This window comes from Neolamprologus multifasciatus, chromosome 1 (genome assembly GCF_963576455.1).
Source record: "Neolamprologus multifasciatus chromosome 1, fNeoMul1.2, whole genome shotgun sequence".
NCBI classification, from domain to species: Eukaryota; Metazoa; Chordata; class Actinopteri; order Cichliformes; family Cichlidae; genus Neolamprologus; species Neolamprologus multifasciatus.
The window spans coordinates 31,729,637-32,014,155 of NC_140439.1; the positions used below are offsets into that span (position 1 = coordinate 31,729,637).

The 284,519-nt window shown below is 38.3% G+C and overlaps 2 protein-coding genes and 1 long non-coding RNA gene across 4 annotated transcripts; 1 reads left to right on the forward strand and 2 right to left on the reverse strand.

Moving 5' to 3' along the window:
* Positions 1–13,619: 13,619 nt before the first annotated feature.
* Positions 13,620–194,294, reverse strand: chst8 (carbohydrate (N-acetylgalactosamine 4-0) sulfotransferase 8). 2 transcript variants are annotated; one of them, XM_085164335.1, is made up of 4 exons: positions 194,175–194,294; positions 137,850–138,043; positions 21,817–21,854; positions 13,620–17,627 (listed from the first exon to the last, which is right to left on the reverse strand). In XM_085164335.1, exons 2-4 carry the CDS (start codon positions 138,007–138,009, stop codon positions 16,473–16,475), a joined length of 1,353 nt encoding a protein of 450 aa, XP_085020461.1. In that variant the 5' UTR covers positions 138,010–138,043; positions 194,175–194,294; the 3' UTR covers positions 13,620–16,472. The 2 variants fall into 2 exon arrangements, with proteins under 2 accessions (XP_085020461.1, XP_085020451.1); XM_085164325.1 differs by lacking the exon at positions 194,175–194,294 and adding an exon at positions 187,249–187,866.
* On the reverse strand, positions 48,529–52,581 carry LOC146526076 (uncharacterized). The gene is made up of 2 exons (XR_014874765.1): positions 48,815–52,581; positions 48,529–48,742 (listed from the first exon to the last, which is right to left on the reverse strand). It is a non-coding gene; the product is annotated as an uncharacterized LOC146526076 (long non-coding RNA).
* A 71,196-nt stretch (positions 194,295–265,490) lies between the features above and the next one.
* pepd (peptidase D) lies at positions 265,491–283,397 on the forward strand. Its single transcript, XM_085161032.1, has 15 exons — positions 265,491–265,621; positions 267,584–267,767; positions 269,452–269,579; positions 271,210–271,273; positions 274,330–274,377; positions 274,719–274,780; positions 275,138–275,182; positions 276,367–276,442; positions 277,772–277,818; positions 278,655–278,723; positions 279,422–279,499; positions 280,471–280,619; positions 280,996–281,180; positions 281,946–282,137; positions 282,914–283,397. Exons 1-15 carry the CDS (start codon positions 265,605–265,607, stop codon positions 283,040–283,042), a joined length of 1,473 nt encoding a protein of 490 aa, XP_085017158.1. The 5' UTR covers positions 265,491–265,604; the 3' UTR covers positions 283,043–283,397.
* The last annotated feature ends 1,122 nt before the right edge of the window (positions 283,398–284,519 follow it).

The window sequence follows — 284,519 nt, forward strand, 5'->3', positions numbered from 1 at the left end:
AGTGACTGGATACTTTTAAAATAAACATATTTCAGAAAAAAGGCAATTTCCCATATAGACCAATAAATCAATTATAAAAATACAGTATTGTGATAATTTTATATATTATATTACCTTTATTTTTATTTTTTCTTCTTTGTGCAAAGAAAATATCCTCCTCTCATTCTGGGATGTTACAGATCAGATAAATTAAAAAAGAAATTTGACATTTTAATGAAGCGGAAAATGTATTTTCCACATTTTAAGAATTGTCTAAAATCTCAAAATCTGCTGCCATCATGTGGTCTAAAGCTCTAAATATTTACAAACTGATGAAAAAGTACCTGTGAAGGAGGTCATCAGGTAATAGAGGCATTCGTGAGTACAGGATGAAATTAGAACATGAGAATGTTTATGAAACTTTGCCAAAATGCCAAGAAATTAGACATTTTCTCTGTTTTGTCAGAGGAGAAGAGGTGATAACGTAACTATGTTTTATGTCATCTCTTGTATCCGTCACCAAATTTTCATTTCTATGTGCAGTCTTCTCTGAAGTTCTTTGGGGAAAAAACTAAATCCTCTGAAATGTGTTATTCTGCTTCTGGCTCAAACCAGTCTTACAAGCATCCAGCCTCATGCCTTGAATGTGTAAACAGAGGAAAAATGATCTTTTGCTTTTGTTGCTGCTACTATTTGGTTAGCAGTAACAACGTGAACAGTGTGATGTCTCCAATCACATCTGGTATGCATCACATAGCATTCCCCCCGCTCAATGTGCCTTGGGGGAAGTCCCTGGCATTGCAGAGCACCCACAGTCCTCATTAGAGTGCATGTGTCATGATGGCATCAACCCACAGCCTTGACTTATGTTTTATATTTACAATCATCCATCACAGCACTGTCATCACAACAGTCAGAAAACATGGATTGAGTCTTGAATGGTTTGAGCTGATCCAGCTCATGTTTGTAAGTCTTGGTACGTACATTATCCTCGAGGGCCTTTTTCTGTCTGTAGCTATGTTGTTGAGACTAGTAATGGCCTGAGACTGAAGCTTGAGTCCCTGTCCTTTTGTTGTGCGCTGAACTCCCTAACAGCACAGAGGAGGGACAGGGTTTGATGTGTCTTCTGAAGGCCTGCTGCTTTGTCAACACTGAGGCCTGTGCACTGACACTATGGAAGCTAAGCGCCGCAGGGTGACAGGGAGGGGAGTGGTGGGGTTGGGGTGGAAGGGAAGGGTGGGTCACTGCAGCCTGGTAAAAGAGAGACAGACAGAGGAGAGAGAAGAGAGGCAATGGGGGAAGGGTGCATGCTAGTGCGGCCAGCGCCCAAGGCTAGAGGAGAGTGCTCTGTGCAGCAGACTGCCTGATAGGGACTGAGGCTGCTGGCTGATGACATTTTATGGTCACAACATGCAATCCAACCAACTTTAGTTGGTGAAAATCCAGTTTTCATATACTCAATGGTGGTGGGTTTTTTGTTTGGGTTTTTTTTTTGTTACAGCCACACAAAGAATGACGCAGTTTTGCATGTCATCATGTCCTTTGAGTTTTAGTTCTTTTACAGTAAACACAACAGTTGTTGGTAAAAAAAACTTCTTAAGTCATAACATATGGAAGCACAACACACTATTAAAAGTATTTTTGTAGCTTACACTTTACAAAACAGAACTATGAAAACATGACACACGAGTAAATGTGCATTTAATTCTGTAATTCAGAGTTACTGTTGATAAATTAGGCATATTGTGCCTAAGAAAAATGGTTAAGTGGGGTGAATGAAGGTAACTCAGGTACTTTTATTTAATTTCTGTACTTAAGTGGATTGTTGAGACATTCTTTTGTTATTTTAAGATGGATAAAAAAGTGTCATCAATTATGTTATAAAAAAAGATGTACAGTAATGAAATAGTTAATAGAAAATAAAAAAATAAACCTGACTTTTTTTTCTTTTCTTTTAATGACCTCGTCTTGTTTAGACTAACTTACTACCACCAAGCTACAACAGTAAAGTTCTGCTTATGCTACAGCACTAGAAACCTATCTTCTGGCATAAAATGCACGAATTTTTTCATCACCGGAGTTCCTCTAAGCAGCATAATACAGTATCATTTATACAAGGTAAAAAGATGCAACATCGGGGTTTTGCTGAATAGGGCATTACGAGCCAGTTAACCCATGATATATCTGTTTTGTGCAGTGAATTACAGTCTGAATGCGTTAGCTGTCCTCCAGAAGGTGAAGCAGTGCTAAGGCTGGGGCTTGCCAGAGGCACTGCTCTCTCTCAGCCTGGGCTGGTGCAGGCTAAGAAGCCAGCGCCCCATAGACATTGCTTTCTTTCACCAACACTTTGTGTTAAGTGGCCATAAGTAATACTGGGTGTGTATTATGTGCTGAAAGCAGAGTTTAGTCTCTTACACATAATTACTGTTCAGCCATGTGTGTGGTCTCAGTGCTTTCTCATCTGTTTCAGCTCAGACCTCATCGAGTCACTTTATGCCCCTGATAAATGATTGCAACCAGTGGTGCAGTGCAGTGAAGACCAGGCCTTTCATCAGCATCAACTTACTTTTCATTATAAAGTGAATCTTTGTGGTGTTTAGAGTTAATGAAATAGTAAAAGGGCTCATCTAGTCACACGGTCAATATTTGGCTTTATCTGACCCATTAATTCACCAGTATTATTGACATACTTTGACATATATACATACTTTCAGATTTTTGTGACTTTTAAGCATGAGCTAATTCTATTTTTTTCTGGACTATGTTCAGGTTATCCCCTGCTGCTTAGGTGAACGTGAATAACGTTCACCTAAGCATTCATTAATTATGGCAAACTATTTAAAATATGTATTCATAACTCCTACTATTCCATTTAACACCTACCGTTTTTAACAAAATAAAAACGGTCAAATGCTTATCATACATAATTTTAACTGCCATCCCCCACCCCTATTTTGGCCTTGAATTTAATATGTCTTTTTCCCCCCTGGCTATCAGGCCACGCAAGGAAGGCACTCGTTGTCCAGTGAAATATAAAACTAGGACTCAATTAAAACGTAAGTGATAGTCATTGAGCTTTTCGTCCTTTAAATTAGTCTACTGCCCTCTTGTGGCTGTTGGAATGTGTCTCTGGAAGGTGGTTAAACTCTGCTCGCCTACAGTTCTACTAAAATCTGTAACATTTCTCGATTTTAACTATCTTTCCATATCCCGTTAAGATTATACTGTCTGTTAACAAAAGCTTGTGCATGCTGAGAATCCAGTAGGCTTTTGTGGTTGTTTGCGCATGCGCATCACGGATAAACCTTCCTCTGACGGAAAAGTGACGGAAGATCTTTGTACAAGACAAGCTACTGCTGGCTCTGCTTTCACCGCTCTCACTATCATTTGCGACTGGTATGGAAACAGAGGTACAGAGTAAACAGCGTTTTTGTGATCCAACCTCTTAACAGATAAGTTTAGTCTTACCTCACCCAACACGTAAGAAACTTAATAATTACTTTAGCACGTTTGTGAGAAAAGCCTTGAAGCTCGACAGGAGGCGCCAGGCCCTGCCATGTCCGGTTTAATAGGCGACCTGAACAGGTGAAAGCTCCACCCACATTTTCAGATGAGCGTCTCCCAGAAATACTTTAAATCTACCAAGTTTAATTAGCTATTTCACCAGTACCTCATCTTAATTTTTCATTAATATTTTTAATTCCCTTGTAAAAATTGGTAGTTAACCATGTCACACAGTGCTCAAGTCTTATAATATAGCTGATGTTTTGTTGTTCATGTATTTCAATATACTTCTTTAAAATCAAACTGAAAGCATTTGTTTGTAAGTGCAGTAAAAACTGTTTTCCCCCCCCGAGATATGCGGTCCTCGCAGGACAGCGGCACTACAAACATGATTTTGATATATTACTGTATATTTAAAATGAGCTCAACCGTATATATCAGCAGCAGTAATATTAATCCACAATACACTGACAAGGAACATTTTTCTGCAGAATAATTGCTGTTACTTCCGATACATTATGCCAGTAATACACAGTTTATGTGTCGGGATGTGTTTTCATAGTGTTTTATTGCTTTTACTAAATAAATGGCTCTGTAAAATTCCTCCAGCACTTGTCATTGTCAGCTAATTGTAAAAATGTGATGATAACTTTAGAAATAATAATTTTTACAATTCTTCAACCAGTATAGCAGCTGTAGATGTCCATGCAGAGTGCAGAATATACAAAAGAATAAAAGAAGTGGAGCATGGAAAGTGTTTTTTAATCATGGTCTCTGCTTGTCTTTCTTCAGCATATACCACTGGCTCCACTGTTTAAGCTCACTGCATGGTCATGCAGTCGTTAGCCTGGTAGCCTCATAGGAGGAAGGTAACTGGTTTGAACCCTGGCAAGGGTTTTTCTGCATGGAGAAAAGCCCAGGCCAGTGATCAAACCTACTATAATCACATTATGGTAATACAATAATGTACATATCCTAAATCACAGTAATCACATTACAGTTACAATTATGTGCCTGTGTTACAAAGGTTCTTCAGTTGTCTGCACAGCAGTAGAAATAAAATCATCAAACATGCCTTTTTCTTAAGCTTTAGTCAGCTGATTTCAGCTTGTGTGCATAGGACAAAGATTTGCGTTGGCGTGAGAGTCCACAGCCTAAGATTTATGATGTTAACTGTAATTATGTGACAGTGCATTTCAGAACATTTTACAGAATAATTTAAAAGTAATGCAATTAAAAAATACTTTCTCTGGGGAGTAATTAAATGATTTAATGCATTACTTTTTAAAATGTAAAAAGTAAGTGTGATACATTACTTTTTTGAGTAATGACCACAGTACAGTATAGCCAAACAACATACACGTTAATGTAAGATTAACTAGTCATCCTAAATTGGCTGTGAGCTGCATAGAGTGCTAAAAATACATAGAATAAAACCCTGTGTTTGTATATGGTTAACTGTGGCTTGTAGTTGAAAGCACTATATAAATGTCAATCCATTCCATTAATTTTAACCTGTCATTTCTCTTTTTTTATACATACAGCTGAACCTGCTCCTAGTTATATCTCACTGTAGATGAGTACCATGCTGTAGCAAAACCCTCTTGGCTTTGACTCATTGCTTCCTTGTTGTGTTTGTTTTTTTTTTCTTTTTGTCAGACTGAATCTCTGAATTGTATCTAAAATGTTCTTTCATCGCATATCGAAACTTTGCAACTTGCTACTTTGTTTTTCTTTTTCTAAATTATTTAGTAGTTGAAGCATGTATTAATATTTCATATTATCAAACTATACAATGCAGAAGATAAATAAGGTCACCAATGACCAGCAGAACCATGCGCCATATCTCTGTATCTCTGTATATTTTGGGTTTTAAGGCCACAGCCTCCGTTTTTTTTGGCTCACAGAGTTACTAATAAACTGCTTGTTCACTTTGCATTGGAGTTAATGGACAGAAAAGGAGCCGCTGATTTCAAACGAATGCTAAATCTGCTCTGTTGGATGCTGGAAAAAGTTATTAGTTTGCAATTAAGTGAAAACATGTCAGTGTTGTTCACTGTAGCCTTGCCCCCTAGTTGGGTATAAAAGTCAATAATATCATATTTAATGGGGGAATTATTTGATATTCACAAGTGCGAAGTTGCTTCTCCTTTGTTGCAAAAACAAAAACTAGTTTTTAAAGAATCCCCCAAATTTACTGAACTGATAGTTTGTTTGTAATGCTCATACAAGAACTTCCTCCTCTTGTAACATGTGCCTTCACTTTCAGTACAAAGTAGAAATTTCTCTTTCTTTGAAAACTTGAGATTCATCATCCCCAGAGTCTAATATATAATGCCACTGCTGTGGCCTGCTCAGGAATGAACTGCTGTGAATCGGTGTGGTGCACCTGCCTTCTGCCAGGCAGCCACAGCGCTGCAACCACGCCAGCCAGCCTACAGGCACTTCTAGATAACTCCTGTCTGATTAGCTCCTTAGGAGGACATTGTTCCAAAAGCAATTCACTAGACTCCCAGTATTAATTTAGTCCCGAGAGAGAGGCCCATCCATCCTATGTAGGACGGGCTGCGCTCTGGGCCTACCCTATGGCCTGCTAATAGCACGGCACCTCCTGGCCTGTCACTATAAGTGATAGTCTCTGCAAGTTTGTTGCCTCGTTGTGTGTTTCTCCCATCAGGCAATGCGTTTCCCTCCCTCCTCTTCCCTCCTTGTTTCTCTCCCTCTCTATCAGTGGTGGTTCAGGGCAGGTGTCTTCTCTGTCACTTCCATCACTCACGCTGTTTGACGAAGGGAAGACACAGTTCAGAACATGGCGTGAGCAGGGGGTGATTCATTGAAAGCTTGCCTCTCTACTTGAAAGGGAGGAGAAGAGAAAAGCAGTGGCTGCATCTTTTTTGGGAGGGTGGGGAGTTTGTGAGAGCTGCCTGCCACGGGAAAATAAAAGAAGGTGAGAAAGCTTTCAGTGCTGTTGAAACTCTGAGGGTGACTCCAAAGTGAATAAGGCTGCTTTTAAAAATCAAAGGTTGACTGTGATGCGTGATACACCTTAATAGATAAAGAAAACCAAACAGCTTTAAACTGGCAGGGGATCTCAACTTGTTTATGGAGAGAATGAAGTGTGTTCCTCCTACATATTTGTTGTTTCTGTTTGAGAAGAAGTGCTTTATTTTTTCGAATAGGCGAAGGAAACTGAAGCTGCACAGCTTTATTTGTGTCAGAAAAACTGATGGTTAGGTTCCAACAGCTTTAGAAAAAAAGGTTTTGAAGTTGTGCTTTTGCTTATAAGAACAAAATATGTAAGATATTTTTCCATTTTGCTCCATGGCAATTAATCTAGATTATTTGAGTGAAAATTTTTTAGAGGTGTTGCTATAATCTCTAAGCTACATCATATCACCCACTGGTGTGTAAACTCTTCTGAAGGATATTGATCTTCTCTATAATTTCCTTTTTTAAAGAAACATCTGAGCATTTCTGGACAAGAGAGGGAAATGCACTTATCAGCAAATGCTAACAAGCTTGGTTATCAAAGTACGTTCAGAGACAGCATGTGTGATTCACAGACATGCAGGTACCCACCTAATTAGTACAAAGTAACTCCACCCGCTAAAACTGCAGCACAGGCATTTTAGACAGGCTGTCAGCACAGTTATGTTCACAGGAATCTGTGATATTTGACAGACAACATTAGAAATTCTTCCACAATTGTTGCCACAAACTGTCCACTTCAGTGGCTTAAATTAGCTGCGGCCAAGGCTAGCACACAGCCGATGGATCAGTTGAAAACACCTGCTAGGCCATGCTAAAAAATGAGTCAAAACAAAACGTTTACTCAAGCTAGACACCAAAGCTGGGTTTTGTACCAGCCTGAAAACATGTCTCTTTTTGGTGTAAAACCAGGCAGTTATATGGAAGTCTATGGGGATTTATGCAGGTGGCCATGGCGCTTCCATGTTGGATTAATTCCTCAGTCTCTAAGCTTGCTAGTTGGAAAAGTCCACTATATTTTTGTGTGTTTTGACAATTTTTGACATAAGGAAAGGAGCATAAATGTCAGAAACTGTTGATTTTATCTTGGAAACATCGTTAGATCTGTTGCACTTGAGCTTAACTGTTAGGGTGCTTTTGGGGAAAGGAATTGACTTTGTTAACAAAACTTGCTGAATTACATGTGTGTGATGCTATCTGACTTTTTTGCACAGCCAAGAGAGTTGGCAGTGCTACTGGAAAGCTGTGCTCAGTGTATTAAGGCATTGTTAGGAACAAGTGAGTAACACTGCAACACAAACCAACTGCAAAAGCTTGCCTGCATTATTGTCATGCCAAAAAACCCAACAACAAAAAAACAACTCTTTATTCGTGTTAGTGTTCCTTTTTTAAATATTTGCCCACCTCTCCAATAGTATTTTTCAGTTATCTGTGTATATCACATATTACTTTTCTCTACTGTGAAAATCTGCCATTACAGACTTACAGACACATTGTTCTGGTTAGAGGGTTTGAGGTGTTTCAGCCCCGTGTTTTTATTAAGAATTTTATACTTAAACTAATATTAATCAATTTTGTGTCTGGTTTATGTCTGTATTTCATTATTTGCTTTTAACTCTCAGTGTTCTTCCTCATCTCCTGTCCATCATCATCACCACCCAGATGTTTGCTTCAACCCTCAATGTGTTTTTAAACAAATATACATACACGAAACGTTGCCATGTTTTAGAGAGCAGTGCTATGATATAAACACACAAAGGCAGTGTGAAAATGCATTTTATCAATGCAAATGTTTTAGCCATTCGTGGCAGTTGTGTCAGTTTGGTAGAGACGTAGCCCCAAGGTAAAGAAGCACTTAGCCTTTAGCAGCTTGTGTGACTTCATTATAGAACCTATGTTTATTGATTCAAGTTCATTAAAGCTGCTGCATAATTTATGTCAGTTTCAGCATATAACCTAATTAGAAGCCTTGCAAAGGCCTTCATTGATGTTTTAGTGAAGCATGACAGGCAGTGACAGCAAATTTGGTACCTAAGTTCACATTACTATACACACCTTTATGTCCATAAATCATTCTTTGAAAAGCAAAAGCATTGTTGGGGTTTGTCATATTTCAGATGCAGTACTGCCATCATGTGGTTGTATATGATATTTCTCTGGTTAGCAGAGGTAACAAACAGCATGGCTTTGGAGTTTTTAGAATAAAGAGTAATAACATAGCTGAACATAAAGGAATTTCCTGAGAAACCCCCAGATACTTATATTTTTATAGAGATACTTATAAAATGGAGAAAAGAGCAATCAGATTACTCATTCTGCCGTGATACCTTTTACATATATTTTAAAACACAAATCATCAAATTGCAAAAATACCCCAGTTTGGATCAATGATCAATTTTGCTGAATTTTGCTATGCTTACAGAATTAAGGATGGAAATTATCACAAATATTTACTAAACTGGTATTTTGTTTGTGGTGGTCAAATGAGTACCTCCACCTCTGGATGCGTGCCTTTACTTTCAAGTGCACTGTGGAAATCTGTCCTTGAAAACCTGGGAATCATCATTGTGTGAATTGAATATGTAACACCACTTCTGTGGCCTGCTTAAGAATGTACTGCTGTGTATCTGTATGGTTCACCTGCCTACTACCAGGCAGCCACAGTTACTTTTGTCTCTGTCTTCAACTAAATGACGAAGTTTTTGTTTTTAGAAAGTTGATGTAGTGTTGATGAAAACCAGCATACCTCACCAAATTAGATTTTGGGAAAGGTTGTGCCCTCAGCAGGACTTAAATTTTGAGATTTCGTCCGTAAATTTATTTTCCACTTGTCGTTTTGCGTGGCTTGATTAATAACAGAGCTTGAGCAAATCATTTTAATGAGGCTTATGTCATTGAGAGATGTGTCTGGAGCGTGCAGCGCACTCATTGCCAAAACAAACAAGGGTTTCATGCAAAAGGCGGAGAATTAACCTGGCATGCGTGGGAATCAGCCAAGTTTTGTATTTGACATTTGAGGGAATTTCCTTCCTCTCAGATTTTCTTCTACTGAACCGAAGAGTCAACACCTTAAATTGGTTTTGTTCCGTTATTACACGGGAGATTTTGCAGAGGCATTGATGCAGTCATTGCCTTTGTAGACAACCCTTGCAAACCGCTTTGTGTCAGTCTTTGTCCTATACATGTGTGCGTGCGTGTGCCTGCTAATGTCTGTGTGATAGAACTGTCGTCAGCGAATCAGCCGAAACCTGTCATCAGCCATGTTAATGCTGGCTTGAAGGCAAAGAGGAAGATTAGCTGAGGAACTTATAATAATAATACTTGAAAAATGGAGCAAAGTCTCTTTTTACAGTCCTCCCAAGCAAGGCGAGGTTGTTTATCACTTTGGGAAGATGTTTGGTTGCCTCCCTTGTATGTCTGCTTTGGGCCCTTAAGCTGATTTTGCTACACAAGCACGTTCTCTTCAAAGCATGTCAAGATTTTCCACGCACACTAATGAGGTAAATGGATGGCTTTTGTTTTCTCCACAGTTTTAACTTCCCCCAAAGTGCTCTCATGACTTATACACGAGCTGTTGCGGAAATCAGCCTTGAGCATTTAATCAAATTTCTAACTCTACAGAGTGATCAATTTGTGCTGCAATATTCATCTTCCACTCAAGCATAAACATAACCGCACATTTACACAGACACGCACGCACGCACGCAGGCACGCACATACATACACAAGCATGCACTTACATACATACACAGATACAAGTGCATCGTAAGACTGCTATTTGGTTATGTTAACGTAATGTCATTTTTGATAGGTAAATTGAAAAAAAATGCTGCTGTGACAGATTTTACTTCCTTTGAGTGTGTGAGAATCATACAAATGACTGTAAATTTAGGCAACATAAGGTACCTACTTTAGTCTAATAACAAAATCGAAATGAAACGAGCCCTTTCCCTCAGAACCGACACTTTATGGCTGTGTGATGGAAGAATAAAAGCACCAATTTGAAGGCACTTAGATCTCAAAATGAAAAGTTGTACTCGCAGACATAAAACATGCATTGACAGTTATTTTTGCCAGCATTTAGTTTTGTGAGCTGATGTGACTTAACCTTCAGGGATTCTAATATGAGTCCTATCCCTCTGAGGCACATAATGGATAGACATGACTTACTGTTTAAAGAGTTAACTCTCAACACTGTTAATTTAAATATTAATCAGTGCAGCAAGAGAAATATCCTACTGAGACCACTGTTATGTAAAACCACGTTTGGAACTCAGGTCACAGACGCAATAATTCAGAGTGTTGGTACATTTAATTTTATGGACACTAGAGACAGGAAACATAATTTGTGTTTGTCCCTTTGATCTTTTGAGGATTGTACTAACATGTTTATTCATTTTGCTTTTAAAAGGGATACTCTTTTTCTAGAAGGACTTACCTGTATATGCTGGGATATAACACATATAAGCACATTTATGATGCACATTTATAGAGTAACTTTTTCAGTTTTGTTACATTTAAGTGACATTTAGAAAAGTACTTTTACATAAACTCTACCTAACCAAAAAAGCATAACCCTTTGTAAAATAGGGAATAACTACTGGTAGATTTATTTAACATTATTATTCTGACTCTATAGTAAATTGCTATATGCAAAACTGAGCAAGTGGATACAATTGTACTATTGTACTTTTCGTTTTACTCGCTTATAAGTCAAGCAGTTTGAAGAAATTGTTTTTAAATTATGTTCTTTCTTTTTTTTTTCACAAAGTTAACACTTGCTGTTAGTTGGGTCTCTCATGGAGGGGGGGACCTGCTCTGTGCATCAAAATAATTTCCATTACAGGATCTTGATTGGTACAGTGACATTGTGTGCTTGGGATGGCATAGTGGTGAGGCAGGAAGGTCCTGGGTTTGAATCTGCCAGCTGACGGGAGCCTTTCTCTGTGGACTTTGCATGTTCACGCTTGTCTGTCTCCCCTGTAGCCTTGACTGGTGACATATCACTGCTGACAAACCACTTCCTTGCAACCTGTCTGGGTGTAGCCCACCTCTCACCCCCTGACAGCTAGGCTAGGCTCCAATCCCTCTGTTACCCTGAATTGGATAAGCAGTTAAGAAAAAAAGATGAATATGTGTATTGATTGATCAGTAATAACTCTCCTCCTGTTCATGTGTTGATTACTTCACTCACCTTGACAGTTTGGCGGTTATATCTATTCTAGATTGATTGCCATTTGGCAGAGAGGGGCATGACCCCAAGAAGTCCGTTCTCCTTGTTGTATCACATTGCAGCATTGTCAGATGTGCCATAACAATCGTGGCTAAATGAGTTCATTTTTTAACCGAGCAACTTACATGTTAGTTTTTTCTTAATACCGTCTTCTAATTGAAAGAGCATCAATATCGGGCCTTTGTTGTTTAAAACAGAATTAATATTTTGTTCTCATACCAGTATTACCATGGCTGCCAGCTTTCACAGAGTATCTTTTTACTTGTACACTTAATCAAACAAATTTCATCCTCAGTTGCATCCAACAACGTTAACATCACCCACTACAAACGAAAATATTCACTCATCTCTCTGACTGCCTCGTATTCTTGAATACCTCTCATATTAGTCACACACTGCTTTGTTTCAGAAAGACAAAAATGGCAACCTTATGAACCCTTCTGTGAATCATACCTGTTTTCATCTATCACTGTACAGTATTGCTCTAATAACACATTCTTGGAAGCCATGCGCTTATATTCTGAAATATACAAAATGGCCTAAAAAACAACAATAGTGTCGATCAAATTAATTAAAGGCACTTGTAAATTATTTGTTGATTTCTGTAGGCAGGACCTTTTTTGCCTGTCCCGTTTGGCTCTTTTGCCATCAGAATTATTGTCTAAAGGCGGAGAAAGATGCCCAACGGATTTACTTTACCAAATTGACCATCCCAGCTTTGCCGTAATGGTCCATTTGATTCGCCTTTTATTATTGATTTTATTTTCACTTGCTGAATACGGGACAGACTTGACTGGGGGAAAGAAAAGGGAGAAAGAAAGAGGGAAAGAAAAACAGCTGAGAAGAGGGATGGGGGAGAAGGGCAAAAAACAAAAACCAACAGAATAAGCAGAAAAAAAAATACATATATTGATCACCTGGATCACCTGTTGAGAAAGAAAAAAGAAAACAAGCAGAAGAAAATGAGAGTAATAGAATAAACAACATCACAATGATATATGGGAATATGACAGTAAATACTAAATATTAAACATTATTGTGCAGCACGTAAGATCGACAGCACAGTGTGCTTTGAGGTAGGAGCCAAAAAGGGTGTAGTTTGTGTGTGTGATCACCCGTGTGTACACCTGTGAGCATGGACGCATTTGGGTTTTTTTTTTTAAAAGGTTCCTTCATGTAATGATCTGCTAGAGGGTGTGGGGGAGCCACTGCCCCGTCCTCCAGGGCATGAAGCAGGTATGGAGGAGATCAAAACTCCAGACATCCAGAGGCCCCCAGAACACAAGAGACCAAGGAAGACCAACAGAGGGGCAGCCGTGCCACTGTCCCAGAAAGAGCTGAGAGAGTCCCAGATGAGGGGTCACCCAGCAGCCACGGAGCAGAAGCCAGGGGGGGTTGCAGTGACGTGCCCGTGAGCTCCGCCGGCAGCCAGCTGTGCCTGAGTGACCGAGCCCCAGGCTGAGAGGCCGATAAGCAGCCGCCAAGGAGTGGCAATCTTAGTTGAATAAGCAACTGGTCAATTTCAACCTGGAACAGCTTCATGTGTAAAACCAACTTTGACTATTTTGGTAATTTCCTTAACTCCTGTAACCCACACAATATAGACTTGGGATTTGTAACTACAGGGCAACAGGCATTAATGTCAGAATCATTTGTTGTAACTTTTGGTGATATTTGGTGAAAATTTAAAAGGTAATGACATATCCAGCAGCATTATCTGCACTTTATTTTCAGAGTATTTGTAGAACTAAACTAATACATGGTAAAAATTTTATTTGGAGTCACACATGGCTCTGGCTCTAATGCTGCTGGTTTACATTCTGGAGCCCTTTAGCTCAACAAAGCTCACAAATCACTTAACTCGAGATTGACAAACAACATTTTTTTTCAATGAAAAAAAGAAATAACACATGAAAATGCTAAAAGACAGTTTATTAGCAGACACTCATCAGCCAGAAATAACCTCCTGAAAAATATCTTCCTGAAATACACCATTTGATTGGCAGTGTAAAATAAGGCAAAGGGCTTAAGATAATCTTTTTTTTTTTTTTTTTTTACAGATTTGCACCAACAATAAACTGTTATACATTCACTTGTTACTGTAGTTATGCTTTTGATCTGTCCGTATACCCACAAAACCAAGAAATCTTCTTTAGAAGGGGGGCAGGGACTGACAGAGTATTTACAAAAGTAATACTCATCATAATGCATTAGCTGTTTTGGCCAAAGATTGGCTACACCTACATAGATTTTGACCAGAACCTAAACAAAGGTTAGATTTTGGCATTGCAAAAGCCAACACTACACTGACAAAAGTTCATACAGTTACCATCACCAAAATGATTAAAGGTCTTAAAAAAGTATTATAGTGTATAGATCTGAATAATATGATTTCCCTCTTTTCTCTAGGCAAATACAACTTTTGTTACCATAAAATAAATTTCCAGTGAGCTGCAAAGGACATAACAGAGCTTAATAGTGACTACTATTTTATTGGAGATTACCCATAGGTTGTTCAGAGAATCAAATAAATCAAATCCATCTTTGCCACCATTAAAATGACTTTTTCTTTAATCAAGGTGTTTATTTTGGTGTGTTATACACCATTTGTAACCACTTCTGATTGTGGCATGTTTACCATTTCACAGCTTAAAGATGAAACAGTAAACCAAGTTGATTTTAACTAAATGTAAATTTTTTGAATACTTGTCTGGGTTTTACGTTACGTTAAACTCAACATTTATTATATTTAATCTTTCCGTGTTTTTCTTTTTTTTTAAAACTCAGATTAACCTCACAACTTTTTGTTCCACTGGTCTTGTGTTTAACATGTCTGAATGTCTAAAACATTTTTAAATATCTGATTGCTTAGGACCTAAAAACTGCTTTTTTCTTGGGTTTTTCTTTTGCAGTTTTAACTAGTGCACATTATATATGTAGTCTGACCTGCATCATGTTGCATATTAAAAAGAAAGAAAGAAAAGAACAACATGACTTGCCAGTTGGGTTTTGTGTTGGGAATAGTAGTTTAGCCATGTTGCACAAAGGATACGATAGCTGCAGCTTTCTTGTGTATATATTTTTATGAAAAGATGTGCAGTGGTGTTAAAAACATCTAAACAGGTAGTTCAGTACTACACATATAAACACACAGCACGGGTATGCTATGGGTAAAAATGTCCTCAGCTTGGATGGCTAACTAGGTGGAATGCAGCTCGTTTGTACAGGGTCTATTATCCCATTGAGCATCAAAATGAATCTGGGATAACTAATCAAAGAGCTAATTTCCAAAATTGTACATATCCATTTATATTAAACAAAATCTTACCCTAACTCCAAAGCACCAAAGAAGATCAATTCATCACTCAAACATAGCTATTTGCACTTTTTAAATGCTGCATCAATAGTTTGCAGTCATTTCAAATTTTTTTGAGACGTGTTGGTTTTCAGCTGGTGGATATTTTGTTTTGGAAAGAAACTCTTCAGTTACACAACACTCTACACTGATATTACTGAGAGAACAACAAATGACATCAAAAAGGAAATAACCATCACCAAGAAGAACTGAATATATATATCTATATATATATATTTATATTTTAGAAATACATAGAAAAATATATATTCATCTGAATGCCCATTATACAATTTTACACAGTAGAGTCAGAAAAAAGCCTATATGTTGGTATTGAATAGCTATGATATATACAGAGGGGATGGGTTGCTTTATAATATTATGAGGTGGTTAAAGTGGCAGATAAAGAAGTTTGTGCAAACTTGTTATCTGTTTCTTGCTGGAAAGTCCAAATTGTACATTACTGAAAAATGTCATATGTAATATGAAAAAAGTGTTTATCTGTTTTTAGCCTGTATTTTTCTTTTTTTTAAATTTCCAATACCATCGACTGGTAAATCAGCAACACTAATAGATATTGAGAGATATTCATAGCAACACTTTATACCCTGCTTTTAGACACCCTATTGATGGAGGACCTACAGCACATGTATGTGTTAAGCAAAAGCACAAAATGACAAAGTTAGAAGTATAAAATGCTACAATAGGCGCACACAGCTTCCAAGTGGGCAGCACTTGACACATTTAAAGATTTATAGTATTTGTAGTGTTTCATTTAGTTATATTTAGTAAAGCCATTCACATCAAATATCTGTATTAGTATGCACTGATACATAGAGGTATATTGATGCCTAACTTGCCCTAGGTCAAACAGTAAATGCAAACATTTTAAATCATGAAAGGGTTTGACTGTGAACAATTTAAGAATACCAAGGACTCAAGCTACTACATTTATGAATATTGTTGTAAGTAAGATAAGGTATGTGGTTGAAATCTATGGTAAACTTGGTGCTTAAACCATAAACAAACATTTACAAATGCTATTTGACCTAGAGTAAGGCATATTTTTAAAGCCTGTTCAACAATAATAAATCTTTTTAGAAGCTTAATGTTTACAGTTTTAAATTTCTACCTCACCATCTGCTAGTAGTGAATAAACACTTCGCATTTTAGGACAATTTAGAGTATTTAATACAACAGCACACAAACTGTCTACAAATCCATATAATCTGCTAAAAAATGTAATTAAAGTGTTTTTGAGTGAAATTTGGTCTCTCTGATCTCTCTGCTAAGGCGCAAAGACCTATTTGAGCATGTGAGTAAAGACTGGTATGGTAAAATTACAGTTATGGTAAAAATGTAGTGGAATGTGACTGTGAAAATGTGACGCGAAGCAGTCACGTAATTCTCAAGTCAGTATAAATCTTTAAAAGGCTTAGAATAGTTAAACATCAGATAATCCATGTAGTAGAAGTCATATACTCGCTGTCTCTCCAAAGCGCTAACCTGTGAAAAGTAATTTTCCGTGATCTGCATAGAGGTCCGCTTGTCACTTGGGTTCCTGTCTTTAAAACTGGGCAGTGTGAGGTTAGGTGGTGCCCCAGACAATCGCAAGAGAAAGTTAGACTCTTCTTCCATGTTCTCAAACTTGCCGATAAAGTCGTAATCTATGAGGCAAGGGTTGCACAGCTGATTTGCCTGCTCCCAGTGGATGTCCATTCCTACGGGCCGGTGGACATCCAGCAGGTATTGGACAAATTCTTTAAATGTGACCCCATTTCCTGTCTTCAGGGCTGCTTTTGATGGGTTCACCCTGTATTTGGAAATGATGGGTTTCCCAAACAGGGAGTGGTAGTAGTTGTTGGGATTTTCAAACTTGTCCCGGTAAGCTGACACCATTCTCTCCAAGGGCTCACGGACAAATATGACTTTGGTGTAGGTTTGCAGACGGTGCATGATTCCCTGTTGGTCAAAGCTATCAAGCTTCTTGAGATGCTGCCCGTAGTGGACTGTGTCATGCTTAATACTCTGAGTGTTGGAGGCCTTACCCGCCAGCACCATCAGGGTTCTCTTCCAGTTGGAGCATCCTGCCTTGGGGACCTGGCAGTATAGCAACTTGTACTTGTCCTCCACAAAGATGCTTTTCACATGATGACGTGTGATGGTCTTTGAAATGCTGCTTTTGTACTTAGCACAGATTTCCTTCATCAGTTGCTGGCGTGCTTCTAGGATACCGGAGAGCTTTTGCCAGCTCTCTGGAGAAAAAAAGCCCGATGTAATGGAAGAGGAAATTGAAGATGAGGATGAGACTGAGGATGAGGAAGATGAGGAAATGGTATTTTTGGTGTGTCGAATTGGGGGACTTGTTTTCAGCAGTTTGCGTTGTCTTTTCGTGACATGAAGGGAACCTATGTCCTGCTCCTGAGACCCAGGGGAGGCTGTTTTTCTGCTCTTCTCAAAATGTGGGAACTGCATTGGAGGGATCGCGCTGGACAGGATGTTTTCTGTAACTTGGAGGTCCTGGAAACTATCAGATTTGCCTCTCTCGCGGTCCCGAGTGGAAAGTGTCTGTAAAACAATGACAAAACAGGTTAGAGTTGATAGCTGCAGACCTCTTTAGACTAAACAAACAAGGACAGTTTCAGGTGGCTATGCAAAGAAGAACCATTAATCTAAATATTTTTTTATTAATATGGTATATATTATAACTTCAATGTCAGAAATGTACCCCAGATTTTTTATTCTTCAACTAGCCACTTGATGGTGCTGTTTCACTACAGCTTAAAGGTCTAACTTTGGTACACACAAATGTCACACACTGCCCAATGCCATCTATGACCTATCAATAAACTGAGCTGTAATGCCATATAAATGTCTTATAAACACTTAATGAGGAATCCAAATTAGAATCATCTACTGCCTGATTACTATCAGATGATGCCCAAGGCCATCACGCATTCTGACATTTTATTTCAATTAAATGCTGTAATGGCATCATAAAGCCAATGGACTGGATGTATAATTTTAATTTTACAACAGACAAGGTGATGAGACCACCATGAATCTTGGTTCATCCCTCTCCAGACGTAAATGGTCATATTCGTTCATCTGGAGGGAGGAAAGGATGGGGGGGAAGGTCCTTGTGTGTTTAAGGTGAGTGCAAGGCAGATATTGGAACACATTCTTCAGGGTTTACACCGGTGTGAGTCTCTCTCTGGTGCTGATGATCACAGCAGAGAGACAGAGAGAGCAAACAGGGGTCAGCTGAAAGAACATAGTAGGAACTACCTGACCATTGTAGTTCATAGTATGAAAACAGTTTTGTACATTTTCTAAGCTACAGATCTATATTTAAAGTGGATCCTTACATGTTTTGTTCATCAAAGAGTGAAGCCCTAGACCACGTATTGTTTTGAATGTCCATATGCGTACAATGTAATATTCATAGCAGGTTGTCATTAAAAATAGATGATGCATCTTTATTTATTTTTTATGATATAATTTATTTTATCTATGATCCAAACTGAAAAAGTGATGATTTTGGCTAATTATCTAAGTGTCTGCACTTCCTTTTTCATTCCCAGCCATTTCATGTTGCTGAAATTTATGGAAAAACGTTAAATCTTGATGATCAGTCTTGCTCTTTTATCTTAACTTTCCCTTTTGTGTATTTTGTTTTAGCAATTTAATTGGTTGATAATGTCTTTTTTCTTTTTTAAAAACTTTATCATTACTTGATTAAAACTGGCTTTTAAGTGATATATTCTTTTTTTTTTAGCACTTCACCATCTCTTTTGCTAATTTTAAGTGAACTCTATTCTTTTTGTTATGTATGTTTATTCCTGATATTATTTGTGCTAATGATGAAAAATATAGCACATTAAAGCCTCAGCTCAAATCCTCATTGCCTTTTATAATGATGTTTAAAACATTTAGAACACATTTTGTTGTTTACTCAAACTTTTCAAAGGTTTTAATTCTGCTTTATTTGTTCAGATGAGAAAAATTCCATTTACTTTAATTCTAACTTGTTTTTGTGCAAGTTACTGGCTAATAAAAACAAGAGTTGAAGTCAAAATATGAAGTGATGTGGAATCACAGGGAGGGATAATCATAAGTTATAATTTCTGTAGTTAATAAAATTCAAAAACCCTTATAATAAAAAGAAATGAATGAATATGACTGTTTTTCCTTGTTAATGACCTAAAACACAGCCACATATTTATTTATATATTACATTACATCTACATAATCTACATTATGACTAATAATATACAAATAATTGTATTGGTCCTGCCCATATTGATTGCATCAATTAAAAATTCACAAAATAGATGGGGAAAATGCATGTGAACAAATGTGGAGGTGTAGGTTACAGTAACCTTAAGCTTATAAAAGGTATGTATGTAAAAGGGTGTGCTAACTGCCCCTTCTCCTCTGTGCCCAGAGGTAACAAACAAAATTTTCTTGTGTGAACACAAAATGGCAATAACCTTCTTATGAGTTTGCAAGATGCATCTGCAGTTTTTAGGCAGAGTCAGGAAAACCATTATGTATTTGTTTTAACTGCTTGTTAATGCAAATACCCAAGCAGACAAACACTGGGAAACAACTCCCTGCATGTTGGCATGACAAAGACAAAGTGCTGGATTTTAAATCTAGCAACAGAATTGGGAAGAAGATTTAGGAGACTTTGAACATGGAATGATTATTGGACCCAGTCAGACTGGTTGGAGTATTTTAGAAACAACTGATCTGCTGGGATTTTCCCACATAACCATCTCTAGGGTTTAGAGAGAATGATCTGAAAAAGAGAAAATCTCCAGTGAGCAGCAGTTCTCTGAGAGAAAATGCTTTGTTGAAGTCACAGGTCAAAGGAGAAAGACGAGACTGCTTCAAGCTGATAGGAAGGCAGTAGTAATTCAAATAACTACCTATTACATCCAATGTATTCAGAGGAGTGTATCTGAACACACATTTATCCTTGAATTAAATGTGCTACAACAGCAGCAGAAGACTACACTGGGCTCACCAAAATTTGACAATAGAAGATTGGAAAAACATTGCCTGCTTTAATGAGTCTCGGTTTCTACTGTGACATTCAGATGGCAGGATAGGAATTTGGCATAAACAACGTAAAAGCATGGATCCAGCCTGCCTCTTAATAATGGTTCAGGCTAGAGTTGGTGGTATAATGGTGTGGGGTATTTTCGCAGCATGTTTTGGCCCTATTAGTACCAACTGAACATTGCTTAAATGCCGCAGCCTGAATGTTGTCTCTAACCATATCTGTCCCTTTATGACCACAGTGCACCCATCTTCTGATGGCTGCTTCCAGACAGGATAACCCATCATGATACAAAATCAAATCATCTCAAACTGGTTTTTTGACCATGACAGTGAGCTTACTGTACTTAAATGGCCTCCACAGTCACCAGATCTTAACCCCTGGGATATGGTGGAAGAGGAGGTGAAGCCAACAAATCTGCAGCAACTGTGTGATGTCATGCCAGTATGGACTAAAATCTCTGAGGAATGTTTCCAACACTGTGTTGAATCTATGCTATGAAGTATTAGGGGAGTTCTGAAGGCCAAAGGCGTACCAATTAACATCTGTGTTCATGTCTCTAAAATACATATATCACTGAATAGACAGAGTTGATAGTAGGATAGCATAGAGGAAGCTGCTGAGCTCCAACAGAAACCATCTCCTCTCATCTAAAGATTGAAAAGAAAAACCTTTACCCTTGACGCCTCTGCTGGGAAAATGTTTTGAGGACTTATGAAACAGCTGAATTATTTGGGAACGCTAGGCAGCACTGTGTCCGAACCTTTGGAAGCATCATTCCAAAGGTGATGCACAGTTAAGAGAGCATTACATTATGTTTTTCTGCCTCTGGGCCTGGGCATTTTGGCATCGTCACAGCGAAAATGAACTCCCACACTTAAAACAATATATTAAAGGATACTGCCATGATGCCAGGCGATGCAAGCGTAAGCGTAAAATGAACCCAAACATTAAAGTAAATCTACTGAATAACTTCAAACAGAGCAACCAACAGAAAGAAAATCCACCTTTTGGAGTGGCCCCATCAGGGACCTTAATCCAACTGAGAAGCTGTGGAATCAAAAGAAAACAGTTCATGCCAAAAAAAATATGGCTGAATAGAAGTAGTTATTTAAGGAAAAATGGCTTCTGAACAATATGCAGGTCTGATCTTGCAGTTATAGAACGGACCTCCTGTTTGATGACTCAAAACAGGATTTGTCCAGGTATTAAATCAAAGGGTTCAATTATTGTTATTATTATTATTTTTAAATATTGTGAATATTTAATGTTAAATAATAGAAATCATATTTGTATGTTACTATATAAGCTTAAGCTCATGTGGATGTATTTGTGACTTAGACAAAGAACACAATGTATACTTTTTACTCCTGAAAAACACTGAAAATAGTAAAACAAAAAGAATAAATGCAAGAAAAAAAAATTTGCTGTGGGAGAACAGAGGAAAAAAACACTCCAGGTGCGATAATACCCCGAGGAAACTGGCCTGGTGCAACTGGGATCGTTTACTCACTAAACTCAGCTTCAGTCTGACTGGCTGAATGCACAGTGTGAGGTCAGCCTTTCTACACAGATGCTATCAGACACGCTGAGAGGTACAAGGCTGACAATCACTTTTTTTTTGCAATAGATAACAGGTGGGAGCAACCTGTGTGTATGTGTTTTGGGAGAAATGGAGTAAACACATACCTCTCTGGACTGCCGTGGAGTACTTCCAAGCTTCACGCCTGGAGAGAGAAGAGAAAAAAGACAAGAAAATCAGTGCTTAGGCAAATAACATGTATTTTTGTCCTCATAGAAGAAGCTGGGAACCTCAAATACACCTCAGACAACCTCCAATAATTCAGTACTTCTGTTCAGTTAGCACATCTTCTTTCATCCCGAGCAAACTAACACTGCTTTACTGGTGCAAAGAGGTAGGATAGGTAATATTATCTGAGTAATGAGTTGCCACCAAGCATGAATAGCTGGTAAATGAGCTGTGCTCCCTGTGATAAGCCCTTTTCAGTGAAATGTGGGAAAAAAAAACCCCTAAACAAATAAAACTGAACTTTAACTAAAAATGAGAGACCCAAAAAAATAACAAAGCAAAGTAACAAAAAGTTTTTAAAAAAGAGGCCAATTACAAACCAAGAGAGAGAATGACACACAAACTGAAAGATACATGTTGTTGAAATTTTAGAAATCAACAGGAGAGTGATGGAGACATATAGACTGGTTATGTGGCAGCCTTGGTGACAGGTGGGATGTGTATTGGCAGATGTGCAGCAGCAGGACAGACGATGTGCTTAGTTGTCTGTCTCCGGCTGGACATCTCTTTTTCCTTAGGTACCCCACCCCTCACCTCACTCCCTTTCCCACCCCTCCCATCTGATATGTAATCAGGCTGACAGCTCCGAATGGGGCTGCATGGCTGCTGATGGGGTGAGCGAAGACACCTCTGCCTGAGTGGCTTGTCACTTCCAATATGAGGATGGAAGTGATAGGAACCTGCATAGGGGGTGGGGGGCTGAAGATGCAGGCCACAACCTTTCCTAAGTGATGAGATGTGCAGAGCCCTATCTCACACATCTCACACTTAAACACGCCTCAGTGGGGATAGAATAAAACATGTTGCCTAGATGCAGTGTTGTTTTAGATTAGTATGCGCTACGGAGCTCTCTGTTGCTGTCTGGCTCTGTGTGTTGAATCTTTGTCTTCATTCTTCTGAATGAGACACTGGAGGAAAAGGCTAAGGAGGAAAAAGAAGAGTGGCAGACTAGGGAAGCGGCATGTGACATTTCCTGATCGTGTTTGGGTGCTGCCAAAACATTTGATCACTTAACACTAAAAAGAGCAGGATGGGCATCTTGAATTTCACTTTATATTGAAACGCGAACATACAAATATTTATCGTAACACACGCAAATATTATTGTCAGGCAGACACATCCTAGCACAAAAATAGCAACGGTGTTTGAGAGTCTGTTGTTCTAAAGTGAGCCCCTGGTAGCACCGAGCATCTTGTCAAGACACATGCGTGGTTATCGATCTTGAAAACCCCATCAAGGGAGTAATTGAAATCTCCAAAGGTTTCATTGGTTTCTTCTAGGAGGTGTTTTGTCTGGCTGTTGATACATATTTGTCCAAGCGTGTGATACGATGACTATATCACCTTCCTGCCTCGTGCTGCACACTCAGTCTGAGAGAAAATGTTAAACCTCTCATTGTATCATTTTAGTGAATCGTTAACAGAACTGTGAGGCGATAAGAAAAGGTATGGGAAATTCTTATGATACATAATTGTGACACTAATAACATTTTTAATATTGCTCCCTTATTTATATAATTTGTTCTGCAAAGGCAAAGGCTGGAGAAACAGGAAAAAAGAAGTGAAACAAGGCATTTAAGCCTAATGCCTTGAAATGAGCATGAAGGATAATTTGTTGTCATGTTCAGCACTTGTGAGTTGTTAAAATTGATTTGAAAATGACTCTGACATGGCTTGATTTGATTAAAATGCTGTCGCAAAGAGGGTTTGAATTTCAGTGCTGAAAATGCAATTCTCTCAAGTTGTGAGTCAAAATTACATTTCAAGAGGCAAAACATTTTTCCATGACAGCGTATAACAGAAACAAGTAATATGACATTGTAAACAGGATTTCAGGAGGCTTTGTAAACATCATTTATCTTTGTAGTACGTATTTGGTTGTGGCTAGTAGTTGCTGTTTGATCGCAATTTCACACTCAGTAAATTCTACTCAGTATAACTAAGCTATTGATTTCAACTCCTGTGCAGTGAAACAGTAATGATTGATAATTGTGATACATTTACCCTTTCAGATTCACATATAGATATAAAAGCTACAGTTGATGTCCATCCTTTTTTATCTCCCAGAAGTTATATTAATAATCTGATAAAGTCAGAGGTCAAAACTGTATCCAGATTTGTTAATGTACACTGCATCATTCACAAAAGGGACTTGCTACAGCAGTACCACATGTAGGTACCACATGCCGCCTCCCTAGTCAACCAATAAAGTTAAGGTTGTTTTTACACCTAGATATTAAATGTCACTTTCTGGTAGTTCTCCTTTTGAAGCTCTAAAGGTTTCCAGTAAGCAAGTCTACATGCAAGATATGGCATTTATAACAGAGATCAAAAGAAGTCATGTGTTAAGCTTTGCTTTGATTTTCAGGTATCTGACTGTAATTTTCTTTTATGATAGAGAACTATTTAATAGCACAATCTCCTTTTGAGTCTTGTCCTCTGTTGCCCTCTAAAATAACCTTGAGCTGCCACCACTTTCTCACAGACATAGCCATGAATATTCATGCAGACAACCCAGCATTACTGCAAGGATCCACATAAGCAAAGGCCACATCATTAGCAGATCCATTATCATCCTTTCCTCTCACATATCCTTACGCAACTCTCTAACAGAGACATACATCAAAGATTATCTTTTTCCCTGTCACTGCCACCGAGGAGGAGCAAAGGACAAAAACAATGCGAAATAATGAGCTTGTTAAGTGAAGGATTGTGGCCCTATGTTCTGGAAGAACTTGTTAAATGCCTGTTTTTAACTAGTGAAGGGCCAGGAGGGTGCTAAAAGCCAGACAAGGCGTGTCCTTCTCCAGCCTACAATTCAGACTAGTGATGCTGCGCCACTATAAACCTTTCATTAGTCATTCAGCACACTAAGGCACTGTGACCCCAACCAGCTGCACTCCTCTCTCTCTCTCCCAACAAACCACCCACACCTGCACTCTGCACACACGCTCCTCCTCCACTTGACTCTGTGTGGGAATACAAGGCTCTGGTATGCTGGAAAAACGCTTGAGAATGGTGGTATTAGGCTTTGAGCTCTGGTCCATTGATGTTTTAACTTGTTGTGGTAAGAGATAAAACGATGTTTTAAAATCCTCCAGGACTGGGCCAGAGAGAGCAGCTGCTTGGGGGGAGGAGGAGGTGATGGGTGAGCAATCAGTGAAGCGAGATTAAAGATGTGCTTGCAGAGACTCTCTAAAGACCAAACACAGACCATCTAGAATTTGTGTGCCTTGTCATATGAAGATTAGCTTGTGAGAGGAAGCCACACAAAGCACAGGTTTGGCGAAAAATGAATCAGTAACAGATTTTTTCTAATCCAACCATTGACAACATACTGTAAATGAAGAAAACACACACACACACACACACACCTACACACACACACACACACACACACACACACACACACACACACACACTAGACAAATGATTTCCTCTAGTTTAGTGATATAAACCACATTCTCTTTTAATGACAACATCTAAAAACTCTTCAGTATGAGTCCTACAGGAGGACATGATTACACAGCCTGTCTGAAAAACTGATTTGAAACTATATTATCATGCCTTTATATAGAAATCAAGGAAATGTGGTGGACAATGACACATCAGTGATATAAAGATCCCAGAAAACTAAACAAGAAGCAAAGGGTATGTTTGTGTGGGAAGCACACTACTAATGTTGACAACTGGTCTGAAGCTTTGACATGTCTGTCTTAAAAATAAAATAAAAATACATAAATAAATACAAATAAAACCAACAAAAAACATGTCATTTCACCTCATAAAACAAATAAAACAAAGGAAGTGCCAGAGCATCATCTTCTGTTGGACTCAACAATAGCCAGTCTCCTAGGCTTTTATTGTAGCTGTTTTTATTTGTTCTTTATATGTGTTTGTAGTTTTCATTACTGTGAAAATATGACGAGCTGGTGATTTCAGTTTACCTGATTGAGCATTGCGTGGGTAGCATGGTAACAGCATTTTAAACTCCCTTTCCCCCAATTTTAACCTTTGAAATATAAAGCCAGTCAAAATGTGGAACATTGTCTCAACATGTAGGTCAAGGGACAGAGGATAAAAATGTTTTACAGTGCCAAATAAAGTGGGACACTATAAAAACAACATAGACTCACATATTGTACGTTATGGTCTGTGTCTTAACTGCTAAACTAAAAAGACTCCACATGAAAGCAGTAGGACTAAAACAATGAGGATAAATTCTCTGTTTCCAACAATTTTAAACAGTTTGTTTTTATAAAAAAACCCAAAAAGGAATCTTTAAGACTGACAGGACTGATGATTTGATTTATATCGTTATATAGAGAAATATTGACTGAAGTGAAAAATGATCATGATAAGATTTTTTCCCATAATGCCCAGTTCTGGGTCCAGGTCACAGAGGCAGCTGTCTAAACAGAAACACACAGACCTTTCTCTCCTCAGCTAACGGCTCTAAATCTTATACAAGCCAACAGAGATGACGCGCCGTGTCCCTGAAGCCACTATAGGCAGCTGAAGGTCAAATAGTGAGGGGACCCGCCTTCAACTGCTGAATGATCGACAAAGCTCCTCCTGCGGGTGGTGGGCCCACAGGAGGGTATACATAGACTTTACAATCATGAACACAAAACAATCGTGTTTAACATAATAAGGAAAGCCTTTGTGAAACAGATTTAATGGAGACAGTGCCACTGTTCTAGTGGTCTACCAATAATGGCACATAATATATGTGTAGTTGTCTAAAAGAATGTCTCAACAGATAAAAACAGAAGATGCCATTCTTTTGGATGAAAATATCTGTTATTATGTTATTATATCTTATTGTTTTTTTGTTTTTTTTTGCTGCAGTTTTGCAGGGTCGTATCTTCTTTTGTATTACATTATTTGGCACTTCACTTATTTTCTTTGTGTCCTAATTGTCCTATTTTAGCCTTTATTGTTTGTACTTTGTTTCCAGTGTAGGATAATTACAAGATTCAGGGTCTGTAATTTTTGCTTTGACCTTTCTCAGCTTTGCTGGAAGTCCTTCTCTTCAAAAGGTTATCGAAAGCTATGATTTGTTCAAGTTGCTTGATTGACACTTGTTGATATTACCGTGATGCTGATAATAATGCCATGATCTTTGGACTTCCTTGGCCATTTTAACTGCTCTTCAAAGGGCTCATACAAGGGTTTACAGAGTTAGTGGCATTCATAAATTACATGTTGTTAAACATGCCACATGAAGGCTTCCCTTCCGCAACTGACCGAAATCAAGGTCAGCTTCTTCGAGGCCTTTTATATCATCAGGAATGTGCTCTCTCAACTGAAATTCGAATGAAAATGATGGCACTCCCTCCAAGCCATGTTAAATCATTGTGCCATTCATGTACCATAAATAACACATGGTTTAGCTCATAATTGTCAGTGGCAGAATACAGACTCAGCATACAAAGTCTCAATCAACACTCAGTGAGATGAAACCCAAGCTCCACTATGACGTGAGGCTGCGGTGCTACGCTGACATCTTTGTGCTATTTTAATGGCACTTTCTGCTCTGAGACAGTGCGCCTGCACAGCTTGTGTACTTTTGCATTGATCATATTGCCCCAGCATGAGTTTATGACTGGGTTAAAAATGCCACTCTGGGAAATAGCAAGTTGTATTAAGAGTATATTTTTTGCTTCTAAATTCCAGATTTTATTGATTATTTGAAAGCTGGAACTAAAGGCTGTAATTTACTTTGTGCTATTAAAATTATTTTGAGGTGTCAACGGAGGAGCCTTTTTACTCTAAATTGATACACTGTTTAGCACTTTAGGAGTAAATCTGCTCATACAGATCCCAAATAATATCATAATGAATTTAATGATAAAGAGAAGCTGTCTCTGTGGGGCAGTGGTAATATATATAAATATGATATGCTTCAGTCTCCAGCTTCTTTTTCTGTACAATCTTCAGATTCTTTTCTCATGCTGTTAACTCAGGCACAGAACACAGCAGGAGGGGAAATAATGAACTAGGAAGATGGGAAGCTGCTGAACGGGGGTATCAAATATAGCACTGATTACCGTCATGACAATTCTTTTTGACAACAATATATTCTGAGAGTCGATCCTACTTAGGGTGCTTTCAAGGTTAGAAGATACAAAAGCTTCCTAGGGCAGATTTCCATGGAAACAGAGAGCCAGTGAGCTGTGTGTGGGGGTGTGGTGGGAGGTGGCTTGTTTTAATACCGTGTAGAGAAAAGGGCCTGGCAGCTTGCATGAGGAGGGATGTGTAAACAAATGCTACCTGTCAGCTGCACGCTCAGGGTTAAGTGAATTATCTGGGCTGAGACAAGCTGCAAACCCGCTTTAATTGGCACATATCTTATTTAGATGCTGCAGAGCTCTTGAACTATAGGCACAGTGCACACACTGCAGTACTCTCTTTATGAACTCCCTTGCCAATGGCAATAGGATGCCTATGGGATACAAACATAGTAAGGAGAGATGTTGTCAAGCTTTTTTTTTTTAGAATCCTGAAATTTCTTTAAAATTTTCATGAAGTCCTTCTTTGTGCCGTCCTGAAAGTAAACAGGAATGGTTAGATAAAGAATTCCTGTGATGATTATAACAAGACAACCTTTATACAGGACTTCACCATATCCTCTATATAAGATATTTGGACAATGAGAAAATGTGCAGTTTTTCCTCTGCAAATGACCAGAGTAGATTTTAACTGAAACAGGAAGAATATGATTGAAGTGTAGACTTTTAGCTTTCATTCAATTAGTTAAAAAAATTGCATTAACTGTTTGGAAATTACAGACATTGCAATACATAATTCCTCAACTTCAGAGGCTCAGAAGTATTTGTAAATGTAAGGATTCTTTACTATACTTGGTAGAAAATCATTTGCAGTCAATGACTGCTTAAAGTCTAGGACCAAAGGACATGTCCAAATGCTGAATTTTCTCACCTGAGATGCTCTGCCGGGTCTTTAGAGCTGTAACCTTCAGTTGCTGCTTGTTCGTGACATTCTCTGCCAAAACACAAGTTTTGTCTTCAATAACTGGCCATTGAAGAATATTCTATTTTGCTGTGTTGAAAAACTCTTGGGTTGCTTTTGCTGTTTGCTTTGGGTCGTTATCTTTCCCTGTAAAGGTCATTTAAATTAAATGGTTTACTGGCACTGACCTGACTTTTAAGAATAGCCCACAATTTTCAATAGTGTTAAGGTTTGGCGCTTGGAAAGGCCATTCCAGAACTCCAAAACCAGCTTTGATGTGTTTCGAGTCATTGTAATGTGTCAGCTGTCTAGCTGTTGAGTCTGACCATAAGATTTTCCTCCAGAAGGCATTTGGCTTGTCCATGTGGACAGCTGCAAATTTCAGTTAAGCTTGAGGGTCTCGACTTTGGAGCAGGGTTTGTTTTTCTTGGTTGGCACCCTCTCAGTCCACGGCAATGTAAATTTTATTTTATTTTTTTTTAGAAGAAAATACCCTCTTTCTCATATGAGACCTCAGTAAACACTGAAGTTACTTAGTTTTACATTCATTAGAACCTTAAAATGAGTTTAAGGCTTCATTATTTTCCCCCCACAACTTATTTAATACAGCATGAAGTTCTTCTTGCAAATTAAAGTCGACTGTAAAAGTCAAATTCTAAACTAAAATTCTACCATGTGGGGAGATGACTCCAACTGCGCACCTTCTGTTACAAATATTTAGAATATGCAGATGACACAGGGAGTCCTCATTAACTCTGTTGTGGCCTATCAGGAAATCAATTATGGGTTTTCTTTCCTTCCCGTACCTCATAGTCATGGAAACAAAGGAAATGCTGATCAGCTCCTCTTCTACAAACCCGTGTTCTATCATTCACATCACAAATTCACCTTAAAAAATGACCTCATTTACAGCAATCTGAAATAACCTCATTAACATCAACAAACCCTGCCAATATTGGGATTAAATCATCTGTAAACAAAGTAAATCCTGTATAGCATAAAGTCAGACATTGTGTAAAGTAAATGTATTTGCTTATTTGCTGAGGTTAGAATCACAAGCAGAAACAAATTCCTAAAATTTGACACACAATTAACCAAGACTTGCTCTTCCCACTCATATTTGTTGGGAATCTTGGGATATAACATCTTCTGCCCTTTGTGGAAAGCATGCACAATTTTCACTTCACTCTTCTACTCTGCCTCCTGCTTATAAAGGACAATCACATACAGAAGGACCTGCATCAGCAAAAGCTTTATTTCCCTTATCCCCACTTCACGTTACATTCAAATAAATAAATACACAGCAAACAAGATCTCCAAAACATTTTAGAACTTGCATATTCAGCTAGTTTGGGCACATCACTTAAACATGGGAGCAGATATTGTTTCTGTACACTGTTGGACCCTGGACAGCTCCTGGTGCTGAAACAGAGGCTTGCTTTCCCTGAGAGGAAACTTTACCTGAATAGGAAACTATTAGCTAAAATTGGAACTGGATATACAGACAGACAAACTGTGTTGCCCTCAGTTTTCATGATCCACCATATTTTTAATAAAAAATAGGCGACAGCTTCGACTGCTTGCTTCAAACAAATACAAAGTACTCAGACCATAATTGCGTACCCTTAGTGGCATATTTTTATTTTTACGAACTCATTTACAGCTTTGTGCACTAGCTCTTAGAGGGATTAGATCACACGCTTGATGACCCCTTTTAAGTTTTTCCACCCATATTTTTCATTTCTTCTAGATTAAAGTCAAAGCGTAATCCTTTTATCACGACCTGTTGGTACACTAGTGGCGTGCTGAGGTGCTGTGATCAGATGCTGCTATGTCTTCGTTAAGTCTCTGTGCTCCCCTGTTCACCTCTATTTGCGGTGAGATTGGGAACTGGAATTGGCCCTGTCACTGTTTACGCTGGCCTCTCATTTGAGTTAGCTTCACGTTCTCTTACACACCCCTTGTTTTGCTGTCAGAGCACTACTGATTACAGCTGGGACTGATGAGTCCAGACATGTGAGTAAAGCACAGGGACCTTGGCTGAATACTAAGTGAATATTTTGGAGGCTGCCTCAATATATTGGTAGATCAGCAACTTTGGCATTCGCCCTGCGCCTACAGTTTATGTCCATACATCATACCATCATGAAAAAAGATAAAAAATAAATAAATCCGGAACCAAGTGCAATCATTATAATCCTACTAAGATCTTGCCCTGATAATTTATGCCTTATTACACTAAATTACATTAAAACTTAAAAAAAATTGTAATAACAACAAATGCATTAAATGCAACTAAAACTAGAAATTAGATGATAATATTTTAATGCAGTGTTTGATTTGTATGCTGTAGTCAGACAAAGGATTCATGCAGAGAAAATCCAAAAATTACACAGCCACTCTGGCCAATATTATTTCTTTTCTAAAATAACTTTAGCTCTATTGAACTAGATTAGTTTCACTATGACACATAATTGTAACTATTTGGAAATAGTTACAATCTCAGAAAATCATGACCAGGGGCAAATTTTAGTTGCTAACATTTTTAGCATAGTTCAGCAGTGAACTGTTGGGACTTCACTTTTTAGTGATCTTGTAGTTGCGATTGTTTTGTCCAAGACAACCCGCGGGCTAAAGATTACATCACAACCTTGTAAGGCTGGTCAGCATGCAGTAATTTGAATGAAATCACAGGGTTGTAAGACCATTTCTTTCGAATTACATATTGTGCTGCTAACAATGACCTTTATCTCTCCCCACTACTTCAGAGAAACATGTAATTGGAGTTGGGAAGGCAGCTTAAGAGTCTGGACACTAAAGTGTAAACAGCTCAGATTGATTAGCTGTCATAAAAAAAACATGCATTATGAGGTGGGAATAGCAGGAGCGTCACCTGGGTTTATGCCTCCAGGAAACCTTATTTCTCCATCAGTCATTCTCAAACCATCCATTCTTAAAAGTGAGTCTACCAGCTCACCTTTGGGCTTCAGTCACTCCACAAATAAGAACATTCCAGGCCTTCACAGGCACTCCTGATTAGCTTCAAGCACTTTCTTGTTTTCCTGTTATTGGCTTCAGTTTTCCACTGCATCCCTTCCATTATTATTCTTTCCCCTGCAGATGCTGATCCTTTATTCTGCCCTCCCCTAAGTGTTTTATCTCCTCTCTTCCATAGACTCCCCTCCCTTCCTCTTTAGTGCATCACCTCTAGCTTCCAGACTCCAACCTATAATTTCCTCTTTCGCCTCTCTATGCCCTTTGTGCTGCACTCCAGCTACATTCGTGATAACCGGTAAAAAAGCAAAATAGCACCAAACAATAAACAGAACTACAGACCTACAACTTTTGTATAGCTAGAGCTACAACTGTTACAGCAGCAGATTTCTCACTTTGTTCAGTCCTGCACCGTTAATGAAAATAAAAGTTCCCTTCGTAAATGCATTTCTTCCACAGAGGCCTGTAGTCTCACAGTGCTATGTGTGGTTGGGGTCTGACAGACAGTGAAGTGTATGTGAACATCTGAGCAGAGCAGCACTTACTCAGCCCCTCACAGCTCTGTGCTAATGAGAGGTGTATATGTGTCTATGTGAATGCTGCAAAGGGCTGTCACATTGACTGACTGACACTCCTTTATGCCTGAAATAACTCTTACACACGTCAGGTGGATGTTGCCCCAAGGTCCCCGGAGCTGAGATGTCATTTAAGAAACGCAGCCTACATACTGCCGACTACCAACCCACTGCTGTGCCTATTTAGGAGAAAACAAAACAAGAACTAAAGCGGCACTGCTGGGGCAAATTCCAAGACTAGATAAGACCAAAAATTGCTGAAAATGTGGAGCTAATCTGTCATTGCTTATGCAATTTCTTTTTCTTTTTTTGTTTTTTAACACCAAAACACTGAAATGACTGAGACACTGCTTCAGGATGTTTTGCATGCCACACTTAGGTTTGTGCTCTGCAGTGCAGGGATCCAAACTAGCATTATGTTCACATCATCTGTCTAAGCCTCTGCTCTTTGCTCTGTACTGCCTACTGCACCAATAAGCAGAAGCAATACAAAAAATCTTCCTGTCATGAATCTGACACCTAGCAGCTGACTGTAAAACATTGCCGAGTAAACCACTATGGAGTATGAATTCAGTTTGCAAGCATTTTATATTTTATTTCTTTCTTTTGCTTTCCATGCAAAGCACCAGGCCAGGTATCCAAATATACAGTGTTACTCTGACAATCTGCTGAAAACCATAGCAAAACATCTTCGATCCAACAGTACACTCCTGGTCTCAGACTGAGTCTGTCTGATTACCTGGTTTCAGCATTTAAAATAGTCATTGAGCCCCAAGCCCTCCCTCGTTCTGCTATCTCAGACTCCTTTCTTCTCCCTGTCAGGGAAAATGCCAGAGAGGTGCAGTGAGAGCCGTGCTCCGCTCCCAGTGCTGGTAATTTGACAGCGAGCAGAGAGGGTGTAGAATAATTGGAATAGCATTTGCGTGTCAATGTGACACTGACGAAAAGAGCTCAACATTTAACGTCAGAGGAAAAACAGAAAGTCAGAGATTTCTGGAATAGATTTCACAAGTTGTCTAGAAGTAGTGGGTTAATCAGACAAACTAGACAACTGGCCTTTTGTCAGAGCTGTTTGTGTCTGATGCTCTGAGAGAACAGACTGGAGCAACAGCAAATGATGATTCTGGCCAAACAGTGGGTCTTGTGAACAACAAGCCAATTTTGGCCAGAGTTGGGAATTGGTGATGGTTTTAATTGGACTCAACTCAGTGGGACAGATGCATTGAGAGACGGTTGGATGATATGACTGGCAGCTTTCATGGAGTGATATTTTTCCGAGTGATGTGTCACATAAATTTCAGCAACAATGGTGCTTTCGTACAATTTAGACAATAGAGGCTGGCAAGTTGAAGAGACATATTAATTTTTCTGAGCCTGACTTTGTGTTCCACTTCCTGTAAGAAAGGTCTACATTAAAAGCTCATTGTGTAACTTATCATCAAGAGGAAGACAAAACTTTACGACAACAGGTTACAGCCCATAGGATGGTGCTGGCTTTCCAGTGAAGACAACTTTTTGTCCCTCTTGTCATACTGGCTGCTGCTGCCAGTCTTGGAACTGTGGGACAGCAGTGTAATGAGCAGGATTACCAAGGGAGACTGGCAGGAATAGTACGGTATCAAAGGAAATCCAGTCAGAGAGGGATATTCAGACAGCAGTCCCATTCTTTTATTCATTGCCTGTGTGCCCAGAATGACTCAGCTCACTCTCCTACTGTCAAACCCTGTCATTATCCATTAGTGTGTTTCTGTCTCACCAGGGACCGCCCACTGCTACCGCTGGCATGCACGAGAAGGTGAATTAATGTTTGTGTGTGCGTGCGTATACGTTATGATCAGGTGCACATATAGAGTATGGTGTGTAGTCGTTTGTGCTTGTTCACTCTGTGTACACACCTGAGGTTAGAGTTTGCCCTCGAGACTGCTGGTAGTGGGCAGGTTTTCTGCTACGATTGTTGTAACACCGAGACTTTGATAAGCGGTATCAAAGCCTTCATTAAGGCTATTCAGAGAGATGGAAAAGATAGATACCCTGCATGTGTGTGTGTTTATTTTTTTTTTCAATGCCATGCATAACTTCTATATTTAGCATTTCTGCCTTTACATGAAGGAAAGTGTTGTTAATTAGATCCTGACTAAGTGCTCTGACAAGTGGTGCAGCTGTCCCACCTTAGCTTTGTCTAAAAAAACCCCAAAACAATCAACCAAACTAAAAACTAAAGAAAACAAAGCAAAAAATTGAAAACAAATATAACAAAACAACTATTAAGTTATTACAACACAAAACAAGATTTTGTGTTGTTATAACTTAATAAATTTTTTGTCCATTTTAACTTATATTCTTAGAATGGAAGCTAATTTCTAGGTCCCATAGAATTTGTCCTCAGCAATCAAAGTTTTTCTATCTGTATGATGGACATCGTGTTACCTGTCTACCTCAGGAAGTTTGGTACAGTTCCTGCATCCATTTCTATATAACTAAGTATATGTATAATCTACCCTAATTGGCAAGGTGGAAATCTGTGCAAGCTCTATCACAACAACCTTTATTAAATTGCAGATGGTTCTTAAATTTCATAACATGTAGGTAAAGTATATCCAACTTTTATGTTGCCCTGTTTGCGACCCTCTGTAAGCCACTTTTTAAAACATGTTTGCAAGTTATTTAAATGTCCAGTGCCACTATTGGTGGGAGTGCTGAGGCATGCTGTATCATTGTATGTAATATACACAGAGGCAAATTTCTGCAAGGCCAGATTGCTGAAATTGTTCAGGTGCTGTACAATCGAAAAGTTCAGTAGCAGAAAAAAAATGCAATTTCGTTTCATCTTGCTGTACAGGAAAAAAACTGATTCATCGAGAAATGCACTCATGAGAATTGCAATTCTGTCAAGTTGCAATTTCATGTACTCATGTGAAACTTCAGTTTGTGTTGTGACTATGTGATGTAAGGGTGTGTGTGTGCATTTGTGTTTGTGTGTGTGTGTGTGTGTGTGTGTGAGAGATAAGAAGGCTAAGGAGGCTGGGCCTTAGGCGTTCCTCCTCTCCTCTCTGCTGTGTTCCCTAAGGAGGGCAGGCAACGGGCCAGAGCTGGCAGGCAGGTAGAGATCCAGATAAGACGGACAGAAAGAGAGAAGGGGATGTGTGCATCAGTGCGTGTGTGTGCACGTGTAAGCCAAGGTGGGAGGGCAAACCTATATCTTGTCAGAGAGAGAAAAAAAAGAGTAAAATCTGATGAGGGAAAGTCAGGAAGAAAGAAAAGTAATGGAGGACAAAAACCGACACACGCAAACACACACATACATGAAGGCACACACATAGAGAACTGAGACAGATATGATAGAAAAAAGCAAAAAAAAAGTCTTGACAGGTAACAGAAGATCAAGGAAAAGAGAGCGATGGAGTGAGGCTGAGATGTAAAAGAGAAAGGGACAGAGACAGAGTGATGGAGTCAAAGGGTGAGAGACAAAAGGGAAAGAAAGTGAAGAAAGAAACTAGGAGAGAAAGAGAGCATAACTGAAATGGAGCGAGGGAGTTTCATGTCAGTAGTGAATTCTTTCAGGCCTTCTGTATCCAGCTAAGCGGAAAGTCAACTTTTGCCATCTGTAACACACAACCTCAATGCAACACCAGTGATGGTGTGATCCCTTTTTTTTAGTGAAAAGTAGAGCTATATGAGTAAGTACATTTATTTTGATAACTCCAAATCTCTCATCTAATAGCTACTGGCTGATTACAGTCAGAAATAAAGTGGAGGGTATATTAAATTCTTGCACCCTGACTGTGAGGAGTGAACAATTACACGCCATCATTGGAAACTATGATACCTATACACTGAACCAACAGTTTTGGCATATTTCAAACTGGGCTGAATAAAAGAAGGAAACTCAATCCAACAAATAATGACGCTAATTACTTTACATTAAGTACAGTTAGTGAAGTGGTGAAATGCTTTGTACACACACACACACACACATACACACACACACACACACACACACACACACACACACACACACACACACACCTACACACACACACACACACACACACACACACACACACATACATCCACATGGATACATAGACATGCATTTAAATCTCTTGCCAGTTGTCTTACGTTTTATTATTAGTCAGCACCTCACATCATGTGTGTCATGTTTTTCCAAATCTCTAGTGCATATGTACTTCCAACCATATTAAGAGTGACAGAAAATAAGCTCAATATATTCATTTAGTCTTTATAAACTAGGAAAATTAAGAAAATTGTGTTATTCACAAATCTCACTCTAACTTCCAAAAGTTTCTTCAAATTTTATTTTCCTACATGATGTATCTTCAAAGGATAAATCATCAACCTATCAAACTACTTGCTGAGAGATTATAAATGAAGGAATTGTTTATTTATTTTCTATTTTTCCTGAAAATGACATTCACAGATGTGCATTTTTAAATACACTGTTTCTCTTGTTTTATTTTGTTTCTGTTATGTCCACTGACTTCTGTCGTTTTTGAAACAGAGCTGTCTGTCTCCAATGTGTTTCAGGTTTATTCTGTAACACCTCCAGATGCCTCATCACATACACCTGAACACCATCTGGTTGTCAGTGGAGCACACATCCAGCTTGAGAGTCCCTGCCATTTGGCCACTGAACTGCATGCTGAGTGGGTGCTGCTGCTGCGTTTTCTTTGGCATCGGGTAGAATTGTGTTTTTGCTGATAACCTGCCTGTTTAGTTAAACCTTTATTTTTTGTATTAGCTACATTTGGCCTTGGAGACCCACTATTGCCTTTGACATTATTTAGCTTATGCTTACTGATAATTACTGGACTGTAAATGAACGGTATTTTATTGCTACACTGAAAAAAAAAATGCAAATAGGGATTTTGGGAAAGGGTTTCGCTATTACATTGTTATTTCCCTTGGTACCTATTAAGAAAAGGTTGTAACAATATCATTCAGTATATTCTCAGTAAAAAACAAACACCCACACTTGTGTGTTATGAGCACCCACAGGAATGAGAACTGATTTAAATATTTACTTTAAGATGCAAGGCAAGTAATGTAACAAGAACTCAGTGTTCTAGTTCCTAAAGAAATTTCAGAGCAACTGCAGACAGCCAGCATTCAGTGCCACTGCTACATTGTAATTGTGTAGAATGAAAACCAAACAAAGTGCTTTCTCTCCAATAGTCAACAATGTATCCTTAGTTTCTTAATGTACAGAGCTCTGAGGAATGAAGGCAACCATCCAAAAATTCTGGTGTGAGTAGGAAGCTGATTTACTGAAAGTGGTGCATGCCATTATAAAATGTGGTACTCTTTGTCCCATAAAATGATTCAGTGCAGCTTTGCCATGTCATTTGTCACAGATTGTCCTTTGAAATGAAAGAGAGAAAAATAAGAGCTTCTGTTTTACAATTTAATCACACAAGGACAAAACTCACTTTTCTGCAATTGCAATCACTTGTCCATCTGTACATTTAAAGCAACAAGCTGTTAGTGCAACTCCAGAGAAACTGCCTGAAAGTCAGAGAAATATTTTAAAGGATTAGTAATAAAATTCAGGCAGGCAAAGGTTAGATGGAGTTAATAAAGAAAGCAGAGAAATGTGAGACAACACTAAATAAGTTTCACAACGCATCATAACTTTAGAGACTGGATCACATATAATGGTGGAAATGTTTTGAGAATTAAGTTTGCCTTTATTTCATTTTTAGAAAAGCAGAGAAAGATAGGTCTAATAGACAGATAAGCTTCACTTTGTGTTGCTGTGTGTTTCAGAAAATGGACACTTTAATACTTTAACTCCACACCCAGTCTTGTTAGGTTAAAACTATGTAGCTTCCTCAAAATGTTATTGTGGTACTCGCAGTTTGAGGCTTCTGACCTAAAACTTTAAGCTTATTTTATCATTGCACTCACAGCTTCTGTGGTATGTGTACAATGAAAAAGTGAAAGTAGATATGCCTTCCCCTACTGTGGCTTCCTGCTTTTATGGCAGAATCTTTTTGTCTTGTTTTGTAGTGTACTGCGCTGTGAGACCGTGCTGCAGAACTTGACTGGTTTCTATGCTCTCAGTAGGCGGATCGACTGACAGCTTTGATGTTGCATGAAAAACAGGTTCGACTGATGAGGGCTCCGGCCGAGCGGGAGTTTGGCCGGCGGTGCGTTGCAAGAACGTTGGCTCTATGGGAGATCTGTGTTATTGAATGGGGCTCACTTTGAACTCGGCTCTTGCTCAGTAGCTGACAATGGACTTATAACAAATGTACCAGTTCTTCAGTTTATGCAATGTCAACAGCCAGGACAGAAGCCCTGGTGGGCTGTACAGGGGATGTGGGGTGTAAACAAAAAAAGGAAGAAAATCAAGAGTTTGGGAGACAGAAAGATGTAGAGAGGCGCGTGAGTGTGGTAGTGAAAAATATCACACCAAGGGGCAGTGTGAGAGAAACAGAGATAAAAAGAAATGAGAGAAATGGAGAAACAAAAGGGAAAGAAGAACAAGGCACAGAAACAGAATACCAGCAGAGTACAGCAATACAATATGTGACCCAAATATGACAATGAAATTAACTACAAAGAGAAGTGGGTAGAGATGAGACGCTCTCATGGGCCTCTCACACTGTAATTATTCATGAACTATGGTCAGTCATTCATATGGAGTACCTGTTAACCACATGCTGATCTGTCATCAGTTACACTTATTTTACTACTATTTATTTGAATGCTTATAGAAAACACTTAAAAGTTTTATTATCTTTAAACACAGTTTTCACAATAATCTTTCAGCAAGTCCTGTCTGTATTTTATGCAGACAGTACTTTTATGTAGTATTATCTTGTACTCAGAGCTGGACTAGAGCATATTTAAGGTTTCCTTAGAGAGGCCTTTAGAGATGTCAGTCATGTATTTTTAGGTTGTAACTTGTAGTCGTATTTAACCAATCCTATAAACCTATCAGAATTATATTTCAAACTCCAGAAATTCTGATGGTGTGAAAGTTTATCGCTAAAAGTAGCCTGTATTTACTTAAAATTAATAAAGGTGTGAAGCTGTCTATGCCTAGACGAACATAGCATGTTTAATTAAAAAATAAATTGGATTGTAATACAAATGATTGCATTCAAGAGATATCCGGTCTTTAAGTCTGATGTCATTAGCCATTGCCGGGTCCAAACTCTGATTCAGGTCCCAAATCAAACCAATGCTGCGACACCAATGAGAGTTAAAAACTGTTTAAATTTATTCATCTTTAATAAAATGATCAGCGTGGTTGCTCTACCAGGTGTAACAATTAAGTTTAACACCCATGACATCAGATGACATACCATGTTCTGACTGAGGGATTTCCAAAAAATTAAAACGTATAGCTCTGCTATCACTTCTAACATAAATGAAGACAGAAAACTAAACAGTAGTGATGTTTGTAGGGTTACTGAAGTTGGGCTTGCTGGGATACAATGATGTGCTATATGGTGGCTAGCTACACAGCTATGGTTAGCATAATATAAACACATTAGCACAGTAAAGCTGGAGGATGAACCCTAACCTTTAAAAAAAAAAAGTTATAAAAAAAGTGCTGCCTATGAATCGTGCTAGTAAAAACCGAGAGTTGCCGACAGCGATGACTGACTTTCAAGGGGCTTGTTCAGATTAAATAGAACAAGATACATAACATTGAAACATGTTAAAAACACAACAGCCTTAATAAACGCAGAGTAGTTTGGACCCGGAAGCAGGGTAGCAGGGAACAACTGGGCAGATTCCAGACTTCAAAGACCACAAGCAATACAATTACTTCATGAGTAAAATTATTAAAATTAAATAGAAGTTTTAGATAGCTGGGCTTTTTAAAAAAATGCATATCACTATTTATGAGGCAAAATTGACTGTGCTGCGTTGTGAGTTTGAACATCAGATTGAGCTTCATGCCTATGCATCAGGAAACATCTTGTCACGCTGCTTAATCCATTAATCTGTCCTGTGCATCAGTCTAATAGAGAACCATCCGTAGCAGGTGTACGTGAGCAACACAATGCAGATGACATCAGGATGATGAGCTGTCAGGGAGGTGATAGACAGACTTGTAGGCAACAGCAGCTGAAAGTTAAAAGGATACAGCCAATTGCTCACTGAAGAGAGAGAGCGAGTGGAAGCAGCGAACTACCTTGCCAGCTATCCTGCCTAATGATTGCGGCCCACAAACCCACATACCAGGATAGATCAGCCTTGTGTCACGTCAGGGCAGCATTATTAATGACACACACTTAAAACCTTATTACAGGCCCAGCTCTTGGGCACGCCTGATGGCTCAGAGGTTCAGCCAGGCAGAGATTTGCCAGGTAATGAATAAATGACACGCTTAACCAATCCACAAAAATAATATTTTGCCACATTAATAAAAGAAAGAAAGAAAAGGCGAGTTTATAAAAGTGGAATACGACTTTCCATATGAAGAACAATTGCAGCCGTGTTACAATAATCACTGTCAGATGGCGGTAATGAAAAGGTGAGATTATGGGCTGATGTGATAATATTATTCCCCATGGCCAATTTTTATATTCAAAGAAACTTAAATAGCTGAAGTATGACATGGCTATAGACTTAATACCTGTCATTAATCTTCACAATGCTTCCACAGAAAATGGATGAGAAATTCAGTCGGCTTTTCATTGTAGGTGCCTAAAGAGATGGTCAACCAAAGGCAGGGAGCTATTCAGCTGTCATCAATATTAGCCCCTTTCATGTCATGTGTTTTGATAAGCTGCACTAATATATTTAAATTAACAATGGGTTGAATTACTGTGTATGAAAGTGTCATTGGAAATGACAAATTGACAGGGGGTTATTACTGAACTTTGCAGTTCCCTGAAGCTTTAGAGAACATCTCTTAGCTATTGGTTTTGGTTTTGCTTTATAATTTATTTTTCCAGAGTCAGAACAGGTCTTTTGTAATATTAGTTTTGAAGGTAACGTCTTACAGCTTTACCCAATGACAAAAGTCATTATAGGACTTTCACATTAACAAAAAATGATTAACTTTTTGCATTTTGCATTTTCAGAGTGTTTCACATACACATATTGTACAGTACCAGTCTACATCTACTTGTGAGCGTACTGACTTAAAATTTTTCCATGGAGAGATGATGTTGGCACTGTTTCCTCCACCACATAACATCCATCCATCCATCCATCCATCCATCCATCCATCCATCCATCCATCCATCCATCCATCCATCCATCCATCCCTTCTGCTGCTTATCGAGTGCTTGGTCATGAGGCAACAGCCTAAGCAAAGAAGTGCACTGAGGTGTTCCATACCAGCTGGGAGGAGGCCCATATAGCATGCAGTAAGCTTGTTAATTTGAGTGACAGCTTTAACAGATACATTGCATATTCAAAGCTTTAGCAACTGCATCATTCTCCTCCTGAATGGACCCTGTCACTTGTTTGTGGGGGTGTACTTAGCTTGCAAGTGTTTCTTCAAAATTGTGAAAAGGAGCTGACAGCCACCCACTATTACCCTGGCACAAAATAATATGAATACTTAAACAATGTAAGGGCAGTCCTTTGACATCTTGCTAGTAAAAATGACTGACAACAACTGACACAGGACTCCAGTAGCACGCAGCTCTGTCAATGAGTCAAGCTTTATTCTGTCATAAGAAAAGGAACAGAGACATGTTGAAACCCATTAAACAGCTGACTGTAATAGTGGTTAACTGATTACTTGAATTGCAAAATTATGATGTTACATTACTTGTCATAAATAAAAATGTTTCCGACTACTCTTATTTAAGTGTAACACTAGTCAGAAGCTAAGAATACTCAGAACTGAATGAGTGTTTTAAAAGAATTGTGCTCCCCCTTCATGTCGACCAATTCTGCTGTACGTGAAGAATGTGGGCTTATGTATTTTTTTAATCAAGGAACATCTTAGCAACAGCATTCTTTCTTCGTTTCTATATCATCTTAATTGCTTTTCTTTCATGCAGAAAAATTGCAGAATAAACTTATCTTGCTTTTCCACTTGGTAATCATCAAATTCACACTTGCTGTATTTGTTTTTCTGCCTGCGAACCCTTTGCAATTTTTCCCTCTCTAACTCGGTTAACATGGAGGGCATCGTAGAGCTGCAATAAAACTCTGCACCAGTAGTCAGAGAGGATACAGGAAGTTTTAAGTGTTATTTGGGTTGGGTTGCACCCTTCATCTCCCACAGTGCTCTGTAGTAATTGCGCTGTTTGCCAGCATGGAACAAGTGCCTCCTGTTGAGTGTTTCCATCATTTTGAAGGTTATGGCACTTTGATGTAACATGAGCTGCGTCATTTGAATATCTAATGCCACATCCTGCATTTCAGGTGGTTCTCTGGTGTACAACTGAATAATAAAAAAAAGAACTATGAAACACTGTATAAAAGATAAAAACCTAGTGATTCCTTAGTAATGTGTTAAAAAGTGACCAAAAAATAGGAAGTTTTTGGTCACAGGGATATAGCTGAATTATAACTGTCCTGCAGTTCAAGTATAATGCCACAGAGAAAGTGTTTGCTAATAAATAGTATAAACGCATTAATATAACAACCAAAAGGGTTTTAATAAACCTTAAATGTGTCAAATGAATGGAACGAATGAAATAAAGAAGTAGAGCCTGTGTTGCATTAACATGTGAGCTTTTTTTAAAAACTGTATTATTAAATTAAATGCAGGATATGTGTACCAGACACTTATTCTCACTCTGCTTATATTTACACTGTAAGAGCCAGATACTAGTCACTGCAACACAAGCTGTCTATACTGATCAATTACTAAATGGTATACATTTTCTACGAACTCCAATATCACTGTGAACACAGACGTTCCCAATCTTAAGAATGTTTTAGGATCCAGGCATCCAGGCCACACCTTTAATTGCAACTTTGGTTAACACAGAAAACAAAGATGTTTTATGCCCATTGCTTTCTTTTATGTCTTTTTTGATCGTGACACATAAAATTTTATTTCGTAACAATCACTTGCTTGGTGATGCTGATTCTCTGTTATCAGGGGCACGCTCAGTGTAGAAAACATGAACACTACTTTGCTATAGTTTTCAGACTGAGGTATCTTTTATTTCATTAAATGCTTTTCCAGATGTTTTTTTGAGTCAGTTACAACATGTATATACTATATGCTAGATTAAAAAGTATATGAAATGAACAATATCATTAAAAAATGTTTTGCTAGGGCTGAACGCAGACAGCTCCATTTGAACTCTTTCCCCACCAAAGTCATAAAATGTTTTCCAGGTCATTAAAAGGCCACAAACTACGGAAGCGTAGAGCTGCCACCCAGGCAAAAGAAAAATACAAGTGTATCACGTTATAACGTGAAAAGTTTATTGTTCTAACAAGATACTTTTCCTGTTTGTACAATATACTATCATTTGTAATAACGTAATAACGTGATATCATGCTGTTCAAACGTGAAAAGTATATTGTACAAACATGATAGTATATTGTACAACCAGGAAAAGTATCTTGTTAGAACAATAAACTTTTCACGTTATAACGTGATACACTTGTATTTTTCTTTTGCCTGGGTGGCAGCTCTACTCTTCCGTAACAAACAAAGATCACTTAATTTGAATTCAATTTTTTAAGGAAATTTACTTGTTCATTTTTTAACTGACAAATTTGAAAATGAAAATATTTTTCTTAACCTTTTATAAATAACTTGCTTCAGCCCATTTGCAGTACCTTGTAGAGCCACAATGTAAAAAAAAAAAAAAAAAAAAAATCAAAAAATTGATAACATTTTTTTTATAAGCTAGTAGCAATGTGTGCTTGAAAAACGTGGTCTTAAAATGCTGCTCTTCATAGACCATTGTAAATGATGCCACAGAATAAAATGGCACAATGTGCTGTTTAGCAGGTAGGAGGAAGGACCTAAATGCAGGACTCGAACAGAGAAACGTAATTTAAAACGGCAGCTTTATTGCTGGAAAAAACACTCCAAAAAATAAACTTGTGAAAAACAAACAAAAACCCTGGACATGGAAACTAGGAACTAATACTGCTAGGAAACAGGGAGCACAGAGCCAACTCACAGCATGGAAAGAATATGACGTGACAACTAACAAAGAAAAACAAAGGGCTTAAATACACCAGCGAGTAAGAGGGAAATGGAAAACAGGACGAAAGCACAGCTGGGATTAATCTGACATAAGGAGACACAGGAAGCAAAGTCAGGATATACTAACATAGGACACGGACTACCAAAGTAAAACAGGAAGTACAAGACAATTTACAAAAATGCAGACTAGACACTGAGCCGTGGAACCATGACAGACCTGGGAACAGAGGAAACATGAAGCACAGAGACAAAAGTGAATAGACGTGGAACACAGTGAAGGAACAGAAACAAAGCAAAAAACCCTAGAAACCAGAGCTATCATTTCAATAGAAACAGAAAACCATAATCCGAAAAGTATAATTTATGTCAAAAAACCCCCACAAACACTGGGTCACTAGACCCAGTGCCGTGACACAATGTCAACTCAGCAAGGCAATTATTGAGCTTCTTGGGGATTGCCATGTTCTTTTCTGTGTTATGCGCTGTTTTTTTAAGTTCATGTAAAAATTTCACAAAGTTACAAAACTACCCCAAAGGGAGAAGATACATTGTTGCTAGTCCAGGCTTTTTCCCCACTACATATCTATATCACAATGTAACAAATTCTTACAATACCAGCCTAGCAGCTAGACTGGCACATGTCCAAACAATGAATGTCCAAAGAGACAGAAGCTAAAGAGGAGAGTTTCAGGTATTAGGGGAAAAGTGCTGCTTCAGTGGTGCGTAGTGTGAGAAAAATATACTTTTTTTTTTTTTTTTTAGCATTAAAGCATATAAACCTATTGGTTTATGTGCTTTAACGTAAACCTGTAAATGAGTAGCATAAGACCTCTTTAACAATCACAAGCCACATTAGTATATGTGTGACCTGGCAGCGCTAAACGAATAAACGATTGGACTTAACTAAACAATCTGGAGAACATACTAGTACCAACGCTTCGAATTAGCTCTTATTTGTTGTGTGTTCGCTGCTAGTCCATAGGGTTTCCATCCATCATACAGAGGCCTATAATCCATAACCACCAAAGATTACAGGCAACTGTACATTTGCTAATTAACCTTGATTGCAAATGAAACCTGGGCGGTATCATTCATTACAGCAGGATATACACAGGAGCTCAATTCAGATGTTTCAGCTTGTGACAAACAACACATAGGGGAGGCTCTTTTCTTATTTATCAGCCCTTCATATTTAGGTTCCAATTGTCTTTGTTCCTCAAGTTTAGCAGCAGAAGGGATATTGTTTTCACAGTGATACAGTATTAACAAATAAATAAATAAATAAATAAATAAATAAATAAATAAATAAAGGAGCTAGAACTTGATATGATACTAAAGTGAGACATTTGAAAGTTAAGATGAGCAGGGGAGAAATATTATCATCTCCATAATAGCAAATAGCTTACTTCTTTTCTTCTCTTCATCTCAGGCCTAATGATTTGTTTCATACCAGTATCTACTCCTGTTTTCCTTTTCATGCGCATTATACTTTTTCATTTGGTGTCTTCAAATTTCTCTGAAACCATAAAGAAAAAGTTGATATCCATCTAACTTTTGGCCTCATATCAAGTAGAAAAAAAAAGTTGAATCCCTAGAGAAGCGCTGTAGGACAGACTGTGTCAAGATCAAAAGACACTGAACACATTATCAGCTTCTTTTTCTTTTCTCTTTGCTTTGTCTGATGAAATGTAAGACAGATAAGGGGATAGTATTACTATTGGCAAGCTGTCTCCAAGTTGATGGGCAGCTTTTGATATTGGTGGTTTTGAACAAAATGAATCACTTTATCTCTTTAGGAGACAGCAATGTGGGCTGTAGAAACAATCCTGATGTCTCCAGTGTTACATTTTCATTACAGTAATTTAGTTGATGTGCTAGTTTGGAGCAACTCATCGTGACTGCAGCAATGAAATAAGCTTTAATTTCTACATCACTTGAATCTCAGCCGTGTGTGCCAACACCAGCGTTCTGAGCTTGATAGCAGGAGCCAGAAGGAGCCGTGTGGGAGGAGTGACATGGATGAGTTTGTGCAGGGTGATGACAGGACGCTGCAGCTTTTAGAATTTTTCCACTTCTGTTTAAGTGACGATGAGAGAAAATCTAAAACTATTACTGTACAATAAAGGACAGAAGAGGACTCCCCCTCATTGTGACCCCTTATGCAACCTCTTAACATACATGTCTGGATTAGAATAAAGTATAGCCACAAATTCCATACAACACTGTGTGTACTCCAGTGATGGAATTGCACCAAAACAAGAGAAAGCAATAAAAGTCCGTATGAGTGATGCCAAGACAGGGATCACAACCCTTTTTGAGTCTATATCCTACAGCTCGGAGTGCTGAAAAAGGTCAGCTCTGCTTTCACCGGAGGCGGCTGGAACTGGATTGAGTCCAATGCAACTGGTGTGAAGAGAGCCCGTGGAAGGGCAAATCATCCTGACCTGCCAGCAACCCCCACTATGTGGGCGCCACTCACAGTCTTTGGTCATCTTTTCTTCCATTTCTGTGTTTGCTTCTTTTCACAGCTCTTACTGGGAAGCTGTTTAATATGCAAACAAATGCACGTGCACACAGGCACAAAGAAAGCCATCTGTTGTGAGATGACTCACTAGAGTAATAATTCTGGAGTCACCTCCTCCAACTGTGTTTGAGTATCTTGGAAAAATCATTCATATTAAATATATAAAGAGATAGAATAGATACAATGAAAGAAAGATGGGAAATGCATCACTGCAGTGGGTGTGGCTAAAGGGCCTTTGGGTGATACTGACATTTTGCCACAGAGAGAGAATTCATATAGCAGGTCTCTAACATTTCTGTTGTAAAGGGCTTTCAGGAAGAGGAGCGTATTGTGGTGTAGCAGGATAAATGCCACCCACAAAGGCTGCTGTTTCCCTATTTTCTTTTATACCAAATTGAAAGGTCCTTCAAATATTCATAAACATTGCCTTCAAAAAGAAAAGCTGAAGTCATCTCCTCACCCTCACACGGTGGGCTATAATTGCTGTGAGGTTGAAATGCAGAATTGTTGGCAGTTTGGCAAGGCTGGAGGATGTTTATTCAGGATAATGCAACCACTTCCACAGCATTCTAGAGCAAGCAAACACTTGAGTTACATGGTCATTGATTGCCAGTGTCCAGGTTTCTTCTTAGGCATTCTGCATTTGTATAATAGCACCTGCAAATGCATTCTCATGCTTCGGTGAATTCTGAACCTATCAGGGTGATCTCTGTAAACGTCAATGAGGAAATGTGATTAAGTGATTACGAAGACAAGAGTCAGGTCTTGAACCAGCTCCACTTAACCAGTGTTCTTTTCTTAAGTTCATTCCTTTAAGGTGCTTACCTCACTCATTGTGAGAAAGAATGAAGCAGTGGATGCGAGGATGTAACGATACATTTTTCACCCCTCTCCCAAAACTTTCTGCAAAAGAAACAATGTGGAACTGTAACACTGTTGGTGATACAGTGTATCAAACCACGTTTTCCCACATTAACCATTTTATTACAACATTAATGCAGCTACAGGCATACATTTGTAATTACCCTTTAGATAATTGAAGTCTTAAATGTTTTCATTTCGAGGCAAAAATGGAATTTTCCAGTGAACATGGTCATGGTGCAGAAAATTAGACATTAATACCAGGATATTAGAGTGGAATTGAATTTCACAGAAAAATGCATAATGTTATATGCTTTCACTCTCTGGGTTATGCCTGTCAAACTTTAATGAAAGGCTGAAAAGTTAAAGGTTTCACCAAAGAGAATATTTTTTGAAGATAAACTTTGATGATTTTCTGTGCACATGTAGGTTTTCAGTGAAACTGTTAAAACCAAGTATTAGGACGAGGCTCACAGAGGGTCAGGGGGCTGCGTCATCGACCCAGCATTTTGAGTTTATTCTGTATTTGGATCTTTCTTTGTATCATAACGAGGTTTAATACATTTATACAGTTTAGTCTTGAGTTTAGTTTTATGTTTCTGAGGGTATTTGTATTTCATGTTTTGTTGTCGCTGTCTCATCCCTGTGTCTTCTGTGGGAGTCTGTCTTGTCCTCTGTGTCTGTTTCCTCAGTCATGTCTTTGTCTCCCTTCTTGTCTCTTGCTTCCTCTCTCTCCCTCCGTGTTTCATCTCCCTTTTACTGTCCCTATGTTCCTCTCGTTGTGTTTCATCACTCTCGCTCCCTCGCCCTCCGTGTCTCGTCTCCCTTAACTATTTCCATGTTTCCCTCTTTGTGTCTCCTCCCTTTGTCTCCCCAGTCTGTCTTGCTCCTATGTGTGTTCCCTTCCTCCCGGCCCCTGTGTCAAGTGTGTTTCCTGTTTTATTTTGACAGTCTCTCGTCCTGTGTTCAGTGTGTTTCATGTTTATTACATTTTATTGCTTCCCATGTATCATTATGTCTATTTGTCCACTTCCCTCATTACCCTCACCCTGTATTTGTTGTGTGTGCATGTGGGATTTTCCCTTTGTTCTTGGTCATATCGTCTGTTAATCCTTCCATATCTCAGGTATCAGGATTCCCACAGCTCTTGTTTAAATGTTCTTAGTGTTTATTTCCAGTTTAGTTAGCTCTTATGGTCACCCTTTGCCTTTGTTTTGCACCTACTCTTCAGCCACAATAAACCAACTCACCTCTTGTTAAGATTTAGTTTTCCCACCTATGTTTATCTGCATTTGACTCCACACCACCAACTCCTAAAGCCTGCAGCCACGGACCATGAAAAGGAAAGCATTCAAAGATCAGACTCGGAGAAAAAAAACACAGGTTCAGATGCGTCTCTGTGTGTTTAATGTGTTTGCTATGTGCTTGAATGTGAACACTCTACTGTCAAATAGGGGATGCTGAGGGCCCTGTCTGAAAGCAACCCATGCGAAGCTACACTTCATTTACTCTCTGTCATGCCAAAACCTACGGCAGATCTGATACAGAGAATAGTGTTTTAGAACTCTGGATGTACTCAAATAGCATGCAATTTATTTGACACCAAAGCTAATCTGAATGCTCCATCTTATTCCAGACGGTTATCTGTTAAAGCACTGCATCTGTTCTTAGCTGTGGCGTGTTAACGCCCAGTGCGCAGGATAAATCGCCACCTCCTGCGAGCAGGAGATGGATTATAGCGCTTTCATGGAAAGAAAATCACCTACATTAGCAAAACGAAAGGCCACCGTCATATACAATGAACCCAGGCTCACATAAAAAGGGAGCTAATTCCAGAGGGAATTGTGTGTGTTATAGAGAGGAAATAGGAAAGAACAAAAGAAGAAAGAAAAAGTAAGTTCCCGTGAAAACCGAAAATTAATCCTCATAACAAAATAGTTCCTTTCAACTTCAGGGTAGACATCAGAATGGAACTGTATGGCGACAGAAATCTAAATTGCATATGATTAATACTGAGAGCTGGCATCATGTAGGATTTGAAGCAGCAAAATATCACCTCAGAGTAAAAATACGCTGGATAAAAAAATGCATTTCAGTTAAAATAAAAAATATATTTAAATAAAATATATTTAAATAAGATGCTGTGCCATGATTAGATTTATGATTGAATAAATCCAGTAGTTATTTCATTTTATTAAATTAAATATATTTTAATGATAACAGATCCACTTTGTATCTGTTTATCATATAAAACATACGTTGTCGGGGAAAAGCACAGGAAAGGCATGTGTGTAAAAATCTATAGATTTAGAACACTGATTAAAACCATACGCAAATTACAGAAGACAGAATTAATTAAACTGATAACGTTATCTTTTTCATAATCACTTACATAATCTCTGCCAATGCTTTAATTCAAATGTATTACTGATTGTTGTTTAATTTGGTTACATTTCTATCTGAAAACACATTTTTTCTTGCAGATTTTGTTGCCACTTATTCTCAGAAGGATTTTATTTCAGTAAATTTGTGGTCTGTTTAAAAGATGTGGTAGGTAGGAACCCTTCTCTTTTTGCAGACCAAAGCTGAATCTGTACAACAAAATCTTGTCTGGTGAGGTCTTGAAAATTGTGGTGAACAATGACCAAGGATACAGTAGAAGCATGGCTCAAACTACAATATTTTCCTTAGATGCAGAAAAAGCGTTTGACAGAGTTAACTGGAAATTTCTATTTGCAACTTTACACAAATTTGGTTTTGGATCTTCTTTCATCAACTGGTTAAAAATATTATATAATTCCCCAACAGCTTGTGTCAGAACAAATGACCAGACATCCTCCAGCTTATGTCTCCTGAGGGGCACCAGGCAGGGATGCCCACTCTCCCCTTCACTGTTTGCAATTTTTATCGAACCACTAGCAGCAGCAATTAGACAGAATTCAGCAATTAAGGGCATAAAATGCAAGAACGTAGAACATAAAATCAGCCTTTATGCTGATGATGTGTTACTCTTTCTCCAAAATTCACAAACCAATATCTCTGGGGTGATTGAATTGATAAACTCTTTTGCAAGAATATCAGATTACTCAATTAACTGGTCAAAATCTACAGTCCTTCCTATTAATTGCTGCTTCCATAATTCCTCTTCTACTCCACTGCAATCGGGAAATATAAAATATTTAGGTATTAATGTTTCTCCCAAGCTTGCAGATCTAACTAAATTAAACCATACCCCACTTTTAAAGAAAGTAGAAGGTGATCTGGCTAGATGGAAATGTCTACCCATATCACTCATGGGAAGGGTTGCTGCTATAAAAATGATGGTATTACCAAAAATAAATTATTTATTCTCAATGATCCCAACTAAACCGCCGCAAGATTGGTTCAGATCTCTAGATTCATATATGTCCAAATTCCTTTGGAAAAATAAGCCCCCACGTATAAGCTTAAAAACACTACAAAAAACCAAGGATAAAGGAGGATTAGAACTACCGAACTTTCAGCACTACTTCTTAGCCAACAGGCTTCAGTTTATCTCAGGATGGCTAAAACATACCCTCTTAGATGAACCTTGGCTAGATGTAGAACAAGCACTTTGCAATAATCTAGAGATTTCAGATCTACCATTTATCAGCTCAAACATCCAACGACATGAATGCTTCAAAAGCATCAACATCAGCTCTTCTCTGACAGCATGGTGGGAGTTTCTAAAATTGACGGAGTCTTCATTAATCCCATGCAAACGTACACCTATCTGGAACAACCCTGACATATTACAAAACAATAATATGATAAACTTTTCAGATTGGAATGGTAAAGGAATCAAATATGTAGAACATATACTAGAAGGAACAGAATTTATTTCATTTGACAGACTAGTTACACAATATGGGATCAACAAGAAAAGATTTTTAGAATATCAACAAATTAAATCCATAATAAAAAAGAAATTTAAACTGGGTCAAGTTGAACTACAAACACCACCAAGTGTGGTTCAATTTTTTACTCTTAAAACCCCCAAATTACTATCCAAAATGTACAGAATGCTTTCTAAAACAGATGAATCAATATCACTTCCTATTGCAAAATGGGAAGCGGATTTATCAGTTAACTTAGACCAAAACTTCTGGTCTCAGATTTGCTTAAAAACCTTTCATCTAATCAGAAATCCCAGTCTTCAATTAATTCAATACAAAATACTACATAGAGTGCACTATACAGGTCATCGGATGTTCAAGATGGGCTTTGCATCTACCAACAACTGCTCACACTGCCAAACCAATTCACCGGACAATTATATCCACGCTCTTTGGTTCTGTCCACCAGTTCAGAAGTTTTGGCGCGAGATATGTGAAGACTTATCAAAGTGTCTGAAATGTAACATTCCAACTTCCCCCTTAGTGTGTTTGTTGGGCAGCTTAGATAATGTCACTTCAGAAAAGAATATAGCCCATATGGTTTTCACTGCCCTATGCATAGCCAAGAAAACAGTCCTCATGAACTGGAAAAATAAAAACAATCTTAATTCTAACCAATATAGAAATTATCTATTAGATTACATTAGTCTTGATACAGCCTCTGCCACCACATCAGATCAATTGCTCTGGACTCCTTTGATCACCTCCATCACCTAGTGGGGGTGGGGGGTCATATTTTGGTCTCGCCTTCACTGTTGTGATTGGTGTGGGGGTAGGGTCGGGCTTGGGGCGTCAGGCGGTTCCCCGGGAGCATCTTCCTTGGGGGGCTCAACCCGGGGTAGCGGTCATGGCCAATTAGGGGCTCTGTTGGCTCTTAGGTGACGGCTTCCTCGTGGCTACGTGCAGCGGGGCTAGGGGAGGGTCTGTGCTGACGGACGGGGGTTACTGACCTGGTAGCCTGGCTGCCCCTGGGTGGGTCCGGGACGGGCGTGAGGTTCTGGGGGCACTCCGGCTCTGGCCTGGGGCCCTGGCCGGGCCTCGGGGGCCTGGGTCCTGGTTGGTGTGTTGCCGGGGTTGTGGGCCGGTGGGTATATGGGGGCCCGCCACTGGCGCAGGGTGCCGCTGGTGCGCCGAGCCACCTGGGGGGCTCTTCAACTGGTGGGGGGGGGGTTGTCACATCTTGCAGGAGCTTTCCTCTCTCAGGAACTCTCTCTGCAAGAGGGGGAGATACAGGAGAGGTGGAGGAAGATCTCAGCCTGGGCGTCTATTGTCTTATGTAGTCTGGAAGATGAGTGGATGATGGGGTGGGTGTAGTTTTCTCTGTTGTGGGGTTGGGTGGACTGCCCCGGGCTCTGTGGGGCCGGGCGGCGCCGCTGCACTGGTCCCCGGTTCGGATGGGCCTGGGCCCCCCTTCCCTGGCGGGTCGCGGAGTATGGGGGTGCCTACTGGGGTCAGCGGGGGAGCTGGCCCCAGGGAGGGGTCACTTGCCCCTCCCTTCCTTCCCTCCCCATCTCCAGCTGCCTCCCTCTTCCCGCTCCACCACAACCACCCACACATGCAGGGCCTTGGAGTAGGGGTGTGTCACCAGGGTGCAGAGGAGGTAACCCCCCCCCCCCCCCTCTGTCCCCTTCTGGCTGCCTCTGCCTCAATTTTATCCCGCAACTTAGACATTCACATTACTCACACTCTCATTACACATACATATAGGATCTTGGGGGTGGGCACGCTACACGGAATCCCAATTACCATCAGGGTGTACACCTCACCCCCGGCGTCGTTGCCCACCTCTCAATTTTAAATACACGTAGACATTGAGGGCTAGCAGGAGGGACTATGCGCTTACCTGCTGCTCTCTGGCAGGTAGCTCCATGCCCTCCTGGGTTTTAAATGCACCTTAGAACACACATACATCAACACTACAATGAGCGGGTGGAGGGAGGTTAGGAGTCTTCTCTCACCCTCGTTCTCTGCTTCCTGCTGGAGCAGGGGGGCTAGGAGGAGGAGTTGGCCGTCCGACTGGGATCCGGAATGTGGGGCCTCCCTGCTGCTGCGGAGTCGGGGCGGTCTGCTTCTCCCCACCGCAGGGAAAAGGGTAACACAACCTGGGTCTGGGTGCAGTTCCCCCCTCCAGGGGCAAGGGTACCTAGACCCGGTTCGTAGAGTACGCTTGGGGAGTGTGATTGTGTGTACAGCGTCTCTTTATGTCTGTCTCCACGTTGGTTGAGTGTGGAGTAAGTGCATATGAGAGCATGAGGGTGGGAATGGATGTTTGTATCTGTGTGTGCCTGTATGTCTGTGTCTATATGTCAGGTTGGGTATCAGATGCCACCTCTCTGAGGACAGCTCAGGCCCTCCAAGGTTTGGAGGCCTATCTCCCCCCACCACTTCCCCTGCCGGGGGCGGACTCCCTCAGACATCGGTGCGTTGGTGGTTCTTTGTGTCCGGGGGTGGGCGTCCGGGTACACACCGGCTCACTCCTTGGCGGCTGCTTATCGGGGCCTGGAGCCTGGGGCTCGCTTGGGCCACCTCGGAGGTGGGGTGCCCCCGGCCTCTCGGCCTGGGGCTCGGTCACTCAGGCACAGCTGGCTGCCGGCGGAGCTCACGGGCACGTCACTGCAGCCCCCCCTGGCTTCTGCTCCGTGGCTGCTGGGTGACCCCTCATCTGGGACTCTCCTCGGCTCTTTCTGGGACAGTGGCGCGGCTGCCCCTCTGTTGGTCTTCCTTGGTCTCTTGTGTTCTGGGGGCCTCTGGATGTCTGGAGTTTTGATCTCCTCCATACCTGCTTCATGCCCTGGAGGACGGGGCAGTGGCCCCCCACACCCTCTAGCAGATCATTACATGAGGGAACCTTTTAAGAAAACAAGCGCGTCCATGCTCACAGGTGTACACACGGGTGATCACACACACAAACTACACCCTTTTTGGCTCCTACCTCAATGCACACTGTGCTGTCGATCTTACGTGCTGCACAATAATGTTTAATATTTAGTAGTTACTGTCATATTCCCATATATCATTGTGATGTGGTTTATTGTATTACTCTCGTTTTCTTCTGCTTGTTTTCTTTTTTCTTTCTCAACAGGTGATCCAGGTGATCGATATATGTATTTATTTTTTTATTTATTTATTTTTTTCTTCTGCTTATTCTGTTGGTTTTTGTTTTTTGCCCTTCTCCCCCGTCCCTCTTCTCAACTGTCTTTCTTTCCCTCTTTCTTTCTCCCTTTTCTTTCCCCCAGTCAAATCTGTCCCGTATTCAGCAAGTGAAAATAAAATAAAGAATAAAAGGTGAATCAAATGGACCATTACGGCAAAGCTGGGATGGTCAATTTGGTAAAGAAAAACCGTTGGGCATCTTTCTTCGCCTTTAGACAATAATTCTGATGGCAAAAGAGCCAAACGGGACAGGCAAAAAAAAAAAAAAAAAAAAAAAAAAAAAAAGAAGCATGGCTCAGAAGGACACGCTCCACAGATATAAGCAGCTTCATTCTGAGCTAAAGAAAAATGCAATGTTATGCTAATGAACATCCCATAATGAGTACTACAGTATATTTCATCTCTGCCAATAAATTCTCTTTTATCATACATACTGGACCTTTAAACAGTATGTTCCAGAACACTGTTTTGGAAAGAACAAGCACACAGGTCTTTGTGTTTGTGCTGTCCCTGCAGGCATGTGCATGTAAGTGTGGCTGTGCAGTCTGAGGGGCAAGCCTGTGTTATTGGGCAGAAGCCCTCCAGCTCTCACTTCTGTGTGTATACAGTCAGAGCAGCAGGACAGACAGAGATTACTACCACCTGTGGCTCAGCTGGGAGCTGCAGCAGAATAAGAGCTAAGAGAAAAAAGAAGAGAGGGGATGTGGTATTGGAGAAGAGCTGAGTAGAGGGAGGTGAAAGAGGAGGACATAATTAGATGGCAGAGCAAAGCTCATCTCTACACACTCCAAGAATCCCCTTCCTCTTTTCTTCAGAGCACACACACACACACACACACACACACACATACACACAAAGGCCAACCCCATTGCCCACTCCGCTTCCCTTATGTCTTCATTTGGGAGGAAACAATCCATCAGACAAAGGTCAGTGTACACCTTCACCATACCAGGTACATACATATGCACACACAAGCATACACACACTTTAGCAGTAAAATACAAAAAAACTCAGAATTGCAAAAAAGAAAAGAAAAATCTGATTTTGATTTGATGTGCGAGCAGTACTTTTCTGTGACCATATGGAATAATAAACTAAAATGCAAATCAAATCCATCACAATTCTAATCTTCATAGAGAGAAGGGTGCTAATACGACTTAGAATTTCAGATGAAATAAATTACAGATGAAGGAATGTAGAAAGAAGAGCAGCAAGTGGGCTGTTTTGAATCGAAACTGCTGTGGTGGTATTTGTCTCAGGCGCAGGCTTGCATGCAGACATGCCCAGGCAAAGTTGGATCTGACTCATTCTTTGAAAACCTGTCATGGTGTGGCTGCACACGACTTACCAATCGATGGATGCTATCCTGCTTGACAAATGAAATGAGAGTCTGCTGATTCTCAGTCATAGAGGAAAAATTGATTCTGTTTGTGTGTGATTTCCCAGAGCTGTACAACTGCTATTTATTGGGACATCCACAGGATTTTATGGACAGCAGAACAACCCTTTTGGCAGAGATAAAATTGTAATATATAGTTGTTATTATTTCTAAACATAAATTTAGCACAGAGATAAATGCATCAAATACAGTAGATACATTTACAAACATTTTGCAAGAAGTTAAATAACTTAAATCCTATGGATTTTAAAAACGTACAAATTCCAGAACATTAAGGTTTTAAAGGAGTTATTCATGATTTCAGTGATTTTATTCTAGCTATTCTTTTAGGACCAGCACCTGAGACACTTTGTTTTTTTTTTTACCAGAGCAAGAGCTGAATGAGTTATGGCTTCAGTGTATTGTGTTTGAAAAGGGTAAATAAACCATAAGAAAAATACACACGTCATCAGTGAACTTCAGTTAATTTCTGTTGAATATTTACTTTGTATAGAATGTAACACCTTATTTTGATGCCTGAAAAAAACAGAACATGCAATACTAGCAAGAGGGGGGCAGAAAGAACAGCAGAAATGGTAAAGGGACAATTTATATAGCATTTTTCTGGTCTTTTCAACCACTCTCTCAAAGCGCTTGCCACTACAGCACACATTCATCTACTTATACTTTTTACACAATGCTTATTCCATATATGTATTTTTTCCATCAGACACATGCTAATGACATATCAAGGTAACTTGGGGGTATCATGGTGGTATCTTGATGCATGCATGCTCAGTCATCTGGGTAAGGATATCCCAAAAAGTTGATTCTGTTTATTTGGACGTAGCATTTTCAGTGGCAGTAATGTTTTGTCACTCATCCAAGTGACTTCTTCAGTCTCAGCTTACTGCAGGATTCCTCAACCTTATAAACAGTATATTTGCATAAAGACTGACACTAGCATTGCTGAATATGACCGCATGGCCATTTGTTAGTCAGTGGTGCTAGTGTCAGTTATTTTTAAAATATACTTTTTACATGGTTGGGGAAACCAAAACAATGAAAACAGTGAATATAACCAAAACAAAAGCAAGACTAAAAAAGCAACATCAGAAAAATTAAACCCAATATTTTAATTATGGGCTTAGTTGAATAATATGTACAATAACTAATCATTTGACAACGTTTGACAAATGTGACATATGTTTGCATATTTTAAAAACAGTCTTGATTGGGTAGCTATCAGAGCTCTGCCATTCTTGCAAAGAAAACTGCTAATTAAGTGAGCTGTTCTCTCTGACAGGTGGTCTCATAGTCCCAAGGCCTTGGCGCTCAGAAACACCGAGTCTTTAGCCTTGACAAGAAACCCTGACATAAGACCTCCAGCTACAAACAGGACCATATGCGTTTTCCTGATTTTGAATGAAACAGAAATATACATTGTTATTATTATTATTGTGATAATGATCATTGGATCATTAGATTCTAATGTTGACTGGAACTGTAAAAAACGTGGAGTTTTTATTGCATCTCAAACTTCCATTCTATACAATAGGAGTTTATCATAGACAACTGTATTAAAGACCCCAGCATGCAAGATAATGTATTAAAATGTAAAAACTGGTTTTGGTTTTGGAAATCTTCTAAATTTATATCTTCAGAGGAATAAAATATACCATTTCTTTTTGTTCTTGAGCAGCAACATATATATGAGTCACAAATATAATTTTGCTCTGGCTGTGATTGTTGAAAAAACATGAATCATTATTAAAGTAAACAAAGCTGTTTACAGCTTTCTGAAATAATAATTCGATTGAATTGAATTATATTCACGTAGTGCCAAATCACAACAGCAGTCGCCTCAAGACACTTTTTATTATAAGGTAGACTCTACAATAATACATACAGAGAAAAACCCAACAATCATATGACCCCCTATAGTCAAGCGCTTTGGCGACAGTAGGAAGGAAAAACTCCCGTTTAACAGGAAGACACCTCTGCTAGAACCAGGCTCGGAGGGGCGGACCTCTGCAGTGACCTCTTGGGGTGAGAGAAATAACATAAATAAATATTAGAATGAGTGAGAAAACTACAATTCCAAAATCCTTAGGTGAAGCATCACTACTTATAGGTGAACTATAACTACTGATAATGTCTTGATGAAAATAAGCCTATTAGGAAACATAAAATGTTGTAGCTTTGTTAAAATTATGCAGACATTAGGGTAAACACCATTTTATTGGAAATTCTGCACACAATGAATGAGGTAAAAGCTGGATTATGCTGATCAATTTGACATAAAAGGTTGTTTATTCTTACCTATTGCTACACTGAAAATATTTGGACGGTCGTACCAAATACACTAAGTGGAAGGAAACATATTGTACACAGGGATTTATATCAGCAGGCTTTCTCATTTTGAAAAGGCAGCTATTCTTTCTAAATTGGATATAGAAGACAAGCTTGGTTCCAAAATGCCACTTCATCGAGCTCCAGCGCACCAGAAACCAATAAATAATTCTCAAAATGAAAGAAAGCAGCCTGGAAAGATCATGCCATTTTTATTATGAATATCCAAAGCAATATTTTATTGTTATTAAAATCCTCTGGTCTATAGACAGTACTTCATATCTCTCTGAAGAGCTGTTTTAATATCCTTATAATTTAATAACCGCAGCAGGATTCATTTTTATCTCACTGTCTGAAACTGCTCCCTGCAACTTACATTCAGTGACAGCAAATGTAGATGTAGTGCATTAAGTGACACTCCTGAATAATAATTTTATGGCAATGATATGAGGACATCTCTCTGTCTCGCTCTCTCTCTTAATCCATAAAGAGTGGCAATAATTCATATTTGTAGCTAAATGTACGCTGAAAATGACATGGAGGAGATGATTTTTGCATAATAGTTTTGAAAAATTCAATGTATATAGAATTTTCTGTAACAGTGGGAAGGTCAACAACTCATTTGACTTAATGGGATTTTAATTTTTACTTAAAACTATTTACATGATGCGTATTTGCGTAATACTAGCTTGTGATGAGATAGTCTAAGTGAGATTGTTTGAAAGCTGAGCCTGGGGCTTGACTATGTATGCTTAGTATATGGATTAAAATGTTAAGGAAACCAAAACAGTATCTCTAAATGAAGAGTTGAAGAGAGTTGTGTTGTCTTAGTTTCCTCCATTTACCTCACTAAACTCATCTTCATCATTGTGAAATGATTCAAGCTGAAGTGTGGGTATGGTGATGTTCATTTTCAAGCACACACATAGATGAATACACAGACATGCTTTTATCATTTCAGAGGGCACTGGTTTTTATTAGTTTCCTGGAGACTTAGTTAATGACCTCTTACCAAAACCTAAGCCTAGTCGTTATGCAAGGTTGGTATAACAATGAAAACACGTGTACCCTGAAAGTCTCTTTTCTTTTAAGGTAGATTGCTTCGATGGTCAGGGCTGTGGAATTGAGCTGCTTTGAAATAAATACTAAGAAAACCACAGTACTGACCATGGGGTGATCGTGGCTCAAGAGTTGGGAGTTCGCCTTGTAATCGGAAGGTTGCCGGCTCGAGACCCGGCTTGGACAGTCTCGGTCGTTGTGTCCTTGGGCAAGACACTTCACCTGTTGGTGGTGGTCAGAGGGCCCGGTGGCGCCAGTGTTCAGCAGCCCTGCCTCTGTCAGTGCGCCCCAGGGTGGCTGTGGCTACGATGTAGCTTGCCATCACCAGTGTGTGGATGTGTGTGTGAATGGGTGGATGACTGGATGTGTAAAGCGCTTTGGGGTCCTTAGGGACTAATAAAGTGCTATACAAATACAGGCCATTTACCATATAGGATGAGTATGCATTACACTGAGCAGTATCTACAGTCTACAGTCCAAGACTACCACCCCAAGTTTCTACATGTAAACTTCAGTATTTGAAGAAAGCATCAAACTGCTGTGAAAGAAACTCTTCGAGAAAAAGGTTTTTCTTTGGATGGTTCGAATTAGACCATAAGCTTCTAATTCACTAACAAAATGTTACTAGAACTAAATCTTTCCTTTTGCTATGTATGGTTGGGTATAGTAGGAGACACACATTGGCATGTCTCCTTTTCCTCAGATACAGTTGCCACAGGGTACCTTATTAAGAGATGTTTGGTAAAGATGTTTTGGAGAGTGTGTTTTAATTATTGACATGCAGGGACCAGCTAAAACATATCAATGCCAGAAATAAAAATAGGGATGAGTGCAGATCCTAAGTTCAATACATGCGCAATTTTAACACTCATTCATTGTGAAGCGTATCGACTGTCTGGCTGACTTTACTGGTGTCATGTATCATTAAAGCAGAAGTACTGATGTAGCAGAACATATTATATATACACAAACTGAGATATATATGTCTTGCAAGCATTTTCTAAATTTCTGATATTAAAGTATAGTGCTGCTGTAAACCATTTTAAAAATGCTGCACTAAATTAAGATACAGGTGTACCGCATCAAATATTTATCAACTACATTATGAGCTTTATTATTTCCCAGCCTTGGTCTTCGATCCTATCTGTGGTCAAATCCAGTAGACAGACTTTTACTTTGACATCCACAGTTAAGTTAAATGCGTTCATGTGCAATGATGAAGTTGCAGAAATGAAAAGCTCCTAAGTGTACCTTTGGAAAACTTTATACCCAGAGAGCACTCAGAATACATTTAGGCCCCTTGAGACAACTATCGAGGCTATTGAAGTAAATTCAAACTGAATTTAACTGAAACTGACTTCAGCTTGAAGGAAATCAAATTAACTGGAGATGTTTGTACCAAATCAATAAAGGTCCCTTAAATTAACCTTCATTGTTACTTTAAGTAATGGATGTTTGCACATTATACCTATCAAAGTGCTATTTTAATCTATAATTTAATCTATAATAATAACCCTGCAGATATAAAGTGTGATATAATCATCTGCTACTTGCAAACCGGAGGTGGCTGGTGTCTTTTCTCCTCCCAGTGGTTCTCATCTCAGCATTAGAAGCAGCCCCTTATCCTCACATGGTGACTACCAGGCAGGATATCTCATTAGATCAGACAACAGAACACTAAGCAACGCTCTGCACTGATGGGCCAATAAGGTGCTCATTCAAGCAGGCCGTGTGCCACGCATCTCACATCCCAGATGCTGCCCAACACTGTCAGTCCATTAATAGGAGACAGCAGCATGCTCAGTGAGTAGGATGGGTAATGGGGAGTGACTACCTCTAGAGGATCTGGATAGTATGTTGGGGTGGCGTCTATGGACGGTGCTGACAAACCGTAATCCAATATTTTATGCACAATCACAATGAGGAATTATACAGGAAATGGTGTACATGCACTTCCCCACATGAAGACAAGAGCTGTAAACTCTCTCCCTTCTCTCATGTGAAGGTGGTGGTGGGAATTAGAATGAATGAGAGACTGTGAATCATTCCCTGACTTTGGGCACAGGCTTTCTGGAGTCTCCTGGGTGACTGCAAAGCCTGTATTATGCTAGAGATGCTCAGAGAACTGAGCTGTTAATGAAATAAGAGCTCCTCTGAGTGTATGTTCACTCCAGATTTCAGTAGAGGGTGTTTGCAGGCAGAAATAAGAACTAGGGTAACTCTAACTCGCACAGCCTTGGTCTACAGGTTTCAGTTTGTTCTTTGAAAGAAATTCAGATACACTTTCTATCTAAACAGTTAAATAGATAAAAACAACTCCCTGAGTAGAGTATCTGAGAAAGTGATACATGTAGGTGGCAGTGTGAGATATGTTGTGAATAACTAAAAAAGGTGATATTAATGGTGAATTTACACAGCTCACTGGTTACATGCACAGAGTTTATCTGCTTTTTTCCTAATGTCAGCTTTTATAGTCCACACCCCCACTGAGATATGGATTACATCTGTGGTTTAAGAAAATGGATGGATAATTAATATGTCAGTACATCAGTATGCACTCAAAAAATCAACCAGCATCTTCCTTTTTCTTTAATATTATGAAGTTAGTTAATGGAAGTCATTTTATTTATTCATTCTAATCTGATATGGTAAGATTACCTTATGCCAATCAGAATATGAAACAGATAGAGACAAGTACTGCTGTACAGTATACAGCTAATAGGCAGGTAGTTTTGAGACAATCAGCATTTGGCAAAGCACTGAAATGGCAAACTTGTAGACTGGCAATTATCTAAAGTAGGAAACAGTCATGCCCAATAACTTTCTCTCAGTAACTTCCTAAGAAGAGACCCATCATGACATGGCACACTATGTGCTAGCATATTTCATCATGCTGTGCAGTGGAAAATTTATTCTGATGGCTTAGTGAGCTTCCATTAGTTTTGATTAGAGATGGCACGATACCACTTTTTTTATGTCCGATACCAATATCGTAAATTTGGATATCTGCCGATACCGATATGAATCCAATATAGTGTGTTTTTTAATCAATAAAACTGTTTAATATCTTACTGCTTTTTGTATAAGTTCATACTCAAGTTAAAAAACAAACACTAAAGCTATTCTGTTATACCTGTATGCAAAAAATACACTGCACCCAAAATATTTCATACTTCAGCAATACTGATCAATCTAACAAACTTAAACCTACTCCATCCTCCCTATTCTGGTATTTTAAAGAGTAAGCAACCCAAGTAATAGGGTTGCAAACTCCCAGCAAAAAAAAAAATAGGGAACCACCCTCCACCTCATGATGCTTAATCGACGTAATCAACTTTAATTTGATGCAGTGTGAAAAAAATGCACAGAAATTCTGTTTCTTCAACAGAATTGCAGACTGCACAGATTGTACCTTCCCAAAGGAAAAAGTACTATAGCTTACTAGGGTATATTGGACTTGATAGTTACTATATACAGTAATGGACTTCTATACATTTACATCAGATTAAAACTTTGGATGTAAGATTCAGATAATTATTTATTAAAAGCTAGACATTTTAAATGAGAATAAGAAAGAAAAGTATGTCTTTGTGCCCCCCTTTTCCCTGTTAATGCCCTATCGGCCCCCCTGGCTAAACTTTGCTAGATCCGCCCCTGCACAGTTACCATCTGTCAGCTACATAGAAAAGGATCCTGGTGTACAAAGTAATATCAAATAAATTCTAACAATACATCATCAAGCTTAAACGTGCTGCTGTTGTTCAGCCGCTGGTTTCCTCTTTCTGGCGTGAAGTGGGCGATAAACAAAGAAGAGAGACAGACTCGCCACAGAAAAGCCGATCAGCTGATCATTAAAGTAGCAGCAGGAGAGGGAGGGAGAGAGAAGAGGCAGCCGCTCCATATATGGGTTGTTAAGCTTAACGTGGGAATGCTTTACAAACGTTCAGAGATGAACTTACACACTTGCTTTACTTCTCTCTGGGAAAACTTCATCGGAGATGAAATGCTGGTTTGGTAGCAATGCTACAAATACACACAGCCGCTCTATCACGTGATGCATACTGCCGCAACGTGCTACTGTTACGAGCCGAATTACGCCGTGTAGCAAGTTTTGTGAGGTGCTTTTTTGATATTTAATGGATCGGATTACATTTTTTATTTCTCTCCGATATCCGATCCAGGAATTTACGTCAGTATCAGACCGATCGGGTCCATCTCTAATTTTGATTACCTCCTATCTCTGTTACTGTCTATGCCCACTTATCTAAAGCTACAGTAAAGTATATCTATATTGATTCCAATTTTGCAATGTATGATTTAGCTAAATCTCTCATATTACAAATCTGTAACATATTCATTTAGTGCACACATTTGTACAAACTGAAGAGTTTTTCCATATCTAGTTTTTGCCCCAAAATAAACATTAGAGGCTTTTTTAATGGGAAATTAAAATATACATATCTGAAAATTCATCCAAAATGTGATCATGTCTACCTAATTACTTTAAATTATTTATTAATACTTTATTAATATATAAAATATACACAAGGACATAAATTTTCATGTTGATAAAAAATTTATTTAGAGCCAACACAGAAAGTAGCGTAAACACACCAGATACTTCACTGAGCGTCCCTGATGGCGTTCTGAATTTTTTTTTCTGCATGTGTGCTTCATTTGAGTGTCTCATACAACTTGTTTTAATACTGAGAAAATACCGCCATCTGATACTTTTTTTGTACAATTACAAACATGTCTGTGATGTGAAATAACTGATGGATGGATCCATCTATCCTCTTCTGTTTATTCTTATCAGGGTGGGGGGCTGGAGGCGTGTCCCAGCTACCACAGGGTGACAGGTAAATTATTAACAGTACCATACATTTATGGCAATATTAAGAATTCAGGAAATCAAATACACTGTTGAATGAAACACATGAAAAATTAATGGATGGGCCTTTTTTACAGTATACTTCATACATTCATACATGGTTATTTTTTATATAGCATACTTAAAAATAGAGAATCCAGTTAATTAAGTCCCTTGTTAACCTCACTTGACAGCAAAGCTGGCAAATTCTTTTTGTAGCTATTTTCAGCAATTTTTATGTTACGAGACTGTGACGCAACCCAAAAAAGTTCAATATGTGTATGCATGTATCTCTGTGTTTGTGTGTGTGTTTGTGCATTTAAATAGCCCAAAGTGGTGTCTTTGATGATATTTACTGGTATCCAATCTTCTGTAATATTTTTCTGCATCAATTCTTTTCCGATTCTTTTTGTTACATGCTGCTCCTTTTTCTGCATCATTGGTAATTGCTGCCAGACAGCTCAAACTTAGCTTCATCTATCTGGAGTAGAAATCACCAGACTGGCTTCCACAGATGTTTTTTGCAGACTTCAGACAGGTACTGTTATGATGAGTTTGCAGGTAAGGTTTCTTTCTCATCATTCTGAACTGTTTGTCCAACCAACACTGCACAGAAGCAGTGACCCACCACCCCTGTGTCAGCTAAACCTTTCTGCAGTTTTGTGCAATCTCATCTAAAGGTTTTCTTGACCTTGTGTATTGACTTCCACTTAACAAGGATTTCTTAATGGTATTTTGAACAGTGGAAATTGAAAGCTGGAAGACTTTTATATCTTTAATTAGCTTTTGTAGCCATCAGTTAGCTTAATTTTCTGATCTCTAGCGGTTTTGCTTAAAGGAATCTGTCATTGTCGTGTGTTCCCAAAATGTATGAAGAGCAAGAGAATTTATAGTGTCTGGAACTGTCATTAGCATATGACTCCTGGTGGCAGTTTGAACAGTTCAGAGTAGTTCTAACAAGTTAATTAAGACTTGATTAGCTAATGATATTCTGAGACATTATAAGTGGATGGGTTCCAAAATGTTTATACATGTTGTAATTGGTGTTTATTTTTAAAGTCTGTGAAATAAAAATAAGACTGCATTAATGTATGAATAGAGACAGTTACCCGTTCACTTCAAAAATCTATCAAAATACAATCTGATGAGAACTGCCCCAACATTTGCATACAGATGCGTAAGAATAAACTTAAGATTACGCCTAAGGACAATTTTCTAGGCTGTGCCCCCGGACTTCAAAACAATGCAGGTTTTGATCTAATGCTGTGTGTCCAGCCCTTCGAGCCTTTTTTGCTTCTCAAGTCCTGCCTTCTGTTCACTGGAACTGCTTGTTTCCAACTCCAGGCTCAACTACGAGCTGCCAACTGCTCCTCCCTCCCTCCTCTGTCTCCTACAGTAGCTTCCTGTGTTGGATCAAGGCCCAGTGTTTCCAAGCTTAAATAATGTGCATTTCACTCTTGCATCCCTGCTTCTGAAAGAGGAGCGCACTCCTCACCTGGAGACTGAAGAGTCCTTTCAGTTTGTTCCATCCAGGCAAACGCCAGCCTCATCTTGTGTTTTATTTACCATCCCCCTGAATTATTCAGGACAATTTAGCCTTGCTTCAGTCGGTTGGAGAAAATGACAAGCTATATTATAACCAAGGATGCCCTCAGAAACCTGATGAATAATACACTCTAAGAGGAATTAATCTCTTTAAATAAACATCTGTGTGATTCATTTGGAGCATGCATCATGGGCCAAAAAACTATACAAAAACCCCTAAAAAAACAAACACACGTGTAGCTTTCCTCTACATGGCTAGGAGGGGCTTTTGTTTAGTCAGTGAGGAAGCTAAAAACCCAGTGTAATGCAGTGGATCAAGCTGCAAGCTAAAAAATATGACTTCCATTTTATCATCTATATTGTTTCTCTGTGTGGTTTCTGTGCTAATTAATATGGCATAAGGTACACACTCACAGAGAAGGAGCTCATTGTTTGGGATTCATCAGCTTTTTATAGCAAGTTCTAACTTAGTTAGAAATGCATGCAATGGGATTAGACGCATAATTCAACCTCCTTTGTTTTATTATTGCAGGTAAAAGATGAATTCTTTATTACAAGCCCTGCAGCTTTGAAACACAAGTCTCCTCCCCAAATAGCTAAAATTTATTGCATGGTCCCATTTCCTTAAAACCTGTCTCCCAGGGAAGCTGTTAAAGAGGCAGCACTCTCCATCTGTCACTCAGCGTGAGCAGAGCTGGAAAATTCCTTGGTGGTGATTGTGCCTTGATAAATATGTCATCAGCTGTCCATCCTTTCCTTCCCTGCCATCCAATTTATTTTGCTTGTAATTGATTACTTGCTCTTCTGCACCATGTGAGTTTAATATTACAGCTTGGGATTTTGCAATGCACGCCATGAAACCCCTATTCACTATGCATTAACTCACAGCTGTGACTCAAAGTCTTGGAAGCATACATAGCGGAAGTACCTCTGACCTAATTTCCTCACTTCAGTAGTCAAGTATTACACTTCTGCCTACACCATCAACACTACTAACACCAAGTCCAACACCACCATTTCATCAGTGAGTTGCTAACTCTGGCACCTATTTTTCTAACAAGCCAGAACTCAATGTTCAACTGAAGGCTCACTGGCACCGCATGTCACTACAGAGCAAACATGCAGGCCGCTATAAATAGACCCCTAGTCAACCTTGGAGCTTTGTGGGTCACTGATTGCTTCTATCGATCTTTAGGAATTACGAGGCATAAAAGCACTTTTGCCCAACAAGTCAAGTTTCTGTGCTCAGGGTAGAGTTGTCTAGTGCCACATGTACACAACCAGGCAAAAGAGGACAACAGTGTCATTTTCCCTGATTGAAAGCCTCTGTTTTAAATTGATTTATTCTGTACTAAAAGCTTATTCTCCCCAGACTAGCACTTGCCTCTGACTGCATGGGGGGACCACTTCTAGAGTGGCACACCCAAGGGTGAGTTGATAGTGGGCTGAAGGCCAGGCGTGACAAAATTTAAATCATCCAATCAAAGGGCAAGGGGTAAGGTATGAACACCCTGACCTTCACAGTATCACAGAATCATAATTCTCCACATAGGTGTAAAGTGCTGAGCTGGTGAAAAACACAGGACTCAGGGGTCCTTTGTACCTGGGAGTAATAGGGCTGGATGCACTGCATACATCAAAGTAATCTGAGGATAGAAAAAAAATATGATTGATTCAGTCACCAACAGGGTAACGCTTCGGGCTGAGAGAAAAGCTCTTTTTGCTATCAAATACTGAGATTCCCTTTTTGTTTCTTTCATTTATTTCTATTTGTTATATGTAAATGTTTGACAAATGTTCTTTGTCCCATAGAAGATGCTTCTTTTCAGCACTCTGGTAACACAGAAACCTTTCATCCCTTTTCATTGCTATGACTACAGCTGCTATTTTACTCAAAAAGGTTGCAAGTTTTCAAAATTATAAATATATGTATAGGCATACATATAATAGATGTACTTTAATGTTTCTACAAGCTTTATGGAGCTTAAATAGTGCAAGATTGTTAAAGCCTTTCCACTTTAATCTGAACTAGTGTTTTTATATCTAAAGAGAAAACGGTTTGAAGGTTTCTATGAAACAATCAGGATGTGAACTGAAAACCCACTGAGAACCTGTGACAACTGTGTATCTGTTACATTAGTTTTAAGTGCTTCTTTTTTCCCCTGTTGTTTCTACTTTATGTTTCAACTCTTCATGAGCTGCAGATGTATGTGCACTGTAAGGCACCATCTGTTTTAAAACCACCTTTTGTCTTTTTTCCTGCTTGATCTGCATTTTTTCACTTATGCTACATTGACGCAATTCCCAACTCATATGTCGTGTGTTGAAAGTGTGCTTGGGCAATAGATATAAGGATGAGCGCATGCAGGTGCCAACAGATAGAAGCCAAAACTGGATTAACTTTGATCTGGTACAGTGAGGATATATCCTTATATACCTGCAAGTTCCACTAAGTGCCATATGCTGATGGTGCTGATAAAGCTTTCTGTTTCTTCTATGCACAGATGAAAAATCAGATTTATTTATATTTTTTATAAGGAAAAACAGCTTGTCATCCAAAAAACAGGGTATTGATGGTATAATTAAGTGCAAGCTGCTATGTTGTATATTCTAAGCTGACTTTTTTGGAATGATGATAAGAGAACTCTCCTTTTTCTGCATTTGAAAGGGTTCTTTTGGTATTGGGTATATCCTCCTGGCACAGCTTTATAAGCTGGGTTTTACTCTGGCTATTGTATTCTAATGAAATATTATTAGCTCACGTGGCAGCTCAGCATCAGCATCACCCAGAGGTCACAGTCATTTAAATGAAGGATTGCTTAAAAGCTGTTAAGATTAAAAAGACAGAATTGAGATGAAGACGGAAGACAGAGTGGCTGCTGATGAAAGGATGGGGAAGAGGAATGATGCTTGATGCTTCACCTTGTATGAGAAAACGCATCAGGACTTAATGAGCTGCATTTTGCATTGCTTGTTAATAACACCGCAGGGTGTCTGCATATGTTGTACGAGCAAAGTGCATTAACATTTTTCAGAAAATATCAACCATGTAAAAACTTTTTCTCATTAAACTACAGTAATGTTTTTTTTTCTTGCTGTCTACAAACTCTGGAACCTGTGGGAGTCAAAGAGAGAAAGCGTAAGACTATTATTTTATTTGCAAACTAAACCTGGTGCTGCAACAACAAGTATGAGATGGTTGACTTTTCAAAGCAGTTTCTAGTTTATTCTTTCACTCACAATATTCTTTGTTCCCACGCATACACTTGGGAACTGCTGAAAAATAATGAAGCTGTCAGTTTACATACTATCTCAATTTCATTTAATGCAGTGTTATAAACATTGTATTGGACCAATTACACTAAAATGTTTCTGACAGTAAACACAGTGCACTGCGCAGAAGGTGTTTATTCAGATGAAAACAGGCGATGCACCTGCCTCCGCTGAAGGCATTTGGCTGAAACGACAAAAGAAATCCCTGAACTGGGCCTCCAATCCAAATGGAAATGAGCCCTCCAAGATGTGTATGATGTGCACAGCAGTGGAGCATGGGAATCAGAGGAGATTATGAGGGTTGCTTGCCTTATCATCCTGTGTTTACACGGAGAGAGGCACTCATTTTGTATGCTGTCAATTGAAGGGCATGAAAACTGACAGAACAGACTGACAACTCAGCACTCCACTCATGGGCATCAATTTACCCTGAAAAAATTGACAAGGAGGCACTAAAGAATAATAATAGATTTAGACATACTGATACTCTTCTGTGTTTATTTATAAAAAGAGGCCTTTTCCCCTCAACTAAACTGTTTAATTTAGCTCTTATTGACCTTGGAATAAATTCTAAAGTTTGTGTCCTTTACTGTTTATCTCTGGGAATAAAATGGGAACGATATAATATATATCACTGGAAAAAAATAAAACAAAACTACTATTATGTGAACCAAAAATGTCTTGTGATTTTTTTAAAATCTTGTATGCATTTCTGACAGAGCAGAAAATCTACAGAAGCAGTGCCATGGTTCTTCAGTGCTCATAGTTTCAGTGGGCTACCCCAGTGTTTTAGGCCTGCTTTTTCTGATGTTAATGTAATTATAGACGCGTAAATGGAAAAGGGCAGCTTGTCCCTGAAGGCACGTTGGCCTCATAACAGCCTCTCTACATGTGTATCTAATGACATGAAAATGTGGCAGTGAGGTCATGGATAACATGCCCTGATGTGACAATAAAGAAGAACATGCATTCCTTTGGGGTTTTCTGCTTCAAGTCATAAGCATACACCCAGGTAACGGTTCCTCATAAAAGAAAATGGGAATGGAGATTTCAGATTCAAATTCATAAAATCCATCAATATTTATGTTTTATGCACTTGTGATTTTAGAAAAAGGTTACCAATTTAAAAAGGTTTGTTGGTGGTGCTGATAGCTTTTTAAAAGTAAACTCTTATGAACGGGTATATGAAATAGAATTTTAATTATTTTGTTGGGATCTCTCAGAATGAATGAATGAAGACAGGGAAGTCACGACTAATGTACCATGCCTGCTGCCACCTCAACTTGACTCTGGATAGTACATGGATGAATGGATTTTTTTTAACAGCCTAAAGGCAACTTGCAGTTCTACATGTTTTACATCACAGATTACTCTATTAGTTTTATTCCATTAAACCATTTTAGGCATTGGTATGGCTGTTTAAAAGATTCATAATTCTAACCGGTACTGGTTATAGATCAATAATCCAGGTAAGAAAATCCCCAAAAGTTGAATCTGTTCATCTGACTTTTCATCTGTTTATCACTGAAAACACTATGTCTAGATGAACAGAATCACCTTTTTGGGATGTTAATGCTTCAGCATACACACACATTTTGGACAATTTCATATTTTCAACTTTGTGGGAACAGTTTGGAGATGGCAACTTGGTGTTCCAACATGCGCAACAGAAAGCAAGGTCCACACGGACATGGATCAGTGAGTTTGGTGTGGAGAGTCTTGACCTCAACCCGATAGAGCACCTTTGGGATGAATCAGAGTGGAGATTGCGAGCCAGACCGTCTCGTCAAGCATCACTATCTGACCTCACAAATGCGGTTCTGAAAGAATGGTTAAAAAATTCCCCAAAACACACTTCTAAACTTTGTGGAAAGCCCAGATGAGCTGAAACTGTTATAGCTTCAATAGGTGTGCCATCATCATATTAAACCATATGGATTAAGAATGGGATGCCAGTTGAATTCACATGTGCGTGAAGGTAGACAAGCGAACACTTTTGGTAATATATTTGAGCAGAACAACATGGTGCAGCATGATTCGCAGTCTTGACTCAAAGCAATAAGGTACTGAGTTTGACCCCACCACCAGGGCTTGCATGTTTTGTCCCTGTCTGCATGGGTTCTCTCCAGGTTCTCCGGCTTCCTCCCACAGTCCAAAGACATGCAGTTAGGGGGGTTAGTTAAGTGGAGAATCTAAATGTCCCACAGGTGTGAATGTGAGTGTGAATGGTTGTCTGTCTCCCTGTGTTAGCCCTGTGATAGTCTGATGACCTGTCCGCGGTATACCCTGCCTCTCGCCCTATGGTAGCTGGGATAGGCTCCAACCCCCCCTGCGAAGGATAATTGGGAGAGAACGGATCAATGGAATATAGTGAGTTTGTGCAGCAGGTTCATTCTACAAAGGAATCTACAAGGTTTTTCAGGTTTTGTTGAGTCACTTTTAACTAACTTAAAAAAAACCACACAGGGATATTAAATATTTAGCATATATCTGTTAGATAAAAAATGTAGACTGCTAATTAACCTTCATTTCCATAATAGGCTCAGGCCAAGCACATACTGAATAGTAAGAGCTCCATCCAATGCAAATTAGCTCCAGTAGGAGTTTTTCATTTCATCTGAGCCGCATAGGATAATACTAAGATCCAGTTCATAACTTGGAAATTAGTGGTAAAGCAGCACCACCCTCTTTTTGCCTGAAAGCTGAGGTAGAAAGCTGACATAAATGCGTCCTTTCAAGTTCTTCATGTAAGCAGACAGGGGCTGCTGCAACAAAGCATGCTGTTCTATGAATCTGCATAAAAATTCATGCCACAGGAGACATTAGATGCGGAACAAGTCAAGCTGGGAAAAGAACTAATATAAGATATATTTTGCAAGGTTCTTAAACACTGTCTCCCCTTCAAGACATTTAATAGCTAACACAAGCAGAAACGCATATACGCATATATGCATATACGCATATACGCAAATATGTAGTCTTTATTGCTTTACTCTTTCACTTCTGGAAGTAGGGTAATAGAGTACAACAGTTTTACTGTTATTTCATCATGAGCACATACTTTCCTTGGATTGCCCATGAGATGTCTAGTGCACAGTACACGCAATACATTTGTTTCATTTAGCAGGGATCTGGGAAGAATTTTGACAGATGTTACATCTAAGGTTAGGATCCTGCTGTTGCTTTTAGTGTTAGCAGCTAAGTAAGCGAATCCTCAGTGGCCACCAGTACATGCTGGGAAATTCTCCATCATACATTCTGATATAAAGTTAAAGCCTTTCCAGAAGCATGCCTTGCAACTCAGCTGCAGCCTTAGTAATGCTTCCAGGCAGTTATACTGAAGCCACTATCTAACAGGAGAAAGTCTTAACTTTAATTGCAAAGGTCATAAAAAGTGCATGTGTGTAATAACAAGTCAAAACTGATAAAAAAAAAACACTCAAAAGGATTAGTGACTTTTCCCTCAGAGTAGGGTTTAAACTTTTGAAAAAATAATAATTCTATTATGCATCCGTAAAGTTATGTGACATTACAGCTTTATCCTACCAGAGCACTTCAACAGATGGATACAGTGAGCCAGTGACAAGCACTAGAAGACTTATCTTTACAGTGATAAGGAGTCAGTTGTCAACCTCTGCTCTGCAAGCATCAGTGTATCCGTATGATTGTCTGCTGTGTTTTCCAGTTTAGCTGCCACTCAGCAGCTAAACTGGAAGCCCTCACATAACGACACATTTTGAACACAATATGCAGATTCATTTGTGGTGATTTGTAAACTTAATTATCATATGGTACCAGAGATGGGCAGTAACGCGTTATTTGTAACGTGTTACTATAATCCGATTACTTATTTCGAATAACGAGTAAAGTAAGGGATTACTTTGGCAAAAACGGTAATTACATTACTGTTACTTTCCTGTAGGAACACTGCGTTACTAAAAGCATGATTTTTTTGCGAGAATGTCTCATGACAGTGACGTCAGCAAGTGCAACGTTTGTGACAACAGCTGTGTGCAGATCAACAATGGACAATATATCAAGTGCGGGAGAGAGTATGAGCGTGCAGCGTTTAAAGCGTGGAAGTACTGACCTTACTTTAAGTTTGATTCCATAAAAAGTGACAAAAACATTAGCGTCCGTTGTGCGTTGGAAGAAAACTTCTTTTTACAGCGAAAAAAACCCCTAAACTTCCAAGCAAGCACCAAGTGCGCTACGACGTAATGGGAAATTCATAGAGAAACTTGCGGATTCTTCCACTGACCGCTGCGGCACACCTGCACCAGGGTAAACCTCCGCCTACCCCACTCCTGCTTTACAGGTGAAAATAGAGCAAAAGGACTGCTAGTCTTTGACTTTATTTATTTTCTGCTGTGTTTTACTTGCATCTATTCGAAAGAGTGAGTGTAAACACACACAAAAAAAATTATTTTATGTGCTGGAATGTGCAGAAAATAGGTTTAAATATTAAACAAATTTCTTCCAGTCAGAGAATGTTGCATATAATTAAATTTTTGCTTGAAGTTAAAAAAAAGTTAAAGTTAAAAGATTAAAACTAATAAAACAAGTTTTAAAAAGGGACTTTTCCATTTGATTACATTTTGTATGATGGATTATGCAGAAAAAGTAGAATTGGGCTGAAAGATCTATCGCTTTATCGCCTATTCAGGTTGTAAATCGTGTTTTTAAAAAGTAACCAAGTAACTATGTAATTAATTACTTTTGAAAATAAGTAATTAGTTATTGATTACTTTTTTCAAGTAACTTGACCAACACTGTATGGTACACACTACAATTAAAATTAATGAAAAGTTACCCAAACACTAAAACATTTAGAATTATGGGTACTTAGTTTTTTGAGGGTCAGCCTTTGTTATAACCTCACGTCAGATTTTATACTAATACCTCTTATTGGTATAAAGTTTGAAGCTCTAAACAAACTTCAGACACTTACCAGTTTTTCTTGTCTCAGCCTTGGTAACAGCTGCAGATCATAATGCCTTGAGCACACTTGTCACACAGAGTGTGCAATAGAAAAACTGAGAAAGATGCATAACAATTTTCTGTGAAGGAAATGGATTGTTGTTTTCCTCCTCTTCAGTAATTTTTTAATGCCTCATCTCGAGGCGAGGATTGGCATATTGCATGTCGGTTTTGCTCAGTGGTGTCTCGGCGACCCATGATTCACTGCCGAGTCATGCAACATGAGCTTATTCAACTGTCTCTGGATGTGATCTAGCAATGAGATGTGTTATATTTTCTCCTCATTAGTAAACACTGTTTGGGGTGCTGGAAAGGAATATCTGAAACATCAGGAGGTGAAGTCCAAGAGGTTGCAGAGTGTGGGCTGGAAAGAAGTTGTTTACCTTTTTATAGTAAAGCTTATAGAAAAAAAACTCCAATTTTCCAGAGGCACTATAATGATCCAGGTGCAAAGCGTATCTGTCCTTTTCCCAGTGGCTAAATATTGACTGTGCTTGGTAGCAGCAGATGGGCTGAACGGTGAATGCAACTTTGCTGGAAGGATTGAGCGAGTGTACGAGCGACAGCTGGTCCTTCCTGTGCCCAGTGGACCTGGTTGCTACATCAAGCTGCCTCATTAGAACTAGCTGGGGCTTTAGGAGCATTCTGCCACTCAAGCCACTGCTCTAGTGCTCCCCATCAAATCCCTCATTTGCCTCTGTGCCAGAGCTGAAGGACTATATAATATGTTGTGTCGGCAAGTTTTGCACATCCCTCACTTCACAGAATTCTGCCGGGGTCACCTATCCACATTTGGGGTCATTTCATTTTGCCAGGAGAGAATTATGACGTTATTGCTGTGCAAATGTTCACATTCAACCCCGGCTCTCAGTTGGCTCTTAAGCAAAGCATTCTGACTAGGGGGATGTAGCTTTTTACCTGTCATTGAAAATAAAAATTTCCCTGTGCACTTCCACAGTGACACTATAAAAAGTGTCTCAACATAATATGTTATTGAAATTCTTTACCAACATAAACAACTGCCAAATTTGATTGAACTGATTTTTTTTTGTTTCATTAAACGGAAATTCTGTCAGACTGTTTGTGGTGATCATAAGCCCTGGATTCACTGATTTCCACTCAAAATAAAGTGTCATCTATTTCTCTGATGGCTGTGACAAGTGCTCATCTCACTGCAGCCTCTGTGCTGCTGGTAGTGGACTGGGCTTCGGTTCAGCAGCTCAACTCAACTCTCCTCAGGGCTGCAATCATCTACGGCAGCATCTACTTATCACAGAGGGCTGTTTGGATTACCACACCATGTTTAATGGCAAGCTGCCATATGATGAGTATCATCAGCACAAGATGCAATACATATTCTATGTCCCTCCACAGAGTACCGTCTTGCTTATTTCACCACACCAAGTCCCCCCCACCCCCTTATTCTCAGACTCAGTATACAGTAAAAATTGCACTGGAAAAATGTGGGAAAAGTGAAAAACAAAAGAATAAAAGCCAAATAACCCAGATGCAAATATAGCTTTATTATTGACGCTCTTCCCCTATACAGCACAGTAACAGAGTAAAAAGCATCACAGATGTGCGCTATTTTCTGGTGAAATACAGTATCATTAATAACCAATACAATTCAATGAGGATTTTATTTTGGAGTTTCTGTGAAATAAATAGAATCATCAAGCTGTGACAGGGCAGGCAAGTCATTTGGTGGAAGCTTTGAACTGGTTGGAGCAACGGGAAGGTGTGGCACATTTTCTCACTTCAGTCTGCGACTTCATTCAAGATGCCAAAGTCCTGGCTCAGTGAAAGAGACTTTTAGGCCGTTTAGAGGGTGAACACACTCAGAGCAACTGCGTTATAGAAATCAATATAATTCAAAAACCCTGCCATAAATTTGACCTTTGTCAAGCGTATAGATTTACTGAGCGAGTTCACGGAGAGCTGTTAATTCAGGAAACACAGATTTGTTTTTCTAAGTAGTGTCACACTGCATAGAAAGTTTGTGTTTGCTTCCATTTTATATGGCTTACGAAAGATTGCTTGCATTTGCTTGATGTTTTTTCCAGCGATGGACTTAAACCTTGTGCTGACACCTCTGTAGATCACCAGAGCAGATGCAGTGCTAGAAAAGCCATGTGTGCCTTCTTAAAATGAACCTTGCACACATAAAGTTGTGACCATGCACCTCTGAACTCTGATTTACTGCCATCCAACTAGGATTTTAGTATTAAACCAACAGTGCAAGACACAAGAGTCTTTTGTGCCTTGTCAAACCTATTGTCCCCTCCATCGTACTGGACCTCTTGCCACAAAATTAGACTTTTACTGTAATAAAATGTAATATAATATATATAATAAGTCCAATAAAAATTGTAAACAAACGCTCCTCCCCGTAAATACCTAACCGAGTCCCGACAACTACTAACCTGGTAGTCTGGAAAACTCACCTATTTAGTGCATGACTTTTATCTCACACTTGATGAATGTTAAATAGAGGTATGACTCATAGGCAGTGACAGAGGCATGGGTCCATAACTTGTAAACCCAAACAAACAGTATATTAGATTTGACATCACAGTGTATCACAGTGGATTTCTTGCATCGATCCATGATGCTGTAAAATAACTCTAACAATGGCCTTTTGAATGGAGTTCAAAAAGTTGGAAAAACTCAACATTGACTTCAACAAGCACTAAAAAAATGAAAGAGGACTTTTCAGATATACAGTTATATAATAGATACATAAAGTACTCACTCTGGCAGTTCTGTTTGGTGTAGCATTGGAACTTATGTTGAAAAATCAGCCAGTCTCTTGGCAGTTCTTGAAATTGTGAAATAGTGTGATATATTTGTTTGTATACAAGGGGACAAACTGTCTTTTCTCTGTGAAGGCAGCACAACTTTGAAGTATATTTCAACTGGAAGTAAATTTCATAACAGCAACCAATATTTTTTTTAGTACTGTCCTCAGAAGGGATTTATAAAACTAAATGGAGCCTTACAAGGTGGTAAAACAAGAACTGCTTAGCATTTCACCAAGATAATCTTTTTTTCCTGAGGGTCTATTTTAATAAAAAACAATATATGATACTTTGTTAATCTCAACAAATCAGTGTCAAAACCTATAAGAAAACAAAGGAAAGTCAAAAGTCAAAATTCTAATCCTATCACTTCAGTTTTTTAAAATTTACCATAACCTTTATTTAGTCTTAGTTTTTTAGTTGGATACTTTTTCATGGTGTTCAATGTTAGACAACCAACTGAAAATGATAAAATATTCTGAGATGTAATTTTTTTTTAAATAAATAAATCATCAGATGGCTAATGGCGTCCCAGGCAAACTGTCCCAAGGGCTGCAAGGCAGCTGCTACATGAATGCACCATCTTCTTGGGTGCTAAGATGTGTCTGGGCACTATATTAACAGGGAGAGGGCTCTTGCCTGATGGAATATTGATAAAATGTTTTTTGTTTGCTGCACATTGCTCAGAGAGTTGATGGCTCACTGCACTAAATCATAAAGCCCGCTTGGGCGTACTGCAGAGTCAATAACCAGTTCTTTTTCTATTCTGGGAGTACTCTCAGCTTCTGGGAGGTCGTCCATTGAAGCAACACTGGTGCTGAAAGACTTCTCTCATCTGTGTGCCACGCTTTACATGCATTTCTTAATAGTCTTACTTAACACAACAAAAACTTTTAATAGAGTTTGTTTTATAGAATAGGTAACTCATAATCGGTCCATTCAGAGCACAATATCTTAGTGCTCAGTTTCGTATACTACTGCTGATCTCATTCCCCTACAATGTACGTCAGTATGCACTGGGATTCACCCCTGGTTTCTTATATGTGTCTGAACCTCTCTACTACCAGACCAGTTCCTGTAAATGTGTCTGTAAATTTTTGCCAAATTAAGTGATTCTGCCTCTGACATCTCCTGTCTGTGTATACTCTGCCTTGAGTAGATATTTTCACTCAAAACTTGGTGATTTGACAGTTATTCTAAGTGCTTGTGGTTCTCTGTAAGAGCTAGTGACATATATCTTCAACGTGAATGAAATGGTTTTTTTCTGCAAGGTGACAGGCGGGTATAGCATGCTGAAGTCCTGGCAGGCTGTACTCCAGCAGCAGCCGCAGTGGCAGCTACAGCATTGAGGCTGAGAGCAGGAGAGGGCTTGCCAGGAGAGGTGATGATGCCAGGAGCTGCTGTATCATTGCAAAGGTTCTCTTTTCAGTATAAATTATAAACGAAGTCTTAAAATCTTCACTCAGGTGTTTCCAGACATTTTAGATGATACCTACATGCCTTGCCATTCTCATTTTAATGCACAGTCTGACGCTTAGGACACCTACATTTTTAATGGTGACATATGCTTGGGTAATTCTTTTCATAGGTGGATGTTAACCATGGATTACGCGCTCTAAAAAGCGCATAGGTTATAGTAAATTATGCTGTATACATGACATGAATAGCTCCTTTTAAATCACAATGTGAAATGCAACAACCAATGTTTATGAAGCTTTTCATTTTCATTGCAGTACTAATTGATGGTGTCAAAGATACATGCACAGGATGTTGTTTGGCAGTACAACAATATTATATGCTGAAGGATAATGGTGCACCTTTAATGAGTAATAAAGTCTTTGTTAATTTTATTTTCACCTGATCCCTTAAAAAATTTAGTTTTATAAATATGTTTAAATGTGATGAGAGCCATCTCACTATTGACATAACCTGGCACCTCACAGCACTAACGCAAAGCGATACCTTGTGCAGATGTGGGAGTCACCAGCAGTTTTGACAAGACAGTATTTGACACCACGGGAATGAGATAGGGTGGAAGCAGAGGTGATGCAGAGGTATAATTACTCTGTTTGTATTATGGCAACTCATTAAGAGGAGATGATTTTCCTGCCAAAGAAAGCATAACAGAGGTCTGTGATCAATGTGACGTGTGTCTCTGTGCACCCTGATTGTTGAACTGGATGTTGAGACAGGATCTCTAGCGACTGCGAAAGGGAGACTTGTGATGTGTTTATTTATAGAGTACAATGAGTCTAATTGGTAAATTGGTCTAATGATTGATTCACTATTGAGTTTGGTGTCGTCTGTCTTGACTCCACAGTGAGGGATGTCTGGAAATAGCGGGAATGACAGCAAGGAGAAAGAAGAGCCAATATGTCTCCCCGAGTGCATGCTCCTCCGATTAACTGTCCAGTTTTCCCCGGAGTTCAGCCCACAGTAAGCAATTAAGCACATCAAGGTTGTGGCTCAGTCTGGCTGCCACCAGGCTGAATTAAAGCCTTATGAAGGTGGTTTTCTATTTGAAATCCTGCTCAACAGGATCTCATTTTTTTATTTGATGTTTTTATCACCTCTGCTTTTGATCCATTAGCTATTCTAATAAGCGATCTGGGGTCACTTGAAATGTGATGTTTAATGATGGAATTTGGTAAATTTAGCCCACATTCAAAAATATAGATAGTGAATATCCTCAGGGTTTGATGATTCTAATCTAGTTTATCAGAAAAGTGTAAATGAATCAGATCTGTGGTAGCATGGCATAACATGGTCTTCAGTTTTAAATTAAGCATGTCCCCCATCCGCTTAAAGTCTTATGTGCAGCTGGAGTCTGCTTAAATCCCTAAATTTAATAACCATTATGTCTGTTGGTCATGGCAATCAAATTTTTCCACATAAGTGTTGTTTCAACAAATGGGGTTATTCCTCTCTATGGCAGAAACCAGCCCATTACAAGATTTGATAGGCCCAAATAAATCAAGACTTTATGCATAACAGTATTCCACCTCATGCAGAGGACTTAGCTCAGGGGCCTATCTGCTTCCTGGTGTCAGGTTTGAAATTCAATTACCTGCTGCCCTGGGTAGCTGCTTGCTGGAAGCAAATCATGGATCTGAGGTAAGGTTTAATGGATTTGAAATATAATTTAGCTCTGGCTTGGCTCCTTAGAGACAGGTCACCATTACCTATAACCACATTAGAGGTAATCAAAGATTCTCTTGAATTCGTTACCTTGGCTTCCAGCATGCAACTCAAATGTTCTATTTTCTTCCATCTCTGATGCATTTAAAGGGCAAGTTATGTATAGGTATAAATTATAGACTTATTATACTGTGGATTTAGCTTGAAAGAATATGACTGCATCTTTTCTTTGTGGCAGTTCAAAGTAAGGGTATGTGTGAATATGTGACTGCATTAAGGATCAAATGAATTAATAGAATAAAAGATTTTCCTTAATCAGTTTCTTCCAATTCAGTTTAAATCAATTCCGTCTGGTTCAATCTAGCTTTACTAGGTTTCTTTAGAACAACACGACAGCTATTGGGAAAAGCTGTTGTGACACAGCAAATATACTGTGGCTCAAGGTGCCATGTTCTTTTACTTTAATTGCAGATTGTTGCTTATTGCTTAGCCCTTTTTTCCAAAGGAATCTTTTTTCAATAGGCAGAGCCTCCCCTTCCTCAGACATCTGTTATTAATTCTCTCTTGTTTAATCAGAGACCTGGGAGGTAGCAGTCACTCCTCAGGCTCTGAGGATGACAAATGAATTGCCAGGTGAGAAAAATGGACTCAAATTCATTCTCTCCTGGAATTTGTGTTCACATCCATGCATTGTTCTTCCTCGAGGATAATGGATGGCATGGGTGGGACTTTTAAGGTGCAGCTCAGAATTCCAATAAATAGTTAATGTTGCAAAAAGTCACCCATTACAACTCTCTGACACTTTGGTAATTTTAAATAGCAGACAGAAAGTCACTATGGTTGGAAACAACCTGAAGAATTTACTGGCAAAATATGCACCCTTTTTAGGCCATTTAAAGCTTTTTTTTTGCATATAAATAGAAGTGATTCAAATAAGATTTTAAATCCTTTTGCTTCGCTGTCTTTCCTCCATCAGTAAAGCCACCTGGAAATGTCATTGCTGCTGTCTCCCATACAAATACAATCCCTTCTTCATAGAGCATATGAGGATAAGGCAGCAGCAGCTCATATTTAATTGTCATGTTACACTAAATTTCAATAAAGGGATCTTAAAGCGCTCACATTTAATTAGTTTTGATGCATGTGACGCAAACAGTGAAATTTGCTTGTTACTTTTTTATTGGTCAACAGAAAAAGTGCAATTGTAATGGCAAGTGGACTGCTTTTCTACTCTACCTGAGCACTCAAAGCACTTTATACACCTTTCTTTATTCACTGAAGCACTTTTTTCTATGCGTTTTCTCAGTAAATGCTTTCTATCCAATGTTCACACACACATTCATGCACCGATGGATGCATCGGAAATCAGCCTGGGATTAGTGTCTTGCCCAAAGATATTTGGCAACAGACTGAAGCAGCCAGGTATTGAAACACTGGCCCTCCAATTAGAAGATGATCTCCTCTACTTCCTGAGCTACAGCCACCCCAAACAGAAAGACTATCAGATTTTTAATGCTTTATTTATATTGTTAAGCTTCAGTGTTCTTAAAGCCATTCACCCATTTCCTTTTGCTCTTCTGAAGGCTGGCTTGGATGGTAGCTGGCTCCTAAATCATTCTTATTATTTACCAGTATTATTTAATGGATGAATGAATACTCTCAGAGCAATGAACATGCATAAAAATATGTTCCCAGGTTTACACGTGTAGCACACGTTTCTAGCAAAAGTATTTACTCTGCGTTGCGTCATCAAAAAGGAGCAGTAGCCCCACTAAATCCTTGAATGGTACCTCTTTTAAGTGTCTGAGAAGTGAAGGCATGTTTTTCTCTTGTCAACTGGCATTTGATACAGGGCAGAAAGGAGGTGACCTTGCCCTGCTGCTGTGAAGGGCTGACTCCAGCTTTCAAACTACTCCCCACTGTCTCCTATAGCTTTAGACAAGCTTTGTGAAATGATGTTAGCTACAGCTGTGGTTTAAAAGGGTTTGCTTATTTTTTACTGCATTGTGAAACTTGCAGAACATTTTGGGTAAGTTTTTTTTATTGTTGGGTTAATAGAACAACAAAAAGCAGGAATCTGCTGTGCCGACATCACTTTGTCTTACTGTTTTTGTGATTTTATAATTCAAAGTCAGTTTATTTTGAGGACCCGTGTGTGTTTTTAAGCAATAGAAATTGCAATTTTTTGGAAAGAAAATGTGTTTGTGGTTTTAAAAATGAGTCTAATGCAAGAACCTTTTCCATTAGCTTCCACAGAAAATTAGCTTTTTTCCTCACACATCATATTGTGTAATTAAGGTCAAAAACAGTCAAAAAACAGTTCTGCATTTGGAACCTGTTAAAATATATTATTTTAAACATTTAACATCCTTTTCATCATGGTCTAAGTCTAATAGTTTATAGGGAGAATGTCTATGGTTTTAAAATATTGACTATTTAAACAGACTAATGTCGGTATGTACCTGAAGGACATTAAGTGCCACTTGAAAATACAAAAACACTGATGATTGTTGGTAAATATCTGTGGTGATGAAATATTGAGTGAAACTCTTCAGGTGATTTCCAAAAGGGTTCTGTGGTGTTTTTTTGGAATAATAAAATTCAAGAAAAACATTTCGGCTTCTGAGATGTAACGAAGTTACTGACAAAGATAGAGAAACCTGCTTCCACAGCTTGTGTTTCCTTTTGGACTGTTTGTTATTAATAAAGTCCTGATAACCCGACACCACATGTAGCCATGAATAAGGCAATGACCATTCAAATGGATGAAAATAAGGACAGCATGTTCTGAATCCTATTTGGATCCTGTTCAACATCAAAACAGCTGCCATTTCAGGGACCCACTCCATTACTTACTGACAATAGAGTCTGATAATGTAATACAGCAAATGCTTTGTGCTGAATTTCAGAAGTTCCAGATGCCATTCAAAGTCCATGCTTGCACAAGTCATGCATTGAAGACAAGCTGCTGTCTAGGATTTATGCACATAATACACAATATGAGTGAACATAAAACCCCAAGAGGGTTTTTCTTTTTTTTTACAAAAAGCAATGGATGTAGGGAAGCATGTTAACAGCACCACAAATTAAGTGGTTTTTTTTCTCATGTTGCAAACATCAGACATAGACCTGAGTCTATTTTTTTTTTCAAATGAGAATTGCAGCTTTCTGTCTCCTTCACTTCTGGAACAATAGTCCTGAAGAATTGGATTTCTCTCCTCAGAGCTATCAGCTTTTGATGTGATACAGTGACCGTAAGAGTCAGTCATAAGGGTTAACAATGAATAGAAACCCTCAGATGTTGCCGATCTTAGCGGTTTCTCAATGCCTTTCTGAAATTCTAACGTTGCAGCTCATGCTCAAGGCATAAATCAAAGTGTGCAATGCTCATTCCAGAAAACTAATACTATTATCAGTGTAACTGAAGCTGACAGAAAATTAAATTAATTACATGTTTTTTTTTCCTTTTAATGAGCTCAAGTGTTAAGTCACTTTTAAGCATCTGCCTGAAACAAGATAACATTCTGTTAGAGAAAAGGGCTTTACTTTCCTTTTTAATCAGACTTAAGGTCTCAAAGCCTCATTTAACAAAAAGTAACTAAGAACACAAATATTTGATGGAAGGAGAATGTTAAAAAAAACCCTAAAGAAAATAAGCATTGGGGGAGCTGACAGAGCGTAGGATTTTCAGTGACTTCAAAGCCCGCAGTTCCATCAGAGCCATCCATATTGTGAAGAAGCAGCCCACGGTCAGGTGATAATCAGGCTGCTTTGTGCTGCATCTACCCGTGTTTGCGGATAATCATGATGGGCCAGTGGGCTGGTGAGTGAGGCCTGTGTGGTTTTCTATCCTTTAGCTATTTGATCACTGTAGGAGGACAGCGCTGTGCAGGGAAATAATCAATGCCAGAAGGCTATAAACAAATAATTATTGTGTTGGAGAAATGTCTGAATTTCTTATATTCGAGGAAGTGTCTGCCAAAGGCCCAGATAAATAATGGAAAATAAATCAGTGCCATTCTAGCTGTTGGTATCACAACTTATCACCAACACCAGTCACTCGGTCAGTGACATTATGTTTTTCATATCTGCAGTGGCTGATACATAGCGGCTTCAGCTCAGATGCTAGAGTGAGCTCTCTGCTAATTACGGGGTAATCCCTATCCCATCCACATCCTTGAGCAACACACTGAAAATAAAGTCGTTCACAATAGCAGGGGAGTGCCTGGCATAGTAGCTTTGTGTGCAAGTGAAACTTATTTTGAGAGAAAAAGAGTCAAGAAAAAGAGTCTTCTTTCTGATCGTGATGAAACTAGCAAGCTGTGATGCCATTAATGAGAAGTTTCACATAACGAGATTCTAACATGGCTGGACTCAGCCAGCAATGTTACGCCTTCTTGAAGAATGTCTGGAGGCTGGAGACTCTGAAAATGCAAGTACAGTTTGAAACATATTGAAAAAAATGTATCCCAGACTTGTTTTATGAGGTCACAGTGAGGCTTGCAATTTAGCTTAATGCTGATTGGGTCACTGAGGCATTGAAGCGGCTAACAGTCAGCTTTATAAATAAAAACAAAATTAGTAATTAATTCACACTACAAAAAGGGGTCAGACACAAACTGTTTCTAAGACCTATTTAAGCAAAGAGAAGATAAATGATCTCATTTTTTAAACACTCATTTTTTTCTTGCTGTTTTGTTCCTCAATTAGGATTTACCACTTTGTTTGATTATCCAAAAATAATAATAATTACAATACATATTGCCTTTTTAAAATGGCATAAAAATTCATGGCTAACTATATATGTATCTCATCTTTATACATTTTGACTCTGCAAATATTCACTCGTGTCAAGTACTGCGGCGTGTTCACAAATTGAAAGCCCTCTATGTATTCAAGCCCTTCTGTCTGAGGGTCTTCATAACCTTGCTCTCATGTGTCCCATTCAAGCTCTGCTTCAACTAGCAAACTCATCCTCCTCCTCAAAAAATGTCAAGCTTCTTAAGAAAAAAAAAGGGGAAAACAGAAAAAGGAAAAAAGAGCTCCTGTGGAAATGCTGTGTTATGATATGTCTTATTGTCTATCCTGATCAAATCCTTCCATGAGGACTCCTGCTAACTGCATAGAAATCAATTTAAAAGATTGGCTTTCATTAAAAACCCTATGAAAACACTAGACATCGATCCTTCAACACAACACAAATAGCCATTGTACTTTATCAGCGGTCTGTACTTTGCGTCACACATGCCCACAAATGGATGCTTAAACCTCTCTATGCTTAAATGCACACGCACACACACGCACACCCACACCCACACACACATAAGGTTGGTTCGTCAAAGTGATGGGCTGGCTAAGAGTGGCATTAGACTTAGCTCTTTCTGCATGACTCTAAGTCGTGGGAGGCTGACCCTGATAAATCAGACTGTGAGACAGCGTGGCTGTATGTGGTGGAGACAAGCTCATGGTATGGGGTTCAATTTATGTGGGAAGACTGCTCTAGATGGGACTGTGAAATGGGAGCCGAGCAGGCAGACCATGCTACCCGCCCGCTCTCAGCAGAGTAGCGGCAACAAACAAGGCACTCGCTTCTCATGTGACAGAATGATCTCGACAATACACTGGCAGTTGATGTGTCGTGTTGCTGCCCTGGAAAAATCAAAAACGGTGTTATGAATGCAATAAACAAGCTGTGGGTGGGTGGGTGCTTGGTGTTGGGGGGTGGGGGTGAACAAATGCATTAAAGGGGAATTCAAAAGAGTACCACTGTAACTGGACAGAGATGAGAACAGTGCCTGCTCCTGCTGTGCCTTCGATTTTCTGAGGGAGTGTTACTTTCATTCTTCACGGCATCATGTAGAATGTGGACTGCCATGCACTGAGCGTACAGTAGGTGTGATGTGTATAAGGGAGCCTTTTTTTAAATATAGTTTTTGTTGTACATAACAGTTTGGTTGTTGCTGCAAAATGTATTATTTCAGTCTGGGACATGTCTTGGATGTGGCATATCCACATAAATTCTCTCTATACAAATCAAGCTCTTGCTATTCTGTTTGCTATCTGCCTAGTATGTAAATGTCAATATTTTTCTGACACAGTGTGTGAATCATTTGTGTCTGAAAGAATCGGCTGGATCTTGTGTCGGGTGGCAAATTTGCTGCTGAAGACAAAAAGTATAAAATTTATGAATAGTTGAATGTGGCTGTGTTGAGTAAGCTGCTGATGGGATTACAGAATTAAGTTTGAGCCTTCTGGAGGCGTCAAATGTCCATAATAATTGAATATAATATGTGATAGGAGGAGCACACTGACATCAAAATGCCCCTTTCTTTAATAGTGGCAAAAGGACTGGTATAACAAAGCTGTTTGCTGGTAAAATAATCATCTCCAAACATATTTCACTCACTGTAGTATGAAAAGAACGAGGCTGTTATATACTGGAGGTGATCAGAAAGTCAATACAAAGCAAGCAGCTGAGTTCAGGGACCTTGAAGCAGCGGTCACAGGTTTTAGTTCAAACTGAGGGTGTGGTTAAGAGAGTCAATATTTGGCCTCCTCATCTCAAGCCTCACAAAGATTTCTGTCAGTTATGCTTAACTTGAGTTCGAGCTCTGATAAATGAATCATGGTAGTGAGCGCTTTAGAATAGTTGGTACACCAAGTTGATTACATCACACCCAGCAAAGCAAAATCAATGCAGTCAATATAAAAAAAACCTGTCAGATTCAAGGAGCAGCTTCGTCGCCATCCTCATTCTCAGAGATTAAACTACAAATCAGTTTGTCACAAGCTGCTATGTTTTGAGACTACAAACATGAATGACTACTTCCCTCGCCCGACAGTTTCTAAGCAGTCTTTAAATCCATGAACAATATTCAATTTCTAAGGTTACTTTTATGTAGCTGTTCATAAACAGATTCATTACATGTCTTGTGCAAGCACCTCAAAATAGAAAACAATTCACAAAAATGTCCTCCTTCAGCAAGCCAAATTCCTCTAGGGGAAAAACAATAGCCTTCATATCTTCAAACAAATGCAAGTATGCAAGCTCTGCTGAAATGTTTTCTGCTGTGCTGCACTGTGCATAGGGATGTACTTTGCATATCTATTATGCGCTTTCTCTGTGAACAAGCAACCTTGTGGAACTCATCCGAAATCTGCTTTATATTTCTTTTGAAATCAATATTCAGCTTGTTGCTGTTTTCAAGTCTGCCAACGACAACTGCCCCCAGGCAACCAAATCATAGGGCTCTTGTGTGAGGAAGAGCTCGCTAATACTTGCATTACTTAACTCTTAGTAAAAAACAATAAGGGACTACTCCATGCTCGTTTGGCATGTTTAGTATTGCGCTGCTTTTAAGTAATGGCTGTGTGGAATCTTTTCAAAACCAGTGTTCAGCTAATGGTTTAATGAAGTGCTACATTGACCTAACATGAGCCTTTGAAAGCTAGTGAAGCTTTAGTATTGGTTTTACCATCAATAAGTTAAGCTGAAAGCAGTTGGATTGGATGAAAAAAAATATTCTTACCTGTCAGGTTATCAGCATAAACAGACGATTGAATGGCAGCATGGGAAGAGAGATGAGAAAAGAAGGACACAAAGTTAGCCACAATTTTAAAATCAGATCAATTCATTATTCATTATTTTATATAGTGTCACATCACAACAATAGTCATCTCAGGGAACAATTCCCCTTGAGGAACAACTTGGTGACAGCGTCTTACAAGCCTTTTACTTTCACAACGAAGGAATTCATGATGGATAGTAGAAGAAGGATATGCAAAATGATTGGTCTCTAGCATTGTTTAATGAATAAACAAACAACAACAAAGAAGTATTGCCGTATGCCTGAATGGTAAATATTTAGCCAACGGGAACTTGGCTATGTCAGAACCAAATTGTCTTGTGAGTTAAAAAATGCTACAAATCACTACACTAGATCATCTGCCTCTGTCACATCAATCCTTTGGATAATCCTTCCTCACTTATATCCATGAGTCTTTTCTGTGGTCTTCCTACTTTCTTCCTGTCTTTTTACTACGTTTTACTTCCCTACATTTTTAAACAAATATCTTTACTTGCTACTCTTTACATTTTAAAAACAAGCTTGTTACTTTTGGTTAAATGCACTTGAGGCGAGTTATTTTTCACATCGCTACAGGCCTTCAATCATCAAACCCATTTGAGCCTAACAGCCTAAACACATGAAAGGCAATGCTATTCATGTGTTAATCACCAGGGTATAACACATAAAAAGAGATAAAAGAGGCAGAACCATGTGCCATAGTCAGAGGTTAAATTGGGTTGGTAGTTTTGGTTGTTTGTTTGCTTTTTAGGCACAACACCGGAAGGAGTGCAGATGTAGATGGGGTTGCTGTGCTTTAGCATGTAGCTAGTGCAACAAAAGAGGAGCATGGAGCAACAGGAGCATAAAAGGAATTATGTTTTCTAAGTAGCAGGTAATATAAGGTAATATAAAATGCAGCTTTTCTATCAGCTCAACAAACATCAGCAAACAAACTGTTTGTGTGCAGTTTGTCAGGAAGTGTGCCGCTAGCTAAAGGTATGGCTGCTGTTTTTTACAGGGAGAAAAAAGAAAAAGAGCTAACTTCACTCATAAATAGAGAAAGATACGAAAGACAGGACAGCTGAGGAAGAAAACGGGTTAGATTTAAAGGTAAGGACTGCTCAGTGTTATTTGATAAACTGGAAATTTAATACTGACATGTAAGTTCTCACATTTTCAAATGAGATATTTGGTCTGTACTTGTGACATTATATTTTAGTGTGATGGATTTAAAATAAAACACTGTGTTGGACTAGTGCACAGTGGCTGTGGTGTTCATGGTCAGAGTTTGGTTACTTTAAGTATAACAGAGATTTATTTGAAGTTAAGCTGATGATGTTTGGACTCATTCACTGCATTCCACCTTCATAATTTTGTTAGTATAAAGGCAGCAAAAACAGTCTACTATGAGTGTAGAGGATGGAACAACACAACTCATAAGACATCTGCTTCCATCTTGTTAAATTCAGCTGATCACAACCTGTACATGAAGAAAATCCACTGGAGCAAATAGAAATTGTGATTCTCTTCCCCACGCTGAGCCACTACAACTGATTTTAGGGTTGCTGAATCCCACTTTAGCCCCTGACTGCACCCATTTCCTGTAGGCAACAGAGAATAGTTTTTCTACTGCTCATTTTTCACTTGAGTGATTTAAGCTAAGTACATTTAGTAGAATTACTATTTATTTATTTTTTCTTTTGCTTGTCCCGTTTGGATCTTTAGCCATCAGAATTGTTGTCTGAAGGCCAAGAAAGATGCCAAGTGGATTTACTCTACCATCACCTGATAGAGAGGCTGTGGTCTGGTTGAGCGTTTCATCTCCGAGAAAGTTATCCCAGAGAGAAAGTGTGTAAATTCATCTCTGAATGTTTGTAAAGCATTCCCGCGTTAAGCTTAACAACCAATATTTGGAGCAACTGCCTCTTCTCTCTCCCTCCCTCTCCTGCTGCTACTTGTGAAACTGATTAATGATCAGCTGATCGGCTTTTCTGTCGGGAGTCCGTCTCTCTTCTTTGTTTATCGCCCACTTCGCGGCAGAAAGAGGAAACCAGCGGCTGAACAACAACAGCACGTTTAAGCTTGATGTATTGTTAGAATTTATGTAATATTACTTTCAAGACCAGGATCCTTTTCTACATAGCTGACAGCTGGTAACTGCAGGGGCGGATCTAGCAAAGTTTAGCCAGGGGGGCCAATAGGGCATGAACAAGGAAAAGGGGGGCACAAAGACATACTTTTCTTTCTTATTCTCATTTAAAATGTCTAGCTTTTAATAAATAATTATCTGAATCTTACACCCAAAGTTTTAATCTGATGTAAATGTATAGAAGTCCATTACTGCATATAGTAACTATTAAGTGTAATATACCCTAGTAAGCTATAGTACTTTTTCCTTTGGGAAGGTACCATCTGTGCAGTCTGTGATTCTGTTGAAGAAAGATGTTGAATCTCTTTAATTATTCTTGAAAAATAATCAATTTCTGTGCATTTTTTTCCACACTGCATCAAATTAAAGTTGATTACGTCGATTAAGCATCATGAGGTGGAGGGTGGGGGGTGGTTCCCTTTTTTTTTTTTTTTGCTGGGAATTTTAGAACCCTATTAGTTAGGTTGCTTACTCTTTAACATACCAGAATAGGGAGGATGGAGTAGGTTTAAGTTTATTAGATTGATCAGTATTGCTGAACTATGAAATATTTTGGGTGCAGTGTATTTTTTGCATACAGGTATAACAGAATAGCTTTAGTGTTTGTTTGTTTTTTAACTTGAGTATGAACTTATACAAAAAGCAGCACGATATTAAAAAAACAGTTTTATTGATTAAAAAACACACTATATCGGATTCATATCGGTATCGGCAGATATCCAAATTTATGATATCGGTATCGGACATAAAAAAGTGGTATCGTGCCATCTCTACTTAAAACTGCTCAACCTGAGCCACTCCCTCACTATCCTCATTTCTAGTCATGTCCCTCCTTCTCTCTCCCAATGAAAATCTTAGCATCAGCACTGCCATTCCCAGCTCTGTCATCATCAATATCATAACAGGTCTCACTACTGTCTTATAAACACTCCCTTTCACTCTAGCCGCTATCCTACTAATCACCCCTGACACTCATCTCCAACGTTCATGCATTCTTCACCTCTCCTGTGTACTGTTGCTTTGAATGGTTAACCCCAGGTATTTAAACTCAGCTACCTTCACTACCCCTGCTCTTTGCAGCTTCACTGTTAGACCTGTCTCGCTCTCATTCAGACACATGTATTCTCTCTTGCTTCCACTGACTTTCATTCCTCTTCTCTCCAGAACATGCCTCTCCAGGCTCTCTTCCACCTGCTCCCTACTCATTCTGCAGATCACATTGTTGTCCGCAAACATTAATAATCCATGGAGACTTCTCTGCCACTCCTGACTCCTGTGCAGTACCACAGTTCCTCTCATGGCACTACATCATATCATTTCCCTAGATCCACAAAAACACAGTGAAGCTCCTTCTGATGTTCTCTCTACGTCTCCATCAAAACTCAAAGCAATCACCGCATCTGTAGTGCTCTTTTGTCATGAAGCCATACTGCTGCTCACTTACTGTCACCTTTCGTCTTAACCTAGCTTCAACAACACTTCCCCAACTTCATGGTATGGCTCATCAACTTTGTCCCTCTGCTGTTACTACGGCATGAACAGATATAAGAATGTTCATGTTATATTTTAAATATCTGCCAAACAGATGAAGGAAAAAAGAAACATACAGAACAAGTACTTGGGGATTTATTTCTTTATGAAGTCATTATTGCAAATTTCCCCCCAAATTTAAAAATGATGATAATTTTCTAAGTCATTGGTATATATAATACAGTGTGAAGTGCTGCCGTGTTGCTGTTCTGCATCATTATATGCATTACCACATTCTTCTGCTTTTACATCACATTATGCACATTACTCTGTGTCAAGAAGCTGGACACAGCAAAAGGCAAAGAGCAACTTAACCTCACTCACCATGAAACAGAGAAATCTCCAGGGTCGATTCAAGAGAATCTCAAGACAATCCCCGCAGACTCGTTTTCCTTCCTAATAGCTATTTCTCAACCCCCTACTTTCTAATTAATGCAAGACCCATACCCTGCGGTCTTTTATCGGCCTGTGTCTTCCTGTTCTTGCCCCTAGCCATCATCCCTGAGGCCTCAGTGAGGACTGCCCTTGGACTCTAGCCTCTGCCAGCAAATACAGCTTGGCTTTGAGGCCTTGCCCAAGGCAAAATCGACCAAAATCAATGTGTGGAACAGTGTGGGGTGGTTTGTATCATCAGATGAGGTGAAATAAGGTACACTTAAATTTGTTGAATTGCTCATTTTAATTATGCAAAAAGAATGGAATAAAGAATGAATTCTTGAGTTCAAAATGTAAGAACTGAATCCAAGCCATTGTTATTGGACACGTTTCATACCTGTCTCCTTTTTAGATTTCATGCCCTGAATTCCTGTTTCATAATAAATTGTGGGGGATCTAATAAATTATACAGGGCTCTTAAATAAAACATTAGGAAAATTATATTATAATGAATTAAGTGTTCACCTTGCCAATTAATCTACATTTAACATGGTCTGGTTTGTTGAAATTAAGAAAATCACTGGTGGCTGCACTATAAACCCGCATATCATACATATTCTTCCCTAAAACATTAGGCAAATGGCAGTGAATGTTCCTATAATTAACTTAATCTATTAGCATCTCTTAAACAAAACTATTACGCTTTTTGTTGTGATTATGCAGCGATGATTTCCAGAAACAAAAAAGTACGCTCAAAGACAAAAACGTGTGTTTTATGGGAACCACGTTGTCTTATGGTTTTAATTAAAACTGATGGAAAATACCTTGGGTTCTTTTCTGCACATTACTGTTGCTTTTTCAAAAGCTGATGTTTATAACTATCACGTTCTTACTGTTATCTAGACGTCACACGAGTGCATAATGCATTCAAATTTGCCTGGTCACAGCTTGCCCTTTGATTTTAGTATGTAAGGTTAAAAACATTGCACTCTTTGACAAAATGATTTTTTAAATGTAATAAATAGGAGCAGTCTGCATTTTAAATATGTCGTGATGCCAGAGAAAAACATCTGATCTTGACTGACCAGGCCTTTACACTGTGAATTACATATAGCTGCTTTTGATAGCAAATATAATTATCTTCTGAACCAGTAATGAAACAGAGCCAACCATCTATCTTCAGTAATTACCTCAGTTAATGGGAGTTTGTCTTAAATATTTAATTACACAGATATTAGCAATGGATTTCTAGACTTGAATAAACAGATCAGAGCTAGCTCAAAAACCATTTGCAAATACCTATTAATGTTTGCCTTGAACTATTGGGAATAGTGCAGGTGGGAATGACAATTCAGATCTGTTCAGATAAGCTGTCAATCACAGAACAGCACGCTAAATTGAAATGCAAAACCTGTATAGCTGAATGGTTTGCAGTAATATTACTCTGAGGCATTTGGAATAAAGGTGTCCATCATATAATAAATGTTATGCAGCAGTGCAAATTCCCACCTGTACACCGCAGTGAAAATTTGCATAATAGCCTATAGTGGTGTACTCCGGTTTAATGGGAGGATGATGCGCTATAATTATTAAAATGCTAAAATTCTACATGGTTATGGATTTTTTTTGTATAGCTAATTTTGACCTCAAAAAGCAGACTAGCACGGTAATGTTCATGTTTAACAAAGAAAATGGATTAAGGCTTAGGTTCATTGATCCTCCAGCTCTCTGACACATGACTCGTTTGAAGTACAGCTAGTGCCTTTATGTAGGACTAATTCTTCTGTTCAAAGGTGTAGCAGTAAATGTGAAAGAAGGAGAAAAGAGAATCCACCTGGAACAAATAGGTTTCATAACCTCAAAAAATGCATTTTAAGTGATTTTTTTATGTTAATAAAATGTTTTGTGGTAATCATTTAATTTCTAATATCGTTAATTTGATATATTACAAACATCACATTTTCATCTTCAGTTCAAAGTTTGCACATTTTCTGCCTATGAATATCTCAACAGGCTGAGAATCACATAAAATGTGACCATTCCCATTCTGTGTTATTTATATTGTTGACACATTGTAGTTCTCACGATCCCCACTAACAAATTTCAGCTAATTCTGATATTTCTCACAGGCACTGAAGGCAGCATACTGTTAATTAATTAGAGCTGATATATTTGCAGTTTATGCTCGGCACAATTAATCTGGCATTTTCAGTTTAGTGTGCAAAAAAAGAAAATTGGTTGTTGGAGGAAATGGATTCTTGTAATGAAGTTTAAGAAGTGGTGAACCTTTGGCCCCAACAGACAGACGGACAGACACGCGCACATGGTTTGTTTCTGTGATCTCTGTTGTCCTGGGAAATAGCCTCTGGTAGGGTCTCTCATGGCAAACTGGTCCCAGTGGATGGAAGGTACAATGAGTGATTTGGAAAAATCCCAATGGAGCAGAAATTTCAGAACTCAGTAACCTAGTTCAGAAGTGGGAAACCGGGGCCCTCTCGTGGAGCCAGACTGAGGAGTGGAACTTGAGGTGAGTTTTTTGGGTGGGGCGATCCCCTAGGAGGAATTTGAACGTGTAGTTGGGGTGAAGTGTTGCTACTGTGACTTGACTGTGCAAGCACCACAAACTGAAGTATTACACAAAGTGTGGAAAAAAAGAATTAAAAATAAACATCAATGGATGAATGAATAGATGGGTGGGTGGATGAATGGATTATTTTCAGTTTTACTTTGTCTTTTCTTTTATTACTTCCTTTTTTGTAAGTTATTATCTTCACCTGTGTGATTATGCTCACCTGTGTCTTGTTCTACATCTGCCCTTCCTCAGATTGTTTATCAGCTTTCTCTCTGCCATGTTATTTTGCTGTCTTGTTTCCTTATGTGCCCCTTTGTGGTTTCCTAGTGCTTGTGTATTACTCTTTGTTTAACTCTTTGGACTTGGGCATGTCAAGTCAACATCTGTCCATCTACAGTGCTGAATTTGTATTTATTACTACAACCAGTTATGGTTTGGTATTTATATAGTGTTTCAACCATATTCCCTTTGGTAGTATTATTTTTTTGGCAACTCATTGACATTATACAAATTCTGTTGTGTTGGGGAATTTATTGACAGTTATGGTTCATATTTATTCAACCTTTGAAACTAATCTAATTTTAGGGAAATCTATTATTTTATATGATCACAACTTAGAATATTAACCTTTTATATCAAAACATCTTTTTGGAATATCCACTTTTAAAAATTGGCTTGAGTGCTGCACTTTATTTAGTTTTTGCCAGGGGATCTAAATTCACATAAGCCCCTATTTTAACCAATCCGTTGTAACTTGTGGGGAAAAAATCAGCTGGGAAGGGCAGAAGTGCAGCTCATTATGTGAATGTTGCCATGCTCCAGATCAGTCAGCAAAAATAATTAGGTGTTATATTACCCAGTGTCATATCTTGTGAGAGACCATCCAGTAGGGATCGATTGCACTCACTTTGTGTGGGGAAAAGTAATAAACATAATTATGCTTTTTGCTGCTTTTTGAATTGAAGCCACACAGTGTGACTGAATGTGCTGTGTATGTGCACTCAAGCAAAAAGCCTTGCCAATTACCACAAATCATAGTCAGCTGGTTTTCTACTTCCTTTAATGGGGCTCAGAACTTTCTTTTGCTTAGCATCGTTGAGCACAGTCCTTTCAACGCTTCCATCTAATGTCATGCTCATTAGAATATAAATTGGTTTATGATTACTACCTGCAACTTTTCAACTGGACCAAGTGATAATGATTTGGCTAGAGGTAGAGATGATTAAAAGACAGTCATTATTATGTATACATTTCATTTTTACTGACATTATCACCGCTGATACAGCATGATATCACCTCTGCTTTTTCATCTGAGTACATTCCATGTGCACTAATGAAAATTGATAAAATCACAACTGGGATTTGTTGGGTCCTTACTGTTGAATGAAGCTGTTAAATACCCAAAGAAACACCAGGGCCATGCAGATAGGAAGCTCGGATATTGTGACTTGGTGGTTGGCCTGTGTACATTTTAATTGCCATTAGGTACAAATCAGTTCCAAGATTTTGTCATAGTGGCACCATTACCGCTGATACAGCTTGAAATGTTTTTTATAGATTCATTTTGTTACGTTCCCTATGCACTAAAGAAAACCGATAAAAATCACATTTTATTCCTGCTACTTCCTCCTTGCTCCTGAACGAAGTTAAATACCTGTAGAAAGACCAGGGCAATACAGATTTTCAGCTTAGATATCCTGGTGGTAGTCCTGTGTTTATTTACCATTAGGGAGAAATCAAATGCAATTTTTAACCTTTTTAACCTTTTTTTCCCCTAATTTCTCTTTTCGTGCATTATTGCAGGCAGCTGCATATATAAATAATGACCCTGCTAATATGACAGACACAGTGTTGGATGTCAGTGTCATGCATATAGAAGCAATTTTATGCACTCTTTTGTGTGTTATACCAATTTCAAACCTCATCTGCATGCACATGAAATTACTGCTACGTGGTGAGTGGTAGTATAAGGAGATTATATTGTATAGTTGGGTTCACGGAAAACAAGAAACTGAATGTTTGGTACATGGGAGTTTGTTTTCCTTAGTGAATCCCTTTCTTTGCTATAGACCCTATAAAGTTGCCACAAAGGGACATATAAAACTGAGGATTAGCTGTCACTTTCAGGGCCAATGAATTTCTGTTGGTTGTGACAAAATGCTAAAGGCAACATATTCCTAGCAACAATGACAACATAGTGTTAAGTAGCCACAACAAATCCGGTTTTCCAGCCATGATTCGCTGTTCTTAAGAAGGAGCTATTTTCCAATGCCACGCTTCTGCTCTGGTGTCAAAAACACGGAAACACAGTTCTAGATCAGAGGACAGACAGTCTGAATCTTCAGACCTCCTCCCACTACGATACATGAGCCGCCAACATGTGACATAGATGTGCGGATCCCTGTCACAGGGAGAAAATCTCGTTATATTAAAGCTTGATTGATTTCAATATCCTGCCACACAAAGAGCTTGACATTTATATTGAATTAAAAAGTAGGACTTTAATTAATTCACATACCCGCTCAGCTTAATAACACCCTCCTCGGTCACATTGAATTTAATCGAGCATGACTCATTGGAAATGTGAAATGGATGTTTGGTTCAAATAAGCATTCGTAGAAAGAACAATAAATCTGCCTAATGGACTTTAATACACCTGCCAGGCTTCTAATGTCTTATTTTAGCCTCCACGCTATGCAAGAAACTGCTGTGATTGTAGATTAATGACAACAACGCTACAAATCTTGGTATCTTCAATCCTTTGCAATTACTAGGAGAAACAGTAAAGTAATCAGAGTAAAAACACATTCAGTGGATATTAACTTGTTTTTGAATTGACTTGTTTAGTTAAAAGCGTCTATTTACAGTTGGCATTAAGAGGCAACTTGGATCTGGAGATTTTGTCAGATAAGGAAAAGAAAAAAATAACATGAATGGGACAAAACACAACATAACTTTAAGAGAAATGGACCATATAAGCCCACATAAATTTCTTTACTGGATGGCCACATTTTCAAGAAAGAAAGCCCAGCCAAAGAGTCTAAAGGTCACAATATGATAAGATGAGCAGAATCATCATATGTGAAAGGTTATTATTACCAGCTGTAAATGCTAAATCCTGCAGATTGGATGTCATCATCCATGCACCATACACAGACATAAATCACATGTAAATACCAGGTATAAATGGGAAACAACAGCCATTAAATCTTCAAAAGTTGATTCTGTTCATCTGGACATCTGGAAACGTTTCGTCACTCATCCAAGTGACTTCTTCAGTCTCAGCTGACTGCAGGTGTCCCCTCTTATAAACAGACATTAAAAGATGCCCAATCCAACAGAACTGGGTGTCTATTTATGATTATGATTAATAATGGTGATTGGAGACACCTCTAATATGCTTTGAGTAATGTGAGTTAAAGATAAAGTAAATTAAAAAATAAATTCATTCATATTAATGTGACTGTGACTGTGATATAAATGAGACTCAAAATAAAAGCAATCTTTGAACTATTACATGTTTTTCTTTAATAACAAGTCATACGCATGTTGCTGGCTAGCTGCCATTATAGGTAGCGGAAGATTGTCTCTGAAAAGGACCCTTTTTTAAACGAAAGAGTATGCATGTCTTGTCTGTGTTCTCTCCATATATAAGACAGACCACTTTACTGATAAATAAAAATCTAAGTGAGCATGGTCTGAATCCTTTCACTGATGACAAGATGGCCTCTGCACACATTCAAGATTGATACTCAGTTTAATAGAAAGTCTACTTGTTTATAGAGCAGACATAACGCTGAGAGAAACCTTGAGCTGCCGTGTACTTAGACACCAAATCAACATTTTGGGGTTACTAAGATGCTACCTCCATGCTGTTGAACAGATCGAAATCCCGAAGATTAAATCTTGAAGCAAACCTGTATAACTCCACATCAATTGTTTTGTGCATGTGTTGGGCTTGCAAAAAATAGTAATCTGAGTAACTGTGTCAAGACAACAAATCTCAATTGTGTTAAGTAGTGATTTAATTAAGGGTACCTTATGTGCAGCAGTGCCCTGGCATATTGGTCTTATTGAAACTATTACTGTATGCTGCTATCTCTCAGGAGAGATCGCTTGAATTTTGTACTTAATAAATCACCATCTGAGAATTCTGACACCTTTCACACCAGGCAAAATAAGAAGGTACAAGGATAAATTGTCACTCTTTCAAATAGTAGTCATATATTCTGTCTAAAAAAGTGTTTTCAGTAGACCGGCAGGCTGCACAACATAAGAAGCAGTGTGGGAAAATAATTAAATATAAAGAACGGCACACAAGTACAGCAGCATGATACAGAGCTTCAGTGAAAGTGTAGGAGGCTAGAGGTGCATTAAGGTCCAGCAGACCATAAGACGGTTTGCCTGAATTAAATGAGCTGCATTGAACAAACAACGCTGAACTATAAACGAGAACTTTAATAACACACACACGCGCACAAAAAATTATGGCAACAAACATACAAAGGAATATTTCATGGCTATGTGGTGGAATTAATGATATTGCTGCTTCTTCTTTTTTTCCAGTTGAAAAGCTTGTCATAAAATAAACGTGGCTTCTGGCTATGCCTCATAAACCTCCCCTATAGTGACAGCAGACCTTTTGACAGAAATGTCCAATCTATGCAGCAATGGGTCAATGTAGAGATGTGCAGGGGTGTGAGTTATAGCCAAGTTCAGAGTGTTATTTTAATGGGGCTGCCAGCAGTAGCTATAAAACCTTTTGCAGCTTGTTGGCTCTGCAGGCACCATTCATGTGTATTTGTGGTTGATACAAACCTTATAAGCGCTGTGGTGCGATCTCTGTAACACAGTGTCCCAACTCAGGGGACTTTTTAATACCGAAACTGGATAATGACTTCAAGGTCTGCTACACGTGTCACTGAGACAAACGGACTGACAGATCTTTTTCTGTTGCAGGATTAAAATAGTGGTGAGTAGAATAGATTATAGTTGAAATCAATTCTGGATCTTTAAATATGAACCAGGTACCAAGGGTAGCAGGGACATAGTTTTAACATGGAGACATGGACACACTCTAAGCACATCACTTAGTGATGAAACTGAGTTTGATAAATCAGCGACCTTTCCCAGTGCTCCTCTCACACCAACATCATACGAGTTATACTTGACACTCATCCCTGCATAATTACTTTCCAGATGGAATGCTGCCCAGCATTTACAAAGCTAACAAATAAAATTAAAATTAAAATGGGAAACTTTTTTTTTTACCTCTTGAGTCGAATTGAAAAAGAGTGAGTGGTAATATAGAAGCTGTGTTTGTATAGTTAGTTTTCTCTGACCCTCTAAACAACAGTCTATTATCCTCCCAGCGGTTTGCACCCCTGCTGCCTCCTCTCGATTTACAACACAATCGCCAGGCAGTTCTCAAAACCTCTACTTAAAAAAGCTTTCAGTATTCACGGTCACTCCGGCTAACATCTTAATCATGAGATAATGTGCTTCATGTTTATTCCGCCCAACGCTAAACTCTGATATTAAATTCATCACCATCATGTTCTCTCACTGCCTCTTTCAGGCTTTGCATTTCATCACTATAAAAGCAGCAGTAAATTGATTTGATTTGTTGTTAACAGAAAACACAGACAGCAAGTAACTACACATACAGTACTGCACATCCATACATACTTTTATGTCCAAAAAACCCATCAAAAACATCTAAAAAGACACCTCTTGAACTCAAAACTCAAGTATAGGCACATACACAATAACAGAACAGCTAAAGAATAAGCTGCATTTAAAAACAACACAAACGCAAAAACTTTGTAACCACTGAGATATCTTTAGCCCTTCTAATATTCATCTTATAACTCATTAAATCAGTGCTTTATTTCATCACTGTGATTGAATAGAAAATACTTTCCCACAATAGTGAAAGTCTTTATAAGTAATTATGTTATACTGAGAATCTTTCATTGCTGCATTATAGTAACAATACACACAGACATGGTGAGTGTAGATGTGTGTCAATCTACTCAATAGCGGTTACAGTAATAGACTGGCAAATGAGAAGGCAGGGGTGGTGTGGGGGGTTCACTCCTGAGTCATTTGACATGCAAATTAAATAAGAAGCAATTGCTGTCGACTGTTTATTCACAAGCAATCACAATCTGTAATTCCATGATGTAATCGAACCAATATTCCAACATACACTTCTATTAGTCTATAGACAAAACTGTGATTTGATATGATTTCCCACGTGGTTTTCCAATTTGTGTTTCTCACTAAAGTAAATGAATTGGTTTTACTAATAAGGGTCATGTATTGTAAAACATGCCTCCTTGATGGTGTTTAATTGGGCTGCATTGGCTACTCTGTATTTTTTCAAGGCCAATGCTTATCAAAAATACATTTATGTAAATCCATGTGGTTAAATTCTTTCTATAACAACTGTACTATTGAAAACAACAAGAATTCTGTTTGCACATTGTGTGTTTATCTTCAGTTTGATTCTGTTATTTGAAAGCAAATTCAAATAAATACTTCCGATATTATGTCTCTTACTTGTACAATTCACATGACTCTAGCAAATTACCATTTCACATTCAACCATTTCCTTAAATAAGGAAGAATTTTTCAACTGTGGTCAGAAGCTGAGCAAAGCAACTCCAACAAAGCTTAAATTGAATTGTACTTTTTTTTTTCCTGTGTGCAAATGTAAAAGCCCATCTACACTGCACGGTCTTCTGAAGTTATTCAATGCTTGCATCATGCAAAAAGCACAGAGGGTCATTAATGTCAAACATTTTCAGAATTTATTTAAAAGCAAAGCAGCCTAAATAAAGTTAATCTAGTCAGGAACTGGAACAGATTTGTAAGGTTAGCATCATTGTTACAGCTAGTTAAAGATGAAGGTGTATCTGTTCTCTGAGGTCACTCACTCTCATTTACAAATCATACAATAACCTTTATAGAGCCAAAATTGTCCCTCCAGAGCCTATTACTCACATTTTACAAAAAGCATTTTGTGCTCACACCTCAGTTTTGCAGTTCGAGGAGATGCTGCAGAGATGCAGGTGCACATGTGGACATAGAGAGTCCTTGTAACCATAGAAACTCTCTCGGTGCTGATAGGTTAGCAGAGGGGACATTTAGAGTGGAGGGGGTAACAGGCTGATGTTATCACAGCAATATTAAGGTTTAATGATTCATGGGCAAATAAAGCATACATTATAGCGTACAATATTTATAGGAAATGTGTTTATTACAATTCAGGACACTGGTCTCTGGTTTCATACACTATTACACTAACTATTTTAAACAAATGGTCATGTTTGGTTACACTGTAAGCTTGTTATTGTTAGCAGGGTTGCTCATAAGACTAGCCCAACAAGACATTACAAATGTCTTTAAAAGTTAATGTCATCTTAAAGTAATTTTAACTACCAACTTAATATGATTATTGCACACCTATTCTCTTTTTAGAAAACTACTAGAAGCCATGATTTAAGAGCAACATTAATAGAAGCAAAAGGTACATCAGCAATGGTCCTGATACCTGTCCATGGTGGTTGCTAAATAGCTTACATATACCCTTCATGAAGAAAATGTTCTCAGTCTGCTCTGGGATTTAAGGAATTGCTAAGGCAATGTAATATGTTCCATCATAGAGCCAAATTAGCTTATAGTGAGAATATATATGCTACAAATAAAGCAAAGTCTAGGCTTTTCAAGCACTTTAAGGTAACTACTTCACACATACTCTCTGAACTACCGGCTTCTCCTTTGAGCTTGTTGCATCTCTTTACTATGGAGCAACTCTCTGTTCATGCTGTCTCTAAGGTCTCACTGGGAGCTCTGCCTTCAGACGACATCATACATCTGCCAAGATAAAGTTAGAGACACAAGGATAAAAGGCAGCACCAGCTACTTAGGAGTCACCGAAACCTTGGTTTACCAGATAAAGTGATGTTACTTATAGCAACACTAGATTTTACAGCGCAACGGTCTCTACCCTTTGTGGTTATGTATAGAGTGCACAAAGCTGCCCAAGTTAATTTAAGTGTAATAAATTCATGTGAATTAAACAAATAGAAATTGTCTGTAGAGTTTACATGAAATTTTACATTGTTTACAAAAGGTCAGAGTTTCAGATAGACTGCGCAATTCTAAATTAAATGTTTAAAACATATTTATTTGCTAAAATATTGGAACATGTTGTGTAATTAGAGCTGACATTTGACTGAGAATTTAAGAATACTTGTTTTCCTGAATGTTTATTTTTTCATAAAATATGTATTTAAAAAAGAAGATCTTGGACATTAGTTACACCTAAGAATCTCATTTACTGCAACGATCAAAAGAGCAATCATTATGTAGGCTTTGTATGAATCATCACTGATAAAGTATCTTGAAGCCAGTAAAATAATCAGATTGGCGAACAAGTATAGCTTCCATTTTGTGTGAAGTCACCCTGGGGTTATTGCATATGTACCAGCTGTGAATCCCCGGGCTCATATTTGCCGGTGCAGAAAGAAAAATAAGCTTTGCTTGTTAGCTGTGGATGATTTGATTAATGGCTAGCCTTCCTGGTTTCCCTCTCCCATGATGCATGTCATCCTGGAGGGGATACTTGCTTGTCTCATGACATGCTCCTTGGAAAATTGTAGGTGTGTGTTAAACTGATATTTGCATTAGCATACTAACAAGCACTATTACTGTGTGTGTGCTTGTGGACGATCACACCTAGTGAAGCAGGACATGCTTTTTGCTGAATCCTGGAGATGAGGGTAATGAATTGTGTTCCGCATATGGCACATTGATAAACTCACTTTATGCCATTAATCAGCAGCAGAGGGAAATGGGAGAGTCTTGGGAATGTACTTTGACTGACAGGCTAATTTAGTGAGAGGAACAGCTTTTCGTGCAACGAATATGGGTCGGCTTACATGGGCTAATTAAAGGTGGCTACTGCGTGGTGTAGACTTCAGTGCCGATCTGCTGGTACGATTACACTAGTTTTGGTTGGGCTGCCTTTTCCTGGTCTAATAAGGTTTGTGTGGCAGAATGTTAAACTCAGTTCAATTAAATTTAATTCATATAGTGCCAACAACCATTGCCTCAAGGAGTGTTATATTGTAAGGTAAAGAACCAAAATAATACAGAGAAAACAGAAGAGAAACCAACAATCAGATGACCCTCTGTGAACATGCACTTTGGTGATAGTAGGAAGGAAAAATTCCATTTTAACAGGAAGAACACCTCAGACAGACAGGGGCGGCCATCTGCCATGCTCGGTTCTGGGTGAGGGGAGGGAGACAGGACAACGACATGCTGTAGAAGAGAGCCAGAGGTTAACAATAATTAATGATTAAATGCAGAGTGGTGTATAAACACACAGTGAGTGAAAAAGATGAGTGAAGAAGAAACACAGTGGATCATGGGAAGCCCCCGGTAGCCTAGACCTGTTGCATTGTTACTAAGGGAGGATTCAGGGCCAACTGATCCAGCCCTAACTGTGTGCTTTATCAAAAAGGGAAGAATGTGCAAGACAATCAAATAACACTGCACTGGTCAGTGAATGCTGCTGCCAGCTGGGTGCCTAGCTACAAGCATGCCAACACTGAAATTGTTTGGCAAGGAAGGGATTAGTGTTGATATGATTGCCTACACAAAAGCTGATCACGCTCTGTGATTATCTCTCTCTCTGAGTCTCATCCTCCTCTTATAGCAGTAAAGCTGAGATGGCATTAGACATCAGTCTTGCCCTCAGTCTCAAAATATCATATGCGTTGCCTCCCCTTTGAATTTCTTGTGGCAATTCTTCTTTTCTATTAGCATCTCATTTGGCCTTACACATTGGATTTTCTCACTTTACATTTGTGTGTCAAGCAGTGTTTCTGCTTGAATAGCAGAATAATCCAATCACTGAGGAGCGCCTCAGACCCAAGACATCTGACCTCTACTGAGGATGTGATCTTGTCAAAAAGTGTCTTATTTCAGATAACAGTTCTCTGCTTTGTTTATAGATCCTCATTTCTGCTGTGTGATACAAACTCATTTGTTTTTTCAGTATTGTGTAAGGCACTGGGGGAATTTCATGGAATATTCACTGTAATAGGAATCTTTGATAAGACTAAATAAACACTAGAGGAGGAGAAACTTACATTGTGTGTTTCAGTCTGCATGTGGATGCCACTTCAAGCTATTTTTTTTATTCTGACTTGATTTAATAAATATACAAAAAGAGAAAAAAAGAATAAATCCCTTTATTATAATGCATCTTTATTGCTTTAATAATAATAATAACTTTATTTGTATAGCACTTGAAAACACAGAGTTGCAAAGTGCTTCCCAGTTTGTTTGGACATTCATTCTTATCTTTAATGTATGGTTTTATCCAAACACACAGTCAAATGTACAGTTGTACATTCATTCCTACATACACTCTTCCAGAAGCGCATTTGATATGCCAAGAGCCAAACAAATTCAATATGAGCATTGAACAGTTAAAGCACCCCGCTCAGAATTTGGAAAGACTCAACAGGTCTGCTATATAGGCCTAGGCATGTAGGGTTTTGTGTGTTATTAGTAACATTTCAAACAAAATTCTGAATTTCACTGGAAACCAGTGAATGGAAACAAGAATAAGGGTGATGTGTCAGTGCCAGCCAGTTTTTATTGACAGCCTAGCTGCTGAATTCTGGACCATTTAAAGAGGGACTAAGGAGAACTGAAAAATGCATGTGAAAAATGAGTTACAATAATTGAGACAGGAGAAAATTAAAGTGTTTACTAAAATTTACAGTATTTCTAAATACTCTAAAAAAATGTGTTTTTTTTTTTTAGATATATAGAGTTTAATTGTTTGTTAATGTGGCTTTAAATAGAATAAAAAATATGCACATTTGTTTATATTTTCATATTTGTTATTGACAGAATGGCAGAAAAACTGAGCGTCTGTTGTTTTACATTGTAGTAAAAAGCAAACTCTGCAATGGAGACCTAGAAAACTCAAAAGTCAAGTCATGAAACATGAAATTAATTATCAAATTTTGTCTAATTAATCATTAATCATAAACAAGCAAGAACATGAGCACGTTTCCAAATTAGCGCTATGCTTAGTACAAGTGATCCTAGACATTATAATTTACACATCTACACATCTACCTGCCTACTTCTCTCAATTGTACTTCTTCACTAACCAGTTACTGCTGTCCTTTATTGTAATACTACTCTTGACGACAGCTCTTTCTGTATTGCATCTTATGATGACTTTGGGCTCAAAGATATGACCAAGTAATTTGGTTCCCTTGATACTTTGTCTAAAACTGTTTGCCTCTCTCTTGTATTCCATATTTTTTGTTGTGAGGTCAGTCACCTAACCTGTCTACACAGAAAGAAAAGGGCAAACTGCCCTACACTATGCTAAAAGTGAGCTGTCTCTTATACGGCAGTGAGTCCCCTTTTCCAATAAAGGCCAAAGACCTACAATAAAATTAGTTCTATAAATTTACTACTTACATGTCATTTTATCTACTATAGGTTAACATGATAAACATGATTTTTGGGGGCAGTGCATAATGCAGGATTAGTAATTCTATAGTTTTAAACTAGTGAAATACCAGAGGGTAAGTCACCCCAGAAAAAAATATGCTGTTACAGTTTAAATGCCAAACAAATGACAAGATTACATCATTTTTTAATACATTTGTGTGTAAAAGAGATACCAACAGGTAATGACAGGCAACTTCCTGAGGTTTGAAAAGCTGCTAAGTTTGGGATTTTGTGCCCGAGGGTGGACTTGAAAATACAAATTGACTTTGCATGGTTCCACATTCCCAACATGGAAACACAAAGCCTTTGCTGCCATAAATTTGTGTGACTTTGATTGTTACATTATGTTCTTGAACATTATTTAGGCAACTGTTTATTAAGCATAACAAGGAATCTTGCTGGCGGTGCTGCTGTGAATTGACATCGTTTGTTGTTAAGTCACATTATGCTTATGAAAAATTATGCGAGAATTGCAAGTAATAGCAGAATATTAATAAGATATAATTTCTGTCTGCTGGTAAGGGCACTGAAATGCACAGTAAAAAAGGCTAATTAGAAGAGCATGATAAGTTATGGTTTGATGGGTTTTTAGCCCCCTCAGTGTTCACAGTATAAATCTTGTTTACCAGCCGTCTCCTGATGTATACACATTCTTGGCTTTGAAGCTATACTTGTCATGCTTCCACTATCTTTGCTCTGTTATTACATGGTATGCCCCATATGTTTCATACATGATGCCCCATTGTATTGTGTCTTACATGTAAATTACCCATCTGTTATTGTGTAACTGTCTTGTTAACAGCACTGACTAGTTTGCTATGTTATGAAACAAATCTGTTGTGTTGGAGAGACCTAAGACAGTATATAACCAAAGGAAAGACAGGTAGAGAGAAGAGAGACAAGTGAGTAATATTCATTGTACACAACATCACTCACTGGCATGTGGGAAAGTTTTGCCATAGTAACATAATCCTCATCCAAGGCCTCCAGATTTAGTTAAAGGACATGGAGCCTGAATCTTTCATTAAATGAAGGCTTATTTCATTATTTACAAGGTGTTATTTTCTGCCTCAGTTCACAGGCTAAATGCCAACTGGCAACTCCAAGGCCTATTTAAATGAGTCAAATTCTGGTCCCATCTGCCCTGCTGGTTGCCTTACTCTTGGTTGGGAGTGGGTGGGCAGACTGGATAATGCAGTCAGCCTGTGAGATGCTTCTGCTGTGTCATCTGTCTTCTCCTTAAGCAGCCCACTTACCTGTGTCAAAGTCTTGGTCTCCGCAACACAGAGACCTTAGAGTCACAGGTGGGACCATATCTAATTGGAGCACTTTAACTGCTAGATTGTTCACAGAGTCATTAGGCCATACTATCCAATATTTCCCCGTAAGAGACATCCATTATAAAACACTGCACCAATGGGGCAATTAGAACTAGGTTATGGAGCAGGTACTAGATCATTACACTACCTCAATGAAGGATAAGGTCTCAGAATCGGAAAGACGTATCACCAGGGAAATACATTGGTACTTGGTAAATACTAGACTGTTGTTTTGCTCTTTGACCACCTACTTACAGGATAATCTCTTGCACCACCATGGTAAACATTAACATTATCAAGTCTATAGCTGTAATATATCTAATCACGGCCGTGGTATGGTCTCAGATAGTCTCAAATGTTCTCTATTGCACAAACGAATGCAAAATAAAAGTTTTTCATAGTGTACACCCATTCCCAATAAATGTGATATACAGTACTCCAACAGTCCAGGTTTATCTAGTTAATCACTTGCACAATCTTTTTAAAAAAGTTGTTCATAATCTTCTTTTATTTGTAAAATAACCACAAAACTCTCTGTAATATAGTTAGAATAAGAAATGAATGTATATTGGTATTGAGAAGGAAGTAATTCAAATTCTGAGTGAGATTTTTCAAAGAAAAAAAAGAAAAGTGTAAGCCATGCAGGCACTATGGCCTTGTCATTTTCCAATGACATGACAAGCATGCATAATCATGTCATGTACCTCTGGATTTTGTGTGTCTTCTGAATGAACGGCTGCAGTTTCATACTGTCAAACAGAAAGCGTCATTACACACAGTTCTGTCTGCTGAGGGATCATTTGAATAATGTAGGTAGTTACATTATTATTAGTTTCATTCATTATTGACTGGTGGAGTGGTTCTGTTCCTATTACAGAGGGATAACACTTCACTATATGAAACCCTTAATTTACCGAGCTGGGTTTGGCACAACACTGTGTGTTTTCTCCAAGGAGGAAGCCATTATCAGCAGAGCAGAAATCCACTCTCCATAGAAAGTCTTCAGTTTCATACCAAACAAAAAGAGGCATTTCCCCCCTTTTTACTTAATTTTCCAAACGACTTAGTAAATAAATCTCTGCTGAGAAATAAAGCAGCCTCAATTGCTACTTATCAGGGGATTTGTGTAACTCCAATCGCTAAATATGCAACAAAGCCAGAAGAAATAAAAAGAGCCAGCGCAAACCCATAACATAACATCTGTTAACATCACTCGTAAAGTGAAATTTGACCACGGTGTGCAGTATGTTTGAAAAAAATTACAATTTCATTGTTTATAATCCAGTCTGCTAATCTACAGACCACTTTCACAGTGTGATGAAAATTTGAGAATTAATTAAAAGATTTGGCTCACACTAGTATTGCCTCATAGTGAGCAGTGTGCTCCCCTGTTATAACGATGGACAACATAGCTTTCCACTTTGCCAGATGTTCGCTTATCTATTGCTATGAGTTCTTTATCCTGTAAGAAAGCAAGAGGATATTTTATCCTGCTGATTAACTTATTATTATGTCTTGTAATATATTATTGATTGCCTCCATTGCCAGACAAACCAAAGTGTTGTGGTGATGATGGTGGTTTTTGTTGGGGAGTGGGACCTGGCTACTGGAATTGAAATTGTCTCCATTTTATTCAGCACAGTACCATATGAATATCTCACTGCTATATGATCCATTTAATAAACCCAAGTTTTACACAAGGAGTTCTTGGTGGTGAAGTGCATTCAAGATTGTTGTCAATACTGTCATGAATTACATATATGTATAGGCCTCCAGAAGATTGAAGAATGGAAATGAATTCAGACGATGTGAGGAAAAAGATGCCGCAATAAGTGAAACCTGCACTGCAGGATGTTGCAGAAACTAAACACACAGTGAATTAGAATATTAACGTTCTCATACATTATTCATGTTTAACACAATAATGAGAATGTCAGTGTTGAAACCCATACAACTGCCAGAGTAGCGCAATGAAGAAAAGTGTAATGAAACTGAGATAATGGCTTTTAATTCATTCCTTTAGTTTGACCACTTAGGGTCACATTTTATTTGATTAGGGAAAATCAGACTATGAGAATATGAGAATATGTTGGCTATAGCTTAGGTGATTCTGGGTTTTCCAGGGCTAGTGGTTTATTATCTAGCCCCTCCATGTGCTTTAGTGTCCTTGGGCAATACGCAAACCTGTTTGTCTTTTCAGCACCTTTCAGAAAACGCATCTCTGTTGCAACAAAATGTTAATAAAGCAATGGATTTAATTCTTAAATTAAAGAATCCTACACACTACTAACTTCTGATCAAACTGTCACATCAACAGGCACATAGATCCTATCTGTTGTGGCCACAAGGTTCCAATTAGAGCTTTTTAGGATGTGTTTTCAAAGCTTTACCTAAATCTTGTGCATGAATTAGTTTGCTCCCCACTGGCTTTTTCTCAGGAAGTAATCAAAAGCCAAAAGAATCAGCAGTGTAATTAGAGTGATTAAGAAAGCATGGGGCAGGCAGTGTTTTGGATGCCAAGAACCACTAAGCACAATCCCTGGGTGGTAATTACATGTATACACGACCAGCCTGAGCTTTGTTCAAGGTTTTGCTGCACTGGCCTTCAATTGTATAAAAGTAGTTTGAATTATTCCTCCTGCATTCACAAAGTAAAACTAAAACAAACAAACAAATGAAAAAGCCCCAACCTGATCTCCCACTAAGGAATTTTTGTATGTAGTAACTTGGGAAATGTGCAGGTATAAGGAGTTCTGTTTAAAACTCCCTCCTGCAATTATTTCATGTTTAAAATGAGGCAAAACCAGTTGTTAACCAGCATTGAGCAGTACAGTAAAAACAAGCTCTTATCACATATACATTAATTATACATAAAAAAAAATATTTAGATGTGTTTCAGGTATGAATGAGTTGCTTTGCTGAACTATAAAAGGTGAACAAAGATATTCTTGAATCAACACTCTGTGACATTTTGAAGGTTCACGCTCACTGCGTGGAATGAATCTCCTTAAAATGACCTTGTTGCATGGTTACATCAGTGTTGCGCCTCCTGATCCTACTAAAATTATAGTTTGGTGAAGAATACTATGTCTAACTTTATTATGAATCACTCCCCAGATAGTGTTGGGATACACCTGGGCAAAACTGTTGTGATACTGATATATTTTTACAGGTCCACTGATGCAGTTTTGTATAACTAAAAAGAGATGCATAGCTCATGATATTCATGTGATATTGGATTTTCCACTAATCACACACACACACACACACGAAACACAAAAACTTGCATTTACTTGCACAGTCTCACACGGACTATAAATCATCTCCAATCAGGAAACTCAGCTCACATCAGAAAAGCAGCCATTCACACTCTCTTTTTCAGTTAGGATGCCTTACCTTGGAAGTCAGACCTATGACACGTTTCAAATTTTAAGTGCAAATTTCACAAAGTTAATGCCAGTTGTGGCAGACATTAAATATAACAAAGTGTCTCTGAGATACTTTTTAATAGTCTTTGAGGGGAAAAGGTTAAAAAGTCAGTTCTATTTTAATATTTTCTCACCCTGAATACCTACTGAATTTTATTAATGAAGTGACTAAAAGGACACGTAAATGTTCTGTATAAGCTCTGCTTGGCCAGTTTTATAAAGCACACCCAATCTTTCTCACAAATTACTTTTCTTTGACTTGCTAAGGGAGCGTTTTTTTGTTGTTGTTCTTGGTTTTGTTGCACCAGGGTAGATTTAAATGATAATCAAGTGTATGGACATTTATAAAAGAAATCTGCACAAAAAAAGGTTAACTTATTTAAAATTCATGAAATTAACATTGTATTCAAATTTATATTATTTATGTAATCACACTCATCACCCACAAATCACAATATGCTGCGATGTCCTGTTTTATTTAGTCTTGAAAGAAGTTGGGTAACATGAAATATATAAGCATGTTTTAGCTTGTTCTTGTCAAAGTTAGCTTCATTTTTGGTATGCACAACTACAAATTCTTTCCAAATTTGGTAGGTATAACGTTTCATTTCCAAAAATGGATCCAAATGCAGATCAGAACTTGGAGTAAAAAAAGAAAAGAAAAAGAAAACAAGGTTTACCTTGAACTGGGGACATGGAAAACCCATGCGAGAGATACAGGCGGTAAAACAGTCATCCTTTTAAGTGGAAGACATAAACACAAAACTGTTTATACACAGAGGACTCATACAGAATGGGAACAAGACACAAATAAATGCAAAACAACAGACAGGAGTTAAAAAAAACCCAAAGCTATAAACAACTGGAAACCAGCTATCAGAATAAAACAAGAAATGAACACCAATCAAAACTGATCCATGAAAGAACCAACTCTGGGAGAGCACAGAAAGACGAGACAGAGGGAGGAGCAGGAACTGATGTACGAACTTAAGCTGAATTAAAAAACAAAAAGGATTTAAAAACAACTCCACAACAAAAAATCAACTTAACTGGTAATCAAATCCTAGGGGAAAAAAAGAAATCTGGTACCATTCCAGTTTTTCACCAGCAAACCTCCTTTTAAAGGATTTTGCTAATTTAGATATAACACGGGTTTAATTTTAAACTAATAAAACTATAAAAATCTTTGTTGTTGCTTCAAGTAACTGCTCCTGGCTCTCCAGCATGTTTTATAGCAGCTTCCAGTCACAATGTTCTTAAATATTTGTAAAGAAATCTTATTAATCCACACTCAGTTATCATCATATTCCATTTGCTGGATGACTGTGATACAGCAAGATAGTATTAATTCTGAAATTGCACTCTGATTGGCTCCCCATTCGCTTAACAAGGGAATGATCCCCATGAATTTTAGAGACTCTAATTAATCATTTACATACACCGAGTGCCACCTGATAGGTCATCCTGCTGTGCTTTCCAAGTGCTCCTCTCATTAAAATGCTAATCTACACTGCTGACCCACCCTGGTGCTGAGGAAGACCGCTCATAATGACTTTCTCCCTCATGCTTCTTCTTGCCCTCTTAAGACCTCCAAAACAGGAGGTGCCATGGGCCAATAACATGGAACTTTCCCATGAAACAGAAACACTTCAAGGATGTAGATATTCATTTATTCCAACGTGTTCCCTGGTGCTGCTATGGAAATGCAGGGCTCATTACCCAGATGTGATTTTTAAAAAAAGCTATTTCCTCATGCCTCACCCAGCTTATCCTTTATACCATAAGTGACTGATATCGGTTGAGAAGGTGTAACCTGAGAGATTATGAACTGCTGAAGACTGATCTGCCTGTCAGTACAATGACACGCTGGGATGTTTGATGAGGAAAGAGCAATCATCAAGTGGGGGGGATATTATATATTAAAATATACTGGATATGTGACAGTAATGCGTTATGTTTACATGAGCCAACATATTAGAGGTTGACAGATTTGAGGTATAAATTATTAGCTGGATGCTCACCCAAGAGGATGAGGTCTTTTGTGGGACTATTATTTCAAGACTTTCCTTTCATACTATTTGTGTTCAGTCACTCTTTGATTAATTTTAGGACCTAAAGCCCACTGGTGTAAGAAAGGGCCATGGTTATAGTTAAAATACAACATTTCTAAAAGTTACCACATGTTAGGAAAATTTAACCCATCTGCAGCAACCTTCACTTCGAATTTGTTGATTGCCATAGTGATGACTCTGATGTGCTCTAATATGCCCATCCGCCAAAACACATACTATGTAGCAAATTAGTAACAGTGGAGCTGCTTAGGGACAATTCACTTTACTTCACTTTAAGAAAGGAAGAGAGAAACATCTCAGTTAACATAGCTGTAAGCGAAAGTGTATCAGATAAACAGTTGAAAGGGAAATGGTATTGAAAGTTTTTTTCCAAACTCTAGCTTATGTCTAAATAAACATCTCTAAATGATAAATTCAGAGATGCTTAAGCCCAGCAGTGGGTCAGTTTAGACCCAGGGGTCCTGTTGACTGGCAAAACAGTAATGAAAACTCAGTCTGTGAAATAAAATGTAATGCTGAGGGGTTTTGCGTCAGCATCACATAATGAGTTAGGAGTCGGACTAACCTGCATAGAGGTGAAAATACACAACAGATGTTTTCTGGAAATAAAACCCCCTTGACCACTAAAAATGAAAACAAGCATCTTGGGAGCTAAATTATCTGACATCTGCTGTCCGTACCAGGCAATAACCAATAACACTACAGAACTCTATACAAAAAACATTTAAATTGGCATGTAGGTAAATTTACTATATAAAGTGGTATGAAATTGTGTAGATACAGGAATTATTCTGAAGGGATTTTGGACAAATTAATTAGTTTGCCTTTTAGTGTAGGTGTTACATACTACCTTTGTTGTTCCTTCTCTATGTAAATGTAATAATATATTACATGCATATAACCTGAAGAATTAACCACGCTCAAATGATACTTGTGATAACGGGTTGATTATTTTGACTAGGCATTGTTGTTAAGCAGGGCATATAAGAACACACATGAACGGGTTGCTGCACAGCAAACCATGCATGCTGGCATCACAAGCCAGAGAACAGCTTGACTTGACTGGTAAGAACATGGCTATGTGGACTCATGACCAAAACACCTTGTGCTGTTTGCTAAAATAAAAAAAAATTATACATAAAAAAATTGTGGCTTTTTAACATAAATGAATAGTTACAATAATCATCATTATCCTATCGTTACTGTTGACTTACAAATGTACTTTCTACTTTTCAAGTAGCTCAAGTGTTTTTGCACTTTTTACTATTGCAGAATGTCAGGAAAGAATATTCCCCCTGATGGAATATGTCATTCTTAATGCATTTTATTTAAAATTTAAATATTTAAAATTAGTATGCCATATGTATTAAGGTACTGTAAAATTGTAAAACATTAACAAAACATCCTCTGTGGATGTTGTAAAACTAAACATTTCCAAAAGGCCTTTAATAATTAGTTTTCTACCAGATTGACAAGGATACCAAGGGTATGATAATTACTGATGACAGTGATGAATATGATGATGTGATTGAATGATATCTTGCTGATGGATAATCCCGCTGGCAACATTAGTTAAAAGGGACTGATAAATGGTCTGTTAATGTCACGTCAAGCTGAAATTTGTCCAACTTTTAATTTTGATATTTATTTCACAAGATTTTGAACTCAATAAATCATGGATTCTAAAGTTGAGATTTTTGTGTTGACTTTCCACGTCCAAATCTTACATGTGTCCCTAAATGTACATGTGTTGTATTGTATCTCCACAAAATTATGAAGAGCTGTGTACTGTGCAAATAATTAAGTGTACAATATGACAGCATGCAAATCTTCAAAATGTTCAAGTACTATGTAAGGATTCAATTCTTTGTACATATTTACTATTAAGCGGCAATATACTTCTAATAGCATTTATTTATCTGTTTGGATGTGTTGTACCAGTGCAAAAGCATGATTTCTTGGAGAGATATATTCACTATATTAAACAGATATACAGTTATGCACAAAACTTGGCTTACATACAAGAGGTGTACTTCTATAACAGCATATCTGTTGTCTTGATGCAAAGAAATGACACTAGGACAGAAGACTATGTTTTATCAGAATAATTACACCCTTAAATATTAAATGTTTATATGCAAAAGATACTGAGAAAGAGACCAAAACATACACTGATGCATAGACAGAATATACAGTGGTTAAAAATAGACATAAAAAAGAAGACCTGATGTCTTATTTGTTCTCATAAAGCTGTAGCTCTAAATTTATTTTTGCACAAGCAAGCTTTTGTTTTTTAAAAATAGACTTTCATTAATCCTGTCCACGACAGTATTAATCACATCAAACCTCCGACAAAGTGGAGGGCAGGATTGAAGCAGCTTGTTATATTCAGAAAACATACTCTTCTATATCTGCTCTTCGATAAAGCCACTCTACAGCAAACAAATGGCTGCAATAACTCCAGCCTCAAACACAATATCGTCCTTTCAGAGAGAGGCATCAAATAAATGGAGCAAACTGAGTGGAAGTGATATGTCACTGTATTAGATACCTCTGTGCCAATATAAGAAGCTACCCTCTGTATCCTTTAGGTTAGATTTACAGTGTTCAGCATAGCTGTAGCACGTGTATCTTAAAAATATGCTATTTGGGATATTCAGTTAAACCAAAAACATAACCAAAAGGCCTTTACTTTATCGCTTTGTGAAATGTATCAGAATTACAGTACAATAATTGCAAAATTGTTTAAAATTAAATAGACTGCTGGAAGATTTACTCAAGGAAAACTAAAAAATAAGATTTGTATAAAGGACAAAGAAGCAGTCTTTTTATTTCCCTCTGCTGGGGAAACCACTAAGCAGCTAGTATTTATGTACCACTGATACAACGCGCTTTATCCAATCTCATTTTTCTTTTTCTGTTTGGATTATACTAAATAAAAATGCATGCCTTTTCATGCAGTCTTTCAAAAAAAAAAAAAAAAAGGGATTTAACCTCATGTTGACACTCTGGGGAAAAGTATAATTTGAATGGACTATAAAGTACAAGTCAGGTAGAGAATGGATCCAATTAGAAACCTAAGCCAAAGCAGCACAAAAGAAAGAGAATCAATAATACAAATGTCAAGATAGACCAAAGCGGATCCAAAAATTCCCCCATCTCCACTGGAAAGGATGAGAATTTATCATTGTCTCTCTAGCACCTGACTTATCGTCCGCTTAACTTTAGCAGGACTGATAGTGCAGACGTGATTTATCACTGGTCAGCAGAGAGGCTACTGATCCCTGAAAGAGGTTTGTGTTTATGCATTATTCAAACCTTTTTTTAATCTGCAACTTTAGAATTACAAGGGGATATTTCTTTTGTTCTTTTTCCAAAGGCTTAGTAGAAATGTGCTTTATACTCTTCTCTTAGTTTAAGCGTATTATTTTATACATATCATCAGGAGAAGCTAAGATGTCACTGAAGCCACAATTACATTTGTCAGTAAATGTAATTTACATAAGAAAAAAGGTGTCACCTCACATCATATATTACTGCCTATGTATAATCAGAAAGTGGTTCCTTTCTTGACACACCCAGAGCTCCAATCCCAGACCTCTTTTTTGACTTTGCCAATAATGTTAACAGCTGTAACAAGAGTGAGCCCAATCGATCAGGCTGTGTTATGAGAGGCCCGCTGCAGTTGATGTGAGTATCAATTGAGCGGCAATAGAGTGAGAGGAGCCATGTGTTAATGAGGTGAGTAATTAAGGAAAGGATATTGAGCCTGCTGACCCTTCCGGCCTTGATGAGCAAGGGGAACAGAGAAACAAACCACAAGGCCAAATTACACTAAGACGACTCATTAGATGAGCTTGGCTATGCAGGGAGGCCTCTCCCATTCTTCACACTTCCTTTGTCCTACATCTCCCACTCACCTGAACATAGTCAGATAGTTGTTATTTTATGGTCAAACATGTGTCATGGTCTTTGTTCCTCCGTTTCCTGTTTTAATCTGAATACAATGTTTTCCTTTGGTTAATTTAATTTCCTGTCTTTGTACCAGGGGTTAGGGTTAGGGTCATGTGACACTGTTTTTACCTTCTCCTATAATAGCTTTCAGTTTGTCTGTGACCTGCAAGTTTCTCTCCCAGTGTTTCAATGTTGTTCCTAAAATCTGGTTACGCTTTTCATATTGTTCATTTTTGTTGCGTTACCTTCTTGTTGGACTTCTGTTAGCTATGTGTTAGCAAATATTTTCTATAGATGAGCCTGGGAAGGTAAGACATTTTTTTGTGAGTGATAAGTTGTTGGACTTTTTGCCTAATAAGTAAAACCACTTCAGAAATTGAGAGGAGGCTGAGAGCACGTGCCTTTATGGAGGAGACCATTACATCTAGTGCTGGGTTAGCTCTAGGATGGCTAAATATTCTAATGAAATTCAGATCTCAATAGAAGCTAATAAGCTACTAGCACCTAACCAACTCCATTTCCTGAGTCAGTTAACCCCTGGCCTGGTACATTCCTACCAATTCCTGCCTTTCTGCATACTGTCCTTCAGCTTGTTTCTGAGACAATCACCCTATTACACCAGTTATTCTCCAGCCCAGTAGTTAGAAGCCTCCTCATCCTCCTATTCCAGGTCCTAAGTCAACAATCTACAGCTCTGCTATCTGTAAGCAATACTTCTGAGTCAATGTTCATCAGGTTTGGTAGTGACATGCATGACCTGGCTCTACACCGTAGAAGGTGCTGTTCCTAAGTTGCCAAACTTCAGCATTATCACTGGCAATTTCTAGGAAACAGCTTTTTGAGATGCCAATTAACATTTATAATAACTTTGATAAGAAAATGAGGCTTTCAACATAACTGACTTAGCACTACATAGTACCACTGGCTTTTTTGCTTTCTAGCTTTGTTTAGAGCTGAGTTTACACCTGCATCAACACACGACAAAGTCAGACACCTTCCACAGTTATCTAAAGCCACGGCACGGTCTCATCCATTCATTTAACATCAATTCCAGACCTGATATGAAGACTGTTTCTGTGTGAGCTGCTGCTGCTGGTATCAAAACTTCAATAATTTTTGAGAAAGTACCTCTTGCCTGCCCTGTTTTTGCACTGCCCACCTGAGCTTCTTAGTTCTATCAAACCTTCTGTGTTTCTTTTTGGCAAGAGTGACCGCCAAAACAAGAAAAAACATTAATTACAGTTAACTACACAGCAAACTAAACTTGAGGGATTCCTCATGTGGCTGGATAAGTGTGGAATAAGTGTCAAGACAGAGCAGTGCCATAGGAGGACAAATGAGACACGATGCGGGGGAGGTATTGGACTTTGGCCAGCAAATATATCTACAGAAACAAGAAAAACACCCACGAACTCTGCCAGGAGGAAACACTGAGTCAAAGACACAGGGATGAAACCTAGATTAGTGTAGTCACGCCACTGTAAGGGAACAATTGACTAATTATGAAGATACTGTTTCAATTCTTTTTTCTAATTCAAGTCAAGTATATTGCCACGCTGAATTTCAGCAATAAGTAGCAACACAATGCGCAGGAGTTCTTTTGCATTGTTTTCAGTTTATATTTTTCTCACTCGTTCAGGTTACACGAGTTTCTTGAAAAGCTGATTTGACATTTTAGGCCATTAAACAAGTTTCATAAGCAGTAATTTACAAAAAACCTCTTAGGCCACAGAATCTAGTTAAAATCACAGTTTAATAACCTATAATCATGAATATGCAACATTTTAAACAAGTTTGCTATATATAGAGGGACTTCTTTATTTATTTTATGGATTTAACCTAGAGTTAACCTAAGGCAGCACACAGGTGCAGTTGTTATGCTGTTGCCTCACAGCAATGAGGTTCCAGATTTGAACCATTTAGTTACCTCAACCCCTTGTACTGGGCTCTGATAGCTGAGAAAAAGGGTCTAGGCCCTCCATGACCATAAGCTAGGTACGTGATTAAGAAAATGTATGGATTAATGAAGAAACAGTTTCCATAACAGTTGCAACATGACCATTACATATCACTGAAAATTAACTAGTATATAATGTTAACTGTCAGTTCTAGATGTCATGTCTTAGTAACTGTATCACATTTGGACAAAAAAATGTTTTGTCCAAAAAAGATTTTTCTCGCAGTTATTATGTTTTGGCTTTACATTGAATCAGAGGAGTCAGAATATCGAAAGATTAACATTCTGTTGTAGTTGTAGTTTTCCTCCCTGCGGACAATGATGAATAGATTGAGGTAAAGCTCAGTGAGTTGATGAAATATATTTCACATGTTTTGCCTTCATTAAGTTGGAGCTAAGTTGTTAGCAACAAATTTAAAAGACTTTGGAAAAAGCAATTACTGTATATTACAAAGAGACTGTAATTTGTTTCTATCGTAATTAATGGAACCTTTTGTCATGCTTTGATGAAATAAACAGTGTAGTTTGAAACAAAAATAAATCTCTGCAACACCATTTATTCTGACAGCTGGAAAAGTGTCAGCTGATTTACTCTGATAATGACTTTGACAAATAATCACTCAGTTTCTTCAGGCATTTCCCCCCCTAAGTACAAGACACAGAATTGAGCCTTTCCCACCCATGTATTAAAGGTAGTGTAAACCATAAAAAGTCTACCTAATCGGCTGTTCATATTTAGCCATGGTAATTATCTTTGTGATCTGTGATTGGCACAGAGTCACTTCAAATAAGGCCAGTCTGCACTGAAGACGGAACTAACTTAAATACTTTCTTTCAACATAGTGTCAATTTATTGAGGTGCAAGAAAAGTGCCCTTTTTTTTTTTTTTTTTTTTTTTTTTGCATTTCCTCTTCAAACCTTAGAATACAAAGTAAGAAATTTATAATCACTTATTATCCACGGCATCGTTCTTCTTGAATACAGTGAGCCATGAGGATATTCACAGAAATGTGTATTTTTTTGTATAGATGTTTGCATGATTAAATTTCATTCTCGGTGTAGTAGGAAGGGTGATTTAAGCCTTAGCTTAAAAGAAAAAGAAAAACAATCCATGAATAATACTAATGCTAATAATAAAACACATTTACATCTCTGGGTTGACAACGCATGGAAACATGGGACACCTTTAGTGATAACAGAACACCAAAACTGTGTTAATTTCTTTTTAAATAAGGTTGTGACAACATGACCAACAAACCATCCAGCCAGCTGGAACTACTTATTACAAATAAACAAAAGGCAAAGGTTAAGCAACCTGGATCTTGGTTGTGTTCAGTAACGGAAATTATATTATTATGAGGATAATAATTGACTATCCTCTGGCTATCTTCCAGTATATTTAAAGGCAGTCTGTGTGTAATCACTTATCTGTTGTTGATCTATCAAGATTGTAACAAGTAAAAACCAATTTCAAAGTTACATTTTATAGCAAAGCTTTTGGAAAGACAGCCTAGATACAGCTTCTAGAAGTATTAAGTCAAAACAACATATTTTAAAATTTTAAGTCAGGTTTTAGGCAGCATCACAGTTGAGTCTGTGCTTATTCGGGTAGCAATTGCAGTAGTGCAGAAAAATTTGATTTAGAAATTGCGGCACTGGGTTGGTATATCTGGAAAGACTTTGGAATAGATTATATCTTATTGAGTACAACTGAAAATTTGTGCTTCTATTAGTGACCATGGCTGTCCTTACTCTGAGGAGTTCCTCACGGGTCTATACTGGGAGATTATAGAGAAATATAACATTTATTTCCACTGCTATGCCGGTGACAAACAGCTGTATCTCTTAGTAACATCTACAGAGCCTCAAATGTTGCAGACTCACTGATATTGATAAATGGATGTGTAAATTTATGTGTATCAAAAACATGTCCTGTGGCATTGTTCATCACAAATCATCTCACATTACTAATGTTTTATTTCTTGGTATTAGTGAGTCCTGAACAGATGATCGCCAGGAAGTCTCAATAATACAGGTGGCAGATAAGTAAACTTACTATTTTTTGGGAAGAGTTACAGGTGGAAAATCAGTCAAGATGTAGCCTATAAATATCTATGAAAAATCTGCACTATTTTTACAGCACATTAGGCTACCAACAAATACATTTAAGAGACCAAAGCAGAAAAGACAGTTGGTCATCCACTATTGTATTAATCATGTGCTGTCTGTTCTTGTCAGTGTCACAGAAAGCTCACTATGCTCCACCTCAGGTGTAACTGTGGAAATGTTAGTGGCAGAAGCGAGGAGTCCAGATGGAGCGGCTGTTGGGGTTTTCCTGGGTCGAGTAAGATTTGATTACATAAATTAAGCTGATGATCCTTCCCAACAGCACACATAGCCTCCCTACAACCCCCCACATGCATCCTCAGATAGACACACTGATTGCCAACATCAGAATCTGCATCTCTTCCAACCCATCTTAGTCTTTTCAAGATAAGGACAGAGCTCAAACCAGGAGATGCTGCACGGCAGGTTTCTTTTCTCAAACATCCCACGCTCGTTTCCATGCAGAGATGGCCTAAAAATGACATCGACAACCGGAGCCTCATTAATCTTTATAGGAGCTCAAGTCAGAGTTTCCTTCTTCTCTTTGCCTGTCTGCTATGTGGCATATTCTCTTGAGAGCACTATTCAACATCTTGAAGGTGCAGCACGTTGTCACGGCAAAAGATTCTGCATGTGGCAAAAAGCAGATGAAAGGCAAACAGGGTGTGCATTTTAATATAACCTGTGTGAGGACATTAACAGAATTAACAGCTTAAGCAGCTCTGAAATCTCCTCTTTAGATTTCCTACACCTGTGCCCATGACCCTGGAGACAGCAGTGGAGCTTAGGCTGTTAAAAGCAAGCATTTGTGTCCTCAGCCTGCTGTCAGTATAGGGACAATGTATGCATGCACCCATGAGGGTCTGCCTCATGTGAATAGATGGACTTTACAGGAGCAACTTAAAAAAAGGCTGTTTTTACTATCATGATCGTTTTTATTGCTGTCTTGTTCCAAAGATATTAAACACACACAAAAGGGCACTGAGAAGGTATAATCGAGGCGATGCCCCAATTCTGTCAAATTGTTGCCTCACTGAGTCCTCCCCTGCTTTTTTCTGCAGTGCTTTGTTGCCTGCAAGAATCAATCAGCCCTTTACACCTGAGTTATGATGGTTCCCACTAACATCAATGCGTTACTGTGGCACCATAAGTGAAAGACTTATTTTTTCGAAGTAGCTGACAATTTAATTGCAGTGCCTGAACAATTTCAGCAAGAAAACTATAATTAGATAGGAAACAGCTTATACACAAATTATATGTACAAAGAAAATATTTATAATGTTGTCTAAAATGTAAAAATAAAATAGCAACTGGATAATTGTAAACCGGCTTAACAATATGTGGCTTAACAACATAAAATAAAATACATTAAACTAGCTAACTGATATCCAGTTATCCTGTTATTCCTGTTATCCAGATTTATTGTAAGCATAGTTCAGTTGTTAGTTGAGTTTAAACTTTTAGAAAAAATATCTTTGCTATAAAACCATTTTCCAGAAAATTGGGATATTTTGAACAATTTTAATGATTTATATTTTTTTGAAGCTTCACATGTGACACATGTGAAGGGGTCTAGAGAAGTTGTGGAGAACATTTTGCTGCCTGCATCATCAGTCAGCATGGCCCATTTGGTGGTGGGCCAGTGATTTTCTGGAGACGCATATCCATCGAGAACTAACAGGCTAGGCAACAGCACCCTGACTACCATTAGATATTGGAATGAATGCCCTGGTCCAGATCTGGGAAGAGATCCCTCACAAGACCATCTGTTATCTGATTAGGAGGTTGCCCCAACATTGTCACACATGCAATTATGTGGGGGCCATACAAACTGCTGATTACCATTTTGAGTTACCGCAATGTAATTTTGGTAAAATTGGCTACATGGACAAATAATTTTTTCACTTTGACTTTTAGGGTGTCCTTGAATGTATCTTTCATTTCCATCATAAGATGCATAATCCTTACTCCTAAAACACATTGTGTTCTTTTGTATTTTTTGAGTAGTATACACTTAAGCTAGTCAGTAAAACATTTACTTTTGTTACTTAAATAAAGGTTTCCATAATTTAACATTTCATAGTTTTATTTATTTATTTTTATTTTATTTTACAGCATGTTGCAAAATATACAAACTTTTCTTGACATGGTAATTGTAACTTTTCTCTTCAGTTCATGGAAACTTTTCAGGCAGAGAAGAGATTACTGCATGAACTAAAACACCCATGAGGGGGTGTGTTGGAAAAAAACCCCAGAGTAGGTTTCTTCCATTAAGGTGAGTAGAATTCTTATTTTTAGTTAAGGGTCATGAGCTGTGACCTGGCGCCAATCTTGGTGGCAGATCCAAATGTCTCCAGGAACAAAATGACAAAGATTAACTGTCCCCTCGAGCTTGGAGGCTCATAATTAATGCTGCCTCACTTCCCTCTGTGACTCTGCTAGGAGGAGGATTGCCACAGAGTTGATAGAGTTGCCATTTAAGGGTCAGTCATACCATTTTTGGCGAAACAGAGCCGACAATGTCTTTGTGAGGTTTAAGCATATATTGATTTGTTTATTGTTATACATATATACACATATTAAGAGAGAGAGAGAGAGAGAGAAAAGCAGAAAACCCCAGATGTGATAGATGAAACAATCCCAGCAGACTGCAACATCAGGCGCATTAGAAAACAGAAGTGCCAGAGGCTTAAGGAACAATTGGAGCAGATGTGAAAAGTAAAGTTCAAAGTGGTACCAGTGTTAATAGGAGCATTCGAAGCTGTAACCCTGAAACTAAAAGAGAGGCCCCAGCAGATTACAGGCACAAATTCAGAGGTCTCTGTCTCTTTCTTCAGCAAGATTTTAATTCTTGACTTTTGAATCTAGAAAACAGTCATTTCGACATTTAAACATTGCCAGTTAATAATGAAAACTTAACTAAAAGGTAAGAATGTCTTCAACAAGATTTTAATAAATAATAAATAATAAACAACACATATAAAGACACAGCTGGCTTTGACAGGTCTTTGGTGGGGCATTAAGTTTTTAAATATGGTATTGGTTCTGCTGGCAGAAAGCTGAGAGGAAACATGCTGAGTAGTGCCAGTCTCAGTGTGGAGTACACTAAACAGCCTTAGAAAAAGGGTGGCTTTGAAAGGCTCCCTCCTACCTCTGAGTGGGCTCTGCAAATCCTTCTATTGAAGTGGGCTTATTTCTTAACAGTGCTATTGCAATTTTGTATGGAACCACTGGAATCCTCTTTGCACATAAACACCCACAATGAAGTTGGCAAAAAATGAGGAAATATTCTGTGATGAAATACAGTCTGATTCATAATCAATACAAGTGGGTGTGAAAGGGTGGGGTCCTATTTTCTGCACCAATAAGCCGAAGGACCAGTGAGGCATACAGTACAGTATAGTGGGGGTAAGTGTATCATTTCTAGTGCAGGTGGACAAACTCATCTATGATCATTGAGCAGCAATTGGAAATGAAAGGAAGTCTTACTGTATATATGGAGGTTAACTCCCTTAGCCTCTGTGTAACCTTAGTCACTTCTCATAAAACAAGCAGTGCTGTGTTTTTATGGTGCAGGAAGACAAAATACCTCAAAGACTCACAGAGATATCACGAAATAAATATAGGGGGATCTATGTCTAATTCCCTTTTGTGCCAACCTCTGAGAAAATTGGAAATGGGTAGTGAACAGCTCAATTTGTCTTCATGTAATTTAATGGCCTGCACCTGTTATGGGCTCAGTCTAATGCAGTAAAACACAATGAGCAAAAATGGTTCTGACTCAGGAAAACATTCTGCAAACTGCCTGGCAGTCGCCTGAAAGCCTTTCAATTTTCTGTGAAGTCTGCGCTAAAAGGTCCTAGTATAAAAGGCAGAATAAGACAAATAAAAGAAAAGGGGCAACAGAAAAAAATAGAAAAATAAAGAAACCCAAGGACAAAAGTTCTTAATTCACCTTAATGTCAAAATATAACATTCTCAAAGGATGGCAGTCTTAAGAAGGTTGTCATATATTCTGGAAGAAAACTGTGATAGGTGCAATTTTCACATCATTTTTCCTTACTTGAAAATAAAATTAGGGGGTTTATTTATATGTCAAGCAAGAAAACATTGAATAGCTTCTAGAATAAAGGCTGTCAATGGCAAGATGGCCACTAATTTTTCATTTCACAAAACTCTCCTCATCACAGATGTGTTCATCATCTGACAGTAATAGAGTCAGAAATGAGGTTTAGATTGTTGTGATGCATCCTCAGAATTGACATTAATGGCCTCTCATTGTGTTGCTGAAGGTCATTAGCTAAAAAGGACAAAGCTTTGGAGTTGAGATAAGGTGGGAAGATGCACAGCACCATGTAATAGCTGTATTTGAAATACAGTGCCCCATTGGGTATGTTGCCTATCCAGAGGGAAATAACGCAGATAAAACATACTGTATGTTACCTGATTGCAGAGTTGTTCCTGAATAATTTCTTTTGGAGACAACACTGCCAATCTTCTTTTGCCATGACGATCAGTGGACTGAATTCAATAAACTATAAGTGGTTAGTATGTGAAATAAACAAGGTCTTACTGCATTGTGTCACTGGCAATGCAATGTAGTCTACTCTATTGTCTGAGTACCTTTTTGAGTTTTTACATGCACAAGATTCCAAAGGCTGGCAATTAAAATGAATGAATGAATACAAAAATTTCCTAAACCTGACAAAACAGGGGCTAAAATGTGAGAGCAATCATGGAAATAACAGCATTTCAGCTAAATTAAAAATCATGATCTGACAATAGAAACAATCATGTTTGTTAGTAAATACCTTACTATTGTTACCTTTTAAAACTTATGCTTTCAAATTGTTGCTACAGCATTCTGAAATGTGTTATTAGTAGTTTATGCATCTACTTTACAGTCTATTTATAATTAATTACTATTTTTCTTATATTTCACCAGGGATTGGAAATAATTTTAGCTTTTGTGGCTGTTATTAAAATAAAATCTGGAATAAGCTTTGCTGCACTGTAAATGTACTACCTTACACATCAGTGTAAAAATAATTGAGTATGACAAATAACAGGATCTTCAGTCAATATCATTATCTTTTTTGTGTCCCACTGGATTCACTTTAATTACACACTGGCTCAAACACACTTATTACCTGTCCAGTAACCCAGCCACAAGGCAGGAAATTGACTTTTTGCCCAAGGCCAAGCTCATCGTGTTTGATATTTGCCAACTACTGTCAGTGTTTGATCAGCAAAAGTGATTTCTGGATGAAATCTCAAGACAACACTTTCTAATAGTAGGTACTGTGTTAGTAAGGGACCACTCTCCAACATGATTGATAACACTAATATGACAGTGTCAGAATCATTTTTCAAGTGATGGAAATGTCCTGAATAGAGGGACTAATGTCGGACCAACTTAAAATAAGTTATTCATGGCTTTCAGATGCTGCAAAAGGCCTGTGGGGAATCTAGTCATATTTGGCCTATATACTTTGCAATACGGATTTTCCCCAATACTGATTTTAATCTAGTGCCACCAATTCTTCCAATGCTTGGGTTTATGACAACTTTCATTGCAGCTTGTTTTTATTAACATGCCATTTACACAAACAGAGACATTATAGACATTATAAAATGTGCGATTATGGCAACTCTGGCCATGCTAGCATGTTTAATTTAGCATTTTACCCAAAACACCTGTGTGCCTTAGAGCAAAGCCTTGTTTAAATAGAGTGTAATCTGCTAAATTGGACAAAAAAGAAAAAAATCTGTTACTTATAGTTTCCTATATGTATGCTCAACTTAGATTTAGTTGATGGATTAAGATCCATCAACTAAATCTTCAGGTTCATTCTCAAGCACCACTTTTGGGCAACAACACCAACACATACAGAGTGACTCCAATGTATCTGAAATAGCACCAGGTCAAAGTCATTTCTTTCTCATTCAGCTGTACAGAAAACAACTAAGAGGATCTATTTCTTGTCATATGACTGGTGCTCGGAGATCAATAGCCTCAAATCCACAAGAGACCCCCCACCCAGTACTGGTTTGAAATCACATTGTAAACAGCCTGAAATAGCTCCTCTGTGACTAATTCCTTCCCTCTGCCATATCTACTGAGATTGCAAGTAGCTTTTTGTATGGACCAGAAAATCAGATTCTTTACCCTATTAGAGATACAACCCCTACACAAATCTGACATAAAAAATCTGGCTTGTCAATATTAATAGCTAATATGATCAAAGATGGCTGTGCATGTTTTATTAGCCATCTGGCAGCTCAGTTGGGTAATTTAAAAGCAATTTTGGAGTTGTAACACTGGGAGAAACAAACAGAGTGGGGGTGTAGGGGCACGAGGTTGATAAGAGACAGAAAGATACACTAGGTGCAGGCAATTAGCTGTATGGCAATCCCCTTGTTAAAAGTCTGGACAATGCCCAGTTTGGATTGATTCAGTGGCTTCAGTTTGGTGACAGCTCCCATATCGCAGCCTCACTGCCCACTGAAGTATGCATTAAGACTTGGCGTTGGCAGCAAGATGGCTTTTACATTTAACAATCTGTGCCCAGACTGAGTGGAAGAGCTCGAGAGACAAGTTAACAGAGGGGAGCCTCCCATCACTTGTCAGCATTGTCGGGGGCAATTCCTTATTATCCCCAGTCTATTGGCCTCTATCCATGTCATTTATCTTTCTCATCACCTTTCCTTTGTGCCCCAAATCACAAATCAAGAGGAGGTCTGGAGGGGATATATGTATATAAATATGTCGAAAATTGGCTCACTATGGATTCCTTTGCTCGTGCAGACCTCTTTGTTTGGAAGCAGACAGAGGTGGCTTTTATGTGTCTGCCAGCCGGGCCACAGCTCTCTCCATCAATGGCATGCCATTCAGAAGATAAGCATCAGCTGGCAGCCCACTCCACTGACACCAGCACTTCCTCCCAGAGTCAGCAGATTACATTTTAGAAGTTGACAGCTTGTTATCACTTTGGATAGCAGGAGGGCTTAATCTTTTGTTCTTTTCTGGCTGGGGGAGGGCTGAGGAGTCACCAGCTCAGGCCACTGAATCCACTGACTTCCCTCCTTGTGCCCTCTGCAGTGACACACATGGTGAATAGGCCACTCTCTCCTCCAGTCTTTTCATTTTTCTCTAAGAGTGCCTGCACTTTGTAGAGGGATTACAGTGATGGAAGCCTCAGCAGTGCACAATGATATCCATTCAACATGTCTCCCTGGCTGACAGGGGATAGGTTCAAGTCTGATTTGATAATGGGTACACTGGCTTCAGTCTGCAGGGATGGATCAGTGCTCCTCAGACAGGGCTTGTCCTCTGGGAACAATCCTGTGGAGTCCCTCCCAGAATAATATCCATGATTATAATGGGGGAGGAGAATGGTATGTTTCGTGTACAATAATATAGCTCATACAGACTAACTGTTCAGTGGAAGCTTTTCTTCTCTTTAATCTCTGTTTTTGGCAAAAATGTCACATTTTGCACTTATTATCATCATTATTATTATTATTATCATTATTAATATTACTACTACTACTACTACATCATGTTTAACCAACAAACATTAAATATTCTACTTTACCTTTTGACCTTTATTTGGTATTTCACAACAAGCATTCCCATTGAAGCCCATTCAATTGTAGATAAACCTTTTTTTGGGACTTAGTGTTTTTGCATCAAAAATAATTAATCTGTGAAAATGGAAAAAATGTTTTGTTTTTTGGACATTGCATAGAAACAGATTATAACTTTAAATAACAGATCTAATCTTTAGATGTCCTGTTGTCATGTTTAATAGAGAATCAATAATACTGCTAACAATAATCTAATCTTTCATAATCTTCCCTTACTAAGCAAACGATAAGTTCAACAACTTTGAACATTTGAGCATTTATTACTGCTTTTCTTTTCATGTAACAAAATGTCTCCTTGGTGAGAGCAGTAGTTATATAACCTCTGTCTCCCCCCACTTTATCTTTGTATGTCTCTTCCTATCTATAGCATTCAGAGCCTTATGGAATATGTCTATAAAGCTCAAATTTTAAAGCATATTTTAAAGCTTTAGACATGGTTTTCTGCTTTTCCGATATGTTATAGCAGTGAAGACAAGCTGAAGCTTATGCATCACACCAATGCTGTCTGATGAAATTAATTCATCAGAAATATGCAACTGCCTTACTGAAAACAATCCTTTAGCGTTGAGTTGTGAAAAAGTGAGCAAAAACTACTTTGGGATAAGAAGAAAGTAAGTTCTGTAAGTGACCAGGAGAAAATCACCACACTCACAGTAAAAATAGGGTATGCAACAACTTTTTTTTTTCTTTTCTCAAAGTGAACATGTGGGATTGGAGTGTAATTCTGGCTTGCAGCTCCATTGTTAAAGACAAAGAGTTATCAGCCCGGTTATTGTCAAAAAAAAGGAGGGGTCAATCATAGGTATAAGCAATCAATAAGCATATTGATTTGAAGTTGGATGGAAACTCTAAGAAAGAGTTTCCATCCAACTTAATGGACCTTGCATGAGTTTCCATGCTTTGGTCTGGGAGTGCAACTCTCAATCACTTCTATTACAACTCCCAGCTGCTTCCACCATTACGATTGTCACCTCCTAATTGCACAGTAGACTTTCCCTCTTCAGACACCTCTAGCAGAGAGGTTCCTACAGGCAGTTTCCAGTCCTTTAAAAAAATATTCCTATTTATATATATGTGAATTTTTGATAATTAAAAATTAATCATCCTTCCAATAAAACAGATTAACAAAAAAGAACCAGCCAGGTAAAAAACTATTTTCTTCAAAGGTGTGCTTTTCTCAATACAACTGAGGTCTCCTATTCAAACCACCTGAACCCCGCTTCTCCTGTGCTCCACAGCGAACCTGCATCCTCTCCCCACACACAGGTTTCCAACTTTCTCTCTCCTACACAGAGAAGGGCTTCGAACACTCTAATCATCTCCTCCTAGTACTCAACTCCAAATAGCTGGCAGCTGGATTAGAGTAAATCACATCCACATAGGTGTGACCTACATCACACATGTTAAAAAACAAGCAAATAAAACCAAAATGAACAGAAAACAATAATCCCAACCAGTGTTTGGTAGGAAATTCTCCCAATTATTCCATTATGCCACATTTTACAACACAGTCACAGAGACAGCCTCAGTTTTTGGTGTGACATAGCTTGAGGAAGACTGACAGCATCAAGAGGGAACATCTGTGATTACTGTCTTCAAAGAAATTTTCAAAAATGAGCCTCTCTGTTGGATCCACCTGGTGCTCAGCGACATTCTGTTTTATTTCCTTTGGAGTTCATAATGTTACCCAGCGTGGTATTATGGAAAAGGGCAACCTGAAAGCCCCACCACCAACAGCAGGATGGCCAAGCCATGCTCTTCTGCTCAGCAGGGACTCTAACCCTGTTTGCTTGTCAGTGGCTCAAAAGATGCATCCTCAACTCCGCTGAGCTGAAAGAAAGATCACAGCATATGTTTTTCTTCTTTTTTTATTTTAATCAACATCCTCTCCCTTATTTGCTTGTTTCCACTCCCAATTTCCTTTTGGGTTTGTGTTTCATTTTTCATGGCTTTCTGGATAGCACAGCATCAGCTGTTTTAAATTTGTTTTTGTGTTTTGTTTTTTTTACTTTGAAGAGTGAAGAAGAGTTCAACAGAGAACTCTACAGTAATGTTTATTTATTATTTAATTTATGTTTACAACTGTATTTACTAGGTTTTTGTCAGACTGATAGCACTCTATCTTCATTTTGTATTTAGTTGTGACTCAAACTAAATTCCATTGTGGACAAAAATTTTGCTGACCGTTAACTCATATATGGACGTCCTATGTTGAGTGTGACATGTTAAAAAAAAAAAAACGCAGCGATAGTATTACCACATTTAAATATCAACAAAGAATTTGGATTTATAATAAATCTAAAATAAAAAAAAATCATAGATCTTAACAATCGCTGTATGCTTGATGTTTGTGCACAGTTTTGATGAGACTAGGCCTTCGTTAAAGAGGAGATAGGGTACATACAAACATTAAAGTGAGATATGATTATTTATTTAGTTATTTATTTTACACTGACCTCTGTTAGAGCAGGAATGCAAAAAATAATATCAAATCTATTTGTACAGACTGAAATAGTGAAGCCACTGGTGAGCAGGATCAGATGGCAGGGTAAACAGATTATACTGCAAGGCTCCCATGGCATAACACTGGGCATTAATGTTAATGGAAAACCACATGACCTTGCAGTTGCCTCTGAGCAGCTCCATTTCAAATCCAATAGACATGACCTAGGTCTGGAAGACGCTAGTGAAATGGTGATTCAGGCACCTGATACCCATGCTTTAAAATAGTCTTTTTTTCCCTTTCAGGGCACCCCAGAGGCCCCCAATAAGGTTTTCTCCATTCCCTGAGGTGGACAGCAAAAGGAAGAACTGATTGCAGGAAATCAGTTGCTGAAATAGTTTCCAGGATATCCACATATGCCTAATGCCAGATGTCATGTGATCCTAGCACTAAGCAGGTTAGCACTTGTACATAATTTCAATTAAGGTGTGTTTTCATAGTTGCTCATGAGACAGAATGCACTCTGTTTTATGGGAAATTTTATACTTAAGGTTGTTCAGAAGTACTGTGATGTTGGCTTTGCCAAGTATTGCTTTCCAATGCTTTTCAATCTTCCTGCTTTGGGAGGAATGGAGGGGATTGTGCCAACACAACACAAACAGACTTATTTAAAGGAGCTTTGCACACACGCATCAAATAATGGAAAAATGGAATAATATAACAGTGCGATTTTCCATCCTGTGGTGGATTTGCTTACAAGCACAGTGCAGTTCCTCTGCACCTAGGGTCATCAGCACAATTTAATTACATTAAGAGACAGCTAAATTGGACTATGCAAACAGAAAAGGCTTAGGGGATTACTGGGACTCTGACAGAGAGATCAAGTTTTTCCTTGAAGCGTGAAACAATATGCCCAGTTCCTGGCAAGGTCCATGTGGATAAACAAGAGGGATGGCCAAGGCAAATTAATTTTTTCCTTGCTTTTATTTACTGTAGAAAGTCGTAGTGTTTCAAAATACACTTTACATGATTATAAAAAACTATTCCCATCTGAAGATGTTCTCACATTTTATGTATTACCTTTCTGATTTTTTCAAACTGCATGCATTTGTATTGTGTGCATGCTGCCTAATATTTATGACAATATTTATAATATGTTGTAGAAGAAACATTATCTCACAGTTTTTTGAACACTGCTTCCTGTACTGCTACAACCCTAGTGTATGACATTCTGTATAAACATCTGCATTTATGTAATATATATATATATATATATATATATACACACAAAAAAAAACACCTCTAGTTGTTTTTCTTTCGTTGTCAGGACTGGGCTTAAATTTATCATGGCATTCAAAGGAAAGAGGTGTTTTTTTTAACTTCATTCATGGAAAGGCAGTTGGTAGAGACTGACATTTTCAGACCTTGGCCTTTACCAGCATCCCACTCCACAGTTACAGTAAACATCAGCCAGTCACTATGAAACAAGATCAAAGGTAGTGATGATATCTTCTCTACTAAAATATGTTTTTAACATCCATCCTAGCCACCCAGTAAATGGTGATAACTCAGTTAAGTTCAGAAATGGACCCTTAAAATCTTCAATTTTTCCTCTCAGAAAAAAAAGTCCTAAAAGCAATTCTTTAGTTGCGGATTTTAAGTGTTTTAAGGTTAAGGGTTTTTTTTTAAATAAAAAAAAAATAACATTAGCATATAGCATGTTACTATCAATTAAACTGAGATTTAGCCACTTGCTTACCAATAAATACACAAGCAACCAAGCAGCAGCTGATGCTCTACTTCTTCATCTGTGGATTGCTCTGTGTTGGGGTTCTTGAGGTGAAACATAGGGCAACCTTCCACTCCCTGAAGCAGCTGGAGTCAGACTCATTGGAAAAATGCCTAGAGGTGTAACTTTGTGCAGACAATTTATCTGAACTGCAACCTCTTCAGGTGTCTGTTCTCCCTGTAAAACTGGATGCTGTTCCGCCAATTGTCCTTAAACAATTACTTCAGAGTGTTCAGGAGATGACTGTGGCCATTTAAAGAGCAGTTTTCTCAGCTACCATTGTGCAGGCCATCTAAACCATGGGATACAAAGCTCCTAAGTACAGTGTGAGCCAAATAAAGAGGTGGAGAAGGAGGGGGTGGCAGATAAAAGCTGACACCCAATGTATTATAACTCTGCTCTATTAGATATGAGCTTCTGCTCGGGTGAAGCACCATAGCTTAAGGCAAAGATACTGCTTGCTTATTGTGCTTTAGCGAGGGGGCTGGGAACACTGTGTAGCCACTGTGTTCTGTATACAGCACACAGTCTCTCATGCATGATTTAGTAAAGTGAAATTCTTACTTCAATTCCAAGTAGTGATACAGTAGAAGAGATAAAAGGATGTGCTTAGGCTGCAAAACGAATCATAAGACATACACTGCTGGTTTGAAAAGATGGCTACTAATCAAAAGAGAGAACTCATTAAGGACATGCTGCTGCCACTTATTAGCATTGACTCACTTGAGGAAGATTGTAGCCTCCACCTTCTTTAATTGTTCATGTTGGGAGCCTTTTACTTCAAACCCTTATTTGTAGTAACGGCATAGTACTGTGTGCGGATAAGGAGCTCAGCCTTGTTTGTGTCTTCTAACTTTAGAGTACCTCATCTTTACTATATTCCATTTTACATATAGAGCAACCCAGTATCATGGCAGAGCATGTAATAGAAACACCACTCCACCATGCCTACTTCTAGCTTTGCCTCTCCGAAGTTTGAAATGGTTATGCAGGCAGAAGTTGCAGTAAGCTGCAGTACCAGCAGAGGGAGATATTTTATTTCAAGCCAACATGAAAATAATCACGGGAAAGCATTTAAACAGACATTACAACACATTTACACGTAAATACATATTAGCCATTATGTATTTAATCATTCTGGCATAGGAGGACGCTGGAATATACTTCATACCTTCCTTGGTCATTAGTGACTTCTTAGCCTTAAATATGTTACTCCCACCCACCTGTACTGCACCACACCAGTACTTCACCTCTTTATTTAATCATAGATCCCAAAACTACACTTTTGTTCCCCAGTACATAATCATCAGTTTAAAAACATATGCACTGACATTTGATAGGTGTAACTGTGAAGTTGCAACCTTTTTCCTTAGCCTCGTTTGATTTAGTTGCTGCCCAACTATGTCAGACTGAAGAAATTGTTTTTGCTGTGTGACCTCCAAATTCATAAGGCAATGGCAAAATTGCTGCATATCTAAATTTTTAAGTCAGTACTTAGTTTTGCTTAGAGTTTCTATTTCTTAAGAATTATTTTTATATTCTGCTGTATAGCTATCTAGAATTGCCTTTTTCCGTTTTGGTGTATTCTACATTTCTTTATGTCGTTATACTAAATGTATGAATAATCAGTTTCAAAATTCTTCTAAAATTTCAAATGAATAGTTATTTTACTCAAGTTTATAAAAATTAACAGTAACTCTAAATATCTACAACTTAAAATATTTAAACTTTGGAGCAGTGTGACAAAGTGGCTAGTACTGAATTCATTTACCATTTGTCACTTGCATATATTGTTATTTTGTGTTCTGTTATCTTATAGTCTATCATAATGCTTTAATGTAAACACAGCACATGTAACCTTGGCTCTACATACTATCCCGGGTGTGTTTGTGGTAGCATTGGTTATATTCATTTCATCTGTGCAAATGTTCTTAAAGCTAAATGTCACTTCATCATTAATTGATTTGAATCTTTCATTTGTTTATGTAGTTTGGTTATACTTACCAATGTGTGTTCCTTTGAGCAGGTCCTATGTGTAAAACAGGTATGTGGGAAGGGCCGCCCCAGTACTTCCTGATTTTATAGGATATGATGTCATTGATCATGTTAATTGGGTGTAACCAAATTAAGGTGTTTCTTTTGTGGGGGTTTTTTTTCATTTAAAATAACCTCATGAGTCAGATTAAGTGAAGAGATTGACTTTTCAAACCGTTTAGCTGGGTGAATGAGTTTATTAAGTGGAAAAATGATTTTATTCCGGTTTCTTTGTCTAGACTGTGTTATTTAGTCTACCCTATTTTCCCAATGGTAGAGGTTAATGAGGTTCAGATGTGAGTGGAATTCTATATAAAGCAGGTGAGATTTTGACTACCAGGTTCTTATGTTTTGTGAAACAATTGTTGAAAGGGCACGCCAGAAACTAAAGAACACTTAAAAGAAACTTGAACAGTCTGCAGATGCTGTCTTCCTATCACTTTCCATGCTGCTAATGTTATGCTACCTCGCAAGCAGTTAGCAGCTTTGTCTCACAGCAAAAGGTCCTGGTTTCAAATTACATGTTTCATGGTATCCACGTGGATTCGCTTTGGTTACTCTAACTTTCTCCCACAGTCCAGAGACATGCAAGTGTTAGGTAAACTGGCAATTCTAAATCGGCCATAGGTGTGAGCGTGAGTCTAAATGGTGGTCCATCTGCCTGTGTTAGCCCTGCAATAGAGTGATAACCTGTCCAGGGTACTAATTTAAAGGAAAGAATGAAATCATGTCTCAGATTGGCAACATGGCTAAAATAAAATTACACATTAGAAATAATAATATAATATAATAATATTACTAAAATTCATATATATAGTTTTATATCGACGTTTTTGTTTTTTTGTTAGTTTTTAAAAAAAAAATCCTCCTCAAACTGTGTTGTGCTTTTGTTGAAAAATATTGTTCCTTTAAAGTAATGGTCCACCTCCAACACAGTTTCATACCAGATTTCACAAAGCATCTGGTTCTTGTAATCATTACAAGCTCTTATTGGTCTTGGTTAGATAGTTCTCATGAATATTGAATACTGGCTGTCATAGTTTGTGTGTTTCTACATAATGTGAATGTTTGTCTTGCATGTGTGCTTCTGTGTGTGTCCTGCTTGTCATTGTAAATGCCCGTTTTTTCCACCTGACACCGTGCCTGAAAGCATCTGACAATCAGGGGAATATTAGAGAGTTGGAGAGATTCCACTCTGGCTAAGTGGCTCTTATTGCTGTGGAGTGTGACACCACTCATATTCATAATGATTCACAGTGCTGTTGACACATGATAGTGCAGATAGCCTACTTAGTGGATTACAGTTTCTCTGACTCTGAGGCTCTCTGATGGTGATGTTGATTGTATCTCCAAAGAGCTCCCTTGACTGGTTCATAATTTTCTTCGATCAAAAACCTGTGAACATGTCACAAATGACTTTGTTAATTTAAAAAAAAAGAAGATGTCTTTTGATTTCAACTGGAACATGGTTCTTAAAGTGGTGATTTTGTGGAATCAAAACAAGGTGAAACATCACCCTTTAGTCTCTGAATAAAAATACCAAAGTTAAAATGAAATTCGTAGATTTTTCCAACAGCAGTAGAAAAATGTGACTGACACTCTCATTTGGTTGAAACTGTAGCATAAGCCATAGCTGTGCATATGTATGCAGCTGATCTCTTGTTTCTGAAACATGAAGCAGCTCGGTTGTACACGATTAGGACACTCTTCCATCATGGCTGCTTATACCCCAATCTTCTTAACGCTGAGTGCCAAGCACAATGGCACTGGGTCACTTTGCAAGGATAAAGGTTTAACTCATTTAGAAATTGAATATAGAGCCTTGTTCTTGAGGAGGATTGAAAACTGACCATTTGTTCTATGAGATGGAATGAAAAAGGTATTATTTGGGGAACAAATGTTTTTTTCTGCTTCTCTCTCCATCTTTTTTTTCTGCTCCTTAGTGAAACCAAAGCAAATAATATAACAGCTCATACATGCAATCTACTTTCTGATTTGGAATGTACCTCTGTCTCCCAGTTTGATTGCATGGTGTGTATATCTGCATTATTGAGAGTTCTCCCAGCTTAATCCAGAAGTCAATTCTGTTTATCTGAATGTAGTATTTTCAGTCACTTTGGCAAGGATTGCCTAAAGCTGGCTTCAGTTTCTGAAGCTGAAAAGCAGCCTCACATCATCACATTACTACAACCATGTTTGAGTTGATATCATGTTCTTTGTATGAAATATTGTGTTACTTTTATGCCCGATGTAAGGGGATTCAAACCAACCAAAGTGTTTTTCTTGACAGTCCATAGACTATTTCCCTAAAGTCTTGAGCATCATCAAGATGGGTTTTTTTGGCATATGTGAGATGAGCCTTTGTTTTCTTTTAGCAGCGCAGTGGGATTTGCCTTGGAACTTTCTCATGGATGCCATTTTTTCCCTTCTCTTTCTTATCAATGAATCATAAACACTCACTAAAGTAAAGTGAGGGCCTCAGTTATTTAGATTTTAAATGAAATGTTATGCTTTTATTGCTTATTCCTATTGCCTAAAGTATTTTAATTTGATTAGATCAATAACTTTGATTTTGACACTATACACCTACTGGTTATCCATTTTTGGATGTGATAATCAAATTCATGACTGTGGATTTGTGACTGAAGCATTTGAAGTTACTTTTATTCTGTACTTTATACAGTTTTTGTATAAAAAAAACCACCTAAAAGGTTTCTGAGAACTTTTCAAGCCTATTGAGAAAATACAGTGGAACACACACACACACACACACACACAAATCCTAAGAGTAAAGAAGGTTAATACAAAAAATAGCTAATCAGAATATCTAAAAATGGGAAAATATCAGTAAACGTAAAAGCCATACTGGTTAAATCTGTTTTAGGGAAACTACAGACTAACCTGGGCCTTGTTGCTGGACCATCTCTGACAGAGCCTGCTGGTGGATGAAGAGAACCAGACCTCCGGCAGCGAAGAGCAGGACAAACCAGAGGGAACAGGGCAGTCTCCTTCTCCGTCCACGCAGGGAGTCCACCACCATCTTCCACTTCATCCACAGCATGATGCAGCACAGTCAGATGCTAATGTAATAAGTTCTGAGGAAAATGAAAGAAAGTGTGAGTATTTTCATTTCTTTGCATGATTTCATTTCTTTACACTGATGGAAAATAACATATATTCTCTTAGTTACCATATTTCTGTATATTTAAAATGTGCTCATCCTTTACTAAACAAAAAAATGCAATCAACTCATTAGTTTTATCAGTGTTAAATAAATAATAGTGTCCATATTATGCAATGTACAGGTTAATAATGCATTGTCAGAGTCGAAAAAAATCTGAAACATTTAATCCTTAAAAACCAAAATATTTATCATATACAGTGGGGCAAAAAAGTATTTAGTCAGCCACCGATTGTGCAAGTTCCCCCACTTAAAATGATGACAGAGGTCAGTAATTTGCACCAGAGGTACACTTCAACTGTGAGAGACAGAATGTGAAAAAAAAATCCATGAATTCACATGGTAGGATTTGTAAAGAATTTATTCGTAAATCAGGGTGGAAAATAAGTATTTGGTCACCTCAAACAAGGAAAATCCCTGGCTCTCACAGACCTGTAACGTCTTCTGTAAGAAGCTTTTCTGTCCCCCACTCATTACCTGTATGAATGGCACCTGTTTGACCTCATCATCTGTATAAAAGACACCTGTCCACAGCCTCAACCAGTCAGACTCCAAACTCCGCCATGGCCAAGACCAAACAGCTTTCGAAGGACACCAGGAAAAGAATTGTAGACCTGCACCAGACTGGGAAGAGTGAATCTACAATAGGCAAGCAGCTTGGTGTGAAAAAATCAACTGTGGGAGCAATCATCAGAAAATGGAAGACATACAAGACCACTGATAATCTCCCTCGATCTGGGGCTCCACGCAAGATCTCATCCCGTGGGGTCAAAATGATCATGACAACGGTGAGCAAAGATCCCAGAACCACACGGGGGGACCTGGTGAATGACCTGCAGAGAGCTGGGACCAAAGTAACAAAGGTCACCATCAGTAACACACTACAACGGCAGGGAATCAAATCCCGCAGTGCCAGACGTGTTCCGCTGCTGAAGCCAGTGCATGTCCAGGCCCATCTGAAGTTTGCCAGAGAGCACATGGATGATACAGCAGAGGATTGGGAGAATGTCATGTGGTCAGATGAAACCAAAGTAGAACTTTTTGGTATAAACTCAACTCGTCGTGTTTGGAGGAAGAAGAATACTGAGTTGCATCCCAAGAACACCATACCTACTGTGAAGCATGGGGGTGGAAACATCATGCTATGGGGCTGTTTTTCTGCCAAGGGGACAGGACGACTGATCCGTGTTAAGGACAGAATGAATGGGGCCAAGTATCGTGAGATTTTGAGCCAAAACCTCCTTCCATCAGTGAGAACTTTGAAGATGAAACGAGGCTGGGTCTTCCAACATGACAATGATCCAAAACACACCGCCCGGGCAACAAAGGAGTGGCTCCGTAAGAAGCATTTGAAAGTCCTGGAGTGGCCTAGCCAGTCTCCAGACCTCAACCCCATAGAAAATCTGTGGCGGGAGTTGAAAGTCCGTGTTGCTCGGCGACAGCCCCAAAACATCACTGCTCTTGAGAAGATCTGCATGGAGGAATGGGCCAAAATACCAGCTACTGTGTGTGCAAACCTGGTAAAGACCTATAGTAAACGTTTGACCTCTGTTATTGCCAACAAAGGTTATGTTACAAAGTATTGAGTTGTATTTTTGTTATTGACCAAATACTTATTTTCCACCCTGATTTACGAATAAATTCTTTACAAATCCTACCATGTGAATTCATGGATTTTTTTTTCACATTCTGTCTCTCACAGTTGAAGTGTACCTCTGGTGCAAATTACTGACCTCTGTCATCATTTTAAGTGGGGGAACTTGCACAATCGGTGGCTGACTAAATACTTTTTTGCCCCACTGTATGTTCCAGTGCAACTATACCCACAGTAGCCTCTGTCTCTTTAAACTCCCACTTCCAAAACCCCCCACAATGCTGGTCTTGTTCAAGTACGTCAATAAAAAAATAATAATCATGAAAATACACCAAAGGAAGGGATTAACAAAAAAACCCCAATAATACGGATTCTTTAAAGTTTGCATATTTTCTGCATTTTTGCTTCCCACAAGTGCATTTTGCAGGATGCTTCCTTGTGTTGGAGTACTTTTATATGGTGCATTTTAGCCTGGAACCAAACAAATCTGAACACTCATGTTTAATTTGTTGTGGCAGAATACATCTGGCCCCCTCCCGTTCACACAGATTTGCACTAGGCCTTCACCATGCTGGGCCAATCAAAACCATTTATCTAATGTGTGTTGAGCTTGATACAATTACATCCCTGCATGCTATAGTCCATTTACATTTTCATTTTATTTATTTATTTATTTTTATTTTATGCATTTCATTGCTCTAATTGGTTACAGGTTTATTCAGAAATATCCAAATATCCAGAGGAATTTTGGAATTAGTTGTGTAAGAGCACACCTTGAAAACTAAAACTGACAAGTTCCACAGTAATTCATATTTGGCCTATTGGACAGCTTTTTCTTTTTACTAAACTAAATTATCTACTTACTTCTTCCACCATTGGTAAATATCCTTGAACCTTTTTTTTTAATGAATGCAGCAACAGTCCACATAGACCTTTGTGTCTAATCAGAGTGATGTTTTCCACTATGCAGCCTGAAAATGAAGATTAATATTGCGTTTAAATGAACACAAGATAGAGTCCTATAATTTTAAACCTGATTATAGCACTTATATCAGAATTGTTGGGTATCTGTGTGCACATCGACAGCATAAGAAGTTCCGCTAGATTACAGACTCACAAAGGCAAAATAAGCCAGGGTATTTATCCACACCCCCAGCCTATTCAGGTATTTAAGTTAAAAAAAAAAAAGTTAATTGAGTCAGACAAATTAATGCTGTTTAGAAATTCAACATGGAGAACACCTAATTCTTCCAAATAAAGAAATCTGTGTTTTGTTTGTAAGGATAGAGTCAAGTAAACACAATTCCAGTTGGACTGGCATGGGCGCAGACCTGTTCTAAGGTCTGTTCACACAGCAGAAAGACCGCGTAGCATCTGTCTTCAAATTAATATGCAAATGAGCTGTGGTACTACTCGAGCATGTGTCGCCATTGCAGAGAACAAAATTGGCTCTATTTCAGGGATGTCAAAAACTTGACTTTCACATTGCACCATGTGCTGATACCAGAACTGAAAACCATAAATGAGTGTCAAAAACCAGTTGTGACACGTGTTTGCTGCGATTCTTGAATATACAAAGATTTCTGTCAAGATTGGACTTTTGTTGATACAGATGATAAAACACATAAATAAAAGAATGCAGCACAAACATGCAAAAGAAACAGAAATCCAGAGGGACTTATAACAATATCTCACTACATAATAAAGGTAACAAACAGTGACAAACAAGACATCAAAACATCAACTTGGAATAAAAAATGATCAAATATAAAAATAAGAGAAAATACACAGAATGCAGATGGGTGCATTTGTGTTTCAAGGAATAGGAATTTTTTTTGTGTCACAAAAATCTTTTTTTTTTTTCTTTTTTTTTAAAAATGGTCAGGTGAAGTAAGCCTTTATTGAAATGGGCCTTGGCATTTCATCATCAGTGCAGATGCAGCCAGTGATCCATTACTGTTACAACAGTGTTCCACCTAAAGTAGGAGTACTGAACTAATTCAGATGGTGTCCACAAGGGATATTAGGTTTTTCACACACATGATTCTGGTGCTTCAACACTGATACTGAAACTCTCAAAGGATTCGTCAGCTCTTGGCAAAAGAAAAAAAATGATTGTTTTATATCTTTTTTTTGCATCTGTTTCATGGATTCCAGCTAGGTTTAGCTATGACTTAGGAAAGAGATCTGAATAAAAGAAACAAGGAGCCATGTAAGCAAGACATTCAAATATAATATGCAAGCAAATAATCAAATGTGAGTCAATGCTACAGTAATTCAACAGCCAGTAAGATGTCACCACGTTTGCGTGCAAACACACATCTGTAGCGTGAAGTATATGGGTTTGTTTCGTATTGTATACACTACCAGTCAAAAGTTTGTTTTTTCTTTATTTTCATGACTATTTACATTGTAGATTCTCACTAAAGGCATCAAAACTACAAATGAAAACATAGGGAATTATGTAGTAAATAAAAAAAGAGTGAAATAACTTAAAACATGTTTTATATTTTAGATTCTTTAGTATAGTCACCCTGATTACTGCTTTGCACACTCTTGGCATTCTCTCTCAATGAGCTTCAAGTGAGTAGTCGCCTGAAATGGTTTTCCAACAGTCTTGAAGGAGTTCCCAGAGATGCTGAGCACTTGTTGGCCCCTTTGGCCCTCACTCTTCGGTCCATCTCATCCCAAACATCTCAATTTGGTTTAGGTTAGGTGACTGTGGATGCCAGGCCATCTGGTGCAGCACTTCATTCCTTGTGTTTCTTGGCCCAAACAAATCTCTTCTGCTTGTTCCTTTTCCTTAGTAGTGGTTTCTTAGCAGCTATTTGATCATAAAGGCCTGATTCACACAGTCTCCTCTGAACAATCGATGTAGAGATGTATCTGCTACTGGAAGTCTGTGTGGCATTTATCTGGGCTCTAATCTGAGGTGTTGTTAACTTGCAATTTCTGAGGTTGGTGACCCTAGGTCTTCCTTTCTTGGGGCGGTCCTCAAATGAGACAAAATATAAAACATATTTAGAGTTATTTATAATTTTTTTTCTTTGCCACACAATTCCATATATCTTGCTTCATATATTTAATGCATTCAGTATGTATCTACAATGTGGAAAGTAGTAAAAATAAAGAAACACCATTAAATGAAAAGGTGTGTCCAAACTTTTGACTGGTAATGTATCCATCAGGAAGTGCACACAGCATATAAATCAATCAGTCAGTAAGACACCACAGGTACTACTTTAAACAATCAGAACTTTATCGCATTTGTAGTACTATTGAAAATCAGAGTACAGGGTGGGCCATTTATATGGATACACTGTAATAAAATGGGAATGGTTGGTAATATTGAAGTCCTGTTTGTGGCACATTAGTATATGTGAGGGGGCAAACTCCTCAAGATCGGTGGTGACCATAGCAGCCATTTAGAAGTCGGCCATCTTGGATACAACTTTTGTTTTTTTCAATAGGAAGAGGCCATGTGACACATCAAACTTGTTGGTAATGTCACAAGAAAAACAATGGTGTGCTTCGTTTCATATAAATGGCCCACCCTGTACTTCAAGTATTGTGGTCAGCAGTGTCATTTTTACCATTTAGGGAACAGAAGGAAACAGAATTATCTTTTAAAAGAGATGTCATAGGAGGCAATACCAGTCCAAGGATGGTATGTATCAAACATGTAACACTACCAGTAGGAAATATTCTTCCAAAGCCCTTAACTTCTAGAAAGGTCACTATAGATGACCAGAAAAATTCTAAGCTACATTAAAAATAAAAATTATTGACATGCTGTCAACAACTGCAACTGTAGAGTAAAATAAAAATGATAGGGATACTTTACTTGGACAGATAGCAGCTGAACTGATACAACAGTAGAACCCATATCGAAGTGAACAACATGACTTCATTTGCATGTGCCTGAAATAAATTAGTTAGATGCCAATCCATGTTTTGGTTTTTATTGACAACACTGGCCTGAATGTTTTTTCATGCCAATCTATAGAGAAACCATGCAAGCAAAGGTAAACTGCGAAAAGTGCAATCAAAAGGTGAGAGAATTGTTTTTTCTTTGAATAAGTATTTGTTATTATGGAAAGGCAAGCTTACATTTGACACAGAGGTGTGGAGAGAAATGCATTTTCTGTTTTTTATTTCTTACAATGTGGTGAATGTACTGAAGGGTGCATCATTTCACTTCAACACAATAGTCTTCCAACACTTGGAGCTTGTATCAAGCTTGTATCATCTCATGCACAAATTGTGAAAGGTGTTTCTAAAAGTTTTCTGTGTGAAGGTGAAGAAATCTTTGTGTATATGGTCGTAATGAAGATGTAAAACTCTCTGTGCTCAGTGGTTGTGTTATTTAACATTTTCTTCACTTTCATCTTCACAGCAGGAGCAGTGAAGGCAACAAGCGGGTACAAGCAGACGTTTCCGCCATATTAATATATGCTAGAACATTGAGCCAACTGTGAACCCCCTACAGTTACCATGCAAATACAGGTTACTGAAAATCTGTATATAACCTGTATATGTTATTTGCTTCTTCGAAATTTCTTAGTTTTTGCATATTTGTCATGCTTAAATGTTTCAGATTTTTTTAAAAGTATTATTTAATTTATTAAGGAAAAATCTACAATGACTAATAACCAGAAAGAACACAAACGGCCCATCTTATGTTTACCCCCCAAAAAAGAAAAGCAAAATGACATATGGGAAAATATTCTGTGGACAAGACAAAAGTAAACATTTTTGGAACGTTTGAGTCCTGTTAAATCTGGTATAAAACTAGCTAGCATTTCATAAAAAGGAGATCCTACTAACAGTCAAACATCGTGGTGGTAGTGTGATCTGGGGCTGCTTTGTTGCTTCAGAACCTGAATGACTTGTTCTACTTAATGGAACTTTAGATTATGCTCTCTACCACAAAAACCTGAAGACATCAGTTCTTTCCCTGCAGGTTAAAACACTTGGGTAAAGATCCAAAGCACATGAGCAGTGGCACCTCTGAATGTCCCCACCCAAAAACAAAAAAGCAAAGAAGACAAAAGAAGACTGGAGTAGCCTAGTCACAAGTCAAATCTAATTTGGCCTGACCTTAGACCGCTCATGCTCAAAACCCTCCAATGTGACTAATTTAAAACAATTTTGAAAAGTGAGCCAAAATTCATCCACAGCACTGGAAAGACTCATTGCCAGGTATTGCAAATGCTTGATTGCAGTTCTTGCTGCCAAGGGTGGATGAAGTTATTAGTTAACATAGCCTGTTTAGAGAGCTTTTTCCCTTTAATGAATAAAATCATAATTTCAAAGCTGCACTTTGTATTTACTTAAGTTATCTTGTTTGATATGAAAATCAGATTATCTGAATCATGTAATTGTGACAAATATGCAAGGAGCTAAAACAAAAATAAATTTAAAAAAATCATGAAAGGGCCAAATACTTTTCAGTGGCATTGTGTTTACATTACAAGAAAACTAGTATGTGTGGACACACACGCCTATCTATTGTACAAGCTATGAACGATGCAAAGTTGTTTGGTTTTGCTTTTTTTAAATTTAATATATTTTAATATATCACCAACACTAGTTAATTAGGTAAAGAAGATGATAATGGTTGGGGTTAAAATATATCAATTACCAAAACTTACCTTTCTCACTAATATAAATCTACCCAGTAAGACTAAATGTGATGCCAAGGTGTTAACAACTCCCATATGTGATAAATCCAGTGTTAAACTAGACTCATTGCAGGATTCTGTTAACCTTCACTTTTTAGTGTAAGATGGGTTTTAAAGCCTATCATTCAACACTTAAATCCATCTTTCACTGCATGGAAAAACTAAAATGGTTACCATCCAGCTGACTCAATTTTCATCCTTTACTTACAGAGTTGTGGAAGACTTTATTGGAAGATAGGAAAGCTGAGTTTTTTTCAGATGCTATCTTTTTACCTAGTTTTCTAAAGAGGGTTTGACCTTTTATACCTCAGTGTCATTCACACTGCCAGTGTAAAACCACAGAATGTAATCTTATCACAGGAAGTCATTCCAGGTCTTCGATTCCATTTCCATTTTTTTTTTTTAGGTTTCACCTCATATTTTCATCACCTTACCTTTGTACAAACTATCGGGGTCAGGTAAACACCTGACTGTTATTTCTGGCTCAATATTTTTAAAGTGCATAAACTGAAGTTTGATTTTATATCCCAGAGTCCAGTCGACAAATTGGAAATGGTACATAAAGTTGGCAAAGTGTGAAAAAGCTTACATATGTGTCAATGCTGATTTTAGTAACTTGGGCTTAATTATTTATTTTTTGTGTTACCTAAAGCAAGAGGTTGACCTCAGAGGCCACTTTTACATTGTTAAACTGAGACAATGTCACACAAATCTCTGTTGTGAGAATGTTTTGTGCATTTCAGTTTTACTGTGCAAGTTAAGTGTATTTCTAAGTTAATCCCCAAACTTGATTTACAATAAAAATAAAAAAATGAAGAAACAAAGAAACTAAGTATCATGTATTTTCTATTATAATTCAAGAAAAAACTTAACTCATAATTCTGTCCTAATAAAATGCATAATGCTCATTTTCTTGTTGCTAAAAATATATACATTGAGATGCATATTGTTATATGTATTTATGACGTAATAAACTAAATCAAAATTGCCCCCCCTCCCTCCCCCAGAAAAGCTGGAGGAGTCTGTCTGTTTAGATTTTTGTACAAATTAAGCAGTCCAGCACAACAAATCACAACAAATGAACTGAATACACAACTGCAATACATAACCGAGTCAACATGACAATTTTTTTTAAAAAAAAGAAAGATTAGCATGATTTGCCAAATACATGTACACGTTATGGCATAATCATTTTACTGGAACGCATTAATATTGTACAGGTAAATTGTATTTCTGGTAAATTGGCCACATTCAGAAGTGCAGAACTGACATATTACATAAACCAGTGCAACAAAATGTTTCAACGAAAATTGAAAGGAAAGAAAACGATGTAGCATTCGTATTTAGAAGCAAGATAAAGATTACAATAACCCTCACAGAAATCTGGCATATGTATTATAATTAAGATAAAGCCATGTGCTATTCTTTCTCTGCTGTTTGTTTGTGATTTAGGGAGATTTATGTTTTCTGTGTAATTTAGAAAATGCCAAATGTTTTCCTATTTGCAGCACTTAGGCTGTTGCAGGTGTTCATTAAAAGCAGCATGAAAACATACATTTCAGTTTCTCATTTCAATGCAAAACTGCATTGATCAATATTTCTTAAACAATAAGAAACTGGATGGAAACTCGCGGGCCACTGTGATACCTGAAACATTTTTCTGTTTAAATCAAACCAAATGAAGCTCTTGATTTGGTCCCTTAAAATGATACATACTAATTATATTCACCTTTGGCATCAACTTCTAGATGCCCGTGACAAAAACTTTCCTTATTATAATAATTATTTTTTTTCCTAACATTGATATTACCCTTTTTGTACAGCAATGTTTGTTTTCACAGAAGCATTATCAACATTTTAGCTAAAATGGTGCCAGAAAAAACAGCAGGTTTTTACCACCATTGAAAAACTTGGGCACAGTGCCTAAACATTTGTTCACAGCTATGAAGAAAATGAAGAAAAAAGAAAAAGGGCTAATCTCTTTTATTTAATTATTAATACTGTAGGATGTGTGTTTATTTTACACTATGATTAAGTGTTTTAAAAGGAAATTATTTAAAAGGAAATGATTGTTTACTTGCATTATTAGAGTGTAATATTATACAAATGGTCTATTTTTCTTTCGACAGCCTCAAAGAGAAGCAGGAGTGTTTTTATACTGTAGAAAGTAGTGTTTTGATCCTGTGGTTTGGTAATACAATGACTTTCCCCTGCTACTAACATATCCAGTGACTGTGTATGATTTAACTATTATCCTGAGTGATCACCATGATGATGAAACTATTCCAAAAAAATGTAACTAAATAAAACAAAATAAAACAAACTTTTAACATGCTAATTCCACTTTAACTATAAAGCAGAGAAGAACTAGGAAAAGACAATGCATTCTCAGCCAGTTTGATCTGAAATAATGAAAAAAAGATGAAAATAAAATCAGTACACCTGTCACAACTTGACACAAACATCTCATTAGGATCAAACAACACTTCATCTGTAACGCACTGCATTTATACTCTGCTTCCAAACAGATGTATATGCCAAGAAATGACACAATGTGTCCCATTTTGTGCAGGGAAAAATTTTATTCTGTGTCAGACGGGTAATGGAGATGATTCTGTGTTTGATGTTCATGTATAATACACATCAAAGACGCTTGCTTTTTAGTTTCAAGTAAATCAAAACCGTGGCAGTCAAACACATGTGGTTTACATGCATATGAAGTATTTCGCTACTGAGCCATTACTGCAATCTGCTAATGTGAGCACTTTCTCGTAACGAGTTTTGTTTTGCTACAGAATATAGTATTTAATTAGACTAGTAAGGTTTTTACCTTAATATTACATCCATTAAAAGTTTAATGGTGCATGTATATTCTATAGACAGTTACCTAATTGATTAATTACTTCCTTAAGCTATATAAAATCAGGCCAATGGGCTCTTTTGGTCCACAGGATTTGAAGTGTCATGCAGCAGTGCCATGTTCTGATTGAAGCTTCAGTTTAAAGTAAGAACATCAGTTACAAGGCAGCTTGGCGCTACATTATTCATTCTCTACTGATGTTACTGTGGAAAAATTGTATGGCAGTATTCTTGTATCTTCTCTCGGTTTGTCGTTACCTCAGTCAATGCAGAGTTTTAAGGTGACTGTGAGCTACTGTTCCTGTGTTCTATCTCCATTAAACTTAAAAGTCTCACACTCTTAGAGTCAGTAATAGTTCAAGAGCTGGTTGTTAACACAGTCAGTTTCTTTCCTGGGCAAAGTTGGTGACCTATGTGGTTGACATATATGTGTATATTGTGTTACAGGTAATATAAAATTAATGTTAAAGGGAGGATGATGATTTTCAGTGTTTGACTCCATGTCATAAAAAAAGACTGATTATTTTTTAACATTGCAGTGAGTAATTCTGAAGTTATTTAACAGAAAAAAAAAAATTGGAAATATTGGATGGATACTGATCCTTATGTAGTCCTTTTCTACTCTCCCGGAGCACTCAAACTGCTTAAGTCACTGCTAAATTCTGATCAGCTGATTCTGTACAGACTGACAACCTGTCCGGAGTCAACTCTGCATCTCGCCCCATGTCAGCTGGGATACTTTCCAACTGATCCCGAGAGGGTCAGGTGGGAACTTCTCTTCCGATTTGATGGATTTTATATGGACTGGTCCATAAATGAGCAGTAATCACTGCATGTGAATTTGAAGGCCTCACAACACACACTGGCAAAGAAAGCCGTCCATTTTTATTATCTAAATATTTACCCTATAAACTGCTTCCCACTTTACCCACTTTACCGCATTTTAAATGTTCTAGAAAATGTTCCAGGCTATTTCTTATATCTTTCTTGTATAGTCTCTCTAGTGTGACAGTGAGACAGAAAAGTGTTGGCTAGTAAACAAAAAAAGGGAAGCTGCTGCCAGGCATGCTTCATAAATTAATGATTATCTGCAAGGGAATTTGACAAGCGTATAATGGGAGCTGGTATAGGATCATGTTCAAAGGGCTTCTAATTGTCTTTATTTATGACAGCCGGTGATCTCTAGGATGAATTAATGCATTTGCTACACTGTTGTGATGAGCCTTTGCAATCAGCCATCAATCCTGCTAGCTATCTTTCACAGCTGTCTGCTATTAGAAAGGGTCCATAGACATGTTAGGAAGGGTTCCCCTATTCAGCAGCAAGACGGCAAAGTATTTCCAGACAATTACCTGATTGATTTGTTTATTCATATAAAAGCAACATGCAGAGGTGCCATTGTCCTAAAATGATAGTGCCAGAACCCCGAGTTAATAATTTCAGAATAAATTAAAGCTAGAACGCAAAGTGCAGAATTGTGGATTTTTTCCATCACTACACAAGTGGAAAAATGTCCATGTTGTGATTGTCCTTTTTATTTACATGTTAATTCATCTATATAATTATTGCTTGTTATTTATACTTTTGTTCATCTGCAAATAATCAGCTGCTGCTGAAAATGGCAGTAAAACCTGTCATTTGTACATATTAAACTGACACAGTAAAGCCAACTTCACTGCTATAGATGAGCCCTGTCAGTGGTTGTCTTCAAATCTGATACTTGGAACTGCTGTTCTGAAAATTTTCAAACAAAAACGTGTTAGATTAATATCGCTAGGAGATTAATCTCACTAGGAGATTAATCTAACACCACGGATGTTCCTATGACTTCATTGCTAAAACAAAATAAAGTCAAATGAATAATTTGAATGTATATAATGTACCCATGCCTACTATAGTGGCCACCTAAGCACTGCCACACCAAAAGCATATTCTAACTCAATTACAAATGAGAAAGCTGTGTGACGGTGACCTGCTACGATGGCCTCAGGATAGATACCAGCTCAGAGCAGAGCAGGTGATGGCAGGTCCAACACAATCAGACATGCTCAAACATAACACATCCTTGTCATATCATGTCACCCCAATAACTGCCAAGGGGCACCGCAGTACTTCACTACCCACCTCTCAGATAAGGTTACAGATTCGTTTCTATTTATATGTTGGGTCCTACAGCAGCTCACTGACCAGATAAATCATAAGCAAACCTATCTATTGAAAACTAGCCGTTTAAAACAAGTTTTTTTTCTTTCAGAAAAAATATTTTTATTTAACCAGTGAGATACTGTTTATTATATTATTGTTCCTCTGTGTCTGTCTTATTTTGTCTTGGATTTTTTGTCACCAAGATACTGAAAAATATAAGCCAAATTAAGGAAGCATGATGGAGAGGTAAAACATTGGCAAAGGAAAAACGCATTATGTTTTGGTTTTCATTTAGAATTTCAGTTTCTTTAAATTGACTGTATTGCTTACAATGTGCTCATTAAGTGCTTTTCTGCTTCTGTTTGCAAAGTTGCCAATTAAGGTGTTGCTATTTCTCTGGACTGTGTGACATTTTTTGTGGTTTCTGTTTTCCAAAAGCTTTCTGGCAGCTCTTTTCCATTTTGAAATTTTCAGTGTAATTAAAGACAAAAACATTTTTTCTAGTTTGATTGGGCTTGGGGTCAAAGCTGCAGCCAATTTTCTCTACCAGCAACACACCTGACCCTGATATACCAGACAAATGGCTAATTTGGTAAACAGGCTGTATTATCTAATGCCTTCATTACCATCTAAAACTCATGTAATTACACTCGATGGGCTTTTCTTAGTACAGATGCACTGAAACTTGCCAACAATTCACAGCTAATTAAAAGATATGTGCAGAAGGTCTGTTCTACCGAACAGAATGGCCAGGTGAAACCAGCTGACTTCCATAGCCCATTTTTATCCAAATGTACTTCAGTCAGCAGGTTATAGATCCATGGGTGGAGACAGGCATACAAATTTTTAGGCCTTGACATACTGAGAGACAGATGGTGCAATGCTGGTGCAACTCAGTATTGAGAAGGTATTCCTAATATTTTTAGCCTCCGGGCCTGTCAAAGAGGAGCAACTAATCAAGAAGAAGGTTGTGTGAAATCAACTTTACAGACAAACTCTGAGTTTAATGGAGGAGTGAAGCAAACATACGCATCTGCACAACTACACATACAAGTATTTCTCACAGGTCAGACGCTTGTCTCAGTTTGTGATGTGCATCATAGACATTGTCCAGAATATCCTAAACAGCTTTTGCCATCATGACTAAAACCAGTTGAACCATATGGAAAAAAGACAATAACACACACTCATCTATTCTGTAAACTACAGTAAACTATGTAAAAAAAAAAAAAAATGTGGCCGTGACTATAAGCATTCACAACAACATAGGACGCCTATTGGTAAAGTCCTGTGAAAAACAAACAAACAAACAAACAAAAAACTAAAAACATCCTGTGCTGCTTCCATTGGAACCAAGAAAGTAAGTAGCAGTATTAATTGATCATCAGTAAGTTTGACCATTTCTATGAAGGTTCTGTGAATTTGCTGGTCTGGAGAATTCTTGTGTGTTTAGAAAATGAACATCCCAGCAAACTCACCCCAATGCTCAGAGAAACTGCAAACAAGAGCTGCATTTAAAATTCAACAGGCCTCAGTTAATATTGGCAGGAGAAAGTCTATTTTCTCTAAAATAACATGATAACACTGTGTAGCTTTGTAAAGTTTCATGTGAAACTTTGGAAAACTTACGGAACAATGTCCTTTGGACAAACAAGCCTAAGTGGAATGTGTCTGAAGTGTCATGGTCCGGGTGTGTGGCTGTAAAATTCCACTGGATGTCTGAGCATCCCTGGTATCTGCCTATGGGCAGGGCCAACTCCCTCACCTGGTGCTGATTAATTGCTATTAATCCCAGAGTAAGTTATGTGGCCACAGTTTCTCCAAGTGAGTAAGAACAGTAACTAAAGTAAATAATACAATAGATTAAAAAGTTACAAAATGTAACTGAAAAGCTCTAATAAATACAAATAGCTCTAATTATAAATTTCCCATTACAAAACACAAACTTAAATATATGTGGATGACATTGAGCTGTCCTTCATTTCAGATTGACTTGTGACAATGTAATTGTCAAGGCTGGAGTCAGGGTGAATGCACACATTTATCTAAGCTTATGCTATATACTCACACCAAAGCATGGAGCATGGCGCAAAATGGTGAAGCGCATTAACCACACATCCTCCCAGAAAGGCAGGACAAGTCACTGTACCAAAGAAGCAATAAGCAGGCTCATTTATACAATTCCTCATTGCATAATAATTTACATCCCACATGTTACATTAGTACACATTTTCAACATAAGTCCTAGTGGAATACTAACCCTGCTCCCTTCTTTTCTCCCTCTTTTTATTGCTTTTTAAAATTTTGTTTTATTTTTTTGCTACTCTATAAAACACTCCCCAAAAACAAATTGCTGCATAATCAATGTCAACAAGGTTACTTCAGGTTCTACTAAAATCTGCAATCTCCATATCCTGTCATGCGATTGCAATCCCCGCCACGCCCTCAACTGAAAACTGGTCCACCTGGTTAAAGGAGAAACTCCCAAACTCCTATGTAGGTTATCAGTCATCCAGGTTGTGGGTCTAAGCAGCTCAGTGACAAACTTGAATGTTGAATTGTGTCTGAAACACTGAGGATCAGAGTAGAAAACATACTTCTGAAAAACATTTCTGTGTTGCTCAAACACTTTTTAAAAATGTCCAATTTTCCAGTTTTACTGGCTATCATACATAGGTTATGAAGACTGTTGCATTAAATATAGCATATTTTTTAATTGATTAAGTAATTTCAGCAGACTTCAGCAGCTTAATTCCTTAATTGTAAATAGGAATGCATTCGCTTCGCTAATGAAATAGTTTTGCAATCTGCATTTAGAGGTGTACATGTGTTCACGTTTGTATCATCAACATTAAAGAAAAACCTGAAGAAGAAAAAAAATGTTACCACAGAAATCCTCTGCATTTATTGTATTCTCTTTTATTGCATAGTCACCTTGGCTTAAATTCTTTAGCCCCTCCATGGATGCAATCAAGAATTCATTAAACCTCAGTTGTTGTTGGGTTTTTTTTCGAGCATCCACTAAACCTTGACCTGCTTGGATTTACTGCCTTTAGCTCTTCATGTTCCCACCTAGCTTCACATGTAAATCAATAGTGCTGAATATATTAATCTCCCTCACCTTTTTTTTTTTAATTGTCAAAGTAGTTTTGCATACTGCCAGGGGGAAGGTCATATAACATTATTCTGATCTGCTAGATACGCATCTGCTTTGTTAGATCTGTTGGAGGTTTCTGACGCACACATTTTCTCTGGTTTTACCATTTTGTTTCATAGAATATAATGATGATATAATGTGATAATGATGAAAATAATATTATATTTTCTTAGCTGCTAAAAGGTAAAAGTTACACAAGAAAGCAAGTTTAGAGAGTAACCACTGAAATAACAAGCATTACAATAATCATTTGCAGTGGCAATGATGGACGTATGGAGTTAATCCCAGAATGAAGTGAAGCGCTGACAGAATTAGATTGTTTCATCTTGGTATTTTATTTTGGTATTCTGTGTGTATTGTGTGTAGAGGTATGTGTTTCTCCCCTTTTTTTATTTTAATAATTTCTTTGCTTTTGTATTTTTTTCAATGATCTTATTTAATTTTTTCCCTCCTGAGTGATTGTCTTTCCCACGCTCATTGTTTTCATATGCGGTTAATTGTTGCCACTTGTGTCCTGCACATGTCCTCTATGAAGACCTAGTCTTATCTTTCCCTTGTTTGTCAAAATGTCTTTTTATGGTCTCCATGTTTCTTGGTTCTCATGCCGATTACCAGATTGCTATTTTCTGTCTTTCCTTGTGCACTGTTTACGCTGTTTATGCTTTGGACTATGTTTTTTGTGATATTTTGCCTTTTGCCAGTGAAGGCTCATTTGTGATGCAGCTGGAGCCAAACAACGAACTAAAAATCCCAGCTGCATATAAAAATACCCAAACAATGATACACCAAAAACAAGTTGTGTTTCCGTTATTTATTATTTTAACTTTATTGTGTGTAGTATCTCAAAAAGGTATATTAGTAAAGTCCATTTTTGAATAGTATCTGATGCATAAGCTTTGAATAAACACTCCACTACTTACTTATCTGCCTCTCTGTTTTTAGTTTGAGTCCGCTCAACAACCTTCAGTCCACATGACCTGACAATCCGATAATTCATATGGGGAATTGCAGGTACATAAAAAATGCAGACCGTGTGAAATAGGCACATATGGCCTCTGGGTCCTCTTACTACTTTTCTCCTTTACTCATGGCCTGGATTGCACCCTGCTTTGTATTTGTCATTCAGCTGGATTCTCACTAAATACCTCTAAAGTTCTGATGACTGCACCATGCATGGTTGTGCAGTTACTGCTTTGAGAAAACCTGCCAAACGTAAACACATGCCAAGATACTCAATAGCACCTTTGTACTTGCTCCCAAAACAGTCTGTGTTTGCAGGATTATATTTTGCAATGAAGACATGTATACACATCACATGTCACCCATGCTATCATTGCTTAATTGTTTAATAACAACTTATAATTATCTAGCAGTGCGTGACCCCATATTCATTTATAGTCTGCAAGATACGGCCTGAATTTCTATGGACCCTCCCTGGATAGTTTTAACAGATGATCCAATGATTACAGCTGGATACTAAACAAAAAATGCAGATGTCAGAGAAGAAAAAAATCTGAAAATCTGAAAAGACATCTGATACTGTACGCCAGCCAATGCAAAAGTAAACACAAAATTTCAGTATGTTGCAATTAATAGCATAGTTTATTAAATAAAAAAAATATATTTTTAAATATTAAATATTTGTGCTGTAATTGAATTAAAATAGATAAACTCATTTGTTTCAAATTCATTACAATACAGAAATCCCAATAGCTGAAAATTATGTTTATTTATACACTCAGTACTTGGTTGGCAATCCCTTACCACAAATTACTGCATCAGTGCAGTGTGGCATGGAGATGATCTGCTTGTTGCACAGCTGAGGTGTCGTTGGAGCACAGATTGCTTTGATAGTGGTCCTCAGCTCATCTGCATTGTCGGGTCAATTGTTTCTCACCTGTTGTTGATAATACATTATAGAGTCTCTGTGTGGTTCATTTCAGGCAAGTTGGCTGGCCAATCAAACACAGCAATAACATGGTCAGCAAAACATTTGGTAGTAGTTTTGGCACTGTGGGCAGTGTTGCTGGAAAAGGAAATCAGTAACTCCATAAAGCTTGTCAGCAGATGGAAGCATGGAGTTCTCTAAAAGCTGCATTGGCTTTAGAGTTGATAAACACTGTGGAGCAATCTCTACCAACAACAGCAAATGACAAGGCACCCCAAATTCACTGATTAGAAGCGGTGGATATTTGTCATATAGAAAAATAGGGACATTCTAAAATGTTTTCATCTTTAAAGCCATAAAACTACAATCAGGAGTTCAAAGTGCCAATGATTTGTGCCACTGGGGAGTATTTAAAGTCTACAGTTTACTACTGTCAGTTTTTACTACTGAGTCTTAGTAACCCTCAGTAAGACTCAGTTTCTGATATGTTAACACAACTTTCAACAAAATACAAATCTTACAAAGAATGATTCCTGTTTCCATATCATAATTGTTACATACAGGTAACAGAAAAGTCCAGCTAGTTATCAATCTATTCCTAAATTATTGTAACAACAGTGAGTTTATATCAGATTTTATTAAGTTTCACAAGTTTATTCATAGTTCTTTTTGACAATACCTTTTATTTCTGATAGCAACTAACAATTGTGGTTCCCTGTGATGGACATGATAGTTATTTTTTTCGGTCATGTGAAGTTTTTTTGCACTGTATTGTACTAATCTTACACAGTGTTACTTTTAAAATGTATTCCATTACAGAATACAGAATACATGCCCCAAAATGTATTGGTAACGTATTCCGTTACGTTACTCAATGAGAGTAACGTATTCTGAATACTTTGGATTACTTAATATATTACCATGCTGTTTACAACTACATGAATGTACTATTGCTGTGATTTATTACTGTTACTGAAGGTCCGCGTAGTAAAGGGACCTCTGACTAATACGGTGGGTTCTGTGTCGGGCTCGTAGCCGAAAACTAGCTTTAATAGCTTAATAGCTTACTTACAACTGGGCTCGTCAGGCACTCTTCTTGGCTGCAGTGGTTATTATTATATTTACATGCTTCCAGCTCCCGTTTTTGCTCGATGACAGCTCGTACTTTTCCTTTTTCTCCCTCCCTCGCTCACAGACACATAACGTGTATGGCAGTCCATTCTCCCAGCAGCACGGACTACACTGCCTATGATGCTACATTCTTTAGAGCTATACCGGTAGCATTCTGCCTATTAGCTTAGCACAACAACAGGCGCTCTCTCACCCAGGAAACACGCAGAGAGAGAGAGCGTCACCCTGTAACCATGGCAACCGTAACGCTGCCGCCTGGAACAACAGAACGTAGCTGTCAAACAAAACCCAAACAGTCCTGACCCGCGACAATATGAAACAGGGAAGTACCGCCGTGTAATCCATTTATTTCAACAAAGTAACTGTATTCTAAATACCACCTTTTTAAATGGTAACTGTAACGGAATACAGTTACTCATATTTTGTATTTTAAATACGTAACGGCGGTACATGTATTCCGTTACTCCTCAACACTGATCTTACAGATGAATATCTATACATGCTCCATTTTTTATAACTAGTCTCGTTCCTCGTAGAAGGTCACCTCCCTTTCTTTAGTCATACAACTTTTAGGTTAGTGTTTTTATGTGCTTCATTTTTTTTGGGCTGAAAGGTACGCTGTGAACTATCCTGTAAATTCCTGTTTCACTATGTGCTGTGTGCGTATGCGCTGCTGGAATCTAGACTCTTGAGTTTTGCCAGAAGATGGATGAACAGCAGCTCTTTTTAAAGTACCTTTCAAAGTAACAATCTTTTTGACATTGCCTGCTTTTACTTATATGTATCCATTTCTGTGACAGGATGGCATAGGAATTCAGTGTTTCTTGACAGCTGACTCTGTCAGTGTGGGATGTCACAGAGTTTCAAATCAGCACATGAGCAGTTAAAAGACATTTTCCCATTTTGCTTAAATTACTTTACTTTGTGTTTGGAAATTTTTAGCTCATCATTGATGCCCCCAGGCAGCAACGTGGGCTAGTGGTTAGCACTGTTGCCTCACAGCAAGGAGATCCTGGAATTGAATCAGCCAGAGGCCTGGGAACTTTCTATGTGGAGTTTGCATGGTATCCCTGTGCCATTGTAGCTTCCTCTTAATAACATGCATGCTATGTTAACTGGTGATTCTGAATTTGATGTTGGTGTAAATACTTGTATGTGTCACACATAGGAGACATACAAGGAGACTCATTTCTAACTATAATAGAACCATATGGATTAGTGGAGGCAGGTACACTGAAAATAATGTAAAATGAATACTGTATGCTTTAGTTACAATAGCCCACATTAATCACATTAAAATATGGTAGCAGTCACTGACCTCATGAATAGCTAGTGGGAGGACAAAAACACTCATAATGCATCTTTAAACCACCAAGCCCACAAGGACTTCAGAGTTCTTGCCTGTCTCAGTGATGCTTATTGACTTGAACTAAGCTTCACATGCCCTGCATAGGGCCATTTGCAAGTCATGCAATAAATATGCTGCTCTGTTCAATTTGATTGTGATCTATTGGAGGTGTCAACTTTAATCACTGCAATGGTAACTGCAAACAGGAGCTTAGCCAATGCAAGGCACATTACACTTGTTTCAGAGGAAAGATGCACAAATTTCAACAAACACACACCTGCTCACAAAGAGGTGCATAAAAATTTAAAGTAATCGCATAAGAATATTTCTGCTTGTCTGTGTAGATCTTGCAGTGATTCACAGTGTCTTAAGTTAAATAAAATAAGTAATAATCAGTGGTGTGATCTCTTAATAATATTGTTCTAATAGCTGATTGGATTATAAACAATTAAATAGTCCCTAAATGAAATAAATAATAATTCCATATTTTACCCTGCATAAAATATGATGCATGCAAATATACATTTTGTTGGAAATACACTGAGGATCATAAATAGAATTGAATCTGGAAACCGGAAATTCAAAGAGAAACTAATCCAGAATCTTTCCATATACAGGACAGGATACTGCTTAGGTAAGCCATTATGGTTTTGATATTATTGAAAATATATCTGTTCTTTGGAGTCTTCCAAATCCTCCTCGGAAAAACTTGCTTCTACTTTAATTACTTTTCTCAACATTCTGAGAGAAGAGCCCTTTGTCCAGCTCTAATAATCTGCTGCCATTAATGGTTCACGCTCTTTTGACTGCAAAGGGTTTTGATAGAAATGTGCTATTTTCAGTTGCTTTCATTATCTTAGTGAAGCAGATCACATGCTACTGTACTACTGTGTTAGAGAAAGTTGTTTTTAGCTACGTCAAAGTGTTAAATTGTTGTCTTGGTTGGTGAGAGAAGTTGTACACAACTGTAGAATAATTACCAAACTGGTCAGAAAAACCAAAAAATGTCTACATCTTTAATTGGGATCTTAATGTTGTTTTTGTATATTTTTCTCTTCTTCTTGTCTTCATTCTTTTTATGATTGGAATTTTTTTTTCTTTTTTCATACACTTGCAATAAAAGATATGGAGTGACTGCTTTATAGAATTTTAGGACACGGTTATTAAACAAAGTTTGGAATTATATTTAATCAATTTAAGTGACTGAATTAAAATGCAGGACACTGCAGTTAAACTAAGCAAGAAGTAAAAATTTAAATAGGAATTCAAAAAGGTGCAAAAGTAGCATAAAGAGGAAGACAGAGAAATTCTGACACAGGTAAAAAACAATTAAACACAGATGAAAGGAGGGAAACACAATGGAGGCACAAACACTGGCATTGCAGAAAGCCTGCTATTGGTAGAGACTAATACAAATAATCAAAGAGATGCAAAAACAAGAAAACACAAGAGAAAAATGTTAACACTAATAAACAAAAACAAATAGCAAAACAAACATTAGTGATTAGTCATCACATTAGAAAGGTATAGTAATCATCCACAACTATTTTCAGTTGCGGATGATTAAGGATTCAGAACGTTTCTTCATGCAGTGAATCCTATGTATGCAATTCCAAGCAGGAAAATACTGCAGAGAATGTGCATCTTCTTTTTTGTTTTGCATATTTTAATTTATATTTCACTGTGTTGTGGTTTGCAGTGTTTTGTGTAGTTTCACTTTAAATTTGTTTCAAAGGAAAAAGCTGAAAATTTAAATAATTAAAAGTTGAAATGTAAATAGTTGGTTTTTGTATTTTATAATTTGTTTGTTACATTTTATGTGGAGTGAATAAATAAAAGTATATTTGCGGTGGCCCCTAGAGACAAAGCACGTACAAACGCCAAAACACGTTCAAACTCTGAAGCACTTACAAACATTTATAAATAAAACCATGGTTTTACATTAGTAATTTCTTTTGTGCATAATTTTATATTGTTGTTAATAATAAATTAATTAAAGCAACAAAACAACCTGGAGAGCCAGTTGGGAGCCGAAAGAGCCGGTTCTCTAAAAAGAGCCGGAATTCCAATCACTACTAAGAATCCAAATACTAAAAAGAATATAATAATTTAAACGTCAGATATAAACCATCTAGTTCAAAAGCTGTGGTTCTGGTCCAGGTTGATGTGGATTTTGCCACTTACATTTTGTAATAAAGGAATCCAATTGCATGTATTTCATAAAACAGTGCATCTTCCAAGGCCCCTTTTGGTGCCCAGCAAAGAATAACAAATAAACATGAAAGCAATTAATACAGGGACATGCATTTGAATTGTCTTGTTATTATAGCATTATTGAATAATTTCACTGAGAGCTGAAAACATTGTTCACTAAAGAAACTACATGAAGGATAAATTTGTATCTACAGGATGTACGTGGTTGAGCTTTTTCTTGGTATCCATGGTGTCTTTTACATTTTGAAAGCTGCTCACTCTGTGCAGACACTTCGAAGTGGATGCTTTTTATCCAGGTAGACATACTTGTGCCAATTAAAGGCCAAACATGGTAAATGAGTAGCAACTGTGGCTCTAAGATCAGTAGGGAAGTAGTGGAGCAGGGATTAGACCTGCGGGTTGTATACATCGGTATATATTGCATTGTAATTCATTTAAAAAAATCATTCTGTTACTCCAGCGTGTTCTTTATTGATGCATATTTGTTTATTATTGAGTTTATAATTGGAGGTGCTGTTGTGCTGGACTTTTTAGTGCAGTACTACTTGTCACACATTTTAATTAGTGAATTAGTGAAAAATATGTAAACTAAAAATAAGACTCAAAACATTGGAACTAATTGGTTAACATTTACATGCATGTTAGTCTTTAATTGTAACACTGGCTCCAGACAAGATAGAACTCTTAAGCAAGTGTTACTATGGTATAAAAAGCACACGGTATTCAGATCCAGGACACCGTGCCCTTCTTGTTCTAGATGCCCTTTTCAGACTGAAATACCAAGGTAGCATTTTCGAACAGAGCATCACAGACATTGATCACTTGATGAGATACAATACAAACATGCAACAAGTGTAAAGAACATTACCACTATGCATTTATATTCTGCTCACACGTAGCTCTGGTGGCTTTCTTCCTCTTACATGGATTGCACTGCTCATCATTCAGCACGTGCCCTTATTTAGAGTTATCCTCTAAAAATATCATCAGACACTTAATTTCAGAGCTGAACTAGAACTGCTCTTAATACATGTCCACATCAATGCCTCTGTGCATCACATATGTGAGAAAGAAAATAGAGACAGAAAATAAATAACTCAAAAACAGTGATTGCAATCTTGTATTGCACATGGAACTGGTACTGTATTAATAATTGAATTTACATGCAAAAGTTTTGAACTGACTGCTCTGCTCAGATACTGATTTATTTATTCAATAAAATTTTTTTGTTAAACAGGCTGACAAACTTGAAATTGATTTCTAAGCTGTTTCTTTTTTTTTAACTGTGTTTATTGAGTTTTAAACTTTACACTGACACCAAAATTAAACAAACAAACAAATAACAAAAACAACAACAACAACAAAAAAAGAACAAAAAAAACAAAAAACAAAACAACAACAACAACAACAACAACATAGCAGAACGAAACAAAACAGACAAAACAAAACAAAGAGACGGGCAACTCGGCTCATGAATACAAAGAAATAAGTGGAACATCCAGACATTTTGATTATGAGATACGATTAACAATACATATATGTAAAATAGCAGTGATCTGTTTGCATTATACTAAGGCCCGTGAGAAAATAGCAGAAATATCCAAACCGACATACGCCATAAATGGATCCCATATTTTATGAAACTTTTTGTCCCTACTATGTAGCTTGCATGTTAGGAAATCTAGTGAGACATATTCCAATACCGTCCGATGCCATTGAGTCTTAGATGGGGCCGTGTCCGTGATCCAGTTCAAAAGGACACATTTCCTTGCACAGAATGTTAACAGTGCATAGAGCTGCTTTCCAAACGTCCCCCTAATTTTGTCGTTTGCCACTCCAAGTAGCATACACAGTGGATTGCATTCAGTGTCAGTGGTGAAGATCTTATCCAGTTCACACTTTATGAGGAACCAGAATTGTTGTATTTTCCGGCAGGACCATAGACAGTGTGTGAGGTTGCCCACCTCTATTTTACATTTAGGGCACAGCGGAGAAAGGTCTGGATTTCTAAGCTGTTTCATATTTTGTTGTGACTTGTGGTTACACTGTTGGACAGCACTTCCTTTAATTTTGCAAACATTTCTATTAAATTTTAATCAGCTGTTTATCATTTTATTACTTATATTTTAGATTATTATTGTTTCATTATTACTTTTTTCTGGCCTTTAATTTTATCTTAATTTTACTGGTTTGTTTTACTTATTTTTATTATTGTCAGAAAGCAGTGCTATTTTGTTGTATTCCATTTAAATAATAAAAACAGCATTCGTGGACATTTGTGTTGGTATAAGCTTTCTTTTTTTGTTTTTTTTAGAAATAATGTTTATTAGATAGCAAGAATATAGTGGCTGCTTAATTTGGGGGTGGGGGAGGGGTAGCAACATGTCTTTTTCTAAAGATGATGATCTTTGGTGTTGGGATTTTATAAACCTGTTATCTGTATAGTTTTTCCCAATTTCCCAGTGTTATATATAAATATATAAAATAAAATAAAACCAAACCAAAATATAAGTGCAGTCGGATGAAAACAAAGAGAGGGGAGGTAGTCAGAACTGAGGGGATCTAACTAAAAGAAGGCAACATTGCAGGCATAGAGGACAGCTACAAGTACCTGGGGATCCCACAGGCAAATGGGAACCATGAAGAGGCCGCTAGAAAAGCTGCAACCACCAAGTACCCACAGAGGGTCAGGCAAGTCCTGAGGAGTCCGCTGAACGGTAAGAACAAGATCCGAGCTATCAACACCTACGCCCTGCCCGTGATCAGGTTTTCTGCTGGAATAATAAGCTGGCCAAAGGAGGAGGTAGAAGCCACTGACATCAAGACAAGGAAGCTCCTGACCATGCATGAAGGGTTTCACCCCGAGTCCAGCACCCTGAGGCTGTATGCTAAGCAGAAGGAAGGAGGCCGGGGACTGGTGAGTGTCAACACCATGGTCCAGGATGGGGCAACGAACATTCACGAATACATCAGGAAGATGGCCCTAATTAGCAGCGTGCTCAGTGAATACCTCAGGCAGCAGAAACCCAAGAAAGAGGAGGAAGAAGAGGAGCCATCATGGAAGGACAGGCCCCTGCACGGTATGTACCACCAGCAGATAGAGGAGGTTGCAGACATCCAGAAATCCTACCAGTGGCTGAACTAAGCTGGATTAAAAGACAGCACAGAGGCACTCATGGCAGCACAGGAACAAGCTCTGAGCACAGGATCCTTAGAGGCTGGGGTCTATCACACCAGCACATAACAGCAGGGTGCAAGATGCTAGCAGGTAAGGCATACACGGAACGCCATAACCAAGTGGCCGGCATAGTGTACAGAAACATCTGTGTCGAATATGGCCTGGAAGTCCCTAGGTCAAAATGGGAGATGCCCCCAAGGGTGGTGGAAAATAACCAAGCTAAGATCCTGTGGGACTTCCAGATACAGATGGGCAAAATGGTGGTGGCTAACCAATCGGACATAGTAGTGGTTGACAAACAGAAGAAGGCGGTCGTAGAAATAGATGTAGCGGTTCTGAATGGTAAATGGTAAATGGCAGCAATATCATGAAGGAGGAACACGAGAAGCTTGAAAAATTGAAAAAAAACAACTTTAGGCAGACCAAAGGTTGAAAAGAATCTCAACAGCGCTTTGACAACAATCTGAGCTGTAATCCTCCGTAGTGGGATTGCCTCAGGAAACCTAGTTGAAACGCACATGACAGTCAACAGAAACTGGTTTCCAGTTTTAGATTTAGGTAAAGGCCCCACACAGTCAACAATCACTTTTTGAAATGGCTCCTCTACTACTGGGATAGGACAGAGAGGAACTGGTGGGATTATTTTCTAATTTAAAGTTTTGTCGCTTTGCCCAAAATATTTTGTTTTGTTTGTTGAAAAAAAAAGCCAGGACAGTCAAATGTTCCAAAACATATTGCAAGTTTACTGTGCATGTGTAGTTTCAGTTATTTCCTAAAACAAGTAATGTATGACATTAAAAATGAAAACATCTCAATTGGATTTGATGTGAATCTATAATATTTCAAATGGTCAAATATACACAATGCCTTTTTTATTGACCTGTAGTAGCTAGAGGGAGTTAAAAGATTGCTGAATAAACCACTGAGGGAAAATCAATCAAATTTCTATTACACTGACTTGCCTTTTTATTCTTTCATGCTGACAGACACTACTTAAGACATAAAACAAGCTAATAGCTATTATGTTGCTATTACTGAATTCACCTGACCAGACTCATTAAGTGGGCTTGAACTCTTCAAAGTGGTAGCAGCTGCTGTTGTTGTTGCTTTGATGCCAGCGGAGCTGGATTACTTCGCAGCAAGGTTATGGGCTGCAGTTAGTGGATGCAAAACCTCATACTGGACAGGAGTGATACACTCTGCCGCATCTACTCCCAGCTGCCTTTCATTTGTTTTGGTTCAAAGTCAAATTTAAGTGATCTGTTGAACAGAAAGGCTGCAACAAGTCACACGCATAGCAATTTCACTTTCCACAAGCAACACAACTAATTTGGACATCTGTTCCTACTACACTGTCAATTTTTGCATTCTATTCACCATGTCTCTGCCTGCAACACTGCTCGTTAGTTTTACCTGTCTATATCATGTCATATTTGATGACATATAGCCTGATCGCTGTTTGTCTTGTCACTAACAATTAACTATTGCAATTTAAAGATGCACTCACAGAACTGACACCAAAACATTGATTTTCCTTTCTTTCACATCTTCATAGGAAAACATTTAACCAGTCTGAATCAAGTGTATTGCCCATTCATGTCATTGTAGAGATTTAATAATTAAGTCAAAATAAACTAGAAGGTTGGTGATGTAATAGGTAATGTGAATGACGTTTAATTTCATAATAGTTGTAAGCAAGCACAAGTTGATCAACAAAGTGCATAGGCTACAATTACATGACAAAAGCTTGAAGCAAAATATTAGGGTGTGAGAGGGAATATTCAAAACAATAATGTTGTCTTTATAATTTATTTGAATCTCTTTCATGAGAAATACCAGAATTCTGAGCTGTTGGTAAGAGTAGTTAAAGTGGCAGTGGACTAAAGCAACGTCTGGACACAGCAAATCTCCATCCATCCATCAATCCATCCATCCATCCAGGGAATGTGAGGCAACAGAAATCTGTTTATGGCAACCCATCAAATACATTGTATTAGAAATGCCAGCATCATGATAATGCTAGAGCAAAATTTAAGTAATCCTCAAAGTCAAATCTTCTGTAGGGAGTCACAGTTGTCTGCACAATATATGATATTAAGGCAACCAGTTTGACTAATTTGGATTAGACAGAGTAACAGATGTACAGGTCAAAAATAGACCTGAAAAACCCATTAGCCATTAGTTAGTTTGTTTGCAGGGGAAAGATGTGTTAGCTGGTAAAGTTTCACTTTAACTCCCTTGATAATTAAAATTCCTTCATTGCCTCAAGTTCTAATTGCCAAATTAAAATTCTCAAAGCATTCCTACCCGAGGAACACCAGGTACTTTTTAAAAGCATAACTACTTTTTCCCCAGTTACTCTGCTGGTTATAAAAGAGGAACCAAGTTGCCATTAAGAATTCAAAGACAATCAATCAATCAATCAATCAATCAAAGCTTTATTCGCCACATGCAGGTGGCGAATGGGACCCCCCCCCATTCGCACCATGGAAGCACAGCATGAGAGCAGGAAACAAAAAAACTCCTCTGCACATAAATGTCCACAGCACAACATTGTAAAAGACATGACAAGCCACAGGATTGGGGGGGGTGGGGGGGTGAGGAGTAATCTGAAGCGAACACAGCATTTGAATTGCCATTAACCCTTTAAGACCTACCATAGAACCAAGTCCGCCAGAGCTTATATTATATTTTTACATGCTGTGGAGCCATTTTTGGGAGCATTTCAAGTTGCTATACATCAATACAACCATTACAGCCTAAATTTTAATAATATGCATGCATTAAGTGCATAGTAATTACATAAATTGCAAAAAAGTGCAATAAACTACAAAGAAATTGCAAATCGTTTTTTTTTTTAACATATATTTCTAGTTAGAGAAATTTAAGAGGCTTATTCCTCAAAATTGTAAATACAAAAAAGTTGCACAAAATAGTTTCCTACCACAGGAAATTTATTTTGAGTGTCTTCATAGTTATATTTGTGAAATACACCAATTTTTATACACTGTAGGAAAAACGAAAATTAATATTATAATGCAAATTTGCAAAAAAGCAGCATATGCATCAAAATAAACTATTTCCAGCAGTGCAATATGAGTCCTAAGCATCCAAGAAATGACACAGAAAGTCATAAAGTCAAACATAACTTTTAAAAACACCAGAATAAGCTCATGAGGCCTTGATGGTAAAAAAAACTACATTTCCACGAAAATGATGTCACTTCCGGTTTCGGGCAGGTCATGGCGGACATGCGATAGTTCGCGCTGATGGACATAGGAAGTGTTATGAACAGCTGATTTGATCGGCAAAGCGTGCTTCTGGAATATTATGTTTTTGTTGCCGCAAGTGCTTTTTATGCAGTTTTTGCAAAGCTATATGTGGAAGGAAACTGTGACCGAGGACAAGCTGATGGCATAAGATGTAAGTACAACTCCTCCGGTTTCATATGCAAAAACAATTATTGCGCTAACTTATGTGGTTGCAGTGCTACCGGGATTTAAAAATAGTTACGCAAAACGGAGCATGCCCTCTCTGACCGGTTTTAAAGGGTTAAGAATTCAAAGCCAGTTCACTTTATTACTATAAAGAAAAACTTCACAATTATAATTTACAACTGAGGAGTGCAAGGAGGTCCTACTTCTCTGACATCATCACCAAAAACAGTCATAATGCTCGGGTCTTATTTGCTACAGTTGACAGGCTAACAAACCCTCCTGTGTCAGTGGCAGCTGAACTTCATTCGACCATGGCCTGCAATAACTTTGCAAGCAATTGGTACATCAACAACAGATTCAGGATATGTACTGTGTCCACCGAAAAACTGTTTAAACACCATTAAACAGTTTCACCCTATTAACAGCAAAGAGCTGAAGGACATGTTAGGTCAACTGAACTCCTCCTCTTGCAGTTTAGATGTCCTGCCAACAAGTTTTTTCGAAAAGGTCTCAAAGACCTTGGAGTCAGACCTGTTACAGATCGTCAACCTTTCTTTAATATCAGGTGTGTTTCCAGAAGCACTAAAAACTGCTGTAATAAAACCTATACTGAAAAAGGACAATCTTGACAAGACACAAATGAACAACTACAGGCCGATCTCAAATCTCCCATTTTTAAGTAAGATAATTGAAAAAGCAGTTTCTCAACAGCTCAATTACTTCTTAACACAGAAAAACTGCTATGATACCTTCCAGTCAGGTTTTAGACATAACCACAACACTGAAACTGCTCTGACCAAAGTGTTTAATGACATATGTCTGAATACAGACAGTGGAAAAATGTCAGTCTTAGTTTTACTGGATCTCAGTGCAGCATGCGATACAGCTGACCACAACATATTACTCAAATGACTGGAGAACTGGGCAGGTCTTTCAGGAACTGTACTAAACTGGTTCAAAACATACTTAGAAAACAGGAAATACTTTGTATCAATAGGCAAAACTTCACATCTGAGCAGACAAGTATCACATGTGGAGTTCCACAAGGTTCCATCTTGGGACCCCTTCTGTTTAACATTTACATGCTCCCACTGGTACAGATTATAAAGAACAACAAAATAAACTATCATAGCTATGCAGATGACACACAAATCATCTGAGACCGATGCCCTGTACAGGCTCTTGGTAAACGCATTGAGGAAATTAATGACTGGTTGTGCCACAATTTTCTCCAGCTAAACAAAAACAAAACAGAGACAGAAAGAAAAAAGTAGATACATGTTGTAATACTTGGTGTTGCAGGTTTTCATGCAAATTGCATGTTATGATCAGCCACTAGTGTCATGCAAACAAACTACCTGTTACATGTTAGGAATATTTGGGAACAGTTTGTCAGAAGCAGCAAGGCCAGTTATATGCAACACTATGACAGAAGTAAGGAGTAAGTATGGCACACACTAATATACTACTAATATATGGCAGTGTGTTCATTAATTTGTGTTTCTAAAATCAGTTTAGGTGGGAACAAAAATGCAATTGTTAGCAGGGACTTGTGGCAGAATGTGATAAAAACCAGTGTGACAGGAAACGTTTCCAAACTAGTCTGACTAGTGTGCATGTTTTTATTTTTACACCTACACAAGTAGAACTGCAAAGTAGGGTTTCAGTCCCTGTCATAAGCTACAGAAGAAAAAAAAGACCCAAAAGCAGACCCTGGAGACAAGATAAAGCAGAAATGGATGCACTACACAGCAAACAGAGACAAGACACTAACACACTTAACTTGACACAGAAGAACACAAGGGTAAATAACACAAGTCTATACAAAATAAACCCTAAGTAAAATAGTAATGGGAATAAACAGGAACAGAAAAAAAAACTAAGACGAGGATACGAGGCAAAAACAAACTAAGAAGCAAACAGAAGATCTGATAACAAATAAGAATATAATACCCCAAAAATGCAAAAGTCTGGATTTTGGGTTTTTTGACCATGGCAGTACCTGTATTAATCCACTGTACCTGTCACAATGATAGATATAAAGAGCAAACTCGATTTCTGTCAGCTCACTCCACTGTTTTAACATGTCTTCTAGCACATATCTGACTACATATGATTTGAATGTTAGGAAAGCCACATCAGCATATTTCTTTTTATTTTCTTTTTTTTTTTTGATCTCCTAATGTATTCTAACTTTGTCATTAAGTAGGAGTAAGCTGTTGAGGAACAGTTCCTGTATTTTACTGTAAATTTCAGCTAATTAGAAATTTTGCTAAAATGTTTGGATGACAAAACAGCAGAGATTTAACACAAAAAAAAACATGCAAAATACTTGGGGTTGAAGGTTTCTGTGCAAAATGCACATCTACATTTTCTCAACTTGACTATTTACAATAGTGATAAAAAAAAGTCAGCTACTAGACCTATGCAAATAAACTAGCTGTTATGTATTTAGAATGTTCTGGAACAGTTTGTCAAAAGCAGCAAGCTCAGTTATGTCTCTGTAGTATAACAGATGGAAATACTTTCCACACTGTATTTTAATAGAAACTAAAGAGACATTTATCAGCAATGATGAAGCACACACAGACACACACACACACACACACACACACACACACACACTGAAAAGTGTGTGTGTGTTAACTAAATAATGTGGCAGGGGACAAATTCTAGAAACATTATAAATTGAATAAATATTCTGAAAGTAGACATATGTTCATTATTGGGGTGTTGTTTTTTGTATTGATTAAAAATGCCTTTTTTTTTTTTTGCTTATTTGCTTTGTGAAATCTGCCAGTTTTATTGGGTGAAGGAATGCTTACTTAAAGCACAGCCTGTCTCAATCAACTATACGAGGCTGCAGATGTTCTCTCTGAGAGCTGTTACACCTCTGCCATTGTGGGCATAGGTTCAGAAAGCATTACTTATTCCCTTTCCCTGACCAAACTTTTCCAACTGCATCAAGAACTCAAACCCACACCTACTTGATCACAAACTTGATTTTGTTACCTGCCTGTTTGTTTCATATTCTCTATGATACTGCTCATGTTTGAACCTCTGACCCAATGAAAACAGGCTGCAGGCTTAGTATTGCCTTCCTGGTGATGTGTCTTAACTTACCACATGTTGGTAGATGAAGAAGAAGAAGAAGAAGAAGAAGAAGATTATATTAAATCCAAAGAGTTTTGAACAGGAGTGCTTTATGGTCAGAGGAGGATATTTACACTAAAGCCTTCCACGAAAAGCATGATTTAATTCAAAAAGGGAAATCACAATACCCTGGGACAGTGCGGTCATATACTAATAACAGCAGTCTCTCAAAAAGAGTTCTGGTTTTCTTTGAAGTCTCATTTTGTAATGACACCCCCACTTCAGCTGTTTTCTTGACATACCAGTGCAGAAAAACTCTCCCTTCTTGTTTAATGAAAAATAAATTAATAAATAAACTTCCATCCATCCATCCATCTTCATCCGCTTTATCCGAGGCCGGGTCGCGGGGGTAGCAGCCTAAGCAAAGAGGCCCAGACCTCCCTCTCCCCAGCCACCTCCTCCAGCTTATCTGGGGGAACACCAAGGCGTTCCCAGGCCAGCCGAGAGATATAATCTCTCCAGCGTGTCCTGGGTCTGCCCCGGGGCCTCCTCCCGGTGGGACATGCCTGGAACACCTCACCCAGGAGGCGCCCAGGGGGCATCCTTGTCAGATGCCCAAACCACCTCAGCTGGCTCCTTTCGATGTGGAGCAGCAGCGGCTCTACTCTGAGCCCCTCCCGGATGGCTGAACTTCTCACCCTATCTCTAAGGGAGAGGCCAGCCACCCTTCGGAGGAAGCTCATTTCCGCCGCTTGTATCCGCGATCTCGTTCTTTTGGTCACTACCCACAGCTCGTGGCCATAGGTGAGGGTAGGGACGTAGATCGACCGGTAAATTGAGAGCTTCGCTTTTACACTCAGCTCCCTCTTCACCACAACGGACTGGTGCAGCGTCTGCATTACTGCAGCTGCAGCCCCAATCCATCTGTCGATCTCCGGCTCCCTTCTCCCATCACTCACGAACAAGACCCCGAGATACTTGAACTCCTCCACTTGGGGCAGGAACTCATCCCCGACCCGGAGTAGGCACTCCACCCTTTTCCGGCTGAGAACCATGGCCTCAGATTTGGAGGTGCTGATCCTCATTCCCGCTGCTTCACACTCGGCTGCGAACCGCTCCAGTGCGAGCTGGAGGCCCTCACCCGATGAAGCCAACAGAACCACATCATCCGCAAAAATCAGAGATGAGATTCTGAGGCCACCAAAGCGAAAGCCCTCCGCCACTTGGCTGCGCCTAGAAATCCTGTCCATAAAAATTATGAACAGAACCGGTGACAAAGGGCAGCCCTGGCGGAGCCCATCACCCACCGGGAACGAGTCCAACTTATTGCCAGCAATGCGAACCAAGCTCTTGCAACGGTTGTATAGGGATCGAATGGCCCGTAGCAATGGGCCAGACACCCCATACTCCCGCAACACCTCCCACAGGACACCCCGAGGGACACGGTCGAATGCCTTCTCCAAGTCCACAAAACACATGTAGACTGGTTGGGCAAACTCCCATGCCACCCTCAAGTATCCTCGAGAGGATGAAGAGCTGGTCCAGTGTTCCGCGACCAGGACGAAAACCGCATTGTTCCTTCTGTATCCGAGGTTCGACTAGCGGACGAACTCTCCTTTCCAGCACCCTGGCATAGACTTTCCCGGGGAGGCTGAGGAGTGTGATCCCCCTGTAGTTGGAACCAAGGTTATTATCGTTAACGAAAACTAACGAAATAACGAAAACTAGAAGTGAAAAAACATTTTCGTTAACGGAAATAAAATAAAAACAAAAAAAGGAAAACTAACTAAAACTGGAATGAGTGTTCACAAAACTAACTAAAATTAACTGAATTTATAGCAAAAATGTGTTTAGTTTTCATTGATGTGTGCGTGTCATACAAGAGTCAAGGGTGAAAATGAAGTTTAGTTTCCAGATTTTTTTCTTGCTGTGTCTCATTATGCCAGCAGGTGGCAAGTACGTTAGTCGAGTCGTCTGTGTTGCTGCTCCATCCACGCGCAGAATCATGTCAGGAAAAGTCGGGAGAAAGCGCCAGAGTCCAATTTGGGATTACTTTGAATATGACTGTGTTTTGGATAAAGCAAGTGTCTTGTAGTGGAAAGAGACAAATTATGAGGGACATTTCTAAAGGGAAAAAAATCCCACAAACCTTAAAGTGCACTTGAAAAGCTCACACAAGAAGGCTAACCTAGCTTACCTTGAGAAGGTAAGGGAGCACACTCAACCGTCATCCCCAGAAAACAGAAGCTAACCCCAGGCAAGGCAGTGTGATACATCCCGAGACAACAGGACGGGGATATCTACATAACTGTGTGAGTCAATTACCTTCAAAAAGTTTATCAATTCACTTGAGCCACAATTACGAACACCCGGTGCTGCAAGAGTTAATAGTCTCATTGGGGCCAAGATATACGTTTTATAGTTGCCTGGTATCAATGGTTGTTCATCTGCCTTTATTTATTTATTTAAAGAACCCATAGGTGGGAATGTGAGTTGTCTGTCTCTGCATGTTAGCCCTGCGACAGACAGGCGACCTGTCCAGGGTGCAGGGTATGGTAGCTGGAATAGCAACATACCCAAGGATAAGCAGAAGAGAATGACTGATATGATGAAACTGGGATTTTTGTTATACTTAATTATTGCAAACACAACTAAAACTATAACTGAAACTAATCAAAACTAAACTGAAACTAAGGATTTTCAAAAAATAAAAACTAAACTAAACTAGCAAACAATTGGTAAAAACTAATTAAAACTGATATAAAATTGAAAATCTGAAGTCAAAACTAAATAAAAATAAAAACTAATGAAAATTGCAAAACTATTAAAACCCTGGTTGGAACACACCCTCCGGTCCCCCTTCTTAAAGATGGGGACCCCCACCCCGGTCTGCCAGTCCAGGGGTACTGCCCCTGATCTCCACGCAACATTGCAGAGGCGTGTCAACCAGGACAGCCCTACAACGTCCAGAGCCTTCAGGAACTCGGGGCGGACCTCATCAACACCAGGGGCTCTGCCACCAAGGAGTTGTTTAACTGCCTCAGTGACCTCGCCCCCGGAAATTGGCGGGTCATTCCCCTCATCCCCAGACTCTGCTTCCTCCTCGGAAGTCGCGTCAGTGGGATTAAGGAGGTCCTCGAAGTATTCCTTCCACCGCCTGACAATTTTGTCAGTCGACGTCAGCAGCGCTCCACCAGCACTATACACAGTGCAGGTAGAGCACCGCTTTCCCCTCCTGAGATGCCTGACGGTTTGCCAGAATCTCTTCAAGGCAGTCCGAAAGTCTTTTTCCATGGCCTCTCCGAACTCCTCCCACACCCGAGTTTTTGCTTCAGCCACTACCCGAGCCGCATTCCGCTTGGCCTGTCGATACCTGTCGGCTGCCTCCGGAGTCCCACAGGCTAACCAAGCCCGATAGGACTCCTTCTTCAGCCTGGTGGCTCCCTTCACCTCTGGTGTCCACCATTTGGTTCGAGGATTACCACCACGGCAGGCACCAACCACCTTGCGGCCGCAGCTCAATGCAGCAGCTTCGGCAATGGCGACACTGAACATGGTCCATTCGGACTCAATGTCCCCCGCCTCCCTCGGAATGCTGTTGAAGCTCTGCCGGAGGTGGGCGTTGAAGATCTCGCGGACTGGGGCCTCTGCTAGTCGTTCCCAGCACACCCTCACTACGCGTTTAGGTGCACCAGGTCTGTCCAGCGTCCTCCCCCGCCACCTGATCCAACTCACCACCAGGTGGTGATCAGTTGACAGCTCAGCCCCTCTCTTTACCCGAGTGTCCAGAACATATGGTCGCAGGTCTGGTGATACGATTACAAAATCGATCATCGACCTACGGCCTAGAGCGTCCTGGTGCCACGTGCACTTATGGACACTCTTATGTTCGAACAAGGTGTTCGTTATGGCCAAACTGTGATTAGCACAGAAGTCCAATAACAAAGCACCGCTCGGGTTCAGATCAGGGAGGCCGTTCCTCCCAATCACGCCCCTCCCGGTCTCGCTGTCGTTACCCACGTGAGCATTGAAGTCTCCCAGCAGGACAACAGAGTCTCCAGGTGGAGCACCTTCCAGCACCCCCCCCCCCCAGGGACTCGAAGAAGGCTGGGTACTCCGAACTGCCACTCGGCGCATAAGCGCAGATGACAGTCGGGACCCGTTCCCCGACCCTAAGGCGCAGGGAACAAACCCTCTCGTCCACCGGGAAAAACCCCAACGTACCGGCAGCAAGCCGAGGGGATATTAAAATACCCACCCCAGCCCGCCGCCTCTCACCAGGGGCAACTCCAGACTGAGACAGAGTCCAGCCCCTCTCCAGGAGACTGGTTCCAGAGCCCAAGCCATGCGTAGAGGTGAGCCCGACTATATCTAGCCGGTACCTCTCAACCTCACGCACTAACTCAGGCTCCTTCCCCACCAGAGAGGTGACATTCCATGTCCCTATTGCCAGTCTTGGCAGCCGGGGGTCAGTCCGCCAGGGCCTCCGCTCCTGGCCGCCACCCGGCACACAATGCACCCGACCCCTATGGCGCCTCCTGCGGGTGGTGGGCCTGCGGGAGGATGGGCCCATGTCTCCTCTTCGGGCTGTGCCGGGCCGGGCCCCATGGACTAAGGCCTGGCCACCAGACGCTCGCCCTCGGGCACCCTCCCCGGGCCTGGCTCCAGGGCGGGGCCCCGGTAACCCTATCCCGGGCAGGGTAAACTGTTCCCTCGGTGTTCTTTTCATAAGGGTCTTCTGAATCGCTCTTTGTCTGGTCCCTCACCCAGGACCAATTTGCCATGGGAGACCCTACCAGGGGGAAAAGGCCCCAGACAACATAGCCCCTGGGATCCCTGGGACACACAAACCCCTCCACCACGATAAGGTTGCGATTCACGGAGGAGTAAATAAACTTTTGAAAAGTTATTTTCACAAGGCCTTAAATTAAACGGCCTACTACATTTAGATGACAAACTTAAAATACATTAAGAGATCAATAAAAAGGGGGAAAAAAGAAAAATACTGATGTTAATTTTGCTCCGTAAAGGAAGTTATGACAGGGACCAGTATCACTTGTGTAGGTGTGATATCTGGTTTTGACAAAATGAAAGCATGCGCACTAGTCTTTACATGAGTCCCTGTAAAGATAACAATTTTTTCCCAGCGTAAACTAATGTTAGTAACACACATTAATGAACATGCTGCCATATATTAGTGGGCATGACTTGTTACAGTTTGTATGCGCACATGGCACACACACACACACACACACACACACACACACACACACACACACACACACACGCACACACACACGCACACACACCTTGGAAGCAGGAAAATAAAAAGCTCTTTGGTGTTTTTCATAGATTAAACTACAGAAATTTCTAAAGATGGTAATTTAAAATGAGTTCTTTGCTAAGAACTAAACAATGTTCATTCCTTGAGATGGAGGCGGGATGGTTATGTGTGAATGATGATAGGTCAGTGTCAAGTGACCTATGAATCCTTGTTCCAACCATTACAGGACTGAAAATGAGTGAAAAACAGTTAATGTTGACCTAGACCTAGAGAAAGCCTGGAAAAGTATTGCTGAAGACCACTTTAAAAATTACCAGGACCACTGGCTCCTTATGAACAAAAAACAAAATATAAAGAAATAAGAGATGGTTCTGCATTCTTGCACAATACTGTAGTTTGAAAAGATTTATTCATTGGATTAGATTAAAATGAATGAAAAAAAGGAATGTTTGCTGAAATAGTTTTAGCGATCTGAGGTAAAAATTAAAAGATCAACTGCTCAAATTCACTCTGGATTTGTATCAATCTATTTTGCAAGCTATCAAAACAATCTGAAACTATACATCAAAGTTTTTGCAGTGAAAGCACCACCTCTTGGTGACACACTGTAACTGAATAAAATGGTGGATTCATAGTGAAAGAAACTCATGATTTCCTTCCATAACAAGGCACAGTGAGTTTACTTGATGAGCATTTCACCAAGTGTATGACTTGTGTATGTTTATTGAGAAAATCTGACCACAGACACAAGTCAAAACTCTGTGTCTCTGCAGTACAATGTATACTTAAACTTAATATATAACAAATAACAATAACAAATATATACAGCCTGATTTGAGTTTAACTATTTTATAGGAAATATTAAATGGTAATGCAGAATGACTTTGAATGTGATTTCTTGGCCAACCTTGTTCCCTGGGCTGTCATTTGTAGCACCTGCTATAATTCCAGGCTTAAATAGCCAATGTGCAGTCACCTCAGATCCGATTAGGAACTGATTAATAGGAGTAGAATGGGAATGTAAATTTTTAATGACCCCATAAATTAATCTTTATTTGTATGAAACAGCGAAGACAAGGGTTAACTTTAGTGTTTTAGAAGACATCTACACTGAGCTTATAGTCAGACACTATTGCTTGAATGCTTAATCTTAAATATTAATAGGAGCCCCTCTTTAAAATTTAATGCAAAGCAGTTATGTGGAGGCAAAAATACTCCACTACTTAATGTGCTACCCAGCAAGTGTATATCAGCAAGTGTATATAAAAAAAAGACAACAGTTTAATTTTACTAAATAAGTTCATTAAGAAACAACATGGCTGAAAGCTAATGACTCATACCCAAATTTAATCCAGTTTATCTGTTAGCCATAATACTTCAGAATTAGAGCGCTCCAACTGTACACCCATACAAAACGTGAGCTTAAAGTCTTTTTCATTTTAAAATTGTTGGAAGAAATCACAAATAAAAACAACGTGGCCACAAATCCTGCAAATAATCCCGCCTACAGCTGGTTGATTCTGCCTACATTTGTCGTATGGCAAAAAGCTATTTGAATTTAGCATTGCATATTTCCTCAGATTCTAAGGCCAGTTTTTAAGTACTTTTACTTTGTCAGGACTCCAAGTCATAATTATTTACATGCCAATTATACAAGAGAGCAAAACATGCAGTTTTCGTTGAGCTAAAGAACTCCTTTAAAACACTTCATAAAGTCACTCACTTGCCATAACTTTTCATTAAGTCAAAGAGGGAGCTGACAGACAATCATGTGCAGCTACAATGTAATGAACTCTGTGTCTCTCCTTTTTATTAAAGTTTTCCTAAGGAGCTCTTTTGCAGGTATTAAGGAGGTGAATTCTTTTAGTTTTTAACCTTTCAAGACTAATTCTTAATGTCTTGTGTATTTTGCTCAAAGTAAATACACTGCTTCTTTGAGGGCATGTAGCATATGCAGCCGAATAAAAGATGTGATTTAAAGCACAGCAGCCCTGTGGCAATAACTAGTATTATTTGATACTGCACATCAATGATGTGTATAATATTAGCATTGGTAAGTGCCAATATAGTCTTCGAGAAAATCTTCCAGGCCACTATCAAGCAGATTTCACTGGTATTTTTCTATTTTGCATTTATAATACTGTTGCTATTACTAGAGGCCCTCCTTTTTGAATTTTTATGCAGAAGCATCAAGTTAATACAGTTGGGAGCATATTTTGCTCACATAAAAAAAATGCACTTTATATAACTGACATTTTCTAGCTAAGTAAGAGATGATACTGGTTAAATAAAAGGTATCATCAGCTGATCCGGAAAATGACTCATTTCTAAAGCTAGTCAGTCTGTTTTAAACCCTATTTAAGATAATATCAGGGGAATATTCCAGGCCATGTCCACAAACTGGGTGGATATTTTTTTATATAATGCTAGTTAGCTGTCTCAACCCATGGTTGCTGAAATAGGCTCCAACACCCCCTTGACCCTGATGGGGATAAGTGGAAGAGAATGAATGAATAGCTAGCTAATAAAATAGCTAGTTTAATTTCAGTTTCATCTAAAAAATTTAAGATGCTTAGAATTTGGCCCTAGCTAAAATTTTTTGTTAGAAATTGTCGTAATAAAAAAGCCAGATAAAAGATGAGCATTTATGCCCATATGCATTTGCACCTAAAAATTCTGCCTTTAGAGAACACAGTCTTCCAAGAATAGGACACTAAAGGCTTTTTTGTAGAAATACAACCTTAAACAATTTAAAAAAAAACACACGACTTATGTTGTGAAATTTTAATATAAGCAAATATCTTTTCCTAATATATGACATCACAATGTTGAAATTGTTTAGCTGCAATGATGGTTGGGGCAGTATAATATTATATGATAATATTTATATTATAATTAAATAACATCACCAACAAAACAATATCAGATAGTCTTTCTGGCAAATTGTCTGGCCTTCAGTATCTCTTTCAATTATCTTGAATGTCAGTGTCAGTCATGTATGAGACTTGCTCATTGAACCACATGATGACGACAATGATGATTCTGACTTTATGGAACTTTTCAGGACAGAGTTTCAGGACTGAGGCTGTTGTGCTTTAGAATAAACAGTAAGTGAAGCTGGTAATGGATGTTAAATTTTACCCTTTAGCAGTTTTACGTACCGTCCACAGCGAATACTGCTGATTTCAGTGCTAGAACACTTTTCTGCCTAGTTTTGATTCAGCTGCTACACACTGAGAATTGTGAACTACGTGTGGCTACATGGGATTATGGAAGATCAAAGCGTCTGGCTTGAGTAAGGTGGCCAGCTGGAAACATCACAGAGACTTTCTGTACTTGCTTGAAACCTCTGCCCTGGTCAATATATACTCATCCCATGCCACAACCACACCCCAACCCAAAAAATCCTTTAATCTTCAGTCACCAATTTTACAGCCTTCCTCTGAGCAGATGATTGGAAATGGACACTGATGTGATTTCCCTGGCAAGGAAATCAGGTAAGTGCATTCATTAGTCATATGAGGCATCCTGCAGGGTCAAAGAGGGCAGAGAGTGTGGGTAATTAAATGTGGTAAATGAAACTCTAATTGAATGAGCGACCCTTTGCCTGTGGTTCTTGTTTAATCATATGGAGAGAAAAAATAACAAAAATGGGATTCATTTTCTTTTATGAGGGTGGATGTAATTATGGCAGTGCCGGAATTAATCACTTAACAATAAACATTAAATAACGATCAAGGTAGATGTGTTTGTATTGACTCAATTAAAGCAGGAATTCAAGGACTGAATAATAAACAGTTCAATGTAAATGGAACTCTAAAACACTAGATAATATCTGACTATAGAAGGATTTACCTCTAACAAATCATATTAAAATGCATTGTGTCAACAGTGAATTTGTAGCAAATGCACCCTAAAAATGATGGCCTCCTCCATTCATTAAAGTAATATAACACTGCCATGTTGTATTGACTAATTTGGTAATAATTCTTGAGAGGATGTAGGGAACTTTTTCCTTTTCCTTTTTGATGATTGATATTCTGCTAAATCTCAACAAAACTAAATCTCACATAACACAGCCACCATATCTATTGTAGGATCATCATGTGATGAACAATGAACATAATTAATCACTAAGCTATTAAGAAATTTGGCCTAAATAGAAAATATAAAGTGAACTGCACTTATATACTGTACCTTATAAAAAGCCATCTGATCACAAACAATCAATCTGTATACATTAATTACAAATTACACCGGGTTTTTACATAATTCAAAGAAATATCTTTCAGCCAACTTAACAAAGTCTGGTCACATTGAAAGGATTGCTATTGTTGCCCTATGAATACAATATTTCAAAAAGAGCTGTGTGAAGTAGGTGCTGATTAAAGGGATGTGAATTGTATTCAAGACATTGTGAATAGTGAAAGAATGTTATGGGAGGCTGATGAAATGATTTAATACATTTAATCAGCACATTATTGATAATTTACAAAGTCTTTCCTTGCATGGACCTGCAGCTTATTTTTATATACTTTTTTATAAGCAATTCCAAAACTTTTCACAATCTAAATTATATAGAAGTTCGTCAATTTTTAATCACTGATTTCAATTCTTTTTAATCGACCCACGTAACAAATGAAGGCTTGAATGCGTTGTCAAGTCTTAAATGAAGTTCTTGGAGAGTAAGATTTGTGGAATTAACTCAGGCTGCAAAATTCTGGCCTGAGCTGCAACCTCGTTCCAGAAGGGTTAACATCTTAGGTGCCCTGTGGTGTGGTGTGGTGTGGTGTGGTGAGGTGCTGGCAGCAAGTATGGCCATGTCCTTCCATGGACTCCCAGGCACCATGCTGTCTTTGACCTCAAAGAGCAACTTCCTCGATATCAGCCTCTGAAACAGTAACCTTGTCAGCCCAGGACAAGAGGCTGCTTCTCACCCCTGGGGTTCTATGAGTTAATCCACGTCCTCCAAACTTTTACAGAAAACCCCAGATGAAACTGCTTCTCCTCAACCATTTTTTTTTCTGCTCCAAGATAAACGAGCACTGTCACTTCTCTGCACATAGTGTGGTAGCAACAAGGGCAGTGACTCTCAGAGAAATACTGAGATCATAAGCCAACCCCTGAGCATCCCTGCCCCCAAATAATATTCTGTTTTCAATTCATCAGCCTGTCTTCTTTATGGATTTGATTTCCAGGCGACAGGTATTTATGCACTTATAACGTGGAACATAACGGCCTTCACCAATACTCCCTAATCAAGATTTAGAACCTTTTTCATGTTCTTCACTAAAATGCTTGAGCAATTACTATATTGTATTTAAGACATCCAGAAAGACAAGAAATCAGTGATTTACCAGTAGTCACAGGACTGCATGGTGTAATTAGATCTCTGCTGCTTTTATTGTGGTTTCAATCATTGCCCAAGGATAAACCATTTATAGACCTAACCCTTTTCAAAATGATACCTTAAATTTGATGACACTTGTAAAAAAAGATCGCACTGGATTCAGTGGAAAATCCCTGAATGCAGTTGCACTCTTAAGTGTCCCCATCAACAACTATTGATTAAGGTATTTTATCTATAACTGCAGAGGAGTCACGGGCCTGATGATCCCCCTCCGCTTACACTGAGTGCTACAGTACAAACAGCAGTGAGATAGTGGCCATAGGAGGATAGGATCATTCTGCTGATTGGATTTACAATGACAAACATGTTTCTCATTTGATTTTCTCTGGGCTGCTTGCCATCCGTTGCTTGATAGACGTGCTCTGTATCTGTGTACGTGCTTCTGTTATTGTTCAGAGATAGTGGAGTTGGCATAAATGTTCTCTCTCTCTCTCACACACACACACACTTTTCTCACTCTCTGTTTCATCTGTCCCTCACTTTCCCTCCTGCATCTCACATAACAAGATGAACACTTTCACTTTCTCTCCTTACTCAGAATCCTCTCCATGCCACCTCCCCCTAATCCTTTCATGGAAGTGACTCACATTACAGCATTCTTCAGTTTAATGCACTTTAATAGCATTAATATCTGCTTTTGCCTCTTCAGCTGCAATAAACACCCCTTACATCTTAAGAAAGCAGCTTAAGAGCAATTGACATGGCTAGTGTACCAAAACGGAAACGTACCTCGGGTGAAAAGCAGAATAACTCATTGTTAAAGAGTAATCTGCTTTTTTTTAATGCATTGGCACAGGCTCCGCACAGCGTGGCACATAGTGTACTGTAAACAGACACTGAGGGAGCTTAGACAGCCTGCTCCCTGTAGTCCTTCCTACTCACTCTCACAGTGTGGAGGAGGCCTGCAGATACGGGAAGAACAAGCGTCCCTGCCACCTTCTGTGCCACCCATGTTGCTGCTGCAGTGACAGCCAAGGTCAGCTCAGGAATGACAGAGGCCTCCTGCACGGAGATAAGACTCTCACAAACATCTGAACCACAGTGCCACTCTTCGAAGGAAAGCGAATCCTGCGCTTGAATTATTCATATGGGTCTCCCCCACCCTAAATAACAGCCGGCAAGCATTGTTTGACATCCCGAATGAATAATTAAGGGCTGACCTTTTGTTCCCATTAGAGGTGATAGGTTGATAGTACCATACTTTGCGGGTAAGGCTGTGAGATGATGTGAAAGTGCTGTGTGCAAGAACTACGAATTCTTTGTATGGAAATGAGTCAATAAGCATAAGCAGTGATGCTAAGAAAGTGACACATCACATCTCTGTGGAATGCACTGATGTACAAAGACATAGATACAATCTCTGCTGATTGTTTCTATAAAGCATAGCCTGAAGTCAGCCTTTGCCATTGCTTCCATGTTCTCATAAGAATTGTGCCATAGTTTGTCCCTAACATATCAAAAGAATTTTCATGATGCCATCCTAGACCTTATAATCAGCTCTATGAATCGGAAATTACACATTAACAGAAAATCAATCCCAGTTTGGCCTGCTTGCAGTGAGTGATGGTCTATTTCCCAATTTTGTATCTCAAAGAGGTCATGAATCATAAATCCTGACCACAACCCAATCTATAAAGTAGAGTCAAAATGTTTGAAGTGGAATGCTTGAAGAAAAGCTAACATAGCATGGCTAATACTCTTTGGAAGCATCTGAATTGGCATTTAATGCAAAGAGTTGTTAAAGTGTATGAGAATGTCACTTTTGTGACATTGTCATTCATCTTGCTTTTATATTTTATTTTGTTTGATTAAACATGTGTCAGGATTTATTTTGATAAAAAAAAAGGTTTTGACAACTTGATATAAATTATATTGGGAAGAGCATGAGATATATGGGGTGGCTCAGCTGGTAGAGCAGGTCACTTACTAATTGAAGGGCTGGTTGTTCAAGCCCCCTGTGCTCCAGTCCGAATGACAAATATTTCTGGCCAAGATACTAACCCCAAGTTGCTCGTATGAATGTGTGTGAATGTTAGAGAGAAAGAGCATACAAAAAGGTGCTTGTGTGAATGAGGCAAGTTGTGTAAAGCGCTTTGAGTGCTCAGATAGAGTAGAAAAGCGCTACATAAGAACCATTTGCCATCTGAGTCTCATCTGCTCCACTCTGTGAGGAGGGGCACACACAGTGACACAAACACACACACAGCAGAATAAGTGAGGAGAGGAACAAAATTTCCCACTTAGATCAAATAAAGAGTGAAAAATAAATTAGGTGTATCATACATACAGCTATCTTTTTCATGAAGAGTTTGTGGCCTCAATAACTATTTAACAATTTTCAGTTTTGTAAATTTGTATATCCTATTTTTCCCAACTATATTTAATTCAAATCTGAAATTGCCTTAAAAGTAAGAGAGTAATGTCCATCTCAGGACTAAAGCTTATCTTTTCAACGCTGGTATCACAATCATGGAACAGGGATAAAAGCTATATGATATGCAGGCTGTAATCAGTTGAGCCATATTATCCAATGCCTGCCACTAAATCTTTTTCTTCCTGTTGACTGAGCATTTATACACCGAGTGTTGTCCTTCCTTCAGCCCAAAGATGAAAGAATTGGGAGAATTTAACACATCCCATCCATTATTTTAGGAAAGCATTTAGAGCACACTAATGAGCCACACTGCTGCACTGGATGGCACCTCCGTCTGGTATTGTAAGGAAGGGACAGACTTATGAAACTGGCTGTTATGCTATATTTGTATTATTTTCATGTTTGGCAATACATCTTCAACAATAATGTCAGTGAGTGAACACAATGTGCAAACATATTGATTAAATCCTTCTTCAGGGTGTGATACAGACTCACAGCGTGCCTGGGTATTGAGAGGGGAGACAAATTATTGGTTTTGACATTTTCATGTTTTTATTTTTTATTTTTTTTGCAAAAGTGAGAAATATGGAATAAAGGCAGAATAATAGATGATTGAGCAAAGCCCCTTTACTTGTTTCTTATATAGAACTTTTTGCACACAATGCTTCTTTTACTGAACTGGGCTGAAGGAACGGATTTCGGTTCCTTCACAGTGTAAAGAAGAAAACCAGAGCTGCAGTAGAGCCGCAGTGACACACTCAAGGAGAGAGCGACTCAGAGGCGAGCACAGATTCCTAGTTTAAGAAGTGAGAGAGAGACTGGGTGCTGTAGACAGACCATATTTATAGCCAGGGATAGGAATAATTCATTGTGATCAAAGTGCAGATCATGCTCCATTCCATCACGGAGCAGATGTGGCAGAATAAAAAGAGCATGCTTTCTCTCCATCTGCTCTCTAGCGGCTTCCCAAATGGAAACAGTGAGGCAAAGTTATCTCTGTGAAGCCGTTGTGTGTTTGTCGTCATGTGCTCTGTGCGCATTCTCAGGTGGCTTTTACTTCAGAAGGAGAATGTGTTACATCAAAGATGTAAAATGTGCTGAAAAAAGGATTAAAAAAAAAAAAAGCCTGACACATGCAACAGATCTTCTCCATCATAGTGGGGCGTGAATATCAGATTATGACCTTTGAGAAAGAGGTCATCTGCATGGAGCCTTTTGCCATAAAGCATATACTCAGAGAACACTGAAAGTCACATTGCTGCTGAACGAGTGTGTGAAAAATGGTAAAACGCAGAGTCAGAGGTCAGAGCTGGCTGAATGAAATGCTGAGATACTTTTTTCCAATTGAGGTAAAATTCCATTTTAATTGTTTTGTGTGTGTAATTTTCCATGCAGCCTTCATACACCTCTTAGTATCATCAGTGAATACTAGCATCAGTATTAACCCTCTCAGGCTCAAAATAAACTTTTTGTTGCTAATGCACAACCAAGACCTGCAGTGGTACTTCTGAGTAAAAAAAAAAATCATAAAATATGCATGTGGGGTAATCAGGTTGTTAGTTTTTAACTGTTGCAAATCGGCAACGCCTGCCTCGAGAAGGTTAAGACGACCCATGTACAACACTCTTCTCACAAATACAAAAGCAAGCATCCAATCAAACCAGTGTTTCTCTCACCCTTCGTACTCTCATTTTCCAAGGGACACACGTGTTCCTTTTTCTTCCTCTTATTTTGTTTTTGTCTTTTTTTTTTACTGAGTAATGCTTTCTCTGCAATCACACACAAGCACAAAGATACACACATGCCTGCTTCTTCCAGTTTCATTTTCTCTCCCTCCCACACACCGACACATACACACAAGTGCCTGCTTCTTTTTTCTTTCATTTTCTCTCTCCAACCCTTTCTGCTTCTGTCCCTTCAACACTCTCACTCACACACAGACACACACACACGGCTAGAGAAATACACAGTTGCATACATACACTAGCACCAGCACACAGACATGCAAGCTCCTTCATCTTCTCTTTCATTTCTTCTTCCACCCACACTTTTCCTATCACTACTTCCATGCATGCGAGCACACACAGAGGCGCCTGTACCATTTGCTCTCAGTTTCTCTCTCTCGCTCTCTCTCACTCACCCTTTCTCTCCCAAACCACTCCTTCAATACACACACACACCCTCACATACTGTATATCCCTCTTTCTTTCTATCGTTTGCTGCTTCTCTCATCCCGTCTGCCTCCCACAATCACGTACACACACCACCGGCAGTCCAGCTTCCCGTACACCCAGCTGGGCTTGGACAGCACTCTTCCTCTGGCCTCTCTTGGCCATCTGGAGTGCAATGTCCCTGCTCTGCTGGTCCTCTGCCAGCCACTGAGCCTCCCAGGATGAACGCAGCACCTTCAAGCACAATTTGTACGCGTCAAAGCTCTGCTGTGTGTCCAGTGACCCAGCTGAGTGAAGTCATTGAGTCTTGCATTTCCCACCTCAAAAGAGACTCATTCTGCTTTGATGACACCTGCACTCCCAATCTCTCTCGATGGAAGACGGCACAGTAATTGATTAAAGCTGCTGAGCAACCTTACTGGCAATTACAACTCTGTTTATTATCTTGTGGAGGGTCTGAATCTTTGCATGAAGAATGAATAACAAATTCTGACACAGAGGTCAAGTACTTCATTCACCCTTGCAGGTACAAATACACCTGTCTTCTGCTCAGATTTTAAATACATGTTAGAATTAGGAAGAGAGGATAACAGCTCTTCTAGTAAAAATATACAAATAATAACAAACTATCTATTAAAGAGCCACAGAACACAAAAAAGCTGTGTTGTAAAATTTTAGCTAGCCATCCAGTTTTAAAAGCTTATCAGCCATAGCTTTAAGTTCTGAGTAGTCTCCTTCAACATCGCAAAAAGTCCTCTGACTTTGTAGGATATTGACTTAGTGTCTGAAATACAAGAACGTGCCTTTGAAATTAAGGCGTGCCTTTTGAAATTAATCACAACTTAAGTTTTTCCACCTCAAAGAGGCTTTGTTCTGCTTTGATGACACCCACGCTCCTTCTCAGTCCAACAAGGTACTTGATTAAAGCAAGTAAGTTACAGCTCTTGCAATTACAACACTCTACAAGCTCTTTCAGATGTTAAACTTTTAACTGACCACATGGTTTGAACATGCAGTCTCTTATACAATCAGTTTACAACATTTTATTGGTCTGATATGATATTGTTTATTCGGATTTCTTTGGACAGTGCACTGGAAACATCAAGCATTTGAAAGCCACCACAAGCCTTAAAGTTATGTTAGGAATGATTATGTTAGAACAATCTCTTTTGTGCTATAAAAGCGACATAACCCAAAAATACAGCCCTGAAGCCAGTTAGCGAGCAGCGGCTATTTTTATGGTCTAGTGAACACACCAATCTTCATGTGACACTTGAACAACAGCACACAATCTTTTTTCACTTGTTTCTATTTCCTGGTTATAGTCCAGCCACATTTTAACGTGATATAACAAAGGAAATCTACTCATAATAGTGGTATGAATTTCTAAACCTCAACACAACTTTTAAAGTTTTCCCTTACAAACACTGAATGTGAATTGAGTTTTGAGGCACATAGTCATGGTATGAAACAAACAAACAAACAACAACGACAACTACTGTACAGGTACCAGCAGCAAAATGAAAGACCAGCACAAACTCCTGCTTCCAATCACTGTCCAACAGAAAGCGCCATTACTAAGTATAATGTTCCCCATGCTGCAGTGGTAAAGTATATGCTGTGATTTCTCACTCTAATAATACATGTTTCAAAGAAGGAGTGATGTGTGAAAATGTCTGACAGCACAGAAAACTAAGTGCACAAGCAGTTATAAAGCTATGTTTTCATCATTTTTAAACACTTTCTGAAGTAAGTAAACTCTCTAGTGCACTTGAACCTAAGGGTAAATTAACGCAATATAGAAAACGAAGTCCCTCGAGCTTTTAAAACAACAACGAGGGGAAAGAATTTAAATCAGATTAAATTTAGAAAGTATCTAATACTGACAAGCATAAAGGACAGACAAACTGCAATACGTTTCCACAGCTGGAGAATGTAAGCTAAACAATCTTAAGACGCATTGATTATGAAACTTTGTTGCTATGGTAAAATCGGATCAAACTTTAAAATAAAACGTACGCATCAGAAACTCAGGACAACAGATAAAGACGCGATTAAAAAAACGGACGCTGGTTCATGTGTGGCCGTGATACATAAATGAAAACAGCGTATCTTCATTGCATGGTAAGGCACTGTACATCACTGCACTTACCTTGCCACGGCTCCACAATACAATGAAGCTCAGAAGCAGGTGACGAAGTGAGAGGTTCCTCCTCTTGTTCACTAGTTGATCAGCCAAGTCTCTGTTTCAGCACCACGGAAAGCGCGTCCGCCTCTTTGGGGAAATGTTTCAAGTTTACGGTTAATGCCGTGAAAGCATCGAATGTGCACACTGAACACGTCTCCTTCAAGTTTGATGCCACCTCGTCGACTCTTTTGCTGGAGCAAACATCACTCTCCTTGCCTGACGCTTTTAGGATGAGTATGGCCAATCATAATGCATCTCACTCTTCACTCTCACATCTTTGCGCATCCCCAAAGAGTCTCCAAGGACCGGTTCTCTGTCTGCCTCTGGGCGGGCACAGCTGCGGTAACGGTGATTTTAAGAGGGGCTTCTCCTGCTAGTGCAGCACATCTTCATTTGCGGTCTTCTCTTTGTCTTCACGGCGATGATACTGATAAAGATGGAGCTGCAAATTTTCACGCGCGCATCGTCTGGTAACGGGAGCGGAGCGGAGCGGAGGGAGCCGGGAGCAGGAGGAGGGTCTCTGACGATCCGAGTTCATTAAAGACTCTTCTAATATGGATGAGCTACGCGTCTCATCGTTATTATTACCCTTCTTTTCTTACCAAAGGATGGGAACATGGCGCTGAAACTGTAAACTGTACGATATGAGCTGCGATAGTAAATGCGACTCGGCTACAGTAGAGGCGGCATAGAGTTTGATTCTCCATTATCAGAGATACGAGACTGAGCTATATTAATTTATTAAAGTCCAAGATTATTGATACTCATTCTTTATTAAGAAATCATTAACAATAATGCAGTAAAAGTGCCACGTTGTCAATTTGTTTACGAGTTTGTTTGTGTCTGAGAATGACTTTCTGACTTTCAGATTACGGATTAGTGATAACGTTTAACTGAGGACACAGCCTGGATTTTTTCCTTCTAAATCCTGCGTTTACTAGACAGATAGCCCTAAAATGACTGCTGTTTTCACTGCTGGGGAAAAGTTACTGACATGACCCAAAAGAAAAAAGATACAAACAATAAAAACAAGAGAAAAAGGGTGTCGGCATTGTGAGAATTAGTTATTTTATAAGTATATGATTGTCTATGCCACTTAATTAAGTCACTGATATTGCCTTTTCCAGAAATAATCCTGTTGTTGGCTGACATTAAAATATATTTTGGTTGTATTCCTGCTCAGTGTACAGTTGACTGAATTTAGGTCCTGTTAGTCTTTTCATTGTGAGAAGATCAAGGTGCCACTTCAACAAGTTGGCATACTAAATTAAGCTAGTTTAAAATATCACAGCCCCCAGCCAGTGCGCATTCATCAGCCTCAAAAAAGCACATACGGTAAGCTATTTAATCTTGCACTGATTTGAACTAAAAGATTTTGCCCAGTCATTTTCTCTGGGAAAAAAAAGGATTCATAGTTGGAAAAAATAGAGCTTTAATGAAAAGAAAAAAAGCCCCGTGGGATGGATATCAAAAGCCAGTGGATGTGCATAATTTATCTCAGACTATTTCATAAAGCCCTGCAGAAGGGATTTTTAACCTGGTTTTTTTTTATTATTATGAAAAAAAACCCTCTAATATTAGCACTGCTCACTTAGCTTTACTGAGGCAGAATGTTTTCGAGTTTTGTTTCCTAAATGACAGCCAGTACCCGTGAAAACCTCAATTCACAATCCTTTGAAAATCTATGACACCACTGTCATTTAAATCTCAAAGTGCCAAACATGCTCACGGTTATTATCTGACATGATCATGGAATTTATGTAAAGCAATATTTAATTGTCACTATTTCCATCTGTCATGTTTACAAACACAAGTTGAGCATTTAATCTTGAGACAACACACATCCTGTATTTTGACTGTGTTGTAAAGTAGCTTATATGAAATATTTCAAGTGCAGCGGGCTGTGAACAATGCTCTTGTTCAGATAAATATTACACATCTTTGCACACGTCACTGTGGCTTTGTCAGAACGTGGCCTTATATCAGGGTGTGGCTGCAAGGAAGCTTGTGAGGCTTCAACCGGCACAGCTGACACATTAACTTGCTCCTCCTGACTTGAGCACATCCCCCTCTGCTGGTGTTTGGCAGCAAAGAAAATTCTTCTCTTGACTTGATTTGGCTGCAAGGACTCTGGGTACAAGTCCAAGAACACTAATTCAGACCCACAGGAAGGCTTTTCTACCACTGCAGCACATGCAGGGTTTATTGTGAAGCCTTTTTTTAAATTACAAAGCTGCTGCATGTATGTGGGACAAAACATCGCCGTAGTCCTGAAGATCTAAGACGCACCAGCACAACAGCTGCAGCTTGTCTCTGGTGGGACTGTGGGCCATTTGTTGTGTGGGGTATCAGCAGGCCTGACTAGAAAACAAGCTGAAAATGATCAGTGTTGCCTATTTTGTAGCAGCAAGGGTGGGAACTCTCTGTATGGCTATGAAATACATCCTTTACTAATTAAATCTATGTCAAAAAATAGAACAGATTCTGGGATCAGATTACCCTGGAAAGCATTATTTTACACCCACATTGTAAAATGGATAGAAATGTTATTATTTTGTGCTCCAGATCAATGATTGGACTATAAAATATTCATGGTCATGTTTTAAAGACTTTGCTCAAGAAACAAAATCTTGGAAGTGTACAGGATAATTTAACAGCATCTTTTACATGAAAATGTCACCATTTGTTTTAATGAACATATAGTCTGTTGGACAGTGAGATTCTGATGGATTTTGAGGGTTGTGAATCTTGACAGAATTCCCTGTCCAAAAGACAAATAACCTCCTCGTGGCACACTCATCAGTTCCATCCTCTGACTGCTCATTTGTCATCCAACTCTGACATCTGGTGTTACTCATAATCAATAGTGCTGGGATCCAAAGTCTGCCCAGAGCAAGAAGTTGCCTATTATATAGCACCTACCAAAATTTGTCAACACCATGGTAAAAGTATGTTTTTGGTTTGTTGAGTTGACCTCAGAGTTTTAGTTCATCATTTATGGTACATGCATTCAACTGAAATGTTCAGTGGGTTAAAAAAAAAGTGTTATTATTTTGAGTGCTTAACAATCAGTGTCTCACACAACAGCTGGTTTGCTTAACCTCTGTAACTCGCATTCACACCTTATTCATTCATCTGTTTTCACCTGTCACTGATTTGTAAAATATAGATCTTAAGCAATGAATGATTCATTACAGTCTGACAGAGAATGTACCCCAAGGTTCAATATTGCCTTATATAATCTTCCTCAAATTTATTATGGACTCAGCAATGGCATAACTCTGTAGCGCTCTAAATTGCTCTTTTGGCTCCACTGCCCTGTGATTGATTATGATAAATGGGCATAAGCAACAGTTTAATGAATTACATCAGGCAAAATAAATTCACGATTCTCCATCTGAGCAGGCTGTTTTATTTGTTGGTATTGACTGGTAGCACAGCAATGTCTCCAATTCTGACATTGGTCAAACCCTCAAGTTCCCTGTTCACTCGGGTTTTCGGTGAACTGGTGATTTATCATTGAGAAGCAGCAGAAATGGAAGATTTAGCTTGCTGAAAAATTGAGGGCATCAAGTTTTCACAGTTATATCCAAGATGCAAATGATCATACTGCAAATGTGCATGTGCTTGGCTTAAACACTGCACAGAAGCACCATGTAATTAGATTGAGTCAGCGGAGAGGGTCTGCAATATAGTTTCATCATGGACACAGCATAGGCATTATGTGATAGTGATAGCACTTGAAGCACTACAAATAGAAGGAAAAATTATCTGTTTTCAGTGGTTTATTTGTCCCATCTCTGCTAGAGAAAGAAAAAACTCCCTGATACTTTATCCTGTGGTCCTCTGATGAAGATGAATGCCCTGGTGTTGTGCCTCATTTGAGGTTCCCAGTGAGGGTGCACTAAGCTGGAGTCAGGCCCTGATCAATTGACAGGCAATGCACTGCATGGGCAGCCAATCCCCTGGCTACTGAGGACTCCGGTATCAGGGTGTGGACAAAAAGCATTAGGCCAACCATGGAGATGTGTAGGATGGGTAAACCCTAGGCTATGCATTTTACTCTCTGTATGCCAATTATCTGCCTGGACTCAGACAGACAGCTTAGGGTTATGTTTAAATATTCAGACTATATAAATGCAAAGTCTTCTGACTTTGCGATGGGTAATAAACTGCGTTGTTGCCTCTGAAGTGCAATGTTTTTATGCTGTTTTATCTTTTGCTTTATGTTGCTGCACAGCACTGTTTCCTTTCAACTTCAAATATTTTTCTGGGACCTCTTTTGTCAGGGAGGAGACTAAATGGCCTCAGTGGCTCTAAGCTTTGGTATCTGTTTCAGTGCACCTGCCTGCAGACTAGGTGATGTGCTTTGGGATGGCTTTATTTGGGTTGGGAGGATTCATGCTTGTGTCAAGACCACAGGATGACCTGTCTCTTCGAGAGAAGCTTAAAGTGATGAGTTGTAGCTTTTCTCATCTAGCAGTCATGTATTTGACTGCAGTATCTGCCAGCTTCTGTATAGCACCTGGCTACCAATTTGCTATACCTGAGGTGGAAAAAGATTTAAAATGAACATTAACTGTTGATTTCATGTAGTATCACAGACTGCTACATCCTTGCTGCTTTACATTTGCTCTTTGTTGCTGTTCTTACCACTTTAAAAGAATGTAATATATAATGACTTACCCATTTTTGTGTAGATTGAGTAAAAACATGCAACGCTATGTTTATTTTGAAAATAACTGCAGTAAATTTAAATCTACCGTTTGAATTGCATTAGTACGAAATATTTTGACTCCCTTGTTCTTTCTGCTGCTTTTTGGGAAACTGAGTAGTCGGTTAAACGAGCTCAGTCTTTGTAATCTACATAATTCAACAGCAGAAGAATTAAGATGAGCAATGAGCAATACCTTGAAATTAAAGAATAGTGTGTTTTGTAGCTTCTACCTCCTTTATCAGTAATGATTAACATTGTAGCTCCAGATGCACAATTTCCTTAGTTGGTTTAAAAAAATGTGGGTGTGTGTTTATATGTGTATATGTCCTGTGTTTTCTCATCTTTACACACTAAAGTTCATTATCTGTTAATGCACCAGTGTTTAAATTGTCAAAAAGCAAACATTTACCGAATATGAATCATATCGCTCTCTCTAACGCTCGTCAAGGAACAACAAACACTTTGTAGTGTACTGTGTATAAACTGTGTTCTAACCTTCCGGGGTATTATCGTTAAATAAATGACAAATACTGCTGTGTAAAAGTGGTCTTGCCTCATAATACACCAATCTTCGACTCTGCTTATTGAAAAAGCTCTGGTATGACTGCAAAAAGATATCAGATATTTTCAGTGGGGGAACACTGAACTCTTATTTCCAAACATCAAGAAGGAGATAATCTATAGGAAATTGAGATCAGCTTTGTATCTCTTCAATGATAAATCTAATTCTTTGGAAAGAGAATAAGAGAATAAGAATTTGTAGAATAAGAAGACTTTATAGCACTGAAGTACAAATACAGTCTGGAAGGTTTAAATATACTTGTGAATCTTTTGCACTTTTGGTCTTTTTTAAAACTTCATGAATAAATTTGAAGAATCTTGCCAGAGTTCATCCGGATATTGAGCAGAGTGTGAATTTCTAAGGTAGTAGAGTTGTGCCAGCGGACCTAGTCTCTATCTCTAGTGTATTCGAGTTGGAAGAACCCATGCAGCAACACGTGCTCACTGCCGAAAGGAACACTTTCATACTGCAGTGCAGCAGCCGTCTGCCAGATGAGAATAGCACCTCTGCATATCATTACATAAAATCACATTCTCTCTGATCACTGAAGCATGCACACTTAAAAAGCAACAGCCTGGGATTTTTAAAAGTTTCCCTCCAAAGTAGAATATCTGCTATTAACGAAACACAACTTTCATAATAGAAAAATATTTTATTTTAGAAAAAAGTTTTAGTTTTGTGCAGCTGATTTAAAATGACAAACTGTAGCAGTCAAAGCTGGACACTTATTCAGGTATCTCTATTTTTTATATTTTGTACATAATACAACTACAGTAGAGTCTGCATAAAACTTACAAAATAGTATCACACAAATCAAAATTCCATCCTAAAATCTTCACTGCTGTTTTGTTGTTTTGACTACAATACGTTGACCATCTTTATGTGGTCCTAGCCTGGATTGGTTTTCAGTAAACGTTTGACACTTTAAAAAAAAAAATTCAAGTCTATCATTACTCTAATACCTGAAGGTCAGATTCAGATTTATTCTTACTTAACCAACATAGCTATACCTCTACATCCTGTTCAAACACGCAATCTCATCTGGTTTGGCCATAGTAAGACTGCAATTTGTTTTTCATGAGGACAATGACCAAACACACACTTCCAGGCTCTGACAAAAATGGCGAGTGAAGTGCTGCATCAAATAGCCTGGCCTTCACAGCAAGCCTAAGTCCAAATGAGATGGTTTTTAAATGCCTGACTGAGCATCCAGAATATGTAGGACCTTTTTCAAGACTATTTGAAATACTAGCTGATCATGAGAGTGCAATGAGTGTGCAGCTATGTTACAATATCTAAATGCTTTGAAAAGTTTAACATTTAACAACATTTTGCTGGATTTACACTGTTGTGCTTACATTAAAATATTTAGGTATGTTTTATTTAATAGCGTTGATATCCTTAGTTTTGTTCTGTGTTTTAAAAAATATGTTTATAATATGGTTGCAAGAAAGTGAAATATTTTTTACTAAAAATCAAGTATGATGAACTCTGCTTTTCCTCTTCACCCTCAACACCAAGTTTACCTTGGAGCTACCTTCTCACTCTTTAAATTGATTCAAGACAACGTGCCCTTCAGGGTTTCCTACTGGCATTACCTGTAGTACTTACTGTTTTTTCTTTTTCAGTCAAGGGTGTTTTCTTCGTGTCACAGCAGGTTGTAGAGAGGCTTCTGACTCAAACTCCGAACTGCTTAATGAACCCAAAGGATCCACAGGGCATGGTAAAAGCACTCCAGGGCACCCATGGCACTCGAATCAGCTCCTTGGCTTGTCTAAGAGCATTTTTTCAGCTCTCTCTAATGTACTCTGGGACTCAAACTCTGCAGCCGACCTGACCCAGATGAAACCATTCCATCCTTTCAGCGCTCCCTATGGAACCACAACAACATATCGTGCCTAGAAAGTCATGGAGTGAGCCTCCCAAGCCTTTTGAGATCACGGAGACTGCAGGAAGAGCAAGTATTTACGCTCTCTAGTCCAATATTGTTTTTTTTCTCTTTGTTACTTGCATGTGGTCAATTACAGTAACATAATGTTAAACGGCTGACTAAGCAGTTTCAGCAGAAACATGGCCAACTGCTACTGTTCTCTCTAGTGAAGGGGTGGCTACCGTATGTGGGTATGAGCAGTGCTGCTTTTTATTGCGTGCATTATGTAGCCAACCACACCCAGTAAAGTGCCTGCTGTTAAAGTCTCAACTGTGAAACCTCAGGGGAGTGTGAGAGCATGGTAGATTAAACAAAGTGCTCACTGCAGTATGTATGAGATTTACAAAGTAACTGTCACCTGTGCAGCAAATGTATTCAGTGTTAATTAAGTGTATGACATGGTAGTGTGCATTTAGCAATGGTATTATTACGTGTGCATTAAACAGGACTTTGTTCTTGTTTTGGGTACTGGGTATACTGGCTACATTTGGCACTGTCATAGTGGAATGCCTTGTATTTTTCCAGCACACATAACATATCTGAGATAACCAAGTTGTCTTAGTGAGGCTTGAACTTTTCAGCCCACATTGACATGTTCTGTTTATTTGGTCCTTATCTGTTATTTTATTATTGCTATAATATATTAAAATGCATGTATTAATGGAACACGTGTGGACTATGTGGAAAAAAACTCTCTGTTCAAAACAGCCTTTCAGTATGGATCAGTTGCACATGATTATGTGTCGCACAAGTAGATAGGCGCTTGAGTGATTCAACCCCACTGTGGAAAGTGTTAAGTGCCTTTAGCTAGTGTGTCAAGCTAAGCAGAGTTGAGATATGAACTGTATGCTTGTATTGTTTAAAAAGGAAAGCATGCATGGATGCCAAGCTGGCTGTTAGTTCATACAAAGCAGTAAAAAAAAAAAAAGAAGTGCAAATAACCTGCAGTACTCCAGAGGCACCTTGCAGCTGAATCTACTAACAATTGCTTTGGTTGCTATAGCTATTTTTTCCCTTCTGGACCCTTGAAAAAAACTCTTTCCAATTTATTAACATTTATATTTAGGGTTTGAGCTGCTTTGATTGAAAGATTTGCCAACGTGGGCAGCTCTAGCTGATGTCTCCCAGACTTCACTTCTGCTAATTCAAATTGGTGCCTTTTGGAGCATTTCTAATGGGATATTCTAAAAAAAAAATGTAGCCAGCAGAAAGAGACATCCCATTAAAAGACTCCGTGCTCCATTTTCTAATTCTAATTGTTTCATATTTTTGACACTTGCATCCTTCATATCAACAAATGGTAATATTAAACTAAGATAACCTGAGTAAATACAAAATGTATTGGAAAAAAATATTATGATTTCATTTATTGAGAGAAAAAAACTATCCAAACTTAAGTGAGCAAGAAAGTAATTGTAACAATAAGAAAGGCACCTGGCAAAAATGGCATCCATGGGACAGTTCCAAGGTGAAAACCATTGCTGACTAAAAAGGACACAAAGGCTTGTCTCAGATATGTCACACACAAAAAACATCTTGATAACTCCCAAGACTTTGGAGAAAATATTATATGGAGTGACAAGACAAAAGCTGAACGTACTCTTGAAATTTTGAATTCCATCATAAGTGGTGTAAAACTGGTGAGCATTTAATAAAAAAGAACATCATATGAACAGTCAAACATGGTCGTGGCATTGGGATGGTCCGGGGCCGCTTTGCCGCTTCATGACCTTTAGGACTTGCCATGATTGATGAAATTCTGAATTTGGAGAATTTTATCAGTTCACGGCCTGCAGCTCAAGTGCACTTGAGCTATGTAGCAGGACAATGATCTAAGTCCACCTCTGAATAAAAAAAACAAACAAAATTAAACAAACAAACAAACAAAGCCAAAGAAAAGTAGGTCTTCAAATTACCTTGTCAAAGTTACAAATTAAATCTGACTTATAGCCTTTATAGCCTTAAATCCGCCAATATAATAAAACCCAGTCTGTAAAAAAGAATGGGTCAATTTTCCAATTGGCAGTTATATCAAACACTTGAGTGGAAATACTTTTTCACAGCACTGCATATCTCTGCCTTGTCCCTATTCAGTTTTTGGATGCAACTTTCTAAATATTGTCACAGTTATGCTATGCCCACTTTTTTATATAAATATAGTCTAATCTAAGGTGGATACACCACACTGGTGCTTACAGTCAAACTGAACGTTCAGCAAGTGGGTCATATATGTGAGCTCCACTTGAGCAGGAATAAGGACTCATCTTTACACACACTGATAAACATACTTTCTTCTAAGTCAACCCGCAGATATTTTCCAAGTTGGAGTTTTCATAGTCAACCAACTTTGCTTTAACTGACAAGACTTGAGGCAATGAGATATTTGGGAAGAACTTTTTTTTTCTTCTCATATTAACTAGAATTGTTGAAAACCTGTAAACAGACTTTGATGTATAAAATCTTTCAAGTACCATTTAAGGCTCGCCTTACTGTGTATAACCAGCAAGGTGTGATGCCATTTAAAATATAGCTATTTTGTGCAGACAGATTAAACCTCAGGACTAAATCACTCTGAAGTGCATCTCGGGCACTCAACAACTGTTGAGGCCAATTTGTTTAGAGTTACAGCTGCCTTCAGCCATGTTTAAATTGACCCGTATGGAAAGATATACATGTACTATGCCCCGAAAGGGCAATTTCCAAGTCTGAGATAGCAGGGTTCTCAAACCCTCATGTGAGCCTTCAGATTTCACAGGGTAAAAAATATCAGAAAGCACCATAGGAAACGCATTAGTGAACATAGTTCCAGTGACCCCTGCCCTGAAATATACTGTGAACTGATTTGGCAGTATTCCTTCCACTGCTGTTGTCTTCTGTCTTGTGCTCACAAGACCATGAACAAGCACCAGACAAACCTCATGTGATGCCTCCCAGCATTCATTCAGTTCTGCATTGGAGCCTGACTCTCACCTATCACCTTAGTTACCTTCTTGATTACCTATAGCCTTTGTTTCACAAGTGGAGCCTTCATGTGCACCGCTACACTCTAAAATAGTTCAAATTACATATAGTTGTCTTAGCACCAATCTGTTGAAACGTGCATGGCTATTTCTCTTAATTTGTGTGTTTATTCCTCTTGTTTTAATGGCCTCTGTTTTTGAAAGGGCTACTTATAAGTAGTAGTCTTGAGTTATTAGAATGGAGGGAGGCTTTTTTGTCTTGCTGTCTAACAGAAAAAGACCCAAACTTGGATTGCATTCATTCCACTTACTGTAGAAAGCAACATCATTCAAAACTGAAATGTGGCTAGACAGCTCCCTTTTCAAACTGCTTGGACATTAAGCACCAGTTTCAAAGACTGAAAAGCATGCTAGACTTGAATATTTTGCAGCATATTTAATTGAGAGCAGGTGATGCTCATTAAATGTGGATTCTTTTGCCATTGTTTTGGAAATCACAAGCCTACTAATGGGAAGAGGCTGAAACAAGTGTCCTTTTCGAATCCTGCTCATTAAAGTGTGAGATACAGTTCATGTGTGACCAGCTGAGAAGAGCAAACACATTAATTTTTTATGCAGCGTGTCCACCAAGGTATAATCATCATCTCTTCCGTGACCTAATCTGTCTGAAATATTAGCAGATAAAGATGAAGCCATGAAAAAAAACTTTGAGGTCTGAGGGTTATTTTTGCCTGCTGATAAGAAATAAAAAAAATTGTACTTGGGGCATTCTGTTTGGTTCTGTACTCACTGCACCAGCCCACTTGCCCCCATTCTATTAGTTACCCTCCTGAGAGGCAGAGCACCAGCTGTCCTCCGCCAATCATCCATCACCATGTCCTGTGGGTGTGGGCACAGGAAAAGAGCAATGAGCAGCAATCCTATCTATCAGCCTCCAGAAGCAGTGAGGCAGAGTTGAAGTTGGTGATGAATTTAGACTACCAACAACAGGTTCCATTAAAACTCACTTATAATGGCCTTGCTTTAACTTTTAGCACATTACTTTTTACTGTTTTTTCTTTCAATACTTCTTTAAAAAGCTCTGCACAGGTTTTATTTCATTTCAAGTTTCAACAGGTTTTTCTGATTATCTGCAATGCAGCTGTTGTCAGATACTGTAACAGTAACCTCTAAATATAAATGTAGTCAAAGGAAGGAAAATCAACACCCATCTTATACCTGATGTGATCATAAAGTTGTGACAGCAGTCATAAAAAATCTAAAACTATACCTTATTTGAATTTAACCACTGTCCTTTTAAATGGCAAGAAAAGGGCGGAGGTGTTAAGCTAAGATGCTATTGTCTAAGTGAAGTGATCCAAAGGTTTACAACAAAACAATCTGGTAATGAGGATTGCATTCACATTTAAACTAAGGGATGCTTTTGCATCCCTGGTGGACTTTTGATTTATTGTGTTGTGAACAAAACAATTGCTCAGCTCATAAGAAATATTTCATAGAGTATGTTGTATTGTTTGATTCTGTTTTCACAACAATAGTACTTATTCAAACACTATCATCCTTCAAAGCTCTGAAACTGCTTTCCTCTGAAAATTACAGCACTCTGAAAAGTGCAAAATTTGATTTTCAAAAGCACACTCTGAAACTTTTACATATTACTTCTACAGATTTTTCTGTATTTTGCACTGAAAGGTTATTCCTTTTCTCCCTCCAGACTTAAATTGCAGAAAATAAAATTAATATCCCTGCGCTACAGCAATTTGTGTGCCAAGGGAAAGTTAAAATGATCCCTACCCTGAAATATACGATTCATTGTTTTGGCAAAGTTTCTCACAAGACTTTGGGAAGCATTATAAGATATTCGTGCTCAGATAATACAGGCAAGGAACAACCGTAAATCAGATAGAAAAGGAGTAAGACTGTCAGAAAATGGTGGCAGTGGCAGAAAGAAAACAGGGCAATCTGAAAGACAAAGGATCATAAAAATTTGCATTGGTGTTCTGCAACAAGTGGGACCTGGTGATACCAAACCTGAAAACTTTTGACAGTTTCTGATTTATTTCATTTTTTAGTATTATGTTTTTTTCACTTAAGTATAGAAGGAAGGTTTTGCAAAATCTAGTCATTCTAAAACACACTGTGAAGCTTGCCATTAGTCACTTAGTTTATTAGGCAGCTGTGTGTTGTTCCAGTGTTCATTTATTTTAATGGAAACAGATGGTTCACATTTTACTGTTCAGATTTGAGAGCTGTCATTTCAACCATCTGTCAGTGTGACGAGAAAAAGATGACCTTCCAATGAAGAAAATAATACTGAGGCTCACAAAAAAAGATCTATCACAGAGATATCAAAGTAAATAAAAAGTTTTATTTATTCTTAAGAAGTAAATGCATGAAAAAAAATCTTCAAATATCTAAACAGAGTTCCAGATTAAGAAACAAGACAACACCTCATTGTCTTTATAGTAGTTGATAGGGGTGCAACAATACATTTATCGATATTGAACGGTTCGATACAGAGCTTTCGGTTCGGTACGCATTAGAGATAGCACGATACCACTTTTTAATGTCCGATACCGATTCCGATATCATAAATTTGGATATCTGCCGATACCGATATGAATCCGAAATAGTGTATTTTGTAATCAATAAAACTGTTTTTTATAAATATCTTGCTGCATTTTGTATAAGTTCATACTCAAGTTTTAAAAAACTAGCTATTCTGTTATACCTGTATGCAAAAAATACTGTACACTGCACCCAAAACATTTTATAGTTCAGCAACACTGATCAATCTAATAAATTTAAACCTGCACCATCCTCCCTATTCTGGTATTTTAAAGAGTACTTAGTGGAAATATTAGGCAATCTAACTAATAGGGTTGCCAACTCCCAGCAAAAATATTAGGGAACCACCCCCCGCCCTTAATCGATGTAATCAACTTTAATTTAATGCAAGTGTAAAACAAATGCACAGAAATCAATTATTTTTCTACAATATTTAAATAGATTCAACATCCTTCTTCAACAGAATTGCAGACTGCACAGATGGTTCCTTCCCAAAGGAAAAAGTACTATAGCTTACACCTATACGCTACACCTCACAAAAGTAGCGCGTTTTGTGAGGTGATTTTGTGATGCTTCGGATTGGATTACATTTTTTATTTCTCTCCGATATCTGATCCAGTAATTTAGGTCAGTATCGAACCGATACCGATACATAATATCGGATCAACGCTACCCAAAATTGAACCTCCCCCACCCTCATTCAGATCTGGTGTTTTGGAACTATTTTGATTTTCATGTGAAGCATGACCCTGATGGACAAAAGTAAAACAGTATGTTGGATGTGCCACGCAATGCTCAGTTGGTGGGAACTAGTGCGTTAGCGCAGTTAGCTTGTTAACGTGTTGACGGCGTCCAGCCCCACGCACGGGGCGATCCGCGGTAACTTGTTAATGGACATTTGCCGCATTATGGCATTAACGTTATTTTAACGAGATTAACGCTGACAGCACTAGTGGGAAAACAACGAATATGACTGCACATTTACGTCGACATTATCCTAGTGCAAAGCAGAGGTGGGTCGAGTATCCAAAAATTCTTCTCAAGTAAGAGTAGCATTACTTTAAAATATTATTACTCAAGTAAAAGTGAATAGTAGTCTTCAAAAAAGTTACTTGAGTAAGAGTAAAAAAGTACTTGGTGAAAAGACTACTCAAGTAGCTAGTAGATTTCAGATTTTCACAACATTTTTCAAACAAGCTTTTTTCACCAATACCTACAGTAAATAATATAAATATATAAGCAGTGCAAACAATTTCCAGTGACAAGATATGCTGTAAACTTTATATTAATTTTTGCTCCAAATGGCACATCAGCCTCAGAGAAAACAGAACGAGGCATCTTCAACGTATGTACATACAAGGCAGCTCAGTTTACCATAAATTGTATGGGTGTACATCTATTTCTGCATATTTAGCAAAAATGTGCCATTTCTTAACTCAGTGAGGTGATGGTTAAGCTTCAGCAGCAGTTTGCTCTCAAGGTTCTTTCTGTGAAGCTGTAATTGTTCAGCAGTGAACAGGAGTCCTGCATGACTGAGAAGTCCTTCACAAGCTCCAGATGCAGGAAGAGCTGTATTGATTTTGATCAACAGCTTCTTGATATGAGGAACGCCATGCAATAGAGCCACACCTCCAGTGAATGGACATGAACGGTACCTCTCCAGCCCTGCTTCTGGCCTTCCTGACCCCATGGATCCATCATCTTAGTCGGTTAGGCTGCTGTTCGCGCTGGCATCATCCAGCTCTGTGTCTAGGTCAGTGGTTCCCAAACTTTTTTTGCTGGGCCCCCCTTGTTTTACAAGAAAAACGTTCGCGCCCCCCCTCGTGCGCGCGCGCCAACCACACACACCCATATTTTGCTCCATTGCGGTTTATTTCACACCTCAAACATTTAGTAAACAATTAAGCAAATACAAGTAATCTGCAATAAATTGCAGGTAGTAAGAAAATAAACTACTAAGTCTTTTACGCTATGTCCACACCTACACCGGTATTTTTGAAAACGCAGCTGTTTCGTCCACACGTAAACGGCGTTTCGAATCACCGAGAATGGAGATTTTTTAAAACTCCTTTTTTGCGTTTATGTGTGGAAGAGGAATACAGAGTTCGTCACTCAACGTCAAAGGTATGTGCCTTTTTTCACGTCACGCTGTGTGCACGTTATTGTTTACATGAGATGAATTGCTGAATGGCAGATAGAGACAAAATACTGTTAATCTGACTATCTGCAGGTTTTACAGCTTACATATACACACAGTTACTGTCCCTCCATTTAGAAAGGCAGAGGGGTCATGGTGTAATTATTTTACATGTAGTTGTTTTTTTTTCCTGTGTAATAATATTCAACATTGCTATCAATACATTTTTCAAAAAATGCCTCTCTGTGCAAAATGGTTTCAAAAACATAAACAACTGTTGGATGCTGTTTGTCCGTGATTTGAACCGGGGGAACAAATTGTGGCAGGATCAGCCTGATGTTATTTGTATCCCAGTGTAACTTTACTGTATAAAGAGCTAACATCTCCAAAATGTCAGGAGTAGTTAGTCATTACAACAAGTGTTTGTGAACTACAAATCAAGAATGTGGGATACTGTTTGTCCGTGATTTAAACAGCCCAGCGCTGCTCCCAATGAAGGGAAAACCAATCCTGCAGGGAGACCTACCTCGGCACTTGTGCAGGTGAAACCAAAGGGAAGATTTGCTTCACCATATTTTCTAGTCTTTGGCTCAGAATGAAGTTGGTTTGGAAACATATTCAGCCATGCTTCATCTCTGTCTTTGCGTTTGTGTGGGCGCCCGTGCTAGCAGTGTCCAATAGTGATGGGTCGTTCGCGAACGAAATGGCTCTTAGAGCCGACTCTTTGAAGTGAACGACACGAGCCAGCTCCTTATTGGGAGCGTGAGGGTTTTTTTTTTTCTTTCTCTCACCCTCTCTCTCGCCCTTTTTTCCGCTAAAATCCGCACACGCGGCCTGTACTTTGCGCTGGGCAGAGGGGGGAGGGGCGTTAGTTACACTCGCAGTAGCACAGGAACAGAGCCAGAGAGAAAGAGAGCGAGGGACAGCAACGTCACATTAGAAAGGTATAGTAATCATCTACTATTTTCAGTTGCAGATGATAAAGGATTCAGAAATCATGCAGGCCCATATGACAGAGAATGTGCATCTTCTTTTTGTTTTAATATTTTAATTTATATTTAATTGTGTTGTGGTTTGCAGTGTTTTGTGTTGTTTCACGTTAAATTTGTTTAAAAGGAAAAAGCTGAAAATTTAAATAGTAAAAAGTTTAAAATGTAAATAGTTGTTTTTTGTATTATATGATTTATTTATTACATTTTATGTGGAGTGAATAAATAAAGTATATTTATGGTGGCCCTTAGAGACAAAGCACGTACAAACTCCAAAACACGTAAAAACTCAGAATCACGTATAAAAGACAACAGAAGTGCTCCAGGATGCTAGGGCGCAGTGTTGAGCTTTTGTTACCTAGTGGTTACACAAGCCAGGAAGTATCAACAACCGGATTTGGTGTGTGGTAGTAACAGGTAAATGAACTTTTTTTTTTTAATTATTTGAATAAATATGAGTGCTTGTCTATAAATACACAAACAATACACACATGCTTTCAATTGTGTAATTTAAGTGATCTGGGTAGCTCTGTTTTGGAGTTTGTACGTGCTTTTTGGAGTTTGTATATGCTTTAGGAGTTTGTACGTGCTTTGTCTCTAGGGGCCATATATAAACATATATAAATAAAACCACTTTTTTTACATTAGTAATTCCTTTTCTGCATAATTTTATTTTATTGTTAATGATAAATTAATTAAAGCAACAAAACAACCTGAAGAGCCGGTTTGGAGCCGAAAGAGCCGGCTCTTTTTAGTGAGCCGAGCCGAAAGAGCCGGATCTCTAAAAAGAGCCGGAAATCCCATCACTAGTGTCCAAGCGTTGTTGTTTTTTTTTCCCCCTTTTCATGCCGTGCCCCCCCGCAATGTCACTTTGGGAACGTCTGGTCTAGGTGATGTCTGATGAAGTTGAGACCTGTGGAAAGATGTATGGTTTTCAAAAGAATTAAGTCTGGTCATTATAGTGCTGTATACACTGCAAAGCTGCGGATGTTTGGCAAGAAGATTTGATCACACTGGAGATGTTTTTTACTAACTCTTGTAGAAAAACAAAATCTTGCCATTCATATCCCGCACAAACAGTTTGCAATGAATTCCAGATTAGGTTTAAAATAAGAATGCATGCAAGGCTAAGCAGTGCTAGCCAATAGATCCTCCTGTTTGGCTGTTACTCTGGGAAAAGACGAAAAAGACGGTGATGGAAGCGTGACTGGAGCTGCGATGTAGCCTATATAATATTTATATTGTACGAACGTGATAATTCTGTATATTGTAATAACGTGATATTATATTGTTCAAACGTGAAAGGTATATTGTTAGAACAATATACTTTTCACTTGTCCATTTTGCTTTTGCCTGGGTGGCAGCTCTGAATTTACTTATACAATTACATAATGCTGTATTCTAAAATAAGTGCACACATTTTAGTTTCCACTGTTATGTATGTCTGATTTAATATTTCTTTGTTTTCTGAGTTACCTCAGTGGCAGCTGCTCCCAGTCCCTTGGTTGATGAGCTGAAAGGTGGAAAAGGGCGGAGCAAGCTTATGTGGAGACTGCAAATTGGGTCATACCACTACTCTGGAGCATGGGGGAAAATTGAATTTATTGTGTTAGTTTTAATTGGATTTTGTGTGTTCTACGCCTTTCTGTGTTTTTGTTTGCTGATCAGTCACTGTTTAAGTTTCCCCTTTGTCTCGTTTAGTTAGGTTAGTTTGAGTTAGCAGTATTGTTTGTTGCCAGAGTTCTGTTACTTTGACCTCTTTTGGGCCCAAGATTTTGAATTAAGCCAAAAGGCTTAATACAAATGATATTTAGGAGTCAGTAAATTTGTTTTTGTTTTATTTTACTTTGATTACACGTAAATTTTGGAGTGGTGGACCTTAAAGTTACCGAGGTGCCAGAGTGATGTGCGTGCACTTTGTGGGGGAGGGAAAAAAGGGGATCAAAGTATTAGCGCAATCTAGCCTTAAATAATCTAAATGGGACAAATTATAATTTCCCATCCTAGATGTTGCTATAAACATAGATGTCATTAAGATTAAATTAAATAATTGAATTAAATTAAATAGTTTAGATAGACTGTGTTCCTTTTTTTTTTTTTTTTTTTTACCTTTTTCACACAAATGCAACACCCAATCTCATACTTTCTTTGTTCTACATACAGTGATCTCTAAATAGTTTGTCAAACAAAGCAACCTCAGCCTCATTTAAAATAATAAATTTAAACGATGATATCAAGCATTTTTAAGTAGAAATAGCTTTCTTCATCACAAGCTGGCAGGTGTTATCTGTTAAAAGACCTTTATCGAGTAGGTAAAGGTCAATTGCATTATCAACCCTATGATTTTCAAACTGTTAGAATTCACTTTTTACTTACCATGTTTTATTTCATAATAGTGGAGAAGAATTGAAAAAGGCAGTTTGTGAAGAGTGATGTGGCTTCTTCTGAGGCTTATCTTCAACCCTAACAATTGGGTAAAAATTTGACCCAGTATTTTATCAAAGCTGCCCAACCTATGACCCAACAGAATTAGTCAAGCTGTGGAGTGAATTGAAGAACCTGGCACATTAAAAACCCAACTCCTGAGTCATGGCTTTTGAACCAATATTTGGTCACAATAACCCAACTTACGAACCTACGGCTTTTACCCAGCAGTTGAGTTATCAAAATAACCCAGCATTTTTAAGAGTGTAAGATGACCAGTTAGGGTCGAAGATGAAAAAACATCTACTCTGCAGAGTGTGAAACAGGAGTACGAGTGATGGCTCTTGCTTTTATGAGGGTCTTCTGCTGGGCTTTTAGAGTGAAGGAGGCAGTGATGGAGGAGCCTTTAGTTTTCCAGGCAGCCTGAGAGCTTCCAGAGAAAGTGAGTAAATCACTCAAGGGGCCTTAGCTTCATCTCGCCAGAAAGAAGCCTCATTTTTAAATGAAAACCATTTTAGCATGGATATGGAATAATTTTTCTGATGCAGCTGTGTAGCATTCATCCTCTCTGGTGTGTGGGAAACTTGTGGTGCTCTGAAAATGATTCCACAGACTTCAGACTTGTATCTTTGCACAGCTGTCAGGAGCACTGCCTGATATGACTTTAATCAGCAAATTCAATAGGTGTATCTAGCTTATAAGAAAAAGGCTCTAACACACTGTAGAGCACCGCAGACGAGTGCTTTAGGTTAATGCTGATCACAATGAAAGGAATATTACTCTGATTTTTTTTCTGTTGGAGATTTATATGTATTTATTCAGCTCCTGGCTCTGATGCAGCCCTTAAAAGTTCCTCTGTTGAACTAATTAGAGCTGTGCTGGCTTATCCCTCTGACTATTGTGGTGGTTATGGAAGCTTGCCTACTGGGACACACTATTTCTCACACACTAAGCATCTTATTTTCCCAAGATATCACTGCTGATATAGCTGTAATGGAAGCAACAGTAAAGTATTAACTGTTATATTCACAATTCCCTGCAAACAGCTTGCAAGGCATCTTGCCCAGTGACATTCTGGCGCAAAAATAAATGGAAACTATGGCTTGATTGTAGTAATTTCCTCATATGATTTTTTCATTTCTGTTTACGGTTCATTAACAAAGGAAAAAAAAAATTAAGGCACCTGACTGAAACCAGTGCCAGAATGATGAGATTAAACACACTCCTCAAAGAACCTAAATGAGACCTGTGCCCTTCTCGTTGTGACATGGCAGCACTAACCGCTGAGCCACAATGGCTCAGTGGCATTAAGTCACCACAGTCAAGCTGTATCATGCCGTGACGGATGGAGGACAGTTGTGCTCCCTCTGCCTGCAGTGAGCCATCCCACCTGACTCATTTGCTTGACCTTGACAACGAAGTCACTGTGACTCTGATAGTGTAGATGTAAGCACCCTCGGGGAGACAGCCTTACCACCACATTCACTAATCCAGTCTGTAAGAAGCCTATACCACTGCTTCCCCAAGGCTTACTCATTAGAAGAGATTGTTCTTGCTCGTGTTGACAGGTTTTGCAGCATATGAGTACGGCATAACTTAACAAAGAAAAAACACTGTCAGGTGTATTACAAGTGAGTGGGGGCTTTTATTTTTCGATTGCGAGTTGTCAAAGCTACAGCATTGTCTTGTTTTCTGTGCTGCACTGATCAAAGAAGACCTGACCTAATTATTAGCACACAAACAAGCGTCTACATTCTCAATTATTCTTGGGTTTTATGAAAATGCTTTGTTTAATTATGTTTTAATAACATTATGTCAGGCAACTAGTTGTATATGTATTTATTTATGCTACTTTTACTATGAGAGAACAACACCCTCAGGATGATGCATCCATGAAAAAAGGCTGAATCCCTGCAGACCTCCATGTTAAGCGGTTTGAAGTTAGCCGCATTTTTCTAGCATATGGCACGTTAGGATTAAATATGCGTTTGTTGATGTTATCTGGTGTCTCTAAAGATGTAACACCTGCTTGTTTGTGGAAAATTTCCAGGAACTGGAAGAAAAATGACAGTAATGACTGACAGAGATATCAAAGCAATTTAAGTTATTATTTTTTCTTTCCAAAATCATTTAGTTTTGATTTCCTTGATGCCAAGTTTATCATTTTACCATATTTTACCCCCAATATCAAATGTCAAGCTTTTATGTTTTTGGTTTGAAAACTTTAATATGTAGGTACAGATTGCTGCTACTCTTGGGGTTCTTTCAAATGGTAGTTAGGTAGTTAAAGACCGCTAACTTGAAATGAGATCATCTGTCTGGTTGAGTGTGCAGTAGAGGGCTATGATACATGATTTTATGCACCACACAAAGCAAAATGGGATAAATGTGGACTCAGTAAACAACGTTAAGTACTTGGATCCATAGTTGGCCATTTGCAGAACTCAGATGAAAGTAGTTAAATAAAACATATTATTTGTCACGCTAGCTCTCAACCGAAATTTAATTATGAATAAATTGTCAGCCACAACACCATACATTTTTAATAGAAATGTGGCAAACATGTAGAACTTCAAATAAAAAAAGTGGAGCTATTAGAATTTTCTTTGTCAAAAATGCCCTACATGTTGCTGCTTTTTGTCTTGTCCAAACTGTTGGATGTTCAGCTGCTTTGCCTAACTTGTCACTTAGCAACAAAGTCCATGTGTATTTATTTTTGTGTGACATCTTGACATTGTTTACATTATCTCAAGAGCTTTTTTAACATTTGCATATAATATGAAGCATCTCTGCACCAGGGGGTATATATGTGACAATTCCAGATGGCACACATGTGGAATTGTAAATAGTAAGTTAGTGTCTACAGGAATGGGTTCATTTCATATTAAAGAATCACACAAGGGCTTACATGTTAAATAGAAACAGTTTGGTTCAATCTGACAAAGTATTTTTTTTAATTTCACTTTTTTGTTATAATCTAGAAATACTTCTAACTATGATATTTTACACCCTTATGTAGCTATGCTCGTATCACTACACTAGGGATAAACACTGTGATAGACTTGTGATCTTGTGACACACAAGATATATATATATATATATACATATACACATACATACATATATATACACATACATATATATACACATACATATATATATATATATATATATATATATATATATATATGAGGGAATGTATGTATGCATGGATTGATCCCAGTAGGCTTGACTGAACTCTTTGGTGGGCTCGTTCAGGCCCATCAAAAGTCAAGCTAAAGTTTAATCTAAAATAATAGAAGTTTAAGATTAAACTTCTATTATTTTAGATTATGTGTCATATATCTTTTTCTTTCAACTTCACCAAATCCTGTTTGAATAATCTGCATTGGCTCATCAATAATTCACTAGGAGTGCAACAGTGTATTGTGACTCACTGGGGACTGGAAACACTTTAAAGCAGCCCGCTGTAACTTACAGGGCTATATGTTCGTAAAGGACTTTGGTTTGTTTTTCGTTTGTTAAGAAAAGAACATAGCTATTAAAATATTCAGTTGCAACATGGCACAAATACTCTTGTGGCACCACTTACGAAGAAGGACCACTTGCTTTTTTACAGGCATTGTTCATTCTATGCTCCAAGGGAGCTCTGTTCTGGTGATGAAAGTAAAGGTGTTGTCTGCTCTGCCCCCAGGGTGAACACTGCTCTCACCACACAGATCCAGGCATGGTTTGATATCTCCCCTCCACAGCTTTTGATCCTGCTATGTAAGCAGTGAAATAGGAGGAGAAAAGGCCCTGCTGTGAATATGAAAACAGTGCTGGTGTTTATTAAACAACAACAGAATCTGAAGAATTTCTAGTTTAATAACAACCCCAGATGATTCAAATTATGCTAGGATAAGAGCTGCTTTTTGTGCATAGCATTTTATGGAGTATAGTATGTACTGCAGAATGTGTCTGCTATAAGGACCACATCTTGTCCCAGTTGCACTCCTTACAGCATTTCTTCCTCCAGTGTTGTATGTGTCTTTGGTGAAAAGCTGTTAATGTTGGAATAACTTTAGAAAATGTAGAAAGGATATTGCACACTGCAGGGAGACAGTATTTTATTCTTTGTTTGAATATCTTGCACTGTAATCACAGTTAAAATTTGTTTAAAAAAACTTTGAGTGACCCTAAGTTGCAGGAAAGTCATAATGAAAATAAACATTAAACATAGATATGTATTCTAGGCTGAAAATAGGCAGCATGCACATTGACCTGTGACCTGTAGGATTAGCTTGTCGCAAAGGCGCTCTTAGATTATTTCCTGAGCAACCGGCCATATATAGTGTTTTAGAACCTTCAAAACCTCTGTCAGCTTGACCCCCCCCCCCCCCCCCCCCATACTGTAATGAGGTTGGGGGGTGTCTGTTCAAAGCATATGATTTTGCCAGTATGAGTCCTTTTAACTAAGCCCTTATGCAATGTGAAATGCAACAGCAATGTGTTGCCTTAGTGACATTCAAATTATGAACTGGACTGGTGTTTTTAGATTTCTGTATATTACATAAGAGAAAATTAAAAAGAAAACTTGGCTCTTGACAGTTCCAGCATTAAACCTTATTTGAATCGTCCTCTTCTATTGCATGTAATCTCTTCAGAAAAGCCCCTGTGCCCAGTGCTGTAATTACCGCTTCTTAACTTATCTGCAATTGCAAACAAGCCCATCTTGATTGCTTGTAATGATCATCATTTTCCACTTAACTGGTAATCAGCTTTTCAGATATTTTTCATGCGTTAAAAACAGCAGATTTTAGGTCTCACCAGATTTTCACACAGTATTTGTACCAAATAAAAGAGAGTATGAGGAAGTGTTGCGTTTAAAAATCATTTACCCGGTCTGAAGTTGTAGAAATAAATAAAAATGGTATGAACTGTTTTAACCACATGATGCAGCTTACTAAATCAAAACAAATCTGTCATGCAAACAAATTCCCTTGTGTAAACTGGCAAATACAAGAGAGATGTCAGTCACACATATAGTGGCACAGGTTTAGACTGAGGATGAGAGCAGTCATAACAAGATGATGGCCTGCACTTGGATTCCTCTGGGTCATTTAAGCAGAATTAAATGACCATCACTGCCCTTGTACATCAGCTTAATTGTGGGGATTTTCTCATGTACTTAGCCCCCTGGTGCGTTTTAAGTATGTTGATAAATGTGGAGTCTAGTACAATACCTCCAACATTAGGGTAAACTCCATGCTGTCATACAAGAAATACTACATCATTTGATGCATTAGTTTATTAAATGTGTGTGTTGTTAGTTTTTTTTTCAACTTTCTTTGAATCTACTGCCTTTAGTTTGTTTCTTAAAATAAAATGAAACAATTACATTATTGTTGTTGCATGATAATTCAAACTGAAGAAAGTACAGACAGATTTTGGGGTTTGTTGGTGTGGTTTTGACACCTAAGAATTTAAATCAAGCTGCAAAACAGCTTTAAAAGGGTTTATTTTTTAAAATTTCTCTTTAAAGAATTGTAATTGCAAGTTCTTTTTTTTTTTTCAAATGGGTGGTTTTCACTCGCATTACAGTCACGTATTTGATAGCTCTGGAATATGTAGGTATCAAGGTATATTTCCCACTTCCCTGGAGTCGGTTAATTAGGTGTGGCTTTCAGCCTGAGGTAAAGCAGCCTATACTTGTCTTTTCATCACTAAGAACATGACAAATTAGCTATCAGCCTTTTCCTGCAATGTGATATGCCCTTGGATGTACAGAAAATACCATTGTGTTATATGAACGCACAAGAAAACTTAAGAAAAAAGGTTGTAGAGACGCAAGTTTTGCAACATGTGAGTAGGTTTATTGAGTTTTGTCTTCCAATCCACGACAAGACTGAAATTGTGCAAAAGTGAATCATGCTGACTATATAAATATGTGAAATATTCAATTCAATTCAGTTCAATTTAGTTCAATTCAGTTGAATTCAATAGAATTCAGTGTTATTTATAGCATCAAATAGAGAGAAATTCCCAACAATCAGATGACCTCCTATGATAAAAAAAAACAGCGGGAAAGAAAAAAAAAATCTCCTGGTATACTTAATTAAAGTCCATAGACCAACTAATGTGGTAACAATGATAACCAAAAAATATTTACAACACAAATTAAGGTCTTGGTGGCCTATTGTTCCACCTCAATGTCCTAAGTGTTCATAGTTTGTCATATAATGAATATTCTACGTGAAAATGGACTACAAATTACACAATTGGTCAAGAAATGATTTAGAAAATGGTTGAGATTTTACTACATCTATCGCATTTATAATAAAATATATTCTAAAATATTACGTTGAACCTCAGATGCCCAGATGCTTTGGTACTTATACACTTTCTGTCTGAAGTAGTATGTTTCACTGTGAAATCAGTAAAAGCTTGAGGGCCTTCTCACAAACTATATAAGCTGTTCTAGCACACTTTCCATATTTCTGAATGTAATACATTGATGCAAATATAAGCTTATGTTTACTTTCCACATAAAGTCCCCTCTGCCCAGGTAATGTGATGTTACAAAGAATTGTACCAATTCTTATAAAGCATTTCTAGCCCTCACACCCTCATTGGACCCCTGTACTTTTACTGAACAAGCATGTGATGTTAATTAAAGTGTGTGAGGGTTCAGTAGTTGGGGATTAGGAAGGACATTGGGACTGAACCTTGTGAGTTCAGACAGTTTATCTAACTATAGGTCTAAAAATACCAGCTGAAAAACACTGAAATTACTGCATCAAAGTATGCGCTGAGAACATGAAATTATACTGATAGACTCATGTTAAAAGCAGGTTGCTTTAACTTTGGAGTGAGAGATGCACTGTCCTTTTGGATGCAGGCAAACTTTCCAGAAGTCAGATTGTGTAAAGCATTACTCATCTTCTGCACGATGACACTTTAAAGTAGCTATTCTGAGAAAACTGGCCTGAAAACTCAGATTAGGCAAAGGAAAAACAGACATCTGCTGCTTGTTAGAGACAATAACTAACTGCACAAACACTCCCACAGCTGCAACTGCTTTGGTATTTTTATTGGCTGCAGGCAGGTTGTACGTCCCCTAATCACTTAGCAACAGCACGGGAGTGGCTGATTGACAGCAGGACACCTATGGCACATGTACTGTAACCAACCTGTCATAACTGTCTGTGTTTATTTCCCACAGCATTCGTCAAACTTGCTTTCATATCTGTACCACTTACCTGTCCTCAACAAAATCCGTTTGAACTGACCTTACACTATGTTGACCTGAAGAGTCTGACAAGAATTTATTTTGCAGTGATGGAGTTCTCTTCCAAGTGATAGCCACTCTGTAATGATTATGACAGTGAGTCATTGTGGCTCTAAGTCATACAGTGATAGTAAAATATACCATTAGAATTATTCCCCTTTTGCTTCAGCAAAGCCATATACATTAAAATCATGTTATTTTTCATTGCAACTATTATAATCAAATAACACTTTAATTAAATGTATTGCGGATAAAATATTAGGCCAGTAATCATGCTGCAATTACCATGTGGCAGTTGGTAATTAGAAACCATTTGCACTAGTATAAAAATTCCATCCACCGTGCAGTTACAATTACAGCTCCATTATCACAGTTCAGGTGCTCTCAGTATTAAGCCTCAGTGTTATGTGCAGCTCTTAATGTAGGACTGCAAAGTTTTGTTCCAGCCCTTAGTTTAAATAAAAGCTTTGCATTGTTTGCTTCTGTGCCACCGATGTATGCTCCTCAGGGCTAATTGCCCTCATCTTTCAGTATGCCTGTGAACATTACTAACTCAAGGATGTGCTGCTTGACACTTAAGCTGTTTGCAGATGGGTAATAAAGTGTGCTAAGCACATTTGAGCCATGCCTTTTAAATGTTCCGCTCGGTGCCAGGGGAACTATAAAACCGCATCACTGCTCATGTGAGACACAGAAATCATAGCTTAGTCTTTCCATCAGATTAGTTTTTTCCCAGAAGTAAGATATAATGTATTAGAGCATACACTATGGATGAATAAATGGTTTGTTAGGTTAGTAAGGCTGATAGATTGATAGAAGGATTTGCACAGTAAAAATAGGTTTAAAGCTGTTTCCAGAAGAAAAGTGAAAAAAGCATTATGTAGAAAAAGTTGTGAAAACAGACACTAGAAAACGTTCAGAGGAGAAATACCACCTACTTCTTTTTGGACTATTAAGAATTAAGAGAAGCAAATAATATCAGTCACCCCAAAAACACACCGCGAAGAGCAAGAGCACCAGTATACTCAGATGCCAATACACCTACACTATATTTCCAAAAAGTATTCCCTAACACATCCAAATCATTGAATTTTAATCACTTCCATGGCTGCATCACCAAGCACAATGCAAAGCACCGGATGCACTGGTGTGCACCCCGCTACTAGACTCTAGAGCAGTGGGGATGTGTTCTCTGGAGTGACAAATCACACATGTTCGTGTGGCATTCCGATGGACAAGTATGGGTTTCTGATCATTTCATCATGACTCGCACCACTCCACAAAGCAAGGTCAATAAAGACATGGATGAAACAGTTTTATGTAGAACTTGACTTGACTGCACAGTCCTGACTTCAACCCACCAGAGCAAAGACTGTGAGCCAGCCTTCTCAGTCAACATCAGTATCTGACCTTACGAATGCACTTTTGGAAGAATGGTCAAAAGTTCCCATAAACACACCCAGAAGAGTTGAAGGCAGACAAGTGAATACTTTTGGCAATACTTATAAAACCACTACTTTTGACCCACATATCCTAATTCTGTTACTGTCACTTTAATGTTGATGACAATTACAAGACTCTAGTGTACTAGAATTAAAAAACAAGCAAACAAAATAAACACGTTCTCTTCAAAGATAATGTTTAACTTTTTGTACTTATACATGTCCAACTACTCAAAAATAACAAAAGAAATTAAAATTACATTCCAAACACGAGTTCAAGTTTCATGAATCTTTCTAACACAACTAAAATTTTGATTTTTTTAGTATTTTTTCTTGTTTTAAATTCATGTCCACCTATCAGGAATACAGTCATGCCTATATATTTTATGGTCTGGTTCTCACTGAGATTGCTTGAACTAAGGTAAGGTAAATTTTGTGCAGCTGTATATGAATGGATTTTTAATCACAGTGTGATTGTCTTTTCCAATGTGTAGTTCATAAAACACACAGTTTCATGAACGACACATTTGTTGCCAGATACCAATGCCAGTGTTGCCCATGGCATTTGGCAACAAACCTAATCAAAAGTTATGCTTCACACTCCCTTTTGTCAGGAACAAAGTCACATAACAAGCCTGTGAGTGAACAAGATACTTAGAAACTAGAAGATGCCCAAATAGGTTGTGAAGGCCAACAGAATAAAGTTGATCTTATTTGTTGTTATCAAATTTTGAGAAGAAAGAATACAAGGTTACCTGATTGCGTTTAAAAATTTTTTTTAAATCTAATCCCGTTTTTCTCCCTCTTTTTCTTTTTGTGACCAGGAGGACACTGCTTTCACATGAATGGGAGGTGAGGTGACCTTGTATTTCATGGAATTACATACCACTGTAATGTGCCCTTCATCTTCTTGCATTTTTTCTGTCTTTTTGTTTTCATTTTTACATAACAGTAAATAAATCTAATTTATGGTAAACTAAGGCGAAATAAAGGGGGAAAGAAAGATATCATAGAAGAAAAGAGACAAAAGCAGGAGGGATTCCAGATGTGTGTGATCTCATAACCAGGGTCAGATACAATCTACTGTAGAAATCAAACTTACCATACTAATTGTACTGTGCTGTACTCTTTCTTCATCAGTATGTCACAAAGTATATGATGGGTTTTTTTCTGCATTATGCAAGTTTTATTTATCTTTTTTTTATTTTTACATTAGGGGATAGGTCTTCATAAGTATTAAACTTCTACCTGCTCCCTTTTTAGACATTTATTCACACTATCATGGGTTTGTGTATATATGATACCAACCTCGTTGAGTGAATTTGTTTTTATACTTTATTTCATTAATTTATTAGAAATTATCCAACCAACCAACCAACCAGCAGGATCATTTTTGTCAAATATTGAGAGGCTCACATTTGTATGTATGTATGGCATTTAAATCAAAGCAGTAAATTTACATCATCTATTTACTATGGCATTGACTGAGCCAATAGCTATGTCATCTCAGTTATCAGAGAAGCAACTCATAATTTGTGACATTGACATCAGATTACAGTTAGGCTACTATTGCATTTATTATTGAAAATACTGATGGAAATGGTGATCAGAAACATACCTCAGTTGCTGACGATGGCAGCATTTATTTTGGGATTGAAACAGAAAGCTGCAATTGTGGAGGTCAATTTATAACAAACACAAAGGTGTCATAGCAGAAAAACCAGTGATTTTCAATTCAGTGCTGCATATATCTATATGTATATGTAATATATGCAATTTAACAATAACTAACAGATTTTGATTTAGGTTACATGACAATGTCAGGACCTCTTGGGCCCTCCTGTTTGTTGTGGTTTGTTGTGCTGGCTCTCTGTACTATCCAGTGGTGGTAGTGGTACTGACCCAGATGGCATTAAAAATGACATGGACATGGCTTGGTATTTTGAAACCAGATGAGATGAGTAAGGGGTGAATCTGACCGAGTAACCAAGGGCTCATATTGTATGACACATATGGCAAACCATACATGCTAAGTGTACTCCTTTTAACTTTTAACATATACTTTACACTGAAAAAAAGGGATTGGCCAGCTCTTGGATTTACGTAAGGATCTTGCATGTATTTAACACAATTTCCTCATGCTTTAAAGTTAAGTGTAACTATATAGTGTAGAAACTACATGATATGCAGAGAGGCTAGATTAAATTGTTCATATCATGTTCAAGTGAAGTAAGTCAATAATATAGCAATGTTAAATCCCGCGACACTGCACGGTTTCAGTCTCGCGCTTTTGGGATCGTGGTTTGAGGAAGGCATCCATCTCAGTCAAGTCGAGCAGCCACCTCTACTTTTTTTGGTATACTGAAAAAAGTAAATTGGGTGGTTGTTACATTAAAAATGTCTAACTTGTAATTTGAACACAATAATTTCATGTTTCTATGAACGTAATTAAATCATGAAGGATCTGTACGAAATTCAACAACTTAATTTGTTCTTGTTGAGATGACATGATACAATCTAGTAAGAGTGGTTAGTTGCTGAACTCGTGAAATTCACATGAGTTCAACCAGGATAAAGATAGGAGGACGGTAGTCGTTGTAGACCCATTAGATTTTTATGGTAACCAGGATCTAGACTTTGTTGAACATTATGTAATATGAAGACAACATGTAATATTTAAATGACCAAGTAGTATTGGGGTAATGATAATAATAATAATGGATTGGATTTATATAGTGCTTTTCAAGGCACCCAAAGCGCTTTACAATACCACTATTCATTCACTCTCACATTCACACACTGGTGGAGGCAGCTACAGTTGTAGCCACAGCTGCCCTGGGGCAGACTGACAGAAGCGAGGCTGCCATATCGTGCCATCGGCCCCTCTGGCCAACACCAGTAGGCGGTAGGGTAAAGTGTCTTGCCCAAGGACACAACCCCCTGAGCCACGGTCGCTCAGGGGGTTGGGACGGTAAAAGTTATTGAATAGTGTTGAAATAAAATGACAAAATTGTGAAGGATTAAAATATTCCAAGAGCTCAACTTACTTCATCTAAACATGTTTCAACTGCGTTTTATGAACACAAAATGCACAGATTTATTGAATATGAAAAAGTTGAGTTAACTCAGTTGTTTAAGTTTCTGCCAAAGCAAAACATTTGTGTGCAACCAATGTCCACTATTGAATCAAGTAAATCCAACATGGCCTTTTTTTCAGTGTACTTTTTGATAAAGCAGATAGAAAGTAATGGATTAGGTGACCGTGAATCCTCCCCTAGTTACAATACAAAAGGTCTAGGCTGCTGGCAACTTGCTGTGTTCCTTCTTCACTCACCTTTTTTAATGTTTTTTTTTTTCACTCACTATGTGTTTATACACCACTCTGCATTTGATTACTTGTTATTACTAATCTCTGGTCTCTACCACAGTATGTCTTTGTTCTGTCTTCTTCTTCTTCCCCTGACCCTCAACCTGTCGTGGGTAGATGGCCACCCCTCTGTGTGTGTGTGTGTGTGTGTGTGTGTGTGTGTGTGTGTGTGTGTGTAAGAGAGTGAGAGATTGAGAGAGAGAAAGAGATTTAATAAATGATTTGGGAAGAATAGTGCTGATGTAATGTTTTGAACACAAAAAGGTCAGACATTGTATAATTTCCATCAGCACATATCTATGTGACCTTTCTTTACATAGAGGATTTTTCAGCATTATGAAATATATACTTGAGAGCATAACCTTGAGCCAAATGGAAGCAGGTTGTGATGTTGGGTAATGAGTTTTTAGATTTTTTTTTCATGCTATTATTTTTTTTTTTGTGAGTCAACCACTTTTGAGTCACTTACAAATAGTATGACATATAGTACAGTAAACATGCATGCTGTCAGTCCAAGCAAATTAAATGCAGTTAATGGAACTTCTTAACAAATCAAAGTTTGCAATTTTCATCTTCAAGCCTCACTGCCATTTCAAATGACTTCCTGCATCTCATTTTGAGCAAATTATTTTGCTCTGTGATGAAATATCTCAGTATGAGTCTCCATTGCATCTCTTTTCCTTGAAATGCTAAAAAAAAGAAATTTCAGTGATTAGAAGCTGGGGTGCTTTTCATGTTGTGCAATTCGTCTGTGCCTAAATGACTAAATGATATCAGTTAACGTTAAATTATATAATGTAACACATTTAATATTAGTTAGTAAGCAGGGAGGGCAAAATCTCTCTGGAGTCTCCAGAAAGTAATTTTTTTTTTTCTTTTATGTGAAACTATTGTGGCATTTTTCAGTGGTTTTATTTAACAAAGGAAACACTAACCTAAGAAAGTACAAGATCTGCTGGTTCTAGCACAAGTACACTGCCTTTTGGCACCCTGTCTGCCCTACTCTGGCTCTCTTCAGTCCTGAAGAAATGCTCTAGGGAACGCACATCCTGTCTGTTCTTTTGAAGGGGAAAAAAGCATTTAAAGAAGACATTTCTAACATGCCTTCACCTTTGGCACTATAAGGAAATACTGGCTATAACTCGGCAAGATAATTGCGTGTGCAGTCAGAATGGGTGTGGGGTGTGTGTGTGTGTGTCGGGGGGGGCTTTTGTTGGCCAAACAGACAAATCTGTAAACCAGCACACTCTGCTGTAATGGTCTTCGTGCTTGCCTGGCTGCCCTTGGCATTAGATGTAGACCTTTATTACCCTGCAGGAAGCCGGTTCATTATGACCATGCTTCTCCCCTCTGCAAACTTTCTATTTCCTTTCTCCCTTCACTTATTACTAAAGAATATCAGAGAGAGTTCAAGGGCTGAGCTGCTATCATGATGTAACATTTATCAAATAAGCCAGGACACCAGCCAGGCATATCTCCCGCTGGAATACACATTTATATATACTGACATATAATTCGAGGTTTGGAAACGAATTAAAAATTTTCTGTAGTTATGTTATAAATGAAAATGATTTTAGTGCATACATCTTGACACAATGGGTTGCTGCTACAATCTAATTAGAACTTGGGAACGAAGTGTAGAAAAAGATCAGTGACACCAAGTGACGTAATCTCTGTTACCATGGGTTACTGCCGCTGCTGTTATTTCTGTGTATCTATTTTTGTAAAAACATTAATAATCTCTGGTGTCTGTTGCTCAGTGAGTCATCAGAGGCGGTGTCACTGTTGAAGAATCACCGAGCTGGAATCATAAGAGAGTGACTAAAGATAGATCGTTAGATAGAACATCTCACTAACAAGATAACAACTGATTTCCCTGACATTTTGAAGGAATCACAGGCCACCTGGCAAGAAAAGAAAGAATGCAGTACAATGCAGAGAAGTTGATACTATGGTAACACACACACACACACACACACACATGCACACACAAATATCCACATATGTATATATATATCTTTGCAAAATGACTCATATCACATTGATGGAGAATGTTCAGTGGTTTTATATCATAAAGACATCTAGCAGAGTGAAGCTAAGAAGAAAAGTAACAAAAGTATTATGATTAGTTTCTAAGTTTTCAAGTTCAACTTTTTATCTATTTGTTTAATGTAGGACTGACTATAGACAGAGACACATTTACTACAAAAACATATATTTATATATACCATATTTAACATTGACATTTCTTGTTATCTATTAATAATGCAAGAAATTAATATCTCTGCTCTCTCGTTCTTGTTGAAGAATAATGGGCTACTGTCACACCGAGCAACTAAACACCACTTACTGAACATTTATCTGGAATTCAGAGTTCAGCTGCAGAGTGCCGTGACTTTATTCATATATGGTACACCAGAGATGTGATAAATATTCAGGTACCAGGGATAAGTTGGTCTGGTCACAGTATACCCAATGATGGTTTTTAGTGTGCTCTGTAATGTCTGTTCTCTTACCATTGCTGGTATGGATTCCAAGAGAAAAAAAAAAAAAAAGAAAAAAAAAAGAAGAGTGTGTGTATGTATGTATATATACGTGCATGTGTGTGTAGATATATATGTATGTATGTATGTATATATATATGTATGTGTGTTTGTTACTTGTAATTATTACTGCCTGTTACCTGTGGTAATCCAATTTATAATTTATATATTCTGTATTCAGTTATGAAGGCTCTAATTGTTGTTGCGAGCTGCCATTGAGATGCTTGTATGTGTCCGGGGTTGTTGATGGGTCTGTATGTAATGATGGGCGTAGCTGCGGGAAGTTTATTGTTTTTTGATGATGAGTGAGTATAGGGGTGGGATTTAATAAGTTTTCTTCGTCCCACTCCTTTTTCAGGCAATTTTTGTTTTTTTGTTTTGTGCATTTTATGTTCGATATAGGTATTTGTTGTGCCTGAAAATGAACAAATAAATGAATGAATGATGTAATGATCAGAGAAAGTGGATCTTACACATTGCTTGTTGCTATCTTTTCACAGCCTGTGATTAAGACAGATAAGGAGCTGGAGGTCGTGCAGTAACAGGATTTTCAGTCAAGCCCACTAAAGTGTAAAAACCTTGTGAGGCTGGACAGTTCTGCTACAGGGGGTGAAGCTCCTTATTCAAGCTCATCACATTTTTCAAAAACTCCTGATCTGAGCATTTTAGAAACTGGAGGTTAGTGTCCTCTGCAGCACTATGTTTAAAGTATTTGAGACTGGTGCAGCAAATACAGGAAATAGATTGGAAGTCAAGTCTGGAGCATTACAAATAGATGTGTCGACTATTAAATTTCTTATTTGCACTCTGCGCAAAGTAGTATAGCAGGTTTATGTGGATTTATTGGCTTCTATTTATCAAGGAAATATTAGGTGATACACCAAAGAGCTTCTTTACAACAGTCAAGTGAGAAGGCAATATCTTCTTATATTTTGCCAAATACATGACCAAGGACAAATAATACTCGATCCAAATTTAAAGAAGCACTTTTAATGCAGTCTACCTGTGACTACAATGTTGCATCAAAAAATGTCATGTCATGTCACACTGCAACATCAGTGTACAGGTGGAGAGTGAATGTAGAATTAGAATTAGAAACCACAACAGTACACAACTCATCCATGAAGTGCAAACTACGCAGTGTTACAGAGCAGCGCCATTAAGTGGCCATAAAAACTGTCCAACACTTTGCTTACTCAATAACTGCAGAAATCCACATCTCCTCTGGTATTAAAATCAGCACAAAAACTGTGTGCTGGGGTCTTCATGGGATGGGATGCCATGAGAAACCCACTACGCAGCAGCTCCTGTGGTGGTGGTGGTCCTGTCCACATTAGTATATGTCAGCTCTGTGCCTGGCATTAAAATGCATCTCAGTTAATATGTCTGTATAGTGGGTGAAATTAGATGCTCAGCTATAACTCAAAACCTATACTGGAGCTGCAAACCACAACCTATCAGTAGAGTTTGCCACTAAGCTAGAAGGATATTTGCTCATCTGAGATAAAGTAATTGCCAAATTGGGATGTACTATCCTCTTCTTAGTCCACTTCAAAACAGTTTGCAGGGCTTTTTTCTAATGAAATATATGAGGTGAACTCTGAAATCTCTGGCTGCTCTATTAGCTGAAATTTAAAGTTTCTTGTTGAAAAGTTTAAATAAGAACAGTCTTTCAGGAGAGGTCAAGCAAATGTGAATTTAAAAAGTGAGCATAGGCTAATTGGACAGTCCAGATTGATAGCATGCACTTTAACCAGGAGAAATAATTGCTTGTCTCTCTTTAATTGATTAATGAGAGGCCTTAGAGATGATTTCTTTCTATACTGATTACAAAGTGAAGACATTATTTACAGTAATTGGACTGTGGAAAAATAACAAAAAAAAAAAAAAACCCACACTGATCTGCGTCACTCATAAATTCTGATTTTCTGTTAAACCTGTGAGTCTAACAAGCAGTCACCTTTACATATGATAGTGCAAAATAAAAGGGACATCTGCTTAAATTAGTTTTTTCAAAGCATTTTTTTTTTTTTTCAAATCAAAGCACGAAGCACTCTTTGTGTTTCTTTCAGAAACTGCTGCTTTTTGAAGGAGAATAAAGAACATTTACCTAGCAGTTTCAGGGGTGGCATTGAACGCCAAGGTTGATTTCTTCTTTTGCCTTCTGGTTAGCCCAGCCTTGAGCTGCCAGAGGCATTGTGCTTTCTGCTCCCATTTTATGCTGGTGATGTATATTAAATGACATAGGTCTTCATAAGTGTCTTTGTCTCATGGGTATGATGAAGACTAATATCTGCACTCCTTTCACCAGCTGTGGCTTTCTCTTTTATCAATGCAGCGATTCTCAGAGAAGTGCAGGGCTTAGGGGGGTGGCTATGGAGTTAAAATCAATAGATTACACATGAGGGAAAAAATGAATTTGCTGTTTTTAAAAGTGGCTGGGGTCAAGGCAAGTGCACATTGGAAGACATGGCCATATTTATTTGAGCAAGATATTTCTTCAGGTAATTGGAATAACACAAATAACAGTGGAAGTCAGATAAATTTAAAGAAGAAGGGAGCGTGCTTTAACGTCTCTTATGACTAACTGGGTAAACATGATTTACATTTCTACATGAACAAACAGATCATCAGTTGAGCACTTGACTATACAGTTTTTTTTTCCACTTCCAACTTATTTTTGTGTGAAAAGCAGCACCTTAGTCCTGACTTTACTCAAAAACGAATTTTCAAATGTTCTTCTCTAGTCCTCTATTATATAAATAGTAGCTAAAGTAGATAGACTGCAATGCTCTTCAGTTCATGAAGTGTTGAGGAAATGAAAGATGCATTTAAGTGGAAAGTGTTGTGCTGCAGATACTTCTAGTGAGGTGCCATTTTCCACATGTTTCTTCAGAAATTTTGCTACAGTTGCACGTGTTCGTGTACAGCATACCTGACATCTTTCCTATTGTCTTCAGTCAGTTTCTCCTATGACAACCTTTAAGGTTATAGTAGCACTGCAGTATGTCGAGGGAATATTCATATTCTCCAGAAAAACAGTTCATTTTTGTTTTATAATACATGCATAACAACTTGCTTTTTTTAAGTGATTCAAAATATGGAAGTGGAAGACCTCTTCTCTTTGTACACGTTGAATATACAGTTGATTATATAGCTCAAAGTGAGAGCTGAATGTTAAAGTGAACTAGTCTATTTACTAGTTGACATACATTCCTACCTGTACCTATGGACAACAGTTGTCAGTAGACAATGAAAAAACTGGATACAAGCCGCAAAAGTGAGCTTCTTCTGAATGGTGTCTGAGCACTGGGTGAGGAGCTTAGTTATTTGGGAGGGCCTCAGAGTACACCAATGAGTCCTCAATACCAAAAGAAGCCCATTGAGGCACTACTGGTATCTGAATAAGATGCTCCTAGGTGAAGTGTTTCAGGCATGTTCAACTGGGAGAAAGCCCGGGGGCAGACCCAAGACCCACTGGGGAGATTACATAATTCTGCTGGCTTGGAAATACTTTAGAAGCTGGCCATGGAGAGGAAGGTTTTTACATCTCTGTTTAGAAACCCCCAAAACCCAAACCGTCATATGCACAAATATATTGATGGACGGATAATTGGTATCTTCAAATTTAGAGATCTAGCTGCTTTTGTGTATTTTTATACTGACGGCATTCACCAGTATCATAGAACATGAAAATCCCACAGTCCCCTAAAATAATACATATAATTTGTAACCATGCTCAATGGAGTTGTTATTTTAATTTAAATCCTGATGTTTCACTTTCACAGAGTAATATATAATTATAATATTGAAAGGGCATTAAAAGTGTGTCAGAAGTGACAGACAAATGATTCCATCATTTTAATAATGGTGTTTCATCAGAAAGGATATAAGCTATTTGAATAACAAAGCAAAACAATGTCTTAAGTCTGATAGAAAAGCTCAGGCACTTGCATAGGTCTTAAATGTGCGCGGCATGGTGGCACAGTGGTTATAAATGTCAGACCATTCCATTGCCATATGGATTTTATGTCAAGCCACTTTGACATTTTACATCTAAACTGCATATGTATTACAGATGTACATAGATGAACACAGAAACTCCAAAGTCCACAGTGAATAGTTAGAATTAATGTAATTAATGTAATTTGGAATATACAAATTTTATTGTGACTAGTAAAAATGCAATACGTACATTAAGAACTTATTAATATATTTATTTATTACACATTTCTGATAATAATATGAAAAAGTCAATTGATTCTCCGGTTTTAGTCAACGTATACATTTGAAATGTTTCAAAGCTGAAGTGCATGGTTAAAGTTTGGCATCTGCTCGGGTGGTAAAGAAGTTGAAACAGCAGGCAGAGATATGAGGTAGCAGTGGCACTGAGATGTCAGAGGAAGCAACAGGAAATTTGCACTTTAAAAGGCAGTCGAACTGGAACGATGCAGTTGGTGTATAATTTGAGGAGGCAGTTTGGGGGTCAGGTCAGTGACAGCCAGTGTGTCCTATTGTCATATCCCGGGCCATTTTTTTGCAGTTTTTGTCATGTGGATGCGTTCCATAGTGGTCAGCTGCGACATGAATTTGCTGTGCTGTTTTGGAAAACCCTGACAGATGGGTGTAGGCAGTGAGCGGGGTCAGATGCTGTTCAGAACGACAAGCACTTTGGCTAAATTAATGCTATCATATTTCATTGTGTGTGATTTACTAGACTGAATGTCTTGTTTTTGACTAACATATTTTACCCCAGTAGATGGTAAATGGTAAATGGCCTGTATTTGTATAGCGCTTTTACTAGTCGCGCCTAGGGACCTTAAAGTGCTTTACACACCCAGTCATCCACCCATTCACACACACATTCACACACTGGTGGAGGCAAGCTACATTTGTAGCCACAGCTGCCCTGGGACAGACTGACAGAAGCAAGGCTGCCATATCGCGCCATCGGCCCTTCTGGCCAACACCAGTAGGCGGCAGGTGAAGTGTCTTGCCCAAGGACACAACAACCGAGACTGTCCGAGCCGGGGCTCGGACCAGCAACCTTCTGATTACAAGGTGAACTCCCAACTCTTGAGCCCTCACCCTAGATGTTAAAGTACACCTCGAAACTTTAACCTTTAACTCTTTTGTCAGATGAAATCAATACAGCATGAGCACTGACGATAAAGGGAAGTGAATTTTAAAATACCACATTGCATGTTAGCCTGATCAAAGTTAAAGATAACTATTGTGGGATGGACTATATGCTGTCCTTCAACAGAGGACAGCATGTAGTAATTTTTTTCTGACTTTAATTGAGTAAGTGAGGCACAGAACATCCTCAAGGCCAGTGGGGATAATGGCGCTACACCACCCAGGAGAAAATTTAAGAATGTATCTCAAGGCCACTCATATGTTGTAAATCTGACAGGAGGGGAACTGCACAGATATTTGAGTGATTTAATGAGAGGGTGCTGCTCAGTGTTTGATCTGGGGAAGAGAGACATACACAGTGCAAAGTTAATGTAGTGTATTATCCGATATGAGGTTGTCTCACCTGCACTCACACTAAGTCAATATCGATGGAGGAGGGGACAGTCTGTGACATCCTGGCTTTGTGTCCTTCGCCATTGTTTTCAAGCTGACCGCACCATCTGTCACTGTAGAAAACACTAGTACAGCTCAGTGACAGAAACACTGTTGCATGTCACCACTATGTCTTCATTGCTTTTGCTGCTTTTCATTTTACTGTAATGACATGCTCTTTTTGACACAAAACTTCAATATATTTGACACTAAACAAGTGGACAGTTGTGTCCAGAAACCATGACTAAATTTTAAACTTTGCTGGTTATGTTAACACTTTATTGAGGCAGATTATTTTGGTTTGTTGGAAAGGCAAAGCATGAAGAGGGACAAGCCCATTTACATGTCCCATGCCCTGGCAAGGTAAGTATCCTTGGCTTTAACTTGACAGGGTCAGCCTGCTTTGGCTTTGTCTTCTCTTGGGACGTCATTAAATTTCTGTTTCCAGCACCTGAGCCTCTTTTAGGAATCTGATCACGTCCCTCCCTATCTACCTCAGCTATAATGTGATGTCCTCTTTCCATGTCCTGGCTCAATTTTTAAAACATAAAGTTTCTTCTTACTCCCAAGACCGATTACTTTTTATTCAGCCATCGTGGAACTCGGGCTGTGTTGGAAGGCCAGCTGAGCAGACCTTTTAAACTCATTCTTAGCCTAGTTTGTAGTGATGGGATTTCCGGCTCTTTTTAGAGATCCGGCTCTTTCGGCTCGGCTCACTAAAAAGAGCCGGCCCTTTCGGCTCCAAACAGGCTCTTCAGGTTGTTTTGTTGCTTTAATTAATTTATCATTAACAATAAAATAAAATTATGCAGAAAAGGAATTACTAATGTAAAAAAAGTGGTTTTATTTATATATGTTTATATATGGCCCCTAGAGACAAAGCACGTACAAACTCCTAAAGCATATACAAACTCCAAAAAGCACGTACAAACTCCAAAACAGAGCTACCCAGATCACTTAAATTACACAATTGAAAGCATGTGTGTATTGTTTGTGTATTTATAGACAAGCACTCATATTTATTCAAATAATTAAAAAAAAAAAGTTCATTTACCTGTTACTACCACACACCAAATCCGGTTGTTGATACTTCCTGGCTTGTGTAACCACTAGGTAACAAAAGCTCAACACTGCGCCCTAGCATCCTGGAGCACTTCTGTTGTCTTTTATACGTGATTCTGAGTTTTTACGTGTTTTGGAGTTTGTACGTGCTTTGTCTCTAAGGGCCACCATAAATATACTTTATTTATTCACTCCACATAAAATGTAATAAATAAATCATATAATACAAAAAACAACTATTTACATTTTAAACTTTTTACTATTTAAATTTTCAGCTTTTTCCTTTTAAACAAATTTAACATGAAACAACACAAAACACTGCAAACCACAACACAATTAAATATAAATTAAAATATTAAAACAAAAAGAAGATGCACATTCTCTGTCATATGGGCCTGCATGATTTCTGAATCCTTTATCATCTGCAACTGAAAATAGTAGATGATTACTATACCTTTCTAATGTGACGTTGCTGTCCCTCGCTCTCTTTCTCTCTGGCTCTGTTCCTGTGCTACTGCGAGTGTAACTAACGCCCCTCCCCCCTCTGCCCAGCGCAAAGTACAGGCCGCGTGTGCGGAGTTTAGCGGAAAAAAGGGCGAGAGAGAGGGTGAGAGAAAGAAAAAAAAAACCCTCACGGCTCCCAATAAGGAGCTGGCTCCTGTCGTTCACTTCAAAGAGTCGGCTCTAAGAGCCATTTCGTTCGCGAACGACCCATCACTACTAGTTTGTGCCAAAAGAAGGATAGCTGGATTAAAAATCATAACAATGAAGTACTGTGCCAAAAAAAAGCCCAACAGAAAAAAACAGACCTTGTTGTGGTTTAAAGTCAAGGTCGGTCTAGCATTTTTCTAAATGAAAATTATAGCCATTAATATGTTTCAACAGGACAGTGGCTATGAACTGTCACATTATACATTAATCAAGAGAAGTGTTGAAAGCCACCATTACTGTTTTGGTGCCTCCCTACAATAGGCAATAACATTTTTAAAAACAATCTTTTTTAATCTTATTTTCTATGTGCGCTACATCTAACTGTAAGATCTGGACACTTGAGAAGACCTGTGCAGTTATCAGCTACTTATTCACTTTTTTTAAAAAAACAAAAAAAACAAATTCATACTGCACTTTATTACATGAACTGCATTTTGTACTCAAGCCTACATCCAATTTAGAATCATTTACTGTGACATGCATATCTTTGGACTTTTGGAGAAGGCAGAAATATCTGGAAGGCATCCACATACAGGGAAAAGGCCCCCAGCCGACCAGAACAGGAGAGTCCAACCAAAAACTTTCTTGCTGTGAGACGACAGAGCTAACCACCTGCGCCATCACCCCATGCACACAAGCATCAACACAGCCCATGTCTGGAACCATTTATTTTACAGTATATGGTTCCCTGAGTGTGCAAAGGACTGGGATGTTTCCATGATGTGGGTCAAGAATAATATGAGAAAAGCTGTTGCATGGCTAACACAGACAGACAACCTGGTAATAAATGCGAGCAACATGTATGTAAAGAACCATCATTCTGCTGTCACCTTTGCAATGACTTGATGATGACTTCCTAATGTGTGTATAGTTTTACAACATGTTCTACTTTCTGCTTGTGTGTTATGCTAAAATGTTTGTCATATACCTCAATGTCAAGCCACATGCAACTTGCTGCATTATTTAGTATTAAGTTTACTTCTAAGGAAATGTTAAGAATATTTCAAATATTTTTAGCATTTCATATTCTATGCTGTGCCACTGTTTTTGTCTGCAATCTCTGGCTGGTTACAACTAAAATAAGCACACAAAGCACACACATATTGGCCATCATTCATGCACAGACACACAGAATAAACAGAATCCAAAGCATTGATCAGGGCTCCAAACCCCCCTTGCTACCTCGGTCACAATCAGATCAATGCACTACAACAAGGCTGATCCACACACACACACACACACGCACGCACGCACACAGCACCAATTATATGCTAAAAGTTAAAATAAATAAATAAAAAGTATGCATATTTATCTACCAAACATTGAGTTTACATAGACTAGAGCTAAAACTCATCTAAGATTTCCTACTAAGTCGTGGCTTTCAAGCATAATGCCGATTGCCTAAATGCAGTGCAAAGAAAGGGCATGCATTCATTCAAATCAATTTTTCATTTTATGGCACCAATTCAGAACAATAGTCATGACAGGGCAATTTATATTGAAAGTTAAAAACCAAAAAACCTTTATTACAATGTATAATTTCATATATTCTCCAGTTCTCTCAAATAAAGTAAACAAAGGTGCTCGATGAGAAAGCTGGAGGGCAAGGCCACTAAAAATGTAATAAACAATACTTGCTTTTAGAAAACAAGGTTACCTTTCCTTCATATTGTACAAATCCATGTATGATACTTCAATATTCACTGTCAGGTTATTTTATTTGTTTTGTATATCTAAAAACATGTGTAACAATGACATTTAGCCTTTAATTGGGACCTATGCTGTGTTATTTCAGGTTGCCAGGCAACAAGTAGATTTTTTTTCGGCCAAGAGCAATGACTTTCTGGACTTTCTGCTGCTTCTGGAGCTGTTTCTACTTGTTTCTAGTCATTATGTTGGACTAAATAGTTAGTAGCAACTTTGTGTTGAACAGACAGATGAGGGCATCACTATTCACATCTAGATGTATTTTTCAAATTGTTGAACTTTAAATTATAACCATCAATTAGCACACAATTGAATAAAAAACGCTGAGCCTGTACTTTGGACAGGAAGATCTATCACAGCTGTTGACAAGTCCCATAATAACATGGTACATACACAATATCATCAGGCTGCATAAATTGATTAGGTGTGATGGCTCAGCACTTTCTATGTGACTTCCCTTTTTTCTGCAACAGCAGTGCTGGGCTTTACTGACCTTGACCAGACCCTACATGAAAAGCATCAAGATTTATTTTCCATTTTAAGCATTTATCTGTTACTGATATTCAAGTAAACTTTCCAAAGGACACTTGAGCCTTAAATCTAGCTATCAGTCATCTGACCCATTGTCACTGACACATCACGTTTAAGAGATAAGTTAAGGGCATATAACCATTTAACAAAAATGTTTTTGAAGATTCAAAATGTACGTATATGTATGTGTTTGTGTCTGCATGTAGGTCTGTGTTTTAATAGTTTTCTCAAGTTCATCTAGAAGAATGATTTGTCTTTCCATACTCACCTGTGCTCTACATGTCATGTTTTTGATTAAAAAATACAAGTTTGATAAAGTCTATTCTGAGAATTATCTGTTTTCATGCTACTTCTACTTTCATACTACTTCAGAATGAAGAATCATTTATTTAAAATTATCTCAGAGAAAAAACAACCTGCCAGCTAAACAGCTAAAACAGTTATTTCAGAAAACTCATTCCAAGAAGACACTAAACAAGAGTGACAGGTTGCAATCAATTAACAATATTACAATGCTGGATCAATGCTGCAGACTTCCTACCAAAGGTAGGGACTGTGTTGTCATCAGTGTTGGGACTAACGCGTTATTAAGTAACGCGTTACAGTAACTACGTTATTATTGTGGTAACGAGCACGGTAACTAGTTATTATGCCAAAATCAGGAACGCGTTAGTTGTTACTGGGATTTAGATAGGGTCGTTACTCGTTACTTCGTGTGGTGGCTATCGCGGAGCTTCCACCACAGATTCTGTAACATTGGCAAGTGGTGGAGGCCAGCAGGTGCATGAGGGAAAGGGGATGCAGAAGGAAAAGAGACCCGAGGCGGCCGCCAGTCCAAGTGTGAACTGAACTTCAGGTAAGAAGTTGTGACCTGCAGTCTATCTGGGTCAGATATAAACCAAGTTTAGGTGCAGTTTATTTTCGTTATTCTGACTTTTTCCATACTGCGTACTAGCTAGCATGACGGAGTTTCTATACAGCTGGGTGGGTGCTATGAAGTTAATGATGTTGAACTTTATTTTGTTTGTTGCCAACCGTCCTGTCTGGTATTCAGAGAAAATATTACGCGTTTCTTATTGAGGCGAAAAGGAACAGTTTGTCCCGTAATTCAGCTACAATGAAAAAGGCACAAAGCTGGAGTTATTCTGTCTTTACGCTGCACAGCTGCCTCTTCTTCTTTCATTCTCCCCCCTCCCTCTCCCGTTTCTACTTCAATCATGAAAACTGATCAATGATCAGCTGATCGGCTCTCTTGTTTGTTTATCGCCCACTTTGCGCCAGAAAGAGGAAACCAGCCGATGTCACGCTAAACAACAGCAGCACTTTTAAGCTTGATCAGCTGTTGTTAGAATTGATTTAATATTAATTTCTAGTATCAGCTGATGTTTGTTGGAGCCACAGCTGCAAAAAAGCTGCTGGTCATGATGTCGGTTTGGTTATCTGGTGAGAGGGAAACATGAAGATGAAACCAGGAGATGTCCTTACTGAATCATCAGAGCTGAACAGGTGATGGAGAAACAGGTTTACCTTTTAGGTGACATAAATGAGTTGAAGGGATGTTATGAACTGTTTCTGAGAGACAGATAACCCCAGGATCCTTTTTAGGTAGTTGACAGCTGGTAACTGTGCAGGTGCGGATCTAGCAAAGTTTTGCCAGGGGGGCCAGGTAGGGCATTAACAGGGAGAGGTGGGCACAAAGAAATACTTTTCTTTCTTATTCTCATTTAAAATGTCTAGCTTTTAAAAAATAATTATCTCAATCTTACAACAAACGATTGATAGATTGATGCATATATACCATCAAAACAGGGAACATCACTGTCACAACAGCGTTTGTTTTCATTCAAAGGCTTTATGATTTTTCCTATAATGGTGGGCCAGTCTCTAGTCAAAATGCCCGGGCCGATTTTTTGTCCCCGTCCAGCCCTGTATGCAGCTCATCTGCAGTCTGGTGTTACTTACATCTTCCTATTCAGAAGGCAGAATTTCCGAGTTACAGTACAGTAAGTTGAGTACAATCAAAGCATCACGACTGCAGTTTTTGTGTTGGATGTAAAAGGCGCACATGACGCTGTGACGTAGGCTAGAATCATGGCAGCAGTCAATGACGGTCCAGGCGTGGGATTTCTCTCGTGGAAACATGCACATTATTATTTCCTTTCTATTGGTAGGTGGCACAGTGCACTTGTGGCAAGTAAGCAAGCTAGAAGACTGGCAAAGTTATGGAAGCAACACATTAACAAGAGAATTCTGAGTAAAACCAAAGTTACTTTCCCTAGTAACTAGTTACTTTGAAAGTAACGAGTAACTTGAAGTAACTGAGTTACTTTTGATAGAAGTATCCCTTTTTTTCTTTAATAATTTACTAAGTTAACATCATGTTTTATTAGAATGAACGACTGAAACCATTGGCCTACCAATAACATGTTTACTGACGAAGGTCATAGAGAGGAAGAAGAGTATTTTCCTCATAGACTTGCATACAACTGTAAGATGTTTTCACAATCAAAAATCCTGGAAACAGAGCCCAGGAGGAGATCACGAGTCTTGTTATTTCTCGGGCCCTCAATAATATTCCAAAAGATTTTCATGAATCTATTTTGTGGAATGACACCAGAAACATGTTGCCAGTCTTACTCGAGTACTACCCTTTTCCTGTTGAAGGAACATTATGTTCTTTTCATACTGTTTTGCAGTATATAAATCAGTTTATCCTGCCCCCAGGTTCCCAGCATTTCTTTTGGTCTTCAAACCCTGCCAAGATAAGATTTCTTTTGCTCAATTTTGTCTCCTTTTCAAAGGATTATTCCAGACAAAATGCTACAGGGATGCTTAGATAATTGTTTTAGCTGATGTGTAACTCTGTTGCATCTAGGGCCATCTGCTGTGTTAAAACAGCAACTACTGACCAAAGATATGGCTCAGCGCTACATTTCTCATCTCACGATTCAACTGATATCCTCTGATAGCGTTGTCAGATACTCAGATTTGTGATTAGCTTGTCTTATTTTTGTGCTGGAACATTATTAAAAGGAATTGAATCTGCAAGTCCATTTGTTCTCTTACTGTATTGTACTTGCCATCCTCTGGGGATTGATCATTTGAGCAAAGGGCTGATGATTATAAAAACAAAAGCTGCATCGGCAGTTGCAGTGGCAGCTTTTTAATTTCTCATCAGTTTGGGCACTGAGATATTCTAGCAGGCCTTTGAGAGGTCTAATGACTATGTGCTAATTAGAAAGCAGGCAGGATGTGAAAGAGCAGGTACAATTGAAGGAGAAGTACTATGGACACAGAAGGACTGCAGGGCTCTGAGAAAAGGTCATGCGAGGCAGCTGTGTGATCACTGTGAAGGATAGTACATGACATGAGGACAAAGCCACTGACCCAATACTCTCAGAGCATCCTGACACACCACGCTCTGCTTAGCACACCTTTCATAAGACACACCTGGTATCTGACCTGCTTTAGCAAAAATAACAACCATTTCAAAAAGATTTATTAAAGTTACAAATAGATTTGTTCTCTGTTTCAACCTCCTTTTTTTGCAGTGAGAAGCTATATTTAGACAACTTTGTCAAATATGATAATGTGATAGCATTTTATGTACTATATGCAGTAAAAATCACATTTAATTTTAAAGACTAAGCTACAGCTGCTCGACTCCGTTTACATGCTGTTGGGCTCAGTGGAAATCAAACCAATAAATGTGGAAGTGCACCCACTGAGCTGTACATGATGTTGTTTGATTCTACTGCGACAATGGGAAAAGCAAAACGGTGGGATGTTTATTATCCATGGGGATTCAGTATGTCGAGATTAGAAAGCATTTGGTGATTTCATTAATGAGTTTTGTTGCATTGAGTGATCACAGTCATGGTCTCCACCGTCAACAATGCTGGAAAATGTAATTACTCTGAAAGTAATTATTTGTGCTCTATTTGGAGGATGATTTTGAAAAGAGGATGGTTGCCTGATGCCCTTGCCTCAAGTTTTAACAGTTTACCACTTAAGAAGTCTCTAATACTGTGCTAATATGTATTTTACAATAGCATACAGATACAGCATTTTTGTTTAGAAATCAAGTTTTGTAACCAGCACGTTCTTTAAACTAGCTTTCTGAGTAGTTGTTCTTCCAGACTGAGAGAGAAGCAAATTGATTTTTATGGAAATTTCTCTTGGGACTGGAGCAAAAGTGCAGTTCCGTGTGGTTCACTGAACAAACAGCAACTTTTCTTCCACTTTGGATGAATTCATATTTAAGCATCTGTTAAGGTTTGAAAGGGACTTCTCGTACAATGAGGAAAAAGTATAGTTAAACTTGTAAGGAAATATGATTTGAAATTATGCTGCATCTGCTGCACATAATTTTACATTTTGTAAAAGCACATACATTATATGTGCTCTATGCTTCAGGAACTTGGGGGTAGTATTTCTCATATATGAGATGACACAGGGGGTGAACAAGAACCAGCTGGTTATTATTACAAATAAACACCAAATCAATCAGTTGTATTGCATGCATTAGGAGACTGGGCTGCACTATAACAGTATGGGATGCACATTAAAACTATGATTGAGCTACCGACTGAACTCCACACTGGGAAGTTAAATGTCTTGGACAAACAGTAGCACCCTAGTATTAGAACACCTACTTAAGTGCCCAGCTAAGCAGTATATCATAGCAAATATTAGGCCTTTCCTTTCAAAGAATTCTTTCCTAAACCTGTATTGTGGCAAGAAACATAATAGGTTTCATCACACACAGAGTACCCAACTGATGGTTATCATCTAAGACAACAAAGGGACACCAAAGTCTATGCAGGCCAGCTCTGCTCAAAATTCATATAGCTTGGTTTTCCTCTTCATCCTGGATCATACCTATTGTGTTGGATGGCTTCTCTGATATGCATCACACACTGAAAAACACATATCCTCATGCTCTCATCCCAGCTTTTCTGTATCCTCTGTCTAGCTCTGTATGTTTCTATTGCTGCGTCCATGTAAGGATTATGTGCTGGCAAGGGAAGGACATGGACTAAACCCCCTGAATCTGAGGATTCTTCTTCCTCTTACAGGATGAATATGTAATATCTCATTAACAGCACTTGGAATATGACTGTCTTGTTGAAGTAACATAGTGTGTAAGGCTTTTTGGCTTTTATTTCTGCTGTATCATGTTTTCACAACAACATTTTAATATGGTCGTTTATTTTGGCCTTCACATTTTGTGGTGTATGATGCCTATTTGCTGCTATTATATGTATACAATTTGTATTGAATATGGTGGATGTGTTAAAGGCATTGAAATCTTTTCTATCAAAATTCAGCCTGGACCAATTATAAACTTGGAGGGGTTATGTGCTGCATGTTCATTTCATTTCCTTTTGTTTGATGTGCTAATTTAATTTTCTTCTATGCTTTCAGGACTTGTAGCTGATACTTCGCAGGACAAATAAATTAAATGCTGCTGTGGAGATCTAATAGTGTTTTGCCCTTACTCTAGTTTTATCAGGCATTATTTCTGAGATTTGCTTTGAAATGCATTATTATGAATGTAATGCAGGACAAGGGATACTGATTTGCATAAATTATAAATGAGCTTGAAAGCAAAAGTTTCCATGTGCTATTTGTTCTTCCTTACATATAATAACCCATCATCTTATTGTAGATACATTAATTATTTTGAATCAAATTAGCCTTTAGGATCAGCTATAGTTTGACACTACTGATATTTCATTATTTTTATTATAAGAGGGATACTTTAAGTGTGCATGCTTGTCCTTCAATTTAAATTAAAATGGGGACTGGGTGAATGGTAGATTTCAAGAGGTCAGTGTTAGACAGTATCGTTAGATTCATTTTCTTATATTTCTACATGCCCTTACCCATCACTCTGGGTCCACATGTAAACATGTTCAACACAATGCCAGTTTGGATACAGCAAGAATGAATAGCATTGGTTCAATAAGGGTATCACTATGGAAACTGCACTTTCCCTGTTTGTCGACCTGCTTGCATGAGGTGGAACCTGCTTCAGCAACCCGGCTAGTATTGCAATGTCTCATTTATTTGATTTGGTTTCTCATAGTATTGGTTTCTCCCAAACAGTATAAACTACTGATGTAGAATATATGAGTAGAATAAAATCATAAATAAATGTAATACCCCAAAAGGGATAGGGAAGCCAATGCACAGCAATAATAATAACAATAACAATAACAATAACAACAACAACAACAACAACAACAACAACAATAATAATAATAATAATAATAATAATAATAATGTATACAGTAACAGTGGTTTGGGGGATTATTCATTAATCTATTTAGTTATTTCGATTTTTTGGTTTTTATTTTGTTTTTCTGGTGCAACACACCAGTCATAACCAGTCATCACTAAACATAAAAACTATGATAGGCAGTTTTGTTAGCCAAACAAAAAAAGTAATGTTTGACACATTACTGGCTACTTTAACAAAAACGTTTATGCATTTCATTTTTTTAATTACTCCAGGTAAAAAATATATATATATCAATACACTTCTTGTTACATCACTTTCTTACATGGTTTAACATGCATTGTGACATAATTGCAAGTTAAAAATATAACCTTTAAGCTACTCTCTCCCACACATACAGAAATCCCTGTCCTAATGAGGACACAGGTTTATAGCAAGCTTTGTCTATGTGGGTGGTTTCAACATATCAGTACAATCGTCTATATCAGAACTCTTTGTGAGCTTTGTGATTGTATGTTGCCTTTGCAGATACTTTGGAAAAGTCAGTGTTGTGTTAGTAGCAGTGGATAGTTTGCACTTTACTGTCACATTTTTCTCCTTTCATGTAATAAAATAATTTTAAAAGTTTTTTTTTTACTGTGGTGACGTCATTCGGGGCGAGTGGAATCGATAAGGGAATCGTTTGCAAAAATGGCAAACAATTCCAAGGAATTGAAACAGTGGGAACCGGTTCTCAACAAGAACCGGGTTTCGATACCCATCCCTAGCCATGTGTGATTTGGTATTTGGATTCATGAGCAACTGAAATGATATATCTTATAAAGAGGCTGGTGAGTGTACGCCTTAGACATCCATACATCCATGCATCCATCCATGCATCTATCTTGTTTGTCAAAAATATTTGTGTTAGATTGAAACAAATTCTTCCTATGCTTCACAAAATTAAACTTCTAAATTATGGTTTACATGTGTTCACTATAAATTGACATACCCTGTGCAACGCAGAAAGATATTTCTGCTTGACAATTGGCTAAATTTTTTAAGGCTTACGTACAGTATGTGTGACAAGAACACATATCACCTTTACTGGCTTCTACAACTGGAACACTACTGAATTGATTTTCAGCATGCCCAGACTAAGTAATCCTGTTTGTGTAGCCTTCCGTGCTTATTGCTGCAGTGATTCTTTGGCACTGAGAGGAATTAAATCAAATGAAAACGGAAAGGGAGACTTTCAGGAGCTGTTCCATTTTAAGGTGATACAATTCAAAGCTGAGAATATTCACCTGCAGCAAGCAGACAAAGAGCTGCTAGATAAGAGAAGAAAGCAGATGCCTTAACTGCACTCCTCCAGCTCAGCTTCTCCAGAAATGCAAATTCCATGTTCTTAAAAAGCTTAAATGAAATCAAAATGAGTTCCTTTTCAGGACTCATTAGCCTGCTGAAACATTTTTGTTTTGATGTCACCTTTCTCTTTATTTATTTCTGTTTGTTACCTGTGCAAATATGGACAATAGTGTTACCTCAGCATTACACAAACCAAAGGTATCAAACACATCCAGGCTTAATTTGTTTTTTAATGTCTTTTTCTTTATTGTTCAAAGCACCGTGGGGATAGTAACATTGTCACCCTTTTTCTGGAGGTGATGAGCTCATTGTGTGTACATCTGTTGTAGGTCATAATGATATATAAGCTACCAGAGTCATGTATTGTTCTCAGCACTGATGACAGGCAGGACATGCTTTATCAGATGTTTGCACTATTCCCCAGCTCCTTTTGATATTAGCTTCAGTGTGTGGTTACTCTCACACTGCAAATACAAAAGAGGACAACCAGAGAATTACTTATTAGCCATCGATTTGAGAATAACAACATGATATTAGTGCCTTCCCAAACTCACTGCTCTTTTGTGCTGTGACACAGTTTGGTTTAAGTAAAAGAAACAACTTTATTGGGTGCTCAAACATACCAGGTTTGGGTGGGTTTGCTGAAATGACTGATACCCTTTCACAAGTACAACAAAGAACTCAATAGCCAGACACAACTGTTAATATCAAATTCATTGTGTAGAATTATAATGACAAGAAATTATTTCAGCTTTCCCTTCTCAAATACAAAAGATGAACATTAGGCAAGTTATTGATTTAGGTAAGTCCTTAACTCTCTCCTGAGCAGATGAGTCTTCAACATGGTGAGTGAGTGCATTAGCTAGGCATTCCAGTAAGGGATCCAACAAGCACACTAACTGGATTATCTATGTGGAAGGAGAGGATATGCAGGTAGGTAATAAAAAAAAAGTGTTTTCCAACACAAGATGAGCAATGCTTTGGCACTGAATGATAACTGACCTGAACAATCTACAGGGGGCATGACATACTTGATGTAAGCTAAGTAATAAAGGTTCAAAAGTGTTATCTTCAAAGTTTCACCTTTGTTGGTAGCACAAAATGCCATAAATAAAATGGCAATGATGTACTTGTCATGTCTGCTGCTGAATGATCATAAAGTTCTTCCACTTTGCCCATAAAATCAAAACTGAGAGACTAATGCTCTCACCCCGTGACAGCTCAGATAGCCTCCAACATCTCCTATTGAGTTAGACAATCAGAGGAGAACAGGTCGATGGCTGTTTGCTTAATTCTGACATAATTTTTGGCAGATTGAGAATTTAAGGTTAGGATACTCTGATGATATTTTATCCACATTAAAATATGGAACAATTCAAGTACTGTACCATTTAAGTACTGGTTAGTGTTATTTGTTTCAAGTAAATGATTCAGCAAATGAGATTTGTTACATTTTTTTGTATTAGTGTAGAGCCCACTGATATAACAAAAAGCTCTTGCTTAGAGTTACTGACAAAAGAAGGGTGGACTTTGTTAAAACATTGAATGTGGATCAGTCCGATTGGGGCTAATACCTAATATGCTTAATTAGGTCAGTACCAATGACAATTTCGAAGGACACCATGTCTACAGATTTGCATACTGAGGATTTGTACTCTACTTTTTGTCTCTTTGTTTCAGGTGTTAGAAAATGGCATCATTTAAATCAATAAAACAAAAAAATGATATATTTAGCTCAATATTAAATTGTTTCTGGAATGGTTTTCTGAATGGCAGATTGGGCTTTTAACAGTTCAACCTTGTATTGGCATTAAAATTGACGGACTTGTTATTTTTTAGGATAACATTCATTATGGCCGCTCTGCAAACCACTCTGTTTCTTAATTTGAGAAATAAAACGTGACTCATTGCGTCATAATCTTTTAAAGCTCTCCAAATTACATTATAAACAAGGTCAGAGCTTCTCAGAAATAATAAGATTTCGATAATCATTTTTAATCCCCCCACGCTGTTATACCACAAGACAAATTGCATTGCTTATTTATTTTCCATCGGTGCTGTTTCAAATAAACAGTTTTCCTCTCTCAGGATGGGGATTAATGTTTCTCCCCCTCATTCTCCCCCAAAAGTCTGTCTTGTTGAGTTGATCTTGGCTCTGGGATGAGGATGCCTGTGAGGATGCAATGTCAGACAGTAGAGACACCCCTACCCTACAATGCACTTGGGTCAAGTGCATTTAGGTGTGACTACGGGATTGGTCCCTCAGAGAGCAATTAGTGTTCACTAAAGAATCTGGGATGGTGGGAGCAGTGAGATGTCAAACAACTGCTTCACTCCTCGTCAGCTAAACGGCTGTTACCCTTGCCTCCTAAGAGGGCAAGCTGCCAGTGTTTTGTGTTTCTCTGTGACCATCCCCCCAAGCTGCAATGCAGCTGCAAGCCCTTTAAGATTCAGTATTAATCTAATCACTGCATAATTTTGTGATAAAACATTTTGCGGCGTTAAAATCCATTCTCCTGTAAAGTACTAGACTGTTGATCTAAACTGTCAGATATTCACCAAACGTTTCTTTCTCCATGCATTAAAACCTTGACAAGGAGCTACATTAGATCTGAGCTGTAAACAATCTGCCAGTTCATCTTAAACTACTTCAGAATAGATGAAACTTTTCAGAAAACAAAGAATTTTTTTCTTTTTCAGAGTGTCATTCAGCCCTGTCAATCTCTTCTGAGCACTAAGAGTTTATTTATCAAACTGGAACAGGCTGATCCAGATACATTTTTGAGATTTAAATTGCAACATTCTCACTTTAACGTTATATTATGAATCCTTGTTAACGGCTGCGCTTACTGCCACTAACATGTCAGAAACTCTACCTTTGATAGACCTGAAGTTTTGTCATACAATGACATTTTTGTCTAATCTGAAGCACAAAGACGCCTAGTGACAGGGATTCTTTTCGTTTACCAAAAAGAAAAGACCAGTTGTTATGGTTACAGTTATAAATAGAGCAGGAGTGTAGGTGACAAGGGAACAGCGTTTCAGGATGAAAGATACAAATGACATCCACCCCACAATCCCTTGCTGCAGTCTGCTAACTTACAGGGAAATATCACCACAGGCATCAGCTGAAGCACGCATATAAGCCCACCTGAACGGAATCAGATTATCTATTTTTTATATCTACTATCCTCTTCTGTTTGCAACTGATTTATCAGGCAAAGTGTTAACGATGGTTGTGACAGTGTAGTTTTAAAGTTGAAACAAAGTAAGGTGTGAGATATTAGCACTTCCTTCTGTTCGATTGTGATTTTTTTTTTTTCCCATTTGTGTCATGCACATTGTTCTGTGCCCCAGTGCCCGGCACCAAGGGGCTCCTAATACAGCCTGTAATTAGAACCAGCTCAAGGATTTAATGAAGAGGTGCTCACTTGATGGCAGCAGCGCTTGAGACATTGCCAGTGGTTCTGACTTCAAAGTCAGAGATATGGCTTCCCAGCAAAGGCCGGGGAAAAGCTGCGACGAGATAACAAGTCATGGCTTTCTTTTGATTTGTGGCATGCCAGGACACTTACTGTATAGTTTTGCAGCCAGCAAGGGCATGCGAACGGTTGATCAGTGTGGCATTGCACTTCTGGGCAATGAGTATCATCAGCAATAGAGCCCAGTAATGATGCGAGTGGGAGGCAAGATAAGATATGCGGATTTCCTTCCCCTGCTGATTTTCAGTCTGCAACTACCAGGATCACCTCCTATCTACTGTAGAGTGCACTGCCTTCCAGAAATGCAAACTCTGGAGGAGTTTTATGATCAACCCAAAAGGTTCAGAGGAGGTGGGTGTGTTTCAAAGTAATTTAACTATCTTTGACAGCTGTGGACTAAAAAAAAAAATGCTTTGTCCTCGGGAAAAGTTAAACGACATTGGAAAGTTATGAATAAATATTAATGACATTTTTTGGACATACTCTATTACTGTGTTGCTATGTTAGTGAAGCATATGTTATGTGCCGTGTTAACTATACTATCCTTGGTGTTGTGTGCTGGTGTATGAGAACTAATGAAGTAGACAGTGACCTCAGTTGCATTGCTAAAGGGTGTCCACCCCCACTTTCATATTATATTAACTACAGTACATTTCTTTGAATTCATCCCACTGATAAGATACTTTCTTTTTCAATTTGAAATGCCCTCAAATTGCATTAATTCCCTTTGGAGTGTGTTACATAAGATATTTCCATATATATACATGTACAGTATTTGTGTGTGCGTGCGTGTGCGTGTGTGTGTGTGTGTGTGTGTGTAATGTAGATTTGTTTACACTTTGACATCAAAGAATTGTGGGAAAAGATGCATTTTCCCCCAAATTTAAAGCTGATTTACAAATGAGTGCCCTGATCTAAAATACGAACAAAAACACTGAAAGGCTTTCAGTTGAAATTTCCTTTCTGTTTCACAGGCTTCAAAATAGTTTCAACTGCATATTAAGAATCTTTCTTTTTTGGGGAGGAGGGGTTGCTTTTGTTTTGTTTCATGCACACCACATGCTTTTATATTACATTTTGGCCTATATGCCTATATTCTCCGAAGTTTAGCTTAAGTCAAGCTGTTGATTTTATTTGACATAAATAAAAAAAAGCAACATTGAATGCATAGCTTTTTAGCACGTTTTGGGGATTCACCCTAAAGTAGTATATAATTTGGAAATTCTATATATTTAAGAATATTACAGAAAATAATATTTAATATCTTGTCTGTTTACATTATTAAGTCTGAAAGTAACAGCTGATCATCTTACAGGGGCTTAAGGGCTAGACTATTTCTTCGCCAGAACCAGTCATTTGCAGAACTTTCTTCTGGTTGCATAACTGTAACTCAGTGCCAAAAAAGGCTGAGCAAGTAAAAACCTGTTAGAATAAATGTCAACATCCAGGCTTTAAAAAAACCCAAAAAAAACCTTTATTATATTTTAACAAACAAAAAAAGACCATCAAACTACTGAATACACACACAAGACAATGAAACCCTCCCTGGCCCCACACAAAGGTCCTACTACTTAGCAAAACCACAATAATAACTAATAAACATATAGTAGTAATAATAATAATGGTGATAATAGACAAAATAACCAATCAAATAGAACAGGAAGAAATAAAAGGGTTATGTAAACTGTTGTTTCAGTTTTAGGCCCCCTTCTCTTTTCTCTACCTGTTCCAACTAGGTTCCATACTCAGAAAGTATGGTATTTGATTCCACTGTTATGCGGACGATACCCAGATTTTTGTCCCTCTTAAAAAGAATGAAGCATATTCTGCTAGACTGCTGTTTAATTGCAATCGCTATAGTTGCTCGTGTCTTTTCATCAGCACACGTAAGTATGAGCATGTTTCTCCCTTTTTAGCCTCGCTCCACTGGCTGCCAATGAACTTTAGGATTCATTTTTTAAATTCTTGCATTTGTTTTTATGGCTTTTAATCATCATTCCCCACCCTAACTCTCTGAGCTTCTACAGCCTCATATGCCCTCCTGTTCTCTTGGGTCAGCTGATCAGCTGCCCCTGACTGTACCTAAAACTAAGCGTAAGCTCAGAGGGGACCATGCCTTCATTATTGCAGACCAATTTGGAATGATTTGCCTTTGCACATTAGACAGGTCTCTTCTATCTTTGTTTTTAAATCTCTTCTTAAAACCGTTCTCTTTTTCTTGGCCTTTGACATCATGTGACATGTTCATTCAATTTTATGTTATTAATTTTTATTCTGTTTTGCTTCATTGTATGGCTGTTTTTCTTCTTGGTTTATGTCTTTTTCTTTACAAAGAAGGCTGGTATGGTATGGTCCCATACCTTATAGTCCACCACATTTATGTTGTTGTTGTTGTTTTTAAGGTAACCAGTCATCAACAGCCAAGTTGAGAGTCTGAGATTCTGGGATATTACTGAGTAGCAATGTTTTTTCCCTTCTAGAAGTAAGCTTTTTAGGTCTGAAGGTAGATCTACGTCTAAAAGGAGTGATCAGATCCTCAGAAATAGCTCACCATTTCCATTTATAGCTGCATGTAGGCTCTAAAGTGGGAGAAGCTTCTCAGAAATAAATATCCAACATTGAGCCATTCTAATTTTTTCCTGCTTCCCTATTCTTTCTGTCTTTGCATACAAGTACAGCAGCTACATGTTTATACATGGTGATATGAATAACATTTTTCCTGACAATGTCTGTTGAGTATCCTGATCTGTTTTGGAGATAAATATAGAAGGTGTACAAGTGGACTTCCAAGAAATTAGCCCTTTTTTTTCTTATTTTTTGTTAAATTTTGTGCTTCTAAAATACTTAAGTGCTTTTTCCAGGCATCATTTAAATTCTTGTTTCTCTGTACCTGATGAAGGTCACACAGACTGAAACGTTATAATTGAATAAAAATAATGGTAGGTGAGACAGTATGCGGATCTTATTATATTTTTCTCCACACCAGGTAAATCCCTGAATCCTTTTTCTATGAAAATACTCCCATAAATCCTTGTAATGTCTCTCACTAAATAAGCCCAGGAATTCAAATTTTACTAACGAGTTGTTCATTTGATGTCAATATTCAACATAGTGGATACCATTTTTATTAGTTATTGATATTTTTCACTGATTAATATAACTGGTCTATTTGCTGTTTTAGCTTTATATCCTAGATATGTAATTGACAAAATGGTTATGAGGGTATAAACTCACTATACAATACTTCTGATTATATTTCTTCTATTTATTAATATGAATCACTTCCTGGATATTTTAAATGTATAAAGACCTTGTATTTCTATTACTACACTGATTTCTCTTGCTAGATGGAAGATAAAGTGTCACTTTACCCTGCTGTTCAACAGGAGAATAAAACCCAGACCTTAACACTGGAAGTCCCAGGCTTTTCTAAGCCCAAGTCAGCCAAGTGGAAGCTAAACTGGCTAGTCTTTTAGCATCAATTCATATGTAAATTAGGTTGTTACTTGAGAAGTGGGGGAGTGGGGGTGTGTGAATGATTGCGGATTTCTAACTACCAACTGCCTCTTTGTTAGTGTGTGGGGGTGGGGAGCTGCTAAAAGCTGTGAACTTCCTTTCCTGTTGAGGTCAATGAAATTGTCACCTTGCGGGGTTTACTAGGCTGCTGCTCAGCAAACCTGTGAAACCCACAGTATAACCCTAACCCTGCAGTATATTGCAAGTAAACCTGACAAGTTTGGGATCAAGTTTTGGGTGGCTAACTGCCAACTGCCTCTTTGTTAGTGTGTGGGGTTGGGGAGCTGCTAAAAGCTGTGAACTTCCTTTCCTGTTGAGGTCAATGAAATTGTCACCTTGCGGGGTTTACTAGGCTGCTGCTCAGCAAACCTGTGAAACCCACAGTATAACCCTAACCCTGCAGTATATTGCAAGTAAACCTGACAAGTTTGGGATCAAGTTTTGGGTGGCTAACTGCCAACTGCCTCTTTGTTAGTGTGTGGGGGTGGGGAGCTGCTAAAAGCTGTGGACTTCCTTTCCTGTTGAAGTCAATGAAATTGTCACCTTGCGGGGTTTACTAGGCTGCTGCTCAGCAAACCTGTGAAACCCACAGTATAACCCTAACCCTGCAGTATATTGCAAGTAAACCTGACAAGTTTGGGATCAAGTTTTGGGTGGCTAACTGCCAACTGCCTCTTTGTTAGTGTGTGGGGGTGGGGAGCTGCTAAAAGCTGTGGACTTCCTTTCCTGTTGAAGTCAATGAAATTGTCACCTTGCGGGGTTTACTAGGCTGCTGCTCAGCAAACCTGTGAAACCCACAGTATAACCCTAACCCTGCAGTATATTGCAAGTAAACCTGACAAGTTTGGGATCAAGTTTTGGGTGGCTAACTGCCAACTGCCTCTTTGTTAGTGTGTGGGGGTGGGGAGCTGCTAAAAGCTGTGAACTTCCTTTCCTGTTGAGGTCAATGAAATTGTCATCTTGCGGGGTTTACTAGGCTGCTGCTCAGCAAACCTGTGAAACCCACAGTATAACCCTAACCCTGCAGTATATTGCAAGTAAACCTGACAAGTTTGGGATCAAGTTTTGGGTGGCTAACTGCCAACTGCCTCTTTGTTAGTGTGTGGGGGTGGGGAGCTGCTAAAAGCTGTGAACTTCCTTTCCTGTTGAGGTCAATGAAATTGTCATCTTGCGGGGTTTACTAGGCTGCTGCTCAGCAAACATGTGAAACCCACAGTATAACCCTAACCCTGCAGTATATAGCAAGTAAACCTGACAAGTTTCGGATCAAGTTTTGGGTGGCTTGCGACCTAAAATCAAAGTACATTTGCAATGTCTTCCAATATCTTGGCAAGGGAAGTACATTTGCAAGAGAGTTGGCTCACTCTCATATGGCTGGGAAGAAGGCAAGAAAAGAACAGTTGCTTTGGACACAACCCTCCACACCTTTTTTGTTTGTTGTTTTTTTGTACTGTTTTTATCAATAAATCTCAGCAACAAAGGAAATACACCCATGTGTGTTGATTTCTCCCTAAGATGGCAAACAGAAACACAAGTTTCCTTGTGGGTTAGGGTTAGGCCACACCTAGACGGGTTAGGGTTAGGCCACACCTAACCTAGTGGCTCAGCACCACCTTATTTACATAACAAAAGCAGCAGTTCACAGTTCAGTCCAGGATATTAGCTAAAAGCTTACCAGCCATTTGGCTGGTTGGCGGGTTTTAAACGTAGAAAAGCCAAATGGCTGCTCTCTGGGAGTTCCCTTTGTAAATCTGGGGATCCAGAACTGAGGGAGCACACTGGGCTATAGGAAGGTGTTAATTATAGCAGTGTGCTAATTGTTAAAACTTAACAATACTTTGTTTTGAACACAACTGGCATTCCGAATAAAATGTTTAGACAGAGAAACGATTTCCTTTGTTGAAGATGGTTATGCGTTTTGCAAACAGGAATAAATTATTTTCATTTTGCATGTTACATTTTTCCTCCAATCTGTTTTTGAGCCAGTCTGAGTGCATCTACATCATCATGGCATGTACATTAGGGAACAGAGAAAATATTATGCAAGGGTTAACATGCCAATTATTTGATTAGTACATATTCTTGCAAATAATTAATGTACCAAGTTCTACAGAATTGTACTACCAGACTTTGACTTATGTTCCGAAGTGCAGTTGGTTTTGTACCCTATAAAGAACTACAAGTCAGCAAAGCTGGAGCTGCAACCAAAGATTAATGGTTTACCCAAGTACGTTTGAGTTGGGTTTTTTTTTGTTTTTTGTTTCATTGTTTGTTTTAAAGTTAACTTACTTCTAACTTCTTAAGCATCTGTTCTCCCTGTGAGGCCTCTGACTCATTTGTGCAGCAAACTATCTAGCACATGAAACCAGGACTAATCAACTTATGATCTTGCTTGATCATTTGTGTCGTGCACTAACAGTCATAAAATATGTATTTACAAATCTGATTTCAGAACCAAACCAGATGTATTTCTTTAATTTTCTATATATGCTATTAGCTTTCCTTTGCACAACTAAAAATATTTTATCCTGGACTCTACATCGTGAAATAGAAAAGATAAATAAAAGTTTAGCTTGCATTAGCAGGCTACATTTTGTTAATATTACAATCTGACAGGAGAGGCAATTATTTTTGTGATAAAGTGTTAATGTCAAATGAATTAAACAGTTGGTTTAATTCATTTGACATATAAAGACCAATATATCCACAATTAACCTCTACCCTCTATTCCCCTCTAAACTGTAAATAACATGTATGCTCAACAGTTTCCTTCATCTGAATTTGTTCTGCAGAGCTGTGCATATTATCAATCCATTACAATGGCACAGACACCTTTATCATCATTATTCTGGTAATCTCTCACTATCTTCTACTAATGGGTATTTATAACCTAGAACTATCCATTGTGAAATAAGAAACTGCACAGTACATTTAATATTTTGAGTCTGGTGATAACATCAACTATAGTAGAAAAATAAAAGAAAGTAATCAACAAAACCTCATATTAATAAACTGAAGAAACAGATTTACAGACTAGAAATAATTTACTTTATGTAAAAATGTGTAAAGCGTTAGTGGGTACCTGCTTGTTAAGTGTTTTTCAGTTTTTGTCAGCATTCATCATTCATGTCTCACCACACTTTGGATGTTCTCAGTTATTATGTATCAGCTTATTACAGTTCATTGGTAGCATTTTGCAAACTAGCCCTCTCTCATGAAATGACATTTCATCTCCCAGGTGGGAGAGTTTCCTATTTAGCTTTTTAAATTTAATTTCAGTTTTGACAATTTGTTCACCAATCAGTTTAAATTAGCCCGAATTTCTCTGCAGTGTCTCACATAATTTTTCTTTTATCTTGTGCATTGCCACAGCATTTCCACTTTAAAGATAAATAATTGATGATGCTGCATTTCAAAACATACTTTTAATGCCATAACATTATATCACATTATAACTTGATATAGCTCTATTTTTTTTTTTTTTTTGCCAGGGTGGCAGCTCTACACTTCTGTAACAAGCAAAGACTGCAACAAAAACAATTTCCTTCCTTTATGTCATTATATGATTTAACAGTTTAGCGCAAGATTAGGGGAGCATTTTACTTCGCTTTCAACTTTCAACTATCATGCTTTAGTCATTACAGCAAAATACGTCTATAAATAAATAAATCTATCAAAATAAATCTTCCTCGTATTAAACATACACCGCTCGTCTCAAGAAATATATCACAAACCTGAATAAAAACTATAAAGATGCACGAAATGACAATTACCAAAATAAACCACTCACATCAAAAGAGACAAGTCACAAAAAATTACTGTGTAAAGTTTTTTTTTGTTTTTTTTTAACACATTTTTCCTATGTTAACCTCATTGATTTGCTGGCTACTTAAACTGGCACTGGCACTCTCCAAGATTTTGATATAAATAAAATGTGGATGTTTTAAAATACTGATGCTACAATACACAACAAGAAAGAGAAAACCATCCCCAGCTCACCTAATTGATAGTAGTGAAGTTCAGTTTTTGGGGATTTGCAATTTTCCTTTGTGATATTTATACTCGCAGAGGAGCACAAATTTGTGTTTTTGTTAAATATTTTAGCATTTTTCAGTGTGCCATAATATGAGCATTAAATAAACCATGACCACTCTTTTTTTTTTTTTACAGTTATTTCTGTGAGCCTAATTAAATGTCTCCAAAAATATAGACAGCTGTGGACAATGTAAGGGACTGCGTATCCTGCAGACCCAGAGTCAGTGTTTTATTTTTCTTTCCTACAGCTTACCTCTAAGTCCTGTTGAGTTTGATTGACTGTACAGCCAAAAGAAGCATTTGTGTCATTCTGTAATGAAAACAGATGGTCTCCATTTTTTTCTACCCTTGCACCGTTAAACCTGAAGGACATTTGAGGGTAATAATGACTGATCTGCCAAATGCCTAGGACACTGGCACAACTGACCTCCACTGGAAAGAAGTTGCATAATAACTGAAATTATTTACCAGCTACACTGAGCGGTTTTAGAGCAATCCAGTTTTAGAATTTGATGAGAATAAATCCTGATGAAATATGTGTGTTGCCCTTAATCCTTTTCAATCATAAACAGCTGTCCTGGGTCATAAATGTGAGTGTTGCTTAACCTGCTGAGAGAGCGGCCTTTGATCTGGATTTGGCTTTGCTCACCCTAACCTGATCCCCTTTTCTACCATCTGTCATAGTTTTATTATTGGCATTTTTAAATTACATTCAAAAAGATAAATAGGATCAATAAGTGCTATTCCCTTTTCATCCTTTCTTTGATTCTTAAACTCTGATTAAACACATGTGCATGTGACCTGGTTATGCTCACTTACATCCACTGAAATCTGAGAGCTGTTGGGTTCAGCTGTGGCCACCACTTCTTTAAGTCAGTCACAGAATGGTATAATGTATCTCAATGTTTCTTACCTGCTGGGAAGCATGTTTACTGTTTTAGTTATTATTTTGGTTTGGCATTATTTAAATGCATCAAGGTCAAGGCTGGAATTTACCTTCAAGGCCCTCTGGTTTCAAATTCCATGCAGGAGTATGTGAATATTATCCTGCTGTATTTATTTCCAGCTCAGGCAGTAACAGATGTCTCATAAGGCATTTTATATGTGGTTCCTAATATTATACATTCAGGTCAAATAATCCTGCTATTACACTAAAAGCTTCTCACTGGCCTTGTGCAATTTCCCATTTCAATCCCAAATCATTACCTACAATGGTCCTATATATTCTCCTGCATTATTTTAAAAGTCTTCATACTGTAGTAATACTGGTAAGATGCGGTCACTGATACTAAAGTATCAAAATTGAGCTTGCAAAGGAGCTCATATGTGAATATATGTGTGTATTATCACTGTAATTATTATTAAAGAAATGACTTTCAGAATGATAGACGTTAGATGGTATATTACAAAAAAAATCTGCATGATTAATCTCTTCACACTGTGGTGTATGATACATTTTGTAATGAAATATAATGCGGTTCAGGTCACAGAAAAGAAAAGTGGCATTGCATGGTTTCCCTTTTGAATTTATAAAGAATGTTGCAAAAGATCCTAAGACTAAAGTAGAGTATTTCTAAGCAAGTATAATATGAAAAACAGAATATGTGTCATTTAGCAGGAAACGTAAAACCAGCTTTATGACAAAAATTAGGTTAGGCAGAAGCCTGATGTAGATTGCAATTAAGCACCCAGTTTAAAAACCTTTATTCTTAGTTACCTCCCTAAGTGGTTTCATGACTAATATACTTAATTCACATATATTTAAATATAAATTTAAAGACATCTCCAATAAATGAGAGCGATTGTGCGAAGATAGGTGTGAAGAAACTCTTCACTTAATGCATATAAACAAATTCCATTTATAGATAAATTTCAATCATCTGGCACTAGCAATTCAGCAAAATCTCTCCTGCTTATAGTTGATTGATTCATATATTCATCAGTCACTGTTCATAATAATTGATTTGAGTGAGTGTCCATCTGTGTTTTTCAATATATTATATATAGTAACACAGTTAAGGTATAATGAGAGGTTCTGTTCTGAAGATTGTTTAATTTTTCCAGGATACACACAGACATCCTAAATGCTAAGAAGGAAATTTGTCAGCCTTACATCAATAATGATGGAGTGTGGCCAAAGAAAATATGTTTATACAATGGGTTTAAGACATAAATTTAAAGATAATTTGAACACATTAAACTCCAAATATATTGGATCACAATACAGACAACAAAATCTTAACTTAGGCAAAATAGGGCTTTGGAGTTGGCCACTTCCACAGGAATGAAACCTGCCTCCCACCACATTCATATTCCAGCACATGATATTCTGTACTTTCTGCAGCTTATATAGCTGGATCAGATTAAACTAAAAATTCACTGAGCAATATTTTTTTTTTGACCAAATTACACAGTCTAATGTGAGGCTGTTAGGTGTTGCCAGCTCATAAGCATCCAGTGTGCACACCCATGCAGCTCTCAGCCAGCTCTCAGCCTTGTTATCTTCGTCCAGTAAACCACAAATGCTGGTTAACAGGAGACTGTGGGCAGCAGCTCTCACCCACAACTTGTCACTGACCAATTATTATCTACTTTCAATCACAACAAAAGCAGACCTCGAACAGCAATGAAAATTCCACTTTTCGCATTGATAGAATATAATATAATAGAATAGAAAAGAATAAGATGGTCCTTTACATGTACAACAAAATTATGGGAGCTCCACACCAACTGCACATAAACAGTTGGGATGGAGCAGCAGGCATAAATAAAATACAGAAATAATATATCCAATCAAGAGGAATAAATACAAACAAGAGAAATATATGTGGGCGATCGTGGCTCAATAGTTGGGAGTTTGCCTTGTAATCGGAAGGTTGCCGGTTCGAGCCCCGGCTCCGACAGTCTCGGTCGTTGTGTCCTTGGGCAAGACACTTCACCCGTTGCCTACTGGTGGTGGTCAGAGGGCCCGGTGGCGCCAGTGTCCGGCAGCCTCGCCTCTGTCAGTGTGCCCCAGGGTGGCTGTGGCTACAATGTAGCTTGCCATCACCAGTGTGTGAATGGGTGGATGACTGGATATGTAAAGCGCTTTGGGGTCCTTAGGGACTAGTAAAGCGCTATATAAATACAGGCCATTTACCATATGTAAAAAACAAAACAACAATAACAAAAGAAAGACACATATTGGAGAACAAAGTGCTTGGCAGCAGTGCAAAAGGACCTGATCTGAGGTCTGAGTTTAGAGTCTGTGTGTGAGTGGACTGAGTGATGAAGGTTGGCTCAGATTGATGAGGGGGGTGGGTTGTGGGGGGGATAGTGAGAAATCAGCTACTAGAGCCTTTCGTAGATCTTTAAGATCGTTGTATAGAACTTAAGATTTTCTTATTTGAACCTTTGTTTACATGCAGCTTAGGGAAACTCTCATAATTTCCCTCTGTACAAAAATATAAAGTGATTTTTCAAAGAAAAGCATCTGGACTTCTTTAAGTTACTTGAAGACGTTTCACCTCTCATCCGAGAAGCTTCTTCAGTTCTAAGGTCAAATGGTGGAGAGTCCCAGACATAAACCTAGTGGGAGTATCCCCCACAGAGGGAGGGAGAAAAGGACCCCCTGATGATCCTCTAATCGCCTGAGCCAAGGTGTGAAACTGGGTGTGGGTCCCAATCAGCCAGAGTTTCGGGTGAGCTCATTGTGAAACCTGGCCCCACCTCATCATGCGAATTCCTGAGTTCAGATGGCCCAGGATGTGAGTGGGTGTTAAGGCGTCTAGGGAGGGAACTCAAAACTGGATTATAGATGGCAGACAGTTGGTGTCGTAAACCACTGCCTCTTTTCAAAGATGGTCACTCACAGTGGACATAGATGGCTTCTTTCACTCCTCTTTCAAACCATCTGTCCTCTCTGTCCAAAATGTGAACATTGGCATCCTCGAAAGAGTGTCCTTTATCCTTAAGATGCAGATGGACAGCTGAGTCTTGTCCTGTGGGGGTGGCTCTTCTGTGTTCTGCCATGCGCTTGTGAAGTGGCTGTTTGGTCTCTCCAATGTAGAGGTCTGGGCATTCCTCGCTGCACTGTACAGCATACACCACATTGTTAAGTCTGTGTTTTGGAGTTTTGTCTTTCGGTGAACCAGTTTTTGTCTGAGCGTGTTGCCGGGTCTGAAATGCACCGGGATGTCATGCTTGGAGAAAACCCTCCTGTGTTTTTCTGATACAAAGGCTACATAGGGGATGACAATGTTGTTGTGTCTGTCCTTCTTATCCTCCCTCTCTGGTGTCTGATCTTCTTTTCTGTGCCTCTTTGCTGATGTTAGGTTTTGTATTGTTGATTGTCATTTATGCTTAGAAATATCTACTTATATAGGCTTAGAGTTTTATAATTAGTTGTAGATTGGTAGAGGTTTTATCCTTAATAGTCTGCAAACTTTGTGTGCATTCCAGAGCACTCTGGGAGCATGGGAGAGGTCGTACCTTGTCTTATTGTTTTATGGTAGGATAAACGTATCTATATCTGTTTTAGTCTAAGTGCCTTTTGTTTAGATGAACTGTTGGACTTCCAGACCAGCAGGTCCCCCCCCACACACACACACCCACACGCACGCACACAGGCAGGGTACTCTTTGATTGTATGTAGACGTCAGACGTCTTTGCCTACTTCGTGTCTTGCTTGCTGTGTAATTATATTGTCTTCAACGTTCCAGCGAATAGGTTCAAGCTACAAACCTATCAGCTGACTTTAAGAACTCCCATTTAGGATAGTCGCAAGTTACTCCAAGTTTGTGTTCCAGAGGGTGATGGGAGTCAAAGAGGAGGTACTGGTCCGTGTGTGTGGGCTTCTGGTAAACTTCGATGTTGAGGTTGCCATTCTCATCAATGTGCACGGCGCAGTCCAGGAAAGGCAAACAGTTATCCTTTGTGTCTTCCCTGGTGAACGCTATCCACAGCGTTAATGTGCACAGTGAAGGATTCCACTTCTTGTGTCTTGATTTTGACCCAGGTGTCGTCTACATATCTGTACCAGTGGCTGGGTACTCTTCCTTTGAAAGAGCCAAGAGCCTTCCTTTCCACTTCCTCCATGTAAAGGTTGGCTACAATAGGTGACACGGGGGAGCCGAGGTTTATATCTGGGACTCTCCACCATTTGACCTTAGAACTGAAGAAGCTTCTCGGATGAGAGGTGAAACGTCTTCAAGTAACTTAAAGAAGTCCAGACGCTTTTCTTTGCAAGCTCCTTTGACTACAATGACCTGGATGACTGAGAACCTTCACAGACAATATAAAGTGATGTTTATCTTGTTTGGTTCTCTGCTGTTCTCTCATCAGCATATTAACAAGACGGAAACAAGCAGATCCGACTCTACTGGACCACATGTAAGGGCACATGCATGTAGATGGTCATAGCTGCCATATAGTGCCTCAAATGGCCTGTCTGGGTAAGGCGAGAGGAAATCAAATAGAAGTCAGAGAACCCGTGCGCGCGCTCTGGTGTGTATGTGTGGAGCCGAGGAGAGGAGAAGTAGCTGTCTCCCACGTGTTGTCACGGCCAGCCACATCAAGAAAGCCTCACGGTTCGACTGAGCCCAAAAGGGGTATCCGCCTCAGTGAAACAGAAGTCGCAACTGCAGCAATTTTAGACAGAGTTTCGCTCCGTGCGTGAAGCTTGGCTTGTGTAGCCGCGAGCTGCAACTGGTGGTGCTGCAGGCGTGGGGACAGGGAGTTGGAGCGAGAGCTAACTCCAGCTGTGCTTTTCTCCAGCGTTTCCAGTTGGATTAGGCTGGGTTTTGCCGTTAAGTGAACGCTCGTAGCGAGGGAGCACAGTTAGCCGTCTCGCTGGGAGGTGACGAGTCTATGGGAGGACTTTAGCCACGTCACTTAATGTTGCCCATTGCTAACCTGAGGTTGGATGCATTCTACGGACCCGACGTCAAGGACAAAGTGGGTCATCAAGGAATAGGTTACCCTGCCATCTAGACGATGTCCTGGTTGTTCATCCTCCTTGTTCCGCTGTATGTGAAAGTGTCGCCTTTTCGTAGCCCAATGCTTTTCCCACGCACTGTCGCCGAGAGACAAAGGTACGGTTTCTATTAGGGGTGTGCGATATAAACGATATACGATAGAAACTATATAAATTTGGCCAACGATACAGATTTTGACTATATCGCTCTATCGCGATAGCGCATGTTGATGATGTCATCAAGCTGCGCCTGTTTTGGTCGAAAGCATCGCAGCAGCTAAAATCATTGGTCGTGTCCAAATTCATGGGCTGCATCCTCCTGAGGACCCGGCCTTCGCGGTCTACGTGGGCCGGGTCCTCAGAAGGTCGGGTAGGCCGGAAGTAGCTGGGGAAATTGGACGGTCTAGCCTTCTGATTAGCGTCACCGCTGTTTCGGTGGAGTTTAATAAACTCGGCCTCTGCTCCTTGCTATCTAAAATATAACAGGACACTGGCATAAATTCTCGACCGTCTCACACTTCTGTTTAATCAGTTTTCTGTTTGACGTTTATTCAGCTGTGTGAAAATCCCGGAGGAACCCACCCGGGGGATTAATAAAGTTTTATTTTATCTAATCTAATAACTTTAATCTCAGCCAAACCGATTTACTCACGAACAAATAAAACACTGAAAAAAGCCCAACAATAACATTTTTAGGTTGTCTAAGTGACTTATATATTACTTTAACCTGAGTAGCGAAACTCCGCAGTGATCTGAAAATGATGTGCCGGGAGTTGTGCCATTCTCGGCGGCTTCAGTGACCCTCGAGCTCCCTGCTTGCTATCGAGCTGGTGGGTAGCAGATGCTCCGAAAACGTCGAAGCACTTTTGAAAATATGCGATATCTTGATAAACCGAGCAGATATTTGATGTTTACACAGTTACTTTCTCGCCTGAAAATATGTTAAAAGTTTATTTTGTGACCCAGAAAGATTAGTAAGAGTAATTTTAAAACTTAGTAGCGGCCGCCATTATTGGAAACTGGAGTTTGGCTGGGCCGAGCTATGAATTCTGGGATATGGTAGGCCACGAAGGACACACCCGACCCATCCTTCAAATTCAGGGAAAAGGAGGACGCATTTGTCGGCTGCATTCGGAGGAGTCTACGAATTTGGACAGCCTTCGGCGCGTCACTGTGACATAATCGGTCTACAAATGCGGCCTCAGGAGGATGCAGCCCATGAACTTGGACACTCATCTGCAAATTATGGTGGGCGACAGTCATAGCAAAGAGATGAACCACTTTTGAAATATGGGGAAAGCCAAAAACTGCGCTTCCTCCACTTCCGTAACATTGATTCATTAGTGTTGAATTCTCTCGCAGCTGTTCTATTCCCATGTTATTGCAGTATATTAATAACTAACCTCGTATTGTGGATGAATAATCTCAGTTGTTCTCCTGACTGAAGTTTGGCCCCTGTATAGTAGGGCTGCACGATTTTGCATAAAATGAGAATCACGATTTTTTTGCTTAGAATTAAGATCACAATTCTCTCACGATTTTCTTTTCCAGTATAAATATTTATTGCGCTTATTAACTGCACATCAACTTTGTAACAGTTGAGACTGAACATAAAAACAATAAATAAACATAAAAATAACAAATGTCTCAAATTTTGTCGTTGCCGCAAAATGTTGTACTGCTTGAAATTCCGTCTCCACCGTTGCTCGACACTGCATGTATAGAGCAGGTAGTGCAACAATAGAAAAATAGTTGCGGGACGGCACTGTGTAGCGTTTGTCTAGGGTGTTGATCATTTTCCTAAATCCCTCGTTTTGCACAGTGTTGATGGGAGCCATATCTTTGGTCAGGTGATAAGTAATAGCCTCCGTAATTTCTTTGTGCCTGCGGGAGTTCGACGGGTATGGGGAAGCGCTGTATAAGGTTCCTGTTATTGATGTTTGGGTGGTTGACCGGGACGGATTTTCTCCAGTCACTTTCTCGTCATCCCTGACGTGCTCTCCGTTGTTTTTTCCCTGCCAATTTTAGCAGCCAGGTTCTGTATCACATGGTATAAGGCTCCGCCCTTGTCATTTGTTGAGCAGTAAGAGTGAGCGCTTGTTTTCATGCAGATTACGTCCCGGATCAAAATGCGGTACAATCGTTGTATTTTTATTTTTTTTTAAATCGTTGTCATTTGGAAATGAGATGCACATAAGTATGAATTGAGATCGCGATTTTCTAACGATTAATCGTGCAACCCTACTGTATAGCATCGTGCTATGCGATTGCATTTGTCCCTGACCACCAGAATCCCTCACGTTAACTTTTATGGAGTGGAAAAAAAGTTGGCGTTCATCCTCCAGCTTCACTGTGCTAATGGTATGCTAACATAGCTGTGTCGCTGGCAATCACGTAGCACAACATTATATACCAGGTAGTCCAACTTCAGTAACCCTGTAAACGCCACTGCTGTTTAGTTTTCTGTCTTCATTTATGTTGGAAGTGGTAGCAGAGTTGTACGTTTGAATTAGTTTCAAAAATCTCTCAGTCAGAACATGCTATATCATGTTTAGGTGTAAACTAGCGAGCTAACTTCCTGTTAACTTCTAACTCCGTTAAATTTAATAACTTCTGTTTTCATGGATGCATGGATGTAAAACTTAATTGTTACACCCGATAAAGCAACAACGTTGATGATTTAATTAAAGATGAAAGAATTTAGACAGTTTTTAACTCTTAGTGTTCGTTTGACTTTGGGACCTGAAATGGACGGAGTTTTGGACCCAGATTACTCCGCGAAGGTCCTCACTACGGCAGCCGTAATGCTCTGACAATCCATCAAGCAGTGCGCCTTACCAAAGTTGTACTAAAACATTTTTTAACAGATTTCTGCATGCCAAAATCAGTTTGAGGTCAGTAAGCACAACCAGAATTCATACATAAGGCACACTCTCGATTTTTGAGAAAATGAAAGGATTTTAAGTGTGCCTTATAGTGTGGAAAATACGTTATACAGAAGAAAAGAATATATCATGATATATATCGTTACCGCACATGCTTCAAATTATATCGCGATATGAATTTTAGGCCATATCGCCCAGCCCTAGTTTCTATTTTCCTTGCTTTTGTGAACCTGAGACTGGATTGCTCACTCCGGCTGCTGTAACTTTCGTCAGCCTAACGGACAGGGACCCTGCAGTTAGCTCCTGCAGGGTTTCTTGCCATCCATGATTTTCAGGGCCCATCGTAACCGATGGATGGTAAAGTTCAAAGGGGCATCTGAACAAATTAAAGTTTAACATTGTTTAGAAGTGACTGTTTCATGTTTTTGTCGAACCCAAGTTGCCTTGGAGTAGGGGCACCCTAACTATCTGGTTGGGCACAGAAAATCAGAGGGAAGGTAGGCTAGGCTGTGTTAATGTCTGATAGTATAGTACACTCCAGGCAGGCATCGTTGCTCAAGATTGAATTCTGGAGCCCCTCTAATGTGCCTACAGCAGCCAGACAGGTGACAACATTCCTACAGTAGTATGTACTAGGGGGGTCACGGACACAGATCCCAGCACCCCTCGGTAATTCAGGGCAACTTGTATACTGCTACACCCCTACATAGCCGGGGCTGGTAGCCCCCTTACACATACATACTTGCCACCAACATTACATCCACAGGGTTGCAAACACTGTGCCTCTGAAACTCTAATAAATGGAGGTTTTGAAGTAAAGATTAAAATACACTTTTTTATTTATGTATGCTATGTAGTATTTACATTTAAGAGAATATTAAATGACTAAATGGTTGTTTGTGGGCATTTTTGTCTGTGTGTGTAATACAGCTGTCAAACCACAAGGTCATCTTACTAATAGTTAAAAATCATGATAAATAGTCTATTTACACAGTGTTCGTTTGTCTTGAGAAAAATAAGCTTCATTCATTAATTAAAAATGCAAGGTTTACTAAGATCTGTGCTTCTGCATTAAGTTGACAACACACTGACCTTGGAGTAGTACTCATGTGGCTTCAATAGATCAATTCCATCTGCCAAAACAAGACTGATTGGTTCACACAAGTGGGGCCTAATGTTTCCCATCATAAAAACAGCCTGCATTCACATGAGAGAAGCAGCCTAAAGATCCATGTACTCTAAAGCGTTTGTTGAGATACCCACATAATTATTTAAATCTTGTCAAAGGACAAATAGAACCAAGTTTGACTAATCAATAATGATTCATCCCAAGAACTTAAATAGCATATAAAGAAAAAGCTAGAAGATTTGTTATCCATTTCCTGACCAAGAGACAGTATTACATCTTAATCAAAAAAGTTTTCAAGTACTGAGTCCAAATTTAATCAAGCACCAAGTTTTCAAAAGTCTTTGAGATGCTCTCATAGGACTGGTATAGACCACAAGGTGAACCACTGAAAGCAAATAATAACGGAAAGGCATTAATTGGGAAGATCAGAAACCATAAAAGTAAATGTATAACTGAGCTATAGTCCTTCATTGTGAGGAAAATGCGTTCTCCCTTATCTTGTTCTCAGATGTCTGATTATGTCAAAACAGCCGTGGTTTCATTTCAGACTGTGGTGGTAGTGTTACAGTAATTAGCTTTTCTGTCTCAGGAGCTACTAATCAGCTCAACTCTATCTCCAACAGACCCCCTACTGAGGGAACTACAATTTCCAGTCCTTTGTTAACTCAGCTTTTTGCATGGTTGTGTGGCAGTAATCACTTTTCCAATTCAGGTAGTGTTCTACATATGACATAGCTCAATGTTAAAATCAACAGAACTTTTGTTTATTCAGTGAGGAATGGATTTTCTCTCTGAAAAGAAAATCGTTAGTGCTGCATAAACACAATATAATAATTAAACTTAATTATTAGACTTGACCTATAACATGCTATGCCTTGTGTTGTAAATGCACTTTTCTATCTTTGTTTGAGTCACTATGCCACTGTTTATTATTATAATAGCCTCAGTTGACAAATTGAATTTAAAAACGCAATTGTTTTAAATTGGTTTTTATACTAATACACAGGATCAGGCATAGAATGCAAATGCAAAGTAGATTACACATTCATTTACATTTTGTAGAAGACTGGAATTTTGAGCACTCAGAACAGTAGAAGTGTTTCATGTGGCCTCCTGTGCAGCAATTAGAGAACACAACATTTTAAAGCTTCAACAGGAAAGGGGTTTGGGTGGGGGTGTAAGGGAGAAGCAAAGTGGTTTATTTGACAAAGACCTATAAAAAGAGTCGAGATAATAAGCTTTTTTTTTTTTTATCTCTAAGAGCTATCATAATTAATGAAAAGGTTATCTTGAGTTTCTCATTGCTGATTTCTCAGGTCAAACAGTACCTTTTATTTTCCCCGTTTAAAGATTTTTCCCACGTATAAAAACCTGAAATATAACTGAGATTCATTTAGAATTTAGAATCTAATTAGGGTACAGTTCACTTTTATACACATAATCTGTTTTATTATATATTTTTAAAAAATATTTTAATGAAGACTGGAGCTGCTGTGGCCACTACTATTTAAAGTTTACACTTTTGTGTATTTATTTCTTTTTGTGTATTTATTTCTTCTTCAGCACTCCCCTCATTCACATTCATACTTTTGCTTGCTTTCACACCTGAGCTCACCCGTACATGTAAAACTTAATGCTGTTATTCAACAGCTTGTGAAAGAAAAACATGCTTTCTGCCTTGCCGTTTATATTTCCATCTGGCTGATGGTCATGCACTAACTAAATCCGAGAGATTGGGAGTATGATGAAGTTTGTGAATTTGCAAATAAATGAAACTTGCTCGAAGCAGTTCAGTTACAATGAAAAGAAGAGACTAAGATTTAAGTGAAGTAGAATATCCCCATCCACCATAGCTGGACTGGCCATCGGGCATACCGGGCATTTGCCCGGTGGGTCGCTGGCGATTTTTTGTTTTTATGGGCCGATCGATTTTTTTTTTTTTGGAAGGGTATAAATAATGAAAGGTGTTGGCTTGGCCAATTGGTCATGATCGACTCTGAGCTGGACCAATTACAGCCGAGGAGGTCGGATGCACCCGCCCCCTTGTTTAGCAATCTTACAGACGAACTAAAGAAAATGGAGAACAAAAAAAAGGAAAGGAGGTGCAGAAAAAATTAGGGCCAAAAAGAAACAAGCCCTTCAGGCTGACGCTGCCAAATGTGTAAAAATAACTGAATTGTTTGGTGGTAGCTATGGCATCGCTTCCACAGATTTAGCAACATCAGCAAGTGGTGGAGGCCAGCAGGTGGATAAGGGAAAGGGGAGGCAAGAGGAGGAGAGACCCGAGGCGGCCGCCGGCTATTGCAGTTAATAATACAACAGCTTCTTGCCATTTTTTGTGTTTCTTTTTATCGCTGTGTAACTGAGTTCAATTGAAAGCCTGCGTGCGCTAGTACCTCTTGCCACAAGTTCCCAGAATTCTTTGCGGTTTTACCCCTGAATGACGTCACATTTTTGGTGGGCCGGTCTCTAGTCAAAATGCCCGGGCCGATTTTTTGTCCCAGTCCAGCCCTGCCATCCACGCTTCATTAACTACTGCTCAATTCAGTAATCCTAATTTAGTTATTCAGTGTGCAATGCTCGGTAATCCCTGGTAAATTATTATTTTTGTTGATGACCATATTAGAGATATCGCCTCTTTTTAATACAGGTATTTTGCATTATTTGAAATTTGGCCATATTTAATATGAGCATGTAGCACTGTGCTAAGACTGTTGGCACAATCATTAGTTTAATATAAACAAGCTTTGACAGAAGTTAAACATATTTCAAATGTGATTCAAGTCCGTATGGGCCTTGTATTGTATGGTTTCACATAATGTACATATGTCTAAGACGTTCTCATCAGAGGGTAGTACAACAAGAACCTACTCATCAGAGTCCATCTGCCTGCAGAGAGCTTTTTTTGCTTTAATTAAACCCTCTTCTGGTAATCTGAAGAGAGTAAATCATTTAAATGAATAGTGCTTGGCACCACACTCTTAGTATCTGCTTAACTGATGGAAGCATTATTATAAGACTGGCAGTTGTAAGAGAAAAAAAAAAATTCTGCTCAGTTTTTGGAGTATGAAAATGATCCTATTGATATAAGGTCTGCAGTTTAATAATATTGAATTGAATGTAACTACATTTATAATAGATGCTAGCGCCAAGACATAAAATTTTGTTAAAATGTTAACAGAAAAAATGTTCATGGTCATACTTTGTTAGCCTGGACAAGAGAGAAGCATCATTGGCATTTTGCCTCTGCATCCACTGAAGTGGACTTGCCCTCCAACTCACTGTGGATTAAATCTTGGATGCAAAAAATAAACTTTTTAGGCTTTATTTAATGAGGCAAGAACAGCAAATTTGTAGAAATGATCTGTGAGGGGATATGTTTAATAAGGACAAATACACGCTTTTGCATCTGTGAGCTGCCCTCATCAATCTCAGTCTTGCTCGTTAAGGTTTAAATACCTTGCTCAGGGAAACTAATCACTGAAGGATGGAGGACAACCCTTATTTACTGTCTGAGTAGGTATTTCTGACTTTTTGGTTATAAAATATCACTGTCTATATATTTTTCTTTTCTTTTGGTTTAAATAACCATTCATTTACCTTTTATCTACTATTATACCCTTCATATTACAAAAGTCTGTGATCACAGCCACACTGCTTTCTTTTTAATTAATAGTCTAGTATTTTTGAAGATGCCCTGCCACCCATTGCAAATGTCCAAAGCCTGCAAGGAGCAAAGTTTGGAGTTCAAAGTCAAGCAATTCAGCTGCATCAGCACAACTTACAGCTGGTGCGACAGATAAAATTTAGGATGCAGGGGAATTGGCGCTTAGTCCCTAGTGACAGTGGTGGCTTGATGCCTGTGTCCTAAAGCCATCCTTTGTACTAGTGGCAAAAACACTTCCAACATTATGTGTGTGGAACAGGACAGAATTTGACACAAGCCTACGATTATTCTAAGAACCAATCTGACATTTTTTGTAAATAGATTGTAAAGAATTAAAAAAATTGGATTTTACTCTGACCTTTTGAAAGTACCGAGTGTATGCATATGAATATAATGAGTACTGGATAGAACAGGACATTAACATAATTTTCACTATTTGTTTTCCTCTATGCACACCATAATCGATTTGAAATGAAGCAACCAGGTTGTGAAGGAAGAGTAATCTTTTAGCTTTAGATTTAAAAAAACCCAACAATAACAACAAGTAGTACCTCTACTTTCATAGACCCAAAAACTGGGGGTACTACATAAAGGGCTATTGACTGATAAGAAGCTTCATGGCCAGGCTGTTTCCACATAACTTTATGAACAATTAGGTGATAAAAAAAAGTCAGGAGCTGAAGTATTAAAAACTTATACATAGTAGAAAAACCTGTCAATGAAGTAACAAAGGCAAGGAGACTCATTAGAGGGATACTGTATAGCAGAAAGTGTCAGAAGTTAATTATTAAAGTAAAAGAAAGCTCAGCAACACCAAAAGGCATAGAGGAGCATGGAAAAACTTCAAATGAGGGACTGGGGGATTTCTGACTATTGGTTATTTTTAATTATTGTTGATTATTGATTTATTAATTTTTTTTAGTTGTTTTTTTTTTCTCATTAAAATAGGCACATCAATGACAAAGTGTAAAATCAACAGATGTCTTCATGAATGTAGAAAAAGATGGTTTATCTCAAGATGTAAACCAGTGGTAGCACTGAAAAGGCCATATTAGACTTTGGTAGAAGTCTGCTCAGTCCTGAAAGAAGATTCTTGAAATATTGTATTTTACCAGAATGATGAGTAAGAAGGTTGAGACAAAAGGCTCCTGGTCATAAGCATAACACCTCATCTGCTTTGGAAGGCAGTGTTATCATATGAAAATGCATAACTGAAAGTAGTACTAAATTAATGTTGTTTATTCAGGGATCGATGACAAGATATAGGATTAATTTTAGGTGTATAGATCACGAAAGCATCTTAAAACAAAGAAATATAATATATGTATCAAAGTCAGTCACCTGAATTCAACTCAGCTGCACTTCAAGCTTGAGTTACTGAACACACAAAAAGATGCCACAAATAAACAATAAGAATGAAAAGTAATCCGTAAATTAATCCAGGACAAATGGTTGTAATTCCTCAGTAGTTAACACCATATTTTTTGCAAAAACCATACGAATTAAAGCTGAATTAAAGCCTGTGCTTTCAGTCATACCTGTATTGCTTCATTTCAAATCCATTGTGGATTACAAATATTGGGTCGCTGTCAAATATGGACCCGACTTAAGCTAAAATTAGGCTCAATATATTGAGAGCAATGGCCTCATTTAGTTTAGAAACCACAGCGGGAGAAAAAGTAGTGGAAAGGTTATGAGTCTTATTAATAATATCATGAAATCTAAATAAGTGTTCTTTTTAAGAGTCCAAATAATTTGAAAACTTTTAGAGGAGTTTAGACATTTCCAAATGACATTTCCAAATACTTAAAGCAATGACTACTCAGCTCCATTCTCTCTATCCCACCTATAAATGACCCCGACTAACTCAACAAAGAATAAAGAGGAATGACTTTTATCTGCCCTGATTGTGTGTGCATTTATAAAGCTATTCAAAACTTTCTTTCTCAAGAAAAAGAGACATGAGTCATAATGTCTTGTTAACCTATCGTCAGACATCTAACTTTCATCTCAGTGAAAGCTGTTCATGCTTCATGTGGTGTGTCAACTCTCTTGACAGTCTGTCATCTAGTTCTGGATGCTGTCTTCCATGACACATTGTTTGCCGTTATTCGCATCATGTATCTGCAGTAACTCGTGATGATTAATTATTTTTCAAACTCCCCCTGCATTGTATTAAAAGAGAGTTGCATCTCCCCCTACTGTTTCTGCTGTAAATGCTTCCATGCAAAATGAAATCAAAAAGAAATATATTGTATGTTTCCAGGTTTTTATGTGTCCTCATCTCACTTTGTTGTGAGAACACTAGGATTTTGATATGAACAACATCTCATGTATAGTAGCTAAACCTTTTTCTCCTGTAAACTAAAAGTAAAATGTATATAACGGAGGGCGTTTATTTGAAGGCTGAGTGCATGTAAAAGTCAACATATACACAGAATACATTGGTAAAAAAGCAGATATTCTCTCACACTTTGTTTGAACTGAAGCTACTATGAGTGTTTGGTGAGTTTCTTAACCTTTGGGCTGTTGGTAAATTAAGTTCTAACTTGTAAACAATGAGGTTTTGTACACTAGTTATGATTAAAAAAATGTAAAAAACTTTTGGCAACACATTTATGAGCAAATAATTAAATGATAGTGTTCTGCCACATGTGCACGTTAAGTATAAACACATTTGTTCCCAGTAGGTTACAGATTATGTAGATTCTAATTCTCTTAGTGTGAGCTCATTTATATTCATGACAGTAGATAATTTCACTTCCTCAGCACACTATGCACAGAAAAAAGTTGAAGAAACGAAAGCAGAATCTTAGTATTACTGTCAGTGTGTGGTCAGGTGTCTTAATTGCACCATGCCTCTTCCATGTAATGTATGGCAGCACTTATAGCTTAAACAAATAGAGCACACTACAAAAAAATATTATTAATAATAATGATAATAATATTAAATAATTGTAACTATATCCAATTATCCAGCATGGTTTTATTTTTTTGTTTGTTAACGGTCATGCACAAAAAAATGTACATTACTGATTAGTAATTTTCATCTGCAGGTAAATTAATGTTGTTTATTCGGGGATCAATGACAAGATATAGGATTAATTTTAGGTGTATAGATCACGAAAGCATCTTAAAACAAAGAAATATAATATATGTATCAAAGTCAGTCACCTGAATTCAACTCAGCTGCACTTCATCCTACTGAACACACAAAAAGATGCCACAAATAAACAACACAATATTTGATGAGGTTAGGCTATGAAACACAATTAAAGAGCCGTATATGATGCCTAATCAGAACGTTATCAAACAAACAGTAGTATTTTGAGAAGTGACCCATTTATAAAGACTCTTCTTAGGACTTTCTTTTATGTCTTTAAGGTAATGTGTTTTTGTACTACGGGGCGTAAACGTTTAAACCAAGACTGAAATTCTACTTCACTGACTGCTGGTGCTCGTATTTCCTGAATACGTGAATGCAACAACATGCCACGTCAGCTGATGTCTCCACGTAAAACTCACGTGACTCCTCTCCCCACGTGACATTCGTCGGACACTTGGCAATATCATGGCTGCAGCAGCGCAGTAAGTTGTGATTGACTGATGAATATGTATTTATTATACGCCTAATAATTAATAGAGTGGTGTTAGTGTAACCTGCTTTGCTGCATGCATGTTTCACTTACGTATTCGCGATATATGTTGCCAGCTAAAAAACACCCTTTGTTAACTGTCAAACTGCGCGATAAGTACCCGTTATTTTAGTGAAATATGGGACTTCCTAACTATTAATGCTTGCAGCTACGTTTTCGCTATTGTCTGTAATATTGTGACGCACTTTTGCTTTACTGCATGGATTTGTGTGTGTTTTAAAATCAGTATCAAAATTGGAAAATAATCCAAAAAGTTACTAAATATTTCAGGGTATAACTACATAGAAGGGGAACATTATCTGAGCTCAAGGAGCCACGTGATTAAACGGAAGACACAGAGACAGCCTAAAAACCACAGGAGAACTGGGACAAGTGTACCTTGAAAAGTTGTACACAAGTCTGCAACTTTAACCGTGCATTGCTTTAGAATGTTAGATATAAAGTAACTATATATAGTAAATTAAAAGTTGTCCTCAAGGGCTGTATAACAAACGCTGTGAATTCCAGCAAAATGGAAAACCAAGTTTTGAATTACTTTAGTTTTTTTCATTTTATTGCAATAAATTGGTTAAAACTGTTCATTTTAATTCTTAAATTTCAGTCTTCTTGTTCCGAGTTTGTACACCCTGTAGTATTATGCTGATCTCAACAAAGGTCAATTTTCTTGCAATTGTGAAACAACCCAGATTGACTTATTAACCATTATAAAACAATAAAATAATCTGCTGTGGTAATCATGAAAAAGTCTGCAGTCAGCACATATAAAGTTATCTCTGCTAGAGCGTCCCAGGCAATTGTCAGAGTGTGGAACAAACAGATGAGACACCTCACAGTATTATGTAATCTAGCACAACAATAGAAATTTTGCCCGCAAAATTAGGGTTTTCTAATCTTAAGTTATTGATACAGTTGTACTATACAAGGTATTCTTATTTCTGAGCTTTTGTTGGGTGGAATAGTTGGCTTCCAGTTACATAGATTTTATCTGCCTTGCTCAAAAATAGAAGTGGCTCTATTTTTTGCACGTACACACCTTAGCCAGTAAACTCCGTGAACCGTGAATGATACTGAAAGCCATCAGCCATTAAATTCTAGGAAGTTACAGATTAACCTTTGGTACAGATATGTTGGGTTTTTAATCTTATCAGCCAAGCTACGGCCAGAGACCAAGATTTATACCCAAGACCTATCACTTACAAGGCTGTCTATCTGTCTGTAGCTTATGTCTTAACTCTTCCCCCAAAGGGAGCTCGGGCAAAGGTTCACCTCTCTCTTTAAAAGTTTGATAGTACTGAGCAAATCTTGAGGATTGCTCCCAGGTAGAACTAAAAACACGACAGGTCATCTACTCCTGGTATTTATTCTGGAATAAATCTTTTTTTTTTATAGTGACTGTGAAGTATTATTAGATAAAATCTTCATCACTCAACCACAATATTAAAGTTCCAACACCACAATCTGTAGGGCCCAATAGCAAAGTCCATGTTTTGATGGTTCAGGCCACTTTTGCTGACACAAGGAGGCCGGCACAGTATTAGGCAGGGTTTTGATGTTCTGTCTGAGCGCTGCTAGTTTGCCCTAACATTAATTGAGAATTGATCATTTGCACTGCAATTATAGACAGATTTGGGACATATGACTCCACTGTGTACTACCACAGTGGTACAACATTAACTGTGTGAATCATGACAATTCATTTTTGCTATATAAATATCAGGATATGAGAGAATAACTGAATGATGCAAACAGTGTGGTAAGTTTAGTAATTGTGTTTGCAGTCTTGTGCTCGCTGATACAAGACAGTTCTAATTTTGACTCCAACTATGCATCATTTTCTCCAGCCACTACTCCACCCTGAGCCACGTTGAGATATTTTGTCTTCCTGTCCTTTCAGACCTGTCTACTGGCTGGGTAATGATACCCTGAGGGTGTCTGCTGCCCTTTTTGCCGAGAACCGACGGCGACTGTGCCAGGGGCTGAAAGCCAAAGATGGTGTGGTGCCAAAGTCAGTAGTAGTGCTGCAGGGAGGAGAACAGACGCAGAGGTACTGCACGGACACAGACGTCCTCTTCAGACAGGTAGGTACATGTATTGGTAGTGTATTTATTCATTCGTTAAAGGAGCCCAGTCTATCAGTGAGTTTGCTCTTTATTGTAGAGCTGCAGAGGGAAATTCTTTGCTTCAATGCTTTGTTTAATCAGTGTAAGCATGAACGTTTCTCTCACACAAAAACAGAACTGCAACAGAAACATATTTAGGAGTTTGCGTGTGAAGAAAAAGTATTACAACATTAAGCCCAAACGACCCCCAATTTTCTCCACAAAAAGTAGGGAAGATGATGCTGTCGTAGTTTAATGTAGAGTCTACCCAGGTGTTAAGAGTTAAAGTGTGTTTTTAAGGTCTAAAACAGCAGGATTGCCCTAAAAACGTTCTTCATCAGATCTTCATCAAACCACAAGCACAAATCTGATGACTTTTTAGCTCCTTCCGTCCACCAGCAGGTCTTGTTTAGCCACAACTGCACATGTTTAGCACCTATTAACATGTATTTTACTTATTACTTATCTATTCCATTATTTATTGTGATTTATTTTTCTTTTCACAGCACGTTGGCCAATGTGAGTTGTTTTTAAAGCTGCTTGTTTTTTAAAAATTTGAGTTGAATTTTACACAGCAGCAAATATACAACCAAGCTTTACAATAATTTTACATTAAAAGCATAAATATGCATCTTAGTCTGACACTATTTTTTAGTCAGGCAGCTTGCTTAAGGCTGACTACAGCAATCCCACTTTCTATTGAAATGACGCCTTAGAAAGTAAGGGGTGAGTCTAAAAGGGGGACATAGGGTGTACTATGCCATATTTAGTTCAATAAATTCTATTAATTAAAATGTAATAAAACTCTGAGCCACTGACCTGGTGCTGTTAGGCTGGTCACTGAATTATTATTATTATTAACATAAGTTAATAACCATGGGTGCACATAAGTGGTCTGCAGGTGCGCATAGGCTGCCAAAATAAAAGACACGCACCAGATAAAAAGTTGCAATGCGCGTTTGCGTACATGAGATTTTCTGGAGGAGGTTAGACATTTGTTTAGGACTCTTAAAGATGTCGAAGAAGCTCCTTTAAGCAATTACTTTGGTGTTCCTCCACCTCCAAAGAAATGTCAGAAGGAGTCCGAACCACAAAAGAAGCGCGTATTCTCGGAAAAGTGGTTGCAGGAGGTGAGCTGGCTTCAAACAAATGACAAACGGCATATTCTGCACCACATCTCTGTGCATCATCATTATTTTTTTGCTTTTGAATCTTTATTATTGCTTATTAATAAAAACAGAAGTATTCTTATCAGATTACTCAATTAATCTAAACTTAATTTCTAAAATAATCAATAGCTGTAGTTCATTTTGTCTGAACAATCAGTGTATTCAATTTGAGTGCACAAACACCTGACCTGGACAAAGTCAGGTTTCAACATTTCTTGTTGGCATATTCTCTACACCCTGCCACAGATATCTTGGACAACCTGTACACTGCATAGAAAAAACTTACTTGCATTTTTTGTCTTGAATATAATTCTTCTACAACACAAACTCAATACTGTTATTTGTTTGAACAGAAATCAGTCAGAATATTGAAGGTTTACTTTTGATGTCACTTGACCTAACTGGCTGGACAAAGGAAAGCTCTTATATTTCCCATGAAATAATCTGAACAAAGCTAGTTCATTAATCCTGTCACTGATTCTTGGTTTGTACAGGAGTCTTTCTTCCACTGGGCTTTTGGAGTGACTGAGGCTGACTGCTACGGAGCCATTGATGTGGACTCTGGGAAATCCATTCTTTTTGTTCCTAAACTGCCCGAGAGCTATGCTACTTGGATGGGAGAGTGAGTCACACTAATCCTCAAAGAGCAGTGTACAAGGCCAACATCAGCATCCGCTAGAACATAGCAGTGAGCTATACCTTCAAGGAAGGGCTGACAGTTATGTTATCAGCTTTTAAACCTTGTGTATTTAATTGTGTATTTTATTTATTGGCAAATGCAATATAATATATAATCATTTTATAAATACATAGACCTCCTCAGCCTTAGTGATTTGGACTATAGCAGTGCTGCCCTATAATATCAAGATCACTCACTCACTACAGAATAAATTGTTCAGTTAAACTACATTTATTTATTTATCCATAGTCAGTGTTGGGGAGTAACGGAATACATCTACCGCCGTTACGTATTTAAAATACAAAATATGAGTAACTGTATTCCGTTACAGTTACCGTTTAAAAAGGTGGTATTTAGAATACAGTTACTTTGTTGAAATAAATGGATTACACGGCGGTACTTCCCTGTTTCATATTGTGGCGGGTCAGGACTGTTTGGGTTTTGTTTGACAGCTACGCTCTGTTGTTCCAGGTGGCAGCGTTACGGTTGCCATGGTTACAGGGTGACGCTCTCTCTCTGTGTGTTTCTGGGTGAGAGAGGCCTTTTTGTTGTTGTTGTGCTAAGCTAATAGGCAGAATGCTACCGGTATAGCTCTAAAGAATGTAGCATCATAGGCAGTGTAGTCCGTGCTGCAGGGAGAATGGACTGCCATACACGTTATGTGTCTGTGAGCGAGGGAGGGAGAAAAAGGAAAAGTACGAGCTGTCATCGAGCAAAAACGGGAGCTGGAAGCATGTAAATATAATAATAACCACTGCAGCCAAGAAGAGTGCCTGACGAGCCCAGTTGTAAGTAAGCTATTAAGACTCGACTGTACACCGTGTTCGTGTTTTCCTCCAAAAACAATAAGTTCCGTTGGAGCAGCCTTCCAACGCCTCTCTCTGCCTCTTGCTAGCAAAGTTGACCCAGACAACAAAGTAAAGCTAGTTTTCGGCTACGAGCCCGACACAGAACCCACCATATTAGCCAGAGGTCCTTTACTACGGTTCGGAGCCGCGGACCTTCAGTAACAGTAATAAATCACAGCAATAGTACATTCATGTAGTTGTAAACAGCATGATAATATATTAAGTAATTCAAAGTATTCAGAATACGTTACTCTCATTGAGTAACGTAACGGAATACGTTACAGAATACATTTTGGGGCATGTATTCTGTATTCTGTAATGGAATACATTTTAAAAGTAACCTTCCCAACACTGTCCATAGTATTGTTTGGTTGTGTATAAGACGATCATTGAAAACTCTGGACACCATAACCGATACTGACCATCTCACATGGTCATGCTCACTTCCCTAATCTAGAAACCTAAAAGCATCTTTTGTCATATGACTCTTTAAGAAAAAAAATTCACTCAAAAGTAACGTGATCAGCAATTAATGTTCTAGGTTATGCTCAGTTTCTTTCCTCTCTGAACTCTGTCCTCAATACTGCACTTCTGCTAGTGTGTTGTAACATAGCCCATCAGTAATGTTTTAAGAGACAAGCCTTTGAAAATTCGTCTGATTTTATGTGTATGGTTTGTCTAGTGCACTTGTTTTCATCAGTTTTATGTTTTCCGTTTATTGACAGGATCTTTCCCAAAGAGCACTTCAAGGAGAAGTATGCTGTTGATGAGGTGCACCACACCTGTGATGTAAGTCTGTCAGTGTTGGTCTTTATAGCTCAGCCTCTCTGGTGTGATCTGTTTTTCTGTATGGTAGCTGATCTGTAATGTTAATTGATAAAGCCATGACCAGGATCAAAGGACATTAGTGCCGTTTTCCTCACATACGTTGCAGCTCTGAGCTTTTATAGTGATTACCCAGCAAAGGTGCAGTTGGCTCACTCGTGAAACTAGAAACGGTTACAAGTGAGAAAAGTCAAAGAATCTTGAATTCAAATTTATTGAAGAATTCTGTGAGACCAAAGGCAGCGATACACGTGTAACTTCCCAGGGGAAGAAAATACTGAAACCTTATGCTGGGGCAAAAGCACTAAACCCTTTAAGAACATTTGATCAGATTTTACTGGTGATTTTATACATACCCTGACAACTATTAGAATTAAAGTTAATTTACATAATGCTTCAAAATTACTGGCCACATAAGTTCCTAGAGCCATTTCAAGATGAATAGCGAGCCTTGCTTTTAGAAGGACTTTGATTAAACAGTCTAACCTTTCAGCTCCCTGGTACAAAGTCAGTGTGACGTATAATTATACTGATGTGTGAAAAGCGCAGGTAATAGACAGGTGTATTCACAAGTAGCAGGTGGCCTTTATGCATCCTGCCTCCTGCATGCTACCTAGACACCATCTGAGCCTAAATTAAACAGTATTTTCAGTAGTGAGAATGCCTCTGATGTAAGCCATCTCTTGCTCTGAGCTACAAGTAAGAAGGGGTAACTTTTGAAATTGTGCTATGTGTTTTAAAACAGATATTTTTTTTTTTTTTAAAGAAGAATCGTCACTATGCTAGTTGCACATCTTGGCTAAACCCCTATCGACAACCTACAAGAGGTGTACCAAATAGATTTTTAGTGCAGGTCTTATTTGATTTATAGTTAGTTATTGAAATTATAATAGAATATTCATGGAAAGGTTTGAAATGATTTCTGAGACCTGTTTGTATTTGCATATAATAGGACGATAGAACTAAGGTTATTTGTGTGAGACGGTGGAAAATCTCAGAGGATAGTCCTTAACCTGAGAAAATGTGGACAGTGCTTTTGGCTCCCCCAAAGCACATGGAGCATTACACTGATAATCCATTTGGTACAACAGTTCATTAAAATGCATAACTGAGAAAGAGCCAAACCACCCACACTCTTAGGGGGGCTTCATTTTGAATTTTATTATTTAAATTTGTAACCTGCACTTCTGTTTGCTTCATTTAACAGCCCAGTGTGAGGAATGCACTTAAGTTAAGGCTCTTTGTAATTGCATGTTTTGAGAGACTAGAAAAACGGTTATGTTTATCAGTGTTGACAGCAGATTCCCAGGGGAGCTGTACTGGTGGATTGACAGCACCAGAGCTATTCTGGAGGTGTTCATGTTAACAAATCATAAAATATATTCAGACTACAATATAAGAGTGTTCACTAGCCAGAAAATGCTAAGAGGTTGGCATTTAAACAATCACATAATTATACAGTAATTTCCATGTTTACATTTTGTCCAAGTGATGATTCATACTTCAGATGATATTTCAGGTATTTTAACATATCTGCACCTGCTTGAGGTGTTAGATATCCTAATTAGTCTCAGGTTAAGATGCAAGTCATCTGCCAATTTTTCCATCAATCAACACCAGCTTAACACAGTAGGTAAAATTAGAAAAAAATAATAAACATAAACGCATGACTACCTACAAATACCCAAGGCTGACATCTAGAAAGACAAAGAAGCAGTTGGTGGTGTTCAGCATTCAGATGGCAATGCTGCCTACAGAAGAACCAAAAAGAGAACAATACTTCTTTCTTATCCAAATCAGGTCATGAATATTTTAGGCAGCACTCAGACATGGGAGGTATTGATGCACACACACACACACACACACACACTTTTCACTGCACTACCCTACTTTAAATGCACACAAATCACCTTTAAATTGTTGAATTTGTGTTTTAATAGTATCTGGCATTTTCATGATTCTGTTGTGTTCTGTTTCGATATTTTTTTTAACTTTTAAATAATAGATGCATTTCTAACCATGAGCAGATCCTCTATGCATCATCACTATATACAGGGTAAATGTTTTCATGTTTTAAATTTACAGTTGAGAATGAGAATGATTTCCTCACATTGCCATTAAAACTGTTCAGACACTATTCATGTGAGTGTCCTTTCAAACTATGTCTTATTCCAGTTTCTAAAAGTTGAGCTGCTAGAATCTAGATTGTAGGTTTTGAAGATAAAGCGTGTTTTAAGACAATGGAGTGAATAATTTAGGAATTTTCATTTTATTAATGATATTATTATTATTTAGCAGATACTTTTCTGACAGGCAGATATGTTGTATTGCCTGCCCAGTAAGTGGTGCAGAGGATGGTCAGGATTATCTGTGATGGATAGCAGATTGTGTGAGTTTTCCAGCCAGTCATAGAGCCAGACTTCCTAATTAGTTTATTGAGTTTATTGGTGTCTCCGGCTCTGATGCTGGTCCTCTAGCACTGTAGAGCATTTTGGTGCACACATCATTTCAGCTGCCTTAGGAACTCTGATCCATAGAGTTCACTTGGGGAGAAGAAGGGGAGTGAGGGTGAGTGGAGACCAGAGTTTGTGTGGAGGAAACAGCAAAGGGCTGTGAACCAAACCTGTTGAAGACATTGTTTAGCTCATTTGCTCTCTCCAGGCTGCCTACTGGTTGTCTGTCTGTCACTTTAAACCCAGTGATTGTCTTTATTTTACTCCCGTAGGAGTCTTTGCGTTTCCTCAGCTTCACCCTTAGGTTGTGCTACATGCTTCTCAGTTCTTCCCTGTCCCCAAACCTGAAGGCTTTTTTTCTTTTTATTAAGCAGCTCTTTCAGGTCAGTGATCCAAGGCTTTATTGTTCTTACAGCAGCATAGCGTCCTGGTGGAGAAGCCACAGAGGCAGGATGGTTCCTGCCAAAGTCACCTTTATTCTGCCACCTGAAAGCAAAGGAAAACTTGTGCTTGTTTTTTCTACCATTCTATTATATGTCTAATTAGTTTTTGTCTGCATTCCTGCAGATAGCCAATGTCCTGTCCAACCTAAAACCAGCAGTTCTCCTCACACTGGTATGTCTCACTCATTCTTGCCCAATTACAGCTAATACTAAGCTTCTGTTAAGTAGTATTGAATATTGCTGGTATGGGAGTATTTTGCTGAATCATCCTCACCCTAATCACCCCTCTGTACCCTGCTTTATGTTGGCTCCCACCTCAGTTGTATGAAAAATAAAAATTTTGTTTAATTAAGCTCTTATATAGTAGCACCAAATCTGCTTTTGAAAAAGGTTACCTTTTAAAAATGGATGAACTCCTAGATACCAGAAAATATTTACTAAGCTGTATAAACATTTGAATTCACACGGTGGTGATGTGATCATTTGTTTGCCTGTTTGATATTTTGTCTGCAGCGAGGACAGAATACAGATAGTGGGAGCACTTGCCGTGAGGCCTCCTTTGATGGAATTAGTCGGTATGTTTAATTGGCTTCAATTTGCATTAACATAATTATACTTTGTTTGTGGATGGGGTTTTCTCTGTTTTTCACTAAGTATGCAGAAAACTTTTACATATACTTATTGTTGCTGATTAACCTAATTTCAAATATAATTCAATTGAACAAATTTTCTTGTTATTCATTGATTAATAATAGCATTGTCCTTGGCACTGGTCTTTGTTCTTTTAACTGCATATATTTGCTATTTTTATCATCCTACTCTAACCCCAGATACTTGTGAAAAAGGCTCAAGTACTTGTTTCAAAAGAAATGTAACCATTTGCTTCATATTCATTTAATTTCTTTTCTTTTTGCTTTTCTTTCTTGGATTAGCTTCCAAGTGAACAACACTCTTTTACACCCTGTCATTGTGGACTGGTAAGTAATTAAAATTTGTCACTGAAAAAGTCCACTTGAGAAAAAGCACTTTTTGCCTAAGAGTTTGTTCAGTCAGATTCTCGCAAATCTTGGCAATTACAGCTGCCCGGTCTGGTAATTGTGTGTCTGCTATCAGAAACGGGGGCTTTTCTTGTGGTTGTTTCGTTTTCTTTCTTTTTTTCCCCCTCTCAATTGAGAAGTGAGACTGTGTGGATGTAATGGACTTCGTGCTTGCCTGGTTGTCCTTGGCATTAGAGCTTGCACCCTCCAGATGAATTGACATTTTCTAAAATGAGGAGGAATGCTTTTCAGGCACACCTCATGGGAAGCAGGGCTTGATTGAACCCTCTGCACACTCGTCTCACTACAGCTCTTTTTTTCCCCTTTTAATTACTGTTACTGTTTGTTACAAGTGCATTGGATTATTTATGTGGATTATTTGTATAGAAATCTTTATTTCATTTCATTACTAAGCCATCTTAGGTACACACAAAACATGAGAACAGCATGGTATGAATTAGCAAGCAAAGTTTTAATTCAAGTGAAAGACTCACATTGTAGACATACATATTATAGGTAGCTCTGCAACAGTAGCTTATAAAGCATCAACTGTAATAACAAAAAATGACAGATCTCATTTATATACAACTTACCTTAAAATTACCTAAAACAAGCTTCTCGACACGTGATTCTTACACTTGTTGCTATGTTAGCAATGTATATTTGAAATAACTATTTCAGCCACTAGAGTACAGATGTTGCACTAAATATGGGTACTTTTTCAAACTTCCTGTCCTTGCTCATCTTAATAATGACATTAATGAATGGAATCAGTCCAGTTTTGAGTTTGCATGCTACAAGAATCGTCCACGAAATAGCTGCCATGAAAATCCCCCTGGGCAAATTGACAGCATTGCTACTACCTCTCTTACTGGTGGTTCCAAACTAGTTAAAACTGATTGTCTCTACAAGTTTTGAGATTGCAGCTAATTTCTATTTACCTCAAATAAAAATAAGGATGTTTGCTTATTTGGAAAATAAAGTACAGGTTAAAGAAAAATACACCAGTTTTCTTTTAGTCTGAGGCCTATATTCTGTGTACTATATGGCTGTAGATCCACTGTAATGTGTAATGTGATTTTCTTAGTCAGAGAGACAGCTGGTTACTCCTTCTCTGTTTGCAGCCGTGTCGTTAAGACTGATATGGAGCTGGAGGTCTTGCGCTACACCAACAGAGTTTCCAGTGAAGCCCACAAAATGGTAAGTTAGCTCTCAGTTAAACAGGCGATTTTTAAAAACTGAAAGTAGTATATTTATGGAACGAAAGGAAAAGGAAGGGGGAAAAAAATCAGAGCATGGAATTAAACACGCAAAGTATCAAAAAGCTTATTACATTTTAAAACTCCCCCAAAGGTGTAATGATCTCAGGATCCTCTAAGACATTAAACTGTTTAAACACTATCGATTTTAACTTCCTCCAGTAGCTTGGAGGCGAGCAGTTAACTGTGGTAGCATTTGACCAATAAGCTGTAACATTAAAGCAATACTTTACATCTGCACAGGATTTGACTCTATCAACATAAATAACCTCTTCAGGGGCTGAGCAGCAGTTAAACTCACAATTTTATCTGTCCTTTAAAGTCACTCACAATAAGTGTTGCGTGTGTGCTGTTTAAAAAAGAGAAGCTCCCAAATAAGCATCTCTCATACTTATAAAAACCTTATGCTTTTATGTAGTACTTCACTGCAGCTCTACAAAATACACTATTTTGTATATAAAGAACATTTATTAAATGTGTTATAAAGAAGAAGAGCAGCATCAGAAATTAGAGTAAAAAAAAACCCAAGTGAAGCACATTTGGTTATACATTGAGCTAAAAGTAAACTACTTAATTATGATGCACTTCCGGTTGATTCTTTATCCATATAATCTTTAAATATAACAACTTTAAACACACTAATGTGCTCTTGCAGCTCCAAATGCTTAACTAGCATAAGCAGTATGAGCACCTAATTACTTAGCATATCCCTTCGTAGTGCACATTACAAAGTGATTTTCAGCCTCCATTACTCATGCTGTGTTTACACAGTGGTTGTTTACACCAGCAGAAATGTTTAACCACTTTATCAAAAACAGTTAAACTGATGCTCAGTTAAAATGTTTATTTTACCACAAAGCTTGGCTAGAATCCAGTAATGTCCCTGCAGTTAGCTACTGCAATGAAAAGATCCATCTGTTTCTTTATTTCCCTGCCATGTGTATCACACACAGTCAGCTTTGTCTGTGTTTAAATTCACGGGGGTATTGTGGGAAGATAAAACCATGGCACAAGATCATGGACGTTTGTTTCATAGTTTGATAGAACTGGAACCAACACACCTCCAGCAGAGATTCAAAAGATTTCTGCCACAGTGCAGTCAGGTACAAAAATACATTAATAAGTTTTAAAAAAAACTTAACTTGCACTCTGTGGACATTGAAGATAATTTTAATAAAGGAGGATGGAATTTGAATTGAATTTAAAAAGGATTTAGAAAATAGATTTCAAGCTTGCTAATCTCATATATTGTTTTTCTTTTTTTGCATAGGTCATGAAGCATGTGAAACCTGGAAAGAAAGAATATGAAATGGAGAGGTCAAGTTTTTTTTTATTATGAAGACATAAAAACTTGTGTTTGGTGACAAGACATGGAAGCACTCTGCATTCCTTAGACTTTACTTACTCTTGCTTACTTACATGATAATGAATTTTTGAGCAAGTGGACTTAGTCCACACTAATTTAGGTAGATGTTATGCTGATGCATTTACTATGTTTGACGATATGTAATTGGTTTGTTAATTATTATATTGGATTAGTTAAACCTTTGATGTGTAAAATTAGCAGCAGGTGATGATGAATGAATAAATCAGTTTAGATTACACCCTGGTGACACAGATGGAACAAACAGAAATGTCACACCTCTTTGCTTGCTTAGAATTATTAGCTCCAGTGTAGAAAGAAATCTGAAGGCCTTGTTAATGATGTGTAACGTAATGACTGGTTGCTCGGTAACTGGCAAGTGTGCATATTGCTTCACTGCATGCTTCTGGTATACAAACATAGTATAGGATTACAATTCAGATTCAGTGCTTGGTTGTAGTTTTGAGGTACTCAAAATATCGGTGCTTAACACAAGAAATATGTAATGGTATAAATATTTCAGTTTACTTTCTTCATGTCTGAGTATTCACTACCCTTGGTGTCTTAGTAGCTTTCCATCATGCTCATTTGTGCTGGCCATTTAAGAGGAATCGTTTAACATCCTACACAGGTCTGCAATGCTGTCGAGATTCATAAAGCTGTTTGATGCGTTTGGCCATGTGATGATTAAAGAATGAGTGCTGAATGAATTCTTAAAAAGCATAGAGTCAGGAAAAGGGCAGAGGAAGCCTGTCAGGTAATTAGATTTTTTTTCCTTTTGTCTTTGCAGTCTTTTCCAGCACTACTGCTATACTAAAGGAGGAATGCGCCACACCTCTTACACCTGTATTTGTGGAACGTGAGCATTGACAATTCATTACCTGTTTTATTTGTGGTATTAGAAATCAAATTGATTCTGTTCTTCCTGGTGCCAAAAATGAATGAAGGAAAACCATTGCTGTAGTGCTTTTTTCCTTTAGAGTTTAATACCGGCAATCGTAGCATACTGATCATACAATCGAGCAGTTGATCCTGACACCATAGCCCTAGGCATTAGAGCACCAAATACTCTGTTCCTCTATTAAGTTGAGCGCTCCTAGGGGGAAAGAAAATACTTAAATTTTAGACAAAATTGCAATACATTGGAGGAAACTATGCTACTGCAGTACCTTCAAGGGTATATGACACAGTTGAGCAGGCTCCATGCATCTCTTCTGTATCCCTGGTGATTTGTTGGCCAGAATAAACTATGCTCATTAAAAAAAACGGTATTAACATCCCCCCTTTAGCTGTGAGCTAGCAGCATCATTATGGATGAAAGATTTTGAAATGTTGTTAATCATGTTCTGGCCTTTTGGGTTAAAGGCCATGCATCATGAACATTGTAAAGATTAGTGGCCTGTTGATGAAAGCGTTTTTCCTGTTAAAACTAGGGGTTTAAAACAAGAGACTGGAATCCATTTGATGCTTTAAAGTATTCTCTACTTTGAAGAATAATGTTATTTATGTTTTGTGACTGGTTGTCTCTTCAATGTATGCATTGTTTATTCCCACCAGTGGCAATAATTCCTCTGTTCTCCATTATGGTCATGCTGGCGCTCCTAATGACAAGACAATCACAGATGGAGATATGTGGTGAGTACCGATGGGTTGTTGAAAGCCGGTCGGAGCGGGCACGCTCCGTTTTGCATAACTATTTTTAAATCCAGGTAGAACTGGAACCACATAAGCTAGCATAATAATTTTTTTTTGCATATGAAGCCGGAGGAGTTGTACTTACATCTTATGCCATCAGCTTGTCCTAGGTCACGGTTTCCTTCCACATATAGTTTTGCTAAAATTTCATAAAAAGCGCTTGCAGCAACAAAAACATAATATTCCAGAAACAGGCTTTGCCGATCCAATCAGCTGTTAGCTACAATTATCTGTTATCAGCTACAATATTTATTTTTGTTTTTCCTGCTGTATATAAAAATTGGTGTATTTCAAAAATAAAACTATGAAGACACTCAAACTAAATTTCCTGTGGTGGGAAACTATTTTGTGGAACTTTTTTGTATTTACAGTTTTGAGGGATAAGCCTCTTAAATTTCTCTAACTAGAAATATATGTTAAAAAAACAAAAACGATTTTCAATTTTTTTGTAGTTTATTGCCCTTTTTTGCAATTTATGTAGTTACTATGCACTTAATGCATGCATATTATTCAAATTTGGGTTATAATGGTTGTATTGATGTATAGCAACTTGAAATGCTCCCAAAAATGGCACTACAGCATGTAAAAATATAATATAAGATCTGACAGACTTGGTTCTATGGTAGGTCTTAAAGGGTTAATGAAGGGGGGGGCTATAACCACCTCATTCTTCTGGATCTTAATTCAGAATGTGTACAGATTCTCCTAAATGAGCCATTTCCTAGCATACAGTTTTTGTCAAATACCATCGCAAATGCCATCAAGGTTACTCTTCTTGTGACCTTTAGTGACTTTGCCATCTCTGTGCATCTCTTTTTATCAAAAAGCATGTGGGACACAAACATAAAACATGTTGGAAATAAATTCTTTAATAATTCTCTAATCATTTTTATTTGTTTTGTCTCCTGCAGTCTCTTTGATATGGGTGGAGAGTACTATTGCTACTCCTCGGACATCACCTGCTCCTTCCCAGCTAATGGCAAGTTCACTCCAGACCAGAGGGCCATCTACGAAGCCGTCCTGAAAGCCTCACGTGCGGTGATGGCTGCCCTCAGACCAGGTTATATTATTTTACCTAACTAAAATTAAAGTGAGCAAATGTCATGAAAACTGAATCTGCTGTTCCTATTGAAACATAGCAGCAAAGGAGTTAAAAACTAATTAATATGTTACAGATATAGAAATCTGTTTTTCTTAAGCACAAATCATAACTGATCACCATGAGGATACTTGTCTGTAAAGTCTTTAAACTGGTTACATGTGTAGTGTTTTCAGTAGTTACAAAAGTATTATTTAGTATTCATTACAATTGGAGCTTTGAAAATAATACCCTTGTGAATTACAGTCCCTAAAAAGTTAATAAGCTTTTAAAATAACATGCATAGTTATGTTTTTAACTGCTTTGTTGTTCATTGACAAAAATGCTTGTTTTGAAGGTGTGAAGTGGACCGACATGCACCGCGTGGCTGACAGGGTTCACCTGGAAGAACTTGTAAAGATTGGCATCCTACATGGCAGCGTGGAGGACATGATGAAGGTCCACCTGGGCTCTGTATTCATGCCCCATGGCCTTGGACATTTGCTGGGTATTGATGTGCACGATGTAGGAGGTTACCCTGAGGTGAGAACAGAACTTGTGTTCTGCAATTTCACACAAAACAACAACTAGTCAGCAGTTATTTCTGTGACAGTCATAGTCTGAAGACAGTAGAGGACGAAAATATTTCTGTTACTGGAATATTGATGTGTCCTCAGAAATAAAGAGACCATTGGTGCAGAAGTGAGAGAGGAACTAAATTAGGCCAAGCTGCAAGGAACAAGTTCAGGATGAGGACAGGAGCGAGGGGAAGATGAAATGTCATCTGAACTTTGAGCACAGATAGTTTCACGCTGTGGTGGAGGAATTTGTAGTGATATTCAGTTTTGACATGTAAATAGAGAAGTTGGTTAACCCTCAGCATTTCCAGTAGAACTACTGGATGTTCCCCTGCTGACAGCAACAGTATGAGAATTAAACTTTGAGGGCGTGGGAATCACTGAATGCAGTGCTCAGTGTGTGGATACATGACATTACTGTTGACTGACTTTGGTAAGTGTGACAGGAAAATATAAAAATTATGAATTAATAAACTTCCATGTTATATGGCTCTTATCTGTCTCTTCTTCTTGTTTGGGTAAAAAGCATTTTGATGATTTTTACATAAAGTCTTGCATGAAAAACCCTGAAATATTTTGACTTTGAGCAAACTGACAAAAAATATAATAGCCTTTATTTATGGTATCAGATACAGTAGTTGGAGAAACCTCAATTTAGTCAGTTTTGCACATATTTTAAAAGTACATTTATTTAAATAATGAAATAATACTACTGTCAACTGCTGTATAGGGTATCGAGCGAATTGACGAGCCTGGATTGAAGAGTCTTAGGATGGGCCGCCTGGTGCAGGAACGGATGGTTCTTACCGTGGAGCCTGGCATATACTTCATCAACCACCTGCTGAACCAGGCCCTGGCTAACCCTGCCCAGAGCTGCTTCATCAACAACCAAGTGCTGGCTCGCTTCCGTGGCTTTGGAGGGGTTAGTATGCTTGCACAGTTCTTTTTGTTGTTTATGTTGGACCAAGGTGGTAACAGAACAAAGGGCCAACTGATACTGAAATTAATTCAGCTTCTGCTTGGTTTACAGTCTGACAGGATTGGTATTCTTTCATGATTTGCTAAAGGCCAAATGTACAACTTTGAAGATAGAAGCTATAAAGATTGAATAATGTCACTTTAAGCATGAAAACGTCAGCCAGTTTAAAATTTAAGGTGCTGCTATCTCTAAAATTGTGTCTGTAGAGTGTGCTTTTCCTTGTCCCACCATCTGTGACTTTTTATATGTAAATTAAACACTGCAAGATCTATTGAATGTTATGGTATTTTAGGTATTGTGTCATATTTTTGATCAGTTCAAAGTCACAATAGAACCTAGATTGTCATACAAGTATTTCTAAAGTCTATTAACTGAAAAGTAAGATCACAAATATGTTTATGCTAATTAATGTTAGAGTAACAGATTTTCTGTCAAGGCCATTTAATGACAAATCCTGAAAAATCAGCAAAATAAATGTGAGGATGTATTCCTCCAAAGAAAGTCGTGTAGTAGCTCAGATCAACCTAAAATACTTTTCAAATTGATAGTTTGAGTTAAAATTTCTTAAACTAGGGTATTCCTACAAAATAAATCAGCAAATGAAAATGTATATTTAAAAAACTTTCAGTAACTGATCCAGCTCATTTCAAATCTTTGAATGTCTCCTGCTTTTGACTATTGTCATGTGTCACTAACCACTTTGTTCCTTCTTTCTGTAGGTTCGCATTGAAGATGACATTGCGGTCACAGCAGACGGCATGGAGCTGATGACTTGTGTACCTCGTACAGTTGAGGAGATTGAAGCTTTTATGGCTGATTCCACAAAACCTTTCAGTCCAGTTGTTTGAAGAAACGAAATTAACTTTCATTGAAGTTTTCTATATGATTGCTGAGGAATATCAGCAGTAATCAGTAAAGCTCAACTTATTTCTTGGCTCTCATATCTTAATCATGAAACGGATACGCAATCGAGATCAGCAGCATCACATAAAGCTTTTGTAAAGTTTAAAGTTCTGATGTACATTAGCCACTGTCAGTTTTACTTGACAAACTTTACAATAATACAGTATTACATTAAAATCTTTGTGCCTCCAAGGAAAATACATTTTCTGATTTTAAAAAAAATATTCTTATATGTTCCTCTTTGTAAACATTGGATTGAAATTGATGTAAATAAATCTTTTAATTTCCAGCTGTGTAAAAGATTTGTTCATTTATTGGTCAGTTAAAAAAACATTTGTAAATATACAAATTGTTACACTTGACAAAGAAATAGTGCAAACAAGACAGTAATTAGTGTAAGTATGAATGGTGAGTACTTCAGTTACTCAAGATTCATAAAGTATTACTGCAAGTAGGACTGCACTGATTTATTTGCAAATAAGACGGCATTTCGAAATAGTAAAGCAATAAACATTTGTTTCATCAGTGCTGTATTGATGTAGCTGTGATGCAGTTCCTTCTAAAAATACGTTTGTGTGCATGTGTGGTCTGTAAAACAGGTATTGTGAAATATATATTAGGGGTGCAACGATACACAAAATTCACGGTTCGGTTTGATACTTTGGTGTCACGGTTCGATATTTTTTCGATACAAAAAAATCTTCATGTCTTTTTAATTTGTCATTTGTTAAAATTATAAATATATATTTTAACTCAAAAGTACAGTTTTTAAATTTAATGTTGCTGAAACAAGAAAATAATAAAAAAAAAATTATCTGATCGAGAAATCACTCATCTTTGGAAAAGAGAGTTTATTAAGGAGAAATGGCTCTTTCCAAAATAAAAGCTATACTATACGCTTCTTCTGGGGTATATTCTCAGCAGCATATTAAACATATCAAGTCCCCATAAGGAGAATCATGTGCTAACGGCTGTCTAAATGACTCGGGTAAAGTTTGTAGCATGCGTGCTTGTTGTTTTTGTCTACTTTCACTTGTCTTTGCACTAGGATGATGTCGGAGTAAATGTGCAGTCATATTTGTTGTGTTCCCACTAGTGCTGTCAGCGTCAATCTCGTTAAAATGACATTAACGCCATAACGCGGCAAATCTCCGTTAATGAGTTACCGCCCGTGCGTGGGGCTGGACGGGGTCAACACGTTAACAAGCTGCTAACGCACTAGTTCCCATCAATGTAATTGAGCATTGCGTGGCACATCCAACATACTGTTTTACTTTTGTCTATGACGTGCTTACCTTCAGGGTCATACGTCACATGAAAACCAAAATAGTTCCAAATGCCAGATCTGAATGAGGGTGGGGGAGGTTCAATTTCGGGTAGTGTTGAGGCAATTGCCATGTTGCAAGTAGCTTAACTTCTGTC

Bases quoted from the DNA above. Each gene is read 5' to 3' on its own strand.
- chst8 (XM_085164335.1), bottom strand. From the start codon at position 138,009: ATGCTGTGGATGAAGTGGAAGATGGTGGTGGACTCCCTGCGTGGACGG. The intron at 21,855-137,849 runs GTTAGTCTGTAG...TTCTCTCTCCAG, and splicing joins GGTCCAGCAACAAGGCCCAG to GCGTGAAGCTTGGAAGTACT. The intron at 17,628-21,816 runs GTATGTGTTTAC...ATTGTTTTACAG, and splicing joins CTCCACGGCAGTCCAGAGAG to ACACTTTCCACTCGGGACCG.
- pepd (XM_085161032.1), top strand. The intron at 269,580-271,209 runs GTGAGTCACACT...GTTTATTGACAG, and splicing joins TATGCTACTTGGATGGGAGA to GATCTTTCCCAAAGAGCACT. The intron at 274,378-274,718 runs GTATGTCTCACT...TTTTGTCTGCAG, and splicing joins CAGCAGTTCTCCTCACACTG to CGAGGACAGAATACAGATAG.